This window comes from Dipteris shenzhenensis, chromosome 23 (genome assembly GCF_047967505.1).
Source record: "Dipteris shenzhenensis isolate YYH24624 ecotype China chromosome 23, Dip_SZ_1.0, whole genome shotgun sequence".
Lineage (NCBI taxonomy): Eukaryota > Viridiplantae > Streptophyta > Polypodiopsida > Gleicheniales > Dipteridaceae > Dipteris > Dipteris shenzhenensis.
In genome coordinates, this window is record NC_141618.1 from 15100277 (window position 1) to 15375205 (window position 274929).

At 44.0% G+C, this 274929-nt stretch overlaps 3 protein-coding genes across 3 annotated transcripts in view; 1 reads left to right on the forward strand and 2 right to left on the reverse strand.

Annotated features, from left to right (window-relative positions):
- Positions 1-38273: 38273 nt before the first annotated feature.
- Positions 38274-241132, reverse strand: DBE1 (debranching enzyme 1). Its single transcript, XM_087394489.1, has 26 exons — positions 241101-241132; positions 236272-236558; positions 215142-215240; positions 200846-200941; positions 187571-187644; positions 187320-187466; positions 187061-187229; positions 144673-144774; positions 144425-144521; positions 144218-144302; positions 143910-144046; positions 143659-143728; positions 117280-117382; positions 117041-117156; positions 116641-116707; positions 116156-116356; positions 100724-100857; positions 100532-100627; positions 100026-100055; positions 99797-99860; positions 50480-50586; positions 50199-50304; positions 47384-47463; positions 47154-47294; positions 38850-38936; positions 38274-38591 (listed from the first exon to the last, which is right to left on the reverse strand). Exons 2-26 carry the CDS (start codon positions 236551-236553, stop codon positions 38516-38518), a joined length of 2766 nt encoding a protein of 921 aa, XP_087250615.1. The 5' UTR covers positions 236554-236558; positions 241101-241132; the 3' UTR covers positions 38274-38515.
- Positions 77354-78643, forward strand: LOC147887049 (uncharacterized). Its single transcript, XM_087394490.1, has one exon. The coding sequence runs from the start codon at positions 77354-77356 to the stop codon at positions 78641-78643; it is 1290 nt and encodes a 429-aa protein (XP_087250616.1).
- Positions 241133-271992: 30860 nt separating the features above from the next.
- The window catches only part of LOC147887050 (putative serine/threonine-protein kinase PBL8), a 3728-nt gene continuing 791 nt past the window's right edge, over positions 271993-274929 (reverse strand). The window contains exons 1-6 of the mRNA XM_087394385.1: positions 274682-274929; positions 273862-274196; positions 273638-273773; positions 273323-273459; positions 273119-273242; positions 271993-273019 (exon numbers count right to left, since the gene is read on the reverse strand). The exon at positions 274682-274929 is cut by the window's right edge and continues 791 nt beyond it. Of these exons, the coding sequence (XP_087250511.1) occupies positions 272502-273019; positions 273119-273242; positions 273323-273459; positions 273638-273773; positions 273862-274196; positions 274682-274790 (1359 nt within the window). The 5' untranslated portion in view covers positions 274791-274929 and the 3' untranslated portion in view covers positions 271993-272501. The remainder of the gene's footprint in view (positions 273020-273118; positions 273243-273322; positions 273460-273637; positions 273774-273861; positions 274197-274681) is intronic.

Here is a 274929-nt window from a genome sequence, read left to right on the forward strand (position 1 = left end):
TTATGAAGTGTCTTTTAGCTTCTATTAGAGGGTTCCTAATTCCTATGATAAGGATCTTGGATGATTCCTATTCTATTATAGGGATCTTTGATGATTCTATCTTGTGACGGGGATCTTGGATTATTCTATGGTTCGTGGCATTGCTATGGGCTTTTGTGCCAAGTGGAAGTTGGATTTCTAACAATTTAGGTATTGAGGGAAATTTTGCTTTGGTTGTGCTTTCCTCGAAGGGTTTACTTCCTTATGACAAGGACCTTTAAAGATTCTATGCTGCGTTGTATTGGGCTTTTGTAACAAGTAGGAAGAAGTATTGGATTTTTGAGAATTTTGAAAATGTTGTTTTGGTTATACTTTCTTTGTTTTCCTTTTGACATGGCATGATAGTGGGTACAACCTTTCTTTGTGGGAGTTCATTCTTCCAATCGTTCTTGAGTTGCCATGCGTAGGCTTGGTATTATAGGCTCGAGGGATTTTTGTTTTGGTTGTGCTTTCCTTCGTTGCTCTTCGAGGGTTAACTTCTCTATGATAGGTAGCTTTGATGATTGTATGCTTTGCTCCATTGTTTTGGGCTCTTGTGCTAAGTGGGAGTTGGACTTTGATGATTGTATGCTTTGCTCCATTGTTTTGGGCTCTTGTGCTAAGTGGGAGTTGGATTTTTGACAATGGAGGTGTTAAACATTTTTTATTTGCCATTCGTAGGGTTGGTATAGTAAATTCTCTAGGGAGTGTTACTTTCAAGTATGCACCTTAAATGAAAAGGAATAGCTGGCCTTGAGTATGGTATGGTATGCTCATATGGTTGCATTTAGTTTTGGTGAAGATCTTGGATAGTTTTTTTTTTGTAGATCTAGTATACAACATTGGATTTGTTGCGTTAGAACTACTACCGAAATGGGAATTGAAGATTGGGGATATAATCAAGGATAACTGTCTCTAAAAAATTGAGGCATTTGTGTCCACACCAGAATGGGATTTTGCCATGGAGCTTTTGTATTTAATGCTTGTACAGTGAAATTTGTTGTATTGTTAAGATAGTTTGGATTGACAAACTCTCGTGTTGAAAAAACATGTATTTACATAATATTGGATATTGGATACCATAGCTTTGGTGGATAGTTCCATACTAGCCTAAATCTCGATCTCCATATTCATTTCACATTGTGGTGTGGTTAGCCATGTAGTGAGGCATCACATGTTTTCCATTCTTAGATATGTAGGCATTAAGGGGTTGGACTTAGCTTTTGGTAATAGCTTGCATTCTTTTCTCTTTTACCTTTGTGGCCATTGCTTTCTCTTGGTCCTCACTTGTTAGTCGTGGCTTCTTTTGTCCTTCCTTCCTAAGGACTTATTATAAGGATGACTAGATTCATCATCATCACTGCTTGTGAAGAGTCAGTCCAGATGGAACCAAGCTATTAAGTGTTTTTCGTTAGGGTGGAAATTACACTTGGCAATCATGTGCTCAATCCTCCACACATATTTTCGTTATGTTTCCTAGTTGTAGGATGGGGTCATCTTGAACTTGTTCAATGTGGAATCTTTTCGTGAATTGATTAGAGAATATTAATAGGTCTAGGTAACATTCAAAAGATTCATCATCAAATAAGGTCATGGCAAAACAATATTGCTTTTGCATCTTTGGATTGCTTCCCTCTAGCATGGCACATTATCTCAAAGAGTTAGAAACAATTTCGAGCGGCCTTGTCCATTGAATTTTGGCAATTCAAGTTTCCAAGATGTCATCTTTCATTATTGTTGTGATTTTCATGCAATTGTTTGAAAAACTTGGTTGCATCCACGCCTTTATGTCTTTCGCCTTCATCCCATCTTTGGTCCATGGTGTTACTTGTGTAAAGGGTCGAAAAGAATTGGAGTTAGCCTTCTACTTGATCGCACTTGCATAAATGGTTTTGAATGGGGATCAATGTTTGTACCCTATGGTCTTGTAGGGGTCTTGTAAGTTTATTGAAAGGGGACCAAAGTTTCCTAGGTTGTGATTATCACAATGAAGGTTGATTAATTTACGAGACTGTAGTAGCAATTAATTTGCTAGTCATTGTAGGTTTGATGGAGTTAGTGTTGATTCACATGGAATTTTTTATGGAGTTAGTATTGATTCACATGGAATTGTTTCAACTTTTAGGTTTTACCTCTTTTTCCTTTTTTTTTTGGGCAGGAAAAAGATATATTATATTATCATGAGTAACATTTGTACATCATCAGAGTTCATCCAAAAGCAGTGAGCTATCTATTGACCGTGCCCAGGGTGTTCCTCTTGTTGTTCATACTGTTACTGTTCTTGCTACTGATCTTGTTGATTTTAGAGCAAGCGAAAATGAAGAGTCTACCAGCTTCTCATTTCATGTTCCTGATGCATCTCTCAACAATTACTGAGGACGTTGCTGTTTTATGCTGCTGCTTCTCTTTTTGTAAGAGGTTACTATTGTCTGAGGATAGGTTTCACCTTTTTAGAGTGCATAATATAGTCTATTTAAGTGCATTTGGGCTAGAGGCGATGTTTGGATCCTTATGTACGTGCGAAAATCGTTCGTTACAATAGATTAAGGCTCAATATTAGATGATGTTGACGACAATGTCTCCAAACTAATTTATCACGTTGATGATGACATTTACATTCTCCATTAATTTACAAGCAAGTTTGCCTAAGTTACTTGCTAGTGCTTAAGCAAGCAAGATGTCGACACATCAAAAGAACGTCAAAGTTTCACGTTGGTACAACATAACTACTCAGACAAAAAGAATGATAGTCAGAAAGAGAAATAAAAACTATCTATTGCTCTATGCAAGGGTAACCAATATAGTAGCTTTGTGGAAAGGCATGTGAGCTCCTGAGTCGCAAGATCTTTTCTCCATCGTTGGGTGACTAAGTATGAAGAGAGAAGAATCTTCACAAGAGAGTGTATGAAAGGAGTCCAAGAGACGTCGTCGTGCGACTAAGTGAAGGGAAGAGAGAAGGCAGTGTCTAGTTTCCCCTTCTTTCACAAAGCTCTATTCATTTTTGCTCAGTCTAGTCTTTCTTAGTCTGAAAGTCCAAGCCCCCAGTAGGTCCCTAAGTGATGATGGAAAATAGTAAAGGTAGAATGATTTCAGGCTCGAAAGTATAGGTTGGAGAATTGTTAAGGGTTATCCCAGTTCTACCTTCCTATTCTGTTGAGAAGTGAGTACGTCCACAAGCATAAGCTAAGGGAAAGTGTAGTTGAGCATGCTCTATCAGGTTTCAGGATAGAAAAAAATCTTTGTAACTGCTTTAAGACGCCAGCCTATGCTCAGCTTGGTTTTGTTATGGAGGAGAAAGTGGACGGTACCCACATTGCGGTTTGGCAAAGTGATGGGCAACCTTGGATGCTAAACCCATGACTGCAAAAGTGTTGGTGCTGCCACAATAGATGCAATTGACCCGTAAGCTCAAAATTACCGTTGCTCGTTTGCATCAGGCACACTTGAAGCTTGCCAGCAGCTTGTGAGATGGAAGGGGTTGGGAAGTGGGGAGCCATAAGAGAAACTCTATCTCGTGTGCTGGTTGTTGGGGCGATGGCTATGGCAGTAGCGATAGGACCAAAAAAGTTGGTGGAAGTTTACTACGAGGCATTGCTAGAGTCTCAATGCTGAAAGTGCTTTCCAAAGTGAACGATTTACGCAAGGGCTATGGCAGCTTGAGCCATGGCGAAGCTAGAAAGTGTCGTTAAGTTATACAACACAAGTAACCTGACCCCTCTTCTACGTCGGGTCACAAAGTTGTGATCATAGATTCCTTTAAAAATGTTTTTTTGTTTATCAAAAATTGACTTTGTGCTCTCTCTCTCTCTCTCTCTCTCTCTCTCTATATATATATATATATGTTTTTTTCTTGTTTATCTAAATAAATAAATATACATACATAAATATATGTATATATATATAAATGTAAAATATATAAATATATATGTATAAATATAGTTGTTTATATCTATATATATAGAAATAAAAATTTATATAAAATATATATTTATATAAAAAAATACATGCTTATGTTTTAGTAAATATATATAAACAAATAAATTATATGTATATATATATACGAGTACTAAACCTGTGCTTGCACGGGCAAAGATGCATAACCATCCTCAACCACTCCCCATCTAAAGGTGGATCTTTGATTCTTAAATTTTGGCTAGGTCTTAACCCATGGCTCTGAGACCTTCCATCTCCTCCTTTCATTCCATTAACCTTCCATCTCCTCCTTCCTCTAGAAGGTGACCTTCCATTGATCTTCTATCTCATCCATTCTGTTGACCTTCTATCTCCTCCTTGCCCTTAAAGCTGCCTCTTGTCTTTCCACCTCCTCTCCCCTCCAAGCCTCTATCCAAGAGCTCCTTCTGTGTGACCCGTGGCAGGCTCTTCTCCTCCAAGTTGCCACTTGTCCTCTCTTTTTTTTCCGTGTCCGTGATTCATAGGTTAAAGATATACATTTTCATTTAAATATAAATTATATATATACATATATTTATTGGAATCTCTCTCTACTTCACTCTTTCTTTTTCTCTTTCCTTACTTCTCTCTTTCTCTCTCTGCCCTCCCTCCCTCTCTCTCTCTCTCTCCTCTCCCCCCCTCGCTCTCTTTTTCGTTACTTCTCTCTCTCTCTCTCTCTCTCTGCCCCCCCCTCTCTCTCTCTGTGCCCCCTTCCCTCCCTCCCTCTCTCTCTCGCTCTCTCTCCCCCCCATATTGTATATATATCTATGTATTCTATTTTTCCCATTTATTTATATTTATATTTGCATATTTATATTTATATATGTATGTATATACCTCTCTCTCTATGTATCTCTTTGTCTCCCCCCCCCCCCCCCTTTGTCTCTCTCTCTCTCTCTCTTCTCTTCTTGCCACCCCCACTCTCTCTCTCTCACTCTCTCCTCCCTCTCTCTTCCTCTCTCTCTCTCTACTTCACTCTTTCTGTTTCTTTTTCGTTACTTCTCTTTCTCTCTCTGCCCCTCTCCCCCCCCCCTCTCTCTCTCTCTCTCTCTGCCCCCTTCCCTCCCTTCCTCCCTCCCTCCCTCCCTCCCTCCCTCTCTCTCTCTCTCTCTCTCTCTCTCTCTCTCTCTCCCCCCATATTATATATATATATATATTTTTTTTCTCTTTTTTTCATTTATTTATATTTATACTTTCATATTTATATTTATATATGTATGTATATACCTCTCTCTCTCTCTCTCTCTCTTCCCCCCCTCTCTCTCTCTCCCCCTCCCTCCCTCGCTCCCCCCCCTCTCTCTCTCTCTCTGCCCCCCTGCCTCCCTCCCTCCCTCCCCCCCCCCTCTCTCTCTCTCTCTCTCCCCATATTGTATATATATATATATATATTCTTTCCCCCCCCCCCTCATTTATTTATATATTTATACTTACATATTTATTTTTATATATGTGTATCTACCTCTCTCTCTCTCTCTCTCTCTCTCTCCCCCCTCTTGCTCTCTCGGCTCCCCCCCGCTCCCCCCCCCCCTCTCTCTCTCTCTCTCTCTTCACAATATATTATGGTATCCCTCCTCCCCCCCCCCCCCCCCCCTCTCTCTCTCTCTCTCTCTCACATAGTACACACACATACCTTTTTTTGGTGTGAAAATAGCATGCACACACACACACACACACAAATATACATATAATTTTTTAATAGAATCTGTTATACAATATGCCATGTTATAATATATCTACTATATATAAATATTATATTATATTGAAGATCTCTCTCTCTATGTATATATATATTATTATATTTATATTTATATTATAGTTATTTAATATATTATATATGGTTTTATTATATATATGTTACTATATATTAAAATATATGTATAATATAAGTCCTCTCTTTGCGTCTCTCTCTCTCTGCCATGTCTGCGAGTCTGCCCGGCCACCAAGTCGTTTGTGCAGTTTGTAGACTCCAGAGTGTCACCACGTCAGCAGTTGTCACCTCTTGCAGTCGTGCTAGTTTAGCTCTGCCCCTCGACTGATTTGCGAGTCTGTGAGACTACTGCAGCCTTCCTGCAATTGATGTGACATCATGTTGCGTGCCTCCTACGTCGCCACATGTGCATCAACCGTGTAGGACCTGAGAAAAAGGTACCACCTCACCTAGTGTATTCGTGCCATGTGGCGCGAGCTGATGTTGGGCCAGTAGTCCCCTGCCAGCCTTCTACCTTACAACCGTCGGGCCAGTAGTCGCCTGCCACTCAATGATGGAAATTGCAGACCGCATCCCACCGCGTGGATCCTGTTTCTGCCACCTCTCGCCACGTTGATTTTGTGGCTGTCGTGCCTCTGCCACATGTCACAATCTCTACTTTTGTGGGGAGCTGCTCTGCCCCCCCTTGCGCTCCACCCCTTGCAGTGTGTCTACAAGCCAATCGCCTCACTCCATGCCATGTGGCAATCTCGCGACCACTCCTACACTCGGTGACACTTGGCACTTTTCCACCAAACCTCTGGAATCTCTCTCTAAACCTCTAAAATTGCTCCCCGAGCTACTTTCCTATCCTCCAAATCCTCTCCATGTGGCAGCTATGGTATTTCTCTTCCTACGCTCGGTGACACGTGGCACTTTTCCACCAAACCTTCGGACTTTCTCTCAACCTCTAAAATTGCTCCCCGAGCCACTTTCCTAACCTCCAAATTCTCTCCACGTGGTAGTTATGGTATTTCTCTCCTTAAGTAATAGTATAGAATTCTATCTAGTGAAGTGTAAGTGCAGCGGTGATACTCTCAAAGATACATCACTCCTCAATTCTGTGCCAGATGATCAGACATATTTGATTTAAATTTATATACCTGTCCTCTGTCGAAATTGGTTCTCAAAACTTTGCTTGGTCCGCGTGCAAGACTTCTTGGAATTCTACTTTCATGATTGATAACGATAAGAAATTCATGAACTGGCATTGTTTTAGTATGTCTACTTGAACTAAAGATCTAATTGGAAGTGCTTTGATTTGGTCCTTACTTATTGAGCACTAAAGATCTAATTAGAAGATGGTCTGAATGCTTTGATTTGGTCCTTACTTATTGAGCCGCTTGCCATACCAGAGAACACAATGGCAATTTGAAGCAAGTGAAGACTAACGACTTGAGTCAACTTGAGTCAACCCAACTGGGAGCGTGCTTTTTCCAGCCTTTCCCACCCTCTTTAGAGCCTGGGCTTTGCTGGAACCTTCTAGGGTAAAGGGGCTAGTAAAGAGGGGGGTGCCTTTAAAAGGTCAGCACCCTCGATCAAATAAAGAGGCATGAAAAAGGAAAAATATGCTTAGGTGTCAAGCTCTTATGAAAAGTTAAGATAGTCTAAATGTGGCATAGTATTGGCCCACTAGTGCCTTTAGTATTGGGTATGTAGGTTTTCCACCAAGTTAATATTTTTTTCTCTTTTTTTTGGGAAAAATTATATCCTTTCTCTATTTCCATTCATGCAATGCCCTTACATTTTGAAAAACATCAAAAAAACTATAGGCGTAGCCCCTTACACTATGAAAAAGATAGGGGTTCACAAGACTGGCCCCTTTACCCTATAGGTTGCCTTGCATAAAGAAATAAAAGGAAGTGAAGTCTTGCACAAGAAGAAATGAACACAGAGTCTTTCTCAAATGGACAAGCTATCTACCTCTTTTCTAGAGTAGGATAGTCTCTCTCTCTCTCTCTCTCTCTCTCTCTCTCTCTCTCTCTCAGGAGAAGAACTCTCACAAGAATCTCACAATGGAGGTGGATGAGAATTCTTAATCTCTCTCACTATTAAGAGAATGAGCTACCCAAATTCTCTGATACCATGTTGCATTTCAAATTGAAGCTAAAGTGGAATGTGGAATGAGACATGAAAGCACTAACAAAGCATTTAAAGTATTGATTGATCACTAAGAAGGTACAACTCATAAGATGTCTCACACACTCATGTACAAGGCTTTACGTAGCCAAATGGAAGAGTCACTTGTCCTACACCAAGCACTCCACCTCCAAAGGTCGCACATGCAAGGAGGTTATTACAACCAATTGCAAGATAGCATGTATATGTGTCATAGGCCTAGCACACGATTATAACCTTAGACACTTACTTCACTAGTTCTGATGTGGTATGGATGCTATGATCCTCTAATTCTCAACACTTTATAGATCGACATGTTTTGTTGCTTGCTCCCATAGTCGATCTAATGTTTATTTGTTGACATTCTTGTTTCCATTGCACTGATGAGTCGTGTTTCCACTATCTCCCAAAAGGTGCACGTCCCCCTCCTACATAGAGGGGATCCCTCTCTCCAAGAAACTACCCCTATTTACTCAACAAGGTAGTCCCCCTTCCCAAAACTATCCATAGATACCACTTTCTTCAAAATTTTGAAATTTAATAATTGGAAAACATGGTTGAGACCCTTCCAAAAATTTATCTAAACCATTCCTATTTACCTTGTTCCTCTCACCACATCATTATGTTCTAATCTCAAATCTTTTGTTGCTTTATCCCTTTTTATTCTTCTCTCTTTCCATCTTCTAATCCCAAATCTTCATTGCCTCAACTTTTTAACATCTATTTTCCACATCCTCTCTTGGATTCATTTGAGGATCACCCTTGAGTATGATCCAAAGCTTAGGGAGGTGCACATTTTAGAGGGTGAAGGAACCCTCTCAAGGCCTTGTTAGTCTTAATCCATTTTCCTAATCCATTCCTTATGAGGCCATTTTTTAGTCCAGACTCCAAATCCCCCCTAACGAGAGAAGTAGGACATATGCGTGTGCATGCACGTGCGTGCGTGCGCGCGCACGTGTGTGTGTTGGTCGTGGGATAGTAGAGGAGAAGATGGTGGAGAAGTGAACGAAGATGTTGTGTGCATATTTTAGCCTATAAAGATTGATTGGTAAAATAATGATTCTAACAAGGGTTTATGTTAGAATTCAAATAGGTAAGGAGAAATTTACAGCATCTTCACTATCCTTGCCCTTGAGTAGTTTATTCATTAGGGTTTCTCTGTGTGTGTGCAAAGAATTGTCTTTAATATGTGCCTTGAGGATTGACATAGGCACAATTGAGGCTTAGAGCTTGAGTTCTAAAAAGAAGCTCCAAGATCAGGCCATCATATGTGTCATGGCCTTAAGAACTAGATTTGGAAGAATCAAAATGCACTAATAGAGTTGCTACATTGAATGTGAAATCATGTCAAGATCACCATGCTAGGATAGGTTTTGTTAAGGAACTTTGTGAGAACATCGGTGCAAAGTCTTCATATATGGATAGGGGAATGTAGTTAAAGCATTGAGTGCCCTTCATTGAGAAACTTGGAAATGCAGCTTGGTGTTGTCCCTCCTTCTAACCCTTAAACCTCTTCTAAACTTTGGAACCTCTCTCTGAACATTGGAACCTCCTTTTACACCTTGAACCTCCCTCTAACCCTTAAACTCCTCCTAAACCCTGCAACCCCCAATGAAGGCGAAAGCCTTCATTACCCCAATCATGACGATGCACGTCCCTTTCACACATGCATGCACTATGTTTGCTTACCACACTTAATCCTATGTCTCTCATCGGAATACGACCCGATTAGCCAGAATCAGTTAGGTTAGAGTAATTGAACTAACCACCATTAGTTAAGTTAGAGTAATTGAACTAAGTGATAGTTACTCTCCCTCAGTTAGACTTAAAGCACATTCACACCCAACTTTTGATCAATGGAACCCCCCCCCCAACACACAAAAGGGCACATTTAACTCGAACTTTAACCCATCATAGCTCATCCATTTGGCAGCCAAATTGGACCTCATTTGAACCACAATTTCACACACAAAAACACCACGCTATGGGGTATTTTTTCAACCCATTGCACACCATTTTGTCATCCCTGTGTAGGCCCCTTTTCGTACTAATTTGCTCATAAATTTCCATCGTGGCGTTCGATTGACGATCCGTCTACACCGGCACATTTCCTTACTCACGTAGGACAATCCTAGGCACATTATTAACATGACGGTACCTATAACACTAACACATCTCTAATCTCTCTAACACACCTACATCAACACCTACACTTGTGACGGTCGAGGCACCCGTTCCACCTCTCAGCAAATCTGCATGCAACTACGCTCTAGCCAACACCTCCGACAACTATGCTCGCCAAATTTGCATGCAAGTACGATTTGGACAATGCCTCTGACAACCCTCTGCCCTGATTTCCCCCTTAAAATTCAGGAAATCCCTTTGACTTCTCCACAACATGACATGGCCGGGCACCGACGTGATGATGGGGATCTTGAACTCAAAGTAGAGGGGAACAATTTCTTTAACCCTCGCAAAAATTATGGCACCAATAATGAAAATCAAGGCAGGCGCCCCTTGGGCAAACTCGAACTTCCCAAATACAATGGTAGGGGCGATCCAGCTTGATTCCTCCAGCATTTTGATGCTGCATGCCAAGTAGGTGGAGATCAATCCAATGAAACCAAGGTCGCCTGGTTCCCCATGGCCTTAACCGATGAAGCCTCAGATTGGTACCTAGACCTTTAGTGGAAGAAAGAGCCACATGGGACCTGCTGGAAACAGAATTCAAGAGGTGCTTTCAAGTGGAGAGACTACAAGATGATCTCGCTCTCCAACTAAGCAAGCTCGAACAAGGTCACCAAGAAGATGCACACACATACCTAGGTAAGATGAAATGCTTAATTTCCAAATGTGACCCACTCCCCGATGCTAAGTACCTCATGGCCTGGTTCATTGCAGGCCTAACGAAGAAAATCCACAAAGACATGAAAAAGATTAGCAGTTACGAAACATTCAGTGCTGCTCATGCAGTAGCCATTGACATCGAGGATGGCATGATCGACTCTGACACCAGCAGTGATGATGGAAGAGCCAGTGCACAAGATAATTGCTTTAAAAAGGAAAAATACAAGTCCACTTCCAAAATGTCTAATGAAGATCGCCTAGAGGCAATGACCATGAAGCTAAAAGAAGAAATGATGAAGGCCATGGAACAAAAGCTTCACATGTCTCAACCGCCACCTTAGACTTATCCACAATGAGAAAATGTATGGTGCCCACACTGCATGGCCAATCCTACAACAAATGAATGCCCGGTCCTAAGAGCCGGGATCACTGCACAAGCAAACCCACCGCCAAGGTTGTGGTGCCATATTTGCGTAGTCGGTGGCCATGATGAAAATAGTTGCATCTTCAACATGCGCAACAACCCGCCTCGACCTCAACAATACCAACCGGCATCCATACCAGTGTACAGGCAATTGGCACTTGCACAAGCGCTCCTAGCTCCGAGGCTTAATCCTGTTCTCGTTCGGACACAAGTCCCACAATTTCTCAGGATTCCAAATCCACAACCATATCCAAGAGTGCCAAATCCAACTCCTCCGACAGTTCCAATACAACAACTTCAAGTTGAGGAAGTGGATTCGCCATTCAAGTATGAAGCTGAGTACCCAGTGTACTATGTGGAAGGTGCATAAGGGTTAATACCAGTCTATGCGAATCAAGTTCGACCCAACACATATCGAGCACCAATCAGGTGCTACGGTTGTGGAGAGAATCATCGAATTGCAGAGTGTCCTTATTGTGGTAGACCTGCTACTTTCCAACCACTCTGTAGAGATTGTGGCATAGGCCATGCCTATATGGATTGTCCCATGAAAAATAAGGTCCCACAATAAATTGAGGCTAAGCTTGACGTCCTAATCGACATTATTGGGGTGGACCATCAAAGTCTAGGGCTGGCAAGCATAATATCACAACCTGTGAATGTAATCACACGCGAGCAAAAAGAGGGCACCAAGGATCCTAATATTCCAATTCAATCAAGACGACTTCTTCAAAAGAAAGCAAAAGTGCCTCTACCTCCGCCAAGCAATGAGCAACCAAGCTCATCCACATCAGCTCCCGAGCCTTAAATAAAAGAAGCTCCATACCCAAATGCAGAAGTGGAGAAGGCTTGATTTCAGGCCCTTCAACAATGGGTACAAAAGGAACAAGCTCAATTTGAGACTGAGAAGCAAGCACAAGATCCAATCCCTGACATGGCCCCACCGAGTATTGATACTGTAATCGAGCCTCTATCCCAACAACAGAACCCGCAACATAATGTACTGCCATGCCAGCTTGAAGGAGCCGGTCTCTCTAGCATTATAAGTTGCCTTGTGTCAATTCCCATTGGAATTCAATAACGAAATTGTCCCAATCTCTGGGAGAGTTTCAAAGGCTGGATTGAACTCACAAATCCCCCTCCACCTATCGAAGACATAGAAGATATCCCTGTGCCGATGGGTGAGAGAGATGGCATATGCAACATCACTATGCCTTTGATCCATAAGGCATATGATAAAATCCAAGCCATAGTGGATGGTGGAGCAGGTATAAATGTCCTATCCAAGGAGCTCTACGATGAATGGGGTCTCCCACCAATGCAAAAGGATAATTTTAACATACGCCTTGCTGATGATTCACGAGGAAAACCTTTGAGAATAGTGAATGGCGTGTCAACAAAAGTCACAAGAGTCTGCTTTTCCCTTCAATTCACAATCTTGGATCTCCCCAAGAAATCCTATCAAATCTTGCTGGAACGGCCTTGGTTGTGTGAAGCATCAGTCCTCCATGATTGGGGAATTGATAGACTGACAATCCAAAATTGCGACACCGTAGTAAGTGTTAATGTGGGGATAGGAGCAATAAAACCAATTGTGCCTAGAGCGTTGGATGAAACCTCTTCAGTGACGATCTCAAGCAAATCAGCTCCACTATAGGAGCATGCCATAGTGGGCAATACACAAAGCAATGTCAATAATTGGATACGAGCATTGGCAACCATTGACATTTCCATTCACTAAACCCCATCTTCTCATAGATTGATGCTAAGGTCATGCAGGTACATCCTCCACTCACACATGAAGAACCAATCGATCTAGAGGTGCCATTCTTTATGGTTGACCTCGATGGAATAATGAACCTGAAGAAGGCACCCTTACCAATAAGGACTCAAATTTTCCTTGGGACCTTGAAACTGAGGCTGAGAGTGCTCAAGTTGAAGATCAAGTCTTGGACAATGACTTAGCCATTTTGCATGCCCTAATGGCGATCGAGCTTCCCAAATTTGAAACTCCAAAGTTGAATAACAGCAGAAGATCCCGCAAGAAAGATGGAGGATATCACCCGCAAAGCCAAGGCTGAACACTTCAATGAGTTCGAACGAGTCCAAACTAGGATCATCGAATTGTATCTTACCAAGCTAGCTCCCTCAAAATTTGAGCCACCTCCTTTTGAATGGTCCCCTAATGGACTTGAAGGAGTATTGTGACATGAAGTTGGGGGTAATAAACTTCACGCACCTCTTCACTTCCTGCTGCTTTCGAACTGACAGCCAAATATATTTATCATTGAGAATGAGACATTAGAAAGAAGCTTTTATGCCAAGATACCATACCATACTTTGCTCCCTCACATGAGAATGAAGATGGTAATATCCCAAGTGATGTTGTAATCAAGCATAGGAAGAAGGAAAGGATCAGCAGAGGCCATAATCTCAGCGAGCCGGTCTGCCCCCAAGAGAAGAGTGATACGTTGTTGAAAGAAGATCTTGTGGCTCAACATGACATGAACTGATATATATCGAGGAGTTTGAAGGGGCTGATTAGGTCGGATGGGTAGATTCCGAGGAAACATTGCACCTCCTTCATAGACACCTTTACACTTAGCTCAAAACACTCTACAAACTGTCATTAGGCATAGAGGCCTATAACTTTCAGTAGAGACATGATATCAGAGAGTCAAGCACACAAAGAGATGCGCCTTGAGATGAGCTTCGCGCTAATATAAGTTTCATTGAAAACAGACAGACGATTGAAGAGATATGGAAAGTTTACTGGAAGGGGATAAAAACTATCATGAAAAGAGACTGTCAAACGCAGAGACTCATAACATTTTGCAGCAGTATCTGACTCAAGATCTAAGCACATAAAAACATGCGCCTTAAAGAGAGCTTCGTGTTGATATATGTTTCGTAAGAAACAAAGAAGCGACCAAAAAGTTATGGACAATTTACTAGACGGGGGTAAAAACTGTCATAAAAACAGACTGTCAGACACAGGGACTCATAACTTTTTGCAGCAGTATCTGATTCAAAATCTGATCACATATAAACATGTGCCTTGAAGAGGGCTTCACACTGATATAAATTTCATTACAATCGGACTACTGAGCAGAAAGTTATGAGCAAAACACTAACAGGGGGTCAAATTGTCATGAAAACTACCCTCCACCTAGGTTAATTTCGCCTGAGCAGGATGCTCCCTCAAGACTCCACATTCATCAACGATCCTCCCCTCATAGATTTCGCCTAGAAGAGGGGAAGAAGTTTGCATGGTGGCTCGAGAAATAAATAGACCATGTATGCACAGTGAGCGGTCGAATAGAAAGAACTTTCAAGGCTTTAAAAGAGAAAAGGGACAAGACACTCAAGAGAGAGAGAACCTGAAGTGACCTTCATTACAAATAGAGTGAGAATCCACTCCAACACTACAAACACAAGGGAGAAGAAGAGGTTTCATACATACAAGAGGGAGCGGAAGCTCCAAGACTACTCATAGAGAGAGAATAAACTAGAGAGAGATGGACTCAAGAGTCTACATAAGAGAATATCTACAAGAGGGAGAGAAGGCTCATGGAAGAGGCTTGGGGAGACTAGAGCTACAGCAACATGAGGCCTAATGGTAGAAGAGCTTGATGAACAAGGGAGAGGAGGGCTCCTTTTATAGAGATTTTGTTACCCTCCTTCACCCATATACAATTGCTGCCCGTAGATTCCTTTCCCCGTCAATCACATAAGCACGTATGTCACCATCCATGTCCTTTTTCGCTACTCTTGCCATGTGTCCCATCAAAAGATGCTCAAGACTCTTAAAATATTGAGAAAGTCAAGAGTCTTCTCACATGGAGCCCATAGGGACTCTCTCTTTTCCACATGTCCACATCCTCCTTATTCCACATAGGAGTTCTAGAAGGATTCCTCTTGACTTTACACTCCTCCACATGCCTTCCACACGCTTGGCATGTGGCCTCTCTTATATTATTGGAACACATGGACATGAGCCCACCTCTTTATATGACTCACTCTTCCTATTTTCTAAAAACTCCATAATATCCCATACACAAATAACTCTCACCCCATACCAAGGTATTTATAATTCATACCTATGGTATTTACAATGAGCCATTCCACTCATCCTCTCCATCCCATACAATATCATAGAAAATAGAAATAAGTGAGAGCCGCTAGGCTATCACTTGATACTCAAACTCTTATCAAACATAGAGAAAAACAATACCAATGCCAAATTAAAAATATCAATTTTTGGCGTCACATCTTTTCCCCCCCAGCAGATCATCTCTAGTACAGAGAGGGTCTGCTAGCCCTCAAGGTGGTCGAGCATAGAAGAATTTAAGGCGATACTCATTGGTGTGTCCGGGTATCACCATGCCATCAACATCCTCAAGCTGATAGGTTCCATTCGTGACATTCATATACATCCTTATGGAGGCGTGGCCAAAAGTAACCAATCTCTGCTTCTGTTGTGGAGTTAACCCTCGAGGAAACATGCCTTCTTCCACATATTTCTGAACATCTTGTAGTTTTGGCCATCCAGTGTCTACCCAAGAAACCACCCCCCTGTCTGGTACTATAATGGCTTTAGCTAACTCATTTGGCCTTTGATTTTCTTTTCTGTTTATATGAACAAACTTGCAAAAATCAAACTGACTACATAGTGCCATAGCCTTTTGATTAAGCTCCTTCAAATGAGGACTTCTTGTCTTGTAATGCCCTTGCATTTGATTTATAATAAGCTGAGAATCTCCTCTTACTTCCAATTCTTTAACTTGACTTTGAAGACAACCCTCCAAACCAAGAATCAAAGCATTATACTCAGCTGCATTGTTAGTTGTGATACCTGGAACTTCTTGTCCTCTTGCCCATACCTCTTGACCTTCAAGATTCATCAAGACTATCCCCCCGGCTCCTTGTTGGCATGAAGGACTAAAAGCCCCATCAAAATACAAAACAAAAGCTGTTGGTGGTGTATCCCTTTCATCTTTAATGTTCTCCTTACATTTCTTTTCTCCTCCTAGATCCTCCCGTCCTGTGAGCAAATCTGCCATAGTGGACCGTATTTTCAATGACAAAAGAGAAAGAGAACTCTTGAAGCTCTGACAACCATTTTGCAAATCTCCCCCTAGGATTAGGCTTGCGAACTAGATATGCTAATACAGACTGAGAGGTAAGGAAGAAAAATGGTCGAGGTAATAAATAGGAGCGAAACTTTCTGATGGAAAACACCAAAGAGAGAGCTTGCTGCTCCATTTCTTCATACCTTGTTTCCACATCTGTAAGCTATCGGCTGGCATAATAGATGGGTTGCATTCTTCCTGCCTCTCCTTTTTGTAGCAATACAGTACCAACTGAATGCAAAGATACACTTGGATTTACATAAAAGTCTAGAGACCAATCAGGGGGCTTCAATATTGGGCCCTTACTCATGGCCTCCTTAAGTTGCTGGAAAGGCTCTTGTTGCTCCACACCCCATTGGAAAGAAACTCCTTTTCTTATCAACAAGTTCATGGGATGCACTATCTCTGTGAAATCATCACAAAAGCATTGATAATACTTGCTCTTTCCTAGAATTCTGTGAACACCAGTGATACTCTCAGGACTTGGCAATGCCATGATTGCTTGAACCTTGTCAGGATCCATTTGCAGGCCTTCTTTAGACACAATATGCCCCAACAAGACTACTTTTGTTTGAGCCAAATGACACTTGCTAGGATTTAGACACCCTTTTGCTTCATCAATCCTAGCTAAGGCCATCTTTAACTTCTCCATGTGATCTATGCACCGAGAATAAATGCAAAAATCATCCAAAAACACCCGTATGAACTTTCCCAAGTAAGGCTCAAGAACTTGACTCATGAACCTTTGAAATGTAGCTAGTGCATTGGTCAACCCAAAAGGCATCACTCTGTGAGCAAAAACTCCCCAAGGTGTGACAAATGATGTTTTCTTTTGATCTTCCTCTCGAATACAAATTTGAAAGTACCCAGAATACCCATCACATACAGAATACATCTCATGCCCTGCTACTTGGTCTAGTATTTCATCTTGGAATGGCAAAGGAAAATGATCCCTCTTAGTGCATGCATTCAAAGGACAAAAGTCCACACAAACTCGCCACTTATTTCCTTTCTTTGGTGTCACAACTACAAGAGATATCCATTCTGAATCATCAACAGGAAAGATGAATCCCGCCTCAAGTAGTTGTGTTACCTCTTTCTTTAGTGCCTCAGCTTGGATCACCCCCAATCGCCTTAAGCGTTGCACAACTAGCTTGCTTTTTGGCTTCAACTCAATCTTGTGCTCCACAAGAGAGACTGGTCGAACCTGTGAATAGCTTGTTGCAAAGAGACATGGAAAATCATCTAGCATATCCAAGTACTGGAGCTTCTCACTACCTAATAGAGAATCACCAAGAAGCTCTTCATTGCGTTAGCGTCGCTTAGTGTGCTCCACATCCTCCACATGAAGTGTCTCTACAGGATCTTCTTCCACCACCACCTTGTTCCTTCCTGACTCATCCCGATCAGCACCAAGACAAAGACCAAAGGCCACTCCTTCCACCTCACCCTCTGAGTTGGACTCCTCGGAGCTACACCCTGTCTCTTCTTCTTCATCGGTTAAGTCAGAGCTTGAACTCTCTGATGTTGAAGACTCCTCCTTGACAACTTCCTTTTTGCGGCTTCTGATGTTGTAGCGTACCTTCTTATCATTTCCCTGCAAAATCAATTCTCCAGTATCCCACTTTTGAACAGCCTTCACCTTGCGCAACCAAGGCCTTCCCAAAATCAATGGATAGGCACGTGCATCTGGCTTGGTAGGGATCACCTGAAAAGTAGTCGGCAAAGAAATTCCACATACATCCACTTCTAGATTCTTGACAACTCCCAAGGTCTTAACCCTAGTGTTGTTAGCCAATTTGATGCGATAAGGAGAGGTAGTACTAGAGTATTTTAAATCAACATCTATCATGGTCTTCTCACTCATGACATTAATCGATGTAGCTCCATCAATGTACACATTAGAAATCACTTGACCATCAATGATCACATCAACCACAGGTACATCATCACCAACATCTATATCTATCTTTTGAACAACAGAAATGGCACCTTTCTTCTTTTTCTTCTTTGACACTCTTGTGCTTGCTAGTTTTCCCCATTCCTTCCGTAGTTTTGGAGACAAAGCAAGTAATTGACCAAAGGTGATATGAGCTTCCTTTTCTTTAAGGTTGGACAACAAGTCATAGCTTCCAATTCCTTGTCCTAAAGGAAAGTCTGACTTGCTAACTCTCCTTTTAGATGCCTTCTTTTTCTTACTACGGTGTTCCTCTTCCTGATGTTCCTCATCTACTTCTTCCTTGCTTTCTTCTTCTTCTTTTGCTTTACCACGCCCCCGTTTAGCCATCATTACCTCTCTTTCCTCATCCCCTGAAGAAGCTTCTAACAAGGATACTTGTTTTTCTTCTTTCTTTCTCAATCTAGGACACTCAGGGCGATAGTGACCTTTTTCATTACATTCATAGCAAGTGACCCCACTCCTATCTCGAGGCCTATCTTCACTCTTTGGTGCTCTAGGTTGTCGTGCATTAACCAAATGCAATTTCAAATCAGCAAACTCTGCCATCAATTGGGAGATATTATGATCTAACTCAGAGGACTTTGGTACCTGAGGAGTGCCCATTACCTCCACCTTAGAAGTTGAAGCTGTTGAAGACACAAAAGAGGACTTGATCTTTAGAGAAGCTTCTTTCTTGATCACAATGCGAAGTGCCTCCACGTATGTTGTTGGATCTTTACTCATTACTTTTGAGCGAAGACGAGGCTCCAAAGCCATAACAAATTTGCTCATCTTTAAGTGCTCCATCCCTGAGAGACTTTGAGGGGCCGATGATGCCGATGCCACAGCTCGCAAAGCTGCCCTTTCATACTTTGTCCATAAAGTTTCATATCGGATTGCCAATGCAGAGATCAACTCACCCTCTCCTTGATAGAAACGGTCCAACTGCAATATCAAAGCATTTGGCGACTCCACTGCCCCAAATCTCTGCTTCATTGCTGCCACCACTTGGTCCCAGTCCTCCTTGGTAGAGTCTGGCAAGGTCTCATGCCAACTCAGGGCTACACCTTCAAGAAAATCAGGCAAAATCTCCACCCGATCCTTCATGGACCATCTAGAAAGCCGGCATCCTCGAACAAAATCCCAAAGATAAGACTCCGAGTCTTCCCCTTGGGTCCCTCGAAACACTGGAATCTTTACCATGATGAAACACAAAAAGGAAATACCAAGATCCAAATAATATCCCAAACAAGATTCGAACAAGATCCCACAGAGCCTTAGTATACCAAGACCAACTTATTATGCATAACCACTTGTTGAAAACCCTCCACAATGTGATCCTCAACAAAATCTTCAAAAATAAGTGACCAACCAGCACCATGAAAACATTGTGTATACATGCATTCTAGAATCACCCTTCTCACAATAGGAAGTGCACATAAAAGCTTCAAGATATTGTACTCTTCATCATTTGCATAGCAAAAGAAGTTGAAAGCATTAAGAATCATATGATAAGCAAGACATGGTACTAAGAAGACAAGCTAGTCCTCTAATCCTCAAATGGCCTAATATGGTAAAAGTCAATAATTAGAGTGCCTTTACTATGCTTGGGAGCTGTTACAAAATATTTGCTAAAGCTACTATAGGCTTATCGAATTTCTTCTTCCTTGACCAATCACTCATAAGCCATTTGATTCTATGGATGGGAGAACATTCTAGATCATTCTGAACATCTCAATTGGTCTCATAGATTGCAAGTAGGATGCTAGTATGCTTAGGAGAATTTGATAAGGCCAATGGTAGATTGAGGTTTTATAGTGTCAAGACTCATAAAAATAGGATTTGAAGAGAATCTTTGTTGGACACTTTTCTTAAATAATAATACAAAATGTTTGCAAATGAATCCAATTCCTTCTTGATGGATGCCTCATCAATGATGTGGACAGTATGATAGATTTAAGTAGAGTTGATAATTTCTTGCAATGTGGCTTGTTATGGGAATCCTAATGTGTTTTGATCAAATTGCTTCATATTTGCTTGGGTTGGCAAAGGCATATATGCAAGTGCATAGAATGGCTTAGTAGGGCTTGGAGTCTCCTCAAGTAGTAATTTTTTTGAGTGTTTTCTTGCCAAGATAAAACTAAGGTATAGGCCCCATATATGCCTCATCTTTAGTTATCATTCTTAAGCGAATTATTTCCGCACCAACAATAGATATTTTAAAAAAAGGCTACCCCTTTTAATGTTCCCTCACTACGATTGGGTTGGAAATTATATCTATGCTAGAATTGCACCCAGGTCGCATGGGGCAAGTCTACCCAGTGCTTCTCGTAGATGCAAGGTATTGCACATCACCCTTTTTCATGAGGTCATCGGAAATGAATTGCAATAGAATTTTTGTCACACGTTTGGAAAATCAATCGTGGCTTTCTTGAGGGTGACCTTTTCTACCCATCTAAGGCAATAACCAACAAGATAAGTGTAAGCAACAAGCCTCATGATGGTTTTTAATCCACATTCAATAGGGGTTGATAAGGAAGTTCACTGCTGCATGGAGATGTGCATCCTCCAAATTTTTTTATATCTTAAAGTTTCCAATTCCACCATTGGAAGTATTTGCACCAATGGAATTTTTGGGCACCAAAAGAAGCTATCCCCCCCTTCCTCCCACTAGAGTCTTTCACTTGACTTTGTGGTGCCACTCGAGTTTGTAGGGGAGGCATGGAGATGGAGCAACCTCCTCACTTATTTAGATAGAGTGAGGAAAACTTTAGTAGTGTATATCAGTCAAGTCAAAATTTACAAAAGTGATTTGGTTGAAGTGACTAATATTTTGTCCTTCTGCATGCTCCAAAATTGCCAACCTTTGTAAGCCCATAGCATTTAGCTGCTGCCAAACCCTAATGTGGTCATATAAAATATTAAATCAAATAGCAACAGGCGATTGTAGCATTCTCTAGAAAAAAATCAAGCATTTATTTATTTTTAAATTTATGATTATTGTTCATGGATTTATTTAGCTTTAATTTTATGGCAAGGCAATTGAATTTATTAACCATATATTATGGCATTTTCTTATGATTATAAGGGAATATTGATGGATTGCAACATGGTTGAGCTATTAGTCTACATGGGAGGACACTTGTCCTATGGTTGCTATGTTGGTGTACATAGGTGTTTTCAACATGCATCACTATTCTATTTGGTGACTTCTCCTTCTCTTGTATATAGCAACAATGGAGGAATTGAACGAGATAGAGGGGATCTATAGGTGATAAAAACTAGCTATGAATATGAGATCTACTATGTGGGAGAGTTAATTGTGATTGTTAATTATGATTATTCGCATGTAAGGGAATGGTTAGAGGGGCTTGGATTTCTCTAGAAGACTAATGCTAGATAATTACGAGGACTTAGGTGGATTCCTGAGGACCTTTGAAGGTCCTAGGCATGGATGTGCTCTAGTGCATAAGCATTCCCTTCATTTGTTCTTCTTATTTGCTAAGCAGGTCACCATCTCAATGCGTTTTGAGAACTTTGAGGTCCTTTCATCAATTGATCTTCATCTAGGTGGTGTAGTCTATGCGTATTACTGCTCCTTAGGAGTCATTTGGTGCAAAATATCGATTATCTATGTCAAGTCAACTGGTTTCCTCAACATCAACATTGATAGATGAAAGCTAAGCTATTTTATGATTCCATGGCTTATTGGGGAATACAATGAATGGTGAGGACATTGGTGCTTTGGTGGAAGACATAGCAGAATATTTTGAGATGGCCCAACCAATTGAGGAAATGAAAACTAAAATTGTTAAATTACATTTGGTGGGACCTGCAAAAGTTTGGTTGAAAGATGTATGCAAGGAAGAAGATGAAATCCCCTAATGTTTCCAAGGGCACACTCTATCAAAATAAGGTATTGATTCTTAGGTCCCTACATGGTTGGAAAGTATTGCACTCTTGGTGCATGGAGTACCTTGCTCATTTTTGTGGAAAAGGTCCCTTGTCTACACAGGCAGACTTGGATCTTTGTTTTGTTGATAGGGAACGAAGAGATAGGTCGACACCTCTTCCCTAGTTATAGTCTTAATATCTCTATGTACACTCAATTAGAAACTAGGTATAGTCTTAATAGTTATATTTGTATGTACACTCGATTGAGTGTCCACACCATGAGATTGAATTGAACGGATCAATTGTAATTGGATTGAAATCCCTTGCTCTTGATTTGTCTCTTTCTCAAACATAGAGACTGATGGGACGTACTCCATAAAATGAAAAGGATGGGGATGTTTGTTTATTCAATTTTGTTAATTTAGTTTTCTTTTTTTCATAGTGCCCATCTCGTGAAACCAAGTATACTTGGTTTAAATTACTTCATTCTTTACCCTCATGCACCACCTTAATTACCATTCAAGCCTCATGTGCTCAACACATGGGTGAGTCACTCCATATAAACCATACACAGGGGTGAGCCACTCCATACAAACCATTGACCATTTGACTTGAGATCACTAATCCATGGGAGGTTGTGAAGACTTAACTAGTTTGTAGCTTCAACATCACTATTAGCATGACTCTAGAGCTATATCAAGACTAGAGATCCCTTTGAATAGAACAATGACAAGGAGTGTATGGGTACATGAAACACGATAAATACATCAATAACAAGGCTTGATTGCATCAGGGCATGCCTTTTCTCACCACCCACTTTTGGCAAGCATTCTAGGAGATGCAACAAGTTCAAGAAGCTCATTATAGTGAAATACACCTCTGCAAGAAATTTGCTCCAAGGGGCCAGTAAATTCAAAAATTGGCCTTGGGAGTTAAGTTGTAAGGATAGCTAAATGTAAAAAATTCCTAGGATGCAATGGATTTAGAAAGACTACCAAGGACCCTCTTGAGTCAAAAAATTTGAGCTACAAATTCTCAACTAGTGTAGGAGAACAAGCAATAGCACACATGCAAAACTTACAAGTCCCTCACCAAGCAGCTGCAGAAATGCAGCATATCATTTATTGGCTATACCATGACAATAAGGTTGCATGCATTTTTGTCTAGGGATATCTTTCATGAATGGACTCTTCATCGCTTGGTATGTCAAGGATACCCTCTTAGTGCATTCTTATATGCAACAACCACTCATATGGTGTTTCAATACATGGATATCTCATGGCTACATGTAGCTTACATGGCCTAGAGATACATGGAGGAAAGCCCATGATTGAGCAATCGTATGCTAATGACTCCTCCATCTTTCTTAGAAATATGGAGAGGAATCTTTGCATGATTTATCACTATATGGTATGGCTTCTTGCATATGTTGAAGGTCTTTTCTCCTCATCCCCTTAGTTGACCAATTGTATGTAACCAACATTGCTTAGTGCTTAGTGTAGGTGCTAGGCGCATGACCAAATTTAGTGCTCAAGTATAAGATGCCCTCTCTTGCACTATGAAGTATGATTGGCATACAAAACCTAGTGGGTGCTTGGTACAGAAATTAGACATCAAGTATTCTATCAAGGGGTGTGTGCCGCATGGGCAAGATTGCATGGAGACAAGTAGATGAGCACGTGCAAAGGAAAAACAAGTGTTGTAGAAAATCAAATACCAAGATTAGTACTTGTATTTGAAAATAGGCCACAACCTGTTACAAATAGTTATAGCTACAACTATGCTTGTGCAACAACCAGTGTGGCTCTTACCTCAGCTTGGAGACACAACATTGAGTAAGAGTAGCAAAAGTCAACCCTAACTAGCCTACTTCAATCAAACTTAGACACGAACAAAAGCAATGGGGAGGGATCCCATTCTAACTTAGACTCGTGAGTTTTTTTTTTTCAAAGAAAGGAACCTTCTATTAATGCTTGAAAGATTTTCATACAAGATAGCAGCCCCAAAGGTGCTGAGTATGGAAAAAACCAAAAAAGGCTGAAAGAAAAACCAACCTATTCTAGAGAAACCCAGCTCACTACCTAGGGGATCTTTGGAACTGGGGCTAACAGCCAAGTGGGGGGACTATACAGCCAGCGAATCCCTCATGGAGTGATGTAGAAAAAACCTACAAGCCAAGCCTTGCAAAAACGAGCACGCCTCTCGATTATCACCCTGGAGCCTAGAGCCCCACGCTCCCAAGTGGACTGTAGAGTGTAAATGATATCCTGCCATAGGGCAACTAGGGTAGCCATGGGTGGAACCGGGTGCTCACCCATCACAAGACTACAGTGAGCCACCCAAATGTTCCAAGCTGTGATGCTGGCTACCACCTCCCAGGCACTGTCCTCCTTAGGAGAAGGAGGAGCTAGACTATTAGGGGGGACTGCCTCTTGGAGTGCGATCCTCTGGATGCTCTGACCCTGTATCTGGTAGGCTGGGGAGATCTCATCAATCTAAAACATGTGTCCTCCCTCTGTCAACCAAGCCACCATCCCTCAGATGTAGTCTCTATGAAGACTCTGCATACATGTCATGATCCTGAGGGCTCCCATCCAGATCCTCGCTATGCTACAATAGCTCCAAAGGCAATGTGGGATAGTCTCCAGGGCACCAATGGAGCAACAATGGCACTGCCTGTCCACTCGCATCTGCTCCAACCATGGTCCAATGGGCAAGCCTCCGTGGGCGGCTAGCCAGAAGAAGTAAGAGAACTTCCTCGGCCACAAGCTGGACCACAACCGCGTCTAGAACCTGGAGCGGACATCCCAGGGCACCCAATGTCTCTCCCTTGAAGGGGTCCACCTCGATGAGTCCATTTGAAGCCTCCTGCCAATCCGTGTGGTGTAGGAAAAGAAGGGCACCTCATCCACCTACTCAGTTGAGCCGCCCCTAGAGGGCCAGAACCACTCTCCTAGATTCCATTGGACCTCCCTCAGGGGTCTACCCTCCCACAGCCAAAGGCGCCATCTAGAGGCATTTTGCTCTGAAATACTGGGAGGGTCAATGTGCCACTCATTCCCACCACTCTGATCATCTATCAGTGTTCCCATCAAGACTCCCATCCATCTCGGGGTCACTCTCAGTGAGTGGCTAAAGTAGGCCTCTAGGTCTTATACGAAAGAAGCTGGGGTGCATGCTGCCACGCTGCATCAACATCCTCAGGGAACACCAGTATGGGAAAACCCCCCCAACCATCTGTTGTCTCTCCAAATGTGAAGTCCTTCCCACCAGGACTCCGGAATGGCTAAGTCAATCTCGCCCATCCACTGCCCTACCCCTCGCAGATGTGCTAGGGCATCAAGCCTCGCCTCTGTCTCCATAGGTAGTCTGCTCCAACGGCCAAAGGACCCTGCTAGACCACTGTCCCACTGTGTCCAACCAATGTGAGTCCGCTGTCCAAGCATACGGCCCTCCTGATCTCTTATCTGTGGGTGCCACATAAGGGGCTGGTGCTCAAACTCCTCTCTACATCTGGGCGGAGCACGGATGAGACCCCTTGCCAGTCTCTGCCATACCCTGTGAAGACTCCTCATCAGGGGGAGCCCTTCCCTGTAAGGGAGGCCTCTGAGAAGATCCATCAATGTGAAGGCTGCCAATGTCCCCTAGTGCATGGGGTGTTCCTCAAAAGCCCTTGCTGTAAGAGGAGCTTCCAAGGCTTTGCACCTGGGGTGAGGCCGCGAACCACCAACTTGCCCAAAAGGGCCCTACTTTGCATCTCCCAAGCCTCCCAAGCCTGCGGCATGACACCCAAGCCTCCCAATGCCTGCGGCATGATCACTGCTTGCCAAGCTACTCGGGCCCTAGTGCTCCTCGTGCCATCTAAACCTGCCCAAAGGAAGTTCTGTACCAACCATCGGAGCTACCTAATGCAACCTCTATGAAAGCACCAGCAGGAGGCGATATACCAGGTCATGGCAAGAAGGACTTGGTTTGCCATTAAGGCGTGACTTGCTAAGGAGAGTTTGGCCGAGCTCCAATAGAGAAGCTTGTGTCGAACACTCTCAAGGACTGGGACAATCTACTGATCTGCTGTAATGCCAATACCCACCTGGCATCTGAGGTATCTCACTGCCTAGCCCCACGGTATCCATCTGAAGCCAAAGTCACTCCCCCACTCCCGGATCTCCTATGTCTCCTCAAAGCCTGTGAAGAAACCCAGGGGATGTATATGACAAAGTCCAAAGCAATACAATCTAAAATTCTCTTTTAGTCCCCACGCATTGATACCTATGGTTTAGGAAGATGCACCATCACATTAATTGTTGCATGTGATGCCTCGATTGGAGTGAACTCCATGTCCACAAAATGATGACGTGCAATAAAGGCCTGATTTAGAGCTCTTGTACCACGTATAAATACATCATATACTCCTAGTGTGACCACAAAAATCAAGCAAGGAGATGCTTGATATGGCTTTACTCGACTTAGCTAGGGTGTCACCTCACCTTGTAAAATTTGTGTGGTGTACTATACCATTGCTAAAGATCTTGGTGAGCTTGTAGGGCCCATTCCAAATGAGCTTGAAGTTGGTCGTAAGTAGCCCGAGCTTGGCATATATAACAAGACAAGCATACCTTTATTAAAGCTCTTCCATTCGGGTGCTACTCGAAGACTTGGGACAAAAAATTCCATAAGGAGCACTGCCTCTATCCCAAGGCCATTCTAAAAGGATTTATCTTTTTCGATATGCCCAGAGTGCAGCTTGTAGCTTGGTGTCCCAATCCAATTAGTGTGTACTTATTGTCTTGGTGAGAATTTTCTTGAGAAGTTTATCAATGGACTCAGCTTGACCATTGCACCGGGGATAATAAGTCGTGGCAACTTAGTGCATCGCCATGAACTCGGTCATCAAAGACCGGAAAACTTCATTCATAAAGTGTGCCCCTTGGTCATTGACAAACTCAATTGGACCAACAATACCTGTAAATAGTATTTAAAAGAGGAACTTGGCTGTGCTTCGTGAGCCTAATCATCTCATAGTGCTTTTGCCCCTACCCACTTTGTTGCATAATCCATGGCCACAATAATGTACTTGTTTTGTGTGAACTGTGCCACATTCTTGAATGGGCCAATGGAATTCAAGAACCATTTCTAGAATGCTTCCCATGGTTGACTTGGTTACAATGGCATATGATGTTATGGGAGCAATCTTTATGTTCTCTAGTAGACATCACATTCCACACACCAAGCATGTGGATTCCAAAATAGAGTACTCCACCACAAGCTTCTTGTAGAACTTTTTTGGTGAGTACCATTTCTCGTTCATGTGGCAAGGCCCAATGGAAAAACACTCTATCTATACTTAAGGATACAACCAGCCACCAATTAAACTATATTCTAGACTTTCAAAGCCAGTTGTTTGCACATGTCTCATGGCATTTGCTATAAAAACGTGCCTTGTGATAGATACTAGAGCATTTTATCATACTTGGTCTTTGAGAAATCCACAGCAAATGATTGGGGACATCTAGAGATCGCTTGTAACTCCCGGGCTGCCATCTGGGATAGGCAATTGTGACAAACAGTTTGCCCATGCATGAAACTGAACTTCTATAGTAGCAATAGCATTCATCTCACTAGTCATCCTTGAATAATTATTGGGTTGATTAAATATAGTAAAGCTTGGTGATCCCATTTGGAAGATAAAACGTGTTACTAAGTAAATAGTGCCTAAATTTTTGGATACTATAGATCATCTAGAGAGCTTCATGCTCAAGTGGCGTCATCAGCCAACTAGCATAATAGACCAAATAGTCTCGTCTGGCAATTGATTATGCCAAAATAATGTCAATTGCATAGCTTGATGCATCCACATAAACATGGGAAATCACATCCCATTTGGGTTGTCAAAGGATTGGTGTCTCAGTTACTCATTTCTCCAATTCATGAAACATAGCAGACAATGCCTTGGTTCCAAGGCCTTGGTCCCTTGGAACCTGGTATGCTTCTTAGTCATCTCATATGAAGTTGCTTAAATTTTGGCAAACTCCTTCACAAACCTTTTGTAGAAGTTGATGAATCCAATACATAATCTAAGTTGTGTTAAATTTTTTGGTGTAGGCATTGCTTGATTTCTCCGATCTTACTTGGATTGGTTTGAGTGCCTTCTTTGGAAATGACATGATTAAGCAACACACCAATCTTTACACAAAAAACACACTTGGCTGGGTTCAAGGGGATTCTTGCCTACCTACACTTAGTAAAAAAAAATCCAAGCAAGCCAAATGTGCAAATACTACCAAGTATACACAGAAATCATTCAAGTGAATGGCAATAAAACTAGTCAAATAATCCCAAAAGGTCTCAACCATGAACCTCTGGAAAGTTGTTGGTGTGTTTCGCAAACCAAATGGCATGATTTTACAAGCATTTGCACTGCATTTTATGATAAATGTACTCTTATGCTAATCCTCAGGTACCAAAGAAATCTAATTAGACCCTCTATAGCTATCCATGAAAAAGTGCATCTTGTGTCTTGCAACTTGGTCAAGTATACCATCAATGAAAGGGATTAAAAAAGGATCCGACACTTTCAGAGCATTAAGCTTCCTATAATCCACATAAACACGGAGCTTGCCATTCTTCTTGGGCACCACCATGATTGGAAATAGCCATTTTTGAGCAACTTGATGTGTTTTAACTATAACTTGCACTCACTCTTAGCATGACCCTGTTCTCCACAAACACAGGATGGTTCTTGATTTTCCCTTTGCCATTCTTGCCTTTTCCTTTGCTTGGGCCTTAGTGGGCGTCCATCTTTGGACTTGGTATCCTACGTTACCTAGTGGACATCTAGAGTGTGATTTTTGTTGTACCCTAACACTTGAAATAATCATGCCAAAACTTGATATAGGTGTTACAATACGTGTTTTGGGACTCATCATCAGTATGTCCTTGCTGAGAACACTTGTTGCACCACTTCTCATTTGGACCAGGTGTACCTCGAATACCTAGTTTCTTCATGGCCTTCTTGAGCTAGGACTTTAGAGCTAGGAGTTTAGCTTTTCCTTCTTTAATGAGGCACCTTCCTCATCGCTTTCCTTGTCCTTCTTCTTGGGTTTGCATTTGGTAGGTCCAATCTTCTCTAGGGCTACTACTTAGTTCAACAATTCTTGATAGGTATTTGTTGTGGATTAACAATTTTTTAGAAATGCAAGTCCACTTGGGTGCAACCCATAATCGACCAAGCATGGAGTGACTTGTCATTAAGTGGTGTGCTTAGCTAATTGATGAGGACCCACATTCATAAGACAAATCTTGAATAGATGCATTCTTCTTCTACTTCAATTCATTGAACTTGGTGGACATTACCCTCATTAATTCCTTATGTAAACCTCCTGAGAGAAACACATCGGACATTTGCTGCGAATCTATGAAGTAACCAATTGGAAATTGGTTGAACCATTATTGTGCTTCCTTTGCCAAAGTAGAAGGGAAGTAATTCATATGCTCCTCCTTGGCGTTGACGCCATTAATATGACAAAACTCAGAGGAAACTTTGCAAATGGCTATAAGGATCTTCGTCATCTGCACCCTTGAAATCCTTGAACTTTACTTTGATAGCTTGTGCATCCTCTGTTTTGGTGGGCACCACCTCTAGAGTCACGCCAACTAGGTCAGGATTCAAACGGTTCAAGAGGTATTGATCTTAGCTGCCCCACTCCAGCCCTGGAACCAATAGGTGTAGAAGTTTTTGGTCATGGCCATCATGTTCGGCACAGGGTCCGACAAGTGTGGGTCTTTTTTTACTTGATCTTATTTCGACCGGCGTAGGACTCAATACTCAGGTTATAGTAGCTCGATGACCCATAGGAGCTAGGTGTCCACTTGCTTGATGTCAGCAACTATCACTGAGAACATGCATGTGTGTTCGAGTTGGTATGTGGCCAATATGTCATCGAAGTCACATGTGGTTTCTTGGGCTCCAATATATCTTCCAAAACCGACTCACCTTCTCGTTGCACTTGGACCGGTTGGCACATTCTATCTATGGCTACGTTCTTGCTTTGCCTCCATTGCTAGGTACGTCATCTTTCTCTTGGCTCTAGCTTCGAGGCTCATCTGGCCTCAAGACTTGGTTCATGCCTTGCAGTTGAAGGCCACGCTTGTGGCCTGGCTCATGGATGGATTTGTGGCAGGATTCAAAAATCCTAGCTTTCTATGGGTGAATGCTCAAAATCTTCATGCCACCGCCTTGAGGACTCTTCCATGACAAACCCCTCAAGATGTCTCGAATGAAGCTCAGGGACAAGATCGCTCATAGTTTGTGTAGTAGTTCGATGTTGCCTCATCGTACCTGTGGCCATACTTTCTCCATCCTCGATCTCTCGACTATTAGGTGGCCTCTACTACTTCTAGTCATCTCGTTGTTGCCGCCGTCGACCATCTATTCTTGGTTTTGATTCCATTCCAGCTTCCACAGCCGGGTTTTTCCAACACATTCCACATCATTGTAGGTGTCCTCTCTCGGCGACATACCTTAAGAACCTTTTCAAGTGTGTATTGGAAATTAGTCAAAGTTGAAGAATCTTACAGGTGGCTTGGAAGCACTCCTTTGTTCAAATATTGATAGCCAGAGAAGTCTTCCAACACTACAAATCATCCTTGGACACTTTGATATATCTTTTATAGTAATATGCTAGTCCGAGCAGCTATCGTAGCTCGTTGCTTGTCAACATGTACTTCTTCTCTCAATGTTTGTGCACTCAATTCTATTGAATACTATGATCACTCCACTCAATTTGCCACTAATTCTTTCAAGACATCAATCCCTAGCAAGATCGCCAAATGTTGACAGTCTTTTCTCCTCACCCATCTATTGACCTTGACCTCTGTACCTAGTGCTTGGTGCTCAGTGCAGGGGCTAGGTGCTTGGACATATGCAATGCTCGGGTTAAAAATTCCCTCTCTTGTCCTCTAGGGCATGCTTGGTATCAAGAATCTACTCGGTGTTAGGAGCAACACGATAATGGAGCAACAATGCATGAAACAAATGCGTAAAATACACAATACAAAAAGCGCATGGAATGGAAGAGACAAAGGGACATTGACATATGTGGTTCACCCTAACACAACTTTTTGTGTGATTTGCATTTTTGGATAACCCTTTCACGAAATCACACATGCAATGACGACAACAATTTTCGGTCTTAAAAAATGAGAAACTACTTATTGCCAATACTTTGCCATTTATAGCTAGTACTTTTTAAATATATTTCTTGTAAGCCGATACTTATTATCGATAACAAAAATAGTGCCGCCGATAAAAATCATTATGTTGGTGGTATTTTTAGGCCTGATTTTACCTGGAAGTACAAGACTTAATATGCCAGTATCATGCTTAGTACCACCGGCAAATGTGTACTTACCACCGATAGTAGTATGCCTTTTATAGGCAACAGTACAAGTATCACCACGATAATATAAGAATGCCGCTAGTTCATTTCAAGAGCTTTTGATTTGAGACACCAGGCCCTAGCCTTGATAGTAGTCGCTAGCCTCTATGCTCGCAAGGCACAAGAGCTAAATAGGAGCACTCTTTGGGTTCAAGTGCTTGGGCTCTCTCAAAGAGGGAGGTGGTTTATGGTCGATTTTTTATTTGCCAGTTAGCATGTGGTTTTATCTTTTGCGATGCAATATGATACATATTACAGTTGAATTGCATGCATGCAATATGTATCATATTGCATGCTTGCATTGCAATCAATATGCATGATGCATTGTGGATCGTGTTACATGCATGCATATTGCATACATGAATCATAGATCATGCATTGGATGCTACATTTGGAAGGGTTAAAATTTTCTTGTATCTTATGTACATTCCTAGAATTGGGGATTAAATTTTCTTGAATGTATACATGCAAAATACCTTAGAATACCTTTTGAGCATCCATCCTTTCCTTGAATCTTCACATAGCACCTGCCACTGTTGGAGATGTCAGAAGAAGAGGAACCTCGTGACGATAGAACCAGAAGAGCAAGAAAGAGACCTTTGATACATGAAGAAGAGAAACGTGCCATTGAGGAAATGCAAATGATCACCACTGCATCCCTCCAATGCTTGCTGGACATTATCCAATGAGCCTCACAGTGGGCAGATCCTAAGGCTCTCAGTGGAACGATATCAAAAGATTGGTGTCGAAGGAGGATCTTTTAACCATATGTTTAATAGATCTAGAGGCAGAGGCAGAGAGAGAGCATTCTCAAGGTGAGGGAAGCCAAAAAAGGCCAAGGGAGCCTATTGCGCAACATGGAAGATGGAAAACCAATGATTGCAAGTACTCGAAAATCAAAGCACGAGCACACGATCCTTACATCAATGTGTATGGCAAAGAGCTTCATTGCGGGGATATTCCTCTATACTCGCAAAAATGCTATTCTTTCACTTTGTTAAAGGACTCAGCATATATATCTCCTCACACAGTGACAAAAGTGTAAGGCCTCACATAGATGTCAAAGTAACACAAGACATGCTCTTGGATGCGTTGGTGGGAGCTCGGAAGACAATGGAGGAGCAGTTTTGCAGAGACTTCGTTGATGAAAATGAAGCACTTTGGAGGAGATTCAATAGCTGAAGAACACATTGATAGATGATGTGGCATGAAACTTAGTCACAACTCAAGTTGCTCAGTCAGCGAGCTCAACCAAATTAAGCACGCTATTAAGGCAAAGAATGCATGGACCAAAAAGCTACATTGCAAGGGCATATCCACATGATATAGAGAGTACAATATATCAATACCTTGAAAACTAATCATGCACCGTGCAATTGCTTCCCGAAGGTAGTAAAGACACTTTTATGTCCAGTTCGTCAAGTAGTTAATTATGTGTCTACCGAATTCTATGTCATACTTTGCCGGCATAAATTTCATTATTATGATCCAGCAAGCAAGAAGGCTGCGCCCACTTTGTCAAGTTGAGTTTCTAGCTTCTTTATATATGGTTATGGGTATTGGTGATTTGATGCCCGCACAATAGCTTTGAGCTCTTGTAAACTGCAAACTCTTGTATCTGGCATTAACCATCTGTTTGAATATGTGACATCCATATATTTTTTGTTTCTTAATATTAGCTCTTGAGTTTTTAATATTGAAATGTTTGAACAATGTATGCATACTTGACTCTTAAAATACTATTTTCAAGTTATATATAACTGTGCAATAAGCAAACCCATTGCAACAACCTACCAAACGTGAAGCAACAAGCAAACCCATTGGAGCAATCCATTTAAGATTTTGCAAGTCATTCAAACCACAATGTCATGGGTGTATGTGTGTCACTAGAATTGATTTCACGCAATTCTATCATCCGTCATAGCCTAAGGTTCTTGATGTGCTACTATATCATCCACCATGGAGTCTACATTTGCATGGGTGGCTTCTCATAGAACAGATTCAACTCTCTTGGCTCTTGGTCCCATACACTTTTGAATGCTTTCTTGCTCATCATCTAAGAAGTGCATATACTCATTCTCATGACTGGTTCCTTGTATTCTTCCACTTTCCACCAGGTAAGATGGTAACAAAACTTGTGGCTTTGTAGGGTTTCGACCTCCATGATCCTCACTTTGGATGTGCTATTCCATTGTCCGTCATAGCATGGGTTACAACTCTCTCAACAATTGGACCCTTCAACTTTTCAACGCACTTTCGCTCATCACCTTGGAAGTGATTACTCATTCTTATGAATGGTCTGCTCAACTCTTCTCTGCAAAGTTTACATCTTCATTCCACTAACATTGTAACATAGTCCCATGCCTTTGGAAGTTTTTGACCTCGTTTCTCTGGAGCCATGGTTGCTGGAAGAGAAACATAAATAATTTCACTTCTACTATTCTATTTCTCATCTCCACTTACAAGCTATAAATTTTTAAACAACAAAAAGTCCAAAAGCATAGACACATATCAACACCATTTCTCCAAATATAAAAAGTACCTCACATAAACATAAAGGTAGGATTCCAATCCAAAAATTTGTGCAAAAACCACCTCTTGGAAAACTCAATACCTTACATAATTATTTTCATATTCATTGCCTTGCTGTTGTGTGGTTGACCCTTACCCCAATACACAAGATATCGGGGAAGTCGACCACATCACACTGAACGCTCTCTCATTGCTCATGACTCAATTGTGGTCCATCTTACCCCAATATGCTAAGTGCAGGAGCTATGGACTACAATCTTGCCAAATGAAGAGCATCCTCGCAAGCTTTCTATACGCATAAAATGGGGAGGAAAGCCAATCAAAGATACCACCAGCACAAGTCTTAATATCTTCGGTATAATGGTTTGTACCGCTGTTGATATTATGATTACTACCACAGGTATTATACGTATTACCACCAGTATATTTATCAAGTTCACTTGTGAATTTTTCAAGATAGCAACGTGAGCAACTATTCTCACACATTTTGGGAACGAAAATAATGTTCGTGAATGATAGGTTACTATGAACATGAAAAAAGTTAATAAAACCCTTGGTTGTTTCTTGCTTCTATTGTGCTTTTTGCTTGGCCTTGGTACTTGTACTATCTCATACTTTGGACTTTTCAAGGTTTGCTTGTTGATCTTTGCTACTTGAGTGTGTTTGAGATAGAAGTGTTGTTTGAAGGTTTTTTGCTAGTTGGGAGTATTTCAGACAGTTTTCCTTTCTAAAAATGGATATTGTTCAATAGAAACGGAAGACCTCAAGCGTCGTCAAGTTCTGGTTGCAAAAGGTTCGGAGCAATGTGTCAATCCTAAGCTGCAACCTTTTGCATATACTTTGCAGAGAGGTTTCTTATGAAATCAATCATACATGGGGAGATGAACCCGTGTTGGAGGCTCATGTATCTATTCTGACTCATGCATGAGCTTGGCTCAAAAAGAACTTGTCTTGTTCTTTCCAAGACGGATAGCTAATGCAGCTAATGTGGCATGGCTAAAATCACTCCTTAAAGGATGCTATGTTATAGACTGTTACAAGGCTACCCTAGGATTTTATAATGTCATCTTTACACATGCTTAATATAAGCAACAGTTATTGGAGAAATCTCCTCTGTTTTTTGGGAATCAATCGGTGCATGTATATCCTTGGATGCCTACATCTAGGTAGAGATGGCCGACTTGCCACCGTATTATAGGCCTACGTTGCCAATCTTAGCAGAGGCACTGGTAAAAGTGATTTATCCCCCACATTCACCTGGGAATGTAAACCCTTTTTGTGTGCTATGGGATACTGACAAGCCCACTCCCCACGTTGGGCTTTACAAGTGAATATTCTAGGTATGCCATCCCAACAAGTCATTTTTAAATTGAAATGAGCCAACTTTGCAAGATCTTGTTTTGAGTGTGGAAAATTTAGACTTATGCAATCTGAGTGCCCTCCGCTCTTGTAGCCACCTTCCCTTTAGCTTCACACCCTGATGTTACCTCCATGCCACGGCTTGCTCTATCACACAAAAAACTCATAGTTCAAGGGCTGCATCCCCACCAAAGATTGGGGCAAGTCTAAAATGCCTAATACACCTTCCAAGATGGGACAAAATGACAGCCAAGAAGAAAGCTCCTTCTTCAGATTGGCAACTGCCTAAGAAAGCAATTAAGCCAATAGAAATTAGATGGAGATTGCATCCACTTCTAAGGAGGCTCCGGTAGCTAATGGTTTTGGGGTTGACATGCTCTGGTTTGCGGTGGTTCCCGTATTCATCACATATGGAAAACATGTCATTAGCCAATCCTGCTTCTTCCCTTGCGCTGGTTTCAAATGATGAGCAAGTAAATTCTTTTGAGGTGTTTGTTGGGCCCTTGCTTCCCACAACTTGGTGGAGCCATGCAAGTTGAGCTTCAATATTGTCACATATACTTGATTGTAAATATGTAGATACCAATCAAATGCTTTACATATAATGTTCACGGGCTTTTTACTATAAAGATATGGAGGCTAGTTTGGGATACATTACTAGTCAAAAGCCACATACTGTTTGTTTGCAAGAACATAATCAACACTCTTTGGCAAGCAGTGAGGTTACTTGGTGGCCTGTCTTCATTTTCCGGGTGGCTATGTTGATTCATTATGACTTGCAGCTGCAAATGGCGTATAATGACCACATGGTTTCCCTCGTTGTTTGCTACATGATAAATTTGAACACTTATGAATTTGCTCAGTTTAAGTCTCACATACTTCCGCAGTACAGGCTGAAATGTGGAATCATCTGGCTAACTATCCCTCGGGGGGAAAGGCTTTCCTATGTGGAGACTTCAATGATTTCCCTGCCGCGAACGATAGTAGTACTCACAGATCTCACAACTTACGAAGAGAACGAGATGCTTGGACTCTTTCCTCTGATACTTTGCATGCTTGTCACTTATTGCAGTACCTCATGCCTACTAGTGATGGATATACCTTTCATCATAATGCATTCACTTAGTATTGGGCTTGATTAGACTAACAACACATGCTGCATCTAGGGCCATCTGGGGCAATTTGATGATTTCACTTGTGAGATGGCTTTGAATTATTCTTTGCACTTATCGAATCACTTTCTAGTATCCATGACTTTGCATTTGGTCTCCCAGTGCAACTGCCCTACAAAAGTCTTCCCAGTGCATGATGTGCAGCTACCTTGCAAAAGGCTCTTATTGGTCAACAATTCTTACCTAAGCACCATGCCTTCAGAACTATGGTAAAGGGCATTTATAGACTTCGATTGCATGCCTCTACAGATGTAAATTGGGCATGAGACAGTTTCTCTATGCATGCAAGATTTAATTAGAGAATATGGCAAATGCTACATGGATGACATAGGCCGAACTGTAGAGGTTCATGCCCAAGATGTCTTTCTTTGAAATGTTCAAGCAATTCTCTCCTTGGATGACGCATAACCAATTTCTTGCACATTGTTGCACCCTGCCCAGTATACATTATGGATTATATTCAAAATGCAGAAAGTGGTTTACTTGTTTTATGAAGATGGCACAACACGTTGCCTCTTGCCTGATTTCATCTCTTCTTCTCGACATTGGGCTGTTTATCAAGGTTGTTCTCTTAGTGCCTTGCAATTTGCTATTGCTACTCATCCACTGTTGATGCATATGTATGCCTTGGTCTCGCAGTAGCATTTTGCATGGCATTGTCTTTCTTCGAGGTGCACTTTTTTGTAAGCCAAGCTGATGTAGATGACTCTTTTACTTTTTACGGAACTCTGAGTCAAACGTCAGCACCTTACGCAAGCACTTGCTTTGTATGGTCTTGCAGCAGGGCTGAAGGTGAATTTTTCCAAATCCAAGCTTCTACCTTTACATGGGTATGAGTGGCTGGCATCGCCTTTTGTGGCATGGCATCTTGCTGCCCTCTGATCATGCATTGTGCCATTTGGGATATCCCATTGGATGGCATATTTTATTGCTACAAGAGAGATGTGGGTGCTTCAAAAGCTCTTTCATAAGTTTTATTATTGGATATTGTCTACTTGGCCACTTCATGTTCGCTTTGGATTGTGCAATCCATTATCATGGCATGTGTGCCATTTGCCGCTTATTCCTTGGCCTCCTTCGGACATTAAGAAAGTTATGACAAGGTTATGGAATGTCTTTGGCATACTAAAAAGTGATCGTAAGGCACTCTGCCTCCATAAGTATAGTTATGTTTGTACGCCAACTTCCAAGATGCATTGGGATTTGAACATCCTTAATATTCACGCTCACATGCTAGCTCACAAGGCCATGCTATTGCTCACCTTTTTGGAGCAGCGTCGCTACTGGGCTCTATGATCATTATATCATGCCCATAACATTCGGCTGTATGGGCACTCCTCATTGGATGTTCATACTTTCTTTTGTTCTCCTTTGCATCAGTCTGTCGAAGACACCCACTTTCTTGGAGACCTTCCTCTGGCCTAGCTAGACGTGTTTTATCACTATTTCTAGTATTCCAGTAGTAAGTCCTCCCTTCTGAGGCAGCTACACATGTACACTACTTTCATAATGAAAATAATTCTTTTCGCACAAAAAAAAAGTGTCTGTGTGTGTACGCGCACGTGTGCATACATTGCCATACACATCTAGATATAGAAATGCATTAAGAGTACTTTGCATAAATGGGATCCTTTGTATGAGTGTCTATAGACTTATAAACTTTTTAGCATAAAGAGTCCCCCCCCCCCCCCCCCCCCAAAAAAGAAAAAAGAAAAAGAAGAAACAGGTTAAAATTGCAAGCATGTGCGTGTCACCACTGTCGTTTTTTTTGTTTTCTCTATCAGAGGACATCCCCACAGTTGTGCCCCACATTCTATAATATCTTAGAATAACCTTCTTCAATGTCATTACAGATGGTTGCAGGCTTCTAATATCCATGTGACCCATCTTAGAAAAACAAATTGCACGGCCCAGAATTCCACAGGGTTCTGATTCGCATTGGCCTTTACCTTTGATCCTCAACTGCATGGGCCTCCAAAAGAATGGAACTGTGGGATTGGACTTCATACGTTGCGAAGGTACTGCACAATAGGAAGGCACACCTGAGACTCCAAAACTCAGGGCAAATACAACTAAACTTAAAGTAGTTTCCTTGTGATGAAGCTACTGACCATATGACATACAGTTCGCGTTCAAGATAACCTTCAACCTAAAAGATGAAGGGATTCTGTATTGCACACGTAGAAAACAATGCTTCCCAATTTTCAAGCAGAAATGAACATTCATAACTCAGAGTTGATGTATCTTAATTGATTAACATTCATCAAGCACATGAATACCTTGATTCTCCTTCCAAAGTACTGAGTGGAAATCCACTTTCCATAAAGTTTTCTGGATAAGGAAGACTGGTGTCTGCAATCCGATACCTGTCATCGATAGAAGAACAAAATCTTGTAAGGAGATGAAGTGCAGATACTGCCATGAGACAGACATGACATAAGAATATGGCAAATAAAAACTAGAAGAATTATATGTGCATTGAACTCGTTTCTATAGGGCAATGCAGGATCTGACGCGCTACCCTATTGTTATACTCAGTTTAGTCCATGATCTCATTTAACTTCAGAAGTGGCAGCAAGATCCATTGACTACACACGTTGTGAAGTCAAGAAGCAGCTTCATGATTGTAATTTTTCAGGCAAAATGGTATTTTAGGTTCAGGAAATCCTGTTGACTGTCTGAAGCTCTACAATCTACTGCTTAGGCCTCTTCAATACCTATCATCATGCCACCTACCTCCATTCTCACCAGCTCTATCACCTTCCCACCACCCTTCTTCCCTGCATCTCCTCTCCTTAGCCCCCATCACCAGTTCAACTCTATCCTCACTCTCATATTCTGCTCTCCCCTTCTACACCACACACTAATAGCAGCATGTCTGCTATACATCAAACCTATGCAGAAACAAATTGTCGAGCGAAAATAAGCCAGGATGCAAAGGATATTTCTCCAATCAACAGCTTGAAGCAAAGTATTCTCTTTAATTAGGATGTGAATGAGAGAGGTCACAATATGTGAGGTTTTGATAGTCTTTGCCTGACTAAAGTCATAATGGGGATGCAAAAATCCAGTAAAAGCGTTCATACAATGTTGCCACAACCAAGTATGATCTTGAGAAAATGTCACTCATCTATTAGTGTGGTGCTGGACATGCCAGTGAGCTTCGGCCTTGTTATTAGAAGAGACAAAAGATGCCAGAAGAGTTTGCTAGAAAAAGACCCTATGGAAATCACTCTATATGCAACCTCCATATCTTTGTGCATTTCAGTTTTTGGCTTGCTTGAGAATATCAATTTTCCCATCCTGTGATTCAATTGTAACAATGGCATCCTTAGCTACATGATTAGAGCTCCATGCCATATTGAACATCTTCCCTTCGATTCGTCATAAAATTGTGAAAGCATCTTTTACTGTACCAATCATCTATATGAGATCCCTATCCAACCGACAAGTGCTTTCTTTTTCCTTTCACCTCTTCTTTAAATTCATTGTATATCTTCAGGTCCACTTCCTTGTGAGTTATTTCAACCATCTTTTGTGAACTCTGTCAACTATCTTTCTTGGATTTGAGTACCTAGGAGTCCTAACTAATTCGCCCAAGGTGGACATAACTAGTGTATTGTGGAGGAAATGGACTTTTGAACCAATTCATCGACCCCTTCTTTGCTGGCTTAGCATCTATCTACTCCAAAATTTCCTCCATTAGCCACATACATGTTTTAAGCTCTGCAATTTCTTGTTGTAGTGAAGGTATATATTATTGTGTGTCAAGTAGACTTGCATTGTGTTTGTAAAACTGGGAAAGGGATGAGTACCCTTGGGTCTGATGTCATTGCTGTATATGATTTGTGTGAATTGTTAACCTGCTTGTGTAGGCTTCCATGGGAGTTAGCACCTTTTGCATTACGGATGATCCAGATTTGGATGCCTAGGTTTGCATCGTGGCTTGCTGTCTCCCAATATATCAGCTTCTTCCCCGAGTTCCTAATAATATTAACCCCTAGATCAGGGTGCTGGGGGGGGGACTATGTAGGGATCTAGGAGGAGGAGAGGGGAGGGCTCTAAGTGAGGAGGTAAGGGAAGAGAAAATCTGGCTGAGGGGATGAGCAGAAAGAAAGAAAGATTATTAAAATTCTTCGAAAGACCGAAGGATCTAAGAGACTGAAAAAACCAAATAAAATGAGCTGATTAGGTGGAGCCTCTAAGCGGGCATCTACATCCAAGACAAATGCGACATTAAACATAGAAACACTAGTACATAAAATGTCTGAGCTTCTGGAGAAGATGGAAGCTATGGTGTGGCATCACTGTGATGGTCCTTTGGATGCTGGCAGAGGGGTCCAACCCACAGGAGATCCTAGTGACGTACAAGGCTGTGGCGGCATAAAACCTGTGATAAAGCATTGGTGACGATCACTATGAATAGTCTCCTCTAGCTATGGCTTTGCATCAAACAAGTGCCACTGTCACACCCGTCGACTGTGTCTCTGATTTGGAAGTGTTGGAAATCGGCAACCCAGTGTGGGTATTCCTACAATTGTATGTGTAAGCCACTTGTGTGAATTTGCCCTTTGCGAGATTCTTTACAAGGCAACTCTCTCAGAGTAGAGAGTATACATTGGTCTAGAGTTTTAGTCCCTCCGTTACAAGTGCAGGAACCTTGCCACTTGTATTTCCTCAGTTTAAAAGGCATCCCTTCAGTGGCAGATGTCATTCAAGATGAGGGGTTTCCTCTTTCTTTTCCATTGGCTGCTGCAAAATTTGACCTTGGTATGCATTACAGAGTGGAAAGTTACAGCTATGCTTCAGCCTTTTCAGCCCATTCCACCATTGGAGCTTCAAGAACGTCTTCATGATTGGATTATTACTTCTCCAGGATCGTTCTTGAAACCTTTACGGCTGTCACATATTACTGTCTCTTCATTATATAAGGTTCTTTTACCCCCACCATGGGTTTCTCCCAAGCTCAATCAGCTTTGGTGAATGGATCGCACGGCAAAGTGGTGACGCAAAAGATTGAAACAGATTTGGCATTCTAAAATGCCACTCAAACAACAAGTTTTCTTGTGGCGAGTACTTTTGGGAGTTTTTCCATCTGGACAACTATTGGCACGCAGACATATTGCTCCTGTTGTTTGTCGCAGATGCTTAGATCCTTGGACAGCGTTTACATGCCAGATTTCCAAATGCTGTCTTTGGAAAGTTTTTCTGGATCCTTGGGATACACCCAGCTACAAAAGAGTTTGATTTCTTTTTTGTTTGGGTTCGCTACTGGGTCCAACCAGGTCCTGAATGTGTGTAGCTGTAAGAGACCCTCTCGAATGACCTGGTTGACCTTGTGGTACCCGAGTGGGATAGACGGAGCATCTAAGCTATACTGAAAGGGAGGCAATCTATCCATGTGGAGCCCCAATCTCTCGAACCACCTGCGTGCCTGTGCATACCAACCTCGCTCATCCCCTCCATCCGCGAGGCCCATGGATGAGGACATAGCCAACCATGGCAGCCTATGTCACCCTGATGTGCGAGATCTATACTGTCTGTCGCGCTGTAGATAATTTATGGTCTGGAATGCCGCATCTAGTTGCAGTGGAGAAGTGCCAAACTCAGCTTGAATGATGTGATGCGGCACTGATGACTGGGTGATTGGATAGAAGATTAAAAGTTTCAGATTTCCCTTGACTTTTAATCAAAATAATATGATCTGGACCATCGTGGATCGCTTTAGCAGAGGCAAGCATATTTCTTGCCTTGCAAAAAGACATTGTCTACACCACAGCCGCACACATGTATTTGAAGTATGTTTTCCCACATCATGGATTACCAAAAATTATAGTATCAGATCAAAATTCCAAGTTTTGTAGTGCCTTTTGGAGGACTTTATTTAAAAATCTTGGCACTAAAGTGGATTTTACTTCAGCTTTTCATCCTGAGGCAAATGGACAAATAAAAGTAACAAATAATACTACAAGTCCATGGCTATTGTTGGCGGAAAAAAGTATGGAGCATAGTTGCCTTCCTTGCAAGTACATGATATCTTATGTTGAGGATATTAAGTCCACCATGCATCCTAGGAGAGCACACCATTTCCATCTTCATCAGTCTCAATGCTTTCACAGCAGTTTTTGTTCTCCATAACATCTCCATAGCTTGAGACATAAAGGCTGAAATATCTCTGGAGGACCAATGCAGCAAAGGCAAAAAGAACTGGACATAGGACATTACAATGGATTGTACTATTCTGAGCCTAACATGAAGTGGCCAAGTAGAAATTTTCCAGTATTCTAGTTTATGTTGAAGTCTTTGGAAGATCCATTTTAACTGCTGCTTCCTGGTGATATGCCATCCTATAGGATATCCCAAATGCCTGACTACATCTTTGGAATGCACCACCTGACATGGCCAGAGAATAGAATGCCAATCACATTGTTTCAGGGAAAGCAATTTAGATTTGTCAAAATTGACATGCAATCCCGCTGCCAATCCATACAATGATAGAGTGGTCATAAGCATGTGAACTTCCCGGGGAGAATTCTATGGCATAAAGAAGGAATCATCAGCATATGCTTGTGCCAAAAAAGATGCAGCCCCAGGGATTTTAAGACCAGTCATCTGTCCTGTGTTTGTAAGATGATCAAGATACATTAAGAGGGGATGGATCGCAATGGCATAGAAGAGAGCACTAAGAGGGCAGCCCTGTCTAACTGATCTACCTAATGTCCATGACCAAGATAGATGATCCCCAAGAATGCACTGAGAAGTAGAATAAAGCCAGTAAACTGCATTTGCTATCTTTGGACCAAAGCCCAATTTGGTCATGATTTGAGAGATAAAATCCCATTGAACAGTGTCAAATGCCTTAGCAATATCTACCTGCAATATGAGCACATCTTGATGCGAGTACTTAGCATATTCAATTGCAGTCAATGCATTGGAGATATTGTCATGGATTTGTCTTCGCGGCACAAACCCATACTGATGAGGATGAAGGCCCGCATTCAGTATCCCGTGAAGCCTATACACAATCATTTTGGCAATGAGTTTGTAAACTACAGGCATCAAAGTAATAGGCCTCCAATCTGACATATGGTCACACAGATGTTTTTTGGACACAAGTTTGACTATGCCATGCTTCCAAGAGTGCGGTAACTGATTTTCTTGCCAGGCAACATTGATCATTTGCAAGAGGACATCTTTCAAATCATCCCAAAAAGAAATATAAAATTCCACCGTAAGGCCATCCCAGCCAGGGGACTTGTATTTGCTAAGGTGGAACAATGCATTATCAAGTTCTGTATCAGTAAAAGGTCTCTCCAAGGTAAGAGCATCATCCATTTCCACTATTTCAGAAACATATTGAAGGAATTCAGTCCTCGCATCAGTCATTTGATTTGATGGGGAACCAGGAGCAGAGAACAATTTCTGGAAATAAATTTGGCATTCATCTTGGAGATTAGAGAAAGAGTGCGTCCAAGAGCCATCTAGCTTCCTTACCCTGAGACATGAGTTTTTCTTTCGAGTAGCATGCAGGCCCTGGAAACAGGCTTTTGATGAGCAGCCCTTATCCATGAGGGGCTTCATTCTTGCTCTAATCTGCCATTTGTGCAATTTCCTCTAATCATTAGCAGTCAATTTAATCCGGGCATGTGAAAGGGAATCATTTTCTGATTCAGAGAGGCCTTAAATGTGAAAATTCAGTCAATTGTTGTGCTGTCCTTTTTGCCCATTTAACCTCATTCCTCCATTTAGTCATATGCCAGTTTCCATACTCCCTAATGATATTCTGTATACGAGAGACAAAGCTGTCCCAATCATAATCTATGTCCTCCTGGGCATGCAAAGGCAAGGGATGAATTGCAAATCTGATCATTTGCTGGAAATAGTGATGTCGGAAATAAGCCTGATTAACATGCAACAATCTACTGGAAAGGGATGGCAAATCATCCAGTGGCATACCAAGGTGCAGATTCATCCATAATGGGGCATGATCTGACAAGCCCAATGAGAAGTCTATGAGGAGATGAGGGCTAAAATCTGCATATTGTTGTGGGTAAAACAAATACCATCTGTCAAGCCTTGCCCAGTATGTAGTAAGTGCATTATGATGAAAAGTATATCCAGGCACTGAAATCCCTAACAACCATCTACATGATGGAAGAACATAGGACTGATGGCAGAAGACGTGCAGGGTGAATCTGAGTAACAGTGTGACAAATCTACTTGAAATCATCTCTGTATCCAGAAAAATTATGCACCATTCCCTTAGAATAAGAATCCTCACATCACCGCAAGTGGCAACAAGAGAAACAACCAGAAGGTGTTGCCATCAAAATCTGGTTAACATCAAACGCCAGGTAGTCAAACAAAAATCATGAGGAAGCTTCTTGCAGATGCTAAAAGTAAGCACTCGACCAATGACATGCTGACCCCAACCTTGTACATACTGTCTGAACATGTGGAATTTACTGAAATCCAAATATTCCTCCCAAGACAGGCCACCCTGCATGCAGGCCCAAAAGACGACCAGACTTAAGCCAATTCAATGTAGGTAGGCACCTGAAGCCAAGCAAAACATGAGCACATCCATCTGCAGGTAGGCCCCTGCATCATCTGTTTATTTTACATCTAGCAAGGCATCCTGCAAAGAAAACGAAGGCCACACACAACAATCCCTCAAGCAGGGAGAAAGTGTCCCAAAGCAGCATATGAAGCATATGAGGCAACATAAGGACTGAACAGGAATGTTGAACACAATCACCAGAATCTCCCCTTATAGTAGCATGGCTTCCGGCTGAAGAATGAAGACAGACATTTTATATGAAGAGCTCCCAGAAACCCCTCTGAAGAAGAATGCCTTCGAGAAGCCCCAATCAGCGAGAAAGTCTCTTGGGACCAAGAAAGAGCATATTGAAGTGTCAAAGTGTTGTATTCTTGGAAAAGGCTGAACTGGTAAAACTGAAAGAAGAGACAAAAGTTGGGCCTTTTTCCAACTTGGGCCTCCAATTATATAAGCAGAGTGGTCATCCAATATCAAATGAATAAGCTTGTGGAAAGATTCGAGGCATAGATCCTGAAGAAAAAATCTCTCATGATGAACTCAGAAAAGTCTGCAAACAAGCTAGCAGTATGTTGGAGAATGCATTTGATTTTCACAAACTTGTCAAACAAACTCAAAGAAAAATTTTCTCATTTATGTGTAAAGAGGCAAGCTTCAAAATTTAGGACTCCCGAGTCATAAATGCCAAATCCAAGAAAGGCGGGATGGGTACACTTGAGTCAACTCATAGATGGGTAGATCCCACTTTGTACTCAGTTCGGGCTCTGACTTTTGAGTGCTCAACGAAAGCTCATTTTCTTTGACAATTCTAGCAATGCATGAAGTTTTTCAATTTAATCCAGATTCAATACAAAGATATGATGTGCAAAAAACTCTAACAGTGTTAAGCCTCTAGGAGCTCTCTGATGAGCCTGTATCTTATTAAATCTATCGAAAGTCTGGCCCAATAAAGGTTGGAGCACAGAGTCCAATAAATAAAAGAAGGCTTACACACTCCCGCTCATGCTCATTCCTTAGCACAGCAAGAGACTTGGCTATTGAGATGATAAACAAATCAGCTTATTTTCCTCATCTAGAGTACTGGTAGCCCATTGTAGCTTCCACCATTACCCAAGATTACATATAAAGCATGTACTGTACAATGCCAGCCTTGATAGGTCAACATGAGTCTTCCAATCCTAATTCCAGATAAGGATTTTTGCCTGGTCTCCCAGGACATATGCATAGAAGAAGAGACCAGAGCAGTTATCATGTAGCTGTGTGTGCATGTGTTTCAAAACAGATCTCAATGAACCATCAGGGTGATGATGTCGGTAGGGATGTCCTATTACCCCATCCCAGCTATGCAACTTAGTTCAGTGAATATCGTGACATCAATAACCATACTGTTTGTTTTGCCTACATGACAGCTTTCTGCATGTTCCTAGACTCAGCTAAGTATATTATCATGTGGCAATTACAACCCATTTTTGCCCAAAAAGGCAATTACAACCCATTCACCCATGATAGATAATGATTCAGGCTCACTGGTTCATGCCTCTCTCAATCCTTTAAACAAAAGACTCAAATTTATCTGCCTACTTCAACCTACTTCTCCGCAAGGCTCTTCTATACAAGCATACAAGGAATATTCAAGCAACCTATGGTGTCTCCCAACTCTCCTCTAGGGGGGTGGCTCACATATACCCTTGACCAAGCTTCTAGATTGAGGTACAGTTACTCGAACAAAATATAGATGTGCCACTATTCTTTAAAAAAAAGAATGCTGTAACAATGAAGCCCTTGATTTTGATCTATCATGAGAATGCATTCATAAAGTTTGTGTGAGTGCTTCATGCTAAGTAATGCATGGGGTGAACTTTCAAGCTACTACCTCTAGGATCCCGTGCAGACAGCCATGGAATCTTCTTGAACCACATTAACAAATTGACCAATCCCCAGGGATAAGGGAAAGCTTCAACGACCAGGCCAACAGTTTAGCAAAGAAGCAGTGCCGTGGTGATTTCAAGAAATTTGAGAATCATACCAGATCATTCCCACAGGAGGTTCAGGTAAAGAGGCCAAAATTGGAGTTTCTTTTGAATTGAAGCCTATATAAATGTCTCCCAATTCAGAGTGTGATTCCATGCTACCTTTCTCAGGACGAAGACTCACTGCGAGAAATGGGCTGTATAAAACAAAAGATTTGAGTCAATAACAAAACCAAAAGCTGATGAGATTTTAATTACCAAAATATGTAAGAATTGATGAAAATACCTATCGGCACTATCCCACTGAGGTTCATCTGGCTCAGAACCATGCCATCTAATGTTTTCAAGTTTGAGAAAATCCTTACGCTGCACAAGAGTGCCAGAATTAGCACAAGAATATTCAATCCTATGGGTGAATGCCCTTGCAACTTCCTCTCCTAGCAAGACCATCCTTTGCTCGACATGTCCAAAGCAAGGTCAATTTTATGTTTGTAGTCAAATCTTACAATTAGACAAAATACATCTCTGTAAAAGGCTGGATGAAATGGAATGTCCACATTAAAAAAATAGGATAACTCTCAAACAATTGTAGTAGAGAACTAAAAAAAACAATGGTAGAAAGAAGGGAATATAATTTTATGATAATGGGTTACACCAGCCTATCAAGCTCGCAAGAAGCTTACAAGAGTGCATAAATAAAATATTTAAACCAGCATTACTATTTTAGGAGATGCAAGAAAAAGATTCGCTGCAATCAAATAAGAATATCCCTCAATCACTAAACCTTATTTAATGAAAGGGACTTCAGGCAACAAAACTGTTAGGAGGAAGGGTTGATAGTGTCACGAGGACATGATTTTATTTGTGAATTCTAATGTAATTGAATTTACATGTGAATACCTTGGACCTTGGTGGCACGGGAATTCCGGGAGTTTTGGTACGTGTATCAAGCTCGGGGAATTAATTCCTAGAGACCCCACGCAAATTGTGCACTTGGTGGTGTATTAATTGTGCCTTGGCGTAGTTTTTTGGTGACCCCAGAAGAATGGTAGAAATCCATTTTCTATTCTGAGATTAGAATCTGCCGATTGTGTCCGAAGGCCAAGAACAACAAAATTCAGGTGCACCCAAGCCAAGAGAGGTTAGTTGCAGGCTTGTAGGCATCCAGGAGAGTGAATCGTCCAATTTGTATGAGCAAGAGGCTGCCAGGTTGTGAGGTGAATTGATTTTTTCTGTCCATAGGCTGATCTTGGACAGTTTTGGTCAGGGGGAGTTTCGTTTGGAGGTTTCCTACTTGTTCTAGAGGTCTGCTAGTTGTTCTGGAGCAATATCTACCAAGGCGAATTCATCAAGAGCTGATTCCTACTGATTCAGGTGCCAAAGAAGCAGAGCAATTTCACCTGAGGCTGATTTCTGCTGATTTAGGTGCCAGGGGAGCAGGGCGATTTCACTTGGGCACGGACGAATTTGATTCATGGCAGTTTTGGGCTGTTCTAGGGCTCCTACAAGTTGGACGATTTGCTTTAGGGGCCTTCCAAGCTGTGGTTTTGTTGGCTGGCCTACCGTTTCCTAATACCTAACAGAGACCAGGCTGTGGATGCTGTGGTTGGTCTGTTCCTAGGCAGCAGACGACTGGTCGTTGTGATTTTGGGCTGATCCCAGGCGAGAGAAGGCTGGACGACCTTGTTTGTGGGGTTTTCAATAGCTGGGGCTGCTTGCCAGGTGCAGTGAGATCTCTTTGGTCAGCTGTTGAGCCTTGCTGCACGTTGCAATTCTGCTGTAACAACTTGGCAGGTTGAGATTGTTGGGTGATTTCTACTGTGAGAGCTGGAGATAGTTTTCCAGAAGGGTTTATGCCTTGGGATTGGACGCTTGTGAAGCCATGATTGGCTGAGATTGCTGAAAGTAGAGGTTATGCTGTGAACTGGATTCCTACAGGAAGGATTCAGTAGAATGAGATCTGTGCAAAGAAACAGGCACCACATCTAGTGTGATAAGATGAGGAACTCCTCTGATAATGAGAATAGCATTTAACAAATACCTCTTGTCATCCTTGCAAACAAGAGTGCAATGTCTTACAAGACCCTTTGGGGCTCTCTGTGAGACAGAAATGCAATGCTGATTGGACTCTAAAATTGTGAAGATATTGCGATGTAGAATCTGCACCAAAAGATGTTGATCGGGAGTTGACAGTGCTGGAGATTTGGAGAACCAAAGCCATATAGGCTTTAGATGGGACTTAAACTTATGCATCTCAATCACTTTTAATAACCAGGCCGGATATTGTACACACCCTCATGGCCACTTGGGGCAAGGATCAGGGGTTCCTCACGTGGCCTAAAGAGGAATCTTCATGGGAGAGTGGGGTCATGGTTTTATTCTTCCCATACACAGCCAGAGGGCCTTCATGGTAGTTCCACTGTCCGAATTCATTATGACCGTCTCATTTCTTTTCCCCATGATTTTGTATGAGGCTTTCAGAGGATTTCATCCTATTGCTATGTATTTTGGTCATACCTATAAAGTTCACTTTTTCGCAAAAATACAAGTGCGCAAGCACGTGCACACACACACACATTATACTGGCTTGCATGTACAAAAAACTTGAAATCCATGCTCATGGCAAACAGCTTGGAAGCAATGCTCATGGCTCATCCACGGCCGCACATAGCCTGCCCACTAGCTCTGAAGGTATCTTGCAGCCTACCTTTGTTGCACTTTCAAGATCTTAAACTCGAATGATTGTGCAATTTTATCTTGCTCTTGTTGAAAAGATACATCCTTATCTCAGCTTGAAATCCATACAAACTGCTAGAAGACTCTGAAAAGATTCTACATGAGGTATTATTTAAGTCCATAACATTCAGAATATACACAAATTTTATATGATTCTAGTTTCACTTTGAGTTCCTAAGCAGCAAAACAACACACATGTTAAATATACAAGTTACTTGATGGACATAGTTGTAAAGGACTGGGCTTGGCTCATTGAGAAGGAATTAAAAGGCAGATGCTTGGCAATTTAAATTCCAGAAATAACTTCTTACTAGATTGGGAAAATGCAAGATATTGGGAAACCAATCAATGGGTGAGACTGCTACCTGTAAAAGATCCTTCCTGCGGGCACGAAATGTTGCTAACGAAGCAATCAAATGAGTCATTTGACGTCCAAACTCCAAATTTAAAGCACCCCAATTAAATGCCCTCCTGGATTTTCAAAACCAAAGGGAAAGAGAAATTCACATAAAATCGGAGTTGTGAATTAAAGTTGTAGAATGTGAAAGTATGACAACTTTGTCGTGAACCTGTGCCTGGATGAGGCTCAATTCCGCTCTGAAAACCAATGTTTTCATTTCTAAAAGACTTTAGATTCTGAGATAACCTTTGGTCGATAGAAACTGAGCCACCTTTACTATGGCCATATTCATCACCCATGGTCAGGACAGGAATCCCTTGTGATAGAAAGAGGCACATTAAAAAATTCCGAACCTAAAAGTGTAACAACCACAAAATAATCAGTATGGATTTATAGTTGATGTCCTATGATTGTCCATGCCTGGACTGTACTTGATAGTTTCTCAATAGGTTAAGGACAGCCAAAAAAAAAGCTTGAAACAACGTATATAGAAAAATACCTTGAAATACAATTAATAAAGAGCTGAGCCACATTAACATGTCTTGATAAAGCAAAATCCCTTTTGAAAACCACGAGCACTAAAATATTGAAGTTGCCGCAAAGGAATAGATTTACTGCAGTATTCCTTCATGGGAGAAAATAAACATGTAACTGCACTCTAAAATATCAAAATTCCTCAGATTGCAATATGCAAGCAATTTAAATTAACTAATATGACCCAGACGGATAGAAGATGCAAGGCACAAAACACACTTGAGCGAAAAGAGCTTGCTTGGTTGCAACCACAAAGAATATGCCCCAACTCAAGCTAGAGACAAGATAGCAATGAGTCGGTGCAGCACATACTGCATCATACTCTAGGGCGATAAATGTTAAAAGCTGAAAGTAAGTGTTGCACATACAGCGACACTCTCAAGCAATCACATGCCAACCATGTGTTGACCACCTGTCAACCATATGTCGATCACAGGTTGACCACATGTTGACCCAAGGAGTAGCATGCCACAAGGCGATCTCATGTCCAGCGGCGCACATGGAGTAGTCAGGTGCATTAGCAGGTGCACATGACAACGGATGTCGTTAGGTGGTCCAGCTCACTACATAGAGGCCCACTGTGACAAATGCACATGGAGCAATCAGATGCATTAGAAGAGCACATGGAGTATTTACACGGCGCCGACTAGAAGGGGTTGGCAAGTCAGGAAGTCGCCGAAGCCAATAAGAGATCGAGCAGTGCAATGGCTAAGGGAGACAGAGGGACCACCAATGAGGAGGAAGGGAGGAGATTCTTAGCAAGGAGAGGGACCCAAAGGCAAGAGCGGGTGAGGATGAAGAAGGATAGGAGCAAGCATGGGGCATTCGTGAGGGAGGGGGAGAGGTGGCCATGTCTGCCAAAGTACGCACGTCCATCCCCCATAGTGGACACAAAGCTCTCACCGAGAAATCCCCATACAACGTGCGAGCTCGTAGCTCAAGCCTCTGTCTCTCCTTGTGACTTGTGACTTCTGCTATCCATTCCAGTGACTTGTGTACTTCGGCCGACCTGGTCACTCTCTTGTCATTCCTATCTCCATAGCATATGCAGTTGTTCACGACTCTGGCGCATGATGATTGTTGCTTCCTGTTGTTCATTCGATGGACTTCTCTACTTGACGTGACCACCTTGCATAGTAGTGCACTCATACAACGCCTACAACACCAGCACACCCTTGCATAGGGCACTCATATAGTGCGATCCACCGTATTAGAGCTTACGACACCCGTATGCCCTTTGTGCTTCTCACACCAGTGGCCTTTGGCCTCTGGTAACACCTTCGGTGGAAGGGATAGGAATCCCCCAAACAGTTTTTATGGCGATCACGGTGGGACACTACTGATGTTGAGTAGCAAAGAGTGGAGTGGTATCCTAGGGTCTTCAATAGTATTGAGTAGCAAAGATTGGATTGATATCCAACATTACCTTGCAACAACTCTGTCTGTTGTCTCCACAGATCAAGCATCAGACAATTGCATTTCTGAACCGCATGACATGTGGTCAAGACAGGGCCATGTTCGGGACGAGGTCGGTCAGAATGAACTGACACCGAACCGCTCAGCCTATGCTGCCCTCACGTGTGAACAAAGTCCCATGCTCACCATGGACATAAATGGGGTGCAACTAAAGGACGATTTCTTGGATGGTGGTGCAGCAGTGGACATCATGCCCAAAGGTACGCTGCAGCAACTTGGTTTGAAGTTGACAAGCGACGTCCATTTTCAGGTCTGCATGGCTGATCAATGTAGAGTAGAGTTAAGTCTCTGGGAGCAGTCAAAGGTGTCACCCCGAAGATTGATAGAGTCACCTTTCTATCCAACTTTGTTGTCCTTGATATGACCGAAGATGAACAAGCCTATCCTCTACTTCTCAGCAGAACATGGATGAGGTCGGCAAAGGCTATTTAAGAGATGAGGTTCGGTTGCCCTTACACTCCATGACATTGGAAATCGATATGATCATGGGACATGCTCGTCATCGACTAATAGAACTCGGAGAAGAGGATTTCGAGGAGGAGACAGGAGTGGAGGAGGAGCGTTGGGGTCTTGGGGATAGCCCTATTCGGGCAAAACAACTAGCCTACAGTGAGGGCTCACCCTTTCAAGCTGAAACCTATGATCTAGCAACCCGAGAGGATGCTGAGAGCTTGACGTATCGGACTGGTCCAAAAGAGAAAGAAGCTGTCATCTTGGATTGGATGGGAGCCCTAGGCTCCTTAGCAGTCAACATGGTGGAGTTAATCCAACAAGAGGATTATGAAGCATGTGCACCTGGTCTAGCTGAACTATTTTATGGAAGGATGACTGTTGGTCTTTGCAATAATCCCCACATGTATCAAAGAATGGTGACTACAAGTACCGAACAAGGTGGTGGAGAGGTCAAGAGTATGACTCAAGGACATAACTGTGATGCGGTAATGGAGACACATGGCATGGATAGCTCATACCAAACAGAGGACAATGCAGCAACAACAGAGGCAGAGGACATTGATGATATTACCGAGGAAACTGATGGTACTGCGGCGAACGCTGATGGTACTGTAGAGGACATTGATGACACTGCAAAGGACACCCATGGTACAGAGGATGTTGATGAGGACATTGATGGTACTCTAGAGACATTGATGGTACTACAGAGGACATTAACAGTACTACTGGGGATAGTAATGGTACTTTAGAAGACACTGAGATAGACCCATTTGATACAGAGGAGGATAACCACCACTTAATGTCTTCGGGAGACAAGTGTTGCACACCCGGTATGGAGACGAGGACATGGCTGACTTTACTTTGCTTGACCTTTATTTATTGGAGGTAGATCATCCCCCCAATGAAGATCTTCTAGGAACCACTTATGAGGTGGAAGGCTTACCGTACAAGGGAATGCTCAAAAAGGCGCAAAAGCACAGAAAGAAATAACAAGTGTTGCCTCTACATCTCAACCACTCCAAGAGAATGCACCGGTAGCTTTTCCATAGTCTTGGTTGCGAGACGTGGAGGGGGGCTTTCCCCTCGAGGATAATCCTGCACATGAAGGATTGGGAACACAGGAGACAAGTAACCCCACATCCCCAAGCATGCCCCAGGTTGATCAGGCACGGATTTGGCAGTACCTCAACATTGGGACAGAGGACCAACCTCGGTATTAGAAGGTAGCTAGTTGGGTTTGAGAACATGATTATCTTCTAGCAGAAATAATTGATTTTTTCCAATAATATGTGGATGTCTTTGCCTGGTCGTACAAGGATTTGAAGGGGTGGCCCATTGAGTTCATGGAGCACCACATCGACTTACACCCTAATGCAGACCCAGTCACTAGAGGACCATACCGCATGAACCTCAACTATGGTAAGGTTGTCCAAGCTGATATGGAAAAAAATGGAGCAAGCAGGGTTGATCTACCCAATAGATTACTTCAGTTGGGTCAGCGGAATTGTCATTGTGCCCAAAAGAGAGACCGGAAAACTCCGGGTATGTGTTGACTATAGGAGTTTTAATGCTGCCACACGACATGATAGCTTTCCCCTTCCCTGCACTGATAGAGCGTTGGACACAGTGGGTGGTGATGCCTCTATACTCATTCATGGAGGAATATAGCGGTTACAACCAAGTTCGAATCAGACAACAAAAGACTACATTTGTCATTCAATGGGGGTCGTACACCCGGATGATGCTTGTGGGTTGTGTAATGCAGCGGCAACCTTTCAACGACTTGGCACCAAACTCCTCTAGCACATGACTTCTCTGTTTTCAATGGTATAACTGCCTCCTATCTTGATCCGGCCATACAAAATGATCATCTACAGAAGTTGAGATGGGTTTTTGATAAGTGCAGAGAAGCCCGCATGTGCTTAAATCCTATCAAGTGCTTCTTTCTCACACTCAAAGGTGTTCTCTTTCATCATATTGTTTCTGCCGAAGAAATAACTACATATCTAGCTAAGGTAGAAGCGATGATCTTCCTCGTACACCCGAAGAGGTAAAGTCCTTTTTAGGGCATGTGGGATATTACAGGAGGTTCATACCTTATATGCGGACATCGTTGTGGCACTGCCAGAACTTCTCCACCAGGACCAGTGTTTTGTTTGGTCCCCACCTCAACAACTAGCATTCAATAATCTCAAGGACGCCTGGTTACGGCCCCAATTCTAAGACAACCGGACTGTAACATTATTTTTCATGTTCATTTGGATGCTAGTGGATGGGCCATTGGCTCAGCCTAGCAAGGACCACAAGATCGATTTGCCCGTGTAATTTGCTAGCCGACAATTGAATGGAGCAGAACGCCATTATAGTACCATAGAAAGGGAGGGTCTAGGCATGGTTTATGGCATGACCAAGTACCGCCACTACCTCTTGGGAAACAAGTTTATAGTCATCACTAATCATCACGCTCTCAAATACTTATTGAATAAACCCACTTCTGGGGGTCAATTGAGCAGATGGATTCTTCTTTTTCAAGAATTTGAATTTGACATTGTGGTGAGGGCTAGCAGAATGCATCAACCTGCAGACCACTTGTCTAGGCTAAGTTCCGGAGAAGCAGCCCCACTGGTATTGACGATGAATTTCCCAATGTGGGCCTTTTTGGAGTGACACCACTCCAAGATGAATGCTACCATGGTATGCCAACATAGTACATTTGTTGTCCACGGGTGGATTCCTCTAGGTCTGACCCCAATAGAGTAGCGGAAGAGGATCATTCAGGCCGCTCCCTTCAAATTGATTGCGAGTCAATTGTACAAACTAGAAAGGACCACATCTTGAGACAGTGAGTGCTTTCACACAAAACACACAAACCTAAGTTTGTCAGTGGCTGGACAGGCCCATTTTTTATCGCCAAGCTTATTCCAAGTGGGGGAGTTTACTTGGCCATTTTGGAGAGCCAGCTCCTACATGCCCCTGTGAATGGGTCATGATTCAAGAAGTACCATCTTCGGTGAGGATATTCCCTCCCATGCTTGACATACCATTCAACACAAAACGACTACCTTTGTTTCATGTAATTCAAAGTGTCTTCTGACTTCATCCAATCAAGCATGTTGTCTTTCCACCTTCTCTCTCTTCCCTCACACCTTCTTTGCCAACGGGGGACATAGTGTCCTTGATTTTGTCCTGGCCCATATCAATGCTCTACATGATATAGAAACTTTCACGATAGGAGAGAAGTACCCTGAGTCAGACCATCTCCCACTATGGTTGACTCTTGGTATTCCAACTGAAAGAGAAGTGCAGAAATTTGCAGCCACTTCAAGAGGCTTCCGTATAGATCAAGACAAGCAGAAAGACTATGCCATCACACTAAATGCAAAACAATAACACCCACATGGGAAGCCCTCAGAAAAGCTGTCCTTGACACTGCAACGCAGGTTTTTGGAGAAATTTCCCAGGACAGAAAGAAGAGACATAAAGGGCTGCCCCACAAAAAATGGTATGATGATGAATGCAAGCAACTACGCAGTGAGCTGAAACATATTTCTGATATTAACCTCTACAGACAGAAGGAAAAGCAATACAATGCCCTCACGAGGAAGAAGAAAAGAAATTACATTTTAGAAAGGGAAAAATCTGATTTGCTTACATTCATCAAGAATCCCAGAAAGGGGTGGAAATAGGTTAAGGGCCAGAAGAAAATGGTCATGAGCAATATCTCTGATAAGGAAATGCTGGAGTATGTCACCAAGCTCTATAATCATGCCAATGCCATAGAAATGGGAAATGAAACAATGTTGTATGCTTCAGCCAGCCCTTTCACTTTTGAGGATGTTGAAGCAGGGTTGAAAAAGATGGCAAATGGCAAGGCCTCTGACCACATGGACATGTGTGCTGAACTCTTCAAATGGACAGGAGACAGGGCACGACAATGGCTATCCCACATACTGACAAACGCTTTACATTATAGCTTCCCTCCAGATTGGCAAGAGAATTGGGTTCAGCCTCTATTCAAAGGAGGAGACAAAAATTCAGTCACCAATTACAAGACTATAATGGTCAGTTCCACACTAGCTAAAATTTTTAGCACAGTGCTTGAGGCAAAAATCAGCAATTGGGCTGAAGAGGCCAAGAAGAGGGCCATTGGCCAAGCAGGCTTCCGTAAAGAACATAGAACTACAGATCACCTGGTCACATTAAGAGTACTCATGGATGAGAGCAGGCTCAAAGGAGAAACTCTTCTGTGTTGCTTTGTAGATTTCAAGAAGGCATTTGATACAGTCCCGAGAGATGGCCTATGGAAAAGAATGCAACACCTCGGAGTCCCTTGGCACTAAGGGTAGGCATCTCTCGCATATACGAGAAGGTATCATGCAGACTCAGGCAAGAACATGGACTGTCAACCGCCTTCCAAAGTAATATGGGGGTGAAACAAGGTTGCCCTCTTTCACCCACACTGTTTGGAATATGCATTGACAAGCTAGAAGAACTGATTAATGAATTTGCAGCAGAAGAAGGGATACAAGAGCCCAAGCTTGGGCTATGGACAATACTATTGCTCCTATATGCAGATGATGTGGTTCTTTTCGCTAATGACCCTGACTCCATGCATCAACTATTACAGGTACTACAGGTCTTTTGCACGAAAAGTGGGCTGCAAGTTAACACTGCCAAAACCAAAATGATGGCAGTATGCACCACCCGACCTGAACATCCCCCAGTTATCAGCTTTGAGGGGCAGCCCATTGAATATGTCGATACCTTTAAATATTTGGGAATTGACATACCAGCCGATCATAGATGGTGGCAATGTGCACAAAGAAGGCTGGATACAGGTTGGGGGAAGTACTATCAATTTGAAAACAACTGTAGGCACACTGACACCTGGAACAAGAAGATTCGGAATATGTTGTTTGATGCATATGTGGTTCAAACAGTGTTATATGGAGTAGAAGTATGGGGGGGCAGCATCTCTCTCTCCACATGGAATGAGATTGAAAAAATGCACAAAGCTTTCCTACAAAGACATCTAGGAGTCAAGGCAACTACCCCTTATTCAGTCCTCTTATTGGAAACAGGCAGGCGGCCAATTGAATTCCATGCACTGATCAGAGTGATGCAGTACCTAGTGGAAGTACAACAAATGCCAAAAGAAAGATTGCCACATAGAGCATGGACTGCTAGTATGAAACTTCAGAAGAATCATAAAAGCAAGATCATTTGCACAGGATGGGGGACAGATATAAGGAAATGGCTCAGCAGATGGAAAGTGGAATCATACTTGACTATGCCCCCTGAAAAGGTCAAGATGCCAGAGTTCCAGTTGTCCCTACTATGCACTCTACAAACCCAATGGTTGACAACAGAAAAGAGGACCAAGCTAGAATACTATCAAGATCAAATAAATCCTTTATGCTGGTCATCTTTCATGACACCAGATGCCCTTGCTCAGCCATACATCAATCCTCCCATACCTCTTCTCTATCGCAGGAATATTGCCAGATTCCGCACACGGTCACATACCTTGGCAATAGAGACAGGAGCTTGGCTAAATCTGCCGCGACATGTCAAAATTTGCAGATTCTGTGATTCGTAGACAGTAGAGACAGAGGCACATATAGCCCTTCACTGCCCCTGATATGCACACATCAGAGACGACTATCAACAGATACTGGCAGACACCACTCAGATCTCGTCAGTTCTCTCCACTGTCTCTCCGGCAGCATTGGGATCTTTTGTCACTCATCTTTTTTTGTACCATCAAGAACTTGAAAATTCTTGACCCCTCCACAGCGAAGGAGATTTTTGTACTGAGGATTAGGTCCCATGGGTCATTTTTGGCCTCCCGAGGATGATTATAAAATTCTACTTCTACTTCTTTCCACCCCTTGTCACTTCCCACCTCTCTATACATCCAATCTTCTCTTTCCACACCTTGTCACTCCCCCTTCTCTCTCTTACATCACACCTTCTCTTTCTACCCCTTGTCACTTCCCGTCTCTCTCTACATCAAACCTTCTGTTTCCACCCCTTGTTACTCCACCTTCTCTCTCTTACATCAAACCTTCTCTTTCCACCCCTTGTCACTCCTCCTCTCTCCCTACATTCAACCTTCCCTCTCCACCCCTTGTCCTCCTACCACTTCTCTCTACAAACCACCTTCTCTTTCCACCCCTTGTCACCAGCCCCGCATGGCTTACCACAGCCCGCAAAGGCCATCACGGACCTGCTGCTACACCGTGCCATGGGGCGGAACCACCTCCCAGCCCCCTCAATCCCTCCAACAGTCGCGGGGATCCCTGATCATCGCGGGCCTCTTCCAGGCCCCGTGGGCTGAGCAGCCTCTGATGCCGGGCTGAAGGCTCTGTTTGCTGGGCCACGTAACTGCCATGAGCAGTCACTAGCTTAAGCTTGGCTGCTCGGAGCAGCCATCACAGCCCTAGGCACTGACTAAGCTTCGTCCAGCCCCCGAGAAGCAGTGCGCAACAGACGCACTGCCCTGCAAGGCCCTGACATGGCCCCCGACCTGCTCCAGACTACACGGCTCCAATACACGCGCTCAGCACACCTCGGCCTGCAAACAGTGAAACAGAGGCAAAAAAATCAGATCGAAGAAAACACCAGAGAACAGCAACCGCTTGTTGAGTACTGAGACTTTCAGTTTCCAGAACATTATCCAAGAAGGGATGCAGGGCCAAATGTCCAGTATGGACTGATCACATGACAGAAAAACGAGGAAAGAAAAAGAGAGGAAGTATAGTGCCATTTGGGCAAGTGCACAGAAGATAAGTGGGGAGCATGTCAAAACATGCATAAATACAACGAGGGACATCTCCAAAATGCATGATGGTGATATTGAAAACTTACAGAAGATGCCTAGGGGCAGCAAAGCCTACATATGACAATCCAAGGGAAACATGAGGAGTTCTCTAAACAAATAGACAAAGGGCAGGTTGAGATGAAAGAATGGAGAGAAGTGGTCAGTAAGGGCAAAGAAGCCCCAACAAAGAAAGAGTTTATTTCCGATGCCTTAGAGGAAGAGAAGAGGAGAAATAGTAAAGCACTAAATGTCCTTGTTAGAGGCCTCACAGTTGGGAACACTGCAATGGCGGATGCTGAAGCTTTGATCACTAAAATGGGGGTCAATCTTCCCTTCGAGGCAGCTTGGAGGGTAGGAAAGGATGATGCATCAACAAGACCTATGATTGTGAGATTTCGGACACTAGCAGACTGGTCTACCTTCAGAGTATGAGGACAGCTCTAAAGGGGACTAGAACCTACTTGGATGATGATCTCACGCTCTTACAACAAGAGCATAGAAGAGAGGGGATGACTCGAGTGATGGCTGCAAGGCAGGAAGGAAAATGGGCTGTATATCGAGATGGTAAGGTAGTCATTTGAGAAAGGGCAGAAAGAGGTGGAGGAGATACAGATAGTGCATGATGGTGTCGAGCACATGAGACAGAGACAAGGCAGATTAAGCATGGCTGTTTGGAATTGTAATGGCACCCTTTGGTCCGACTCGGGTGGCTTTTCAGAGACATACACAAATAGAGACATTATTTTCTACACCGAGACACATGAGAGCCCAAAAAGAGGGCTGCCCACAGTGATAGGATATACCTGGGAGTCAGCTCATAGCAGAGAATTGAGGAGAGATAGTGGGGTACGAGGCTCTGGAGGCGTAGCTGTCCTTTTCAAAACACATTTGAGAACACTTATATCAATGGTACGGAAAGAGGATCATGCACGTCATATGTGGATACGAGTCCAGTCGCCAGATGCACTACCAATTTTCATTGCGGTATGCACTTTCCCTCGGATACGTCATCATATGCTTATGAGGTCACTACAGAGGGACACCGCCCATTTGAGACCATACATGTTGACATCACAGAGTTCTCCAAGCAGGGAGACACCCTCCTCTTAGGGGACTTCAATGCAAGGACAAGAGATAGACAAGTGGGCCTACTAGATTTCACATATGAGAGAGATCCCCACATGATTCCGGAGCTAGATGCAGCAGAGCTCGGGATCCTGAGACATTCTGTAGATGCCTCACATGTAACAACGTACGGATGACATTAACTTGAGTTGGGAGCTGTCGACAAGCTCATAATCTACAGTGGCCTTCAGAGATGGCCATCATTTGGGGGGTTCACTTGTTTCCCAAATGGCGGGGGGGCAAGCACAGTGGATTACCTACTAGGCCGACTAGCTTTTGCTTTGTGGATACATGACTTCACAGTACCCCCTCCCCGCCTCGGAGCTGACCACACATGACCGTGCCCTCGACCCAATATATGTGAGCCACTTAGCTAGAGAGCTTCCGATCCTACTTGGGTGATGATATAGACCTCGCCCACGTCTCGGACACCCTTGCCTCGGTAATACAGGACATTGCCACGCTGTCACCAGATCCTTCCCTACGACCCAATCCACACCGACCCGAGATGGGAAGATGCCTGCAGAGAGGCGCAAATGGGAACGAGCCCTAGGCCAGTTGACATCATCTGAGCTGCATCGGATCTTCCGCCGGCTAACACGCTGCAAGAGGCGGGCCTTATTCACACACAAGATGGACGAGATCATTAGATCATTTCGAGGAGGTCCCACCAACTTGGAGCACCACCACTACTGCACCGATACACAAAGCGGGAACCCCATGGATATTGGGAACTAACACACCCTCATGATTGGCCACACATTGGCCAAGATTTATGGATGATACTAGATAGGGAGATCAGCAGTCATACAGAGACACGGGGGCAATAGGCACTAGGGCAGACACGGTTCAAGAGGCAGCACTCTACTCTAGATCACATCTTCACTCTGAGGGCTATCATTCAAGAATTGAGGTCCAAACACTAGAACATGCTTTGTAGACTTTGGAAGGCCTTTGACACTGTCCCAAGATCCCCGCATGATCAGGAGACTACAAGAGATGCACATTCTAGAGGCGTTGATATGGGGTGTGACGAGCCTATATGAGTCAGAGGTAGAGTTCATGCCCCAAGAGGGCTATTGGATTGGATTGAGAGCATGATCGAGGTCAAGCAGGGTTGTTCCCTCTCACCAACTCTCTTCGGACTTTACATCGATGAGATCACATCCTTCATAGACCGCCTGGGAGGCGAGGGATCATTATTGGCCAACCTCATGATACATATATTACTATACATTGACATAGTCCTTATATCATCTTCAGTGGAGGGGCTATAGAGACATCTAGACTCTAGAGGCCCTAGAGGTGTTCTGCAGAGATAGAAACCTGACAGTCAACCTTGGAAAGACCAAGGTTATGGTCTTCAACACCTCACGAGCAGTGGTGCGCCGACTCAGCTTCACCTATTGTGGAGAGCCAATGGAGATAGTGCAATAGTACACATATTTGGGAGCAGTCTTCGCAGGACCCATTTTCACGATGACCCATGCAGCCAAGCAAGAGTCACACGAGGGCGGAGTGCTTTGGCTAGGCTAGAGCGACAGTGCTTCCAAGCACACTTACAAGATCCACCGAGGAAGGGCTGGCCTTTCGATACGCTAGTGCAACCGACCCCATGTATGCAGCACCCTTCTGGGGATGCGACCTCTTGAGGACAGAGTGGAGGATGTTTGAGCGGCTACAGGTGATTATGGAGACCAGGATGATTCGATGTAAGCCCTTAGTCCCACACAAGATAGTACATGCAAAGTTTGACATGACACCTCTCCAGGTTGATGCCATCTTTCAGGCAGTAACATTCATACAAAAAGTTTGGGACTTACCTCATTCGAGACTTTTGAGGCTGGCCCTGGAGTCATCCAAACTACTAGCAAAGGGTGGGGAAGATACATGGTATTCATGCATATCCGCATGGCTTGCCAGGCACGGTATCCATATGGACAGACTCCCCCCTTTTCAGTATAGCATGGACGCGCCCCCTGAGTCGATCCCACGAGATGAGATCAATCGCATCATGAGATTATATCTCCTCTAGCTCCATACATCTCGGACTTGGGGAGGGGACCAGGAGCTCCCCACCAAGACTCAATTCTACCGCGACCACTTCCTGAGAGTATCGAAGGAGGGATTCATCATCAAGCCACAGTATCTCGAGGACAGAGGAGTCTCACATGCATTGAAGATTGCAATTGGACAGATGCGGGTTTCGTCCCATCAGTTGAGGATCGAGGTAGGGAGAGCTACAGAGATACCCAAAGAGCAGAGGATTTGCATGCTATGTACGCTAGGGGCGATTGAGACTAAGGAGCATTTTCTTTGTGCTTGCCCATCCTACTATGAGATCCAGGGGTGCTACCACTGCCTCTACCTAGAGGGGAGTGGCTTAGTTCCACTGTCACGATTGATCCATTTCCATGACCAGGTCTGCATGGGGCTCTATCTGATGGAGATGCACCGGCATAGGGAGACACTACTATGACGGATCAGAGAGCAGCAAGAGGTGGCTAGACCACATGACACAGAGGCTGACCGAGCACATCGACGCGTCACAGACTTTTGTACATTTGAATCAGCTCCACGACACAGCGGGGTAGAGGAGGAGGAGCTAGCTGATATGAGGGCAGCCCGGATCAGCAGACAGAGCTGACTCAGTGCTGCCGAGAGAGGGACGTAGAGACCACGCGCAACACAGAGTGTGCACATTCTATTGAGGTCCGACCTATCACAACTTTCCTCAGAGGGGACCAACAGAGACGAGGGGTCACTCTGGACATAGCCCAGAGAGTTCAGAGATTGAGGAGACCGCACCCTCCGTGCAAGACCGCTCGACAAACACAAATACTTTCACAGCTCACCAGAGAGCCATCACTGTACCAAGCTTCAATTTCTGAGTCTCAGCTCCCTGACTGATTTGATTCAGTTTGTACTTGATTGATTGATTATGATCATTACGATTTTGCTAGTATAGATTAGGACTCAGCAAGGGCCCTAGCGCGCCCTTTGCTCCAGCCCACTGAGGCTTGTATGAGTCTACTTTTTTTGTGCACTCAGTCCCATAGGCCTGTAAGGCCTCCCATGGACGTTAATACATCTTTCTTTCTTTCTTTCTTTCTACATCCAAGATTCCCTCTCCACCCCTTGTCCTCCCACCACTTCTCTCTACAAACCACCTTCTCTTTCCACTCACTCCACCTCCTCTCTCTACATCCAACCTCCTTTTTCCACCCTTTGTCCTCTCACTAATTCCCTCTACTTTCAACCTTCGCTTTCCACCCCTTCTCCTTCCACTCTCTCTCTCTCTACATCCCTTCCACCCCTCTCTCGCATGGAACACTGGGAGACCCTCCTGCTATATTCAGCTTGAACCTGCTAAATTGGGCTCTCCCTCTCTAATGCTAATGCTCACCCCCATCCCTGCAAACTCGCCTGGCTTCCTGCCATTTTTAGCAATTCATACTATTCTTGGCGATCCTCTCTTAGGCAACACCAACACTCTCCATCAGTCCCCCTCCCTACAATTTCATCTCCCCCCTCTGGCACCTCATCCTCCCTCCTCCTGGCGCTCTCCATCATCTCCCATCCTTGCGAATTCCAGCCCCCTCTCCTAGAAATTTCCAACCTCCTCCCCTCAGTGCGAATTCCTCAACCCCCCCTCCTTCCATCCTCCCCTTCTTGCGAATTCCTCCACCCTCCTCCTTGCGAGTTCCAACCCCCCCCTCCTTACGGGTTCCCACACCCCCCTACTTGCAATTCCCCCCCACCTGCGAATTCCAGCCGCAGCCCCCAGGCTTCCAAATTGACCCCCCGCCTCCCTGCTTGCAAATTCCATCCCCCCCTCCCTGCGATTTCATCTCCCCTCCTCTTTGGCGAATCTTCTCCCTTCCACCTCGAGCTCTTCATCAGTCCTCCCCTCTGCTTGGCGCTCTCCATCAGCCCCCCCTCCCTGCAATCTCATCTCCCCCCTACTAGTGCTCTCCATGCCCTTTTCATGGTGATTGCAGCCCCGCCCAAGAAATTTCCAGCCCCCTCCCTTTTTGACGAATCATCTCTCCCTTTTTGACAAATCATCTCTCCATCAGCCCCCCTCCCTTTTTGACGAATCATCTCTCCCCTCTTGACGCTCCCTGTGAGCCCCTCCTCTCCTGGGCCACTTTCCCCTTCCCGCCCTGTCATGCCTGTGAAGAGACAGAGGTACAAGCCTCAATTGCCGAAGGACAATCTCTTTGCTCCACTTTGCTCAGCAAGGACTTCCCAAGGCCAGCCGACCAACGACCAAAAGTGGATTAAGGTTCTCCATCCCAAAACGATATCACCATCATCTCAGATGAGGACCAGTCACATGCACCTAGTCCGTCACACTCTTCTGATCACAGGGACTCTGATTATACACCCTCCATGGCTCCTAAGGAGGGGACATTTAAAGGGTCTAGTGAGCGCAGTGCAAGTGACGATCCTCCCGGTCACACTTCGTCCTCCTTGGCACTTAGGGTTGTATTTAAACAATTTCTTCATCCAAATCTCAAACTTTCGACAATGTTATCTGTTGATGAGATTGAAAGCCGAATTCGACATGATGGTCTCTTCCCTTATGGATGTCCAATTGTGTACTACCTTCATCAGATCCTATGACTTTGACATAGACACCTTTGGATTTTAAGGTTCGAGGCATCTCTTTACCCCTAGGCTGGTGTCCACCTACCTTCATCTTGCTACTTTCCCATTTTAGCCTCCTTACAAAGAGTCCGAGATACTCATCTCCTTTCTCTCCCAATGTTATATGATCTACTTCTTGTACAAATGTGTCATGCTTTTTTTAAAATGTACTCTAGTTTTTTTTCTAATTTGATTTTTTAAAATCTTACTTTTTGTCTCTTTTAACAACCTGAAGTCCTCTTTTTTTAATGTACTCTAGTTTTAATAACATGTCACGTCATTTTTTCTAATTTGATTTTTTAAAATCTTACTGTTGCACACGCAACAAGTTGGGGGTTAATCCCCTCCCCTACCCTAAGCCCCCAAAGGGGCTTGGGCCCTTGCCATTTCTTTTGCGTTACAGGCCAAAAAAATCATGAGAAACGACATTGGCCACTCGTAAGCACATGATTGGTCAAAAAGTAATAGAGGAGAATAGCAGAGAAGCTGTCTTGGCGAGGTATTTCTTTATACACTTTTACTTTGCACCAGGGCTCTACTTCATTATGAGAGGCGTCCATCTTTCTCCCTTCTCTCCATCACTCCGTATGACTTTGCATCTCTCCTCTATTCCACCTTCCATACCACTATCTGCAAGCGCAGGGGGACCCACATGTGCACTTATGGGCCACACTTCACCCACTTATTATATCACCAGTGAGCAAGACTCTTGTTCATCGTGACAGGTCGACTTCCTTCTTCTCCCCTTTCCTCTCCACTGAGTGCATGTACCTCCTCTGCAATATTCACTCCTGTCGTACCAACCTCTTCTAAACTTTCTATACGGAGAGCCTCTCGAGAAACACGCCCAGGGCAGCCTCTACAACAGAATCCACAGGGCCAGAATCACCATGGTAGCCTCTACAATAGAATCCCTCCTCTGGCGACCACAACCAATGCTCTACCTATGGTCACATCAGATTCGACGGCAGTGACCTCTTGTATGTCAGGACAGGTGGTGTCCCATGATTCATCAGTGGATGTGGATGGTCTACATATGATCACATTAAGGTTCCATGACAGTGACAGTGATCTCTTATACGTCAGTAGAGGTTGTGCCCCATGATTCACCAATGGACCATCGAATACACTACCAATGGTCACATTGAGTTCCATGGGCTCCTTGCAAGTGGCGACACCAAGGTGACATCAAGCGTTCATAGAATGACTACCACACCGGCTTCCCCTTTGCTAGGTTTGAAAGATGTTGCTCTACATATGGTGGCTTACTCCTTGGCAAATGTGATAGATGCTCTACCAATGGAGACACGGGCTACTCTATATGTGGTCACATCAAGTTCAACAAGTGATATAACTGCGGCCACATCGGATGCTTTGTCTCTGACATCAGGTTCCATGGGCTCCTTGGAGGCGGTGGTATCAAGCATACATGGCTAGCTTCCAACATTGCTTCTTTTATGCCCACTACTATCACAGATGCCATCATCACCAAATTGTCCACGATCATGCCGACGTTCACACACTTTGAAGCTTACTTTGGGTACAGACTCTAGCTTCACTCTAACTATTCCAGGTAATTCTCAAGAAAGCTTTTTTTATGGACAATCCACTTTTGCTCTTTTTTCGGTCATGTGGTTCTACACACATTCTATATATCTTGATGTTCGTCTTTCCATGGCGTTCCTCTTTCCCATGGTATCATGGTTAATTACTCTGCTAAATCCAAGGCCAGGAGCCATTTTATTTTAGGAGTTCTCAAACTACGAGTAATGATATTTCATGATGTACAGCCAAAAACATGGCTTGTAATTTTATTCTTTTATTTTGCCAATTGAATTCTCCACTGGGACAGTGAATTATAGTGGCAGGGGAAAGTGTTGCAGCTATAGAGAAACTCTCAGGCATTCACATCCCAACCATGTATTGACCACATGACGACCATGTGTTGACCACATGTCAACCATATGTCAATCACAAGTTGACCACATGTTGACCCAAGGAGTAATATGCCACAAGGCGATCTCATGTTGAGTAGTGCACATGGAGCAGTCAGGTGCATTAGCAAATGCACATGACAACGGACGTCGTTAGGTGGTCTAGCTCACTACACACAAGGAGCGCACATGAAGTATTTGCACGGCGCCGACTAGAAGAGGTTGGCGAGTCAGGAAGTCACCGAAGCCATCAAGAGACCAAGTGGTGCAATGGCTAAAGGAGACAGAAGGAACACCAATAAGGACAAAGGGAAGAGAGGAGCAAGCATGGGGCATTCATGAGGAACAGGGAGAGGAGAGTGTGAGGAGAGATAAAGGCTTGAACTACGAGCTCGTTCGTTGTATGGGAATTTCTTGGTGAGGGCTTTGTGTCCACTATGGGGAATGGACCTGTGTACTTTGGCAAACATGGCCCCCTCTTGTCACTTGTGACTTGTGACTTTTGCTATCCATTCCAGTCACTTGTGTACTTTGGCCTACCTGGTCATTCTCTTGTCATTCCTATTTCCCTAGCATATGCAGTTGTTCACAACTTTGGCACGCAAGATGATTGTTGTTTCCTTGTGTTCATTCTCTAGACTTCTCTCCCTAACATGACCATCACCCCTTGTATAGTGCACTCATGCAGTGTGATTCGTTGTATTACTTCCTATGCATAGGGCACTCATACAGCGCGATCCACCGCATTAGAGCTTATGACACCCATATGCCCTCTGTGCCTCTCACACTAGTGGCCTTTGGCCTCCGGTAACACCTCTAGAAGGGATAGACCCCCCCCCCGGACAGTAAGATATGAAAGAATCTCCTCTTGGAATGGTGCAGCCTTCCATCAGCTCATGGGTCGGTCCATTGCTGAATATAGCACCTCTTTTGGTAGCTTTTGTAGCAATACATACTTTAAGGGCAAAAGAAGAGCAGTAATTCTACGTCAATAGGAGTCTTGAAGCCCCTGCTCCACACATATGTATAAAGCTTGGCATCAAAAATTTAAAGCAATTTCGCTTTGTTGCAAAAAGAGATCAGAGATGTCAAGAGCCACAGCTCATCAAGAATTATAAGAAGTTTCATAAAGCCATAAATTTAGAAGAGATAAGTATAGCTCTTATAGAAGGAGGCAGAAAAAAGTCCCATCATGTCTTCCAAATTTTTGTCTAAAGCCACAGCTCATCAAGAATTATAAGAAGTTTCATAAAGCCATAAATTTAGAAGAGATAAGTATAGCTCTTATAGAAGGAGGCAGAAAAAAGTCCCATCATGTCTTCCAAATTTTTGTCTAACCAGCAGTAGCAATATTAGCTAGAAGCAAAGCATTTTAAAGTGTGGAGAAAAAGGATACCACTTTATGATGCCCTTTCAATCAAATGAAAAGATGGACAAAGAGACGTCGTCCACTGAGTGTTGGCCAGGGACCTACTATGTGCTGAATTCTAACTGCCTACAATTGAAAGTGTGGGCCATGTTAATGCTTCTAGGAACTTACCCCAACAAACTATTGACAGCTGACCTTCCTTTCCCAAACCTGAGGGCCATGCAGAACTGCGAAAACACACGAATCTGGTCCAACAATGGTTCAGCACAAAGGAGGAGGATGTTGTGATCCCCCTCGCAACACCACACTGTTAGGATTGGAACTTGATCCACAAAGCAAGCCTTGAATTTGGTCAAGTGCCTTCACTATCAAAGGCAAAGATCATTACCTTGATGGGAGCAAAGAATTAGTTTTCGACCAAGGTGATGTGCCAAATGAAAGCCATCCACCTTCCAATACCCATAAAAAAGGGCTGGTGCAATTCCTTGCCTCGTGCACCTCCATTAAATTGATTGCGGGTGCGGCTACATTGCGCAAGCCTACTTTATTTTGGATTTAACTCATTCAGTAGACACCCTCACCCCATCCTAGAGGTTATAGGAAGGAGCTTCCCATCTGTCGAATTTGCAGCCCCACAGTATCTATGGCACCTTATACCTAATGAGGTGCACACCCTGACCCACGTTGTATCAATCACTTTACCTGACAAATTGGAAATCTGGAGTCCCACTCAGAGGAGGTTCTACTAGCAAGGTGAAAGTTAGGACAGCATGTATCTCCTATTATTCTCCTGCCCACGCTCTGCAGCTTGAGGAAGCTTTCAAAGAAAGGGAGCTTCTTGATGCTTTAAAACCATGTGGCAAATGGAAGTCCCTAGGCTCAAATGGTCTTACAGTGGAGTTTTTTCTGGCATATTGGGATGCCCTTAAACATGTTTTATTCATATGATTAATCATGCCTGACAAAATCAGCAAATGCCAGATGCTTGGAAAAAAGGGTTGGTTAAGCTCATCCCAAAAAGCATATTTGTGAATCATTTGCTGATTGGTGGCCTATTACACTCATGCCAATCATTTATAAGGTGGTTGCCAAAATGGTGGTTGATAGGATAAAAGGTTTTATGCATGATGGTCTACATCCTATCTGATATGTTTTTATACCTCACAAACACATCACTGATAATATTGCCAATGCCTATGTTTGCAAGTAGACATTGCCAAAGCTTTTGATACTGTACAATGGGACTTTATCTCAAAGACCATGCAATCCTTGGGATTTGACAATAAAATGCAGCATGATATTTATTGGCTCTATAGTGATAGTAAAGCGGCCTACATTTTATCTAGTGAAATTCTCATCAATGGACTTTTATGTCGTTCACTGACATTGGGATGACCACTGAGTGATTTGCTTTATGCAATAGCTAGTCATCCTATGCTTTGCTATAATGATCATCTTGTAGCCACTGATGTCTTGCATGGTTGGGAGATACCCGAAAGAAAGCCCATAATTGTGCAAGCTTATCATTTTTCACACCGAAAAATATAGAAAGAGTTTTTTCACAATTCATGAGTGCTTTATTCTTGTATGGAATAGCTACTGGCTTGTAGGTAAACTTTCAAAAATCGAAGCTTCTGCCTTTGCTTGCTAAAAATTGGCATAGCTCTTTATGCCCAAGGGAAATTGTTTTGGCCAATCAGCTTGTTTGTCATCTTGGCTATTCTACATGATGGATGATCCCTCGCCATCAACAAATAGATTGGGTGCTTGCAAAGCTCAAGAAGAAACAAGAATATTGAAAGTTAGCCACTTGGCCTCTTCATATATATCTAGATGAATCCAGGAACATATCCAAACTCATCCTTTGAAAACATATGTTCGACTCTGAATTGTACAATCAATTTTGCTGGCCTATATTTAACTCTTCTTGCCTTTGATGATGTTTGATAAGAAATAAATTACTTCTTTCATGTCCATTTTTATGGAGACTTTCTGGTGCTCAAAACATGGTCGTAAAAGTATAAGATTACTCTCTATGAAGCACCTCTATTTCCCAAAATAACATGGTGGCTGAAATATTCACATCCATATTTGGCACATAAGGCGAAAATGATGCTGGAATCTTTGAAGGGTGATCAACCTTGGGCTGCCACGATGCATCACCTACTTTCACACTTGACGACTCCTACTTTTGGACACCTTGGGCACTGGCATCCCACTCAATGGGACTTCATTCTAGGCTATATTGATGGCAAAATGTTTTGAGCCTGGAAAGAAATTCTTTCTCGTCTTAAATGGCATGGTCGTGATTCACTCGATGGGAATTCCTTGCGTGCTGAGAGTCTGCAGCACACACAGACACTCTTATTTTATTCATCCAAAGGGATTAATTTGGTGGGTGATGTGTTTCATCTTGATGATACTTTACCTTCTATTCCTTGGGTGGCCATATAATATGGATTGGGGATCCATTATCGACCCATCTGGCACTATCTTTCTTTGTTTTTTACCAGTCCCCAAGTTGTAGCTTTACTGATTGGACCTTATGGCACCATGCATCACGGAAATCAGCTTTGGTCTTTGAATCTTAAATGCTAGATGGTGATGTAAAAGATTGCAACAACTTTGGTCCTGTGAACTTCCTCTTCGTCAACAGTTTTTCTCGGCGAGTGATGCTTGGCATTATTCCTTTTGACCAACTCTTTGCACGAAGTCATATTTCTCTTGCTCTGCATCACAAATGTTTTACTCCCAAGGAATACTTGCTCCATGTTTTCTGCATTGCCCTACCACTCGCGACTTCCTGTTGTTTCTTCAGCAACGCCTCCAAGCACGCTTTCCTACTGCTTGCTTTGGCAAGCTATTCTGGCTCTTTGGCATTCACCCACGAGGCCCAACTTTGATATAAAGAGAGCGACATTAGCTTTGTTGGTGTCCCATGAAACAAAGAAGAAATGGCTTGGGTGCACAATGTCAAAGATGTTGTCAATCTAAAGGACCAGTGTGGCTTCAACGGTTGAACATAGAGTAGAAGGAATGCATGATAATAGAAAGGACATATGTAAAGAGGAGACCAGATGCAAGGTGTTTGAGGAGCTGATCATCTGATACAACACAGGTATGTGGTGCCTAAACAAGCCTGGTGGTTGCTTGTGATTGAGATTTGGGATAGTTTACTTGTTTCATTTCTTAAACCAGGCTTGAACTAAATGTGATAGTCCTAAACGGTGGTTGGAACATCATGTAACTGTAGGCTGGTCAGCTAGGATTCAACTCAATCACCAATTATATGATTGTCCTAAACCAACGTTGATCTTTTTTTCACATGGGTTAGATACTGGGCACCCTCGACACTCTAGAAAGACATGAACCACATAGTCTTTAGAGAGCCTACTTCTTCTTCCATGTTCTACTATTTCCGCATGTCACTCAGGCAATCACTGTATGATTGCCTGTCTATTCGTCGTCAAATAGATTACACTGCTTACCTGCCTTACAATGAAATCTTTTAATATTGTAAATGTTGGTCTCCACTTTGGGGCTTGCCTCTTGTAATATAAATATACATGGATTTCACCCCCCCCAAAAAAAAAAATGTGTGTGTGTGTGTGTGTGTGTGATCAATAGTCATTTACGTAAAGGCAGCTCTCCTGGCTGGGGTGGATTGACTGTTGAATTCTTCCGTGCATTTTGGGGTGATCTCAAGCACACTCTTCTTCTTATGATCAATCATGCTTGGGCAGAACAATCTCTTCCCCCTTCTTGGAAACATGGGCTTGTCAAATTGATCCCCAAAAAAAGATTGTGTGAGACAATGGCTGATTGGCGGCCCATATCTCTTATGCCAGTCATCTACAAACTCATTACCAAGATGATTGTCCTTAGGGTTCGATTTATCTTGCAAGCCGAACTTCATCCCAGGCAGTATGGGTTTGTTCCCAGAAGGCAGATTACTGACAATATCTCCAATGCTTTGCTTGCAATTGAGTACGCCAAATATTCTAAACAAGATGTTCTCATTCTGCAAGTGGACATTGCGAAAGCATTTGATACTGTCCATTGGGATTTTATTTCTCAGACAATGCATAAATTGGGATTTGGCCCTCGGCTCGTTCATGTTATTTACTGGTTGTATTCTCATGCCACTGCACAGTGTCTGCTTGGTAGTGGGTTGTCAAGGACATGGACTATGACCCGTTCAGTGAGACAGGCATGCCCTCTTAGCTCCCTACTATATGCCATTGCTACTCATCCGTTATTGTTGCATATGGACCATCTTGTAGATACAGGACAGCTTCATGGCTTGCAAATTCCAGGGGCACATCCGTTTCTTGCACAGGCATATGCTGATGATTCATATTTCATGCCCAGGAATTCTCAAAGTGACCTCTCTCATTTGATGCATACTTTGAATGATTTTGGCATAGCTGCTGGACTGCATATCAACTTTCAGAAATCGAATCTTCTAGCATTGAAAGAAGCTGATTGGCATGCACTTCTCTGGCCAGGTCACATTATTTCTCCCCATACCATTGTGAGGCATTTAGGGTATACCATTGGCTGGAATATTACCCCTCAACAACAGCTTAAATGGGTGCTTCAAAAGATTAACAAGAAGCTGGAATACTGGCACTTGTCAACTTGGCCTCTACATGTTCGACTTCGGATAGTCCAGTCTATCATTATGGCATATGTGCAATTTTACTTGCCTCTTCTTTACTGGTTTTTTAAGCATTTGGCTTCCTATATGTCCCAGGCTATGGAGATATTTTGGAAAAGCAAATCTCACAAAAAGGCTTTGCGACTACTTCCCATGCAGTCTGTTTGTTCTCCTAAGACTCACGGCGGACTGAATGTTCTCAATCTTCAGTTTCATATGTTGGCAAGAAAGAGCACTATGATTGCTGATTTCTTTCAGCAAAAACAGCCATGGGCTATTATGCTAGTAGCTATGTGTGGAAACATGAAGTCTCATGCATATGGGCATTGGATTACAGATCACTGGGAAGCAGTCATGACCACATTTCAGGGGAAAATTCCTGGCTGTCCTATTTCTACTGCTTTTATTCATGACTGGAAGAAAATCCTCTCTTATGCTAAATGGTCAGGTGCTTCCTCCCATCATGGTAACTCTCTTCGTTTGGAAAGCATCCATTGGAGCAAGGTGTTTGAATCGCCTCTTGCTTTACAGGCACCAATTAAAGCATATAATCTTATGAAATTGGGCATAAGATTTGTCGGAGATGTGGTGGATCAACATGGTTAGGTGCTCTCATTTCCACAAGCTTGCAAGACATTCCCCTTGGGTCTGCATCATAGGCCCATTTGGAAAATACTTACAACTATGTTGCAGCCATTTGTTCCTGTTCCTCCGTTGTTCGTTTAGGACAGATTACTGGACTGGAATCTGATTTCCTTGTCTCCTGCTACCTGTTCACTTTCACTGCATAATTTGACATCTTCGATGGTCTACAGATTTCTTCTTCCACCGCCATGGATTGATAAGCATGCCAACACTCTTTGGAATTTGAATAGGCCTTTATCTTGGTGGCAATCAAAACTCAGGAAAATTTGAAAAGCTAAATTGCCATTGAAACAGAGGCTCTTCCTTTGGAGATGTATAGTGGGAGCTTTTTCCATTGGGGTGAAATTGGAAGCACGCCGTATTGCTTCCTCTTCCTGCCCCTGTTGCTCTCATCACCATGAGACAGTTCCCCATTTGTTATGGTCTTGCCCGCACTCTCGAATATTGATCACTCATGTCTCTCATTTGCTACGGCTCTGGTTTCCCTCTATCAGATTCGGGAAACTCTTCTGGATGTTTGGATGCTTCGCACCTCAGATGTCTCCATTCCTCCTTTTCCTTCATTGGACTCGCTTTTGGGTACTATGGACTATTTGGACACAGAGATTGCATTTTAGGATGGGACAACAGTTTCCTCAGGCATATGCTTTCTTCAGATGTCCCTCAAGCAATCTTTATATGATAGTTATGCTGCGAGGGACTTGGATGCTACTAGCCTTGAAGTGTTTTCTCACTGTTTTTGAGTTCTTTCATTAGGCTCTCCTTTGGAGTCTAATGTCATGTACATTGATTTCATGCTAATTTTATAGTTACTGGTTTCACCAAAAAAAGTGTGTGTGATCAATACATTCCATAAAACATTTAGTGCATGATTTCTATGTGCGCGCGCGCGTGTTTAAAAAAAAAAGTGTGTATGTGTGTGTGTGTGTGTGTGTGTGTAGTGTGTTTGTGTGTGTGTGTGTGTGTGTGAGAGAGAGAGAGAGAGTGTGTGTGTGTGTGTGTGTGTGGGAGAGAGAGAGTGTTTGTTTGTTTGCAAGAGCATAATCAACACTCTAAGGCTGGTCATCATGATCACTTTGGTGGCTATGATATATATTATGCCGGTACCACAACCTACTCAGGGGTATGCATAATGGCCAGACATGAGCTGGACCCTCAGCTAGCATTCAATGACAGCAATGGCCGATGGATAGTCATACAATGTAATGTCAATGGAGACATTATTGAGCTTGCATCAGTCTATGCCTCCCAGACTTCTGCCATGAGGGCCTCTCTATGGGAATCTTTAAGCAAATATCCATGGAGATCTAATGCATTTATCTGTGGAGATTTTAACAATTCTCCTCTGCTGAGAGCTAATACCACTTCACGATCTCATATGCTTTCATCGGAAAGACAGAAATGGGATAGCATGCTTCTATCCGTGCAGGCTGAAGATTTATGGCTTCTTCTACAAGGGTCAGTTCCCGGATATACTTTCCATCATAATGCATTTACCACATACTGGGCAAGGCTTGACAGATGGTATCTGTTCTTTCCACAACAATATGCAGATTTCAGCCTTCATCTCCTCATTGATTTCTCATTGGGATTGTCAGATCATGCCCCATTATGGTTAAATCTGCAATTTGGTATGCCACTGGATGATTTGCCGACTCTCTCCAGCAGATTACTGCATGTTAATCAGGCTTATTTTCGACATCAATATTTCCAGCAAATGATTAGAGTTGCAATTCATCCCTTGCTTTTGCATGCTCAGGAGGACATGAATTATGCCTGGGACAGCTTTGTCTCTCGTATACAGAATGTTATTAGGGACTATGGAAAATGGCACATGGCTACATGGAGGAATGAGGTCAAATGGGCAAAAAGGACAGTACAACAGCTGACTGAATTTTCACATTTAAGGCCTCTTTCTGAATCAGAAAATGATTCCCTCTCACAAGCCCGGATTAAACTGACTGACAATGATCAGCGGAAATTGCACAAATGGCAGATTAGAGCAAGAATGAAACCCCTCATGGATAAGGGCTGCTCATCAAAAGCCTTCTTCAAGGGCCTGCATGCCACTCGAAAGAAAAACTCATGTCTAAGGGTCAGGAAACTAGATGGATCTTGGACGCACTCTTTCTCTGATCTCCAAGATGAATGCCAGAATTACTTCCAGACACTGTTCTCTACCCCTGGATCCCCATCAAATCAAATGACTGATGCAAGGACTGAAATTCTTCAATATGTTTCTGGGATAGTGAAAATGGATGATGCTCTATTACTTGACAGACCTTTTACTGACACGGAACTTGAAAATGCTTTGTCCCATCTCGGCAAATACAAGTCCCCTGGCTGGGACGGTCTTACGGTGGAATTTTATATTTCTTTTTGGGATGATTTGAAAGATGTTCTCTTACAAATGATCAATGTTGCCTAGCAACAAAATCAATTGCCGCACTTCTGGAAGCATGGCATCATCAAACTTGTGCCAAAAAAAAATCTTTGTGATCATATGTCAGATTGGAGGCCTATTACTTTGATGCCTGTAGTTTACAAACTCATTGCCAAAATGATTGTATATAGGCTTCAAGGCACTCTGAATGCGGGCCTTCATCCTCATCAGTATGGATTTGTGCCGCGAAGACAAATTCATGACAATATCTCCAATGCATTGACTGCAATTGAATATGCTAAGTACTCGAATCAAGATGTGCTCATATTGCAGGTAGATATCTCTAAGGCATTTGATACTGTACAATGGGATTTTATCTCTCAAACCATGACAAAGCTGGGATTTAGTCCCAAGATAGCAAATGCAATTTATTGGCTTTATTCTGGCTCTACTTCTCAGTGCATTCTCGGAAGCCATCTATCCCGGTCATGGACATTGGGTAGATCAGTCAGACAGGGCTGCCCCCTTAGTGCTCTTTTCTATGCCATTGCGACTCATCCCCTCCTGATGTATCTTGATCACCTTACAAGCACAGGACAGATGACTGGTCTTAAAATCCCTGGGGCTGCATCCTTCTTGGCGCAAGCATATGCTGATGATTCCTTTTTTATGCCACAGAACTCTCCTCGGGAAGTCCGCATGCTTATGGCCACATTATCATTGTATGGATTAGCAGCGGGATTGCATATCAATTTTGACAAATCCAAATTGCTTCCACTGAAACAATGTGACTGGCATTCTATTCTCTGGCCTGGTCAGATAGTGCATTCCAAAGAGATTGTCAGGCATTTGGGATATCCTATAGGATGGCATATCACCAGGAAGCAGCAGCTAAAATGGATCTTCCAACGACTTCAAAATAAATTGGACTATTGGAAAATTTCTACTTGGCCACTTCATGTTAGGCTCAGAATAGTCCAGTCTATTGTAATGTCTTATGTTCAGTTCTTCTTGCCTTTACTACATTGGTCCTCTAGAGATATCTCAGCTTTTATGTCTCAAGCGATGGAGCTGTTATGGAAGACAAAAACTGCTGTGAAAGCATTGAGACTACTGAAGATGGAAATGGTGTGCTCCCCTAAGATGCATGGAGGACTTAATGTTCTAAATATCAGATATCATATACTTGCAAGGAAGGCGACTATGCTCAATACCTTTTTCTGCCAAAAACAGCCATGGACTTGTATGATAGCATCCATGTGTGTCAACATGAGGACAAATGCTTATGGCCATTGGACTACTGATCATTGGGAGGTTGTCATTGGGAGATTTGTAGGGAAGATTCCTAGATGCCCTTTCTCTACTGCTCTGATACTGGACTGGAAACAAGTGCTTTCTAAGGTCAAATGGACTCCTGATAATCTTTCGGGGACAAACTCAATGCGGAAAGAAAGTATTCATTGGAGTGCCATTTTTGACACTCCACTTGCTTTACAGGAACCGGTTAGGGCATATAATCTCATGAAATTGGGAATCAGGTACATCAATGACGTGGTAGATGATAATGGCCATATTTTATCTTTTCCTCAGGCCTCTGCCATTTATGCATTGGGAATGCACCACAGGTTGATATGGAAGAGAATTGCTGATCTCTTGCATCCTTTCCTTCCTATTCCCCTTGTGGCTGACATAGACAGGCTTATGGATTGGAAATTGTACCCCTCCGCTACATGCTCTCGTCCCATTCCTCTGTCTGTTTTGACCTCCATCAAAGTCTACAAGCTTCTTCAGCCTGCCCCTTGGATTCATCAATATGCTAATACTCTGTGGCATATCAGGCGGCCTCTTTCATGGTGGCGGAAGAATCTCCGACTAATATGGAGGTGTAAAATGCCTTTGAAACAAAGACTCTTTCTTTGGAGATGTTTGACTGGCACATTGTCAGTGGGAATCACACTTGCTAAACGTCACATTGCTTCACCCACTTGCCTACGGTGTCATGCTCCTTCAGAGACTGTCCTTCATCTACTTTGGCAATGTCAGTCTACTCGGAACCTCCTGGGGAAAATTTCAGATCATCTTCGCCTCCGTTTCCCGAGTCACATATTTGGGAAACTTTTTTGGTTATTTGGCAGATTTAAGACGTCTTTATCTCAATACTCACTCCTTTTCTCATGGGTGAGATATTGGGCTCTTTGGACAATTTGGGAAGAACATAATTTGGCATATTTGGGCCGTCAGTTTCAAAAGTCATATGAATCCTTTAGAGCCTCATTGCGGCAATCTTTATATGATGCCTGCCTTGAGGGTGATATACATGCATCTTGCATTGAGCTTTTCTTTTTATGCTTCTGATCTGTGGAATACTCTCCATTTTGGAGACTTTCCCTCTTGTAAAGTTTTGATATTATAAATATATAGCACTGGATTTACTAAAAAAAAAAGTTTGTGTGTGTGTGTGAATATATAGTGTGTGTGTGAGGAGAGCGTGAGCGCTTGGAGAGAAAGACAGTCCGGCCGTGAGAGCCCCGTACAGCTTCCCCGTCTGCTCCGTACACCTGTACGGCTGTCGTACAGGTACCGTACACCAGTACGGACAGCCCGTGCGACCAAACTGCCCTTTCTGCAAATCTTTGCGTCATCCCGCTCCAACCCTGCGTGTGTGTGCGTCGCTATCTTTTCCTTTCTCCATAACCTTACTTTGTGCATCCGTACGCTCCCGTACTTCGCAAACAGATCGTCTTCCGTCAGCATCATCCTCCCTGCGCCATCCTCGTCCGTACGCCTGTACGGTCACCGTACGGCGACCGTACGTTTGTCGTACGTTACCGTACAAATCCAGCCCTACCGTATAATCTGAATCTTCCTTGGGGGTTTTCCTTTCGCATTTCTTCCCTAGCTGGTCTTCTGCCAACTCCTACCTATCCCTTTGCTCTCTCCTTACTAGTCACACAATTCCTCTTCTCTCTTGTGAGCTTCTTCTGATTTTCCTTTGGGACTGTTTTTTTGGCTTTCGCCACCTTCTTACAGGTACTTCATCCTCAAGCTCCTTTTCTTACCCAGTCATGGCAGAGTATTCATATGAAAAAACATTTCAAAAGGAGCGCTCGGCTCCCTGCAAGAAGCAAAAGCAGGTTGAGGGTCAGTATGACCCAATGCATGATACACTTGAGGCTCAACTAGTGTATGATGTAATGCATGAAGGATTTGCAGATACGAGAAAAGACTGGAAAGAATCGGTTCCCTCAGTTGGCCTCATGGTCGAGGTCGATGAAATAGTGGATCCAGTCAGAGAGTATGCCAAGAATGCAGTTATATTATTCTTTCCAGGCCGGATGCCACCTGCTGCAGAGATAGGCAACTGGCTGACACGCACTTTGGCTGGCTCTTTTGTAGGTAAAGTACACTATGCAGCCAGGGGCTTTTTCGAGGTTATCATGGTGGATGAGATCCATAGACAAATGCTTTTGGAACATTCACCTCTTTTTTTTGGACAGCAAATGGTGCATGTCTTGCCATGGTCTCCCACAAGGGACTTTCAGGCTTTAATCAGACACAGATGCCCAGTCTGGGTTGAAGTCGTTGATTTCCCCCAATGCATGGCCTCACTTTTGCCTAAAATTGCAGCCTCTTTAGGTAAAGTGGTCTGCCCACCACGGCCAAATGGCAATTCAAACAGATTTTGCATTCTTTGGGATACTGATAATCCCACACCGGACTCTTATTCAGTCACGGTGAACAATGTGAACATGGGGAGTGCATTTTATAAACTCAAATGGGGTTTATTTGCAGGGGCCTGTTTTGAATGCAAAAAGTTTGGACACATGGCTTCACAGTGTCCACTGAACCCACATAAAATGCCTCATGTCACCTTGCCGGTACACATGCCTACTAAAGATGCTCCTACTCCAGTTGCCAACAAAAATAAAAGCAGTAGACAGCATCCTGGAAGTCAGGAAAAAGGCAAAGATTCAGTAGTTACCAAGATGAATCTCACTTCACATTCACCTCCTGCTACTCAATCCATGCCCAAAGGAAAGCAACCTTCAACTGATGGCTGGCAGAGCCCAAGAAAAGTTATTTCTGCTCGAAGAATTCCACCCCCCCGCACTTGGAATGGTGCATCTTCTAGCGGAAACACCCCAGAGATCAATACAGGAATTGGGATTACATGGGCTGCAGTAACAGCCAGCAGAACACTCTTCCCTGAAGAAGAGGTTGCTGCCTTGCTGTCTACTTCTCAGGCGACTACTTCTTCTCAGGGGCGAGGCCTCGACCCTGAGATAGAAATGCAAGGCTGACCTCATACTTTTTGATGCTGTACATAGTTGTTACATTACTATAAATATCTGTATATATGACTGCTCACATCACATGTTTTACACTCAATGTCCAGGGTCTATGTGACAGTAGGAAATGGAAATCTGTGTGGCTGTACATCAACAGATTTCAGCCTGACATAGTGGCATTACAAGAGCACAACCAACATATTTATGCAGGCAAGACAGGACACTTCTGTGGGTATGACATTTTCTATGCTGGGGAGCACTCTTTCTCAGGGGTTGTCCTTCTGATCAAACATGAGCTACAACCAGTCATTGCATTAAATGACAACAAAGGTAGATGGCTTGTTCTCCAATGCATTATTAGAGGAGAGGTGTTTGAATTTGCTTCAGTTTATGCACCTCAGTCATCTCGAGACAGAACTGTAATTTGGGATGCTATGCAACAATACCCGTGGAGATATCATGCCTACATATGTGGGGATTTCAATAATGCTCCACAACAGGGAGACAACACTTCCAGCCACGATCATATGTTATCTCCTGAAAGGCATGCATGGTCTCAACTACTTTTGCATTTAAATCTGGTTGACCTTTGGAAGGAATTGCAGCCTTTGTCACCGGGCTACACTTTTCAACATAATGCTCTTTCCGCTTATCAGGCAAGACTGGATCGTTGGTATAGTGTCGCTCCCCAACAAAATGGGGATCTCGCATGCAAAATGTGGATTGATTATGCCTTTGTGCATTCAGACCATGCACCACTATGGCTGCGTTTATCTTTTCATAAGATGCCAGAAGATAGATTGCCACAAAGGCGACATCTAATCATCAACAATAGTTATTTGCAACATGTTGAATTCAAGGCAATGGTTACTGAAGCAGCTCATTGTCTTTCCTCTAGTAGCTATCTTCATGCTGATGATGCCTGGGCTTCTTTTATTTCTAAAATGCAAATGGTGATCAGAGCTTATGGCAAGTCTTACATGAGGACTCTGAGGGAAACCATTACTCAGGCCAAGTCTACTTGTCAAGACCTCACTGAACTCAGTCATCATCGTTCGTTGTCCATGCATGAGCAAACCACACTATGTCAGGCTAGACATTGTCTTAAATTAAATGATCACAGGAAACTGGCAAAATGGGAGACTAGAGCAAGACAAAGAGCCTTCACAGATAAAGGTTGCTCTTCCAAAGAATTTTTCAAAAGTTTGCATCAGAGGAGAATCAAAACAGAAATTTGCCGAGTGCTTATGCCCGATGGATCATGGACTACTTCACGATCACAGCTTGCCTCTGTTTGTGTGCATCACTTCTCCCAGCAATTTGGCTCTGCAGCTCCGCCCTCGCAACAGGTTTTGCTTGCACGGAATTTACTGTTGCAAAATGTTTCTCCAATAATTTCCTCTACTCAAGCTTTGGAATTGGAGGAACCCTTTACTGAGAGCGAACTGTCAGATGCAATCAAATCATGTGGCAGATGGAAATCCCCCGGATGGGATGGTTTAACAGTCGAGTTTTTTCTAGCATACTGGCCTATTTTGAAGCATCCATTACTATATATGGTGAATGCTGCATGGCAACATCAGAAAATGCCAGACACATGGAAGAGAGGTCTTGTTAAACTCCTTCCTAAAAAACAAATTTGTGAGTCTTTGGCAGACTGGAGACCTATCACTCTTATGCCGGTAATTTACAAAGTCACTACCAAAATGATTGTTGCTCGGCTAAAGGGGTTTTTACATGATGGGTTGCATCCTGCACAATATGGCTTTGTCCCGCGTAGGCATATCACCGATAACATTGCCAATGCCTACATTGGAATTGAATATGCCAAATACACACAGCAGGATGTTTTGTTATTGCAAGTTGATATTGCTAAAGCTTTTGATACAGTTCAGTGGGATTTCATTTCATCGACTATGCAGGCTTTGGGTTTTGGCACAAAAATGCAGCAACTCATTAATTGGCTATATCAAGATAGTGAAGCTGCCTGTATACTTTCAGGAGATATTTCTCCATTCTGGACTCTTGCTTGCTCTGTCAGACAAGGATGTCCACTGAGTGCTTTACTTTTTGCCATAGCCACTCATCCACTGCTTCAATATCTGGATCACCTCTTAGACACTGACCAGCTGCACGGTTTGGAGATTCTTGGCAGTCGCAGCATGATTGCTCAAGCATATGCTGATGATTCTTTCTTTACTCCAAAAAATACTCGGGCTGATCTGTCCATGATTATGCATGCTCTTTCTACATATGGATTGGCTGCTGGCCTTCAGGTCAATTTTCAAAAATCAAAATTGCTGCCTTTACATGCACAGGACTGGCACAATCTTTTGTGGCCTGGGGAAATTGTCCCTGCTTCTCAATTTATTCGACACCTTGGTTATCCTCTAGGCTGGGGACTCACCCGTTCACAACAAACTGATTGGGTGTTAGTAAAGTTAAGGGCAAAACTTGAATATTGGAAGCTTGCAACTTGGCCATTACATGTTCGTCTGCGAATTACACAATCCATTTTGATAGCATACATACAATTTTATCTGCCTCTCACTATGTTCACTAAGGCAGATTTGGTTTCATTTATGTCAGCTATCATGGAAATTTTCTGGCGTTCAAAACATGGCAAGAAAAGTCTCAGATTACTCTCCATGCACCGTCTCTGTTCTCCAAAGATGCACGGGGGTCTGAACATTCTCAATATTCAAATGCATTTGCTTGCTCACAGGGGGAAAATGATGATGCAGTTTCTACAAGGAGATCAGCCTTGGGCTTTTATAATCCGCTCTCTCTTATTACATCTTCATACATCTGCTTTTGGGAATTGGCAGCCTACTCAGTGGGAATTTTTATTTGGCTCTATCCAAGGCAAGATCAGAGGATGCCCTTTTGTCTCCTCTCTGCTTCTTGATTGGAAACATATTCTATCCCACTTGGAATGGAAAGGAAGGGACTCACTCTCGGGCAACTCTTTGAGGGCAGAGAATCTCTTTTGGTCCAAAGTATTCCATCCACCTTTGGCCATACAAGAACCCCGACGTTCTTATTTTCTCTCCTTCAAAGGCATTTCATCTGTGGCGGATGTACTTAAGGATGATGGCACAATTCTATCTTTTTCTTTGGCTGCTCGCAAATATGGCTTGGGAGCTCATTATCGTCCTTTATGGCATAAAATTTCAGCAATGCTCCAACCGTACTTGCCGGTACCTCATTTAGAAATTCAGCATCGGCTTGAGGATTGGAGTTTACGCTCTCCTTCCTCATATGTCCGTCCTTTAAAGCTTTCACATATTACAGTGTCATCACTATATAAAGTGTTATTACCTCCACCTTGGATTTCCAACAGAGTAAATATTGTTTGGCATATGGATCGTCCAATGAAGTGGTGGAGGAAAAGGCTGCGTCTCCTTTGGCATTACAAAGTCCCTCTTCGACAACAGCTTTTCCTATGGCGAGTTCTCCTTGGCATTTTTCCATCTGGACAGTTACTCGCACACAGACATATTGCTTCAGCTGTTTGTCACAGATGCTCGCACTCTACTGAATCAGTGCTCCATATCTTTTGGTCCTGTCCAAACACTTCTGATCTCATTGCTCTCATCAGACAGAGGCTTCGCCAACGATTTCCTACTGTCACTTTTGGCAGATTTTTCTGGTTGTTTGGATTTCATCCCCAGAGACAGGGTTTTGATTTATATTTTGTATGGGTGCGATATTGGACCCTATGGACTTTATGGATGGATAGAAATCATAGAGTCTTTGGTGATCCACTATTTTCATCCTTTCTTTTTTTCAAACGATCTCTGCAACAATCATTCTACGATTGTTTTCAGACTCGTTTAATAGATCAGGATGTGTATACAGCTTATACTGAGATCTTTTGTTGAGTAGTAGCTACTTCGTTTGAAGCAGCTATGAATGTAATTATTCCATAGAAATAAAAGATTTCTTCTCACAAAAAAAGTGTGTGTGGTGTGTGTGTGTGTGTGTGTAAACGGTGTGTGTGTGTGTGTGTGTGAGAGAGAGAGAGAGAGGACCTGCAGCCCTTACTCCAGCCCTCCCATCAGCTCCTTAGCCTCTTCAGATAAGCCCGTATGCTTCAGCTACCTGCTGCTTGAAATCCGTGTACATAAACAGCTGTCTGAGGTCGTAAATCCCTGCCGTACAGCCCCGCCAGAGTTCCATACAATTCCATACAGGTGTACGAACATGTATGGACTGTTCCGCCTTGTTCAAGCTGCTGCTGCCGGCTGATTCCCTGCTCCTGGGTCGCTATTTGTATAGGGTTTGCTCACGGGCTAATTCTACACGCTGGTTCTAAGGGTTTTCTCTTCCCCCTTTCTCTCCTTTTTGGTTCCTAGGTCTTGTGTACTCTTTCCATCGCCAAAACTTCTCTTTTGCCTCTAATTTATAGTTCATCTTGAATCTTTTCCTCGTTTTTTCTCTTTTCCTTCTCTAGAACTTGTATTTAAATATCTATTTCCCCTTCTTCTCCTTGCAAATACACTATTTCTTTTTTCTTTGTGGGCTATTTTTCGGGACTGTTTTTTCTCTTTTATCACTTTACAGGTACCCCCTTTTTTGGGTTCCATCTTCAAAAGACATGGCTGAATACTCTTATGAAAAAACATTTCAAAAGGATCAATCGGTTCAATGCAAAAAGCAAAAGCAGGCTGAAGATCAGCATGACCTTGTGCATGATTCTGTTGAAGCACAACTGGTTTATGATGTCATGCACGAAGGATTTGCAGACACAAGGAAAGAGTGGAAAGACTCCGTTCCATCAGTTGGTCTCATGGTTGAAGTGGATGAAATTGTGGATCCACTTAGAGAATATGCCAAAAATGCAGTCATTTTATTTTTCCCATGTTGGATGCCACCTGTTGCAGAGGTAGGTGACTGGTTGACCCGCACACTGGCCGGTTCGTTTGTTCGTAAGGTACACTATGCAGCCAGAGACTTTTTTGAGGTCATCCTGGTAGATGAGATTCACAGGCAAATGCTTTTGGAACATTCGCCACTTTTTTTTGGGCAGCAAATGGTGCATGTTTTGCCATGCGCCCCCACAAGGGATTATGAAGCTCTGATTTGACATCGATGTCCGGTCTGGGTTGAAGTTGTAGACTTCCCGCATTGCATGGCTTTACTCTTGCCTAAAATTGCAGCAACTTTAGGCAAAGTGGTTTGCTCACCGCAGCCTAACGGCAACTCTAATCGATTTTGCATTCTCTGGGATACTGATAATCCCACACCAGAGTCTTATTCAGTCACGGTGAACAATGTTGACATGGGCATTGCATTTTATAAATTGAAATAGGGATTATTTGCAGGGGCTTGCTTTGAATGTAAAAAATTTGGGCACATGGCTTCACAGTGTCCAATGAGCCAGCATAAAATGCCTCTTGCTACTTTGCCTTCTCAGATGCCCAATAAGGATGCTTCTGCCTCTATTGGGAATAAAAATAAAGGTAATAGACAGTTATTTGTGAATTAGGATAAAGGCAAAGCCCCAGTTGTTGCAAATAGGAGTGCTTCTTCCCCTTCGCTTCCTGTTATTCAACCTTCAGCAAAAGGACCAAAAACTCCAATTGATGGATGGCAAAGTCCAAGAAAAGTTATTTCTGTTCGACGACCTCCACCCCCTCGCACTTGGAATGGTGCATCTTCTAGTGGAAACTCTCCAGAGGTCAACTCAAGAATTGGAATCACATGGTCTGTAGTGACAGCTAGCAGAACCCTCTTCCCTGAAGAAGAGGTTGCTGCATTGCTGTCTACTCCTCAGGCGGATGTTTCTTCTCAGGGAAGAGGCCTTGACCCTGAGGTAGAAATGCAGGGTTGATATCCTCAAGGTTGCTGCTGTACATAGCTGTTTTTTCCTATAAATATCTGTAAATATGACTGCTCATATCAAATGCTTTACACTAAATGTTCACGGGATGTGTGATAGTAGGAAATGGAAATTTGTGTGGCTGTATATCAATCGATTTCAGCCTGATATAGTGGCACTACAAGAACACAATCAACATGTCTATGCAAGAAAGAAAGGTCATTACTGTGGCTATGATATTTTCTATGCTGGGGAGCACTCTTTCTCAGGTGTAGTCATTCTGATTAAGCATGAGCCTCAGCCAGTTATTGCTTTAAATGACAATCAAGGCAGATGGATTATTCTTCAATGCATCATTCAAGGCGAGGTGTTTGAATTTGCTTCTGTATATGCACCTCAATCTTCTCGGGATAGAAGTGTAATTTGGGATGCCATGCACTGATATCCATGGAGATCTCATGCCTTTATATGTAGGGATTTCAATAATGCTCCGCAATAGGGTGACAATACATCAGGAAATACTCATATGTTAACCTCTGAAAGGCATGCATGGTCTCAATTACTGATTCATCTTGATTTGGTTGATCTTTGTTTTACTGAAAGGGAATTGTCAGATGCAATCAAATCCTGTGGTAGATGGAAATCTCCAGGATGGGATGGTCTTACAATGAGTTTTTTAAAGAATATTGACCTATATTGAAGCATACTTTGCTGCATGTGGCAAATTCTGCTTGGCAAAATCAGAAAATACCAGACACATGGAAGAGAGGTCTTGTTAAACTCCTTCCAAAAAAGCAGATTTGTGAATCTTTGGCTGATTGGAGACCTATCACGCTTATGCCAGTCATTTACAAATTTACTACCAAAATGATTGTTGATCGGATAAAAGGCTATTTACATGATGGGTTGCATCCTGCGCAATATGGTTTTGTTCCTCGTAGACATATCACAGACAACATTGCTAATGCCTATGTTGGAATAGAATATGCCAAATATATACATCATGATGTTTTGTTGTTGCAAGTTGATATTGCCAAAGCTTTTGATACTGTTAAGTGGGACTTTATTTCACAAACAATGCAGGCCTTGGGATTTGGCACAAAAAAGCAGCAAGTTATCAATTGGCTATATCAAGATAGTAAAGCTGCCTACATACTTTCAGGGGATATTTCTACAACCTGGACTCTTGCTTGTTCTGTTCGGCAAGGATGTCCCCTCAGTGCTTTACTAATTTCCATAGCCACTCATCCAATGCTTCAATATATGGACCACCTTTTGGACACTGGCACGTTGCACAGATTGAAAATTCCTGGCAGCCGTAGCATGATCGCTCAAGCATATGCTGATGATTCTTTCTTTACCCCGAAAAATACTCAGAGTGATCTCTCCTTGATTATGCAGGCTCTTTCTACATATGGTTTAGCTGCTGGTCTTCAGAAAATTGTTCCAGCTTCTCAATTGATTCGACACCTTGGCTATCCTCTAGGTTGGGGGCTCACTCGTTCTCAACAAACTGATTGGGTGCTCACAAAGTTGAGGGCAAAACTTGAATATTGGAAGCTTGCAACTTGGCCATTACATGTTCGTTTGCAAATAACGCAATCCATCTTGATAGCATACATACAATTCTATCTGCTCCTCACCATGTTTACTAAGGCAGATCTAGTTTCCTTTATGTATGCTATCATGGAGATTTTCTGGTGTTCAAAAAATGGCAAGAAAAGTCTCAGATTACTCTCTATGCATCGTCTCTGTTCTCCAAAGATGCACGGGGGTTTGAACATACTCAATATTCAAATGCATATACTTGCTCATAGGGGGGAAATGATGTTGCAATTTATGCAAGGGGATCAGCCTTGTGCTTTCATGATCCGCTCTCTTTTGTTGCATATTGATACTTTTACTTTTGGGCATTGGCAGCCTACACAGTGGGTTTCTATTTGGCTCTATTCAAGGCAAGATAAGAGGCTGCCCTTTTGTCTCTCGTTTGCTTCTTAATTGGAAGCATATTTTATCCCACTTGGAATGGAATGGCAGGGATTCTTTGTCAGAATATTTATTGGTCCAAAGTATTCCACCCTCCTTTGGCTATACAAGAACCCATGCGTTCTTATTTTATATCTTTCAAGGGTATTTCTTCTGTGGCGGATGTACTTCAGGATGATGGCACTCTTTTCTCTTTTTCTGCGGCTGCTAGCAAGTATGGTTTGGAGTGAAGCTGAAATGCCGAGTCTTGCTTTATTAGAGGCAGCTCTTTTGTCGGAGGATACAGATGTTGATCTAGCTCCTTTGCCTCTGATGCCTGTGCCAGAGTCTTCTTCTGTTCGGGATGCAGAAGTGCCTTTTTTACTAGAATCTTTTCATCCCATGTTACAACAGGTTTTTGACCCTATGATTCAGAAATTTCGGGTACCAGCCTATATCAAGAAGAATCACAAGGGCAAAAAACAGATCGTTCTTATTGATGGTGTGGTTTCATCACTGCATCAGTTTTTACAGAGCAATAATTTGAAGCTGGGGGATGTTGTGTTTGATCCTCCTCCAGCTTGATATGTAAATTTTTACTTGGCTGCCTCATGACTTTTGCTTTGAGGCTTTACTTGTAAATTTTTTTCTTGTACTTATTTGGTGGGTTTTTACCTCTTTTTGCGGTTTCCCACATAGAAATATAAGATTTCACTAAAAAAAAGTGTGTGAGAGTGTGTGTGTGTTCTGGTGTGTGTGTGAGTGAGTGTGATGGCAAGCTCAGCCCCTCCCTCACCCGTCCCTGTACCTTGCCCACAGCCTGCTACTGTTGTTGCGCCTGCATTTGTACCCCATTTGTCAGCCCCTATACATCTTCCATCTGCACTTACCCCTTCCTTTGCCCCTGCACAGGCCGTACCAACTATACGGTCGTCCGTACAGGCTCCCCTCTCCGTCCAGGTTCCTTTATCCGTTCTTTTTCCTTCTTCTGTACCTGCTCCCATGTCCGTACAGCCAAATTCCGTACCAAATTCATCTTCCCCTCTGTCTCTACACCCTTTTGCTCTTCACGCCGGGTCTTGTACACAGGTCTTGTACAGTCTTTTCTTGATGTCTCTTCCTCCCCTCTTCCTGCTACTCCAACAGATGGCTCTTTCATTTTCTTTGCTTCAGCCCCCCCTTCTGCCTCTGCTCCTCCTACACGTGTCTTCTTTCAGCGGAAGGGTGGTGGTTTGCCTCCTTCCACCTTGGTTAAATCGGCAAAGTTGGATATCGCAGATGGTCCTTTGTCTTCCCTTTAACTAGACCTTCGCCAGATGTGTTTTGCTTCTGTCACAGATGTTCCTTCATCGGGTTCACAGCTTGTTTGTTCTTTGGACTCTACCCTTCTGGTTTCCAGTCTTCGATAGGCTCAGCAGTTTGGAGTCTGTCTCTACTTTATGGGCAAGGTTTTATCGTCAAGATTGCCTTTCCTTCTTTGTCTTTCTGGGCAAAGGTTTTTATTATGCCCACTGCTCTTCGACTGATGTGGTGGAGCAACTTGTCAATCGTGTTGGTGTTCATGGGGCTCGTTTCTTTGCTTATGTGATGCCCTGGGATCCACTATTTGATCCGTTCGCCTCTCTTCTGACTCACTATCCTGGATTACCCTCAAAGCGTTGCCTCTGTCTCTTCTTCAGCATCTTCCTACTCTTGCAGCTTTTTTGGGGATGCCTCTACATGTTCCGAGACAAGAGTTTTTGCAAGCTATTCGGGATGTTCGCCCTTGTATTTTATGTGATATGATGCAGCCCGTGCCCTCTACTCTGGATCTTGATTTGGGATTTGCTCATCCGATGCGCATCAAGCTGCATTTTGCCTCTTTTCCTACAATATGTTATCGGTGCCGGCAGGTTGGTCTTTTTTTTTTTTTTCAAAAAAGAGACTTCTATTAAGAAAGAAAGAAACCCGCTAGAGCAAGCTCTGTGTGGAAATACACCATGCTAAGCATGTAATAAAAACACCTCAGAGGAATGAGGTAGAAAGAAACCAAGGCTGAGGCTGAAAATGCCATCTCAACCCTGTAGAAGTCTCAGCAAAGAAGGGAGAGTCTCTCCAATCTCTGAGAAAAGTAACTCTCCTGGAGGAGGTTGCTCGAGATGATCCTTGCATGGTCGCCCAAATGGCCATCAGAGTGTGTATCGTATATGTCCAAGTATTGGCCAAGATCTGAGAAGGGTGAACTTGAGAACCCTCCAAAGCCTCAGTGCATCTGGCTCTCCAAATGTGCCATGCTGCAATGCTAGCTAGGATCTCCCATGGAGAGTCGATCGAGGAGTGAGCAGCCCTGAAAAGAGTGGCCGGAACATCCTCTAGAGAGCACGACTCCACAAGGTGTCGTCGGATGTGAAGAGCCCAAGAGGAGTCAAGTCTCTCAAAAAATACCTAGGGCCCTGAAAGAGTAAGCCAAGCCACTGATCCCCAAGTCATATAGAAAGGTAGGTGAACAAAAGTGCTGAAAAGTCTTGCAATCCCCTTCCATATGATTCTCGCCTATCTGCAATCCCATAAGCAGTGCTGTATTGTCTCCAAAGCAGAGGCAGCGAGGGCAAGAAGGGTCAGCTCCGAACTTGGATCTCCAATGGTTCACTATTATCCCACCATGAATAAAAAGCCAAAAGAAGAGAGTGATTTTTCTATTCCGATGGGATTTCTAGAGCCTCTGCCAAAAAATTCTCTGCAAGTCAGTAGAAATCTGAAAGTTCTCCCAATGAGGAGCTCTGGTAGGCTTCCAACCCCTAGAGCTGAGCTGGAATTTCCTGGCATTACTGACCGTGTAACGAAAGAAGGGGATGCCCTTCTCTCGGTGCCTTTCATCTGTCCATTCCCATTCCCCAGGGCCCCACTGCAAAAACTTAATTGGGACACCTCCATAGAGCCACAGCCTCCATGAGCCAAGGGCGAGGAGAAGCGGGTCAGGATCCAAGTACCACTGTGAAAGAGAGCCATGCTCCATGAAGCCCACTATCCTCACTAGCTGAAACGGTACCTCCAACAAGATATCGTCTGTGGATCTGGACAGCCTGCCCCCCGAAGAAACATCAAATACTAAGGCATCCTCATGTGGGTCAAGAAAAGCAATCACCTGTAAAGGAACTCCCAATCTGGAAAATGCCCCCATCCAGGTGGAGCAAGTAATAGGCATGTCATCTGTGTCCACCCCATCCAAGGGCAAGGCTGCATCAATCTTTTCGCCTCTCCCTGCACTCCCTCCGAGATTAAGAACCATCTGGGCCTGTTGGTCTGCAGGAAGCTTCCTGAAGGCTTTCCATGCTCCCACTGTAGATGCAGGGCCCCTCTCCCATCTTGGCCACTGCATGTAAGGAGAAGCTCCAAGTGGTCTGCCAAGCTCATCCAAAATCCTGTCATTCCACATGATAGGCTGCCTTTCAATCTCTTCACGAGTGGATGGGGGAATCCTGCGAAGAGTACTCCTGAAGCTGGCCCATGCTTTCACGATAGCAACCATAAGAGGGGAAGAGGTAGACCTGAGGGGTTGGTCATTTTGCACGTGCTTGCCCTTCGGCTTCCATGACCACTCCTCCTGCTCCTTCAACAGTAAAGTTTACTCTTCCTTCTCCTCTGGTTTTTGCTAAGGCTTTACTAGATAAGCCTTATTTTACTGCTCCGAAGCATTACTGGAGAAAGGTAGAAAATTCACAGGTTAATCTTTCTCTTGCTGAAGAAGTTCAAGATCCCACTCCCGTTGAGCATCATCAGACTCCTTCTCCTCTAGATATGGATGTGCCCCTTGCAGAGGGGATCATACAGGATGTTGCACATGCTCTTTCTCAGGTTGATCCTCGAAGTGAAGCTGAAATGCGGAGTCCTGCTTTATTAGATGCAGCTCTTTCGTCGGAGGATACAGATGTTGATCTAGCTCCTTTGCCTCTGATGCCTATGCCAGAGTCTTCTTCTGTTCGGGATGCAAAAGTGCCTTTTTCACTGGAATCTTTTCATCCCATGTTACAATAAGTTTTTGACCCTGTGATTTAGAAATTTCAGGTACCAGCCTATATCAAGAAGAATCACAAGGGCAAAAAACAGCTGGTTTTTATTGATGGTATGGTTTCATCACTGCATCCGTTTTTACAAAGCAATAATTTGAAGCTGGAGGATGCTGTGTTTGATCCTCCTCCAGCTTGATATGTAACTTTTTACTTGGCTGCCTCATGACTTTTGCTCTGAAGCTTTACTTGTAAATTTTTTTCTTGTACTTATTTGGTGGGGTTTTACCTCTTTTTGAGGTTTCCCACACAGAAATATAAGATTTCACTAAGAAAGTGTGTGTGTGTGTGTGGTCATACTCTCATGGGAAAACACCTGCTGAAAACTTTGGTGTTGGCGACCTGGGCTGCTGTGACTACAAATCGGACCTTGTTTCCTGAAGAAGAAGTTGCTGCACTTTTGTCCTCTCCTCAGGCTGATGCTTCATCCCAGGGAAAAGGCCCGGACATTGATGTGGAAATGCAGACGTAGACTGCCCGTTAGTTGCTGTACATACCCATCTCATAATTTTAAATATGCTTGATCATCTGAAGTGTGTTACTCTCAATGTACAGGGAATGTGTGATGGTCGCAAATGGAAACTGGTCTGGATGTATATCAGGCAATTGCATCCTGATATAGTTGCTTTGCAAGAGCATAATCAAGGTCAGATAGGCCATTTTGCTGGTTATGATATCTTCTATGCTGGAGAGCACTCCTTTTTTGGTGTGGCTTTTTTGGTAAAGCACGACCTTCAACCTATTGTGGCTCTCAATGATCGCCATGGTAGATGGATTATTGTTCAATGCCTTGTTCAAGGGGAAATTTTTGAATTTGCATCGGTTTATGCCCCCCAGTCTTCTCGTGATAGAGCTTTGATCTGGGCTGCCATGCATATTTATCCATGGCGACAACATGCCTTCATTTGTGGTGACTTTAATAATGCCCCTCAATCGGGTGACAACACCTTAGGCCACACTCATATGTTGGCTTCTGAAACACATGCATGGTCTGATTTTTTGCTTCCGTTGCGCCTGGTTGATCTCTGGAAGGAATTACAGTCCATGCTTCCGGGTTATACCTTTCAGCATAATGCTCAATCTTCTTATCGGGCAAGCTTGGACAGATGGTATAAGATTGATCCACAGCATTGTGATGCCTTTACTTATCAAATTTGGGTTGATCATGCTTTCACACATTCGGATCATGCTCCTCTTTGGTTGAGGCTTTCCTTACATGAATTTCCCACTGGCAGATTGCCTTGCTAAAGGCTTTTGCTGATTAATAATAGTTATCTGGAGCATGCTGACTTTAAAGCCTTACTCTGTGATGCTATTCAACCTCTCTCTCGTCAGATATGCATTGGTTTGGATTATGCTTGGCAGGCTTTTGTTGCTTGGATGCAAGCAGTTATTCGAGATTATGGCAAATCCTATATGCAAGCCACAAGCGAGACTGTAGCACATGCCAAATTTACTTGTCAGAGTTTGACTGAGCTTGCTCATCTTCGCCCTTTGTCTTCAAAGGAAAGCATGCTCTTATGTCAAGCTCAACTCTCTCGTCAATCCAATGATCGCAGAAAGCTTGCTAAATGGAAAACTCGATCCAGACAACATGCATTTTTGGATAAAGGCTACTCTTCCAAGAAATTTTTTTAAGAGTTTACACTACAAAAGACAGGCTGCCAATATCTGTCGGATCCGGATGCCTGATGGTTCTTGGTCAACATCTCGTTCAGAGCTTGCTGATTTATGTGTGCAGCACTTCTCCACTCACTTTGGGCATCTGGATACTCTTTCTCCTCGGGTCGTGTTTGCACGTCAACTTCTTTTGCAGCATATTCATCCAATTCTATCTGATGCTCAGGCTTTGGAACTTGAACATCCCTTCACTGAAAGGGAATTGTCTGATGCATTGAGATCTTGTGGCAGATGGAAATCTCCAGGATGGGATGGTCTCACTGTTGAATTTTTTCTTGCATTCTGGGATCTTCTTAAATTCACCTTGCTGCAAATGGTAAATACAGCATGGCAAAATCAGCAGATGCCTATGTCATGGAAAAAGGGTCTTCTTAAGCTGATTCCAAAAAAGCAGCTATGTGATTCACTTGGTGATTGGAGGCCAATCACGCTCATGCCATTCATTTACAAGATCATTGCCAAAATGGTGGTTGATCGAATTAAAGGTTATTCCTATGAGAAAACCTTTCACAGGTTTTCAACAAGAAACAAAAACAAGTGATGGATTCACATGATTCCCTTCATGACTTTGCTGAGGCTCAGCTTGTTTATGAGGTTATGCATGAAGGATTTGAAGACACCCGCAAAGGTTGGAAAGATCCACTTCCCACCACTAGCATTATGGTGGAAGTGGATGATATATTTTATCAGTTAAGGAGTATGCAAAGCATGCCATTATAATTTTCTTCCTAGGACGGATGCCTGCTGTAGCAGATGTTGGGAATTGGTTGACTCGAACCCTGGGTGGTTCTTATGTCAAAAAAGTTCATTATGCAACGACGGGCTTTTTTGAGATCATCATGGCTGATGAGGAGCACCGTCAAGTTTTGCTGGAGCACTCTCCTCTCTTCTATGGCCAGCAGATGATCCATGTCCTGCCCTAGTCTCCCACCCAAGATTATCAGACATTGATTCGGCATCATTGTCCTATTTGGGTAGAAGTTGTGGATTTTCCTCAATGCTTGTCTTCTCTTCTACCTAAAATTGCAGCTTCCCTCGGTAAGGTGGTATGTCCACCGCGACCCAATGGAAATTCGAATCGCTTCTGGATTTTGTGGGATACGGATCATCCCACTCCAACTTCATATTCGGTTACTGTGAATAATGTTTCCATGGGGAGTGACTTTTAAAAGCTCAAGTGGGGGCTGTTTGCAGGTGCTTGCTTTGAATGCAAGCAATTTGGGCACATGGCTTCACAATGCCCTTCCCAAGCTCCACGGATGCCAGTGCAAGCTGAAATGGTTCAGCCTTTGAATAAGAATGCAAATGCCTCTTCTGTGGTAAAAAACAAAGGGGTCAAACAGTTTTTTTCTATTCAAGACAAAGGCAAAGCCCCGGCTGTCTCAAATGATAACGCTTCTTTTCCTGTACCTTTGTCCTCTCCACCTCAGGGCAAGGGGCGAAAAAAATTGACTGATGCATGGCAAAATCCTCGCAAAGTGATCTCCCCCAGGCGACCTTTGCCTTCTCGGACTTGGAGTGGTGCATACTCTCATGGGAAAACACCTGCTGAAAACTTTGGTGTTGGCGACCTGGGCTGCTGTGACTACAAATCGGACCTTGTTTCCTGAAGAAGAAGTTGCTGCACTTTTGTCCTCTCCTCAGGCTGATGCTTCATCCCAGGGAAAAGGCCCGGACATTGATGTGGAAATGTAGACGTAGACTGCCCGTTAGTTGCTGTACATGCCTGTCTCATAATTGTAAATATGCTTGATCATCTGAAGTGTGTTACTCTCAATATATAGGGAATGTGTGATGGTCGCAAATGAAAACTGGTCTGGATGTATATCAGGCAATTGCATCCTGATATAGTTGCTTTGCAAGAGCATAATCAGGGTCAGATAGGCCATTTTGCTGGTTATGATATCTTCTATGCTGGAGAGCACTCCTTTTTTGGTGTGGCTTTTTTGGTAAAGCACGACCTTCAACCTATTGTGGCTCTCAATGATCGCCATGGTAGATGGATTATTGTTCAATGCCTTGTTCAAGGGGAAATTTTTGAATTTGCATCGGTTTATGCCCCCCAATCTTCTCATGATAAAGCTTTGATCTGGGCTGCCATGCATACTTATCCATGGCGACAACATGCCTTCATTTGTGGTGACTTGAATAATGCCCCTCAATCACGTGACAACACCTCAGGCCACACTCATATGTTGGTTTCTGAAACACAAGCATGGTCTGATTTTTTGCTTCAGTTGTGCCTGGTTGATCTCTGGAAGGAATTACAGCCCATGCTTCCAGGCTATACCTTTCAGCATAATGCTCAATCTTCTTATCCGGCACGCTTGGACAGATGGTATTAGGTTGATCCACAGCATTGTGATGCCTTTACTTATCAAATTTGGGTTGATCATGCTTTCACACATTCGGATCATGCTCCTCTTTGGTTGAGGCTTTCCTTACATGAATTTCCCACTGATAGATTGCCTTGCCACAGGCTTTTGCTGATTAATAATAGTTATCTGGAGCATGCTGACTTTAAAGCCTTGGTCTCTGATGCTATTCAACCTCTCTCTCGTCATATATGCATTGGTTTGGATTATGCCTGGCAAGCTTTTGTTGCTCGGATGCAAGCAGTTATTTGGGATTATGGCAAATCCTATATGCAAGCCACAAAGGAGACTGTAGCACATGCCAAATTTACTTGTCAGAGTTTGACTGAGCTTGCTCATCTTCGCCCTTTGTCTTCAGAGGAAAGCATGCTCTTATGTCAGGCTCAATTCTTTCTTCAATCCAATAATCGCAGAAAGCTTGCTAAATGGAAAACTCGATCCAGACAACGGGCATTTTTGGATAAAGGCTACTCTTCCAAGAAAATTTTTAAGAGTTTACACTACAAAAGACAGGCTGCCAATATCTGTCGGATCCGGATGCCTGATGGTTCTAGGTCAACATCTCGTTCAGAGCTTGCTGATTTATGTATGCAGCACTTTTCCACTCACTTTGGGCATCTGGATACTCTTTCTTCTTCCGGTCGTGTCAGCACGTCAGCTTCTTTTGCAGCATATTCATCCATGAGTGGACTCTTTGTTGTTCTTTCAGCCTCCCTTGGCTTTACAGAAACCTCGACGTTCCTACTTTGTCTCGTTTAAAGGCATCACCTCGGTTGCTGATGTTATAGATGATGCTGGTACTGTGCTCCCCTTTTCTCTAGCAGCACTACATATGGATTGGGCTCTCATTATCGTCCTTTGTGGTGACAAATTACTTCTATGCTTTCGCCTTTTGTTCCGATTCCTGCTTTGGAACTCCAAGACCAGTTGGAAGATTGTCTCCAGTGTCCTTTGCTCGTCCTTTGAGGCTATCTCAGATTATTGTACCTACATTGTATAAAATCCTTTTGCCTCAACCTTGGGTTTCAGAGAGAGGTGATTCTGTTTGGTGAATGTGTCGCCCAGCCAAGTGGTGGAGGAAAAGATTATAGCAACTTTGGGCCTATAAAGTACCGCTTCGGCAACAGGTTTTCTTTTGGCGAGTTCTTTTGGGAGTGTTTCCATCTGGACAGCTATTAGCTCATCGACACATTGCTCCTGCACTTTGCCACAGATGTTCTGCTTCTTCGGAGACTGTGCCTCACTTGTTTTAGCATTGTCCGTGCTCTCGTGACTTTTCTGATCTGCTTCGATCTGCTTCGACAGCGCCTGCGAGCGAGATTCCTATCTGTTCCGTTTGGGAAGTTCTTATGGCTACTTGGGTTTCATCCATCTAGCAGACCGGAGTTTCATGTTTTCTTCGTTTGGGTTCGCTACTGGGCACTATGGACTTTATGGACATATAGAAATTGTAAAGTCTTTGGTGATCCTACTTTCTCTCTGTTTGGCTTTTTTAGGCGTTCTCTGCAGCAATCTTTCTTTGTTTGCTTGCAGACCCACTGCATAGATCATGAGGTCTTTTTGGCATATACTGAAATCTTCAGTTGATGTAATTGTAGCACCTTATTTTGAGGTTGCTACTCATATAATATAATCAATCAAAGATTTCACCCAAAAAAGTGGGTGTGATGAATGCACAGAACATTCATCACACACACACACACACACACACACACACACATTTACTTGGGTTAGATGCTGGGCACTCTGGACTCTATGGATAAATCGCAATCATAAGGTCTTTGGTGATCCTCAGCTTTTTTTCCACAGATCTTTGCAGCAATCTCTCTTTGATTGTCTGCAAACTCACTACATAGATTCTGATGTATATCTTTCTTATACTGAGATTTTCTGTTGATGTATTGTCCACCTTTCCCTTTCTGGGAAGCTCTCTTGTAATATCAAGCAACGAAATTTTCACTAAAAAAAATTTGTTGAATGTACATTCTTCTCAATGCAAAGTTTCTTTTACCCCCCTCAAGAAAAACATGTGGTGACTCTGCCCTATCTAAGTATCTTTTTTTCTGTGCTTCTCTACAGTAATCATTCTTTGACTGCCTACATGCACGAGATCTGGATTATCCTGCTTTTTTGTCCTATGATAAGATCTTTTGATGTTGTAAGTACTTGATGTTGTAACGAATGGATTTCACCCAGAAAAAAAAAATGTGGCAAGTATTTTTTACACCTTCTTCTAGTCTATGGGCAGTCATTGTCTCACTTTGGGACAGCTATGAATGTACATTTTTCTTAATGAAAGTTTCTTTTACCCAACATAAAAAAAGTATGTGTGGCAAGTATTCTTTGCTCTTCAACATTACCCACGTAGCTCCGAGTTTGATATTTTTTCACATGGGTTCGATATTGGGGACTCTGGACTTTGTGGACAGATAGAAACTATAGTCTTTGGAGAGTCCACTTCTTCCATGTTTCAATACTCATGGATGTCGCTCAAGAAATCCCTTTATAATTGCATGTCTATTCATCAGCTAGATTCATCAGCTAGATTACACTGTTTACTTATACCTAGATGAATCCAGGAACATTCCCAAACTCATCCTCTAAAAACACAACATAGTGCAGTTTCAATCTCACGATCACTCATAAGATTGAAAACCATAAACTCCATCATGCATAGTAGGGACTAGCTACTATGACATCCCCATTGACGTCGTCAGCGCCCAACAGTGGGGGCAGACTATAGTATAAAAATATGCTCTCACACATACGAATCCACACACCCACATATACTTGAGCATCCATTTATACAAAGTCTTCATACTGAGTTTCTATTAGCACTCTGGAGGTGAAGGGCAAACTCAGCCATGACGAAGGCTAGCATTAAAGGAGAAGGCTAATCAAAAAGTAGTCCAAATCTCTTCATTCAAGCTACAACTACTTGTGAAGTCTAAACGATTTCATTTTAGTCTCTCCCAAACGAGGACTTACAATGAAGTTTTCTGACCTTGTAATAGCATGTTTCCACTTTGGGGACTGTCTCTTGTAATATAAACATACATCGATTACATTTAGGAAAAAAAGATGTGTGTGTGTGTGTGTGTGTGTGTGTGTGTGTGTGTAGATCTATACATATGCATATATCTGTGTTTGGGGGACAAAAGGGCATAGGCGGAGCAGGAGGCATTTGTATGCAAGGCTGCAACAACTGAAAAATATTCAGGACAAGCCAAGCTGTGAAGATGTAAACACGCATTCATACTGAAATTCAAAGTGCTTTGCAAAGAGAATACTTTACCCTCACCAACAAAGCTAACAGCAAGAAGAATTACATTTTTCAAGCGGACGTTTAAAACTTCTTGATCTAATGTTTGGCCTTCTTCTCCACAATTCCAGCTGCGTAAACCAAAACAAAAAAGCCTGCTGTTTTATCTTTGTCCATTATGAAAGGAAAATGGGTCTTTGGGACAACCTTATAAGCATTCTATTTGCATAGAAAGTTAAGCGAGTAAGACTTTTCCAAAACTGCAGAAAGACAGCACTAAGAAGCAGTTAAATCACCTCCATTCTGAGTCATCCTTAATACGTGTGCTGTTTTAGGGAAAAAAACACAAATAGTTGTCAGATATTTGTTAGGTGAGTCTACTAACAGTCCCCCCCCCCTTCCCTCGCTCTCGCTCTCTCTCTCTCTCTCTCTCTCTCTCTCCCCCCCCCCCCCCTTGTTGGAACAACCAGCCAAAATACTGGGACATTACCTAAACGAAGTTTTGGATCACTGTAGCAAAGTTCTCAGGCTAGCGCACTAGTTAGTTAAGAAAGCACTCACAACGTAGCATGCTTTGTAAAGATTTCTTTCATTGGGTGTAAAAGACCACTGTTAGTTTATAGTGGTCGCCTGTCTTATAGATCCTGAACGGTCTCAAAAGGACTTCAATACAACCATATCATATCATCTGTCTCTCTGTGTGCGCACGCGCGCGCGTGTGTGTGTGTTTCAAAACATTTTGTTCTCGCAGTAATAGATGGCTGCAATTCAATGTCCAAATATGATGACCTCAAAATGATACCTGTAGCTGACCAGATCTACAAGGGTCAAACCATAAGTGTTGGTAATAAAGTTTAGGGAGAAACTTGGACCACGTCCATCTGCTAAGATGTCGCCACTGTGAGCATGCAAAGATTTGCTTAGAAACAGTGTCATAGCACTCTCACATAAAATGTCAGTTTACATGTACTAAAGTTCTGAGCATACAAAAAACCTGCCACATAATCTCGTCGCAAAACTGCTTGACTTCTCTTTATCCCCCCTGATAAACTGACGCACATCATCACGATATCTGTGGTTTGACAGACACCACCTTTTCCAATGTGGAAATGCAAAGTCCTGCAGGCTCTAAAAGGTAAGATGTCCATTAACTCGCATAATGCAGTCTATTTTGAAGATGCAAAACTCAAAAACATTTTACAAGGATTGTATGTACTGTAGAACAAGTATTTTTAAGTATCAGATGTGTGTAAGCATTTGACCACTTCTGAGAGACACAGAAGAGTTTCTTTCATCATTGAATGACCTGTGGACTAGATGCCAAATTTATCACCTGAGATGATCCCAGTATTATAAATTATAATGATGGCTCTCATGTTTCTTTCTTTTCTGATGATGGTGTATGATGGCATGTTAAGTTCTCAGAAGAACTTAACAAGAAAATAGACAGCCATGTGTAGATATCAAGAGGCTATATATTTGGATTGTGTGCACATATGACACATTTGTGTCTGTACATGCATGCAACTGCTTGTCAGAGGTCCTTCGCAAAATTGCAATGTCACAATCCCCTAATGACTGCTTTAATCAGAAAAAAACCAGAACATCGATATGAAAGACATAGGGCCTATCTGATAACAGACAACAAATAAAAGTAACAGGTGACAGAAGGCAGGAGATTAATGATAGATTCTGTTAAATTACCTCCTGTGAATAAAGATATACCCAATCCCAAACAATTGTAAATCACAAGCACTAGCCTATACTGAACAACACATAGCTAACAATGTCACAGTTTTTACACAGAATGCCTGATGGAGATGCTTCCTGATTGAGATACTAAAAGCAACGTTCAAGAAAGAACAAATAAAATCTCCTATATGCCAACTAGCTGTTACCACAACAGCGGTCTCTTATGAGAAACTGTCTTGTCCATCAAAACTAAACTTATGAGAAAGAAAGAAAGAAAGAAATTTTATTAGAGTCTTCTGAAGACCGATGGGTCTATGAGACTGAAAGAAAACCTGATACAAATCATAGTAAGGGTGGAGCTACTGAAACAAGCACCATCACCCGTGCTGAATCCTAAGTCTGATCATACATAATCAAATACATCTGGATGTAACAATGAAAAGAAAAGGAATGGAGCGGAGCGGAATCCTCCGTATGTCATGTCACCCTGGCTGGTGCATAGCCAGTGATGGGACGCTGGCGCCTGTCAAGGGGTGCCATGCGTCTTGGTCTCCTGGATGAGGCTCGATGCAAGACCAGAGCCACCATGACTCACGTGAGACGTATCCTGGGTCTAAACAATGACGGGAGGTCCCCCAGAGTGATCTGTGTGTCCCCTCGATGTCTCGTCTATTGTGCTGCGGTCGTCGGGTCGGGGTCTCTGTCACGTCTACAGCTACTGGACGATTAATGTCACTCGATGGGAAGAACTCTGTGATCCTGCTTTGAGAGGTGTCTGATGATGTGGCCAAGCCCCGTTGCCTGAGTAAGTACTCTCAGTGTCGGACCCCCTCGTGAATGAAGGCCGCAATGTATCTCTGATCTGGGTAGGCTAGGAATCTGGAAAGGGGCCCAGAGCTATCTCTGAAGAGGCAGTGGTAGCGACCTCGGATCTCGTAGTACACTGGGCACCTGAAAATAAAATGCTCCTCTAACTCAACCTCCTGACAGTCGCACAATATGCATAAGCAATGCTCCCTAGGAATCCCCTCTGCTCTGCCGCTCTCTAAGCGGAGGCGGTGTGATGATACCCGAAACTTTCCGATGGAGATCCATAGTGAGTGAGGCATATGAAGCTTAGTGTACCCTGGTGGTGTGATGAATCCCTCCTCTGAAATATGAAGACAGTAATCTCTGTAGAAACTCAGCTTCACTGGAAGCTCGCTCGGCTCCACCAACCACGTCCTAAAGGTGTGTAGCTGCAGGAGATCCTCTCGGATGACCTGGTTGGTGTGTGGCCCAATCGAGATGGTGGGTGGGAGTACCGGAGGGACATCTAAACTGTACTGAAAAGGAGGTATCCTATCGATGTGGAACCCTAGTCTCACAAACCATCTGTGAGTCCGTGCATACCAGCATCGCTCGTGTCCCTCTGCTGCCAACCTCATGGAGAAATCGAGAGCCAACCATGGCAACCTCTGTCTCCTTGATGTGCAATTCCCATATGATCTAACTCGGTGTAGATATGTGATGGTCTGAAAGGTTGCATCTAGTTGGAGTGGAGAAGCACCAAACTCGGCCTGAATGATGTGATGTGGTACAAATGATTTCCCTCGGATCATCCGTGAGAGCATGAGGATCTGCAGGCGCTCCACCTGTGTCCACTCTATCTCTGACATGTCAGGCCCCCAACAAGGACTGCCATACATACCGGCTAGTCAGACCAAGGAGTCGAAGAGAAGAGCCTTGGTCCGAGGCACCTGGAAGTGGGAGTGAAAGCATTGTCTCTCTAGCCGAGCCACTGAGGCGTATCCCCTGCTTAGTCTGCCTACATCGCTGGTCTCATCATGAAGATCGGGCTGGAGAAGATGACCCCCAAGTAAGTGTATGAGGATACGATCTCAGTGGGTGACCCACCAAAAGTAAAAGTAAACTGCTTCTGTTGCATGTTTGCTTGAAAGGTGTTAAAGATCATGACCTTGGTCTTGCCAAGGTTGACCTCCAAATCATGGGGTAAACAAAAAGCCTGCAGTGTATCCAGGTGTCGCTGGAGCCCCTCGGGTGTGGATGACAAGAGTGCCATGTCATCTGCATAAAGAAGAATCCTGATGATGATCCTCGCAAGTGAGCAACCGGTCCCTCCGAACGTCTGCATGAAAGTCTCAAGCTCATCGATGTAGAGGCCAAACAGAGTTGGTGATAAGGGACAACCCTGTTGGACCCCTATGGTACTCAAGATCTCATCTGTCCAACCTGCGCATGTCCAAACTCGGCCTGAGACTCTCATACACTGCCATGACTGCCCAGATGATCTCTTGATCAAATCCTCGTGTCTATAGGCGTGTGATGAGACGAGCTCGAGGTACTATGTCAAAGGCTTTGCGAAAATCCACAAAGCAGTAATATACCCTCTCCTTCCGTGATCTGGCCTCCTCAATGACACTCCTGAGTGTGAGTATGTGATCCATAGTCCCATGGTCTCGCCTGAAACCGGCCTGACCCTCTGCTCTGAGCCCTCTCATCTCTGCGAATAGGCTGACCGATGCATCCAATACAACTGCATAGATCTTGGACATCACATGTCCAATCATTATAGTCCTCTAGTTACTCGGGTCCATGGGATCCCCTGCCTTGTGGATGGGGGTGATGGTGCTGAGTGTCCAAGTGCGGGGAAAGCCAAGGCAAACATCGTCATTGAATAGCTTTGCTAGGATCAGGGCTAACGTGTCGATCCCATATGCGATAAACTCAGTGCATAGCCCCTCGTGATCCTTAGCTCGGCCATTGTGCAGTTTCAATGTCGCGTCCTTGACTCCCCCTCTGGTGAACAACGTGCAAGTGGTGGGGCAAGGTGTGTGTATGAGATCTGGAGTGGGCTGGTGTGGGACATCATAAAGATGGTGTGCATACGTGTGCCAGACTCTCGTGTCGGTGAGGGGTGATGGAGACCTACGCTCAAGGAATCTCCACCAAAAATCCTTAGAGTTGTAGCTGTACAAGATGTGCAGCAGCTGCTCCTCATTTCGACAAAGAAATGCCTGCTTCTTTCGACGTATGAGACGTCGGTACTTGCATACCGTGTCTGGTGTGTTCGGGAGGTGACATTTGGTTTCAAGTTGGAGTTGTAGGCGATAAGCCTTGCACTCCGCATCGTACCAATTGTTGCAAGGTACAGAACCAAGAGGTGGTGGTCTAGTGGACCATGTGGTGTGGGAAAAGATTTGGAGGGCAGCCTCGTGGAGTGTGCAACTAATCAGGGCAGCACAGTCCTCTATGAGTGGTATGTGATCGATGTAGGTTAGGAGTCTGTTTAGGCGTCCAGAGTAGGCCGGTGAGAGGCTATGATCAAAGTGCATGTCGTGGTAGGTGTCGTGCTTCCTATGTGGTGTGGCTAAGTGTGGGGTGGCGATAGTGAAGAATAGGTATGTGTGATCAGCTCTTGGAGGGAGGTGAGACACTATGGATTTGAGCAATCCATGCAGACGAAATACATGAGTAATAAACAAATGTGCCACTTGCGGGGCAATCACGAACTTTCTAGTCAGAATAAAGTGAGCCATCTTGGTTAGACGGTCAACCACCACAAGGATAGAATCATATCCACCTTGTGTCATAGGCAGATCAACAATAAAATCCATGGAAATGCTCTCCCATCTACTTGATGGTGTTTCCAATGGCTGCAACAAGCCATGTGGCTTCACCCGCTCTGCTTTGCTTACCTACTAATACGAGAAACACCGTGTCACATATTCATGAATATGATTTTTCATATTTGGCCAAAAGAAATCTTGCTTCACGAGTTCATAAGTCTTCTCGACTCTTGGATGCCCCGCACACGGGCTATCATGGCACTCTCTAATGACCCTCTGCCGGAGGTCATTCTGATTAGGTACAACTACCTTGCCATTTCTCTTTAGCATACCATTTTCTATGGTATACCTTGCATAAACTTGGCCTTTCTTAGATGCCAGGTCATCTGGTTTCCCGAGAACAATTTCACTGGCCTTAGGCCAAAGGCTCTGGACAAACCCGTCCACTTTCTGAGTTTCCTTAATCTTGGTCATTAGAGCACTCTCTAATACCGTGAAACTCATATTATGCATAATGTGTGACAACGCATCAGTGACTTTATTTTCCTTCCCTCTTGGTACTGAATTTCCATATTAAACTCCTGCATGAGTTCTGCCCACCTAGCTTGGTGGCCACTCAAGTCAGGCTGTTTACAAAAATACTTCAGAGTATGGTGATTGTTGTCCACATAAAACTCTGAACCATATAAATAGTGTCTCCATGCTTTCAAAGCATGAATAACAGCGTACAACTCCTTATCATGAGTTGGCCAATTACATTGAGAGGGAGAAAACTTCTTGCTCTTAAAGGCTACTGGCCTTCCCTCTTGAAGAAGAACTGCTCCTACCGCTATGCCGCTTGCATCGGTTTCTGGGGATCAACGATCCGCAACACTAGCCCTGTGGCCACCGCTTTCCTTACGGTATGGAAACTTTCCAGTTGATTCTCTCCCCATACGAACTGTACCTTTTTTTAGGTCAACTCAAGCAAAGGCGGTACTATCTCGAAATATCCTATGATATGCCATCGATAGAACTGAACAAACCCCAAGAATGATCGCAACGTGGTCACATTTTGAGGAACTGGCCATGCAAGAATCACAACCAGTTTTTTTGGATCCATTTCCACCTCATCAGGTGTAATAATTAACCCTAAATATTCAAGCTTTCCTACACATAAATGAGTTTTCTTATTATTAGCATATAGGATAGCTTTTCTCAGTGCAGTGAACACCTCTCTTAGATGTTCATCATGCTCAACAAAAGTCTTGCTGTACACCAAGATATCGTCAATAAAATGTACTATGAACTTCCTAATAAACGGGCGTAGCGTATCATTCATAAGCATGACGAATGTCACCGGAGCATTAGTCGTAATGACCAAACCTGCTTCGGAAAGCAGTCTTATGCACATCCTTGGCTCTTATTCGGATCTGATGGTAGCCACTCTTAAGATCGATCTTAATAAACACTTTGGCTCCATGTAACGCATCCAGTAGATCGTCGCTCCGAGCCATTGGGTACCTGTACTTAATAGTAATTTTATTCAACCCTCTGTAATCGATATAGAGGCGAAATGTATCATCTTTCTTTTTCTTTAAAATCACCGGCGAAGAAAAAGGTGAGAAACTGGGTTGACTCTGCCCCTACTTGAGGTATTCTTCCAGTTGCCTACGCACCTCAGCTTCCTCTGTAAAGCTTAATCTGTAAGGAAGCCTATTTACAAGTTCTACCCTTGGAACCAATTCAATTTTGTGTTCTACATTACGCTTTGGAGGTAAACCATGAGGTAATTCTTCCCTAATGCAGTCAGAGAACTCATCTGATATCTTTTTAGCCAGCTTGGCCATTTCCCCATCTTGGGAACCATCACTGCTAGTCGATGCCTTGCCAATCGACTCTACTGATGCCACACATAAACATAAAAACTCGTTCGGAGTCTTCCAAACTTCCATAGCTGAGACCAACGGTCCCTGAGGTAAATCCTTTCACCTCTAAGCACATAATCTACCCCGTTCACCTCGAACTAGTAAATATGTCGCTTAAAACCAATGGCTGGATTTTTCCAATAATGCCAAGCCATTCCCAAGGCTATATCTGCGTGAGCAAGTCTAATGAGCTCAAAGTCCAGCTTCTCCACATAGTCCTGTATTTGAAGTTCCAACTGGGTAACCCTACGGTCCCATACTTCAGTTGAACTTCCATCTGCCATCCTGACTGTATACATATAGTATGATGGGCTGGTTTTCAGCTTTAACCTCTTTACGAACTTCTAGTCAATCACATTGTGTGTCGACGCCGAGTCAAACAACACAATTACATCATGGCCGGCTACTTGTCCCTTCATCTTGATTAACTCGGGCCCCGTAAAGGTTGTATAACCCGTCGCTGCGGGCTCGAAAAATATGTTATTGGTTGCACGCCTAACTAACTTAGTCACAGGACTATCAAGCAAATCCTCTTCGTCGCATTCAAATATAACCATATTAGCAGTGCGACGCTCTTTATTCTGTGGACAATCTTTCCACTGGTGAGGCTTCAAGGCAACCGAAGCACAATCCTTCTCTCCTCGCCTTCTCTTTCTGTTCTAGGGTTAGATATGATTTCGTCCAAGCCCAGGCTGCCATCGGAGTTACTTTTGTTTTCACCCCAGCGGTGGTACTTGGTTTTATTTGGCCCCCACTTGGCTTCACCTGCTTGGTTTCACCACTAGTCTGTGGGGCACTAAACTTTAAATTCCATTTCTTTTGAAACCCTTGTTTTCTCTGAAACTCATGCCGAGTTCCTGTTTGCACAAACCCACTTGGTTTGCCTCTTGCATCTTCATAGTTCAGAGCCACTGCTATTGCTTCATCTAGCGAACTTGCATACTTAGCCCAAACTTCCATTTTTATCATGTCATTCAGGCCATAAATAAAATCATTGACCTGAACTGACTGAGGGAGAGGGTCTGTTATCTTCATGACACATTCCCTAAACTTGTCAGTGTATTCCGCAACTGACATATTTCTCTGACAAAAAGATTTATGTATCCATCCCAAGCTCGGGATTCTTCATCAGGAGGAAGGAAATGCTTTTTGAATTCAGCATTGAACCCTTCCCAAGTGGTGGCAGCAACTTGATCCTTTTGCTCCTTTGTCCACCATCTATCCGCTCCCTCAATAAACATGTGTGTGGCCTCGTGGATCTTCTTAAGGTCACTCCTGATTTCACAAATGGCGAAGGCTTCTTCCCATTTGTGCAACCAGGCCTCAATTACATCCGAAATACATTCAAGCATCCTGCAAGAATACTTTTCTGGTTTGTAGTTCGCAATACTTGGAACCATAGATTTTTCCATACGTTACCATACGTATACGGCATACAGGTACGGAAGTATGATTGGAGTATGGTTCAGCCCCCGGGGCTGACTCATACACGACCTAATTTTACAACACAAAACATACATTGTATACATTTAAGGAAAGAGAGTTACAAAACTTTTAACTTCAAACTTGTATTAATGTTAAAGTCATGAAATTGATTAAAAAAATGTTTCATAAAGTTCTGGAAACTCCCCCAAAAAAAGGCAAGTATGATTGGCCGTACCATACGTGTACAGGAAATTTATTTCATATGCGTATGGTTCAGCCAACCATACGCGTACGGACCCAACTATGCTTGGAACCTTGACTCTTGCAGGTTCCATCGTATGCACACTAGGCTCAAGCTCTGCTTGGCCTTTACCCCTTTCTTCTTTCGAGGGCCTTGCATACATAACATCGTGCATCATCTTTGTCAGGTCTTCAAGACCTGCATTTGCATGCACTTGCTGATTTATCAGCTGATCTAGAGCATCCTCTAGAAGCCCAATCCTATCAGCTAAAGATGGACCCACAGGATGTGTTCCTAGGTGTCCTTGATCTCCTCCGAGATCCCTCCTTAGAGGATTGTCCCTCTTCTTCCATTTGGGAAAAATCTGTTTTTCCTGGTTTTTTCTGTTTTTCATGTTTTTTTTTTTTCAATTATCCCACACGCATACCGAAATTCACAATTCTTTTCCCATGCTGGGAAATTTCTGCAATTTCAAATAACTGTATTTACAAACTGCTTCTCAATCTCACAACCACAAAAGGTGTCTAAATGGGCATAACCCAAATTCCAAATATCCACAACTATCAAGGCATAAGCATCAACTGAAATAGCTGGGAACCAAGATAAAACAGAGAAATAACAGTAGAGAGATAAAGATGCTCCCTGGTCACTTCTAAATATTGGTGAAGGCTATCCCTGTCCAAACCATATCGTGAGTCTTAATTCCCTTTTTTTTGCAGATCGCTCATGTGTCATGATATTGCAGAGGACAACGAACACTTGAAGAAGCAGCCTCCACGGATAAGAATCCGTGTATTCGTGAGCCCAATGATGATCTGGCTGGCCAGCAAAGAGTATGCAAAGTAGCGAGCGAAGATGTGAATCGTCTCACAAAACTGACAGCGTACCACCGAATTCCTAGCTTCACGTAGATGCTTCCTGCACAATCGATTCGTTGAAACAAACAAACGTCTCCTAGGCTTAAGAAATTTTGCCCACTATGAGCCTTCGTCAATTTCTGACCGAACGAATAGCTTCCCTTCTTGTAATCTACTTGTGTGTGTTTTTCTGGAATTTGACGTTCCAGTTTCTTTGATATGACGAATTACTATTGGAAATCGTAGTTCCAAAGTTCCAAGTTACTACGCTCACAAGTACGATCAATTGAAGTGTGAATATCATCTTCCATGTCTTCTGCCCAGATACCCGCGTGTCTGCCTTATCCAGCCCCAACAAATCTGCGCTGTCATATTATCGTTCCAATTCCCATTCCGTGACCCATAACGCTCTGATACCAAATGTTACAACCCAAAACCTGCGTACCAAAACTGAAATCTGACTTGGAATCACGGGTGCTGGCACAGTTACGTTCCACCCAGCCAATTCCCTACCGAGCAAGCTCAAAAGATACGTAAGAAGTAGTTCATGCATGCTGCACACAGAGCCCACATATCCCTAGATGGATCTAGTCTGCCACATGGCATCATTTGAGGGCATCACCTAAATGCATCATTTTACCCCTCTCTTGGGATATCATTTAATTCACTTGCCCCTTGGCACATTTAATGCATTTAGGCCCCTTAGCCTTAGATCCACCTAGTCTTGTGCCATGTCACCCTCACCAAGGACCTTGACATTGATTCCTTTAACCATTTTCATTCAGCACAATAAATATATTACAAAGTTGGTCCTCTAAAGGAAAATGTCCACCGACCCTTTTGAGGTCATGTTACCTCAGCTTGAGCGTAAGAAGTGTCCTCTCAAAAAAAAGTCACACTTGGGCTTCTGGACTTCCTTATTGTCACCAACAGAACATGTCCATGATGATCAGCAGATAGAGAAATTCCTGGGAGCCAAACTGCAAAACTTCCTCTTCACTTGTTAGTAGCAACGTGAGTAATCACCGTAGAGCCTTAAAAACTTCATGGTTTGCTTATAAAAAGCACCTTTCGCTCTGCAGCAAACAGGAACTTGAAACTCGGAATAAGATAAAAAAAGGTACTGATAAATTTGAGTTGGAGACTATTTTACAGGTTTGCACAGATAGTTATATGTAGGATAGCTACTAAGTTGAAAATAAAATCCAGAGACAAAGCACTGCAGCGTTGGGGTAGTGTGATCTAGCTATTGTCAGTAAAGAGGGGTGAAATGTAAGGACAAGAACCTCATGGGCTCATTAGTTGTTTCAGAACATGTGCAGGTGGAGGAGAGAGCAAATCAGCTGAGAATACAGTACCATTGCAGCATGGGATAAATGCTTGGCAATGTGCTTCCAAGGTGCTTGTGGAACCTGATTGACTCAAGTAGACCATGAAACTTGCCCCTATTGTACTTGGAACTGGATATGGCTCAAGTAGACCACGAGCAAAACTCTTTTGCTTTAAAAGCACTGCATGTCACTCAAAAGTGCTCCTCCCGCTGCTGCTTCAACCGGCACCTAGCCTTGCCGTTTTTGTCCCCTCACTCCCTCCTTCCTCCCATCACCCTTAACCCTAGCCTCTGCACCCCTCCCTCTACCCCCTGTCTCTATTACTGCCCTCCCAGCCCCCACGTTTCTGCTTCCCAGCCCCCCATTCTTGCCTCGCCTGCTCTGCTCCCCAGCTCCCCGTTTTTGCCTCCTAGCCATCCACTTTTGCCTCCCAGCTTGTCGCTCACCCCTAGCCCTTCCTTACCCTCCTTTGGGTGATTGCAGAGACTTTTTTGAGTTTGTGTTGTCCACTTTCATTGATATTCTAGCTCATTTGGAGATTTATCATCCTCTCTCCAGTGGACTTCCTACCCCTAAATCATGCCAGGTGAGGTTTAGAGAGGGCAAATACTGCAAAGAGGAAAAATGCTTCCATTACTAGATCTGAAAACTTCTAAGCTTCTTCCTCCCGTCAATGAGGATTGTTAGCTAGAACATTTAGGGTGTACATTATCGCCACCAAAGGCAATTGATTCGCAACCATTTGCATCCCAGGATCTCAAGGGGGCCCATTGATACTCTTTCTATCTAGGAGCAAAAACTAGATATTGGGACTGGAGTAAGTTAGGTAAGCTGCTTTCACGTCATACTTTTTGGTCTACTATACTTGGCATTAGGGAAGGGACTTGCATTTCAGTTTCTGCCACCATTCTCCCTCGTGGTTAGCCATGGTATCATTATTCCAAGGCTCAAGGTTTTATCTCGTTGATGATGGATGTAAGATCGGCTTCCTCAACCTCTATGCTCCCAATAATAGAGAGAAAATAATTCTTTTCTAGAAGGAACTGCTCTCTTGGGCTCCTATTGTTGGGTCTTGGGTAATTGGAGGTGACTTCAGTATGGTGGAGTTGCCTACAGAAAAAATTGAGGGAAGGGAAAGTGGCATTCACTCTCTTGAGAGTGCTTCCTAGAATGCATTCATTTTTCATCTTAGAGGCAAAGATTGTTGGGTTGAGGATGCTTTTCACGCCTTGCCACAATCGCTCCTATTTTCTTGGTCTGATAGGAGATGCTTGAGTCACGTCCATGCACGGATTGGTCTAAAAGGAGACGATTGAGTCACATCCAATTGACAGATTTTATGTGGATGATTGGACTTTGAATAGAGGTGATACTATTAGCAATTGCCCCTAGGTATCTAATGCTGACCAATTATCTAGTATTATTTCTGTTTTTTAAAACTCACAAAATAGCAAAGGATCCTCATGACGCCGGGTCTCTTCAGACGGATCCTCATTGTCTTGTTGAGATTACTTCTGATTTCTATTCCACTCTTTACACCGCCGATCCAGTCACCGAGGAGATGATTAGAGCCAGAGATGAGATTTGGAGTCATGTCCCCCAGATGGTCTCAGATAGGATGAGTCAGGTTTTGGATAGCCCGCTATCACTCCTAGAGATCACAGATGCGTTACATGAGCTGCCCAGAGACAGATGCCCAGGGGAGGATGGTCTGTCGCCACTTCTTTTTACAGCTCTTTGGGATACGATTGGACCTCATCTACTTTCAGCCTTTTCAGAGGCTCTCGATACAGGATCTTTGGGTGAGGCATTATGCACAGGTATGATTTGTCTCATCCCGAAAGGGGGAGACAAGACAGTCCTACGTAATTGGAGACCCATTACACTTTTAGGGACAGCCCACAAGATCCTAGCGAAGACCTTGGCCCTTCGTTTAAAGCCTATGCTGCCAGATATCATCAGAGCTACTCAGACAAGATCTGTCCAAGATAGGAGTATCTTGGATAATATCTTCACTTTTTGGGAGGCCACTCACTGGGTGAAGGAGAGTCAGCAGGAGATTGCAGTTCTCCTTCTCGATTTTGAGAAGGCCTATGACAGGGTGGACTGGGGTTTCTTGGAGGGCACTATGAGGAGGCTAGGCTTTAGTGACAGATGGATTTTATGGGTCTCCTCACTTTACTCTCACTCTTCTAGCAGGATGGTGGTCTGTGGAGGCAGAGGACCGGCTTTTCAGCTATCCAAATCAGTACAACAGGGATGCCCGCTTGCACCTTACCTTTTCCTTTTTGTAGCGGAGGCTATGGGATACTTTATGCAGGCTACCAGTCATGGCACTTGGGGCCTTCATCTGCCTATCCGACAGGAGCAGGAACTTATGGACACTGAGTTTGCTGATGATACGGCACTGACACTCAGAGGAGATGCATATAGTCTTGCTACTGCTGCGGATGCAATGGACAAATTCTGCAAAGCCTCAAGGGGACTTGTCAATTGGAACAAATCAAAAGGCATCTGGACTGGAGCTCAGCAGGATGCCCCAGCATGGGGAGGAGACAGAGGCTTTGTATGGATACCCAGAGGCACCTCCACGAGATATCTTGGCTTCCAGGTTAGCATTGAGGTGTCCCCGACGCAACAGTTTGCCCCAGTTCTTGAGAGTATCCGAAGAAAGCTAGCCTACTGGAGTACGGCTAGACTCTCTTTGACCGGAAGAGCATTGGTACTCAACCAGGTTCTACTAGCGACTATGTGGTATGTTGCGTCATGTTGGTGCTTTCATGCTGACTCGATTCGTCAGGTGAGGATATTGCTTCGGAACTTTCTGTGGAGTGGTGGTGATGGTTCTGAGGACACTAGGGCCAGAGTTTCATGGGATACTATCACTTTACCTTTCTCGTAGGGAGGACTTGGGATTCTTGATCCGGAGATGCAGAGCAGAGCCCTTTTAGTCAAACTTCTTGTTAGAGGTTTGACTCCAAGAGATCAGCCGTGGAAGCAGTTCCTACTGCATGGGATTCACCAGTGCACCCCCAGAGCAGCAGGTTAGTGGGCAGGTAGAGTCAGTTGGATCTTCCTGACGGACCAGCATTCTCAGCCTTCCTCACCACTTGTGAAAAGGCTTGTTCAGATATGGGATCATTTTCGACAGCACCTCATCAGAGCAGTTCCCTCCTCCAGAGAGGAAATTGCCCGACAGCCACTTAACCATAACCCCCTAGTTTGGTACCAAGGATCTTCCCTTGGTACAGAACTCAAGACTCCCTTGGCCAGATGGCATGCTCAGGGGGTTGTGACAGTCGGAGATTGGTTCAGGGAAGGTGTGGAGATGTCAGAGGAGGTGATCAGAGATAGACATGGGCCACTTGGACAAATTGCTGGCACCAGATTACTGATCATGAGAGCTATTGCTCAGGAGTGGAGGGATGTACTTACAGATCCAGCCTATGTTGATCCTATTTCTACTTGGTCAGGTTGTTTTAGTGAGGCTGGGCTATGTATTGGAGTTCGCTTAGAACCGGCACCGTTTATTTATTTTGAGACGGACTCCTCTCACAGATTGTATCCCACTCAGCCCATGGATCGTCAGGAGCTTCTTTGGCAGAGAGTCAAGGTCATTGGTTGCCTGGGTAAGGAATGGGTCACAGATCCTTCCAAGTTGACCCTTGCAGAGGATATTAGATGGAGACTTTGGATCTTTCAGGGTCGTCCTCTTGCGGAGCTTGACTGGGACCCAGGTGAGTGGGCATGGCCTGCTCCAGTGACAGGCGATCGTCCTCTTTCTTTCTTCCAGTACTTGACGAGGGCAGGTTACAGGCTTCAGTGGAGAGACTCTCATCACATTCCATCTTCCTCCCAGCATTGGCACGCACAGGGACTTACTGCAAAGCTCTTGCAGAGCTACTGGACTCACTTTTGGGGCATCAGTAGAGCCAGGAAAGTCTCCTACTTTCTTTGGCTCACTATACATAGGGGTATACCTGTGGGTACTTGGCTCCAGCAGATGGGTAGACCCTCCTTGTGTATGCGTTGTCAGATTGCAGAGGAATCTAGCAAGCATTGTTTATGGAGTTGCACCAGCTCTAGAGTGGTATGGACAGGTATCTTCAGGTTGTTCTCATATGTTACTTCTGAGTCCTTTCTGAAGACGTGGGGCACTGCTCTTTGGGGGAGAGGATCTGGAGCCTTTACTCTCTTTGAGGCAGAGCCAAGAGACCTTGGTTTCTTCATGCAGCGACGCCAGAGACGGGGTCCCACGGAGGCCAGCATCATGGAGCCACAGGATTTACTTTTGGTACCGATACCAGCACAGGATTCCATGCCTATTTCAGCTGTAGGGTCAGCCTGGGAGGTCATTTCCAGCATTACCCTATGGTGGATATGGTGTTCGCGATGTTCTTTTGTACTTGGGGACCATTTATGCACGGAGGCTGACACTCTCGCTTCCATTTGGGCAGAGATTATTTTCACTCTTAGGAGTCACTGGGAGCGGTGTACAGGCACCTCTTTGGCAGCTCGTGGGAGACTTATATCCTTCATGAGGACATGGGACTGCTCTTTATTTTTTCACTTGACCCCTTTTGGGATGTCGTGGCATTTTAGACCACCTCCATGGCTTTTTTGCCACATTGTTGAGGCTAGGGATAGAGTACTTTCTCTCCCACCTGTTGTATGATTTGTTTTGAATGGAATATATCACTCTTTTTTTTTTTTTTAATAGCAAAGGAAATCAACCTTCGTGTACAGCCTCTAATTCCTCACTTGTTACACGAGACATAGGCTGGGTTTGTGCATGGGTGCAACAGTTTTGTAATATCATTTCATTGTGGGGGGTCTCTAAGTGGGCTACATAGAGTGGCTAGGACCTTGTTATTTACTCTCCTACTTGACCTAGTAGGTGTAAGTGTCCCAAGACACATTTAGCAAGTGGACACTAGGCTTAGGGGTGGTAAATTGTGTACTTGTTGCGAGTTTGTAGAGGTATTAACAATCTTGATCTATTTTATCTCAAAGCATAATAAAATCTTTATGTGGAATAACCATGTCTCCTGGCCCTTGAGAATGCACATCTGTGAAAGCTTTTTGGTTTTCTAAGTAAGGCTTGGTGAATCCCTCATTTGAAAGTTATCTGTTTCACATATTATCCACAAAAAAGTACAATGGAGAGGAAAAATGATACCTGCAATACATGGTAACAAAAATAGCCATTGAGAAGCAGAGAGAAGTTGATCATCAATCTTGAGTGCATGGAAAACTCAACTGTTTCACAATCCTTTAAACAATATGCAACTTAACACATAGAACCCATTCCAACTCTTTGATCGTCTTGGACCAGACTGAAAGGTAGAGGACTACGTTTCATAAAGTGATAACTAGCAAAAGGGAAGACGATAAAGCCATGTACCTTGTTGATTCCTGTGACAGGATAAGAAGTATCTGCAATAATTTTTCTCCGTGACAACAAAGGATCAAAAGAAATTGTTTCGACAATCATTGGTCTACTCAACTCTTCCCCATGAGGTCCTCTGGTTAGAAATGAAGCATTTGCAAAGCAGAACCCATCAATATGGTACTCTATGACCCAATGTCGAAGGCTATCCAATATCTGTCACAAGCAATGTCATCAATCACCCATGTTACTAAGAACCAAAGAAGTTTCCATCTTAACCTACTGTTTCCTCAAAATATCTACTCCATGAAATATATATACATTCTTGGATCACTATAGTCAGAAAAATATCTTATTTTAAAAGAAGGGTTCACAAGTGTTGCAAAGACTAAGAAGACAAGAATGTCTTCCATCTCAGCTTAAAAAATTTTCAAGGGAATGGACCTAGTCCTTGAAAGCTTACTACAGAAAATAGAATAGAGGCCTTGAGCAGGACTCACCAGTTTCTGAACCACAGGGTGGTTACAGTTAAAGCAATTTCCTGCTTCAGACTCTTGCCCCATAACTCTGCAACACCACCTTGAGGCTTGCATTACTAAATTCCAACCCTCTACTATATGAGGATGTATCATTTGATTGGCTAATGAAAAGTATCTACACCCCTTTAAGTGAGCAAATTAGCTAGTATGCATTAGCAGACATGGAGCAAAAACAAATATCTATGACTTCAAAACATCCGGATCCCCAAAGACTTGCCAGATGAATTTCTTAAAAACCTTGCACAACACAATAACGGTCCCTGCATGCTACGTCTATGACTCAAGAAGCAGAGATCCCTTGATCTGTTTGTGTTTTCATTCTGATAATCCAACAGTCCGATAGATAGACTGAAAAGCATACCTGCCATCTTGATTTAAAATATAATATGTTGCATTATCTATTCCACGAAAAGATATAGTCTCAGGAGCTTCATCATTGTTTTCCCCCGTGTGAGTGTACACAACGTCCAATAGTACCTGCTTGCATCAAAGTAAGGTATCCTGGTTTCTCCAAGCATATATACACAGAAATGTAAACGGCACAGTATTCAACAAAAACCCTCTATATCATTAACATCAGAACCAATCCTTGCAGCATACCTCTATGCCATTTCTATGTAGTTCCTTCACCATTTTCTTGAGGGAGTGACTAGATGACATGCTGGTGTTCAAGGGGCCAAAGCAATCCATGGGTGCAAAGAAGCTGGTCACAAAACGGAGAGAACAATCAAGCTTGCAAAAGGTGTAAAGCTTCTCCCAAAGTTGTTTTCTTCTTGTGATCAGAGACAGGGAAAGCAATGTTACAACTCATTACTATAAAAAAAAGCAGCGTCCTTAAAAATGAAAAACTCCAATTTTGTGTCAAAACACATAAATCAACGCATATTGTTGTGAATCGGTGCAAAGTACTTGATGCAGTCCTCATTCCCAGATGTTAACCAATTCTCTACGACAGTATTCCAAAATAGCACAAATTTAGTTCATGCGAATATGCTCTAATTGTTTCGGATCTAGGATGCTTTGATGTGAACTATCCAAATGAAACCGAATAGAATAGCAGAATCCCCATCTAGCAAGTTTTAGATATAACATGTACATTAGACTAAAAGGGACTACTCACTGCTTACAATCCATCATCCTTCAGCTGGCTTTGGGGGTGAGCCTCGAAAGTGATGGAGAAGATACAAAGTCTTTGACACAGAGTGTGACCATTTAATTACTTAAAACTTTAATAAGCTTGTGGTACCATGAGACTTATTCTGCCTGGCGAAACTTGATCACTATTGCACACTAGACAATCATGTTTAGTACAAAGCATGAGCACAACTTTTGGTCCCATGAGACTTATTTTGCCTAGCGAAATCTTGATCACTCTTGCACACTAGACAATCATGTTTAGTCCATAGCATGATCATACAATAGATATCATGTGCATAAACATAGGATTTAGCATTTGTCTCTATTGGTTGGTTAGAAAATGCATCAAAGACCACTCCTTTTGGCAAAATCGCCAGCTTTTTGTATGTCTACATCAACAATATTGATCCCTTTCTCTTTTGTTTTCAAAGAAAATACTCCTATTAAGCATGGAAGAAGCTCCAAGAGCAAAGCTCAAGGGAAGAGTACCTCATGTGAGAAATGAGGCCAATGTGTGTGCAGGCTCGACCTGAGTATCATCTAAGGCCTCTATGCATTTGGATCTCCAAAATATGCCACGTTGATATGCTTGCCAGAATCTCCAATGAAGTATCCTTACAAACATCTGCAGGTTTGTAAGGAGAGCCAGGAACAACATCCAGACAGCATGACTCGACCAAATGTCATCGAGCTGAAATCACCCAAGAAGAGTCATGTCTCTCATAGAACACCTCAGGCCCCGAAACAGAAAGCCAAGCTACCAAGCTCCAGGTCATGAAGAAATGATAAGGGTTAAAATTGTTCATCAACCTAGCAATCCCCTTCTAGACGATCATCGCCTGTCTACAGTCCCATAAACAATGCTGAATAGTCTCCTCAATTGAAAGGCCAATTCACTGCAATCCCTCCATTAATAGGAAGGAGTGATATCCTATTCTTGAGGGATCTCCAGAGTATCTTCTAGAAGGATTTTTGTAAGTCCGCACAAATCTGAAAACACCCAAGGAGGAGCTCTAGCGGGCCTCCAGCCTCTCAGGCTGACCTAAAACTTCTTGGCATTACTGACTGTGTAACGAAAGAAGAAAAGACTCTTCTCTCAGTGCACTGCATCAATCCATTCCCACTCCCCCAAATACTTTATGGGGACACCTCCATAGAGCCAAATCCTCCATGAACCCAAGGGTAAAGTTAGGATCTAGATACCATTATGAAACCAAAAACACTGTTCCACATGACCTACAGCATTGACAGGCTGAAATAGAAAATGCATAAGTATATCTTCTATAGATCTGGACAACCTACCCCTAGAATGAACATCAGAGATGAAGGCTTCCCTGTCTAATCCTTGTAGTCCTATGACCTAGAGAGGGATGTAAAGGCCCCTAGTCAATTTGATAGAGAGAGATGCCTGCCACCAACAAGAACCCAATCCATGGGTATGGTTGCATCAATTTGTTGAATTCTCCTCTCACTTCCTCTAAGATGACTTACTAGTTGGACTTTACAATCATCTAAAAGGGTTTTGAAAGCTTTCCAAGAAACCACACAGGAAGCAGGACCTCTCTCCCATCTAGACTATTACATATAATGAGAGCTAACAAGTGGTCTAACATGATTATCAAGTATACTATCATTCCACATAAGCGGCTGCCCATCAATCTCCTCCTGAGAGAAGGGGGAACTCTCCGAAGAGTACTCCTGAAGCGGTCCCAAGCTTTTAGGATAGCTGCCATGAAAGGGGAGGCGGGAGCCGTGAGATGGGCTGAGGTGAAGATCCACTTGGCACTATCCATCCAATCTACACCTATGAAAGGAGAATTGACAGTATGCATCAGATGAAAATTTCTACCAAAAGTTCCCGTCCTAGCAAAAGTCCTCTAACCACAATCTTGTATAATAAGGTTTTGCTCTGAGAGTCTCGATCTATAATATTAAGACCTCCTTCCCGCATGGTAAGTATAACAGAGTCCCAAGCCACCCTGGCTCTATTGTCTGCCAAACCATCTAGTCAGTATCATCAGCTAGCTCACTATCCAAGGAGCTCCTCGTCCTGTCTCTGAGGGAGTCTCAGCTCAATAGTGTCTATCTAAGATCTCAAAAATGTGTTCATTGCTTCAGCCACAAATAAATACAAGAAATGGCAAGTGGGCATCCCTGACGAGCTGATTTGGAGATCTGAAATCACTCTCCCCTTTATCCTCTGATAAGCACCTAGTTGTAGGTCAACCTATACAGAGGAGGAGACCCCTTTGCTCCATGCATCTGAAAATCCAAAGTGAGCAAGGGTGCCCTCCAAAAAACCCCAATATAATCCTTCTCAAAATCCAAGAGTAGAATGGCAAGGCGCTGGAAACCTTGCATAGCCCAATGTAACACTTCCCAAAAGAGACGATAGAAAAAATGCTTCTACCATGCACGAAGCCCATTTGCCTACATGTATAAGATAGAAAAGAATGGGCGGCAAATGCAAACTAATGGCTTTGGCCAAAATGTTATTAAAAGTTTCCAAAAGAGTGATGGATCTCCATTCGAAAATTAAAATTTTCCAACCTCCCTTTGGGATAAGATGAATGAGATCCTTTGTAAGTGAATTAGGCAGAGTACTAGAGTCCCAAATGCCCTGTAGAGCTTAGGTAACATGGTCCCCAATCATATCCAAAAAGCTATAAAAAAGGAAGGGGTGAGCCCATCTGGACCTGTGCATTTGCCCTTATAAAGGGCAAGAACTGCGGTCTTGAATTTCGATTAGTGAAAGGTGCATCAATGAAACTCTCATATGTAGTTTCACCAATACTAGAATACCCTGCCAAACTTTGTGTCTAGCAATATCTCTAGCAGGAGAATCAAGACCTTCTGACAGAAGGGAGGCATTAAAAAATGTAGCTATTACAGGATGGCGACGGAATCTATCGGCGAAACCATGTTAGAGTCAATAAGCTGAGAAGCACTTTCTCTACCATGTCCAGAGCCAAGAGCAGACAAGAAGTGTTTATTGACTCTCCCTCCCATCTGTCCAAAATGATTCCCATGCATGACAAGCATACTCTGCTCTCTAATCTAGCAAAACCTACTGATGAGCACTTGCTACAGCAAAATGCTCCTAAATCCAAGCATTTATAGGACTTTTCTACTCTCCCTTTTCTATAGAGCTGCTAACCGCCGACGGATGCCCAACTCATGTCTGAGAATCTCAATTCTCCCAGTGCTAGCAATAGTATGATAAAAGTCACTAACATTAGATAGGGCTGCTGCCACGTGCGAAGAAGGTGACACTCCACCCCTTGCAAGTGAGATACCAAAATCTGTAAAGCATCCTCTGTGAGGCCCTCCTTTGTATACAAGGCATCGGAATCATGATACTGGCAAAGTGGCGCCTCGCATGAGACTCGAAAATCAACAACAAGTCGATGAATAGATTTGTAGGAGCTTGGCCAAGTCAAGATCGGAAGTGAACAAGAAGATAGAACCCGGGACATCCAAGAGGATGACACTGTCGTCATAGAGCAGATAGACTAGAAAGGACAAGTTACAAACCAACACAAAATCTATACCATCCCAAAAAAGAGCATGAGAAGGCATGAGATGATAGATCTAAAAGGCAATGTAGAGTCCCGACCAATCCAAGCTGATTTCGAAAGCAATACACTAACAACACAAACCAACTTGTGAAAGACAAAGGAATCTCGAAAAGACAAATCGAGAAGATCTCCCAAAGAATCCCAACTACTCACAAAGACCAGCCCTATAGAGGACCGCGTACCTAGAATAACTCCGTAATCATACTCTGAGATGAGTCTAACTATGTGCTTTGCTCGTCTCTGTAATCTGAGTAAGCGCTCTTTGCGCCTAACTGCCTCATGGATGAAGGCGGCCATGCATCCAGATTCTAGATAGCAGAGGGATTTGGAACCATCTCTGAAGAGAAAATGATAGCGGCCTCAAGTCTCATAGTATATAGGGCACTTGAAGTCGAAGTGTTCCTCTGACTCGATCTCCTATTGATCACACAAGGTGCACATGCAGCTCTACCTATGTACTCCTCAACTCGTCCACTCTCAATGCGGAATCGGTGTGATGAAACACGCAACTGTCTGATAGAGATCGTCAGTGAATGTGCAGTGGATCTGAGTATATACCCTAGTGGATCAATGCTCGGAGATGTGCAAGCCATGATCCCTGTAGAAGCTTAGTTTCATTGGGAGCTCTCACTCAGTGTGAACAAGGTCCTGAATGTGTGTAGTTGTAGAAGGCTGTTTTGAATGATCTGGTTTATCTCGTGATATCTAAGTGGAAGGCGCCTAAATGTTGTATTGAGAGAGAGAAAGAGAGAAAGAGACAGAGAGAGAAAAGAAAGAAAGAAAGATGTATAACGTTTGTGGGAGGCCTCGTGGGCCTATGAGACAAATGCAAAGCCAAAAGGTAACTCATACAAGCCACTAAGGGCTGAAGTAAAGGGCTCACTAAGACCCTTGCTGAAAGCTAAAGTACTAAGCTAGTGAACAAAGTAGTAGAGTAGCAAAAACTCAGGAGAGTGTTAGGTGCTCAGAGCTAACGCTCCTAGTACATGCCCAAGTTCCATATATCCAAGTAACCTAGTGGCTCTCTGATGAGATGTGAGAAGCTCTCGTATTTGTGTCTGTCGAGCTATCCCTTGATGCGGTGGAGGGCGTGGTCTCCTCCATCTTTGTATCGGAAGGGCTAAATCAAGAAAGCTGGCTTTCTGCACAGAGACAAATGCTGAGAAAAAGAGAGAGAAAGAAAGAAAGAAAGATCTATTACGTCTTCGAGAGGCCCCACGGGCCTATGAGACAAAGTACAATCATAGGGTAACTCATACAAGCCGCTATGGGCCGAAGCAAGGGATTTGCTAAGACCCCTACAGAGTGCTAAGAAAAACCCAAAGAAATCCATAACTCAGAAACAATACTCAAATACTCAAAAAGGCGTATCCCGGTGCCACGGTGGCTCTCCTATGAGATGCGAGGATATCTCAGAGTTGCATCTGTCGTGTCATCTAGTGCAGTGGCAGGGGGGGCATGGTTTATGAGACTTCTGTATACAACGAGCCATGTCAAGAGTGACCCCTCAAGTCTGGCGCTTACCTCAAAGAAAGGCGGTGATAGGATGGACCTCCATGGTGCGTGGTCTAGCCACTCTCTGCTCTCCTGCTCCATGCCGTCTCCTCTCACTAGCCCACTCTGCCCTCATATCATCCATCTCCTCCCCCTCTTCTCCACTGTGTCCTGGAGTTGAGTCATAGGCATAGAAATTTGTGACATGTCGCTTGGCTGCATCTATCGCTAGCTTGGGTAGGTCTGTCAACGCAGGCTATCTGATGTCTCAGAAGAGTCTCTCTATGTCGTTGCATCTCAATCATCAAATAAAGACCTGCACAAACAAAACTCGCATGTTGCATGTAGGAGTTGCATGTAGAACTCGCATGTTGCATGTAGAACTCACATGTTGCATGTAGACCTAGCATGTCTTGAAAATGGTTCAACCGAGAGAGTGATCCAAAGCCAAGTCCCTCCTGGTGAAGGCAGTGGTACCGCCCTTGAATCTCATAGTATGCCGGACCTATGGATAGAGAATGCTCCTCTGTCTCCACCTTCCCCAGTGTGCAATGCCTACAAATCCATTGTTCTCTCGGTATGCCGACGGCTCTACTAGCGTCTATCCCCAATTGATGGGATAAGACTCTAATCTGTCTGATGGTAATCCTCAAAAAATGTGAGATGCGGCTATCCTCCAGGTATGAGGGTCTGATGACCAATCTGTCATTTGATACCCTATTGAAATGGTCGCGATAGAAGAGGATCTTGGTGGGGAACTCCTAGTCCCGTCCCCCTAAATCCTATGGATATATGTCATTGTCTAAAAGATAGCATCAATCTAGAGAGGTGTCATGGCAAACTCTGCCTCTATAATCTGATGAGGGACCAAGGGCTTACCCCGGATCATCCGGGAGCCCAAAATCACCTACAATCTATCAAATCTCTTCCAGTCTACCGCCAAGAGGTCCCCCCCCCCCACAAAGTCAACTGCTGAGCTCCCCGTCTTGCCTCTCCCTGCTGCCCTCCATCCTGCACCCCTCTCCCCTCCCTCCTCCTCTCCCTGCCAGCCCCTCCTCCCGGGCTGGTGCCCCATCCTACCGCTGCTGTCCCCCCTCGCTCCCTCTCCTGCTACCCTCCCTCCCTCTCTCCCTCCCTACCCCCGCTACCTCCTCTCCCTACCCCCGCTACCTTTCCCTCCCTACCCCGCTCCCTCTCTCCCTCTCTACCCTGCTCCCTCTCTCCCTCTCTACCCCGCTAGCTCCCCCTCCCCTTCCCGCTGCCTCTGCCTCCCTACCCCGCTCCTCCCTACCCCGCTTGCTCCCCCTCCCTTCCCCGCTACCTCTCCCTCCCTATCCCGCTCCTTTCCCCTCCCTTGCTACTCACCCCGCCTCTCCCTATCCCCCGCTGCCCTTCCCTCCTTACCCCTTGCTCCCCCTACCCCGCTCCCCCTACCCGCCTCTACCTCCTACCCCGCTGCCCTCTCCCCTCCTCTCCCTACCCCCCCGCTGCCCCTCCTTCCTCTCCCCCTTCTCCCTCTACTCCCCGCTCCTCCTACCCTGCCTCCCTTCCCCTCCCCCGCCCCTTCCTTCTGCCCCTGCCTCTGCTTCACCTCCTCCCTCCCTCCCTCTCCCCCCTCTTCATCCCCTTACGGAACAAGAAAGATATTTTCTCTCTCTAGCAACAGGTTGTCGGACGGACAGAGCATCCTCGTGTTCGCGTCGGCCCTTCCACCTTGATTGACGAATGGGTTCCCATTCAGCCAATCCTCGACCACTTCCACCGGCCGCAAAAACAGTTACCTTTTTCAAAGACGAGCTTCAATAGCTCAAGACAGACTTAGAGCAGGAGTATGCCACCTCACTCTTTTCTTGCATCCACGGTTCCCACCCCTCCAGGCTACAAGCTAGGGATTGGATGCTTTCAGCTTTACCTGGAGACCTCGCAGGGCACCTCACCAATGTTCGTTTGCTCGGACGAGGGTTCTTCCAGGTGATATTTGATTCTCCAAACACAGCAGGTTCAGTACTTAGGGCTAGTCCTTTGGCATTGAGCTCCAGGAGGATCTTTTTCACACCCTTCACTTTGGGTTTTGATCCAATAGAGGAAGATAGCAGGGCTACCTCACTTTTCATCAGGTTCCCCGGCCTTCCTCAGGTCTACCATCGACTCTTACCGTCCATAGGAGCTACTTTTGGGTTGGTCACAGAGATCCCCCCCCTCCTTGGCATGCCCTCTTCAGCAACAGAGGCTGTCAGATCGGATGGGGTGCCACGAGTTAGGGTCATAGTCTTTGACCCTGATATTATAGATCATCACATTATGCTTTAGCGACTAGATGGTTCCTTTTTTCGACAGAAAGTCGAGGTTGCTGGGAGACAGGATCAGCGCAGGATTTGCAGGACCCTTCGGCACTTCACCAGGGATTGCCCAAAGAAGAAGAAAAGGCCCAAACGGTTTATTCCGCCTTCTCATCCTACTTCTGCTACCCTTCTCGCCCAGGACCTTCGGAACCAGCCCCTAGACCTAGACCCTCTTCTTCAACGTGCAAGGTACGATCAATACCCCGTTGGATGCCTATGAGGGTTGCTGACACTCCGCCACCTCTACGAGGCACCTCGGACCATTCTCAGTTACAGGCAGGTGATATTACTGCAGGCGTAGATGTGGTTGCCCCAGTCTCCCCACCTGCTCATCAGGAGGGGCAACCCATTTCTTCAGATCCTATCACTGATGTGCTTGATCATCCCCCTCCCTGTGCTAGTTACACTTCACCTCTTGATAGCGGTAGGGGGGTTTTTCCTCCTCCTCCCTCGGGTGCAGGGATTCTTCGTACTCCTGTGCCAGTTCCCGCCTACAGGAACTCTTTTGCAGTACAGGTAGATTTGGCAGAGTTTGAGACAGAGGAGGAGTTTGTACCCTCTACCCTGGGGGAGCCAGTTATTAGGATTCCGTTGGACAGGGTTTCCACCTCTGCTGGAGTGGGTTTTCTTTCACCAATCGATTTCCCTCCACTTGACAGGAGGACTCTTTCACAGGAGAGGATTTTCTCCACCACCAAGTCAAGTAGGACCTTTCACCCGGCCTCCTCCTCCCGTCGATGAGGATTGTTAGTTGGAACATTCAAGGCCTCGGTGGTATACCTCATCGCCGCCGTAGGTAGCTAATTCGTAACCAACTCCATCCAGATATTTCAGGTGGTCGCCTTCAGACAAAAGAGGGGGTAGGGAAGGTGGCATTCACTCCCTGGAGAGAGCAACATGGGATGCCTTCCTTTTTCAATTCACTGGCAGAGATACTTGGTATGACGATGCTTTTCACACTTAGCCACAGTCTCTTCTGTTTTCTTACTCGAACAGGAGAGTAAGGATACCTATCCATGATCCGATTGACAGATTTTATGTGGATGATTGGGCACTGGATAGAGGTGGGACAGTTTGCATCATTGCAGGGGTTTCCACTTCAGATCATTTTCCGGTTGTTTTGGTGGTTTTAGAGCCTTGGGCGAGAGGCGAGCCTCGGGCAAGAGGCCGCTCTGCCAGTATCAGGATTCCAGATGCCCTCTACGCAGAGGAGGGCCTCACAGAGGCAATGCTACGGATTTGGGATTCTCACCTGCAGGGTGGGTAGTCGTCCCCGTTAGATGTGGCTGTAGCCCTCACTAATATTAGCAGCTTTTATCATTCAGTTGCTAGTATTAGGAGAGATGAGATTCGCAAGAGAGAAATTGCCATTCGACAGCAGCTGGCAGCTCTTCACAGAGAAGAGCAGAAACGGCCTACAGATGCTTGGATTCAGGAGCGCCTTGCTATAGCAAGGGCTCATCAACAGACACTTTTAGACCAAAGAGCAGAGTATGCCTTTCACGCCAGAGAGTCTTTCTTATGCGTAGATCGGAGGAAGTCAACAAGCAATTCTTCTCTACTCTCGGCCCTAGACATAGTAGAGAGAGTGTTTTGCAGCTTGTTGACTCAGACAGGATACTTCATACACATCCAGATGCCGTCATGCAGATTGCTTCAGATTACTATGCCTCCCTTCTGACTGCAGATCCTGATTCGCAGGCCAGAGATGATGCTAGACATGTTATTTGGCAGCATATTTCTATGTTGGTGGATAGAGGTATGAGAGCCTCACTTGATGCACGTTTCACCAACATAGAGTTCAAGACCGCTCTTACTGCCCTTCATAAGGGTAGTTGTCTAGGGTCAGATGGGCTTACACCTTTCTATTTTATTTTTTGGGATCAGATTGGGGATTACATCACCTCAGCCCTGCAGGGCGTTTGGGACTCAGGTGAGATGCCGGACTCAGGGTCTCATTCATCTTATCCCAAAAGGAGGTTGCAGAAATTTAGTGTCTCAGTGGAGACCAATCACCTTACTGGGCACTTTGTATAAGATCTTGGCAAAAGCCATCAGCCTGCAATTGCAACCCATCCTACCAGATCTTATACATGACACACAGACAGGCTTTGTCCATGGCAGAAGCATTTTTTATAATATATTCTCATTTTGGGAGGCTTCTGAGTGGGCTATGCATGAGGGCCATAGACTACAATTCTACTCCTGGATTTCGAAAAAGCATATGACAGGGTAGATTGGGGTTTTCTAGAGGGAACCCTTCTTGGCTTTGGATTTTCAGATTTGTGGATTAGAGGGGTTTCTGCTCTTTACAGGTCAGCCCATAGCCAGGTACTCATTGGTGGAGTCAAGGGAGACAGGTTTCAAATATCCAGATCAGTCCGACAGGGATGCCCTCTAGCCCCCTTTCTATTCTTATTTGTGGCTGAAGCTATGAGCCTCTATATCAAAGCTCAAGCTGATATTTTTGGGCTGAGACTTCCGTTGAGACAGGAAGAGGAGTTGTTGGACAGTGAGCTGGCAGATGACACATCTATTTTTTTGGATGCCACTCCACAGACACTCAACTCCTTCAAGACAGCCTTGGATTTATTTTGCATTGCACTAGGGACTCACATTAACTGGAACAAATCCAATGGTTTCTGGATTAGTGATGAGGACACTCCAGATTGGGGTGCTGATACTAGATTTACTTGGATTCAGAGAGGTGTCTCCGTTAGGTCTCTTGGATGCCAGGTTGGGGTGGGCATTTCTCTAGCACAGCAGTTCGCTCCCGTGTTGGAGAGCATCAGGAGGAAACTCCTATTTTGGAGTTCGGCCAGACTTGACCTTGCATCCAGAGTGGTGATTGTAAACCAGGTACTGTTGGCTACAGCTTGGTTTGCTTGCTCTTGTTGGTGCTGATCTACAAGCAATATCACTCAGCTCAAGAGACCTATCAGGAATTTTTTGTGGAGTGGATTAGACGGCACTTCAGATGTGATAGCCAGGGTGGCTTGGGAGACTCTTATTCTACCCACTGAGGAAGGGGGCCTCAATAGTATTGATCCAGGCTTGCAATGTAGAGCCTTGCTCTGCAAGATGGTGGTCAGAGGTTTGATGCCTGGTCAAGAGCCTTGGAAGGACTTTTTCTTTAACAGTATATAGACATGCACACCTTCTCAGGGAGGAGATTGGATGGACACCCTAGATGGATCTTTACGTCAGCCCGTCTCATAACTCCTACTTCCCCTCTCATGGCTGCCATTTTGAAGGCTTGGGACAGCTTCAAAAGTACTCTTCGGAGAGTTCCACCCTCCTCTCGTGAAGAAATTGACAGGCAGCCCATCATGTGGAATGATTGCATCCTAGATGAGCATGGCAGATCACTGGGCATGTCACATTATATGTAGTGGTCTAGATGGGAGTTGGGACCTGCATCCACGGTCGGTGCTTGGAAAGCTTTCAAGATGCTTCTAGAGGATCAGAGAGCTCGTTCAGTTAGTCACCTCAGAGGAAGTGCAGCCACGATGCAGCAGATAGATGCAGCCATACTAGTGGAGTGGATGGGTACAGACCATTTGCCTATTTCTGAGTCCACCTAGTTGGGGGCTTTTTTGAGGACAGGTATCCCTCTGCGATTATAGCCTTGCGGGATACACATGAGGATACCCTTGTCTTTCAGGTTCATGCACGAGGCAAACTCCACAGATCTTCAGAGGACTTTCTTTTGGAGGCTCCTTTTCAGCCTGTCAGGATTGCAGGATACATGGAGATGGGTAGAGACTCACAGTGGTATCTTGATCTAGACCCCGTTCTCCTGGCTATTGGATCTTGGAGGCTTTGGCTGTATGGAGGTTCCCCTATTAGATCCTTGTAGTGGGATCCAGGCGAATGGGAGTAAATAGTTGCAGGGCACCGAGAGAAGAGCATCCCCTTCTTTCGTTACACGGTCAGAAATGCCAGGAGATTCCAGCTCAGTTGTAGGGGTTGGAGGCCCTCTAGAGCTCCTCATTGGGATACTTTTCAGATTTTTGCAGAGATGCCGAAAAACTTTTGGAGGAGGCTTTGGAAATCCCTCAGGAATAGGAAAATCACGTTATTCATCTGGCTTACTATTCATGGAGGGATTGCAGTGAACCTGTGGAGATCCACGTTCGGGGCTGACCCTACATGTCCTCGATGCCACTCAACAATTGAGTCAGTGCAGCACTGCCTTTGGGAGTGCACTCAGGCGAGGATGGTTTGAAGGGTGCATTGTTAGGAAACTTTGCACTTTTCGTAGAGCACCCTTCTTCATGACTTGGGGATCAGTTGCTTGGTTGTCACTCACTGGTCCATAGGATTTCTTTGAGGGACATGACACAAACACAGCTTTCTTTGTTCGACGACATCTTGTGGAGTCATGCTCCCTCCGAGATGTTCCGTTTACTCCATTCAGAGATCCCCACGCTTCGGTAGACACATCTTGGGAGATTCTGGCTAGTATCACAGCATGGCATATTTGGAGAGTCAGATGTACAGAGGCTTTGGAGGACTCCCAAGTTCACCCTTCTCAGACTATGGCCAGTATCTGGGCAGATACTATACACACTTTGATGGCCATTTGGGCGAACATACAGGAAACCTCCAGGACTGCTACTAGGAGGGTTGCTTTTCTCAGAGTCTGGAAGGATAGTCCTTTCTTCTCTGACTCTCCTTCAGGGATGAGGTGGCATTTTCAGCCGCCACCCGGGATTTTTGTTTGCTCATTCTGAGCTGTTTTTTCTCATGCTTGACATGAAGTACTCCCACACTTGAGCTTGCTTTGCAGTTATTCATACTTAATGAAGTACTTTTCTTGAAAAAAAAAAAAAAGAGAGATCACCCCCTAGAAGGGTGCTACATACATGGCTATCGGTCTCACGAGTGTATCAAAAAGCCATCCCTTCATATGAGGGTCCTGGAACTGGTGCCAGAAAGCATTATCACTCTAGTCGAGCTAGAGCTCCCTGGCCACGTGTGAGTTGTGCTCTGGCTTATATTGAGAGACAGGCACATCCTCCAAAGAGCAAGGCTCAAGTAGGTGTCGTCGAATAGAAATGGCCTAGGAAGCATCCTGCCACTCCTAGAAAATCTGAGGACTTGATAAAGAGAGCCAAGCCACTGATCCCTACATCATGAAGAAATGAGAGGAGGTGAAAATGCTGAGAATCTTGGCAGCCCCTATCCAAATGGCTCACGCATGTCTGTAGTCCCATAAGCAATGATGAATCTGTAAGAAAACAATACAACGTCTGTGCTCAACAGATAACAGGATCTCGTACGTAAGAGAGAAAAACAGATAGTATTGAGAATCAAAAATTTGATTACTGTAAAACTGATACAATAGATGGCGCTGCCTCCCAGCCATGCGCTCCTGTGAAAGAAGCTTCGATGGCGTGCTGGAAACAGTAGAGGACGGAGGCTAGATACTAAGGAATCAGGGTTGCTGTAGCCAGTGATGAAATGGGCTTCACGGGCTTGCTCTTATATAGCCACCACAAGTAGTCGGTTAGAGCCGACCCAGTCCGCCCAAAACGGCCAACTGGGGGTCGGTCCCAAAATAGGCCACTGACCACACGATAGAACCGGTGTGCAAAATAGAGCAACTAACCTATGGTATCCGTTCGGCCCAGAGCCATCCGGGATCATCTGAGGCTCCAAACGGGGCCCGTAACCCGAGAGTGGGCTGCCCCGGGAAATGCTCCGTGTACCCTCAGTGCGGTCAGTCATGGGATGCCTTCCCGCACTTGCATGTAGCCTAGTTGGCGGTGTGCCAACTCTATCTGAAGCCGTCTAGCCATCAGGCCACACATGGCCCCCATCTGGTGTCCAAACCAGGACCTACCGAATAACCGAGCTACTCAAATGCCTTCTCCTCATATGGGGGGCTTATAAGTAGAGTTAGCTGGTTCCCGCGTAGTTACACGAGAGTGGAGCATTAATATCTAACACCCCCCCTCAATGTCAGAAGTTACCTCTATCAGAAGCTACCTAGGAATCCGTATACCAGTTACGGAGAGTGTTCCCAGACTTTATCATCGAGGACGCTGATGCTGAAGAGGGAAGGAATGTTACGCCCAAGTCGAGGTAACATGACCTCGGAAGGGTCAGTCGGCATTTTCCTTTAAAGGATCAATGTTTGTATTATATTTGTTTGGGCTTCATGTAAATGATAAAAAAGGAATAAAGGTCAAGGTCCTTGGTGAGGGTGACATGGCACTAGACTAGGTGGATCTAAGGCTAAGGGACCTTAATGCATTAAATGTGCCTAGGGGCAGATGAATTCAAAGATATCCCAAGAGAGGGGTAAATGATGCATTAAGGAAGGACCCTAAATTGAGGACATGTGGCATACTAGATCCATCTAGGGAGTGTGGGGCTTGTTGGAATTAAGCAAGCAGAAAGCTTTCACGAAATGGAATTATCTAACGATTTCAGCAGTGAAGCTTGCAACCAACAAGGTTGGCTGGGAGGATAGACTAAGTGCCTTCGCCTGTGATTCAATGTGAAACTACAAGCAACGAGATTGGGATGTGGCCCCCATCTGGTGTCCAAACAAGACCTACCGGATAACCAAGCTACAAATGCCTTCTCCTCATATGGGGGGCTTACAAGTAGAGTTAGCTAGTTCCCGCGTAGTTACACGAGAGTGGAGCATTGATATCTAACAGAATCAACTCACCTGCAGCAAACGAGCACCTCAGACAACTGGAATCTGCCCCAAATCTGGATCTCCACCTGTTCACTGCAATCCCTCCATGTATAGAAAGCCAAAAAAATAAATTAATCTTTCTATTTCTTTGGGATTTCCAGAGCCTTCTCCAAAAGCTCTTTGAAAGTCAGTTGCAACCTGATAGCCCTCCCTATGAGGGGCTCTGGAAGCTCTCCAACCACTACATTTGATCTGGAATCTTTTGGTATTACTGACCGTGTAACCAAAGAAAGGAAGACTCCTCTCTTGGTTCCCTGCAACAATCCATTCCCACTCTCTGGGGTCCCACTAAAGATACTTTATGGGAATTCGTCCAAAGAGCCACAACCTCCATAAATAGAGAGACGAGGGCTCAGATCTATATGCCAAGCAGAGTCCTTGCCCTGTTCCACATAGGCTATGATCCTGACAGGCTGAAATGGCATGCCCAAAAGAATATCATCTTAGGAAATAGACAGCCTGCCACCTAACTGTACATCAAAAGCCAAGGTAGACTCTTGTACCCCCAAGAAAGCAATGTTCTGAAGAGGAATACCTGTCCTGGAGAAAGACCCCATCCAAAGTGAGCAAGCCACAGGTCTGTCACTTGTAACCACCCAATCATGGGGTAAGGCTGCACCTTTCTGAAGTATCCTCCCTGCACTTCCTTTGAGGTGATTGACCAACTGTTGTTGACGATCTTCTAAAAGCCTTTTGAAGGCTTTCCAAGAGCTTACTAAAGCGGCTGGGCCTCTCTCCCACTTGGACCACTGCATTTAATGCGTTAAATCAAGTTGCCTACTATGCTCATCAAGTATACAATTATTCCATATGATAGGCTGCCTGTCAATCTCTTTAAGAGAGGAGGGAGTAACTCTCTGAAGGGTACTTCTGAAGCTTGACCAAGCTTTCAGAATAGCAACCAAAAGTGGGGAGGACGGAGATCTCAGATGGGCTGAGGCGAAAATCCAGCTGATGCTGTCCATGGAGTCTCCACCTGAGGAGGGTTTGCATGTCTGAATGCCCTGAATGAAGAAATTTTTCGAAGGCCCATCCCCAGGCAAAAGGCCTCTAACCACAAACTTGCAAAGCAGGGCCTTGCATTGCGAATCTAGCTTGCGTGGGAAGGATCAAGGTCTCCCAAGCCACCCTGGCAATAGTGTCTGATGTGCCATCTAGCTTGCTCCATAAAAAATTCCGTATAGGCCTTATGAGTTGAGTGATGCAATCCCTGGAGCTACACCAACAAGAGCAAATACGCCAAGCCAAGGCTAGCAGAACTAGTTGACAACCACCACCCACCACCCCAGGCTATCGCATTCCCGCGAACCCCTCCTTCCGGTCTCGTCTCCCCACGGGACCGTATAACTTACCCTGTGGAGGGTAATTTTTGATCCGGGCTTGTGAAAGGGAATCATTTTCTCATTCAGAAAGGGGCCTTAAATGTGAGAATTCAGTCAACTGTTGTGCTGTCCTTTTTGCCCATTTGACCTCATTCCTCCATGTAGCCATGTGCCATTTTCCATAGTCCCTAATGACATTCTGTATACGAGAGACAAAGCTGTCCCAAGCATAATTCATGTCCTCCTGAGCATGCAAAAGCAAGGGATGAATTGCAAATCTGATCATTTGCTGGAAATATTGATGTCGAAGAGAAGCCTGATTAACATGCAGTAATCTGCTGGAGAGAGTCGGCAAATCATCCAGTGGCATACCAAATTGCAGATTTAACCATAATGGGGCATGACCTGACAATCCCAATGAGAAGTCTATGAGGAGATGAAGGCTAAAATCTGCATATTGTTGTGGATAGAACAGATACCATCTGTCAAGCCTTGCCCAGTATGTGGTAAATGCATTATGATGGAAAGTATATCCGGGCACTGACCCTTGTAGAAGCAGCCATAAATCTTCAGCCTGCACAGAGAGAAGCATGCTATCCCATTTCTGTCTTTCCGATGAAAGCATATGAGATCTTGAAGTGGTGTTATCTCTCAGCAGAGGAGAATTGTTAAAGGCGGTTTCGTGCTTAGGGCAACGAAACCGGCCAGGGAAGCGCGTGCTTTTCCACGTATTCCTTCCAACGAGATACGCTCCCTTGGGATGCTTTACTCCTAAACACAGGGTTCCAAGACGGAGCTTAACTTGAGCCTCAATTAAGAACGACAATCCACGTTCCACACGGCGCACGATGATAGGTCTCCACTATAACACTAAATTTCTGCACCCTCCTTCTGGAATTAGATGTATGAGACCCTCTGTAAGTGAGTTAGGCATCTCACTGGAGTCCCAAACACCCTGCAAAGCTGAGGTAATGTGATTCCCAATCATATCCCAAAAGGTTTAAAAAAAAGAGGGTGTAAGTCTGTCTGGACATGGGCACTTCCCCTTGTGAAGGGTAAGAAACGCATACTTAAACTCTATGCTGGTGAAAGGTGCATGAAGAGAGAGCCTCGTATCAGGTTTCACCAACCTAGGAATACACTGCCATATGACCTGCCTGGCATCGTCAAGGGAGCACTCTGTCGAGAAAGAGCACTTTGACGTGAGAGGTTGTATCAACACCATGTAGAGGTCAAGAAGGTGGTGTTGAAACTGTACCAAACACCCTGTCCAGGTCGAGAAGGGGGTGCTAGAACCGTACCACCCCCCTGTTGAGGTCTAGGAGAAGATGATGTACCAGAAGGCTTTTTGGGCCTCTTCTTTTTTGGGCGTTCCCTGGCAAAGTGCCCAACGGTCTTGCAAATCCTGCACTGGTCTTGTCTGCCCGCGATCTCCACTCTCTATTGAAAGAAAGAACCATCCGGACACTGAAGCATGACATGGTCATCTAATAAACTAGGATACGGCGAAAGCACGCTAACTCTAGGAACTCCTTCAGGATTGATTACCTCAACAACTGTCGTGGGCATACCAAGAAGGGGGGGGATCTCAGTGACATTACCAAAGTGCTCCCCAATGAACGGGAGTAAACGATGGTAAACCTATGGGAGACCAGGCAATCGAACGAACAAAGAGAACCCCTGCTTGGCCTCCTCCACGGGGTCAAAGCCCAACACGAAAGGGTCCAAGAAAATATTTCTATGTCCCAAGTTCAGGTACCCGGCTTTGAGCACGGCGATTGCAGCATCCGGTGAATCAAAAACCACCTGGAAGAAACCTCTCTCTAGTAAGCGAACATTGATGAGTCGAGGGGTGAGGTCTAAGGGGAGCGCCACAAGCATCCAGTCTCTGGCTTGTGATCTCGAAGGCAAATGGGTCTATGAGAGTGAAGAAAAACCTGATACAAATGAGCAAAAGGGTCAAGCTACTAAGCGAGCATCCTAACCCATGCTAGAAAACTGTGTGTAGACATAGTCAGTGATATCATAGTACATGTCCACCATAAACCTATGCAGCCATCCTGGCATCATCATCCTGAAGACACAGTCTAATCCAATATAATACAATAGGCATATAGAACATCAAGATAGACCCAACAGCGGACTAGGCATACTTATGCTCCAGTAGCAAAGATGGATTCCATACGCTTCTTGATATCACTAGCGACACTCAGCAGATGGAATGTGTATCAGCTCAAAGTCAAGACTGTAACCCCGGTCGGCTGCACCCCAGGCTTGAAGAGAGAGGAGATTTCCGTGAGTGTGATGGGCCCTCATTTAGTGATGATTGGTTCATAGATTTGGGAGCCACGAATCATATCATGCATCATGGTGAATGGTCCATCCACAAGGATGAGATGCCCGGTGAGGAGTTTGTTGCTACTACAGGGGATGATACAATGCACAAGATTACTTAGATTGGTGATATTCTATTGAGGGATAAGTATGATGTGGAGAATACATTGGGAGTTATTAAACAAGTTTGGATGCTTTGTGGAGGAGTTTGGGGTCTCTGCCTCTCCTGCAAACCGTGACTGAGATAACAACCTACTCTGCCTGGAAGAACTCTGTGATCGTACTTTGGGATGGGTCGGCGCGCATGGTCCCTTGCTCCTGTCTCCTTGATCTGATGAGACGAACTCTATGTTAGACCGCCTCATAAATAAAAGCTGCCAGGCAACTCTGGTCTGGGTATAGGAGTCGTCTAGAGAGGCCTTAGAATCCGTCTCTGAAAAGGCAATGGTATCATCCACAAATCTCATAATAGATTGGGCAACGGAAAAGAAAGTGCTCCTCTGACTCCACCTCATGGCGCTCACATAATGTGCAGATACGACTCCCCTTGGGTATTCCCTCTGCACACCCGCTCTCGATACAGAGTCGATGCGATGAAACACGTAACTGTCCAAGGGCAATCCGGAGTGAATGTGGTAGATGGGTCTGGTTGTACCCTAGTGGGATGAAGAAACCCTCTGGTGAAATGCAGTGGTCCCGATAGAAACTGAGCTTCACAAGGAGCTCTTTGGAGCCTCAATGTTGTACCGGAAGGGTGGCAAACTGTCTATATGAAAACCAAATCTCTCAAACCACCCGCATGTGCATGCATACCAACATCTCTAATCACCCTGAGCTGCTAGAGCCATAGAAGATGCTAGTGCCAACCAAAGTAGTTTGTGTCGCCCTATGGTACATGAGCCGTAGCACGCACTCAGCAGAAATAAGTGATAGTCTGGAATGCCGCATCTAACTGCAGAGGAGATGCCCTAAACTCAGCTTGGATGATCCTATGAGGGACAGATGGCTTGCTGCGTATCATCCGTGCAAGTAGGAGAACCTGTAATTTCTCCACTCGAGTCCACTGTGTCTCGGAGAGGTCTGGTCCCCAACAGGTGCTACCATACATGCCCGCATGTCGGACCAAGAAGGAGAACCTTGGTCCGCAGGTCTTGAAAGTGTGAGTGGAAGCACTGTGTCTCTAGTCGGGCCAGGGAAGCGTAACCTCTACTTAGGTGGGCTTGCATCGCCGGTCTCATTGTGAAGATAGGTCATGAAAATAGAACCCCCAAGTATGTGTACGATGAAACGATCTCAACGGGTGCCCCGTCAAAAGTAAATTGTTCTCTGTGTGTGGCTGCTCTAGAGGTGTTGAAGGTCATAACCTTGGTTTTACCCAAGTTGACCCTCTAGTCATGAAACTCGCAAAAAGCCAATAGTGCATCTAGATGTGATTCGAGTCGAAGTTGTCGGCAAAGAGCCTTACACTCCTCATCGTACCACCTATTACATGGCATAGAACCTAAAGGCGGTGTGGACGACGATAAGGATGTGTGGTGTGCGAGAAGGCGTGAAGGGTGGCTTCGTGCATTAACCCGCTAATCAACATGGCCCGGTCCTCTAGGAGGGGTATGTGGTCAATATAGATGAGTAAAGTGTAAAGCCGTGCAGAGTATACGGGTGAGAGGCTATGGTCAAAGTGTATGTCGTGATAGGTAGTGTAGGTGGGTGGTGTGGTGAGTGGTAGAGCAAGGCGGGGAGTGGTGATATTGAAGAAGAGATATGTGTGATCATCCCCAGGTGGTGGTGGTGACACGAAAAAGTTTGTGATATGTGATGTGAAGGCAGGGGATCCCAAGATGTAATCAACTATGCTAGAACCCCCTCCATGCAAAAAGCAAGTGAAGCCACTGGAGGAGGGCCATTGCTCAAGACCATTATAGATAATGAGATTGTGTGCCACACCTAGATCCAGTAGTGCATGTCCGTAAGAAGTGATAGGGGCCCGTCTATCAGCAGACACTTGTGATATGTCAGTGTCAGCCACATCTATGTCCGGAAGTAAAACAGCATCCTCTCGAAAATCTGATAGTGGCACCTGGTGTACTCTTGTCTTCGCGTTGAAGGCCCCCACTAGGAGAACATCTCCATGGCTCGAGAGATCCATGATATCATGATAGAGGGGTGTATATGGTGATGTCTCAGCCTCCTCTCGTACTGCCCTGGTAATATGGAGGTCTCTGGTGGGAAATAGCAGGTCACTATGAAGAGGTCACGGCTGGTGGTGTGTCGTAGTCGGTTCCTAAGAAACCTAGAGTGTGGATCTCTCCTCTCCACTGAGATCGTCCCAATTGGCAATAAGAGATGATCTATATAAGACTGCTACTCCTCCTGATCCCTGTACTCCGCTTGTTTTCTTCATCTCCCCCTTGTAGGCTGACTCCCAAGTGTATCCACTGACCACCGGTAAGGGGCACTCTAGGCTCTAATGTGTCTCTGTGTAGAGGACTATGTCTTTTCATGTGTATGACTCCAAAAAATTCCCAGGCTCAGACCAAAAAGTACCATTACAGTTCCAAATGGTGCAAGCAAGGGTCTCAATATCCAAAGTCTCATAGACCCCGCCCCCTATGTGGAAGAGCAGTCAAGTGGTTGGCGGGGTCCGGTAATGAGACGTCCATCCCGCACTACTGCCCACTTCCCCTCTTTGCAAGCCGCATCACGCAGCTGCAAAAGGGAACGTCTCTCCTCTATCTGTAAAGGAGTAAGGTCCTCATCCATACATATAGTGGGGTGATCCCGTAGAGCCGATCTACAACGTAGCTGCAAGTCGTGTCCCTAAAGCTTATAACAAGAGGCTTCTCTTTGTTGGAATCTCTCCCCACTCGCCATGCTCCCACAATAGTATGGTCCGGAATCCCTAGTGTGGTCACCACGAAGGTGGTCGCATTGCCCATTGATGCAGTCTTTGTCCGTGGGATCCCTCGGACTCTGATATTGAGAGCCTTGGTGGCCGAAATAGTTCCTTTTGCCAATTCTTGCTTCACCAAATCTACCCATTTGGATGTCTCTGCTATGGCCGACTGCATGGTGGCTATCTGACTCTCCACAGCTGCTGCACATGTACCGCTTGAGGCCACGCTCAAGGAAGAAAACTCCTTCTTGAGCTCCATGATGTCCTGTTTGAGCTCCTGAATGAGACTAGCCTGATGTTGAATAACAATCGCCTGCTCCTTGGTGAAACGGGCCTGTTCCTGCGCAAACTGCGTAAGCTCCGCCTCTCGTGCCCGAATGCTATGCACCTCTATGAGGAGAGACTCCCATAGATCTCCTGGGTCCGCCAGTGCGTAGCTCGGATCTCTCGGTGCAAAGGTAGAGAGGTGGGTGATGAGATAAGCAGAGAGTGGGGATATCAATGATGAAGGGATTCAAGTAGAGTACTAGAAGAGGGTTGGCTCAGAGGGAAAGGGGAGGGGAAAGAGAAAGAGTATTGTAAACCAATATGCATATCTAGGGACTGTGAATTGGGTGATGGAACAGTCGATATGGCTGTTGAAGTAGAGGCTCCCGCTGTAGCTGTCGAAGTCGATGATGAGGATCACAAGGTGGAGGCGGGTGGTGATGATGATGAAGATGGTGGGAGGTGAGTATTGTACTAGTCTTCGTTATTGCTTTGCTGTCCACATCGATTCCACTCCTACTGACTCGTGTGTTCATGTCCTCTAGGGTAAGTTGTTTTGGAATCTTGTCATCTTTCTTGTTTCTTCCCTTGTCCTTTTCTTTGTCGTTCTCTCGCTCGCCTTTCCCCATCTTGTTGATTCAAAACTATTTCTTTGGATTTGTATTGGCAGGTACGTGGGGCATCACAATCTTTGCAACCCCTCATGCGAGCCCATCAGCCCATACACGCTTCATCACCAGCAGGCAGCCATCCAGGTGGAGGCCTAAAGAGCAGGAGGCAGCCAAGGCAGAGCGGCCAGCGGGATTGGAGGAGGGGTGACGGGAGTCTGAGAGGGGCGGAGTGGGAGCCCAAGACGGAGGGGCAACGGGAGGTCGGAAAGGCCTAGGCGGAGGGGCAATGGGAGGCGTGAGGCCTAGGTGGAGGGCAAACCAGGGTGGCATAGGCAGAGGGCGGAATAGAAGGTGGGAGGGAGTAGGGAGGCGGAGGCCTAGGCAGAGGGCGGCGCAGCAAGGAGGCGGGAGGTCGGAGCAGGGAGGCGGGAGACGGAGCAGCAGGGAGGCGGGTGGGCGGAGGCAGGTGAGGGCAGTAGGCGGAGCAGGAGCTGCAGCAGCGCGAGCTAGAGCAGGGCAGAGGGGAGGAGCAGCTGGCGAAGCAAGAGCTGCAGCAGCAGGGCGGAGCAGCAGCACGGGTGGAGGCAGCAGCTCATGCGGAACAGCAGGCGGCGCAGGGAGCAGAGCAGCAGCGCGGGAGGAGATAGGGAGAGGGGTGGCAAAAGGGGGCGGGGGAGGGGCGGAGAAGGAGGCGGGGAGGGGCGAAGAAGGCGGGGTAGGGGCGGGGTAGGAGAGCATAGGGAGCGGGGGAGAGGAGCCGGGCTGAGGGGGCGGGGCAGCAGCTCAGATTACTCCTCTGCAGTGACTTCACGCACGTAAGCTGATGTATCTGGAGGAAAGTAGCATACCGCCATAAAAATTGGTTGTGCATTAGGTCGCTAAATCCGGATGTGCATGCTCCTTCCGCATAATGGATATGAATGATCTCAAGTGTGATCTGAAGAGGACAGCCACGCCTCCAGACCCTTGTGTCCCTGTATCTCTCCTCATCTCCTTTCTGTAGGCTAACTCCCAAGTGTATCTCGTCACAGTAGGCAGCCCCCTCTCTAGACTCTCATGTGTCTCGGTATAGAAAATAATATCTCTATCCGTGTATGTCTCTGAGAAACCTCCTCGATCGGACCAGAGGGGCCCAGAGGGTAGCATTACAATTCCAAACAGCCATACTCAATCTGCCTTGTGTCTCTATCTCAAAGGCCCGACACCGTCATGCACTATCTGTATCTCTCCCTCCTCTTTCTGCCCTGTCCAAGATGATTACCTTACCATCTCGATATACAGCCCATTTCCCCTCTGGTCTTGCAGCCAACACTTGGGCCATCCCTTCTCTTCTGTGCTCTTGTTGTAGAAGCGTGAGATCATCATCCAAGTATATTCTAGTCCCCTTCAAGGCTGCCCTCATGCTCATGAAGGTAGACCGGTCTGCTAGTGTCCGGAATCTCACTATCATAGGTCTCGTTGCTGCATCATCCTTTCCCACTCTCCAAGCTGCCTCGAAGGTGAGATTGACCCCCATCTTAGTGATCAAGGCTTCAGCATCCGCCATTGCAGTGTCCCCACCTGCGAGCCCTCTAACGAGGACATTTAGTGCTTTGCTGTTTCTTCTCTTCTCTTCTCTTCTTCCACCCCTAGCATCAGTGTGTGCCAAAATCCTTTCACTCGCAGTACCCAGAACAGAGCCTTTGCACATTGCACAACCTATGCATGCTAGCAGCAATCAATCAATCCACAGGAGACGAACTCACAGCAAGCTTTTGTTCACGACTTCCTACAGAACAGCCACAATAACTATTGCAACACTCTAGCACCAATTCTCCACCTTGGTCTGGCCAGAACGAGCTTTCACACCAATCCCTATTTTTGCAAGGCAACCACCTGCAAAGTTCTTCTACTCTCTTTTCTTAACAACCAGCACTTAATTCTTGCTCTATCCAACTCGGAATCAATGGCACACCCCCCCTTGCAGGTTTCAACATCTCTTTGGGGTTTCTTGTATGCAAACAGTTCTCAACATCCTACTACAACAACTCACACTATTTCAAACCTCAAAACACTTTAGCAACATGCATAAACACTTTGCAACATATTTGGCACCATTCACACTGCATATCTCGCAAACTTCAGCTGTGTATATGGCTGCTTTGATACCAATTGATGCATCCCCACTAGGATCTAACCCTAAACACAATCAGTAAAACTAAACAGAGACCAACAGGCGATTCACCTCCCAGGCTGAGCACATGGGCTAGAGATCTGACCCCCACAAGGCTATTCCCATAGCTCCGGTGTCCCACACAACTGGAAAAGTTCACAAGGAACCTTCAGCATAGTATCTCATGATCCGCCTAGGCTCTCATGATCCAATCTAGACCTTCAAATAATGTCAACACACTGAATGCCAACCCAATATCCTTGGCCACTCTTATATCCCGCTTTCCAGCAAGAATCCTAGCTAGATATAGCCAATTGGCCCTTTGCTATGTTCTAAGTCCTCTAGCCCCACATTAGCCTGCTTTCCATAATCCCAGGGCCCTCTAATCCTGCCGAATCAACTCCACTAATCCGAGGATTAGCATCACAATAAAGCACCATTCATGTGATATCAACCATTATGTTTGCTTTGACATTTCATCTTTGGAACCACGAGATCCAATTTAGGTTGTATATGTACATTTGGACACATCTTTGTTCCAACGACTCCCTTGATAAAAATGCTCTGATGTTTTAAACGAATGTTTTGGTTTGTTACATGTGCATACAACGATGGAAGCTTTAAAGTAAGGCTGAATTAGGGCAATATAGGTGTATTTCTTAAATCATTGTAATTGAGGTTGTCAAGTCCTGGTGCCTTTGCTAATCCATAGACAATCCGTGGAGCAAGTGTGCACATCACAATCATGGTGGAAAGCAATTCGATGTGGTCACTTGAATAGTTCAACAAAAGTACACACTTTCGGAAGTCTCTCTAATCTTTCAGCAATTAACATTTTAGATTTCAATAGTTGCATCTATCCAAGTTCTAGTCTGCTTCGCTGATGTTTTTAAAGTTGCAGACTTTGAATTTGCACATACATCTTTGAATTTGCTTGGGAAGAGAATAGACAGAGAAATGGGGATCACACAAAATAAAAATTGAAGAAAACATCTCATGTGGACCTCATTGTATCAGGAATCTAATCAATGAAGCAAGTACCTTGTCCACTTGCACAAGGGACACACAGTCAGCCTTTGACCACGACTTGAGAGTATGAAATCCATCAAGTCAAGCAAGAAAATTACAAGCAAACAAAGCTCCAAAAGGGGCTTGCAAGGTAATATATGCACTTACAAAAGAACATTGAAGGGAGGGAAAAGGTAAGAATTGGGTGGAAGTTGAGTCCAAGATCCATATAGTTGAGAAAGCAAAATTTAAATTATAGGCCAAAAAAGTAACTAGTTCATGTGAAAGATGGAAACCTGAATATCCTAGAAATCAGACTCATAACGGGATGAGGCCTTTGTGACTTGTGATGTGACACTAGTGACTTCCAAATGCAATCTTTGCCTTTAAATGAAGCCCAAAGAGACTAGGATGAGTACAAGTACTTTAGGCACAAGAACTTGTTCCATAAGAAATCATTTTATGAAGATTTCACATGCATGTGCCACAATTCAACATCAGAAAACATTTTGCTTGCCCGACGAGGAGATCATGGTTAGAGGTAAGTATGATCCCAAGTAATTGCCAAGCCTTAAATTACAAAGAAATGAGAGTTAGATGTAATGGATGTATACCCTATAGGACACAACATGAGCTCCTCCGGAAACCAACTATTAAAGCGATTTTGTGAAGAAGAATGTTAGTCAACAGCAAGACACTCAAGTTAAATTGGTGAGCCCAAGTGATGACAACAACCAAGATTACCATAAAGGTGACAATGAAAGTTTCAATTATGAAAGCCCGAGCTTGTGTCTCCTACATAAAAGAAGAGAGCTTGAAAGAGGGGGCTGATGTTTGATGTCTTCAACCACGTAGTCGTGGAAAGATTATCAAGAAATAAAGATCATGGCATGAACCATAATTGAGTGTGACGAAAGAGTCATAGAGTTGAGCAGGTTCAAATGCAATCTTGGACACACCCTGAAGTCAGATTTCATAGATGTTAGTTACATTAGAAACAAAATAGAAGGTACATGAAGATATCTTATGAAAGCCTGCAACAATAAGATATTCAATATTCAATATAATGAAAATAATTAAAAAGCAAATGATTACCACCATACAAGTTTAACGATGTACAAGGTACCTGAGAGGATTAAACGATCCTTTTTCCTTTTGAAACGTGTATACTGGCTGCAGAATGATGGCATTTATACCTTTTCTCGAGTCAAAATCAATCCACAGATCCAACTTAATCAAATGTTAGAACAGCTGTGCTCTCAATCAAATAAATCCAAAAGAAAGCTAATTAATGTAGCACTTTTGAATATACTATTAGCTATTCTGAGAAAAAAATGCTGCATTTAAATATGACATGACTAAAACAATAAAATATACCCAAATTCTTAAAGTGTTGCAGTTTCTCCACCAAGCCATCAAAAGTTCCACGAAGACCTTTTACCAATCCACTGGACTTATCACAAGTAAAGCATGTGACATTCAACCGGTAGGCTATAATCTTTTCCAAAGGGATGCTGAAATTGCCATTTCAAACAGAATCCATTTATTAATCATTGTAAAACTACCTTAAAAGTACTATTTTAATAACTTAAAAAATGGATACAGCAGAAAATTGGAATAGAATACAGTTCACAGCCTGATAGAATAATGAATGCAACTACTTGTTCTAACATGTGTGTACTTACTCGGGATGGACATCATCCTCCCAATCAAACTGCAACTGATCTTTTGTCAGCAGACCAAGCATTGGGGCCGGTGAAGGAAGGCTATCTACATGAAGTGTCAAAATTTTGACTCTCAGTGACAGCCTTAAATCATAATTATTATAGATAAGTACATTTAATAAGCAGCCATCACAAAACCCCAACATACCCAAGCACAATCAAACTTACTTTGACCAGGCACAAATGGTGCCAGAATTTTTGCATATGGATCCAAAAGAATTCGTCGTGCATGGAACCGATTGCCTCTTTCCCATGTATTTTCCCCCTATGAACCCAAATCAGAAGATGGCTGCACTTAGCTTCTTGGCCATTAATTACGCTCAACTGAAGCTCATTCGATTAGTGAGCATGAAAGATCATGCACAAAAATTGTGACCTTAAAACATTACCAGGCAGAAATTTAATGATATACTTACTTGACAACGATACCCATATCGAGCAAACTTGGAAACATCGTCCAACTCGATATGCCAAATATTGCCAGTTCGGTGGAATGATCTATAAAGCTCTAACTCTAACTGCACTTCACAATTAAAAGTATACCCTAAGTCAATTATCCTTAACCCCCCCCCCCAAAAAAAGGGACCTAAACATCATTATTTAGGCCTTACAACAATTTGCTTATAATTTTCAATGCTTTTATAATAAATAAGAGACTGTTCTTTAAAAAAATAAGCCACTTGCAATGCAAAAATTATATCTGAATAACATATAGCTTGTGAGGTACAAAGCCCCATCTCTAAATTCCTATAGAAGTCCTCACATGCGAAAATTAAATACTTTTGCAAAAAGTGAACTTCACAATATGGCACCATTAATACTATCTAGGAACTTAAGGAAAGCCTCAAAGGAGCAACAACTCAGAGGAGAAATACATCATGCAAAGCATGAGAAAATAAATCCAAACAAAACCAAGCTCTTGTAGAAGAGCGAGAGAATAACCAAGATTGAGGTTCATAGTGGCAGCTCAACCCTATGGGGGCTTCTAAGAAGAATGGGGAGACCCTCCACTCTCTCAAGAATGCATTCCTCCTAGCAGACGCTGCTCGTGAAGACCCTGCATAGTCCCCCAAATGGCTACCAAAGTGTGTACCATATCAGACCAAATACTAGCCAATGTATGTGCTCGATGGACCTGGGAACCATCCAAGACCTATATACATTTGGATCTCCAAATATGCCACATTGATAAGCTAGCCAAAATCTCCCATGAAGTATCCACCGAAGCATTCACAGGTCTATTCAGAGAGCCAGGAACCTCGTCCAAAGAAAATGAGTCAACCAAATGCCACAAAATCGAAAGAGCCCAAGAAGAGTCATGTCTCTCATAGAACACCTAAGGCCCAGAAAGAGAGAGCCATGCTACCGATCCCCAGTTCATGAAGAAAGGAGAACACATAAAAGTACTCAACAGCCTAGCGATCCCCTTCCAAACGATCCTCGCTTGTCTACAGTCCCATAGGCAATGTTGAATAAACTCATCAGCAGAAAGGTAGCGAAAACAAGTGGAATCAAAACCGAACCTAGACCTCTACTAGTTCACGGCAATCCCTCCATGGATAGAAAGCAAAAAAAAAAGAGTGATTTTTCTATTCATAAGGGGTTTCCAGAGTCTTCCAAAAGATTTATATAGATCAGCAAAATCCTGAAAATCATCCCAATGAGGAGGTTTGGTGGGCTTCCAACCTTTTAGGTTGAGTTGGAACCTCGTGGTATTATTGACCGTGTATCAAAAGAAGGGAGGGCTCTTCTCTTGGTGCCCTGCATCAATCCATTCCGACTCCTCAAGATCCCAATACAAGTACTTTATGAGAACACCTCCATAAAGCCAAAGTCTCCATGAGCCCAAGGGACTATGATGAGGCTTAGGGTACAAGTACCATCTTGACGTCAAAACGCTCTACTCCACATGACCTACAACCGTGACATGCTGAAATGCAATATGCATAGGAATTCCATCCACCAATCTAGATAATCTACCCCCAAAGTGAACATAAAATCAAGGCATCCCCATCTAACCCTCGTAGTCTCACAACTTGAAGTGGGATCCCTGATCTCATAAAGGCTCCTAGCCATGTCCCCTAAGTGAAACCTGTCTCTTGGAAGAACGCAATCCAAGTGTATGGATGCATCAATCTGCTAGATTCTCCTTGCACTTCTTTTAAGGTGACTTACTAACACCAATCTATGATTGTCAAGGAGGCATTTGAAGATCCTCCACGAGCCTACAAAGGAAGTAGGACCTCCCTCCCAAGAAGACCATTGCATATACCAGGAGATACCTAAGGATTTGCCATGCTCGTCAAGTGTATTGTCATTCCACATGATTGGTTGCCTACCAATCTCTTCACAAGGAGGGGGGGGCCTTATCCGAAGAGTATTCTGAAGCTCACCCAAGCTTTTAGGGATGCTCTGCATGCCTGGATCTAAAATATTGAGACCATCTTCCCACTTTGGTAGGATAAGAGTCTCCCAAACCACCCTGCCTCTAGTGTCTGTTGAACCATCTAGACCACTCCAAATAAAGTTCATTATTAGTCTTTTGAGTTGAGTGATGCAATCCCTAGAATGGCATCAACAAGAACAAATAAATCAAGCCATTGCCATTTTTTTTTTTTGGCAAAAAAGAGACTTCTATTAAGTAAGAAAGAAACTCGTTAGAGCAAGCTCTGTGCGGAAATACAACATGCTAGGCATGTAATAAAAAACACCTCAGAAGACTGAGGTAGAAAGAAACCAAGGCTAAGGCTGAAAATGCCAACTCAACCCTGTAGAAGTCTCAGCAAAGAAGGAAGAGTCTCTCCAATCCTTTAGAAAAAAAACTCTCCTGGAGGAGGCTGCTCGAGATGATCCCTGCATGGTCGCCCATATGGCCATCAGAGTGTGTACAGTATCTATTCAAGTACTGGCCAAGGTCTGAGAAGGGTGAACCTGAGAACCCTCCATAGCCTCAGTGCATCTGGCTCTCCAAATGTACCATGCTGCAATGCTAGCTAAAACCTCCCATGGAGAGTCAACCAAGGAATGAGCAGCCCTGAAGAGAGTGGCCGGAGCATCCTCTAGAGAGCACGACTCCACACGGTGTTGTCGGATGTGAAGAGCCCAAGAGGAGTCATGTCTCTCAAAGAAAACCTGGGGCCCTGAAAGAGTGAGCCAAGCCACTAATCCCCATGTCATGTAGAAGGGGAGGCGAACAAAAGTGCTGAAAAGACTTGCAATCCCCTTCCATATGATTCTCGCATGTCTGCAATCCCAAAGGCAATGTTGTATTGTCTCCGAAGCAGAAGGGCAACGAGGGCAAGTAGGGTCAGCCCTGAACCTGGATCTCCATTGGTTCACTGCTATCCCACCATGAATAGAAATCCAAAAGAAGAGAGCGATTTTTCTATTCCGGTGTCTGCCAAAAAATTTTCCTGCAAGTCTGCAGAAATCTGAAAATTCTCCCAATGAGGAGCTCTGGTGGGCCTCCAACCCCTATAGCTGAGCTGGAATTTCCTCGCATTACTGACCGTGTAACGAAAGAAGGGGATGCCCTTCTCTCGGTGCCCTTCATCTATCCACTCCCATTCCCCAGGGTCCCACTGCAAAAACTTAATTGGGACACCTCCATAGAGCCACAACCTCAATGAGCCCAGGGCAATGAGTAGCGGGTCAGGATCCAAGTACCACTGTGAAAGAGAGCCATGCTCCATGAAGCCCACTATCCTGACTGGCTGAAACATCATACGGTCTGTGGATCTGGACAGCCTGCCCCCTGAAGAAACATCAAAGACTAGGGCATCCTCATGTGTGTTATGTAAAGCAATCACCTGCAAAGGAATGCCCAATCTGAAAAATGCCCCCATCCAGGTGGAACAAGTAATAGGCATGTCATCTGTGTCCACCCAATCCAAGGGCAAGGCTGCATCAATTTGTTGGACTCTCCCTGCACTCCCTCTGAGATTATGAACCACCTGGGCTTGTCGGTCTGCAAGAAGCATCCTCAAGGCTTTCCATGCTCCCACAGTAGATGCAGGGCCCCTCTCTCATCTAGGCCACTGCATGTAAAGAGAAGCTCCAAGTGGTCTGCCATGCTCATCCAAAATACTGTCGTTCCACATGACAGATTGCCTTTCAATCTCTTCACGAGTGGATGGGGGAATCTTCCGAAGAGTCCTTCTGAAGCTGGCCCATGCTTTCAAGATAGCAACCATAAGAGGGGAAGGAGATCTGAGGTGGGCTGTGGTGAAAACCCATCTGGTACTGTGTGTCCAATCCTCTCCTGAAGTGGGCGTGCGAGACTGTATGCATCTGATAAAGAAATCCTTCCAAGGCTCTTGCCCTGGCATAAGTCCTCTCACAACGACCTTACAGAGTAAGGCTCTGCATTGTAGATCCGGGTCGATGATATTCAAACCCCCTTCTCTTGTAGGAAGAATCAAGGTCTCCCAAGCCACCCTAGCTGTAACATCAATTGTGCCATCCAGACCACACCATAAAAAGTTTCATACGGGCCTCTTAAGCTAAGTGATATAATCCCTAGAGTGGCACCAACAAGAGCATACAAACCATGCTGCAGCTAGTAGAACCTGGTTAACCACCACCACTCTGGATGCCAAGTCAAGTTTGGCTAAGCTCCAAAAAAGGAGCTTTCTCCTGATGCTCTCCAACACCGGAGCAAACTATTGTGAAGGAGAGATGCCCACCCCAACCTCGCAGCCCAAATATCTGACAGAGACACCCCTCAGTACCCAAGTGAAACCAATATCATTAACCCAATCAAGGGTGTCATCATCGCAAATCCAAAAACCATTGGATTTATGCCAATTAATGTGCGCACCTGCAGCCATGCAAAATAAGGCTGTCTGGAAGGAAGTGAGTGTCCTGCGGAAGGCATCCAAAAAAACAGCCGTGTCATCTACCAACTCGCTATCCAGGAGCTCTTCTTCCTGGCGGAGAGGAAGCCTCGGCCCATAAATATCAGCTTGAGATCTAAGGTAGATTGTTACAATCAAGTTGAGGTAACATGACCTCGGAAGGGTCAGTCAGCATTTTACTTTAAAGGATCAATGTTTGTATTACATTTGTTTGGGCTTCATGTAAATTATCAAAAAAAGGAATAAAGGTCAAGGTCCTTGGTGAGGGTGACATGGCACTAGACTAGGTGGATCTAAGGCTAAGGGACCTAAATGCATTAAATGTGCCTAGGGAAAAATGGTTTTAATGATATCCCAAGAGAGGGGTAAATGATGCATTAAGGAGGGACCCTAGAAAGAAGACATGTGGCATACTAGATCCATCTAGGGAATTTTGGGGCTTGGTGGAATTTAGTAGGCAGGAGCTTCACGTAACAGGGATTTTTTGCTGAGAGCCTGCTACCCTGAAATCTGTCCCCTTACCCCCCCAATTAGCACCTGGCTATGGGCTGATCTGTAGAGAGAGGATACTCCTCTAATCCATGCATCTGAAAAACCAAAGCGAGATAGAGTGCTCTCTAAAAAATCCCAGTCTACTCTATCGTAAGCTTTCTCAAAGTCCAAGAGTAGAATGGCCAACCTCTAGCGGCTCTGCATGGCCCATTCTGAGGCCTCCCAAAATGAGAAAATATTATCGAAAATACTTCTGCCATGCACAAACCCTGTCTGCGTGTCATGAATCAAATCTGGAAGAAAAACATGTAGCTGCAGACTGATCGCTTTCGCCAAAATCTTGTAAAAAGTGCCCAATAGAGTGATGGGTCTCCATTGTGACACTAGATTCCTATTACCCCCCTTTGGGATGAGATGAATGAGACCATCTGTAAGTGAGTCAGGCATCTCACCAGAGTCCCACACGCCCTGCAGGGCTGATGTAATGTGATCACCAATCTGCTCCAAAAAAGTAATTAAAAAAGAAGGGGTAATTCCATCCAAACCTGGGCACTTGCCCTTGTGAAAGGCAAGTAATGCAGTCCTGAATTCTTCATTAGTGAAAGATGCATCAAGAGAAACAAACATCTCATCCTTCACCAATACTGGGATACACTGCTAAATAACCTCTCTGGCATCATCTATGGCCTGTGTGCCCAGATCTGCAGTAAGAAGGGATGCAAAAAAATCTGAAGCTACACGCATGATAGCATCAGGATCTGACTGTAACACCCCGTCCGAGTCAACAAGCCGCGAGACACTATCTCTACTATGTCTGGGCCTATGAGTAGAGAAAAAGTGTTTGTTGACCCTGCCACCCATCTGAATCCAAAAGGATTCCAATGCATGAAAGGCATACTCTGCTCTCTGATCCAACAATGTCTGTATATGAGCCCTTGCTGCAGCAAGGCACTCCTGAATCCAAGCATCTGTGGGCCTCTTCTGCTCTTCCCTCTGAAGGAACGCTAACTGTTGGCGTATACCAATCTCACATATGAGAATCTCACGTCTCTTGGAATCAGCGATTGTATGATAATAGTCACTAATTCCGGATAAGGCTGCGGCTACCTGAGATGGACGGGCAACTCCACCCTGTATGTGAGAAACCCAAATCTGTAAAATATCCTCCGTGAGGCTCTCCCCTGCATAAAAAGCATCTGGAATCCAGACACTAGCCAAACGTCCTCTCCGATGAGGCTCAAGAATCTGCAACACCACTGGAAAATGATATGAAGTAGAAACCCCAGTAGAAATGCATACAGATCCGCCTCTATCAAGTGCCCAATCGTCTACATAAAATCTGTCAATACATGCATGGATGGGCATGTGTACTCTCCTCTTCGACCAAGAGTACAGGAGTGATTGTGGCATAACAAGAAAGGCATCATCAAACCAAGTGTCCCTGCCACTGTACTGAAAGAGAAAGGCATCCTAGGCTGCCCTCTCCAAAGAATGAATTCCACCCTATCTGCCTCCCTTTTTGTCTGATGGTAACTCAACCATGTTGAAATCGCCACCAATGGCACAAGAGAGTAGCTCCTTCCAAAAGGAGACCCGCTCCCCTCTGTTGTTGGGGGCATAAAGATTAAGAAGACCAATCTTACGCCCTCTAATCAAAATAATGATCCATTGAGCTCTAGCGGGGGAGATAATGCCATGACCAGCAACCAAGGGGAGAATAGAAGGAGAGACCGAAATGCAAGTTCCTCCCCTTGTGTCCATAGCAGGCAACCAGAAGGTATGTCCTAAAAGCAGTTTGCCAAACTTAGAGCAATCACTGGCATCCAACTTGTGTTCCTGGATAAAAAGGATATCAATAGCACCTCCAGTGACACCTGGATGAAGCTGAGTTGCCTACGGCGACGGTGTGGAACTCCGCCTAGGCCCTGTATGTTCCAGCTGACTATCCTCATCGACAGGAGGATGCTAGATGGAAAGGCTTACTCGACCTAGTAGAGGAGACCAGCTTCCCCTAGGCCGAAACACTCCTGCTGAGGGCAGGAAACTCAACAGGTGAAAGGATCCCCACACCTCCTGAGGGGGAGGCCCTATCAAAAGGAATCCCAATGACCGGGACTCCTAAGGTGGAGGGCACAAACTCCTCATCATCCATGAAAGTCGCCGAATCTGCCAGTGCCAAAAAAGAATTCCTGAGAAGCAAGTCTGGCCCAGGAATGCGAAGAAGACTTGCACTCGTGGAAGATGGAGGAGAAGAACCTGCCATGCCTCTATCAGTAGAACTAGAGCTGGGGGCTGAGGAGGCATGTGGTTGGGCTAAAGAGGAACCTGGAGTCCTCATCTGTGCATACACTCCCTCGGTCGTCCTGACTGTGGCAGGAACAGTCTGTGGAAAAGAAGTATCGGTAGCCCCCTCGTGATTAGAAACCAAAGTGACAAGGGCTGGTGCATCTAAAGGCCCCTCCTGATGTGGAACTGTAGTCTAGGGCTGCAGCAACATCCACCTCTGGAGTCTAGATGGCGTTTGTCTGAACCGGATCAAAAGTCTCCTCCTGAGGTAAGGGAGCCGCTCTAATCACTCTCCATCGTGGCACTGGATGTGCTGTAGGCTTTGGGTACCCTGCTACCCCTAGTGGTCCTGGGGTGCGTGGAGCAAGGCACCCTGCTGCTCCTGGTGGTCCTAGAGTGCGTGGTACAGGGCGATGGGGAGGTGCTGTCAGGGTAGTACGTGAAGGAGCCGCACCAGAAGATCTCTTGGGTCTTTTTCTCTTCCTTGGGTAGTCTCTAGCAAAGTGCCCAAGGGTCTTGCGAATCATGCACTGGTCCTGTCTACCTGCAATCTCGACTCTCTGTCGAAAGAGAGAGCCATCTGGACGCTAAAGCATGATGTGGTCATCTGAGATGTTAGGGTCATAGACAATGACCCTAACTCGAGGCACCCTGTCCGCTCTGACTGCCTCTATCGAGGAAGAAGGCATGCTAGGAAGGGGGGGGATCTCAGTGACCACTCCAAATGTGGCTCAAATAGTGGTAAGAAGTTGATGGTAGACCTGAGGAAGACTGGGAAATCTAATGAACAATGATGTGACCTAACTGTCCTCCTCGACCGAATCGAAGCCCAAGGTGTAGGGTAAAAGAAAGATCCTCCTCGAACCCAAAGCCAGAGGATTAGCTTTGAGAACAAGGGCTGTGGACTTGTGGGAGTCAAAAACCACTTAAAAGAATCCACGTCCCAAAAGTCGAATATCCCTGAGGTGTGCGACGAGATCTCCTGGTAATGCTGCTAGCATCCAGTCTCTAGCCTGTGATCTGGAAGGGTGTGACCCAAAGATGTGGGCGAAAAGTGATGTGGAGCCTTCTAGTTCCACATCTTTCTTGAGCTACTGCAACTCGTCTTCTGAAAAAATGACGGTTCTCGCGGCCAGTGGAAGTGGACGAAGATTGGTTGAGTGGGGATCCATTCGCCAATCGATTTGAAAGCCGATTCAAACACTCAAAAAGCTCCATCCGTGAAACTGTTGCCTAGGACGCCCTGGAACACGGGCGCAGAAAGAAGGAGAACAAGAGAGGGAAGGAGAGAGTGGAAGAGGAGGAAAGGAGTTGGGGGGGGCTGCGGGGGGGGAGAAGGAGGTAGGCTGCAGGGGGTAGAAGGAGGTAGGCTGCGGGGGGAGGCAAAGGTAGGCTAGCGGGTTAGGAAGGGAGGAGGCGGAGAGGAGCTGGCGGGTTAGGAAGGAGAGGGAGGGCGGGGGAGAGGAAAGGAGGGGGCGGGTTAGGAAGGGAGGGAGGGGTCTGGCGGGGAGGGAGAGGGTGGGCGGGGGAGAGGAAGGGAGGGAGCTGGTTAGGAAGGGTGGGGTGAAGGAGGGGGCGGGGAGGGCAGGGGCAGCAGGCGGGGGGGCAGAGGGGAGCGGGCGGTGGAAAAGGAGGGGGTGGGGGAGAGGGAGGCAGGGGGCGGGGAGGGCAGGGGCAGCAGGCGGGGGGGGAGAGGGGATCAGGCGGGGGTGAAGGAGGGGGCGGGGGAGAGGGAGGGAGGTGGGCGGGGTGGAGGAGGTGGGCGGAGAAGGCAGGGGCAGCAGGCGGGGGGGGAGAGGGGAGTGGGTAGCAAGTGGGTGGGGGAGGGAGGAGCAAGGGGAGGCGGGTGGGAAGAGGGGCAGCAGGCGGGTGGGGGAGGGGCAGCAAGGGAGGGCTGCGAGGGAGGGGAGAGGGCAGCGAGGGGGGGGAGGGAGAGGGGGGGGCTAGTGAGGAGGAGGGTAAGGGAGGGGCTGACGGAGGGGGCAGCAGAGCTTCACGGGGAGGAGCAGCAGCTCCAGTCCCTATGGTAATATCCTAGAAACTGACGGAGAACCGGAGTGAGTAGAGTAGAGGGTGAGGAGACACACACACAGTAGACACCAATAGGTGGGGATAAAACAATGAGTGGTACCTCCCCAAGTACACACACTAGTATATGTTATAAATAAGGTAGTAACCCTTAAGTACAGCTAAGTACAAATGTGTACTTAGCGTACTTAAGTGTCCTACACTAAAGTACAACATAAAGTACTGTTTACATAGGGTGGCCAGTGCCTTTACCCCAACAACCTCCCACTTAAAGGCAATGTGCCCTCAAGGAGAGAAAGAATAAAAAACAGCAAATGTATACAATGTACAAGACCAATATGCTGGCCTCAACCAATACCCATAAGAGATCTGCAGTGTGCAAACCTCTCTGCAGCTAATCCTTTGGTCAACAGATCTGCTGGATTGTCATCAGTGTGAACTTTCACAAGCTGAAGTTGCTTGTTCTCAAGCACCTCCCTGATAAAATGATACTTCACGTCGATGTGCTTCGTCTTTGCATGAAAAACAGGATTCCGTGCCAACTGTATGGCACTCTGACTGTCACAATGCAACAATGGAGTATCACTAGAGTAGCCCAAATCTGCCACTAGCCGAGATAGCCATATAGCTTCCTTGCATGCCTCAGTGGCTGCAATATATTCAGCTTCTGTAGTAGACAGAGCAATGCATTGCTGCATTCTAGATACCCACGACACTGCACCTCCAGTGAAAGTGAAAACATATCCGGTAGTAGACTTCCGGGTATCAGGGTGACCGGCATAATCAGAGTCTGTATAACCCTGCACTTTTGCATTTTGACTGCCGAAACATATACACAAATCTTGTGTACCCTTCAGGTATCTCATGACACCTTTCACTGCATTCCAATGCTTCTTGCCGGGGTTTGCCATGTATCTACTAACCACTCCCACTGCAAACGCAATATCAGGCCTGGTTGCAACCATAGCATACATAAGACTGCCACAAGCTGATGCATACGGAATTTTTGACATCTCAGCTCTTTCAGCATCTGAATGAGGGCTGTCCAAAGCACTGATTTTCACATAAGGAGGCAATGGAGTACCAATACTCTTCCCCCCTTCCATGTGAAATCTCTGCAAGACCTTGCCAATGTATTCCTTCTGAGACAAGTATAGCAACCGCTTTTCCCTATCCCGAAGTATCCGCATGCCCAGTATATGGTTGGCATCACCAAGATCCTTCATATCAAAGGTCTGATGCAATCTCTTTTTTAAGGCATTCATCTCTTTATGAGATTTTCCAGCAATTAACATGTCATCCACATACAAAATGAGGATCAGTAAACTGCCATCTGAAGCTTTCTTGGTATACAAGCAGTGATCAATGTCACTTCTCCTATAACCTTGGGTTCGCATGAATGTATCAAACTTATGATACCATTCTCTGGGTGCCTGCTTTAGACCATAAAGACTTTTCTTCAGTCTGCATACAAGCTTCTCTTTGCCCTTCACTGTAAAACCCTCTGGCTGCTGCATAAAAATTTCCTCATGTAAATCACCATGAAGAAATGTTGTCTTGACATCCATTTGGACCAAGTCCATATCTGCATGTGCAACCAATGCTAATACAGTTCTGAGTGTTGTCATCTTAACAACAGGAGAGAATATCTCGTCAAAGTCAACACCATATTCCTGCTTGAACCCCTTGGCAACCAGTCTGGCTTTATGCCTTGGCTTTTCACCAGGTGTGACCTTAAGTCGATAAACCCATTTGCATGGCAGTACCTTCTTACCAGTAGGCAAGGATACCAATTCCCAAGTGCCATTCTTGTGAAGACTGTCCATTTCAGACTTCATAGCAAGATCCCATTGAACCTTGTCTGCCCTCTGCCTAGCCTCTCTGTAGCATGAAGGCTCTCCACAACCAGTGAGCATCAAATAATCAATGCCTGGAACAAATCTTTCTGGCTGCCGCGTCGGTCTGGTTGACCTTCTAACCCAATGACCATCGTCTTGAGCTGGCTGTCCAGCCTGTTCATCACCCAGATAAGGTGGCTGTCCCATGTCTCCTGGCTGCATTTGCATGTCAGGAAGATCACCTAACTGTGCCTCATCCATTGGGATGTCTTCTGCCATACCTGGCTGTCCATTAGGACCTGCTGCAGCATCATTTAATGGCTGGTTATGCTGCTGTTGTGGCTGATTTACAGCCTGTTCGTGTTGCCCATGATGCCTGTCATCATCAATAGTTACTTTTAAAGGTCCCTGCTGTACAACAGGTTCCTTGAACATGATGGTTTCATCAAACACGACATCATTGCTGCGTATAAGCTTTCTGTTCTTGGGATCCCAAATCCTGTAGCCCATCTCACCTTTGTCACCGTAACCTAGGAATATGCATTTAAGAGACTTTGGATCCAGTTTAGTTCTGTCCTCCCTGCGTACATGCACATACGCGACACAACCAAAGACCCGTAGGTGTTTGTAAGACGGAGGCTTACCCGTCCATGCCTGTTCAGGCACACTGCCACATAGTCTCTTGTTTGGTGACCTATTAATAAGGTGCACAGCTGTCTTTACAGCTTCAGCCCAAAATGTGTGGGGCAGTGCAGCATGTGACAACATGGATCTAACTTTCTCTTGAATGGTCCTGAACATTTTTTCAGCGGTACCATTCTGTGGAGGATCATATGGTGCAGACAACACCCTTTGAATACCCTTTGCCTCACAGAATTCTTGAAACTCTTTGGACAAATACTCTCCACCATTGTCAGATCGTAAAGCTTTCAGTTTATTGCCTGTCTCATTTTCGACCAGTGCAACAAACTTAGTGAAAGCCTTGAACGTATCACTCTTCTTTTTGAGAGTGTAAACCCACACTTTGCGGGTGGCGTCATCTATGAATGACAGTATGTACTTAGAACCTCCTAAAGAGAGTGTAGGCATCTCACACACATCTGTATGTACAAGCTCCAAGAGTTGTAATTTCTGATCTGACCTTCTCTTATGAGGTATTTGTACTTGACGACCGTAGAGACAAAATTCACATTTCTTTAAATCTGAAAATTTTAGACTCGGCAAGTAACCAAAATGAGCCAATTGCTCCATTCCCTTAATACTCATATGGCCAAGCCGGCTATGCCACAATGAAATCTTTGGCAGCTCGGCGGCATTTACATCGGAATGCGGACAATGTCCAGCATGAAGTGAATACAAAGTATCAACCTTAGGACCCCTGGCAATAGCCATTGCCCCTTTGCTGATTTTCCATTTCTGACTGCCAAAGGTGGTCTGATAACCATCGTCATCCAATAAACCTGTGGAAATCAAGTTCTTTTTCACTTCAGGGACATGCCTGACTCCTTTGAGCATTAACTGTTGGCCATTTTCAAGAACAAGCCTAACATCACCTATGCCAATGATCGAACATGCATGGTTATCACCAAGAAAGACAACTCCCTTCTGTCCTCCTGCATATCTGACAAACAGATCTCTGTAGGGTGTAACATGAAAGGAAGCACCTGAATCTATAATCCAGGAAAGCATATCTGATCCATCACCAGCATGAAGTGTATGAGCCTCCAGTGAAGAGGTGAAACATATCTCACGTCCACTGTCACTGTCACTAACATAAGTAACATGCAGCTCCTCTTTTTCCTTGCCCTTAGACTTGCCTTGAGTCTTGCCTTCTTTGGCTCTCAGGTCGTTCTTCTTTTGAAAACACTTTTTCTTAATATGTCCCTTCTTGCCGCAATAGTTGCATACAAGATCACTTTTAGAGCGGGACTTGCTCCTCTCTCTTTCTTTGTAGTTTCCACGTGTCTTGGACCTGCTGCGTGCATTCAAAGCATTCGACTTCCCAACAGCATTGTTCTTTCTGTTCATCTCTTCCTGTAGAAGAGCACTCTCCACATCTGCAAATAACAGAATGGCATTTGAGTTGCTGGTAGAAGTCCTGAATGTGTCCCATGACTCAGGTAGAGAACATAGGATGAGTGTAGCTTTCAGCTCATCATCGAGCTTCAACCCCTGGTTGATCACCTGGCTGAATATGCTGTTAAACTCAATAATATGAGTGGACATAGGTGTCCCCTCCTTCATTTGAAGACCAACAAGTTTTTTCAGCCAGTAAGCTTTTCCCGTGGCACTTTTCTTGGCATAAGTATCCTCAAGACGTTGCCACATCCTCCATGCAGTAGGTTCATCCCTGATGCCTACAACCAGTGAATCAACAACTGTAAGCATAATGGTCGACATGGCCAAGTTGTCCATCTTCTCCCACTGCTCATCAGTAACGTTGGAGGGCTTAACACCCTTCTCCTTTATAGGCTTGTACTGGTCCTTCTGCATCAGCACATTGTAGCATTGTGTCCTCCATATGTCGTAGTTTTTAGCTCCTTCGAGCTTCTTTATCTGGAACAAGGACGACACGTCGCTGCCGGAACTCATGGTAAAGAAAGTAGAGTTTGTTCCTCAATGGAACCGCCTGACTCCCTGTAGGCGTGCAATTAAGCACCAGTCACTCCAAGAAAATTCTCCCGCAGCGGAAGTACGATCAAAAGGGAACTTGGTACTGTTTCAGTGGCATAAAACCAACTGAAAGTCTTTCTCCCACTTGCTGCAGAAACAGTACAGCAAGCTGTTCCTGTCTTTTTCGCTGGCGAAAGTGCGGTACGGCTGCGTCAAATCGCTCCAGAAAAATCCCAGAACTGATATAATAAAAAACAGCAGTACTTTTTGACCCTTTTGTTTTTTGTTTTTTTTGATAGTCAAATATGGTCAAACCTGCTGTTTGACAGTCCCGGACTGTCAAAAAAACAGTAAATCTCTGATTTTTTGATGAAAATCCCTGATTTTAGACCTCCATATGCTCCAGAAACTTCCCCCCCAACTGAATTTACAGTTTGGAAGTGAGGTGGCTCAAAAGCCCTTTGAATGCATGAAGAAAATCAGAGATTTGACCTCCAATCTGGAAAAGATTGACCTTTTACCAAACACTGTAAGTCAAATTTGCACTTTCAAAGCATAGTAGTGCTCCACGAGATAGTCTGATGCATGTAGAGTGCTCCCACTTGACAGATTGCCGGTCAGGCAACAAAAGCCCCAAATTTGACGAAAGTCAAACTTGGTCAAAATCGACCAAATCTGTACCAAATGTGGTTGTACTTTCAGCAACAAGCTAAAGCATATGTCCCACGCACAATAGCATCAAAAGCCCCTTGAATTGACGGCACATTCCGTGCATTAACACAGTAAATGGCATCAACTGCTACTGCTCACAAGGCATGTGACTGCATGTCGTTTGACCTGCATCCAATAGCATACACTGCATGTGTCTAAACAGATCTGACCAATGCATATACCCAGTGCCAACACTGTGTACAATCACTGGCCAAGTGATAAGACCTGTCTCGACACTGTTTGCGGCATAAGCTAAGCCTCAGTGCGAGTGTAAGCCTGCGAGTGTAAGCCCTGCCCCAAGTAGAACACCTGTACGTGCAAGTTTGCAGTACGAGGTACGAAAATGAAAGGGCAGGAATGAAAATACGATGTAAATCAACAAAGTACCTGGCTCATATGCCAATGGCGAAGTACAGTGCTGTCCCGTGGACAACGAATAAACAGTAAAGAATTCCTCCTCAATGTATGAGCCCAGTGAGACTCAAAGATCCTCCTCGATGTGCGTGTTAACGCAGAAATAAAATCTGCTGTCGAAGAGCAGGAAAGTACAGCAATGTGTGCCCTTGCACAGGGTGCACCCGTACCTTGCGTACCTTTGCACGCTTGACGGAGAACTGCACAAAATTGATGTACTTACAGCGTACTTTCGAGATGAGTGCAGCCGTTGCTGCTGTACCTGCTTTTTAACAAGTACAGTACCTTGTTCCTGCTTCGATTGGAGTGCACGCAGCCCTTGCTGGATAACTTCAGCACGTTTTTCAGGGCAAGTACAGCAGTTTCTGTACTTGCACCTGCGTTTTCGATGCTGGATTCCACGAAGAGGAGATGGGCCAGTCGGCTGGCTGCCGACTGGCTGTCGGCCGCCTGAATGGGCCTGTCGGCCGGTTTGGCCGACCTGCGCGTTAGCGCGCCGCTGCGCGCCTGCTCCCGCTTGCTTGCGACTGCCCGTGAGCTGCTTGCTCACGCCGCCTCCTCCTTGCCTGCCTCGCGTGCTAGATGCTGCCGGCTGCTTGCCTGCAGCTGCCTGTTGGTTGCGCGCTGTTCGAGCCTATGCTGCCGCCTTGCTCGCACACCTCGCGCGAGCTGGATGCAGCTGAGGCTGCTCGTGCTGAAGGAAGCTCGCGATAGAAGTGATTGCGCTCCTTGGGCCAGCCCGTTGGCTGAGAGAGAGCGTCCTGTTTCTCGCGAAGAAGATCCCGTGACGGAAGTCAAACCCAGCACCTTGGCTGAGGGTGAGGAAGAGGATGACGGGAGGAGAGAGAGGGAGAGAGAGAGCCCGTTGGCTCTGATACCAGTTGACGGAGAACCGGAGTGAGTAGAGTAGAGGGTGAGGAGACACACACACAGTAGACACCAATAGGTGGGGATAAAACAATGAGTGGTACCTCCCCAAGTACACACACTAGTATATGTTATGGATAAGGTAGTAACCCTTAAGTACAGCTAAGTACAAATGTGTACTTAGCGTACTTAAGTGTCCTACACTAAAGTACAACATAAAGTACTGTTTACATAGGGTGGCCAGTGCCTTTACCCCAACAGAAACTAGGTCAAGTTTTGTTGAACTCCAAAAAATAAGCCTCTCCACCATAGGGGCGAATTGCCGTGATGGAGATATGCCCACACCGACCTGGAAGCCAAAATATATGATATAACACCCCTCTGGATCCTAGTAAGACGAATGTCAGCCCCCCGGCTCAAGTATCCTCTTCACTAACCCAAAAGCCATTGGATTTGTTCCAATTAATTTGGGCACCTGCTGTTGCAATGCAAAACCGATCAAAGGCTGCTCTAAAGGAAGGGAGATTTTGTGCATTGGCATACAAAAAAAAGATGTACCATCAGGGAGCTCACTATCCAAGAGGTCCTCATCTTGTCTAAGCAGAGTCTCAGCCCACCAATGTCCACCTGCGATTTCAGAAATCTGCTCATCGCTTCAGCCACAAATAAATACAAGAAGGGGGCAAGAGGGCATCCCTGACGAACTGATTTGGAAATCTGAAATCTCTTACCCGTCTCCTCTAATAAGCACCTAGATGTGGGCTGATTTGTCTGAGGAGGAAACCCCTCTAATCCATGTATCCGAGAATCCAAAGTACCTTCCTAAGCTACTTGCCATATGTCTTTTCAAAATCCAAGAGTAGAAGGGCAAGGTGCGTTGGCCACAACATATCGTAGTTCAAAGCTTCCAAGAAAGAAAAGATACTATCAAATGTGATTCTGCCATGCAAAAAGCTAGTTTGTGTAGCGTGAACAAGAATGGGCTACAAACACCAACTTATTGCTTTGGCCAAAATCTTATTAAATGTTCCCAACAAAGTGATAGGTCTTTTCAAAATCCAAGAGTAGAATGGCAATCAAATGTGATTCTGCCATGCAAAAAGCTAGTTTGTGTAGTGTGAATAAGAATGGGCTACAAACATCAACTTATTGCTTTGGCCAAAATCTTATTAAATGTTCCCAACAAAGTGAAAGGTCTCCATTGGGTAATGAGATTCATGCAACCTCCCTTTGGGATAAGATGAATGAGACCTTCTGTAAGTGAATCAACCATCATACAAGAGTCCAAAATGCCCTACAGGGCTGAGGTAACATGGTCCCCAATCATGTCCCAAAAAGCAATTAAGAAGGAAGACGTCAGTACATCTCATCCCGAGCATCTACCCTTATGGAGGGCATGAAGTGCAGTCTTGAACTCAATGAAAGGGGCATCTAGTAAGACTGTCATATGTGGTCTCACCAATACTGAAATACAGTGCCAAATATCTAGCATCATGAAGAATCAAGATTTGCAAATAGCAAGGAGGCATAAAAGTCTATACCAATCTCCATGATGGCATCATGATTTGTCAACAAAACCCCATCAAAAATAAGCTGAGACACACTCTCTCTACCATGTCTCCGACCGAGAGTAGAAAAAAAGTGTTTATTGAATCTTCCTCCCATCTCGATCCAGAAGGATTCTTGTGCATGAGAAGCGTAGTCAGCTCTCAGGTCTAGTCAAATACACATATGAGCCCTTGCCGCTAGCAGCAAGGTGCCCTTGAATTCAAGCATCAATAGGCCTTTTTTGCTCTTCCCTCTGAAGGGTTGCTAACTGTCGACAAAGGCCCATTTTTCTAAGAATCTCACGTCTCCTAGTGTTAGAATTAGTATGGAAAAAATCACTAAAACCAAATAGGGCTGCTGCAACATGTGAAGGGGATGACACACCACCTTGCGAATGAGAAACCCATATCTACAAAACATCCTCCCCGAGGCTCTCTTGTGCATATAATGCATCTTGAATCCTAATTCTAGCAGCACGGTGCCTCTCATGAGGCTCTGTGGGAACCACTAGAAAATGATCCGAAGTGGTAACCCTTGGTGCAATGCATACTGAACCTTCTCTATTAAGTGCCCAATCATCAACATAGAATCTGTCTATCTGTGCATGGATGGACACCTACAACCTTTTGTTAGACCAAGAGAATAGGAGCGAGTGGCAAAGTGTAAAAGGCATCATCTACCCAAAATGAAAGGCCTCCCAAGCTTCTCTCTCCAGAGACTGAATGCCCCTTCTCTCCCCCCTGTTTTGTTTGAAGCAACTCCACAACGTTGAAGTCACCTCCAATAATCCACAACTCTACAATGGGGGCCCCCAAGAGAGCAGTTCCTTCCAAAAAAGAACAAGGTCAACTTTGTTATTGGGAACATAGAGATTGAGTCGTCCAACCTTATGTCCACCAATCAATAAGATAATCCACCGTGCTCTGGAGGGTATGATGACGCCATGTCCAAGCATAAGGGAAGAAAAGAGTAGAAAACTGAAATGCATGTTATGCAGGAGACTAACAAGTATGACCTAAAAGTAATTTACTAGACTTTGAGCACACTCTAGCATCCAGTTTGTGTTCCTAAAGAAAAAGTATATCACTAGTGACACCTGCATGAAACTGATTGTGAATCAACTACCTCTGACAGTGGTTCAGCATACCACCTAGGCCCTGAATGTTCCAACTAACAATCCTCATGGATGGGAGGAAATGGGATGGAACACCTTATCTAACCTAGTGGTGGAAACAACCCCCTCTGAGGTATTTCAGCCTCTTGGCATGTGCATGAGCGAGGGTATGATAGTCCTCAGGGGAAAGAACCCTAGGAGATGCCGCGTCAACAGGGAAGCCCGTAACTGCATCCTCAACAATAGCAGGAACAAAATCCTCCTCACCATAGTCCGCCAAGACAAAAAAATGGTTCCCCTAAAACACGCCTGACACCGGAGTGCATAAAATCCATGTACTAGATATAGGAGATGAGGTAAAATCCACCATTTGCCCTTGATTGGACGAAGTGAGTCTAGAAAGTAGAGGAAGAGGGTGGCTGCTCCGATGAGGGGTCAGGGTCTCGAGAATTATATGTTGGAGAAGCATCACTGGCCTTGACCAAGACTGGAATCGGCAGAATGTAGGCCACGACCTGAGAAGGATTTAGAGCCTAGAAAGCAGAAGAGGAAGGGGGCTGCTCTGATGAAGAATCAGGACCTCGAAGAAGGTGTGCAGGGGAAGCATGATTGATCCTAATGAAGGCTAGATCTCGTACAAAGCTAGCCGCAACCTGAGAAGGATCTATGTAGAAAAGAGGGTAGGGACTGATTGGAGAAAGGGGGATAGAAGAGTGGAAGGGGGAGATAATGCGAGGGAGAAGGAAGGAGCGGTAGAGAGAGAGAGAGAGAGAGAGAGAGAGGGTTTATTAAAGTCTTCGGAAGACCGACGGGTCTATGAAACTGTGAGAAACCTGATACAAACTAGCTGGAGGGATGGAGCTACTAAGCGAGCATCCACACCCATACAAAAGCCAAAAAAACTGTATCCTACATAGTCATATCCAGGGAAAGTAGTCCTCTACAAAGTCACTCTCATCATCATCAGCAGCAGCATCAGAGCAGCTGTCATCATATACATATTACATAATATAAAGTGAAATGTGCTCCAAGTCAGCATGGTCCTTCCCTCATCAAGGCCAAGGGGATGATAGCATGAAATCAGATATAGAATGCTGCTGACTCCTTGCGGATGCAATCCTCTGTTGTCTCCTGGGTCACAACTCTACGCTTAACAAGGGAAACAGTCACCCCTGCTGGTCTCACCCCCACTCTGAATATCGAGGGAATGTCCCCAAGTGTAATATGTGCGTCAGTCCTCTGTCTGAGCTGCCGTGTCATTGGCTCTGGATCTTGATCATGCCTCTGACCTGTGGACGGGGGGTCTATATGGTTTGGCTAGAAAATATCTATGATCATGCTCTGAGAAGAGTCAATTAGGGTATGCTCCTCATGTCTCTGAGATCGGAGTAAGCACTCATGATGCCTAACGACCTCATGGATCAATGCGGCCACGCACCTCTAATCAAGAAAAGAGAGAAATAGGGATAACAGCCCCGAGCTATCTCTGAACAGGCAATAAAAACGTCATCTAATCTCATAGTAAACAGGGCACCTGAAGATGAAATGTTCCTCAGACTCAATCTCCTACAGGTTGCACAACGTGCATATACGCCTCTCCCTCAGTATACCCTCTGCCCGACCACTCTCAATGTGGAGTCTATGTGAAGAGACCAAGTCCCGCGCCGGATGAGGTGAGCTCTAGGAACTATGTCAAAGGCTTTGCAGAAATCCACAAAGCAACAATAAACCCTCTGTCTCCATGCCATTGCCTCCTCAATAATACATCTGAGTGTGAGAATGTGATCCATGGTCCCATGATCATGTCGGAACCCGACGGCTTGTCCATAAGCTCTAAGCCCCCGCATCTCTGCAAATCGACTGACCTCAGAATCGAGCACTAATGCATAAATCTCCGACATAACATGCCCAATCATAATCGTCCCTGTAGTTCCCCGGGATCATGTGATCCCCTGTCTTGTGGATGGGTGCGATAGTATTAACGGTCCAAGTGCATGGGAAGCCAAGGCAGACAACTTCATTAAAGAGATTTGCTAGTATCGAGGCAAGGATGTTAATCCCATATGCAATGAATTCAGTGCATAGCCCCTCGTGATCTTTCGCTCGGCCGTTATGAAGCTTCATCACAATGTCCTTAACACCCCCCTTAGTGAACAGTGTACAGGAAGTAGGACGAGGTATGTGTGCAAGGTCAGAAGCAGACTGATCCGGGATGTCATATAACGTGCGTGCATAGTCATACCAAACTTTAGTATCGGTGATAGGTGAGGGGGACCGTCTTTCTAGGAACCTTCGCCAAAAGACTTTGGAGTTGTTACTAAACAAAGTGTTCAATAATTCCTCCTCGTTTTAGCGGATAAACTCCCGTTTCTTCCTATGAACCAATCGACGGTACTCGTGTATCGTGTCAGGTTCTGTCAGGAGATTATATTTGGTTTCAAATCTGAGTTCGTGGTGCAAAGCCTTGCACTCATCATCGTACCAACTGTTTGCAAGGGACAATCCCCAGTGGTGGTGGACGAGTAGAGCAAGTAGTGTGAGGGAAAGAGTGAACTACAGCCTCATGAAGTGAGCGGGTGATAAGGGCAACTCGATCTTCTAGTAGGGGTATAAAGTCAATATATGTGAGGAGCATATAAAGGCGTGCTGAGTACCTAGGTGAAAGACTATGGTTGAACTGTATGTCTTGGTAAGTGTTGTGATGGAGGGGTCAATGGTATTGCGAGGCATGGAAGAAGAGATAGGTATGGTCAACCCCAGGGGGTAGTGGTGCAACGGAAACGTCAGTGATGCGTGAGGCACAGGTAGGAGATCCCATGATGTAGTCAACAACACTGGAGCCTCCTCCATGAGGGAAGCAAGTAAAACCACCCGAAGAAGGCCATCTACCAAGACCATTATAAATAATTAGATCATGCATCCTCGCAATGCCTACCCATATGATGTGACAGGGGCTCTCCTATCCACTTAGACTCGCAGTAAACCTGCATCCCTAGGTCAATATCTGGCAGCATAATAGAATCATCTCTGAAGTCAAGGAGTGATACCTGACGTGTCCCTGTTGTCATGTTGAAGTCCCCAACCAAGAGGACTTCCCCGCGACTCGTGAAATCAACATACTGGTAGAGAGTTGCGTATGGTGATGTGTCAATCTCCTCTTGGACAAAGTGTGAGGTCTCGGGGGGGAAGTAACATACTGCTATGAAACGATACTCGCTATCCGTATGTCGAATCCGGATCCAAAAAAACCTAGAGTGTGGGTCTCTTTTCTCTACTAAGATGGCCCCCAAAAGAGAAGACTTGTAGATAACTGCTACTCCACCAGACCCTCGTACTCCTACAATGTCCTCGTCTCATCTTTGTATGCTACCTTCCAAGTATAGCCACTGACCACTGGTAGAGGACGTTGTGGACTCTTATGTGTCTCCATGTAAAAGACTATGTCATGACTTGTATATGATTCTGAGAAATTTCCTGGTCTGCTGACCATAAGGTACCATTACAGTTCCAGATGGTACAAGATAGGGTCTCAGATGTCCAAGTCCCATAGAGCCCACCCCCCTATGTGGGAGAGAGTCCTTGTGCCCGACGGGGCCGGTAAGGAGTCGTCCATCTCGTACTATTGCCCACTTCTCGTCCTTTCGGGCCTGATCTTGCTACTGTAACAGAATGCGTCTCTCCTCTACCTACAAGGGGTGAGATCCTCATCCATGGAGATAGATGGGTGGGCAGATCTACGTCGTAAAGCAGCGAGTCGCGCCTGTGCATCATGAAAGTGTATAATGCGGGTCCGCTCTCGGTTTGGGTCTCTCCCAACTCACCAATCCCTGTCAATGCCATGCTCTGCTACCCTAGAGTGATGGCCACAAATCTAGCCGCGTCACTCATTAGTGTACTCTCGGTGCGCGGAATGCCACAAACCCTGATGTTGAGAGCCTTACTGACTCTCTGTTGTTGCTCCAAGAGAGTGGCCGAGACAATTGCCTTTGCTCGTTCCCGCTTGGCCACACCCACCCATCTCGTTGTTTCCTCAATGACCGACTGCATACTCGCAATTTGTGCCTCCACAATTGGCATGCGCCCTAGGACTGTACGGATAGAGGTAAACTCCTCCCTGAGCTGCAAGATGTCTTATCTGAGCCCCTGGATAAGACCAACCTGCTCCTAAATGAAGTGGGCCTGCTCAGTAAGGCCTCCATGTGTCTGGTGGATCAGCTAATCCCTATCCCAACTGAAACTAAAAAGGCTGAGGTACAAAAGTAGGAGGGTGGGATAGGATGGTAGGCAGTGACCAAGCGAGCTGTGTAAGAAAAGCAGATGGCTGAGAAATGGATGAGAGGAGACCCAGAGGGGTATGAAAGGGTGATTGGGGCATGTGTGAGATCATCTGAGTGGGATGTGGGAGAGAGAAGGCTGACTGAAAGGCAGAACAGCAAGGAGAGTCAAAGCTGCGTGGAGAGGTGGCGGAGCAGCCAGCAGGGGAGGCCGAACAGCCAGCAGGGGTGGCGAAACAGGCGAAACAAGCAGGAGGGGAGGTGAGTGGGCAGTAGGAGAGGTGGAGCAGCAAGGGGGGCTGCAGGCAGGGGAGAAGAGCAGCAGGAGTTGCAGGTGGGGAAGCGGGGCTGCTGACAAGGGAGCTAAGGGGAAGCAGCGCCGAGGGAGAGGAGATGAGCAGGCAGGAGAAGCGCCAAGGCAGAGGAGATGTGCACGCGGAGAAGCAGTGCCTGCGCACACACACTTTTTTCTTTGTGGGTAGAATCTCTGAGTCATTATATTACAAAGAAGCTATCCCAGAAAGGGAGAGCGATAATACATCAAGAGAAAATCTCACTGTAGGACAAATATACATCATGATCAAAGACACGAGATTGCAAGCAATCAAAGAGTGATTGCTGCAAAGAGTGTTTGAAGAAAGAGAAAGTGGAAAAAATTGGATCACCAAAGACCCTATGATTGTGATCCTTCCAGAGAGTCCAGAGTGCCCAGTACCGAACCCAAACTAAAAAGAAATCAAACTCTTGTCTGGGTGGATGTACACACCAAAAAGCCAGAAGAACTTGCCAAAAGAAATATGAGGAAACCGAGCTCTCAAAATCTGCCCAAGGAAGTCCAAGAAAGCACGAGAGGAAGGACAATGCCGAAAGAGATGAGACACAGTCTCTGTCGAAGACATCTGCAACAAATAGAGGAAGCAATATGTCGTCGTGCCAAGAGCTGTCCATGAGGAAGAACACCCAACAAAGCTCTCCACAAGAAAACCTGCTGACGGAGAGGAATCTTAGAATGCCAAATATGTCTCAAACGTTTCCGCCACCATTTCACACAACAATGAAGATGCCAAAGCTGATATGCCTTTTGCGAGATAAATGGCGGAGGAAGTAGAACTTTATAAAGAGAAGAGACAGTAAGATGTGCAAATTACATAGGACGGTATGACAAGCCCACAGAAGAAAGTGTCCACTCTTGAAGAGGATCCTGTAGATGCAATGGAGGAACCGGCTGAAAAGGTTGAAGCATCAAAGTAATCTTATGCCAAAGTGGACAACAATGGATTCCAAGGCCAAATTTGGCAGCGGCCAAAGGAAAAGTAAGGGGAATTCCAGCATCATCAACAACATTTTGAACCAAAAGAATCCCCTTGAGACTCTGAAGATACGAACGTCGAGGCTCCTGCAAAGCCAAAGGAAGGGCCTGCACATACACTTTTTTTTATAGTGAAATCTTATATTTTTGTGTGGGAAACCTCAAAAGAGGTAAAAGCCCACCAATAAGTACAAGAAAAAGATTTACAAGTAAAGCCTCAGAGCAAAAGTCATGAGGCAGCCAAGTAAAAAGTTACATATCAAGCTGGAGGAAGATCAAACACAGCATCCTCCAGCTTCAAATTATTGCTCTATAAAAACTGATGCAGTGATGAAACCACACCATCAATAAAAACCAGCTGTTTTTTGCTCTTGTGATTCTTCTTGATATAGGCTGACACCCGAAATTTCTGAATCATAGGGTCAAAAACCTATTGTAACATGGGATGAAAAGATTCCAGTAAAAAAGGCACTTCTGCATCCCGAACAGAAGAAGACTCTGGCACACGCATTAGACGCAAAGGAGCTAGATCAACATCTGTATCCTCCGACGAAAGAGCTGCATCTGATAAAGCAGGACTCATCATTTCAGCTTCACTTCGAGGATCAACCTGAGAAAGAGCATGTGCAGCATCCTGTATGATCCCCTCTGCAAGGGGCACATCCATGTCTAGAGGAGAAGGTGGCTAATGATGCTCAACGGGAATCGGATCCTGAACTTCTTTAGCAAGAGAAAGATTAACATGTGATTTTTCTACCTTCCTCCAGTAATGCTTCGAAGCAGTAAAAGAAGGCTTATCCAGTAAAGCCTTAGCAGAAACCGAAGGAGAAGGAAGAGTAAACTTTACAGTTGAAGAAGGAGCAGGAGGAGTGGTCATGGAAGCCGAAGGGCAAGCACGTGCAAAATGACCAACCTGCTGGCACCGATAACATGCTGTAGGAAAAGAGGCAAAATGATGCACATCGGATGAGCAAATCCCAAATCAAGATCCAGAGTAGAGGGCACGGGCTGCATCATATCCCATAAAATACAAAGGCGAACATCCCGAGTAGCCTACAAAATCTCCTGTCTCGGAACATGTAGAGGCCTCCCCAAAAAAGCTGCAAGAGTAGGAAGATGCTAAAGAAGAGGCAGAGGCAACGCTTTGAGGGTAATCCGGACCGAACAGTGAGTCAAAAGAGAGGCGGACGGATCAAAAAGTGGATCCCAGGGCATCACATAAGCAAAGAAACCAGCCCCATGAATACTAGCATGACTGACAAGTCACTCCATCACCTCAGTCGAAGAGCAGTGGGCATAATAAAAACCTTTGCCTAGAAAGACAAAGGAGGAAAGGCCATCCTGACCCACTGCAACTTCAGCCCAACGACGAAGTTGAGCTGCAGATAAAACCCTGCCCTTAAAGTAGAGAAAGACCCCAAACTACTGAGCCTGTCGAGCACCGGAAACCAGAAGGGCAAAGTCCAAAGAACAAACAAGTTGTGAACCCGATGAAGGAACATTTGTGACATAAGCAAAACACATCTGGCGAAGAAGGTCCAATGGAAGGGAAGACGAAGGACCATCCGTGATATCCAACTTTGCCGATTTTACCAAGGTGGAAGGAGGCAAACCACCACGCTTCCACTGAAAGAAGACACGTGCATGAGGAGCAGAGGCAGAAGGGGGGGCTGCAGCAGAGAAAACGAAAGAGCCATCTGTCGGAGTAGCACGAAGAGGGGAGGAAGAGACATCAGAAAAAGACTATACAAAACCCGGCGTGAGAAGAGCAAAAGGCTGTAGAGATAGAGGGGAAGACGAATTTGGTACGGAGTTTGGCTGTACGGACATGGGAGCAGGTACAGCAGAAGGAAAACGGACGGGTAACAGAACCTGTATGGACAACCGTACAGCCTGCACGCACACTTTTTTTTTTTGGGTGAAATCTTTGATTGATTATATTATATGAGTAGCAACCTCAAAATAAAGTGCCACAATTACATCAACTAAAAATTTCAGTATATGCCAAAAAGACCTCATGATCTATGCAGCGGGTCTGCAAGCAATCAAAGAAAGATGCAGACAGCGCCTAATAAAGCCAAACAGAGAGAAAGTAGGATCACCAAAGACTTTACAATTTCTATATGTCCATAAAGTCCATAGTGCCCAGTAGCGAACCCAAATGAAGAAAGATGAAACACCGGTCTGGATGGATGAAACCCAAATAGCTAGAAGAACTTCCCAAACAGAACAGATGGGAATCTCGCTCGCAGGCGCTATCGAAGCAGATCAAAAAACTCACGAGAGCATGAACAATGCCAAAACAAGTGAGGCACAGTCTTCGAAGAAGCAGAACATCTGTGGCAAAGTGCAGGAGCAATGTGTCGATGAGCTAATAGCTGTCCAGATAGAAACACTCCCAAAAGAACTCGCCAAAAGAAAACCTATTGCCGAAGCGGTACTTTATAGGGCCACTTCCTATATGTCCATAAAGTCCATAGTGCCCAGTAGCGAGCCCAAACGAAGAAAAGATGAAACTCCGGTCTGGATGGATGAAACCCAAATAGCCATAAAAACTTCCCAAACAGAACAGATGGGAATCTCGCTCGCAAGCGCTGTCGAAACAGATCAAAAAACTCACGAGAGCATGGACAATGCCAAAACAAGTGAGACATAGTCTCCGAAGAAGCAGAACATCTGTGGCAAAGTGCAGGAGCAATGTGTCGATGAGTTAATAGCTGTCCAGATGGAAACACTCCCAAAAGAACTCGCTACCGAAGCGGTACTTTATAGGCCCAAAGTTGTTGTAATCTTTTCCTCCACCACTTGGCTAGGCGATGCATTCGCCAAACAGAACCACCTCTCTCTGAAACCCAAGGTTGAGGCAAAAGGATTTTATACAATGTAGGTACAGTAATCTGAGATAGCCTCAAAGGACGAGAAGAGGACCCTGGAGAAGTCAAAGTCCAATCTTCCAGTCGGTCCTGGAGTTCCAAAGGAGAAATCGGAACAAAAGGCAAAAGCATAGAAGTAATTTGTCGCCACAAAGGATGATAATGAGAGCCCAATCCATATGTAGTGGCTGCTAGAGAAAAGGGGAGCACAGTACCAACATCATCTATAAGATTAGCAACCGAGGTGATGCCTTTAAACGAGACAAAGTAGGAATGTCGAGGTTCCTGTAAAGCCAAGGGAGGCTGTAAGACTTTCAACCAATGAATGCTTTCAGCTCTCAAAGAAGTCCCAAGCAAAGATTGCCGTCCATTCCATTCCAGATGAGAAAGAACATGCTTCCACTTAAGAAGCAAGCGGGAGACAAAAGGGCAGCTAGGCAAAGTGCCATCAGTGCAGCCAAAAAAGAAATCCCATTGATCTAGTTGCCAATGACCAAACGTAGAAATACTGATATGAGTGACCAGAGTTCTAATCATAAGAGCCCAAGGCCGATCACCTTCCAGAAATTGCAGCAACATTTTCCCCCTGTGGGCAAGAATATGAACATGAATATCCGTGATGTTAAATCCACCATGCATCTTGGGAGAACAAATGTGATGCATCGAAAGCAGCCTGAGACTTTTTCTGCCATGTTTGGATTGCCAGAAGATTTCCATAAAGACAGACATGAAAGATGTAAGATCTGCCTTAGTGAACATGATCAATGGCAAGTAAAATTGAATATATGCCACAAGGATGCACTGTACTATTCGAAGACAAGCGTGCAAAGGCCAGGTTGCCAGTTTCCAATACTCAAGATTTTTTCGAAGCTTAGCGAAAACCCAATCAGTTTGTTGTCAACGGGTGAGTTCCCACCCCAAAGGGTAACCAAGATGAGGTAACCAAGATGACGAACAAACTGAGTGCGTGGAATGATATCCCTGGGCCATAATAGACTATGCCAGTCTTTGGAATGCAAAGGGAGCAACTTAGACTTCTGAAAATTAACATGAAGACTAGCTGCCAAACCATCAACAGAGAGGGCCTGCATCAAGGCACCAAGATCATGGGGCGTATTCTTCGGGGTAAAGAAAGAATCATCGACATAAGCTTGAGCAACCATGCTGCGATTAGCATCCAATTCCAAGCCATGAAGTGATCCTGTAGCCACAAGATGATCAATATATTGCAGCATAGGATGAGTAGCAATGGCATACAGTAAAGCACTGAGAGGGCATCCCTGGCGGACCGAACAACAAAGAGTTCACTCATCAAAGATATCCCAAGAAAGAATGCAAGCTGCATTGCTATCTCTATAAAGCTAGTAAATAACTTGCTGCATTTTTTGTCCAAACCCCAAAGCTCGCATAGTTTGCGAGATGAAATCCCATTCAACTGCGTCAAAGGCTTTTGCAATATCTACCTGCAAGAGTAGAACATCCTGCTACGTGTATTTGGCATATTCAATCCCAATATAAGCATTGGCAATGTTATCTATGATATGGCGACGTGGAACAAAGCCATATTGGGAGGGATGCAACCCATCATGCAAATAACCTTTAATTCGATCAACCACCATTTTGGCAAGATCTTGTAAATGAATGGCATGAGCGTGATTGGCCTCCAATCACCAAGTGAATCACATAGCTGCTTTTTGGGAATCAGCTTGAGAAGACCCTTTTTCCATGACACAGGCATCTGCTGATTTTGCCATGCTGTATTTACCATTTGCAGCAAGGTGAATTTAAGAAGATCCTAGAATGCAAGAAAGAATTCAATAGTGAGACCATCCCATCCTGGAGATTTCCATCTGCCACAGGATCTCAGTGCATCAGACAATTCCCTTTCGGTGGAGGGATGTTCAAGTTCCAAAGCCTGAGCATCAGAAAGAATTGAATGAATATGCTGCAAAAGAAGCTGACGTGCAGACACGACCTAACGAGAAAGAGTATCCACATGCCCAAAATGAGTGGAGAAGTGCTGCACACATAAATCAGCAAGCTCTGAACGAGATGTTGACCAAGAACCATCAAGCATCCGGATCCCCGACACATATTGGCAGCCTGTCTTTTGTAGTGTAAACTCTTAAAAAATTGCTTGGAAGAGCAGCCTTTATCCAAAAAAGCCCATTGTCTGGATCGAGTTTCCCATTTAGCAAGCTTTCTGCGATCATTAGATTGAAGAGAGAATTGAGCCTGACATAAGAGCATGCTTTCCTCTGAAGACAAAGGGCGAAGATGAGCAAGCTCAGTCAAACTCTGACAAGTAAATTTGGCATGTGCTACAGTCTCCCTTGTGGCTTGCATATAGGATTTGCCATAATATCGAATAATTGCTTGCATTCGAGCAACAAAAGCCTGCCAGGCATAATCCAAACCAATGTGTATCTAATGAGAGAGAGGCTGAATAGCATCAAAGACCAAGGCACACACACACATGATATGATATGATTGTATTAAAGTCCTTTTCAAACACTCAAGATCTATGAGACTGGTGACCACTATTAAATTAAATAGTGGTCCATTACAACCATTGAAATAAAATTCTCCACTTATCCCACGACCTCTCGGTGTCATGATAGAAATGCCTTAGGTATTCCTATACCCATTTGTTCACCCTTTCAGATTGACCATCAGTCTCAGTATGGTATGCACGTGCTAGGAGTGAGTAAAGTACCCATTGCTGTAAATCCTGCCAGAAATGACCCATAAATATTGCATCTCTATCATTGAAAATTTCCTGAGGGAATCCATGATGCTTAAACACTTGATCAATGAACTGCCAAACAACCTATGAAGCTGAATATCTAGTCTTAAAGGGATTGAAATGGGCTTGTCAGCCTATCCACCACAAGCCCATTTCATACCCTTGATATAAGGCAATGTCTGACCATAGGACATTCAGATATTTCCTCACGCAGCCCACCTTGTCTGCCAAGCAAAAGAACCTGTGAAGCTGAATATCTAGTCTTACGAGGGTATGAAATGGGCTTGTCAGCCCCCACCTTGTCCCATCTCCAATTTGTAGAACGAATCCAAGGATGATGAAATCCATTCTCTGTGTGTCCATTTGCCCTCTGGAATGGGTAATTGCCACAACAAACCAGCTGGCAACTTGCTGTCCACTTTGATTTGCTGGCATGGAAAACATTCAGCCACATGTTTGACTACATCCCTCCATAGACCTTCCCAGAAGAAACTTTGCCTTACCCTGTCATACGCTTTTGTGACACCTATATCTCCTACCATAGAAGAAGAATGCATTTCCCTCAACACTAGCTCTCCATGTTGTGAGTCTGGAACCAAGTAGATTTTGTTATGGAACCACAACATCCCTTTATGCAACCTCAAGTGAGAATGATCTTGGCATGAGGGCTCCTACGATTTTAAAAATATGGCTGCTGTCCTTGAATTCTGCATGTACTCTTGAATGCCATGTATCCAATCTTGGTAAATGGTAGAGATTGTAGACAACGCGCAAGCCCACATCCTAGACAAGGCACCTACAACAACATTATATTTCCCCTTCCTATACTGAATGTCAAAATCATAGGACGGCACTGAAGCCAACCATCTCTTTTGCTTGGTAGACAAGGTGGGCTGCATGAGGAAATGTAAGTGTCCTATGGTCAGTTTTGACCTTGATTTTGCTCCCATACATGTAGTGATACCACTTTTTGAAGGCATGTAGGATGGCCTACATTTCCTTATCCTAAACATGGTAGTTGAGCTCTTTGGCCTCAAATATTCTGCTTTCATCATAAGCTATTACACCATCTTGTTGTAAAACTGCCCCCAAAACTTTATCACTAGCCTCTGTCTCCGCAATGAATGGCCGTGAGAAGTCAGGACATACCAACACAAGTGCATGAGTTGAGGCAAATTTTAGGTCTTCAACTCTTAGTTGCACCTCCTTTGACCATAAAAAGGCAAACTTCTTCAACATGTCTGTAAGAGGAGCCACCGTCTTGGCAAATTTTCGAATAAATCACCTATAAAAGGAAGCAAGACCCAAAAGCCTCTCAGCTGGGTGGGATTTAATGGCCATGGCCATTTGCTCATGCATTTCGAATCCCATCTCTGCTCGCAATGTGCCCCAATATTCAACCTCTTCTGCCATAAAGGCACATTTTTTTGCTTTTGCATAAAGCTGATGCAACCTCAAATTTTCCAGCATCTTTTTGACATGTTTAATGTGCTCCTGTTTGCTCTTGCTATAAATGAGGCCGTCATCAAAGAGAAATGGCTGCAATATTTTGTTCATGAGTGCCTAAAAAGTGGCCGGTGCATTAGTCAACCCAAATGACATCACCTCGAGCTCATACAAATCCCTTTCCGTGCAAAAGGCTATTAGGTGCTCATCACCCTCTCTAATTTGATGATAGCCCAATCGCAGATCTATCTTTGTGAAGAACTGAGCACCCTTTAGCTCATCCAACACATCGTCAATCCTCAGAATTGGAAATCTGTTTTTTATTGTAGACTTGTTGAGATTCCTGTAATCAAAGCACATACAATATGAACGATCTTTCTTTTTCACAAGCAGCAATGGGGAGGAAAACGGAGAAGTGATATAAGAAATGAAATTCTTCTCAAGAAACTCCCGTACCTATCCTGCCACTTCCTCCCATTCCACTTTAGAAAGACGATATGGAGCTTTGTTTGTGGGCTTACTTCCAGGCTCCAAAACTATGGCATGATCAACATCCCTCCTTCGAGGTCATTGACATGGCATATCGGCAAATATATCAGCAAATCTAAGAGCAATTGCTGCATTTCCATATCTTCCACCTTGGGAATGATGCCGGTATGAGCCACTGACACATTCAATGCATTAATGGCACTTTCTTTCTTGAGCTCTCGGGCCAACTGCCTTGCCAAAATGATCTGCATTTTTTGGGCTGACAAACCCTGTAAAACCACTGTTTTGCCTTTATGTGCAAAGCGGGCAGTCATGCCATTCAAGTCAACATGAAGCTCCCCCAGGGATTTCATCCAATCACATCCCACAATATCAATTAAACCCATGTCCAATGCAAAGAGATCACCTGCAAAATCATACTTATGACAGACTTGGATTCTTACATCTTGACGACACAGTCTACTAATCCTATGTTGTCCATTAGCGACCTCAACTCTCGCCATGGTGTATCTCTCTGGCAACAAGCCACACCTTCTGCAAGGTCCTGGTGCCAGGTCCTAGTGTTGATGAAACTATGTGTGCTCTCGCAATCCACAAGCATATGAACAGTCTTGCCCTTGATGTCACCTTTTAGTCTTAGTGTCTTGGCACCCGTGGCCCGCTGTTGGGGAGTGGGAAAGTAGGAAAGCATCATGAAGAGAGTGTGGGAACCAAAGAATGAAATGTTCCATAGATTTGAGAGGAAAGCCTCTCTTTTATAGAGTGAGAGAGAGGGTGGCCTAAATCATAGGCACCTCTCCTACATCAAAGGAGATAACTCCTACGTCATAGGAACTCCTAAATCAAAGGCACCTTCCCAAGTGGGGATCTTGCATTACATCATCACCTGTGTCACGGTTTCGACACCGCATAGCACTAAGTTTGCTTCACACAACACACACACACATGATCATATGACTGCCAAAGTAAGCCCTTAATCACACAATTCCCAACATACCCCCCCTCAAGGGTTTGCCTCTTGCTATGTCAAGGATACATCTAGTCATATAGTTTCACATGCCATCTCATGGTGGTCAAGGATAAATCTATGGCTAGGATCTCATGCTAGCAAAAGTGCCCAAGGGTCAAGTTTTACAAAATGGGATAGACCCCCCCAAATGGTTATCTCCCTTGCATGTACAAGGATTAATCTTAGGCCTTTGTGTGGACCTAGTTTCTTATGTTTGCAAGAGGTACCATGGAGGCAAACACATATCACATGGCCTACATCATATGGTGACCAGAGGTGATTTACAAAGACAAAAAAACACATAACATTCTTTTTGGAGTACTACTCCAAGCAGAGAACCTCAAAATTGACTACATGACCAAGTGATGATAAAAGTTCAAAAATATTGAACCTTAAAGATTAAAATCTTTATTTTCTTCTCCCACAAAGTTTGTTACTTCATTTGTTGATGGAGTTCTCTCTTCAACCACATTTGCCATGCTTTTCTTCTTCTCATTGCAAAACTTCTCAGAGTGATTATTTTTGCCACAATAAATACAAGGATTGATCTTATAGCAATCTTATTCAAGATGATTGGTTTTTCCACAATGCTTGCATGCTTTGTACTTGCTTTTTGATGATCACTTTAAGTGCTTGAGTTTTCTCTTCCCCCTTCCTTGAAGTATTCTTTCTCTCTTCTTCTTATAGAGCACTAATGATGCCTTCTAGTGTTGCTTGGGGAAGATTCTTCAAGGTAGTCCAGTCCCAACATAGTCAAAATCTTGAGGCAGACTCTTCAAGAGCACAACCATTGCATCATCTTCAGTGACTGGGGAGTTGATTGAGGGAAATTGTGTCATAAGACTCCTCATAGTGTTAACATGAGCTGCAACAGTGTCTCCATCCATCTTAAATTCAAAGAACTGAATTTTCAAATTCAACTTGGAAGTATGAGAGCTAGCACCAAATAACACATCTAACTTATGCCAGGTCTTAGAAGGAGATTCTAAATATGAAATATGATAGTAATGCAATGATTGCATAAGCTTTCTCTAGCCTTTTAGCATCTTCTGGTGTAGTTGAAGTAGAGTCACTTGCCTTTCCTTTACCTTTGGTTGTGGTGGATTCACCTTCTTGTGATGATTGATTCCTTGGCTGGACCAAATCCCACAAATTCTCTTTCATAAGCACAAATCAAGGTTAAGAAAACTCCTTCCAAGAGACTTTGGGAAAAGCCTATTGAATATTTTTATGCCAAGAATTTAGGATTTTTTGAGTACCTAGCCAATAACTTGCATTTGTATGGTGAGGGAGACTTCTTTGTTAAGAAATATCGACCATCTATAAGAGAGTAGACACTGCCTGATTATAAAGGTAAGACCCTCTCATGGCCACCTTTAAGATAGATAAGTTCAATGGCCAAGGTTTCCATACTCGGCAAATGAAAAAAAGCACAGTGCATGTGTATCCAAATTTTGCATCTTCAAATCAAGGAAGGTAGCCACAATGGAATAAAACACTAAAGAAGAGTATTTGGATCAAAATATCAGCATCAACCAAGAGATAAGTAACTAACTCTGAAAGTGTGTTGTCACTTTAGCATCCTCAACACAAATTATCACTTGCTTCAACCATCAAACATCCAAAAACTGTCAAAATGCTTTACTAGAAAGTTGCATATTTGGAGGCTTGAATTCTCACAGCTGGAAGCTCAATTCAAAGGGCTTTCAATACAGAAAGAAAGCACATATACCGAAGGTTGTCCACCTGAGAGGAATTTGTGCAATATTGCGCCAGGTCTTCTGCTATAGCTGCGTCTTTCTTGATTGTGGAAAATGCAAATTCTCCTCGTTGCAGCAACTGTTGGGCCTCAAACACAGGACAGCTTGTAGTGTCGCCCACCCGTGGCTAAGAGGAATTGGCACATAGTCAAGGATTTCATCAGAATTTCGTGACAGATTGGCAAACAATTATCTTGTTGGCATGCGCATTAGAGACAAGCATTACTTAATTCCACTGGGTCAAAATTTCGCCCCAAGACGGGGGATCTTCATCTCATAGGGCTTGGCAAATGGCGCAACAAATGAGGAGAACAAAGCTTAGCAAGATTTGGCGAGAGAGGATGCAAAAGGGGAAAGAAGGTGGAGAGTGGAGAAGAAGATGATGAGGTGGCATTTTGGAGCTAGAGTAGGCTAGGGGCACGAGGTGGCTCTGATACCACATGTTGGGGAGTGGGAGAGTAGGAGAGCATCATGAAGAGAGTGTGGGAACCAAAGAATGAAATGTTCCATTGATTTGAGAGGAAAGCCTCTCTTTTATAGAGTGAGAGAGAGAGGGTGGCCTAAATCGATGGGTCTATGAGACTGAAAGAAAACCTGATACAAATCACGGTAAGGGTGGAGCTACTGAAACGAGCATCATCACCCGTGCTAAACCCTAAGTCTCATCATACATAATCAAATACATCTGGATGTAACAATGAAAAGAAAAGAAAAGGACTTGAGCGGAGCGGAATCCTCCGTATGTCATGTCGCCTTGGCTGGTGCATAGCCGGTGATGGGATGCTGGCGCCCGTCAAGGTGTGCCGTGCGTCTCGGTCTTTTGGACGAGGCTCGACACAAGACCAGAGCCACCGTGACTCCCATGGGACGTATCCCAGGTCTAAACAATGACGGGAGGTCCCCCAGAGTGATCTGTGTCTCCCCTCGATGTCTCGTGTGTCGTGCTGCGGTCGTTAGGTCGGGGTCTCTATCACGTCTACGGCTGAAGACTGCTGGACGATCAATGTCACTCGATGGGAAGAACTCTGTGATCCTGCTCTGAGAGGTGCCTGATGATGTGGCCAAGCCTTGTCGCCTGAGTAAGTACTCTCTGTGTCGGACCCCCTCATGAATGAAGGCTGCGAGGCATCTCTGAACTGGGTAGGCGAGGAATCTAGAAAGGAGCCCAAGGCCGTCTCTGAAGAGGCAGTGGTACCGACCTCGGATCTCGTAGTACACTGGGCACCTGAAAATAAAATGCTCCTTTGACTCAACCTCCTGACAGTCGCACAATATGCATAAGCGATGCTCCCTAGGAATCCCCTCTACTCTGCCGCTCTCTATGCCGAGGCGGTGCGATAATACCTGAAACTATCCGATGGAGATCCGTAGTGAGTGAGGCATATGAAGCTCAGTGTACCCCGGTGGTGTGATAATCTCTGTAGAAACTCAGCTTCACTGGGAGCTCCCTCAGCTCCAACCAAGTCCTAAAGGTGTGTAGCTGCAGGAGATCCTCTCGAATGACCTGGTTGGTGTGTGGCCCAATCGGGATGGTGGGTGGGAGTACCAGAGGGGCATCTAAACTATACTGAAAAGGAGGTATCCTATCGATGTGGAACCCTAGTCTCACAAACCATCTGTGAGTCCGTGCATACTAGCATCGCTCGTCTCCCTCTGTTGCCAACCTCATGGAGGAATCGAGAGCCAACCATGGCAACCTCTGTCTCCCTAATGTGCGGTCCCCATATGATCTAACCCGGTGTAGATATGTGATGGTCTGAGAGGCTGCATCTAGCTGGAGTGGAGAAGCACCAAACTCAGCTTGAATGATGTGATGAGAGAACTCCTACATCATAGGAACTCCTAAATCAAAGGCACCTCCCCAAGTGGGGGCCTTGCATTACATCATCACTTGTGTCATGGTCTAGACACCTCATAGCACTAAGTGTGCTTCACACACAACACACACACATGATCATATGACTGCTAGAGCAAGCCCTTGATCACACAATTCCCAACACCCGCATCAATGCATCAAAAGATATGGAATAAAATACCGGCTGAGCATCCCCATATTGTTGCTGCTCCTTCATAGAGGCATTCCCATCAGCATCATTCCATGCATGGAATGGTATAGCAACACGATGCTCCAAGAAAGAGACTCTATGCATACGAAGTGGAATTCCCTTCCTGGAATGAACCATGTGAGTGTCATGCGTGTGCCCTCCAAGCTGATAGTACCACCTGGATCAAAGGGAAACTCTGAACCACGCCCGACTCCGGCATCTGGAGTTGGTACTGACTCATGTGCCTCATCTATCTCCACATGAGTCACACCAAGGATTCCCGGAGCATCCACCAATCATCGGAGAGCTCAATGATCATTCTTAGTTTGGGTCTCCTAGTATTTCGTATTTCGCAAACCTCCTTGTGCTTGGGAGTCCATTTCTCACCACACTAAAGCATTGATTTGCCCTCTTCTTGCTGTCCATAATGGCTCCACTATGGCTTTTTATATCTAATTTTTCTACTACTTCCCTCCTAGTTTTGCATCGGGGTGCTGATAAGGCCTTGAGTAGGGCATTTTGCTGCCCGATATCGCAGGAAACCTGGGAAATGGGGCCGCTACAATCTTCTAGTTAGGCCATTCAAGAATCCAGGGTTTCTTGTGATACTCAAATGCAGTCCCATGTTGGCTGCCTATAGCATTCGTATACCTGTAGGCATACTTGGGCTCGAATACCTTGGCAGCTTGCTCAATGGTGAGGGTCATGAGCCCTCACATCGGAGGCCAGGGCCGGGTGTAAGCCATGAACGCAGCAACTTTCCCTTCTCGGAAATGTCATGCAGAAAAAGGAAAAGTCTCCAAAATTTCTGCAAATACTCCTAGACCGTGCTTGTCAGCTGAGATAGTGCATAAAATTATGTCAAGTACTGCTCTAGTATCAGCGGGGTTACAAATGTAGTGGCCATCATCTTTTTAAACTCTGTTCAAGTGGTTAGTCTTTGTGGAGAGCCCCTCATGTGGCGCCATCAAGCGTGAGCATAATCCTATAAATGCATGCCGGCAAATATAATGTGCTCCTCGTCATGCTCGGGATAGAAGCGAAAGTAGTCCACCAGCTTCGTGAGCTATTCTTCCAGCTCATTGGGAGTGCGTGTGTCACCCTTGAAATTTTGCGCAATGAGCTTATCCTTGACATCTTTTGCTCCATAATTCCTACTCTAGCTCCCAAATGTACAGACATCATCACACTCAAGGTTCATGTAGTGTAGATTGCATCTCCTCACGAATGGCCACAAGTAAGGCACGGTAAGAGCGTAATGCCTCGGGAGTTCAGGAGACAATCTGCCACTTCTTATGAAGCTGCCATTTGTCTAGCAGTGCTCGCTTAGAATCATTTCGCTGGGTACAGAACATTCGGCGAGCGTTCATTTGGGAAAGGTAGCCTGGCTATCCAAGGTGAGGCATGAGGCCCATTGAGATGGTAACCCCTATTTACTAGGTGAGTAGGGAGATAGTCACACATCATGAGATCCGCGATGCCTCTCTTCCCTCTAGGCAGTGCCTTTTAAGTTATCAAAAAGACTGTCGAGAGACTGTTGCCAGTATCATAACCTAGAACATTTGGGAAGCACCTTGATTGGGAGGTAGTAAGTCCGACCTGTTGCCACTATTGTCAATATATAGCTGAAATGCCTTCATTCAATTTGGGAGCAAGATACAAAGAATTCCAAGAAGATCATAGAGCATTGGCAGCAATTTTTTCAAGGCTTGGCCTATAGGAATTTTTTCAAAATTCTCACGAATCGAGGAACCTGTTGGTTGTATAGACCTCAACATTGGCTGTTGGCACTTGCTCCAAGGTTGCCATAGGTACTAAACCAAATCCAAACAAGCAGGTTGCAAGGCAGCTAGTTTTCTTTCTTGTTAGCCTCAACGAAAACTACTTTTGCATCTCTTTCCAATGCATATGATAGGAGTCTTCTATATCCAAGCAAAAAAGAGGAATCTAGTTAGAGGAAGCTAATCCTCACAAGACATAAATGACACACAACCTGGTATTTCACATTATTAGGTAGGGTGATACCTCTCCATAATTATTAGAATGGACAATGAGGCCTCAAACTATACACTTACACAAGGGCTCTGATTGTTGGGTGACAACCTCTCGATAATAATTAGAATGGATGATGAGGCCTCACACTATAATGGACGATGGGTGACACCTCTCCATAATAATTAGAATGGACGATGAGGCCTCACACACTACACATGTGCAAGGGCTCTGATTGTTGGCCACTTGATGGCCAAGGTATATAGGTCAGCACTTGAGATGCACACATTGGTGAGTATGCTGAGCATGCAAGCATAAGAGTGGCTAAACACACAAGAGCTTTCAAAGGGGACCACTCGGCACTAGATCACATCGTAATCCTCAACGCTCTCATAGAGAAGGCCAAACACCAAAATAGGGAGTATACGTAGATTTTCAAATGGCCTTTGACTTCATACCTCGAGCTCATCTCATCTCATGGACCCATGTACTTCCTAGCACCCTCATGGTCCTGGATCTCGGGGTGCCCATGAGCAATTGCCTCTATCTCCACGTTGTACCGAGGGCTAGCTCGGGGAAGACCTATGCATTCAAGCTCCTTATCATCGGGGAGCTCTTCCTAGTGAGGGGGGCTTGTGAAAAAATCCATCTCTAAGACCTCTGGGGCTACTCTTCAAGGTGTTTCAGAGTAAATCATGCTACAATAGAGGTTCTGCGGCTCTAAGCCTAGGATGAGGCCTCGCACTAAAAGCTTGCCCAAGAGGGCTCTACCAAGCATCTCTAAGGTCACATGCTTAGCTATTATGAATTGGGAGTAGAGCTGACGATGCCTCTTAAACCAGGCGCATTGCATGGAGAGTTTACCCTACAATCCCCCATCAAAGGTTATTAGATTGGAAGGCTCTAAACAAGCCTCGAGGTCTTCTTCATCATCCCGCCCTCCTCCCCATGAGCTGGACCTGCCTTTACAATCATACTCTTAGATGTCAAGAAGGTTTATGACAAGGTATATTGGACTTTTATAGAGGGAGGGAGGAGAATATTGTGTTTCTAAACTCGATGGATCAAAGGAGCTGTAGTCCTCTATGCATGCAGCTCCATCGAAATGCTAATCTCCATCCAAAACAAGAGAGGCCTTCTCTCTGCACTACTCAATCCAATAGGGGTGCCCATTGGCCCCTTTTTTGTTTCTTTTTGTTGTCGACGTTTTCCTACATAAGTCCCACATGGAGGTGCATCTACACTCATCAAACTCTTCGTCACGAGGGATCCCTTCTGATAAGAGGGACATCTTTAAAAATCCACCTAGGAGAGGGGTGGCTTGTATGCCTCCCTCACATCTTAGAGACTGTAGCAAAAGTTTCTAGGGCTCCAACCTTGGGTGAGTTCATGCCGAATAAGTCATTCTAAAGGATATGACTCCACATGTTTGGATATGATACTAATCTCCCCTCAGAGTGCGGAAGGATGACCAACTAGAAAGCCACCGTGGCTCTAGTGTCTCCTGTAACATTTGACTCTACCCATAAGAAGTTTCAAACTAGTTCTCTAAGCGATTCCATACATCTTTGGTGGTGAGGTTGCCTCACATGTGGTGTTGTGGAATCTCTTCCTCACATAACTGACCTCTTTGGTTTCTTTGCAAGTCTTTCTTTCATGGTACGAGAACCTAATACTTTTGTTTGGCCCCTTCATCTCCTTTCTTTCTTCTCAATAGAAGTTCTAGGTATGTTGAGATACTTTGTTTGCATGTTTTCTTTTGAGATTTCTGAAGTGGAACGAATGTGTTGCGTATACATGAAATCGAGTTACTATGGTTTCGATTCCTACTTCCTTTTCCAACTCTCTTGAGGATTTTTTTCCAACTCTCACTTTAGGATTTCATGCGTATTGCTTCTCATTATCTCTACCACGGATCTTCTGTTTCCCAACTTTATAATCAAGTAATGGTTAGTTATGCGTTGTTTTGTATGTGTTTTGAACAGCTGATAAAAGATCATTATGAATCCAAATCCTAGAGAAGAAGCTCAACCGTTCAATGGTAAAAATGCAAAGGATGCAGATTATTCAAATAGATTGTAAAAATTATTCCAACAAATGCAAAGGACGCAGCGACTGTTAAGGTGGTCAATGGATACAATCCAAGCACACTCAGGGGCTGCCACATGGCAATGGCCCTCGTGAATTCATCCCACATGCAAAGTGGTAATTGATAGTGGAGTCCATAAAAGAACTAAGGACTAGGGAAAGGAGAGTCTATATAAGGACTAGGGAAAGGAGAGTCCCATATCCCCGTGCATGTTTTAGGGGAGTGAGGCTCGGCTAGGCGGTTAGGGTGTGGGACCCTTATATGCCGCTCACGCGGGTGGCTAGGAGGCCCAAGTGGCACTTGACCTGCGCTATGTGCTAATGCGTGTGCCTAACAAACTAATATGGTATCAGAACCTGGAAGCTTTGTCTATCCATGGGAGGCAGGAGGTAGCACCATGCCCTTCCACATGGCACAAGAGGGAAGATCCCCAAATTTTGAAGGACACATGGCAACAAGAATGCATTGACCCTCGCACAGTGAGCAGGTTGGCTGAGCACGTGACATGTGACAATGGCAGCAGGCAGCTCTGTTTTCCTACAGTAAAAGACCAGTCTGCAGGCGCCCAGGTAGACAAGTGACGCAGTAACTCCATTGTATGGCACGTGTCGTTCTATGTCCATGCTTGGTGGCGGCGATAGGATCCGTTCTCCCCACGTGGCGTTCTGGCGGGCAGCCTCACGTGAAGACCTCCTTCGTGTTTGGATTGAGGGAGGGTGTTGGAACCACTAAGCTGGTCAATGGTACAATCCAAGTACATTGAGAGGCTGCCACATGGTTGTCGATTAATGCAAGTGGTGATTAATAGCGGAGTCCATATAAGGACTAGCTAAGAAGAATTCTCAAGTCCCCAAGCACGTTTTTGGGGAGTGAGGCACTCTAGAGGCGCTAGGCAGTCAGTCTGTCAGACCCTTGACACATGGCCTCGCATGGGTGGCTTGCAGGCCCAAGCATGGCGCTCTGCCGATGCTATATGCTGACGCATGTGTCCAGATAAACTAATAGCAACAAGTTCTTTTGTTACAAGAGAACCAAGAATTCCAATATCTCCACATGGGATGCCCTCCTTTTCTCCTAAGGTCCACTTAAGGAAGAAGAAGGAGCGCACACATGACTGTGTGTGCTCTTGGCTGAGCGAGTGGGAGGTGCATTTCGTCATAACAAATTACTCTAATCATATTCGGGCTACCCTTGAAGAGGTGCATCTCGAAGGAAAGGCATTTTCATGGTGACGCTACCTTAAAGAAAAAATCCCTGCATCCACGACTTGAAATGAATTCTGTGGAGCTTCTCCTTCTAGAGCCATATGAATTCGACAATTTTGAAAGCTCCACACCCTAACTAAGGGTAGCAAGATCCTAGATTCCTTTATTTAAAAGTTCAAAAAAGGGCAGCAAGACCCTAGATTCCTTTATTTTGAAAGATCCACACCCTAAATAAGGGTAGCAAGACCCTATGAGTTCAAAAAGATTATGTCTAAATTCCCAAAGTTTAGCCACCACACTCTCCATCTCTTCTTTGTTAGTAGTCTTCCCAAGGACTACCAAAAAGAGATTAGGAGAAACAGGCTGAAGACACTCAATCACGTGATTCACTCCGTGAAATTCTATGATAGTACAAAGATATGGGACCTTTGACGGTCGATCACGATGGAAAGTCTAAGAGAAAGAACAAACCGTCGAGCTAGTAAAACAACCAAGTCTGGAAAGGCTATTTCAGCAAAGTAAACTTCGGAGATCTTCAAAGACCTATGTTAAAATGGTTTGAATTCGTGTGTTCAAATCTATATACAACTCGACACAACCTAGAGGTAGGCTCTATATACAACTCGACACAACCTGCTCAAATTTATTTTGTACATAATGTATGGTGCATCCAATAAACAACTGCTACACCACAATATTTTGAGAATGTATTTTGTATAAACAATCTATGTGAAACACAGAAACAAGCCTGGCAGGTTTTTTTGAATCAGCTGGTTGTGGACATTTGATCCAAGACTTACAGATGGCTGTTTACTTTCTGCATCATACAAACATAAGATCACACCCACAGCATGTCTTGAGTAGAGTGCAAAATTCATAGATCCATCTCTTTGCAGTGTTGTTCCCAAAATATCAGCTCGGCCCCTGCCAACTCCCACAGGGATACAAAAGTTTGAGTCTACCACGTTTCTGCAGAGAAAACGCTTGAAAAGTTAGCATGAACCCTTGCAAGCAATTTTATTATAACCAGAAAGAACACAACACAGCTCGTCACCAAACCTTATCCATACTTCTTCTTGCTGAGATCCTGATGGCTGGTAAATCACAAAACTGATGTAAAAGGGAGCAAAGCTTGTTCTTAGCTCAAGCTCCAAGCTATGTAAACCAGAGTGCACTTGATTAAATGGGGTTTGCATTGACTCACCTCTGCAGAACGATGGAAATGAAGTCACAAAAACATACAAATCTAGAACCAAAGACAGTTTCCAATCCACTGCACTTGCATTACGGAGCACACTAGATTCTCTTACACTCTTGCTGTTCCTGCAGGGACGCTTTCAGAATCAAAAATAGTAAAATCTGAGGAGCTTGACTGGAAAATCCCCTGCAATGGCACACAAACCACATTTAAAACATAAATGTCAGAAAATTGATTAACACGTTTGCGTAATCAGTTTCTTTCAAATCCCACTCCTACAAAGCTCCTGCGCAAGATGCAAAATCAAAAAAATTAACAGCATCAGTGGGTCCCAATCCTCAGTAGCATCTACAAAATGGCAATGAGGAGGCGCATAATCAAAAGAAAATGCCACAATCCCACACTGGCTGAGGAAGTCATCAATACATCTGTTCAAGTGGCTCCTGAGACTGAAAGATCTCTGGTAAACTTTTCCTGAAGTACCTGTCGTGTACCTCCAATGACGTGCCTTCAGCATGACTAGATCCTCTAAGATGTTGAAAATAACCTCCCAAAGGGTACGATTTGCATAGGATACCTGAGAAATCATAGACTAGGATTGATGCATGGATGGAATTGTTACAAAGGTAAGATCTCACACCTGAAGCTCTCTCTAACAACTTGAATTGGAGAGACTCTGATCAAATGGTTAAGGCTTTTGAAAGTTAAAGCATGCCCTACTGAGGCTCCCCATGAAGGTCCACCTTAGATACGAGTCAAAGGACACCGAAATCGACTGAAAACCCCCTTCAAACAGGTGTAGGCTGAGTGCAAGCCCATAACAATGCTAAGCACTCTCAACCTGGGGAAGCAGCATTGACAAATATTGGGGATCTGCCTATCCTCTGAGGATAAGTGCCCACTGATAAGACACGGTGCTGCATAATCAAGAGAAAGAAGGCGATCTTCTTTTCTGAAACTACTTGCCAAAGATGACAACACTGAATCAATAGAGAGATCCTCATTTTCAACTCTTGTATCAGTAGCAGCAAGCTGACCTCTCAAATACAAAGTGATGGAAACAAGATGCTCATCTTCAACTCTTGAATAAATAGCAGCCACCTGATCTCTCAAATTTTTGATATGATTAAGGCGGCCAACAAGATTCTCATTAAAGGTGTGAGGGATGTAGAGAGGCTTCTCAGCACGATAGAGACTTGGTGCTTCATGGGTCTTCTCTCTCTCGGCTACGATAGGAATCCAGCCTAATGAAGCTGGCCTTCAGTCCAGCCTACTTAAAGAACTTTGGAGTTTTGTTCGTATACCATGAGGATTGGTTATAGGCTTCTAGAGAGCACTTATCGTCATTAGCCTACTAGCCTATGTTTTGGATTAGGCAGGGCTTGATGCAATATCACCTATGCATTTAATGTTATCTTTAGCAGGTAGTTTCAGAAAAGAAGATCCCCTTCTTTCTCTTGATTATGCAGCACCGTGGCTTATCAGTGGGCACTTATCCTCAGAGGATAGGCAGATCCCCAATATTTGTCAATGCTGCTTCCCCAGGTTGAGAGTGCTTAGCATTGTTATGGGCTTGCACTCAGCCTACACCTGTTTGAAGGGGTTTTTCAGCCAATTTCAGTGTCCTTTGACTCGTATCTAAGGTGGACCTTCATGGGGAGCCTCAGTAGGGCATGCTTTAACTTTCAAAAGCCTTAACCATTTGATCAGAGTCTCTCCAATTCAAGTTGTTAGAGAGCTTCAGGTGTGAGATCTTACCTTTGTAACAATTCCATCCACGCATCAATCCTAGTCTATGATTTCTCAGGTATCCTATGCAAATCGTACCCTTTGGGAGGTTATTTTCAACATCTTAGAGAATCTAGTCATGCTGAAGGCACGTCATTGGAGGTACACGACAGGTACTTCAGGAAAAGTTTACCAGAGATCTTTCAGTCTCAGGAGCCACTTGAACAGATGTATTGATGACTTCCTCAGCCAGTGTGGGATTGTGGCATTTTCTTTTGATTATGCGCCTCCGCATTGCCATTTTGTAGATGCTACTGAGGATTGGGACCCATGATGTGAAGGGCAAATTTCAACTCCTCTCAATTTCGCATATATTGCAAGCAACATGGCATTCAAAGGCAGCTTATGACAGCCCATAATACTCAACAAAATGGAATTGTTGAGACGTGTGTGCCAAGGCAATGTTCAAAGGCAAATATTTGCCAAACTCATTCTAAGCAGAAGCAAACAGTAAAGCAACTTAAATATTGAATAGATGTCCAACACAGGCTCTCCACATTAAGACTCCCGAAAATGCCTCCTCGAGTAAAAAGCCAAACACATCTCACCTCTGTATTTTCTGATGTACCACCAAACACTCATATATAGAAGGAGAATAGGAGAAAATTAGATGGCAAATCATGCAAATGCATATTTATTGGATTTTGTGAAAATGAAAGAGGCCCACAAATTATATGATGTGGAGAAAGTGTGTAGTCATTAGCCTTGATGTAATGTTTGATGAGTTTGACAATGAGAAACTTCCAATTAAAGTAAAAGAGCTGAAAAAAGAGCCTTAGCTGGATGAAGAAAATGAGCCACATGAAGTATTACAAGGCAAGAATCCAAGATGGAGTACACAAATCAATGCATTAAAGAAGACCAGCTGATCGTACAAAATATAGGGACACTCACAATGGTATTGTTATATAACAATAGATTTCCCAACTTTCTTTTGACTTCGGGGATGATTCCATTCTATTGCCAGACATTGACCTTGAGGATGCAAGTGTGATACAGGTTTCAGCTGACAGACGAGGGCCAGTCACATCTTATGGACAGGCTCTACTAGACCTTGGCAGGATGCATGATCTCACTATCTATAATGGTCTCGACAGATGGCCCACCTCGGGTGGTTCCACATGCTTCCCACATGGGGGGGCTCTAGCTTTGTTGATTACATCATGGGATCCCCTGCTTTCACTTCACGCATCACCGATTTCACTGTAGCACCTCTCCTCCAAGGGGCTGATCACACTTACCTTTTCTTTAGCGTCTCCACTCCCCACCGTTGCACAGCACCTTCCACCCCACTAAGTTCTTACTCCTCATACCATGATATACGCTTCGATCGTGACCACTCACCTGCCTACTCTGGCCATCTATATATACTCCTTGCTTACATTGACTTCATACCCTTATTAGAGGACCGAGCTGCCTTGATCACCCGCTCACTACACAAGGCTTCCCTCCATGCTTTCTCTCACACCACTCGCTCCACTCACCCACCACCTCCTAGGACCGTACCCTGTAATAATTGGTACGATGAAGAGTGTAAGGCTTTGCGCCGTCAGCTCAGATTCGAAGCCAAAAATAGCCTTCTGAGCGAACTAGAGATGCTACGCGAGTATCGTAGACAGGTACGTAGGAAGAAACTAGATTTCATTCGTCGGAACAAGGAGGAACTATTGAATATTCTGTTCAATAACAACTCTAAGAACTTCTAGCGGAGATTCCTAGAGGGACAGTCCTCTTCACCACTCACCGACACTCAGGTCTGGTATGATTATGCACGCACATTGTATGACATCCAAAACCAGCCAACCCCTGACCTCTCACATATGCCATGCCCCACTTCCTGCACCCTCTTCACTGTGGGGGGGTGAGGGATGCCGTAATCAAACTACTTCGTAATGGCCAAGCGAAGAATTGTGAGGGGCTATGCACTGAGTTCATTGCATATGGGATTAACATCCTCGCCCCGATCCTAGCGAAGCTTTTTAATGGAGCTATCTCTTTAGGGTTTCCACGCACCTGGACTATTAACATTATTTCACCTATCCACAAGGCAGGGGATCCCATGAGCCCGGAGAATTACAGGACCATTATGATTGGACATGTGATGTCCAAGATCTATGCATCCGTGCTTGATTCCAAGGTCAGCCGATTTGCGGAGTGTCAAGGACTTAGAGCAGCAGGACACACTGGTTTTCGACGTGATCATGGCACCATGGATCATTTTTTCTCACGCTCAGGTGTGTCATCGAGGAGATGAGGCCACAGAAACAAAGGATCTATTGTTGCTTTGTGGATTTCCGCAAGGCATTTGACACAGTCCCGAGAGCCCGCCTCATACGTCGCCTACAGGATTTGGGCTATGACCAGGAGATCATTTGGGCTGTCATGGCACTTTACGAGTGCGTTGCAGGCAAAGTAGTCCGAGCAGGGGCTGGGTGGACAGATGAGATCATGAGCACTATTGGGATCAAACAAGGGTGTCCTTTATCACCCACTCCGTTTGGCCTTTATATAGATGAGCTCGAGACAGTGATGCAGGCACAGGGGGGGCTGGCTGCTCTCTTGCTGGCACGTTGATCCGGATATTGCTTTATGCAGACAATGTGGCTCTTCCGTCTTCCTCTGCAGAGGGACTTCAAAGACACCTTGACACACTTCAGTATTTTTGTGACTCCCATGATTTGAAGGTCAACCTAGGTAAAACCAAGGTTATGATCTTCAATACATCTTGAGCCGTCATGCGCTAGGAGCAGTTCACGTTTGATGGGTCACCTGTTGAGATAGTTTCATCATATACATATCTGGGGGTTGTCTTCTCTGGGCCCATCTTCACTATGAGACCCGCGATGCAAGCACGCTTGGGCAGAGGACACACATCATTGGCCAGACTAGAGAGGCAGTGCTTCCACTCACACTTCCAGGATCCACAGACCAAGGGGCTGCTGTTTGACTCCTTGGTCCACCCAGCGGGCATGTATGGCAGCCCTTGTTGGGGGCCAGATCTATCCGATATGGAGTGGGCACGCGTGGAGCGACTACAGGTGCTCATGCTATCACGGATGATTCGCCATCAGTTCCTCACCACATCATACAGGCTGAGTTTGGGTCATCTCCAATACAGCTAGATGCTGCATTTCAGGTTATCACATATCTGTACTGAGTCAGAGAGTATGGAGATTACCCTTCCGGACGCAGGAGGCTGCCATGGTTGGCATTGTCTTCCTCTATGACACTCTCAGTAGGAGGTGACAAGAGATGCTGGTATGCACGCACAGAAAGATGGTTTGAGAGGTTGGGACTCCGTCTCATAGACCCATCGGTCTTCTGAAGACTTAAATAAACTTTCTTTTTTTCTTTCTTTCTTGTAATTTCAATTGTTGGTGGTGGTTCATTGTTGAATGCATATCTTTGTGTCTTGCTTCTCCACTCTTTTATACTCCTTTGCGCTTTCACTTGGTATCATATGGTCCCTCTCGCTCCTACTTGCATCCTTGCTCCTAGTGGTGAGTCATCAACTTTTCAACACTACTAGCTTGGTTTTGCTATTTAGCACCTGTTTTCACCTCCACTAAGCATTTTCTAAATTGTGCAAGTGTCAGGCATCAATATTAGACACTTACGGATGAAATCGTAACTCAGTTTTGCTTTTTGTGCCCAAGTTCTACAATTCAAGTGACATTTTAGGTTTTAGTGACTTTGTCCAACTGAGTACATCCCTTTATGAATAGACAGAACATGAAAAGATCGAGAGACATGCAAATTATTCGCTTTTGCTCCCAACAAGTGGACTGGTCAGATTTTCGACCAGCTTAAAGACATATTCAGACTTAAATCTAGTTCACAAATGTGTTGTGCGTTAAAAGGCTACCTAACAGTATAACTTCTGTCAAGTTTAGAGCACTTTGGTCCAACCACCAGGGCATCATGCATGTCAGCAGGCCATGCGTGTGCAGTCAGCCAGTGTTAATCTCTAATCTCTCAGCACAGTCACAAGTTAGAGAAGCGTCTTTAAATGCTCCTTTTTGTCAAAAAAAAATTATGCATTTGTGCTTTTTGGTCACTTCTTGAGCACCCAATACATGCTTTGCAATAGAAAACACAGCACTTGGAGCTCTTTTGGTTACAACCTCATTCTATTTTGGGCTCACATTCACTAAAAACAGCACTCAGACCTATTCTCTGACTTTTCTTCGCAATTTCGCTTCATAGAGCAATATTTGAAGATTTCAGCACATTGTATGTGGCATTGCAAAAATATTGCTGGGTTTCAGCATTTGGAACTGTTTTCAAGCATTTTGTGCAATTCGACAATTTGACATGTATCCCAATACGCAGGTATTCCTGAGTTTTATGCCAATTTCAATATTGTTACTATGTGGATGCAGTAAATAAGCAGTCATGTCAGTTTACAGCCAAGAACAGGATATTGTTGAAGAGGGTAGGTTTTATTATTTCTTGCATTGTTGCCAAGTTACAGCAAACAATCTTTTCTTTTTTTGTCACTTTTCAAATAATTGCTTGTCAAGCACGCAGTCATAGCCAATGCAATATTAATTGCAGCCGCACCTTAATTTGGGATTACTTTTACAGATTCTTGCTCGACATGTCTCACTAAGAATTTTTGGGAATCAATAAACACAATCTATGAACTTTCATAATTTGATATCGAGTTGAAATGCAAAGAGGTGACATTCAATGCAATATCTACAAAAGGAGAAAGCACAAGGAAAATATGGCATATTCAAATTGCAAATGTGACGCCATTTCTCCGGAGTTAAAGCAACAATGAGAAGGGTTTATTGTATCTCTAAAGTCTTTTGGGTCTCTTTAAGCAAAAAAAAAACAATGAATACGGAAAAACAAGTGTTTATGGCAACATTGATAGCATCCAAAGAAATATAATTCTCCTTTTTTCTTGCCCAGAAAAAACAACATTGAAAACATCCAAGCAATATCTACAATGCAATATGTACAAAACAAGCAAATACTATTGAATTTTAAAATAATAAAATTGGAAATGAAAGCAATGATAAAGAATTCGAAGCCAAATCGTACATAGATTATTGGCAATACGTTGTATGAAACAAGGCTTCAGTTTCCTAAAGGGCAATAAACCATAACTAACTCGCATACATTTCAATTACAGCCACTAATACTTATTACGGCCACTTTGAAATAGATCCACCAAAGCCAAGCACATACTGAAACAATATTCAGGAGCTAGATTGCAACTGAATGCAACACCAGATTGGCCCCAAAATGTTGGCTCCCCTTTCGGTATTTCCTTAATTTATTCACAATACAACAAGGTCACTACCTTGCACTTATCCAGAACCAGCCAACTGAATCTTATCCTGGCAGGCATTCAACAACCTGCAACACAAGCCAATCCCTAGCTTACAAAGGCACCCAGCCTCAATGCATAATTCGATAGCACAAGGCATCCAAAAATCCAGCACATATCCAAGTGCATAATCCATGGCCAAACCGGCAACCATAAGCAAAACAAACTCTCTGGCAAGATGACATCCAAATCAGCAGGTATTCTCTGGCAAGCTGCTCTACGAATCCACGTAAACAAACTAGGCATTGTCCAGCAACAAACCCTCTGGCACATAAAGTTTTGCACACAACCCAGAGCTGTTTCCAACAACTAGCCTCAGCGACACAGCTCTACCCAGGCTATTACCCGTGCCAATCCTTTGCTGCCCAGCTGTGGATATTATAGCTGACCAGAATACAGAAGGAGACCCTCCATGTACAAACTGGTAGTGAATTCCATACACTGAAACCTTGCTGTCCAAAGCTGACACACAGCCCTAGGCCTAGCAACCAACTTGCAGGTTTAGAGAAAAACATGAGAGAAAGATTCCATCCCACAAGGGCTCACCCTTGTACTTTGCTTCACTACCAATTTCCACTGTCCAAGCCAATCATTGGCTACAACCTGCATCCAATTCCCTAGCACCCAACTGCCAAGCAAGGCTAAGGCATTTCCACCATCTGTGTCCAATTGTGTGTGGCATTGCGTTCCACAAGTCCAAACAAATGCTCAAATGGCCTCAAGGCATAAAAAAAGCAAACGCAAAAACTCCTCTGACTCCTTCCCAGGCACACTCTCTATAATGGAGTGTCTTTTCACAACCCGAAGGGCATAGAGAGAACTTCAAACAACAAACTGCACAAAGTGGCGTCAAAGCAGGAAGAAAAACTTAACAATGTTCCTCTGACACAAATCTAGGCACACCCTCTGTGACTGGGTGTCTGTCACGGGGACGTGAAAAGTCTAATGTAACTCAACCCGTGCATAACACGGGGTTAACCGTGGTTAAGTCAATAAATAGTTTGGCCGTGGGGGATTGGCTAGAGGAAGTGTAAACTTCCTAGAAGTTCTTAGGGGCAAATTCTAGGTGTATCCACTCGGTCCTAGGAGCAAGGAAAAGGCATTAAAGAGGGTTTTTTAAGTTGGTCCCAAGGACAACCAACGTTGTCCTTGGTCAAGTGGGTTAGGACTTTAATGCAGGGCCTTTTGTCATGCATGTGCATGCATGTTCTTCCACCACCTACCATCTCTCTCCCTCACCCTCCTGGAGCACTCCCAGCCTGCAAGGGAAGCTGGCGCTGGCTTGCACAAGGGAAGCTGGCGCTGGCTTGCACACACTCTTGCTACTGATTGTGACGATTTCTGGCTGCTCTTCCTCCTGCTGGTACACATTTCATGCTGTAGGCTGCTACATGCTTCCCAAGGCAGACCGTACGGACTGCTGTACGGCGCATTTATTGTGTTGTACGACACCTTTAAGGCAGGCCATGCGACCTGTACGGACCTGAGGCAAGCAGCTCGAGTCATCTATACGGACATCGCCAGAAATCAAGGAGGGCAACAAGAAAAGATATAATCGAAGATGCTTCTGCCGTGCACAAAGCCTATCTACGTGTCATGATTTAGATCTAGAAGAAGGGGCTGCAAACACAAGCTAATTGCTTTAGCCAGGATTTTGTAGAAAGTGTCCAAAAGAGTGATTGGCCTCCTTCTCCAACCTCCCTTTGTAATAAGATGAATGAGACCCTCTGTAAGTAAGTCGGGCATAGAACAAGAGTCCCAAACTCCTTGTAAGGCTAAGGTAACACGGTCCCAATCTTATCCCAAAAAGCAATAAAAAAGGAGGGTGTAAGCCCATCTGAGCCTGGGCACCTATACACCTAGATGAGTCCAAGAACCTACCCTTATGAAGGGCAAGAAGTGCAGTCCTGAACTCTGTATTTGTGAAGGGTGCATCAAGTGAAGCACCCCTCACATTATGAAAAGACAAGGCATCTAACATTTCGAGTTTCTCCAAAAGCAAAAGACTACCAAAGTTTACATGCCCAAACTTGGCATGCCACAATAGATTCTACATGGAAGAGGTGGATGTAGAAGCTGAATATGCAGTTTGTGCTCTTTCATCATATGCACCAAGCTGAAAAAGACCACAATAGAGTGTGGCTGCTAACACCAATGCTTCCATGTCCTAATCCGTACACTTGTCATTCTCAAAGATGACCTGAAATCCTCGTCTAATGAATGAGGAGATAGACAACAAGTTCTTCTTTATCCACAAGGCATACAAAGCATCATGGATGCGAAGATCCAAGCCATCAACGGCTGTAGGTAAAATCTTACCAATCCCTCTAGTTGGATAAGAAGAGTTGTTGGCACACGATACCATGTTGCCAACAAGAGCACATGACAACATGTCAAAATAAGTCCTTCCTAGACGTGATACAAAATTTGCTGAGGCATCATCCTTTCATGCATTTGTGGCTCAAGAGCCTGTAATAGCCATACCAGACTCTTTCTTCTTCTCTTTTGCAATCCTCTTCGAGCACTCATTGATGTTGTGACTTAACTTTTTGCAATAATGGTATTTGCCCTTTTTCTTGGGCTTATTTGCATCCTTCTTGTCCTTTCTAGTGGGATGACCAACAACATGTTTGGGTTGATATTCGCCTCTACCCTTATCTTTCGCAAAAAAAGTTTGCTCTCCACCATGTGCATTCACTAACATGTTCTTTCTAGTCTGCTCTCTTGCAGCAAAAGTTCCCCCAACTCCTAGAGGAGAGGGTTGTGATTTCCTCTCATAGACAACTTGAGCGATGTATAAAGAGAAAGATATGACTCCGACCATGGAGTTCACTGTAGTAGATACAAGATATGAATCTCGTACGACTTCATCAATATTAAGAAGTTGCTCATGCAAGTCCTGAATCTTTGTGACATGATCTGCGACATTGAATCTCCTTCATTCATATGCACCAAATCAAGCTCTCTTCTCAAAAATAAGACTCTTGCCTCATTATGAGCCTGATACATTGCTTCTAAAGTGTCCCAAGCATGCTTAGAAGTCCAGCAGGACCAAATGTGAGATATAATTAACCTCTTCATTGAAAGTGAAATCAAAGACAAAGCATGTGCATCGTGTGTATCCCACCTTTTTGCTCTAGCGTGATACCAACATGTGCTTATGGTTGGGCCTGTTGCCCATGCCCTGCACCATGACCACCCCCTTGCTATGGAGGAGTGCCTCGTGCAATGGGACAGGAACAGACATTGTCACCAATGACCAATCCCAAGGTCCTTTAGCAAACAAGAGATTTCTAACCATAAAGCTCCACGGAGAATAGTTGGTGCCATCCAACTTATCCTCCTGGGCAAGCATACCAAAACATCATACGTATTCTGAGCCATCTCAACCAAATGTACAAATATGACAAGCTCTGACAATTTCACAACTCTGAACACAATGCACAACCAGCTGAATGTTCACTTTCAAAGCCAATGCTTGGCTTGAGGATGCACCTCAAAAATCTGTCCCACTCTTCATCTGCTGCCATCCTCTCCTACCTCGAGACTGCTGCCGACAAGCTTCCACATCTCCTCATCCTCTGCTGCGCATACACCTCCAAATCTACAGCTAGATGAGCTCCTTTTCTTTATCATGTTGCTATTCCAGATAGCCTGAAGGTTCCTTCCTCAGAGCATGCTGTTTTCAGCCATTTCCAGGGCAGCTCCAGCCCTTCATCATCTTCGTCATCATCCAGCTACACAGAGAACTGCGTTTCGCTCCCTCTGCTGCTATCTTTTCTACCGTTTCTCTACATGGTATCATCTTTCTGATTCGCCTCAGCCACGGTCCTTGAGACATGATGGCTTGAGGTTCTTGTATTCAGTTTTTCATATTACCGACAGGCACTATGTTTTCTGAGTTCCGTTCTTCAGTTGTGTCTGAGTATCGTCTATTTTTTGATCGCTCCACTGCAAACCCTATCGTTTCTCTATACACGGTTCAAGATGGCCTTCTCTCATCCGCTTTCCTTTCATCTCTGTATTTTGCATTGTGGGCTGAGATATGCCCCACGGGCTTTCTCTACCATAAGCTTGGAACAGACTACATATGCGACACATGCGTCTATTCTAAGTGTGAATTTTATCTAGCATTGGAGGTTTGATTGTTATTAAATGATTGATATTTATTCATTAGGAAATTATGGTGTAAACAGAGAGCTCGAAAATGTGGAGCACAGCTGAAATGAGATTGCAAGAATCAAGTACAAGAGAGCTGTCAACATGACAAAATCTCAAACCCTAGGATGAGTCTAGGGTGAGTCAAAACTGACTGTACCACTAACTCAACCAACTAACTATGGCTAGGGGGGAAAACTTAGAAGGAAAAAATACCCCTAACCCTCCTAACAAATATATTGGTCATTGCCTTAAATGTTACAATATTTCCAACAGGAAATTCTTTCGTGTGAGGTGGAGAGAAAGCTGAGAAGAAGGAAAGGCTATGAGCAGAGTTTTTGAAATCTTTCAAAGGTAAAGCTATGGTAAAATCTTTTCATCTGGAAAATTGGGGGCTGCCAGTGCTTTAAGGGCATGGTTTTCTTTAATTTTGTTGCAGGTGGTTTCAATCGACTATGGGACTTGGAACAGTACAAAATTGACTCGTGGGAAATTGTGAAGGGCCTTCCATATTGTCAAAGGTTGAATACATATTTCCTCTTTAATATTTAATGCATAGCTCTTTCTTAAGTTTTAGATTCTTTAGAAATAAAAGCTTCTTTCTCTCTCTTAGTTAGCTCCTTTCCTCAGGGAAAATATGAATTTTTCCTTGAATAATTGATTTGTTAGAAGAATCTCAATTTACTGTAACAGACCCTAGAAATCATTAATACTTATTTAAATTGTATATTTCGTTCTTACAGCAAAGTCCAACAATCAAGATGATTTGGAAATGCAGAAAGAGCAAGAAGATATCATGATTGCAGAACTCAAAGCGGAAGTTCCACAACTTGGAGTCACGATTATCCTTGTTAATGCTAATCACTCAGTTGCATGACATGCTTTGGAATCCCTATTTCATCCCCGAGATGTTTGGCAAGGAGAAAAATGAGAAACATGTGAAGCATGTCGAGAGGTGGTCGAATAGATGGAAAAGTCATTTTGACTTGGACAACTTTAATGACCAAAGGAGATTAACCACCATGCAAGGGTATTTGAAGGGCAAAGTGTCAAAGTCATTCTTATGTGGAAGCACTTAAATTACTCAATAAACTTAAAAGTTCAAACAGCCATTATTTTGAGAACACCCACACACATATCATTCAAATTTCACACAAAGGATCGGGGAGAGAGGGAAAAATAGCCCAGCACCCTATGGCGTGTGAATGAGGCTGGACTAATCCCAGGTATATTTCTTTATTATAATGATGCTCTTTCCTATGAATGAAAAATGGGAGAACTCAATACATAAAGCTGTAGGAAATTGTAGAAAAAGTAACCATGGCATCCCTTGGTGAAAACCAGGCGAAAAGAGACCCTAGATCAGGTTAGACTAAACACTGCATGCGGCAGCATTCAAAAGTTTCATGGTTTTACTATGAACAGTTCACCGAGTCCTTAATCCAAAGCACCACTACTTCTCAGCTGCAGATGATAGATCAACGTGGTGTGAAATGGACGCTTTCTTGCTTAAAATACAGCATGCCATCATAGTTTCCATCAATCCAATCAAAAAAATAATCTTCTTCCAGAAATAAGAAACCTTGATTAACGTTTGAGCACCTTCCATGAAATCCGATATCAATGCTCAAGCAGAACAGAGCAATGCTACAACAATATCAGACCTGCAATGTTGATTAAGCTAAAGCTCAAGAAAAGAAACCAAACAACTGAGCTGTTATAAAGCATGAAAAGACTATGGCATACAACATTCCCACTTTCTGGCAAACTTAACTCAAATCGCATGTCAAAGTCTTCAGCAAGCATGAGAAGCTAAGAAACTTTACAAGATATAGACATACTTTTGTATTGAAAAAAATCTGGAAAGCATTGAGCACAAAGCGGGGGAAATAAATCATCTCTTCAAAATCTTTGAGTAATGCTGTAGGGAACATTGTTACAAACTGTATCTATAAAGGTGGGCATGTAGGCTATCAAGTTTAGTAGATGTAGAACATACAAGCTGCAAACATTGCAGCTTGTACAATGGATGTAGCTGCATGGAACAACCTGGCTCAGAGAAAATACAATCATAGAAAAGGATACCATTAAAAAGCTTACCCATTTCATAATCAGAAGCTCGTTTCCCTGAATTGATGAAGAGACCTCTATGCTCACTCTATAGCAAGAGTCTATTTTACTGACCACTACTCTCACCTGCCACAGATATGAATATCAGAAGGCTGTTTCAAACTATAGAAAGGGCTCAGCTCTTGTACAATGCATGTAATTTTCTCACCTTGGGCCTTTCAGATGTCCAACTTCCTCATTATTCAATACATACAATGATCAATACATGCAATGATCATTCCTAACAATGACTTGTATCCACACTTTCTTTGAACTCCATTCCAGGAATGAATCCCATAAATGTTTTCCCTAAAACGTATCAAATTAAATTTCCCAAGCTCACTAATCCGCATTTCAACAATTGATGACTCCATCAGCAAAAGAGCCATTGCTTATTAACGGTTTAAAAGAATCAAGAGCTGTTGCTTTACTCTTCCATCAGCAAATAAAACAGAACAAGAACACTGCACATGCATGATAACTGGTCCAAAGTTGACAAAGTATTCCATAGATGTACTTGACTGTAGACAACAAGAACATTGCGCTCCCTAATACAGAGATTGGCATCTGACACTTTTTTCATTCTGCAGTCTCTATGCCATTGGTACTAGTAAAAATTGAAAGTCTAAGAAAATTATCTAGAATACACAAAGGAGGCAAATATTCATTTTGATCTTGTTTCTTCCACTTTCTTGAAAAAAGTTCATTATCAAGAGACAGGACTCCTCTAAGGTGGTCGTTCCCTACATTGGGAGTAGCCTCTTGCAGTCCTTGAGCTGCCTGAGCAGGCTTTGGAAAGAAAATAAACTTGCATCTAGGTAAGAGCCTGCTGTAAGGAATGATAGTTTTTAATTATATGGGTGGTTTGGGGTCTCTATAGATCTGTCTCCAACTTTTGAGACCGAGGGACTGTTGAACTGAGAAAAACACAGATGCAAAAAAATAATGGCAACCATCTGTCATCTTCATTCTCCTGAATGTGAGAAAAAGAAAGATGGAAAGAAAGATGTATTAAAGAAAGAAAGCTGTCCTCAGAAGATCAAAGTGATCTGTAGGACACATAAGGCATTCCATACATGAAATGAGGAGTGCATGAAGCGCCTCCAAAGTTGTTAAAAAACTTAAATACTGATATAGTGGGGCAAAAACAACATGAGCTAAACTTCATTAGATCAGTTTAAACTGAGAGTCTTGGGCATGAAATCCCTGATAAATGCTCTTCTGACAGCTCATTTGCCAGGTTCTGCGGCTTTCTCTTGAAGTTGGTTTAGAGTGAATTCCTCTGCTATCCAGATCTTTGTGCTTTTGAGTTTGCGATTTTGTCTTAGAACCCTCATCTTCGTTGTCTTACTCATAAAACAGAGTTAATACTCCACCAATTTTTTGTGCTATAGCATTATTGGATCTTGCTTTGTGCTCTCTGCGATTGCTTTATGAATATCAACTTACTTCACTTTGTTGTCTACCTCTACTATCATTCTTTTTAATTGACTTCATCTACGTAGTGATGATTTTTTAATCTGTAGACATTCACTGTGATGGAGGGCTAGTATTATACTTGTTCACTACCTCCTGTACTACTTTTCTTTACTTGTGCTCTCCAATCAACTAATTCTTTTTTCCATTCCTTGAGGATGAATCTTCAAGTTTTGGTTCCCTTCTATTGTGAAAACATTTGTTCTTGAATGTCCAAGGTAGCCATAAAACCATGGTATATGGAATAAAGGCAGCCACAGACAGGTAAGATTTGTACTAACAGTGAGTGTATCTGTGTTAGAGCAGATACAAATGCAGATATTGTCTTCCATTGAGTCTCTATGTTAATGTTTTGCCAAGTACATTCACTCCCCCAGCCTCACAATCTAATCCCCAAAACAATAGGCATGGGTTGACAGGCTTGAGAGGCTGAAGAGTTTCTTCCATGACCTTAGAAAGAACAAAAGATAGTTTATTAAAAGTCTTTGAAAGACCAAAGGGTCTATGAGGCTGAAAGAACTTTACAGCTGAAAGGGTGGAGCCTCTAAGAGGGCATCAACACCCATGACGAATACAGAATACCCATAAAGACACCAATATACAAAGAGAAGTCTTTGAGCTCATGGAGAAGGTGAGAGCTGGCAGCACTATATGATCATCTAGAAGCTGGCTGAGGGGTCAGCCTAAGAGGGGATCGACGATGTATGAGGCTACACTGGCATAAAGCCTGTGATAGAGCGCTGATGGCTATCAGTAGTATGTGTGGTCCCTTGTGGTCTCATAGCTATGGCCCTACATCGAACAAGTGCCACTATTAGTCCCGTCGGCATGGAGGGAAGGTCCCCAAGTCTAATCTATGCCTCAACTACTAATGAGTCTGATGTGTCTCTCGCCCTAGTCCTGTTGAGCTTTGCTGGTCTGTGCTGTCTCCCTAAAAAAACTCAGTGATCATGCTTTGGTTGGAGTTTGGCTGTACAGACTATCGACCTCAGTTCTCATAGTATATAGGGCCTCTAAAAGCGAAGTGCTCCTCCGACTCGATCTCTTGCATATCACATAAAGTGCAGATTTTGTGACCCTCTTTAGGTGCACCCTTAGCCCGCCACTCTCAATGCAAAGTCAATCTGATGAAATGCGGAACTACCCAATCGATATCCTCAAGAAGTGGGGGAGAAGGATCTGCACGTATCCTAGCGGGTAAATGAAGCCCTTTGCTGAAATCCGCAAGCAATGGTCTCTGTAGAAGCTGAGCTTCAAAGGAAGCTCGCTAGGTGCCAACTAGGTTCTGAATGTGTGTATATGTAAGAGATCCTCCTAGATTACTTGATTCACCTAGTGATACGTGAGTGGGACGGAGGGGGGCCTCAATGATGTACTTAAAAGGGATAATTTGTCAATCTATCTATGTGGAGCCCCAGACTCTCAACAAGCTTCATGTATGTGCATACCAATACCTCTGGTCACCCTCAGCTGCCAAAGCCATAGATGAAGATAGGGACAACCAAGGTCGCCTATGTCTCCTTGTAGTGCAAGAGCCATAGTCCCTGACGCGGTAGAGGCGTGATAACCGGGAATGTTGCGCCAAGCTGTAGTGGAGATGCTCTGAACTCAGCCCGGACTCTCTCTTGTGGGACTGCAGGCTTACTGCGGATCATCTATGAAAGCAAGAGAACTTGGAGCCTCTCCATTCAAGTCCATTCAAAGGGGAGATCAGCATCTATGGAGGATGGTTTTCTTCAACAAGTGCATGAAGAGCACTTGAGGTTGCCAAGCATCTCTGATCTGGGTAGAACAGGAGATTGGATAGGGGTCCGAAACCATCCCTGAAGAGGCAATGATAGCAGCGACCTCTGATCTCATAGTACACGGAGCATTTGAAAGCGAAATGCTCCTCTGGCTCGATCTCCTGTTGATTGCATAGGGTGCAGATGCAACCCTCTCTAGGTATGCCCTCCACCCCACTACTCTCAATAAGGAGTTGGTGTGATGAAATGCAGAACTGTCCGATCGATATCCTTAAGGAGTGAGGGGAGGTGTACCCGTGTATATCCTGGTGCAGATTAATGAAGCCCTCTGCAGAAATTTGCAAGCAGCGCGGTCTCTATAAAAGCTGAGCTCCACAAGGGGCTCCCGAGGCGCGAATCAAGTCCTAAATGTGTGTAAGTGTAAGAAATCCTCTCGGATGACCTGGTTCACCTTGTGATATGCAAGCAGGATGGACAAGGCCTCGACGTTGTGATGGAAGGGAGGTAACCTGTCTATGGAGCCCCAGGCTTTCAAAGGTGCGTGCATACCAACACGTCTTGTAACCCTCTTCCACCAGCGCCATGGATGAGGACAAGGCCAACCAAGAAAGCCTACGCCCTATGGTGCAGGAACAATACTGCCCAATGCAGCGGAGGTACGTGATAATCTTCCTTTTGCCATTTCCCCTTCTCCTGTTCCCTTTGTTTTGCTTGGCAGAAAATATTTCCTTGCTGAAATTTATGGAAGGGGCAAGGGCGTACAGCCCTTTATGCCTCCCATTGCCTGAGTGGGAATGACTTGATGACCTGCTGGACTAAAGGGCGCTCCTTCCACAGTAACCTTTTGGTGTGGAATGGTGCACTTGTTTGTTTTGCAGGTCCTTTGCAGGTCTATGGGGTGTTGGAGGAGGCGCAGCAGAGGTACAAGGCCAATATGTCAAATCAGATAGCCTTGATAAGCCCAGGGGAAATGCACCCTTCGCAAGGCAATCAAGAAGGGCCCTATGTTGTGTCTAAGTTGTCCTGCGACAACAGCCAATGGTGGGCGCAACAGCAAGAAAGTGTCGGCAACCTGAGCTCCCACCTCCTTCCGCCTCAGCCTCCTCCCTCTAGCCTCCTCTCCGCCTCACCTTCCCCCTCCCCCTTCCACCTCCCTCCCACATCCTCTCCACCCCACCTCCTTCTGCTTCCTTCCTCCTCCTACCTCGCCTCCTTCCGCCTGCAGGCCGCCCCTCCCTGCCTTCCTCCGCCCACCCCGCCTCCTCCCTCCTGCAGCCCCCGCCTCCATCCCGCTCCTCCTCGCTCCCTTCTGTTGTCTTCCCGCTTCTTCTCGCCCTCTCCTTCCGCTCCCTCCTTCCACCCCCTTGCCCCCTTCCTCCTCCCCGCCTCCTCCCACCTCCCCGCCTCCTTCCCTCCTCCACCCCGCCCTCATCTGCCTCTCTCCCCTCCGCCCTCTCCTCACCCCCACCTCGCCTCTTCTCTGCCTCCAACCCCGCTCCACCTCAGACCCTCCACGTCCACCTCACCTCCCATTCATCCCCTCTTAGCCCCCTCTTTGCCTCCCTCCTCTTCGAGGGCTCTCCCTCTCCTTTGGCAGCAACCTATAGGGGTGTATAGCATTGTGCCCGTTCCCCCGCAGATGGCCCTTGGGCTTTTTCCTTCCTTTCCTCTGGGCAGCGGTGAGCGTTTTGTTTGTCTTGGAGAAAGATTTTCTTGGTGGTGACCCTTGGTCTGGCCAGGGGGGCTCTATGGCAGCACCCTCAAATCCCACAGCCGTTAAGATTCTTCTTTCCCCAACCAACAAAAGCATGCAGTTCGGTCACTTCAGGACAAGGTAGTAGTGGGCAGAATAGTTGGTCTCACACCCACGAGACAAGTGAGAGACTGGCTTCACGCGAGTCTAGCACTAGAAGGGGAGGGTACCACATTCAAGAGGTCACCATCTATGGAAGAGGCGTTTTCCTCATCCAGCTGAGCTCTCCTGCTACTGCCTTGACACTCGTGGAGCAGAGCCCCATCCCTTGGCCCGCATCTGGTGTACCTCTTACCTTGGTACCATGGCTTCACAGTGGAGAACATGAACACCACACACCATGTTCCCCAATTCCCAGTCACGCTCTGCTTCCGGGGGCTTCCAAAGAAATACAGAGCCATCCTTCCCTCCATCGGCAGAGCATTTGGCACGGTGCTAGAGTCCCTGCGAGATTCGGCAGCTTCAGTGGTAGCAGAAAAGATGGGGTCCCCACGACCAGATTGGGAGCCCAGAGTCCCTCCCAGAGTTGATCCTCCTCAAGACCCTCGAGGGGGGTACACTCCGCCAGAGAGTGGAGATCTCCAGTTAGCTAGGCCAATGTCTTCATTGCAAGCAGATGGGCCATCTAGCCCACAATTGCCCTCGTGATCGAGGGCGAACTCCTCCCCTCCCACCCCTGCAGGATAGGTAGAGTCAGCATGCCAGAGCCCAACACCCCCTTAGATAGGAGCGGCAGGAGTCCTAGACCCCTTGAGTGTCACCTTTAGAGGGAGACTGGACCCAGGTGGGGAAAAAGAAAAAGAAACGAAGTAAATTGGCTCGAAAGCACCACAGGCAACGGGCTAGATGCAGGGGGAGAGAGAGCAGGTTGAAAGGCACCCGCGGAGGAGCAGATGAAGGGGCCCTTGGTTGGAGACCCTTCCCCCCCAGTAGCAAGGGCCACGGCTCAACCAGTTGATCCTCCATCAATGGAGGTACAATGGCCACAGTCGCCCTTGCGTCAACAGGGTGCCTCAAGAGCTCCAGACGTTGCGATGGCAAAAGTTGTGGAGGGTAGCCCAACAACGGTTGAGGAGAAGGGGATTCAGAGCCCAGGTGTGCCTGTTCAGCGGGGTGCCTGTGACTGCCCCTATTTCCTCCCGCCCCCCTCCTTGTCGGATCCCCTCTCCCTCTCCACACTCTCCCCCTCCTCCCGAGCTCCCCCTTCCCCCTCCTCCCCCCCTCGCTACTCCTGCTATGGTCATCCTCACCACCCGCCCCCCTCCCCCCGCCTCCCCCCCTCCCTTCGCCCCGGCCTCCCCCTCCATAGAAGCTTCTTCAGCTTCCCCACCCCTCTCACCCCCCTATCAGACTTGCCCCGGCTCCCCTGTTAGTAGGCAAGGGCACGACCACTTCCCGCTCCGCTTCCTCGTCTCAGCGACCTGTCCCCCTCCCTTGGCAAACCTCCCACTCCGAGGGGGCTTCAAAGGGAAGGGGCTCGTCCTCCCAATCAGCAACTCCCATTCTTCAGCCTAGGCACCCTCTCCCGATAGATTTTTGGAGATTGGGACCTTGGAACTACTTGGAGATCCCGGACTCTTACCCTCTACCACTGGAGGTGACGCTCATGATCTTGCAGCTCCAGAAAGGGGGTTTGATCAGCGTAGTGGGCTCCCAGACACATCCAGTTTGGAGATTCCAGTTTGCCTCCACAGGTTGTGGAACAGGCACCCACCCACACGCGAGCCTTGTTTCCTGATTGCCCATCCTCATGAGTTGGACCATAGTGAGTTGGAACATGCATGGGCTTCACAACCGTGCACATAGTCAACCGCAGTATCTGATCCTTCGGCAAGAGCTGCAGAGGGCAGTGGTAGGGCGAGTAGTAGACTTCCTTTTGATACAGGAGCACATGTTCTCAGCATCAGACATCAGACAACGACACCACCTTCTTCTCGGGAGAGGCCAGGAGGTGTGGTCTCCCGCCTTAGGACGGAGTGGAGGGGTATGCATCTCAATCTTCCAAGTGGTGGCCCCAGAGATATTTGATCAAGGTGAGCTTATCCTAGGGCGGGCAGTTTGGATGGAAGAGTCCAAGATTGGGATCCTGGATGTGTATGCCCCAGCATGCAGCAGCACAAGCCGGCCTTTTGGAGGTGGCTGACAGAGTGTCTGCCAGATGTTGACTCCTGGATCGTTGGAGGAGACTTCAACAACCTTGAGTTTCGAGAGGATAAGCAGGGTGGTGCTTCCTTTTCTAAGATGCCAACAACAGAGCGGAGCACATGGGAGCAGTTCATCTTGACGATCAGCGGCAGAGACCCATGGCGAGAGCCAGAGTTCAATAGGATACCTAGCAGCAGCCTCTTCTCATTCGGCCAGAGGAGACAGATGTTAGACCACTCTCCAGTAGTACTCTACCTAGAGCAGCCCCGCCAGGGTCTTCCCCAAAAGGGGGTCCGCATTCCAGAGGACCTCCTGCAGGATGAGGAGGTTCAGCAGGTTATGGCAGAGATTTGGCAGTAACCAGAGACAGCACCTTGCGAGGGCTGGGCTTCATGGGTGGCAGTTGCGATTCATAAGGAGCAATGAGGAGTTGCAGTCTCACGTCCTTAGATGGAGGAGGGCTCTTCAGGAGCCTTGAGCGTGCATTGCGATGAGACCTCACCTCCATAGAGAGGCTCGGGGAGCAGGACCCAAGATCCTAGTGGCTTAGAGACAGATATGAGAGCCCGTGCCTAGAGCTCCAAGACATGGAGGTTCGGCAGGCTGAGTTCTCCTACCACTCCACCCGGGCCCATTGGGTACAACAGGGGGAAAGGATGACGAAGCAGTTCTTTCAAACCACTGGGCCTCGATCGGCAGGCACACAGTTACAGCGTCTATGGGATCCAAAGGGCATTATGCACACCGATCCACAGGAGATTCGAGAGCTGACCACGGTTTTCTCCAGCCAGCTCTTTCAGGCAAAGAGGGTGACTCCAGCTTGCCTTGTGGCCCGTGAGCTGGTTTGGGACCACATGCCGACGGTAGTCTCGTAGGAGTTGTGTAGGAATCTGGAGGAGCCTTTCACGAATGAGGAACTCTGGGAAGCCCTCAAGGCCCTCCTGTGCCAGAAGTGTCATGGTGAAGATGGATTTGACTCCGGTCTTCTTCCGAAACTTCTGGGAGATCATTTCCACCCCTTTCCGCTTAGCCTACCAAGAAATCTTTGACACGGGCTCCCTTCCTCAATCCTTAAGCAAGGGGCGGATTTGTTTGATCCCGAAAGGGAGAGATAGGTCAAACATTCACAGTGGAGACCCTGCTTGACACCGCATACAAGATCCTTGTTAAGGTCTTGAGTTTGCGGTTGCGGCCTCATCTCACTTACATCATCCATGACACAGACCGGCTTTGTTCAGGAGTGCAATATCCTGGACAACATTTTCACTTTCTCCACCCACATTTGCTCCAACCACGGGCCTATGGGCAAGCCTCCATGGGCGGCCATCCAGAAGAAGTAGGAGATCTTCCTCGGCCACAAACTGGACCATAGATGCGTCCAAAACGTGGAACGGACCTCCTGGGGCACCCTCTAGGCCACCCAATGCCTCTCTCTTGAGGGGTTCCAAGTCAAAGAGTCCATCTGAAGCCTCCTGCCAATCTGAGTGGTATAGGAAAAGAAAGGCACCTGCTTGGCGAGGCTTGCCTTGAAGGCCAAAACCACTCTCCCAGATCCCACTGGACCTCCCAAAGCCAGAGGCGCCATCCGGCTTTGGGATGTTGGGAGGATCGATGTGCCACTCGTTCCCCAAACGGCCCACAACTCTGATCAATTGCCAATGAATTCCATCTAGACTCCCGTCCATCTCTGGGTCTCTCTCAGTAAGTGCCTAAAGTTGGCCTCCAGGCCCTACACGGAAGAAACCCGGCTGCGTGTTGCCCCCAGTTCGAGAAAGCTGACCCAACCATCTGCTGTCCATCCACATGCAGAGTCCCTCCCACCAAGACTCAAGGATGGCTATGTTAATCTCCCTCATCCGCTTCCTTGCCCCTCGCATATGTGCTATGGCTCCAAGCCTTGCCTCTACCTCCATGGGTAATCTGCTTCATCTGCCAAAGGAGTAGGCCGGGCCACTGTGCCATTGTGCCCAACCAATGTGAGTCCGATGCCCAAGCATACATCCATTCTAATTCCTGATCTCCGGGTGCCAAATGAGGGCTGACACTCGAACTCCTCTCTGCAACAACGGGACTGAGCACGAATGAGGCCCCCTGCTAATATTTGCCATACCCTATGGAGGCTCCTCATCACAAGGGAACCCGTCCCTGTAAGGGGGCCCTCTGAAAAGATCCATCTATGTGAATGCTGCCACTGCCCTCAGTGCGTGGGGTGTTCTTGAGAAGCCCTTGTTGTAAGAGGAGATTCCAAGGCTCTGTGCCAGGGGTGAGGCCGTGCACAACCAACTTGCCCAAGAGGACTCTGCTTTGCATCTCTAGATCGATGATACCCAAGCCTCCCAATGCGTGCCGTCTGCCAAACAACCCGGGCTCTGGTATTCCTCGTACCGTCCCACTCTACCCAAAGGAAATTACGAACCAAACGTCAGAGCTGTCCAACGCACCCTCTATGTAAACACCAGTAGGAGGCAATGTACCAGGCCATGGCAAGAAGGACCTGGTTTTCCACTAAGGCACGGCCCGCTAGGGAGAGTTTGGCCGAGCTCTAGTAGAGAAACTTGCACCAGACACTCTTGAGGACCGGGGCGATTTGCTCCTCTGCTGTAATATCAATACCCACTTGGCATCCGAGGTATCTCACGGTCTAACCCTCCAACGAAAGCCAAATGCACTCCCCCACTCTTAAATCTCCTGTGTCTCCTCTAAGCTTGTGAAGAAACCGATGGATTTGGTCCAGATGATCCGTGCACTTGAGGCCTCGCAGTAGATAGCCAGGGCTCCCTTGACTCTCTCCAATAAGCTCATTGTGGTGCCCTCTACATTCAAGCATGTGTCATCTGCAAACTCTGAGTCCAGCAACTCCTCCTCTTGTCTGATTGGGAGCCTCAACCCTGTGAGGCTTGCCACCCCAATGCCTCCACCGCAAAAAGGAAAGGAAAGGGAGCTAGGGGACAGCCTTGACGGGACCGAGTGAGAGAGAGGAAAGGCCTAGCTCGTGTGTCCACCAACAAGCATTTGACTAGAGCTCCTCGCATAAAGCGCAAAGACTCCTCTAATCCATCTGTCTGAGAAACCCAACCTTTGCATAGTGCCCTCCAAGAAAGACCACTCCACCTTGTCGTAAGCCTTCTCAAAATCCAAGAGAAGGATGGCTAAAGGCTATGACTCCTCCCTAGCCCAATCCACTGCCTCCCAGGGGCAGTGCCACTGCTGTTCGGCTCGATTTTTGGAGATGATCCCTCACTGCCTTTGGAGTTTTCGCAGCGCAGTAAGGATCTGGATGGGAGCCCTCAAGATCATGACCCACATGCAGAGCTTTCAGAGGGACTACACATGGGGGATGGTGGCCTGCTGGATTGAGGGAGGTCACGCATTCCAGATTGATGAGCTCTCTCCAGCTTACCGGATATACAAGGTGAGAGCATTCAGAAGATAGAGCTCCATGAGGCGGTCCCTCCTAATATTGCGGATCCCCATTCCCCTCCAGATGATAGCGTGTGGAAGGTAGTAGCCAGTATCACGGTGTGGAACATTTGGGTTGCTCGCTATAGTCTGGTGATGGGTGAGCATCTGGTTCCACCCTCGGCTATCTTGGTCGCCATCTGGCAGGATATCATCTACAACCTGCGCTCCACTTGAGAGCAGGGGACCTCGAGCTCTAGGGCGACTGTCGCGAGGCACACATGTTTCTGCAAGGCTTGGCCTACAAGAGTTTTCTTCATATTCACTCCGCGAGGGATTCGTTGGTTGTACAGTCCCCCCACATGGCTGTTAGCCCCTGTACCAGAGATTCCCTAGGCAGTGAGCTGGGTTTCTCTGGAACAAGCTGGTTTTCTTCTTTCAGCCTTTATCCCCGGTTTTTTCCATACTCAGCACCTTCGGGGCTGCTGTTTTATATGAAAGTTTTTCAATCATTGATAAAAGGTTCCTTTCTTTGCAAAAAAAACAAAAATAGCAAGAAAGTGGCTTGCGACACCACCAAAGGGTGAAGAGGAGCAGTAGCAGTAGCGGGATGGGTAGGAGAGGCCACGGGGTAGAGCAGCAGGGGGATGAAGGGCAGGAATGAAGGATCAGCAGCGTGATAGAGAGGAGCAGAGCGAGGTGGAGAGGCAGGATGGAGAGTAGCGCTAGGGGATGGAGAGGTGAGTATAGTAGCAAAGTGGGATGGAGAGGCGGGGAGCAAGAAATCTCGATGGACAGGCGAAGACATTGGTAAGTTGATTGGTAAGATGTGGCATTCTCGTTCCAGATCCACGTTGCCCCAGCCCGAAATTTTCCCATTACAACATCAGACGTTCCCATAACTTTCTCGTTCCCTGGTAGCTATGCATTCAACGTCTTGGCATGACTTTCGCTTTTATATGGTCCACTTTCAGTTGTCAAGGAGAGGTTAGAAACTCGTGATACACTTCTTGATTCCGATTCTAGCAGAATATTTCAACACTCAAGGCCTATGATCTGGCTTAGCTGAATGCATTGTGTGAAATCTTAGATGTTGATTATGCTTTCATCTAAGTCTTATAACTGATCAATCACATTAAGTTTTCATCATGTATGCCCATTTTGGTATCTTATTTGCAATAAGTACTCTTACGCAACAAAGCATCTTGATCAACTCCTACCCAACTTTTCTATATTTTGGTTTGTCCTCCATCTTCAAAAATCATGTCCTAGGCCCCCCTTAGTGCAAACAATGAATTCTATCACACAAGAATTATTAGAGCAGGCAAGCACCACTATTGGGATGAAAGAGAGGTGCCCCTTCTCTCCTACCTCTTCAATCTCTACATCAAGGAGATGGCTTCTTTCGCGGACATCCTCGGTCGCCATGCATAACCTTAGAATAGACCCTAATACCTACTTTGCTTTACGCTAATAACATTGTGTTAATCTCTAACATAACAAAGGGGATTATAGATGCATTTAACAACTCTACAAACCTTCTGTGAGAAATGGGACATGTTAGGTCAACCTCGGCAAAACTAAGATAATAATGTCCATTAACACTTAGGCTCAAGTTTAGTCTGAAAATCACACCCTCACATAGAAACCACTTAAGATAGTCCGGTCTTAAATATACTTGGGACACATAAGCACAAGTCCCAAGTTTACCATGAAACCAACGGCACGCGCACGCTTGACGGCAAGATATGTATCTTGTCAAGATGGGAGAGACAATGCTTCTAGGCACACTTCGAGCATGTAAATACAAAATCCCTTGTTTTTTGCTCTCTCGTCCAACCAATTGAAGTGCTTTTTGGGCAACAAAGCTTAGAGAGGAAAACAGCTTTGACAAATTACAGGTCGTGATGCTCTCTCACATGATTTGGGGGAAGAGATGTACTCCACATGACATTATCTTGGCCACCGAGTTCATAGTCAGACCCTTCCACACGGATGCTTCATTCCAAATCATCAAAAATTAGATTGAGTCAGGCAATATGGCATGATAGACATGTGCAAATAGGGACTACCTTGGAGAGCTCTCTCATCATCTATGCAGTGTGCCTACATCTGAGGGGGATGAGTGTTGGTAGGCACAATTACTCTAGTCGATGCACACATGGGACCATTCACATGGAAGGTTGGGCATAAGAGAGAGCCTGCGACCTCTAAACATGGGCTCTATGCCCTCTAATTGTACAATATTCTCACCACAGCACCTTGCACGCATATCACTTACTACATTAAAAAATTGGTATTTTTTTCCAAATTACATATCCCTCCCCCTACATAGTATTATCAAGCCTGAGTGAAGCCCGAACATGGAAGGGTTTGAGGTGCATCTAGTTGTAAGTATTCCTCCCACGTGGTGCTGAATCTCCTGACCAAGGACCAAGCCATTAGCCCATTTCAGTCCAGTCCATGGCAAGAACTACTTATCCAACTAATGATCTAGGTACCGTCAAAACACAACACTAGGTCACCTTCTTTGAAGTGTCATTCCTCCAACCTTTTCTCATCTGTGTATCTAGTCTAGCTTTTTGCCGAAGTTCCTTGACCTTTGCATGAAGTAGTACAACCCATTGTGTTTCATCCAGTATTTCTAGCAGTATCAATCGACCTTCTATTTCCTCATCCTCTGTCAATTGACGTCTTGACGCAAGACGCAATACTGGTATCTCCATCTCCAGGGGCGGTATAGCTTCAATACAATATACTACTTTGAATGGAGTATGGCCCGTAGGGGTTTTGTGAGTGGTGTCATATGTTCACACTCCTCGGTCACTTTTAAGTCCCAATGGCTCTGATGTCATACAACCATCTTTCCATTGATTTATACAAGATTCCATTAGTCTCTCTACTTGCCAATTTACCGCTAGGTAGTCAATGTTTGAAGTGTAGTGCTTACGGCACGTTTGTTTCATGCATAGCTCAACAACATCGTTGATGAAATGTGAATAGACAATTTCCATAGGAATGCCAAACCTGGTGCAAATTTGTTCAAGAATTAAGTCAGAAACCACCTTACCCTTGGCTACAAGAACAGCCATGGCTTCAGCCCGCCGCTTTGTGAAATACCCAGTGGCCATCAGCAAATATTTCTTCTTTCAAGCCGTTATTGGGCAACAAAATCCACCCCCCACTTTTAAAAGGGTGTGTGGAAATGACGAGATAATGCTGCCTTAGGCTAAGATCTTTCGTAACAAAGAATTGGCAAAACTCACTTGTCTTACAATAAGCAGTTACATCCCGAACAAGGTATGCCAATAATAGCCAGCATGAAGAACCTTCTTGATGGTCAAGTTTTCTACCAAAAAAGGTGTTTGTGTGTGTATTGATCTATAAAGTCTAGTTTGTTATTCATTTGTAGCATCATGCAAGATGCAATCAATAAGGTTGACTTTTATACTTGCTGAAATTGTTTTGTACAATAAAATTTGCAAATAAAGGTCAATGCAAGAAAACCTTACCACCACCACTCTCTTGTCTATTAGGTTTCAACTATTTTCTTTATTAGAGCTCACTAAATAATTTACTTTTTTGTTTTGCAAGATTATCATAATTCAAAGTGTTGAAACATAAAAGTGTAGGTATTCTTATGGAAATCATACAAACACCAGACACAACAAATAAAATCCAATCAAGCAAGTAGTATTAGCTTTAATCAATAATCCTTATGTGAATCCAATTGAAATCTGACTTGATTAGAAGAAAGCTGTCAACTCACCTGGCTCCCATCAGTGGCATGAAAGTAATACTTTCTAGCCGTATATCCGTGGTTCTTTTCAAAGAAATCGCTCCTCAATGTGCCAACATTTGAAAGACCCTAAGGTGCACATTTCTCTTGTCAAGGACAACTCAAAATGTTTAACTGAACACGTCTCAAGAAATTAAAAATCCATACGATATTTTTAAGGCTAGCATGGCCGTAAAAGGGATCCTAGATGAAGATCACCACAATAGACTCAAATTAGCATGTCCTTTCACAAGGATAGAACGTGCAAATCAAACTAACTTTCCAATAAAGGATTACAATATTTTTTAGCATTATACTTCCAAGCTAATAGATCTTTAATGTGCAGCCCACTTGTTCCTGTAATAGAAAGCAATTACACTTTTAAAATATATACTGCCTTTAAGCACACAATACTAACAGCTTCTAGCTGAGAGAGCTCCCACCATACATCCAGCTTGCTGATATATCAACCCACCACTACCTGCTCTTAGCCCATCTCTCCTCTCGCTCCTACATTTTGGCTGCTCATTTTTCCCTCCTCTATGCTCTTCTTTGCCAACAAGAACCCCCCTGCTCTGCCTATCCTTTTTCTCTTTTCTCTGTAGTTTTAGTCAGCCCTTGTTTGCTTCTAACTCCGCCAGTATCTTCTTGCATAACATACTCACTTGCTATATTGAAACCAGCTTTCGATAAACAAAAGGGCAGTGATCTTCTTCTACTCAGTCATAAACTTCATAAATAGCCACAATGCAAGCTTCAGTCACTTAAATCACTTAGCACAACTTAGAAACAAGCTTCAACAACAACAAAGGTGAGGCTAGAATGCCCCTTCTCAATGAAAATAGTTGGCGCCCCTTACGGTATTTATTTAATGCTTCTGAATGGAAAGGCTTTACAACAAGGGTTCAACCTTGCACTGTTCCTCTCTGCAAATCCTCTACTTATCTTCAAGGCATCTAATCCCAGTGCACCACTAGAATTCCCACTGGCAAGGCATACTCACGCATTTACTTTTGATCTGACACAACATAGAGGCATTCAGGCATCCAAACCACTGGCAAACTGAGCTCAAGGCAGCCTCATGCCTATCACATGCATCCACACTGTCCTTAGGCCTTCCACAGGATCACCCGGGCCTTTGGGTGCTTACTAGAACCTGTTGGAGTCCTGAAAGGACTGCACACAACACGCATGCACTGCAAAAAGCTACAAAGCAAGAAAGAATAAGGAAAAACCGAACCTGGAACCAACTCCCGCTGTCTGTGGCAGAGGGGCGAGCTCCTTCCTCGCACCTATCCTCTGCCCAAGCTCCCCGCAGGGTGCAGGTGTCTTCCAGCAATCAGGAGAAGAGAGAAATGAAGGTAGAGAGCGGAGGGTGAACAAGAAAGAGCTGTAGAGGAAAGATGGTTCACAGATCTGCCCCAAAATGATTGCCTCGGGATTTGTGCCTGAGTCCTCCTAAGAGAAGGTGCCAAAAGCAACAGGGAAAGTTCCTCCTGCATCCTGCACTGGTCCAGAACAGCTCCAGAAGCCACCACGCAGCCAAAAACATGTGCACAAAGGTCCAGCACAGCAAAAGACAACTCCGAGCACCTGCTGGAGGCAGCTGAACACGTCTATACGAATTTCGTACGTCCGGACGGACGTTTGGTATGGACGTCCGTATAGTCCGTACGAAATTTTTTCGAAAGTTCAAAAATGAGTCCTGGCACTTCCTAGAAGTACATACTAGCCTTGGAACAGTCAAAACAGTGTTAAAACGGCTGAAAACAGGCTTGAAACAGCTCAAACAGCTCAAAAACTGCACAAGAACAACTGAAAAACGTCCTACGCCTCTAGGAGAGTGAGGGGAGAGAGACGGAAGGTGGGGGAAGGGCATGCATACACATGCTTGACAAATGGCACCTCCTCCTTGCCATTTTCCCCTTCATTAAAGTCCTAACCCCCATACCAAGGACAACGTTGGTCGTCCTTGGGCCCAACTTTTAGACCCCTCTTTTAAAGCCTTTGCCTTGCCCCTAGGACCTAGTGGTGCACCTAGACTTTGCCCTTAGGAACTTTTAGGAAGTGTGCACTTCCTCTAGCTAGTCCCTCACGGCCAAACCATTACAACACGTAACCATGGTTAACCCCGGGTTAAGCATAGGTTGAGTTACAAATATACTTTACATCACTTTTCACGTCCTCGTGACATACCCTCCTCTTAAAACAGCAAACTACCTAGGTTGATGTTGAAAAAGTATAAATAGGCAGAAATAGCCCATACCAAAATATACATCATCTGTAAGATACAACCTGCAATATGAGCTAGGCAGAAATAGCCCATACCAAAATATACATCATCTGTAAGATACAACCTGCAATATGGGCTAGGAGAGCTCGAGAGTCCATCCATACATCAATGCATCCTCTATGTCGAGTGTCACGAACACCCATCATGGAGACCTCACGGCAGAAATACTGTCAGCAAGCAACATCTCGGGTGAGACAATCGGTGCCACCAAGCGATCTCCAGATATATGAGCAGTCTGAATCAAGGAAGGGGAGGTGCTACCCTCCTCTTGAGCACCAGGCAATGCTCAAGATCTCTGCTCTGCTGAACCTGTATGAGCCTGTAACGTAGTTGGCACAAGCTGAAACGCGTCGAGGTAGAGCTGCAAAATCTGAGGTGAGTCTGCCAAGACACCCTCCTCCATCCACCTCGCATCCAGTGCAGGATAATTCCTGCACTTCACCAGATAGCGACGAGAAATGTGCTAAAATCTGTTCCGGAACCAAGATTTCATCCAACTCTTCCACCTCGGGTTGATCCTCATGCAGCAGGTCAACAGGCACATCACCCTGGAAAGGCTTCAATAAACTCACATGAAAGGCATTGTGTACGGTCCAAGTGGCAAGTAGCTTCCTGTAAGCTACGTCATGAATGCGTTCAAAAATCTGAAAAGGACCATAATACCGCATCTTCAGCTTTGTGTACACTTTCGTCTTGCCTTTCATCTTCTTGAGTCGTGCTTTTTGAAAACGCAGCAGCACCCAATCGCCCTCTTTCAAGAGCAACTCATGGCGATGCTTATCGGCTGCTTGTGTGTGCTTCTCTTGGCTTTTCTGGAGGGCTGTTTTGACCTGCTGGTAAGCAACATCCAAACTTTCCATAAATCTGTCCGCTTCAAAAATCTTATCTTTCATATGCAGAATGGGAGGTACCTTCCGTTCTCCTGCCACAATTTCAAAGGGGGCTTTCCCCGTGGATGAGTGTACAGTGTTGTTGTACGCGAACTCAACAAGTGGCAGAAATTGCTCCCATTTTGATTGCTGATCCGAAACATAGCATTTGAGAAGATCAAGGGCAGTGGAATTGGCTTCTTCAGACTACCCATCAGATTTAGGATGGAAAGAGGATGAGAAATTCAGCGTGGTACCCATATTCTCAAAGATACCTCTCCAGAAAAGACTTGTCATCCGCGGGTCTCTATCACTGACAATTGATTGAGGCATCCCGTGATGTTTAAACACATGAGACATAAAGAGTCTCACCATCTGGTCTGCTGTAATTTTCTTTCTGACGGGAATGAAGTGGGCCTGCTTGCTGAATCTGCAAATAATGGTCCATATCCCATCATGTCCAGATGGTGTACGAGGAAGATCAAAGATAAAATCCATGGCAATGCTCTGCCAAGGTCGATTGGGAATAGGTAGAGGCTGCAGCAGTCCAGCCGGCTTCTGCCTGTCATATTTCACCTTTTGGCAGGTGATGCATGTCCTGACATATGCCTCGACATCTTTCCTCAATGATGGCCAAAAGAAATAGTGCTCCACAGCTTTGATGGTGGCATCAATGCCTTTATGTCCTGCATAGGGTGGAGCATGACTCTCTGTCAACACTTTGGGCCTCAACTATTTCGTGACACACAATCTGCCATGCATCATCAGAAATCCGTCTTTGAGAGTATAGTGCTCATGCCTCTGTCCATCAACCAACTGATCATAAATCCGTGAAAAATCAGCATCATTGGCATATTGATCCTTCATGGCATCAAGCTCATCATGATATGCAATGGTCACTGCTGAAACTTGTGGCTTAACAGACACTGCATCTGGAGTGGGCTTGCGTGAGAGTGCATCTGCAACAACATTCTTCTTCCCATGCACATGCACAATCTGAAAATGAAACATAGAAAGAAAATTTGCCCACCTCATATGCTTCTAAGACAACTTTCTCTGAGTGAGAAAGTACTGCAGTGATTGATGATCGGTCTGAACATGAAAATCAGCACCCAAAAGATAATGCTTCCAGGTCGTAAAGCATGTATGACAGCCAACATCTCTTTCTCATAGATGCCAAAATTCATTTCAGCATCGTGGAGCACTCTACTCTCGTATGCCACGACTCTTCCATCCTGCATAAGTACCCCTCCTACGCTGTTCCCACATGCATCTACTTGGACAGTGAACAGTTTGCGAAGATCTGGCAAAATAATCATAGGATCTGAGCAGAGTCGCTCCTTTAGTAGGTCAAAAGCTGCAATTTCTTTGGGACCCCATCTGAAAGTGACCCCTTTCTTCTGTAAGGCATGTAAAGGAGATGCAATCTCTGCAAAATACGGAATGAACCTCCTGTAGTACGAGCACAAGCCCAGAAAGCTACGTACTTCATGGATGTTCTTCACGTATGGCCAATTCCTGATGGCCTCTACCTTGGCAGGGTCCATCCTAACTCCATCCTTGGAAACAATGTGCCCGAGAAAATGGATCTCATGCATGAAGAATTCACTTTTCTTGGCATTGACAAGCAGCTTATGCTTCCCTAGCTCCTCGAGAACAATTGCCAGGTGCTTCCTATGTTCAGCCTCATCCCGAGAGAACACGATGATATCATCGAAGAAAGTGCCAACAAAGGTTCGGTGCTCTCTAAAAATCCTATCCATCATTCTGTTGAAGGTGGCAGGTGCATTAGTTAACCCAAATGGCATGACAAGAAACTCGTACAGACCAAATGTGATCTAGTGATAACCACTCTTCAGATCAATGCGGCTGAATGTTATCACTCTTCAGATCAATACGGCTGAACATTCCAGACCCCTGTAACCTATCCAAAATATCATCTATCCGAGGTATAGGGAATCTGTTCTTAATGGTAATCTTATTGAGGGCTCTATAGTCAATGCACATCCGCCAGGATCCATCCTTCTTCTGGACCAACAGCACGGGTGAGCAGTAAGGTGAAGAGCTGGGCTGAATCAGCCCCTTCTCCAGCAGGTCCTTGACCTGGTTCATAATTTCCTCTTGCTGGGCTGCACTGACCCTGTAAGGAGGTCGGTTAGGAGGACTGCTACCAGGGATTATATCTATCGTGTGGTCTTCTGGCCTTTCAGGGGGCAACTCCGGTGGAGGTGAGTCAGAAAAACAGTCCCTAAACTGAAAAAGAAAATCTGTCCGCTGTTTTTCCAGCTTAGAAAAATGAGACTCTTCTTCTACTGACTTCTTTTCAGATGCAAACACTAAGTACGCTGAAAGATGCTTTTTCAACGTTGCCAATGGCAGAAGCAGATACAACAGGGATGGATTCTCCCTTCAATTTAGCATCCAGAACGTGGGTCTTGCCACGGTGAGTGATTGTGATTGTTTTATTCTTTGTATCCAAAACAGCCCCAACACGAAAGTGCCAAGGTATCTCCAGTAACACATCACAACCATTCAACGGCATAATATAGAACTCTTATGTGTCCACGTAGCTCTGAATATGCATCCGCAGCTTGCCTATCACCGGAGTAACTGACTGGCTGAGTCCCGGACACGCCATATCTGCATCACACAAAGGACCCATCTCTTCTACCCTTATTCCTAACTTTCCAGCCAGCTCTGGAGAGATGAAATTGGCCTTGGCTCCCGGATCGAAAAACATCAGAGCTGTTTGGTCTCTTATCTTGCCCCATGCCCAGCATAACTATGTAGCATCTGTATTCTGAGCAGCCCCAATCAAGTCTGGCAAAAGACCAGCAGTGGGCTTGGGCTTTTTATTCTTCTGATCAGTCCTCTTTTCCTCCTTGTGCTCACTCTGCTGAGAAGAAGGGAACTTCCGCTTCTTATGTGGGCATTCAAAAGCCCTGTGGCCTTCCTCCTTGCAAATATAACACTTGTTGGCATCATAGAGAATTCGCTTTTCCTCATCAAACATGCTGGTCGGTACTCGCCTCTGTCCTCCAACAAACTTTGCCTTCATGGGCTGCGAAAACTTTCTGAACTTCTTAGGGGATTCCGTCTTGCTGCCCTTTGGCCTTGATGTCTCTTGTGAGCTTCCTTTGAACCCAGAAACGGCTGTCCACTGAAAGAAACATGCCTAGGGGTCTTCTTATGCTTCTTATGTTTCTTCTGAGATGACTTTTTGCTTCCAGGGGAAGCAACCATAGGGGGAGGAGCTTGCATAATCTCCGTGACAGCATGTTGCAACTGCGACAGGGCTCCCGCTACACTTTGCATTCGTAGCTGAAAAAGTGCATTGGGATCAAGCTCCTCTGCCTCATCTACCTCATCCTGTGAGTCCTCCGTGGCATGCTCAGGAGAGATTGGATGAGTCCCACTGTCCTACTGGTCATCACCCCCGCTAGTATTGTGCTCCTCCTCAAAGCTCTCTGATCCTTTGTCTTCATCCTGCCCCTCCTGCTCTGAAATGGTCAATGACCTCTCACAGTGTGACATGCTTGCTAAGATTGATGGCTATAGCAACAATTGCACTGAAGGTGTCCTTCACCCAACACTACTAGGGCCCACCTCTGTAGGAAGATGGTGACGATCCCGGCAATGGAACCACTGAAACAGGCCTTCAATAAACAAAAGGGCAGTGATCTTCTTCTACTCAGTCATAAACTTCATAAATAGCCACAATGCAAGCTTCAGTCACTTAAATCACTTAGCACAACTTAGAAACAAGCTTCAACAACAACAAAGGTGAGGCTAGAATGCCCCTGCTCAATGAAAATTGTACACAATGCACCCACTGGCCCCAAATGCCTTGGCGCCCTTACAGTATTTATTTAATGCTTCTGAATGGAAAGGCTTTACAACAAAGGTTCAACCTTGCACTATTCCTCTCTGCAAATCCTCTACTTATCTTCAAGGCATCTAATCCCAGTGCACCACTAGAATTCCCACTGGCAAGGCATACTCAGGCATTCACTTCTGATCTGACACAACTTAGAGGCATTCAAGCATCCAAACCACTGGCAAACTGAGCTCAAGGCAGCCTCAAGGCTATCACATGCATCCACTTAAGCCTTCCACAGGATCACCCTAGCCTTTGGGTGCTTACTAGAACCTGTTGGAGTCCTGAAAGGACTGCACACACCACGCATGCACTGCAAAAAGCTGCAAAGCAAGAAAGAACAAGGAAAAACCGAACCTGGAACCAACTCCCGCTGTCTGTGGCAGAAGGGCGAGCTCCTTCCTCGCACCTATCCTCTGCCCAAGCTCCTCGCACGGTGCAGGTGTCTTCCAGCAATCAGGAGAAGAGAGAAATGAAGGTAGAGAGCGGAGGGTGAACAAGAAAGAGCTGTAGAGGAAAGATGGTTCACAGATCTGCCCCGAAATGATTGCCTCGAGATCTGTGCCTGAGTCCTCCTAAGAGAAGGTGCCAAAAGCAACAGGGAAAGTTCCTCCTGCAGCCTGCACTAGTCCAGAACAGCTCCAGAAGAGCTCCAAAAGCCACCATGCAGCCAAAAACATGTGCACAAAGGTCCAGCACAGCAAAAGACAACTCCGGGCACCTGTTGGAGGCAACTGAACACGTCTATACGGATTTTGTACAGCTGTACGGACGTCCGTGCAGTCCGTACAAAAATTTTCCAAAAGTTCAAAAATGAGCCCTCGCACTTCCTAGAAGTGCGTACTAGCCTTGAAACAATCAAAACAGTGTTAAAACGGCTGAAAACAGGCTTGAAACAGCTCAAACAGCTCAAAAACTGCACAAGAACAACTGAAAAACGTCCTACACCTCTAGGAGAGTGAGGGGAGAGAGATGGAAGGTGGGGGAAGGGCATGCATACACATGCTTGACAAATGGCACCTCCTCCTTGCCATTTGCCCCTTCATTAAAGTCCTAACCCCCATACCAAGGACAACGTTGGTTGTCCTTGGGCCCAACTTTTAGACCCCTCTTTTAAAGCCTTTGCCTTGCCCCTAGGACCTAGTGGTGCACCTAGACTTTGTCCTTAGGAACTTCTAGGAAGTGTGCACTTCCTCTAGCCAGTCCCTCACGGCCAAACCATTACAACACTTAACGATGGTTAACCCTGGGTTAAGCGTAGGTTGAGTTACGAAGATACTTTACATCACTTTTCACGTCCTCGTGACATATATTCTCGTTTCAAACATCAGCCTTGGGTGCGGATGTTCACTTTAATGGCCCCACCCTTTAGCTTTTATTGCAGTTCACCATTGACGGTTAACAGTGGAGATAGTTGCATCCTACACATATCGTGGAGTGCTTTTCTTTGGCCCAATCTTCACAAATGAGACCGGCGTTGCAGGCCCATGTTACATCAATTTAAAGTCATGAAATCCTAAGGATTGGTTATGTTAAGGTGGGGAACCATGAAGGCTCATCGATGCTCACATTAGAAGGGCTTAGAGGGCTTGGATATAGGGTCATTCCTAGGCCTAGGCATTAAGGAAGAGGTGCTTAAGGAGCCCATGAGAGGGCTTTATGGAAAGGTCCCTTGAGGAACACATGGCACCAAGTAAGAGGCCATTTGGCACGTGTTGGGTTCAGGGGTGATTCTAGAGGGATCTAACCTGTGAGAGGTTTTCATGGAAAATACTTGACTTAAGGGAGAACATACAGGAGGAGCTAGTTCTCAATAGCGTCTATGTCTGGTTGGAAAATGAATGCGGAGCGATCTATGCCAGGATTGTAACGCTGGTATCAGAGCAGCAAGCAATAGCGTGGGGGCTGCCTAAATTTGAATACACAGCAGTGTTGGTAGTTTCTTCATTAGGGATTTCAGCTGCAACCTGTTCTTTGTGAATTGCTCAAACTTAGGAAAGGTTGGACAGCCAGGCGAGCATAGAGCAAAAACTTTGGACAGGGTGCTGAAACTCTAGAAAGGTTGGACAGCACAATGAGCATAGAGCAAGAACTTTGTGTTTGGTGCTAGAACAATCAACTACTGAAGCGAATCTTGAGTGCCTACATAGTAGAGTTTGTTGCTTGCTAGAGGAAAAGCACCCAGGCTAGCAGATTCCACAAAAATGGCTGTTTGGAGATCTGAAGTTTCTTGGGTTACTACCTCTTTTGGCTGTTCAAGCGGAGGAAGCAGTGTTTGAAATTTCGCTTGCTTACTTCTACTCAGTGGCTTTTACTCCCTCAAGCTTTCCCTCTTCTGATCGAGTCACAACTGATTAAAAATCCAGAACCCCTCTTCTGAGTGAGAGTGAATGACAGACTAATAGCTTCCTCACTTAAGAATGAACACCATGTTTCCCAATAGCAGGAAAGCTTAGTTATGCATTCAGCTTTCAAGATAATCGCACAGCAACATAGACTTAGTCAAATGGAAGTACATCAGGTAGAAAGACAGCTCGCTGAAAAGGTCAAATTCAACCAGGTAGCTCACCTTGGTCTTACTGGTAAAGAAAAAGGATGGCACTAAATACTTATGTATAGATTACCGAGCTTTAAATAAAATCACAATACAAAATAAATATCCTATGCCTTGCATTGATAAGCTCTTTGATCATTTGCAAGGTGTTAAATATTTTAATAGATTGATTTAATAATCTAGATATCACCAAGTACGAATCAGAGAATGTTATCAATTTAGAGTAATTCCATTTGGCTTAACCAATGCTCTAGCAACATTTATGGCACTTATGAATAGTGTCTTAAGGACCATATTTAAGAAAATTTGTTGTCGTATGTTTACATGATATCCTTATCTGTACTTTTTTTTAAAAATGCATATGGAACATTTGAGAAATGTATTTCAATTGCTTAAAGAAAACTCTCTTTTTTCTAAAGAATCCAAGTGTGAATTCTTTGCAAAAGAAGTATGGTACTTGGGGCATACTGTATCCCAAGAAGGGAGTCGATGGATCCCGAAAAGGTAAGGGACGTATTGGAATGGTCACATCCTACAAACCTAGAGAAATTACAAACATCTTAGATTTGTATGAAGTTTAAAGGAGATTCATCCAACAGTATGCCAACGTAGCTGTTCTGAAGATGATGGATTAGCTAAAGGGGCAAGGAAATACCTTCATATGGGATGAGGAGTTTTGAAAATTAAAAGTATCTATAGCTGCAGCTCTGTCGCATCCCCTCTAAGATTTAACCCTAACGTAGTCCAAACACAATTAGCAAAACACAAAGATAATCAACGAGCAACTCATCACTCACCTCCCAGCCACCCCCGAGCATGTGGGCTAGAATTCAAACTCTCACAAGCCTATGCCCATAAATCTAGTGTCCCATACCACCAGAACCCTTCCCAAGGAGCCATCAACACATTATCTCATGATCCACCATGTAGAAGCCAAGAGTCTATGCTCAAGATCCATACCAAGTCATCCAATGCTATGTGTACATTGAATACCACGCAATAGCCTTCACCACTCTTATATAAGAGAGCAACCTGCTTTATGGAAAGCGTCCTAGCTAAATATAGCAAATTGGTCCTTTGCTAGTATTCAATTCTTCTAGTCCCACGTTAGCCTGTTGGATTAAGTTCGTCTAGGTACATAACTTTCTTCCCTCTTTTAAGCATTTACTCTTATACAAAATTGGAAAAGTTCTTTTGCAAGCTAGCAATCGACTCCCAAGTTGAGTCCTCCTTAGACCTATCCGTCCACTTAACTTTGAACTCCGGAATCAACTTATTCCTAAGATCCTTTCCTTAAAATTGATAACTCTTTCGGGCTCATGTGGAACATAGGTAAATCCTCAACTTCAACAAGTTCTTGGAGAGGGATGATACTGTCTCCAGCCCCTAGCACCTCTTTCAGTCTACTGATAAGAAAGATCGGATAAACCTTTACATGGAGAGGCAATTATAGTTTATATGCAACCTCATTAATCTTTTTTAAGAAGGGTCCACTAAACCTAGGAGGTAACTTTTCTACTAACCCCGTCTGTAATGTCTTTGACTCCTTTGGTATTGGAAAGTATACATGCATTCCCTCAAAAACCTCTCTAGGCGAACCTGCCTATCAACATTGAATGATGCTCTATCCTAAGCAGTCCTTATATTTGCTGCGCCACAAGAACGTTGACTTGCCAAGCACTTTCAACATCAGAATATGACAATAGCGTCATCGAAAGAGCGGCCCATGAGCTTGCGATAATTGACCATTATAGCTACACGGTAAAAGGCGCGGTGACAAGGGATATGGGTGAGATTGGATAGGAGGAGGAATCAGGATGCAATGGGGCTAGAATAACTCCTGGTGGTAGTAACCAATTAGTGAAATGAGAATAACGGGCCCTCGAAAGGACCATTGTCGAAAAAGCACTGCTACTAGCCTCGGGAGGATCTAGGAGCTAGCTGAACGTCGTTGCTCTCGACAGTGATAATGTGCATCCTGCGCAAACATAAACCACACAAGTTTGTCAAAATTCAATTAGATGATAACTCTGATAACCTTTATAATGGGCGATCTGCCCTTTAAGTATGTGTTCCCGCCAACAATCATCCATGTCGTGTGATGATGCTGGGCGTTCAACCTTACTTAACGTTCAAACTTGAACATCTACACGCCTAGGGTGGCGGTTACATAACTACCTCGCTAAAATGATGGCGGTATGGACTTAAAGGCGTGTCAAGTGAGGTCTCTCGGCAATGCATAGCCAAAGTCGGACAAGCTAGAGTTGGATGAGCCGCACTTGTAACACAGATCACTGTGGCCAAGGGGCAAATCCGATTCTTATAATCTCATTATACAAGTTTGAAATTGAGGCGGGACATGAGGTTCCATCTGCCCACTCCACAGAGTGATTAGGCCATAGACTATGCCACATGCAAGAGGGGGAGACCAAGATCATGTGCATTTCACCTCACATATTTGTCTAGCCTCGATAGCAACCTTGGCATACCGTGTACGTGTGATAATAGCCCTTATCCCTTGAGAAGCACATAATCCATGCAATTTATCATCTGCTAGCAAACGCGAGACATAAGGGATAAGAGCCCCTATCCCTTGAGAAGCACATAATCCATGCAATTTATCATCTGCTAGCAAACACAAGACATCAAGTTCTTTCCTTGACACTATGAAAGTAATGTGATGGCAATGTATACCTTACCACAAAGCAGAATACAATACAATAACAGGATATACATGGGTACTAGGATAAGGCAACATCTCGTATGTGAAAACATATGTCAAAATAGATCCCAAAAAAGAATTGTAAACAACCAATAGCACCAAGAGCTATGACGTCTTGCACGTCAACAAATGTGCACATGCCGTTAACATGTTAAAACGGACAGGGTTTCAAATTGTTAAACATCCAAAAATGAGTGAAAAGACTCAGGAAAATGAATGCTCAATCAGATTCAGTCACCTTGTTCATTGAGTAGAATTCAAATAATGCAGTAGATTCCACGTCTCTGAAATCATAACACTCATTCTGACTACAATTGATGGCTTTCAAACTGAACTCTCTAATGCATTGCCTTGGAATGTGTGCAAGCACCAAAGTAGGTAGAATTTCAAAGGATTTTCACATGTGTGCTGGAATGGATTGATTGGCCTGCAACCAATGCTGCTGCACAGGCTGTTGCTGCACTACATGATGGTTGCCACATAATGTGGACCTTGGGAGCTATGCCATGGCTCAAAAAGAGCCAAAATAGGACAATTTTGCAAACAAAAGAGACACTGCACATGAAATGCATGTGCACATACACCAAGAACTTGTCAACAAAACTGCTGCAAATGAGCTGTACAGGATCCATTCTGCTTATACATCTGTACAAATTGTACAGCCGTGCCGAATACAGCTGTACTAACACCTTAAAGACAAAAATTTCTTGGGGAGTTTTTGGAAGATAAAACACCCCGTGTTGTGCATGGGCATCTGTCCAACTTAATGCACCTATGTCTTGCCTGGCTATCTGTGCTAGCTGCTGAAAGAATGGAAAATAAAGAAATTGACATATTTGGAGCCAAGAACATAAACAATTTTAAGCTAGAGTGTATCAAGAAGCTAATAAACTAGGCATTGGTTTATATGCTGCAATTCCTTAAAAGACGATTTGCAAAAGTCAACCGATTGTGCTTGTTGGAGCCTTGTTGCATTGCGTGCTGGCTTCAAAAACTGGCTTTCAATGATAAAAATACATTTCTTCACAAAGAAAAGCTTCACTCCTGCTCCAAATATGTGGCTAAGCTAAATTGAAAGGCACACCCTAGGTTTGGAATGTTAGACACAACTTCTAATCTCCTACTGCAGATCACGGGAGAAGCACGGAGTTATTCCACCCAGCCAAATCCTGCTGAAGCTTACGAGCAGACAGAGAATTCCAAATCAGAAACATACGTGAATCACTATTCTCTTCTCTCTCTAGCTTCAACAAGCCCCAACTCCCTAGATGGATCTAGATGCCACATGTCATCCATATAGGGCCTTCCTAATGCAACATTTCACCCCTCTCTTGAGATGCTTTAATTCCTTTGCCCCTAGGCACATTCCTTGCATTAGGCCCTTAGCCTTAGATCCACCTAGTCAGGTGCTATCAACCCTCACCTAGGACCTTGACATTGATTCCCTCCCGATCATTTACATGAAGCGCAAACAAATAATTACAAACATAGATCCTTTAAGGGAAATGTCGATTGATTCTTCCGAGGTCATGCTACCTCAGCTAGAGCGTAACATTCCTTCCCTCTTCAGACATTAGCGTCCTCGATGATAAGTCTGGGAACACTCTCCGCAACTGGTATACGGATTCCCAGGTGGCTTCGGATAGAGGCTGACCACGCCATGCAACCAACACCGTGGGTATCTTCCAATTTCGTATTTGTGAAGTCAACGACTTCGAGTGCGAAGGAACTCTGAGAAAAACTTTTTCTCCTTCCTTAAATACTCTTATAGACCGGTTTTCATCCGCATACACCTTGGCTCTATCCATAGCCTGGCGGATATTAGCTCTCGCAAGTGCTAGCATCTCCCGCATCTGAACTACAAAGTTCGCGGCACTAGGCACTTTTTGAGGTACTCCAACTATAGTTGGATTTGCTGGTCTATAACCATAGTTCAGCTCAAACGGACTGAACCCAGTAGAGAAATGTTTTCTATCATTGTAGGCAAACTCTAACAATGGCAACCACTTGTCCCATGTATGTTGCCTCAATGACACATATGCTCTCAGCATATCCTCTAAAGTCTGGTTGACTCTTTCTGTCTGACCATCCGTCTCAGGATGATCCCCACTACTCATTCCCAACTCAGTCCTTAGTGTTTCAAATACCGCTGTTCAAAAATGACCCGTAAATCTGACAGCTCTGTCTGACACTATGGATCTAGGCAATCCATGCAGACGAAATATATGTCTAATGAACAAATCCGCCACTTGCGGGGCACTAACAGACTCCCTAGTCGGAATGAAGTGAGCCATCTTGGTTAGATGATCAACCACCACAAGGATAGAATCATACCCTCCTTGTGTCGTAGGCAGCCCTACAATAAAGTCCATGGAAATGCTCTCCCACCCACTTAGTGGTATTTCCAAGGGCTGTAAAAGTCCGGGTGGCTTCACCCGCTCGGCCTTACTTACCTGACACGAGAAACACCGTGTCACATATTCATGAATATGCTTTTTCATCTTTGGCCAAAAGAAATCTCGCTTCACGAGATCGTACGTCTTCTCGACTCCTGGATGTTCCGCACACGGGCTATCATGGCACTGTCGAATGATTCTCTGCCTGAGATCATTCTAACTAGGTACTACAACCTTGCCATTTCTTTTCAGCATACCATCCCTTATGGTATATCTTGCATAAGTTTGGCCTTTTCTGGATGCCAGGTCATCCTTTTCATTTTCCCCGGGTTTTAACACATGAGCCTTAGGCCATAAGCTCTGGACAAACTCATCCACTTTTTGAGTTTCTCTGATCTCGGTCATTAGAGCACTCTCTAATACTGTGAAACTCAGGTTGTGCATAATGCGAGACAACGCATCAGCCACCTTATTATCCTTTCCTCTTCGGTACGGAATCGTTAAATTAAACTCCTGCATGAGCTCTGCCCACCTAGCTTGGCGGCCCCTCAAGTCAGGCTGTTTAGAAAAATGCTTCAGAGTATCATGATCCACATCCACATAAAACTCTGAACCATACAAATAATGCCTCCATGTTTTCAAAGCATGGATAACAGCATACAACTCCAATTCATGAGTTGGCCAATTCCTTCGAGAGGGAGAAAGCTTCTTGCTTTCAAAGGCTACTGGCCTTCCCTCTTGAAGGAGGACTGCTCCTACCGCAATGCCACTTGCATCGGTTTCCAGGAATAACGGTTTCTGGGGATCAACTATTTTTAACACCGGTCCTGTGACCACAGCTTGTTTTATGGTGTTAAAACTTTCTTGTTGATTCTGTCCCCATATAAAAGCTACTTTATCTGAGGTCAGATCAGTCAATGGCGATACTATTTCGGAATATCCTTTGATATGCCTTCTATAAAACTGGACAAATCCCAAGAATGATCGCAACGCGGTCAGACTCTGAGGGATTGGCCAAGTTAGTATCGCAGCCACTTTCTTCGGATCCATTTCCACCCCCTCTGGAGTAATTATGAATCCTAAATATTCAAGCCTAACCATACACAGTATAATTTTCTTTTTATTCACATAAAGACTGGCTTTCCTCAAAGTATTGAGCACTATTCTTAAGTGTTCACGATGCTCAGTAATACTTTTACTGAATATCAGGATATCGTCAATAAAATGTACTACAAACTTTCCGATATACGGACGTAGTAAATCGTTCATAAGCATGACGAATGTCGCTGGAGCATTGGTAAGTCCAAAGGGCATTACCAAAAACTCATAATGACCAAACTTGCTTCTGAAAGCGGTTTTATGCACATCCTCGGCTCTAATCCGGATCTGATGGTAGCCACACTTAAGATCTATCTTGCTGAAAATCACGGCTCCATGTAATGCATCTAGCAAATCATCAATCCGAGCCATCGGATACCTGTGCTTAACAGTGATATTATTCAATGCTTTGTAATCTATACAGAGGCGAAACGTATCATCCTTTTTCTTCTTTAATATCACTGGCGAAGCAAAAGGTGAGAAACTTGGTTGAATCTGCCCTAACTTGAGGTATTCTTCCAGTTGTCTACGCACCTCCGCCTCTTCAGTAAAACTCATTCTATAGGGAGGTCTATTTACAGGTTCTGCCCCCGGAATCAGTTCAATCTTATGCTGAACATTCCGCTCTGGAGGTAACCCATAAGGTAGTTCATCCCTAAAACATTCAGAGAACTCCTCTGTTATAAGATTAGCCAGCTTGGCCATCTCACCACTTTGCGTAACATCAATGCTAGCCGAAGAATCATCAACCAGCTCTACCGATGCTGTGCAAAGGAATAAAAACTCTCCTTGAGCTTTTTGGATTTCCATCACGGAAACCAACGGTCCCTGAGGTATATCTTTCTCACCTCGCAAGACATAAAGCACATCATTCATCTTGAATTGATATACATGCTTTTTCCAATCAATGGCTGGATTCTTCCTAGAATGCCACGCCATACCCAGGGCTATATCCACATGAGCAAGCTTGGTCATTTCAAAATCAAGCTTCTCAGCATAGTCCTGAATACGAAGCTCCAACTGGGTAACCCTTTGGTCCCATACTTCAGTTGAACTTCCATCGGCCATCCTGACTGTATACGCATAGTCAGATGGACTTGTCTTTAATTTCAGCCTCTTCACGAGCTTGGAGTTAATCACATTGTGAGTTGACGCCGAGTCAAACAACACAATGGCATCATGATTGGCCACTTGCCCTTTCATTTTAATTAACTCCGTATCATTAAAGGCTGTATACCCCGTTGCTGCAGGCTTAGATAGGATGTTATCAGGTGCACTCGTTACTAGCTTAGCAACAGACACACATAACAAACAAGGTACTAACCTCTGGGAAGATCCCGCTAGCTGAATCTGCATCTCTTCCGCTCTAGGACTTCCCTCCATCTCCACGTCGCATTCTGAGACCACCATCTCAACCATCCGACGATCTTTGTTACAAGGACAATCCTTCCACTGATGAGGTTGAAGGCAACCAAAACATAAGCCTTCTCTCCTCGCTTTTTCCCTTTGTTCTGGGTTTAAGGGAGACTTAGACCAAGCCTGGGCTGCCATTGGGGTTACTTTCCTCTTCACTCCAATGGTGGTACTTGGTTTAGGAGTTTCAGCCGGTTTCGCCTACTTGGCTTGACCACTCGGCTGAGAACCACTCCCTCTACTAATCCATTTCTTCTTAAACCCAGATTTCTTCGGATACCCATACTGGGTTCCGACCTGTGCTCTTGGCTTGCTGCCCTTGGCATCTTCATAGTTCAGGGCTATAGCTATTGCATCATCTAACGTGTTCGCGTACTTAGCCCGAACTTCCATTTTTATTCGATCATTCAATCCAAATATGAAATCTTTCACTTGGATTGATTGAGGCAGGGGTTCGTCAACCTTCATTACACTCTCTCGAAACTTATCAGTGTATTCTGCCACTGATAAATTTCTCTGATGAAGGTTCCTATATTGATCCCAAGCTCGGGATGCTTCGTCAGGAGGTAAGAAGTGTTTCCTGAACTCTCTTTTAAACCCCTCCCAGGTAGTGGATGCTATACCATCTTTTTGTTGTTTAATCCACCACCGATCCGCTGCCTCACTAAACATGTGGGTGGCCTCACGGATCTTCTTGATGTCATTTCTGATTTCACAAATGGCAAACGCCTCGTCCCATTTGTGTAACCAGGTCTCAATGACATCGGAGCTACGGTCGTTCATCCGACCAGAATACTTTTCCGGTCTGTAATTGGTAATATTGGGCACTTTAGCCTTCCTAGGCTCGACCGTATGGACACTAGACTCCGGTTCCATTGGAGCCTTTCCCTTCTCCTCTCGAGAAGGTCTGGCAGACATACTGTGTATCGCTCTCCTAAGTTCAGACTGCCCTGCATTGGCCTGTAACTGCTGCGCTAACAACTGTTGCAAGGCATCCTCCAGCAACGCAATCCTGCCAGATAAAGTATGAGCTACTGGGCGCGACACCTGCTGGGTCGGGCGGACTCCTGACTCACCAGGGTCCCTCCTGGAAGCTCCCTCTTCTGCTTCCATTCCGTTCAATGGGTGTTTTGTTCTGGTTTGTTCTGTTTTGTTTTGGGTTTTTTTTTTTTTTTAAAAACACCGCTAGAACACTTTATTTACAAGCTGACACAATTCAGTGTACTGACACTCTGACACAATTCCCTATACTAGGGAATTCTTGCAATCTTAGATTCACACTGACTAGGCATTTAACACTGGCATATATCTCAAACAGCGCTTTTCCCTATCCTAGGGAAGCTCTTGCAAACAACTCTGACTGAAGCACATAGGTATAATCTGTCCCTGTTACAATATCATAAACAGCAAACTCTGCTACAACCGCAAAAGCGTAACTGCTTCTGACAAAACAAGAATGACTAAAAGCAAAAAAGGAAAAATAGTAAAGTGCTCCCTAGTCTTGTTCGCTCCTCTTTTTGTCGGCCAAGGCGCAGCTGTCTGATCGAATTCTGTCTGAGGGAATCAAGTCAAACAGTAATTTCTATCTCCTGGCAAATCATGTATGCAGATATCGCGAAGCCTGCAGCCTACGTTCTCTGGCTACGGGTCGCCCATACATAAATTTCCTTGAAGATGCACACGAACCACCACGCTATCCTGCGTCGCCTCTAGACTCGTAGCCTATCGTCTGCTCCAGATCACGGGCAGCGCCAGCGATTTCGTCGTCACATCGCAGCGTCAGCAGTAGCCGAATCACTCTACGCTCCTCGTACCTTCCCTTGGGCTCTCCGTTGATCTGGCGTCAGTCACGGGCTATCTGCTCGAAGGGTCTCCCCGTTCACGAATCGCTTCCACCGTAGACCACGGGCAGTGCCAACTCTGCGCTCCACGTCTGCTGTCCGTCGTTACGGGCAGCCCCCACAATTCGTCGTCAAACCATCAGCCTAACACCATCCGTCAAGGTCGATGAGCGCAGAACTTGCCCGTCAACCCATGAACCTTTATGCACAACACACCGCAATTCCTGCTCGCCAGTGCCAGAGGACCACCGTGCTGTTCGTCAATCCCTTCGCTAGTCTGTCAACCTGCCTTTCCTGCGCTCTGCGACAAGCTTGCGTAGGCCAGCACCGATCGAACCCACAAACAGTCCCACACTCCTTGTACCCGACCGCTTCAGATCACGCTGCAAGAGATTTTTTTTCGTCAATCTTACAGCTCTAGTCTTTCATCACCCAGATCGTCTCTCTCACCTAGCAACCTTTGGCTCTGATACCAATTGTTAGACACAACTTCTAATCTCCTACTGCAGATCACGGGAGAAGCACCGAGTTATTCCACCCAGCCAAATCCTGCCGAAGCTTACGAGCAGACAGAGAATTCCAAATCAGAAACATACGTGAATCACTATTCTCTTCTCTCTCTAGCTTCAACAAGCCCCAACTCCCTAGATGGATCTAGATGCCACATGTCATCCATATAGGGCCTTCCTAATGCAACATTTCACCCCTCTCTTGGGATGCTTTAATTCCTTTGCCCCTAGGCACATTCCTTGCATTAGGCCCTTAGCCTTAGATCCACCTAGTCAGGTGCTATCAACCCTCACCTAGGACCTTGACATTGATCCCCTCCCGATCATTTACATGAAGCGCAAACAAATAATTACAAACATAGATCCTTTAACAAATAATTACAAACATAGATCCTTTACGGGAAATGTCGACTGATTCTTTCGAGGTCATGCTACCTTGGCTAGAGCGTAACATGGAATGCATGGGAGAGAGGACAGGCTTGGCTTTTATACCAAACGAAAGAAAAAAGAATGCACCTAGCAATGGAGGCATTGCAAAATGACTGTATTGCTGAATGGACAGCATACACCAAGGTGAACTGTGGGTTTGAAACCATAAAAGTACAAGGAAACAAAAGACAACCCAAGCCCTTGTGGCCGATTAACTGTCCTAAGAACACTAAATGCAATGCCACAAAATGTGACTGAGATGTATGCCTAACATTGGCAGCCTATTATACGTGTGAAAATATAGTACCATCAAGGTTACATTGGAAGCTTTAATAGCATTATCCCTATTAAGAAGAGGTCAAAAGCAAGTTGTCATGACATTAACGGCTTGGGATCAAAAGAACAAAGGGGCTCCTAGGCCCCTTAATAGTAAAGGCTATGTACTATTAAATGCTTAGAGAAGGTTAGAACTTAGACTCATAGGTTCCATAGCTGGGTGGTGGGGCACTTTCAATGCCACGATTGCTTTTCCTCTTCCACGATTGCATACAAAGCTCTACTACTTTCAAGTTCCCTCCATCCTCTTTTTAACTTTCAAAATTCATATGATCAACCATTCCTCTTTCACAACAATGAGCTTCCTAACATTTACCAGCAAGTCTCAACTCATCATGCATTGGATAGACTAGAGTACTATGATGCAAGAACCCAGCCTAACTCCAGCCTCCATTTCATGTATACTTGTATTTAGATTCAATGTACCATGCATGTGTTATGACAGCTCATGTTACTGCATTCAAACATTTTGCTCACTCATGCACACAAAAAAGGAACATAGAGCAAGTCATTGACATCTTCTTCAATAAGCTTGTGCCTATCTAATACACATTGATCTTAAACTAAAATAAAATCAGAAATCCAATATTAGCAATCACAACATAAATGTAGTAAATCACAAGGATAGGCATGTTTGATGCCACCAATCCTTGGAGCACAAGTGAAAGCAAGGAACAAACCAACAATGATTGGAGAACACAATTACGAACAGAAGGTGTGTGCTAACATCAAATGACAATTACCTTTTCTTCTGTGGTGTGTGCTAACATCAAATGACAATTACCTTTTCTTCTGTAGTCTCTAAATTTTGTGAGTTGCTTGCTGCTGCTACTTTGAATTGAGGAAAAGGCTTGTATTCGATCTTTGCTGGTTGTTTGACATTGGAAAGCTTCCTTCCAAAGAAAGTAGTTGAGGAAAACAACAAGTTGTATCCGTGCGTTTGCACCAGAGACATATTGCACATCATCAAAAAGTTTTGGTTGCCTAATTTCCCATTCCTTTGATACACATCCTTCAAATCTAGGCTCCATAACAAATTCCTTTCATTTGCTAGACAACGGTCCATTTTACCTGTAACAAATCCAAACAACATACTATTACAAACACACCACTAATTCTTACAGCAAAAGCAATTTTTGTAAGCATTCAATCTTTAAGAAGGCAACTGCATCAAATATGTCAATGGCATCAACGGAAGAGAAAGGAAGAAGATCCCATGATAATGCAAATCAAAAAAACAACAGCATCCTTTTAAAAATGGCTTGATACACAAAAGTCCAAAACAATCCAATTAAAAATGTTTGAATAGCAATCACACATTGTCGGTATCCATTACAACATCATTCTATCAACAATCATACTTAGAAAAGAAACAATCATACTTAGATGTCTTGATTTTCAACATATAAATAATACACCCCTTTAACGTTGAGGAAGCTTCCCAACTTGATTGTCCTACCTACTTGAGAATGCTAAGCTTTTGAAATCAATGCAATGCCCTATAGTTCAAAATTCAATGACCTTGGGAGCCTTGACCCTTCCCAAAATATTTTCATGTGGTACTTATAAAAATAAGGTCAACCTTGGCCATTTCTTAACATCACTTAACAGGTAGCCCCTATTTGACGCTTGAGATTTAAAGAGAGGAATATAGGGAACGAAGCACAATTCAAAGAAATTTCTTTCCTCCTCCTCCAGCTAGGAGGGGCAAGGAGGTTGAAAATTCCCCAGTTAAAAACAACAACTCTTGCAAGATATCAAGAATTGGAAACTCCATTTCGGCAAATTAGGATCTTGTATTGTAGCATGTGTGTCACACATCCAAATCTAGAATATTGAGGAAATAGGTCCTATAAGTGCATCATATGGACACTAAGTACTACCACTATGTACCACTAAGACTTTGGCTAAACTAATTTCCAAGGGATCCATCTCCACAACCAACAATACCATTGCCAAACACTAGGGTTTTTTGATACCTCATTATCACTATGGGGATACAATTGAAATGAAAAAAGGTGTCCATTAAATTTTTAATTGATAGGCATAATGATCGCTTTACCTTACAGCCAGCCTCAACATATAACTACATAATGGAGCCGATTGAGCTCTTTAACATTGAATAAAGACACTAAATGCTCTTAACCACATCCAATGGAGCTCAATGCCATCAAGAGTTTGACGTTAGTTGCACATCACCCTCCCTTTGAAAAGGCTGAATAAGGACTTCGAGACCATGGAGCTTGTAGAAACATTAAGAAAGCCTTTTTTTTTTTTTCTCAAAGAAATGAACCTTCTATTAATGCTTGAAAGATTTCATACAAGACAATAGCCCCGAAGGTGCTGAGTATGAAAAAACCGGAAAAGGCTGAAAGAAAAACCGGCCTGTTCCAGAGAAGCCCAGCTCACTGCCTAGGGGATCTCAGGAACTGGGGCTAACAGCCAAGTGGGGGGACATACAGCTAGCGAATCCCTCGTGGAGTGAAAATGTAGAAAACACCTGCAAGCCAAGCCTTGCAAAAACGAGCACGCCTCTCAATAGTCGCCCTGGAGCCTAGAGTCCCACGCTCCCAAGTGGACTGTAGAGTGTAAATGATATCCTACCAAATGGCAACCAAGGTAGCCGAGGGTGGAACCGGGTGCTCTCCCATCACGAGACTGCAGTGAGCCACCCAAATGTTCCAAGCCGTGATGCTGGCTACCACCTCCCAAACATTGTCTTCCCTAGGGGAAGGAGGAGCTAGGGCGCATGGGGGGGCTGCCTCGTGGAGTGCAATCGTTAAGAAAGCCTTTAATGTCAAAAGTGCCACAATTGAGCATTGTCAATATCTTAACATAAAACGGCACAAGGAGTCGAACAAGATGGATTGTACCCCATTAATACACTTATGCTTCATGGGAAGACAGACAGTTCCAAAGTATGGTACCTTGTCAGAGATGCAGAAGGCAAGTATGGTGGATAGACTTCACAAACAAAGGGCATGCAAGGAGTCTGTGAGGCTTGCATGGAGGGCAAAGCACATTATTTCCTGATCTTCATTGATGATTTCAGCCACATGATTTGGGTAAGAAGTCCACAAATTCAAGGAATGGAGAGCCAAGGTAGAAAAGGAGTCGTGGAAAGAAGTAAAGCTGTACTGCACTGACAGAGGGGGGAGTTCGCTTCAGAATCTTTCACTGCTTTTTGTAAAAATAATGGAATCAGCAAGACGGCATTGCGGAAAGAAAGAACCGTGCCTACTTGGACGAAGACCAAGGTGGTCAAGGATAAGACATAACTTCGTAAACTAGAATAAATCCAATTGTACAAATTCAGATGTTTGTTGTTCTAAAGTCCAAAATTCTATAAAGAAAATAAAAAATAGAAAACGAAAGAGAAGGTGACCCTTTTTTTTTTTTTGAAACATGAACACCAGGAAGACCCCGTATGAAGGTCAACAGCCGTGTTTCCAATATATCCTACACTCTTGATTAGCAAAATGCCTTATACCAAACTATATATATTTAGACCAACAAATGCAAAATTTGGTAAAACTAATGCTGAGTCTAACAAATCAGAATAAAATAGCTGGTAAGAGCCATCATAATTGCGGAAAAAGTCCCAGCTTCTACTTCGAGTGTGGACAAGGATGATTGGAAATAAGAAGTGCAGGGAGAGCCAGCCTCAGTATCAAAATAGTCCGATGAGGAGGAGGAGCTTATGGATGGCCATTAGATTCTTGGTGTGACTCAAGATGGGACATAGGGTGCCCACGATATGGGGAAATCTTCAAAGTCCAAAGCTAGAAGAAATCCCTCTTTTCCTTTTGATACGCATAATACTACATGAGATGGTGCTCACGCGCACAACACCCCTGGGATTCAAAAGCGTAGGGGGTCCACTTTTCACTCTACAACTAGCAATTCACGCTGGGGCCTGGCCTCCTTGTCAGATTGATTAAGCACTGTAATACTATGCTATTTCATCCACACAAAAATGTGGCTGGTAACACTCTTGTTGACGACACTTGGGGGCATAGTAAAAGCTGTATATTTCCCCAGATGCTTTGATGGGTGCTAAAAAAAGACAACAATCAGATTTAATGGCGAGATCAGCGGGAAGCCTTTCACATGTTAGAGAGTATTCATACTTTGATCAATACAACGACATTCCAGACTGTGAGATTTGCAGACACAGACGTCAACCATGGGTTGAGCCTTGAGGTTGCCCTGGTAACTAGCCACACCCTACGATATATTGCCCATTTTCATCCTTCCTAGCAGCCTTGACCTTGGCTAATTCCATTGTCTTTCAGTTCAGCTGAGCTCATGTGAGTCCTTCAGCTATTCATATCTTGGTCCCTTCCAGCTTGTAGGATTGCCAAAGAAGCTCAATTTGATATCCCGTATGCTTAGTGTAGGTGAAGTGCTCCCACCAAAGTGTGTATACATCACCTGGCGAATATTGGTTGTGGAATCTGTTCCATCTTCTATCTTCTTCTAGCCTTTAAATGCTAGGGGTGGCTACATTGATGTGTGCTAGAGTCTCACTGTATATATGCTCCTCCTTGAACCAGCCTCAAGGAAGGCCTCCTATCTTGATCTTTAGTGCATTGTTGCACCGGGCTTAGTGCTATGACCCTTTAGGATCTATGGGATTGGTAACCATTATTAACTAATAGTGGTTCTTTTACACCCGAAATTTGAAAAGAAATCTTTATAAAGCTTGCTTTGTTGTTGTGAGTATTTGTGTAGCTGCTGATGTGTGCCTTGTTGCGGAGTAGGCTGTGATGCCAGGCTGCAAATCTCACACGATTACCAATTTGCAAGGAGCTAGGATTAGCAATCATTATCTTGGAAGTAGAATGGAAATCTGGAAGATTCTGCTTTGAAGAAAACCAATGTTTGACATATATCATGGGAGCTAGAGAATAAACAAAAGTGGCGATCTGGTAATGGCCAACTGCTTGATGTAGCATATTTGCAAGGACCGTCAAATCGATGATCTGAATCAATATTCTGTTTAAATCAACTTGCAAGAGTTTATGGGGTGCAAATTACGTGATCTTTTTTTAGCAGACCAGACTGCACATCGACTGTTTGCTTGGAAGCAAGAGCCATCAAAGGGATGGTCTGAATTAATATTCTATTTAAATCAACTTGCGAGAGAGTTTATAATCCAGGTCCGAGGTCATGTTTACAGAAACGTCTAATGTTGACAGAAATCAAGCAAGGAATGCCTACAAAAGCAAGATGGAAGGTCGTTACCTTTTGGTCCTAAACTAGACCAAGGCTAATTTAGCAGAGCTGAGTTGTCCTCCTTTCAAACTACCTAAATTCAGCTCAGCCTTTGATCACAAAAGCAAGATATTAGATAACATGTTGGACGCCAGCGCTCTACATTCACACGAAAAAAAAATTTATTTGCATACGTTGGAAACGTTGTGTTCATCAACCATGCAGCCTGTGACACGTGGCTAAATGAGGGCACAAAAAAGTCGTACTGCTGCCTGCATAACGACGTCAAAATGATTTTGGCGTCCCTCTGTTGCGACTAGCAAAGTATTGACGACCGAATTCTAGCCTTATAGCGAAAAGGTGGATAAGACACGAAAAGGGGGATAATATACACACCCGTTTGTCGTTGGGCTCTAATAATGATCCATTGCGCTTGATTTCAAAGAACTCCAAATGGGAGAGTTCCAAAATGGTGACAAGGTATAAGAAGCAAGTTTTGTACTTCTATTGAGAGCTGATGTCCACCGTCATTCAGCATCTCGAATGAATACATTGTAATCTACTTTTGTAAAATTACAAAACCGTGATGGGTATTCATACCGGATCTTGAGAACGTAAAGTAGATGCTCCACAATTTAGCAAGCTCCTCGTCGCAGACGACCACACAGCATCGCCTCCTTCCACCGATTCACTGCAATTTACCAAACTACTCGTCGAAGGCGGCCACCCACGTCCATTATTTCCTCTTCCTACGCACAGTAGCCACAGGCTAGATGCCCAATCCACCACTGTACGAAGCTCTCGTAGCCACAGGCTAGATGCCCGATTGACAACAATTGTAGCAATTCATAACTGTACCCAATTCTCGAAGAGACTAAGTGTTGGATGGAAAGTGCAATTAAGCTTGATAGGAAGAGACTTGCCACTGATGAGCATGCATTTGAAGACGTGGTTTGGGAGCTGAGCTCACCCAAATCAAAGGCACCTCGTGCTCTCACTCACGGGAATTGCCTTAGATTGTAATTTGTACTAACAACTTTTGAATTTGCATTTAATGCTCGCATATCTTGTAATACTTGAGAGTGTTCCTTTACTACCGCCCGCGCGCCCGCCCATGGAGGAGGAAATAGACTTGGAGCATGGCCGCCGCATGTAGTGGTTCTCACACCACCCAATGGTCATATTTATGTCACCAACCCGTGATTGGAGTAGCTCTTGGGCTAATCATGTAGTAGTTGCTTTCATGGCTAGACACAAATCTTTTGTGTCAATGTCCGGGTTTGTCCCTTTTATTGGGCCAATTAGGACAACAGCCCTTCACACCACCTTTTAGAGAATGGCTGACAGTTGGTGTGAGCCCAATCTTAGTAATTCACTTAATGGCTATAGGACAAGTTTGTAAATCCACAAGTAATCATCTTATCTTACTATATCTTAAGGAGGGAGGAGGGAGGATCACTCCCACATGTCGTAAGGGGAGGGAGAGTATCATTACCACGTGTCGTGAGGGCAGGGAGGAGGAAAAATTGTTTGTGATGCCATCAAGACGCCTTAAATTCATGGAGCCGTCACGTCGCCCGCTCCACTGGCAAATCTCCCACTCTGAGATACTGAGTAGCCTCCTCCATCGACCCGCCTCCTCCGTCGCCCCCAGTTGACCTCTATTGCGTAGCCTCCATCGTCTCCACCCATCATTTGTTGCCATTGCGCAACCTCTTTTTGTCTCCAACCATGCGCTCTATCGCCTCCAGCATTCAAGTCGCTCCATCTCCGTCCCCACGTCTTGCTCCATCGCGTGTAACACCAGCAGCTCCTACCTGCACTCCATGTCTCGGCCTCCATACCTACTTCAGCTGACCTCCAGCAGTGCGCGACCTCCAGCACCCAACTCTGAACTGGCGTGCCCGACCTCTAGCAGCCAACTTTGAACATGCACGACCTCCATCGGGTGGCCTCCAACTCACCTCCAACTCCATCGTCAGAGCTCTTCTCGCCCATTCGCCTGGCCTCCAACTCTATACGCTTGGAGAACCTGCACTCTGTGTACGTATGTAAAGGCAGCTTTGAAGCCGCGTGGCCTCCAACTCTATTACGCAGGGAGGACCGCTAGGAGAACCTGCGCGACCTCCAACTCTAGCTTAGATTCATGTACGTAAAGGCAGCTCCAAACCCGCGTGGCCTGAGGCTTTCAGTCGAGGTGTTCTCAAGCCTCCATTGTTTTAAATTTTTTTGCATTCGTGCACTACTCCAAACGAAAAATCAAAACGTGCATTCTCCTCTTGCATGTACTGCTACTATGTCAGCCTTCTTCGCAAGTAATGAGAGAGAGAGAGAGAGAGAGAGAGAGAGAGAGAGGCTCTATGAAATAATAGAGAGAGAGAGAGAGAGAGAGAGAGAGAGGCTCTATGAAATAATGTTTTTATTTCACCATATGTTGTTAGAGGGAGAGTCACTTCAGCTACCCCATTCTTTCAAGTAGTTCTTTAGACGGAGTAGTATTTTTTTAGTAATAATTGTGTTTAAATTGAATGACTTAAAAGGCAGAGTCTCTTAAAACATCTCTGTGTGTGTGGCCTCAAGAAATAACCAAACCTTATTTAGGAGAATTTGATTAAAAGAGAGAGAGAGAGAGAGAGAGAGAGAGAGAGAGATTGTGTGTGTGTGGGGGGGGGCATTTTATAGAATTTTTATATGTGGTCCATTTTGAGAGAGAGAGAGAGAGAGAGGGTTGAGAGAGATTCACTTGTGTGTGTGTGTGTGTGTGTAGAAGACATTACAACACCCCTTTCCATAGTGAAGAGAAGACAATTTAGAGTAGGAATGAGAAATGTTTTATTGATAAACTTAAAAATAAATAGAAAATCCACTATGAATGAAGTAGCATCACTAGAGGGCGAACATTTTTTTAATGAAAAAGGGAAATGTGAGCAGTTGAGCTTTGATAAGTCGTTTTGGCAGCATCATTTTTATTGAAGAGGGGAATCTGCCTACCCGCCACCATCCAACAAGCAAAATAGTGAGAACTAGTTTTAACTTTAGTTGGGAAGATAGGTGTCATAAACACCCCTCCCTTGTTATCGGAGTCACAATAAAAATCAACACTTAGCCATACACTTATCAAGCTTAAATGTAAAAACAATATTTGTTTGGGTAACACGATCAATCTAGAGGTTAAAGAGAGAAATTATGAACCTTTGTAGACGGGAGGGGGGGAAATTTAATAGAAAAAGAGGGGGGAAGGGGTAATTAATATAAAATAAAGGGGGGACAGAATTTAATACAATTTAATAAAAAAAGAGGGGGGGAGGGGGTAATTAATGTAAAATAAAAGGGGGGGGGAAGGGGGGAATTTAATATGATTTAATAGAAAAAAGAGGGGGGGAGGGGTTAATTAATGTAAAATAAGGGGGGGGGTTAATGTAAAAAGATGTGGAGGGAAATTGAACAAATGAGGATGGAAGGTTTTAAATGTATGGTTAAGGAGAAAGGAATTTTAAACAAGGGTGGTTAGAAGAGGTTAAAAAGAAATAATCTAAATAAAGGTAAGCTAAAAAAGGAAAGAAAAAAGATTAAATGGGCTAAGGGGGTAAAAAAATAATATTAGAAAATTAATTGGAAAAAAAGGAGGGGGAGGGGGGGTGGGGTGGTTGATTTCTAAAGAAAAAAAATGCAAAGTATTAGGGAAATAAGAGAGTAATTAGAAATAGGGGGACCATAATTAAGTATAAAATATAGGTAACTAGAACGAAAGGGGAAAACGGCAAAGAGAAAATGAAGATTAGTGAGGTAACGAATAGACTTAGAAGAACCATGAACTGGAAAGAGGGAAGGGGGGTTAAAGAGAAGTGTATAAAAGAGAGAGAGAGAGTGAGAATTAATGCATGAAGGGGACCTGTGAGTCCATCGAGGGCTTGAGACAATGGCAAAGTTCGAGGCGTAAGTCTCGTACGTGCACCTGCACACAGAGTGTCCTTCATAGGTGATAGTTTAATCACCAAAGCAAGCGGGTGGTACATCGAGGAGCACACGGGTGAGGCGGGGTGGATAGCTAGGGACCAGGGTGCCGCAGCAGTCGAGGCAAAAATGTTAAGGCCCGTGCGCAAACAGGCAACCTACCAACATGGGGCTCTAGAGTCTAGAGTTATAGTCTAGGAAGTGCTGCAGAGCGGCATGACAGGCGCAAACTACAGATTGTACGGGCATGAGGTCACCTCGGTGAATGGGCAAGTGAGCTAAACACTGCAGTGGCGGATTAGAGGCAGTTTGAAGGCCAGGCGTGGTGAGAGAATGGTAGTGGTAAGTGAGTAGTAGGGGTACTTATATAGGGAGAAGTAGAATAGTCAGGAATTGGAAGGGTAGATAGAAGACCAAGGGGTCGGGGGGGGGGGGGGGGGGGGGGGGTGAAGAGAGACTTAAGTAAATTAAGGGAAAAATAGGAAAGATTAGGAATAATAAGGAGAAAAAAGGTAATAGCAAAAAGGAGACATTTTATTTAGAAAAAAAAGTAAGAAAGAGGTTTAAAAAATTAGAAGTAAAATAAGAAGGACCTTAAAATGGAAAAAATTAATAAAGTAGAGCCAATAAACATTAGGAGTATAAGAGTAACAAGGGTTTAATTAAAGGGAAAAAACAAAAAAGCTAGAAAATTAGGAAGAAATTAAAGAAAAAATAGGAAAAATTAGGGACAATAGGAAAAATTAGGGGAAATGGGAAAATAGGAGAGGGGAAGTTAGGGAAAGATTAGGAGAATTAGGATAATAAGGGAAAGTAGGGAAAGTAAAAAAAATTAGGAGAAATTTTAGGAAAAAAATAATTGAGGAAAATTAGGAAAAATAGGGAGAAATAATTAGGAAAAAATTAGAGGGAGTGTAACTAAGCTAGGGAGTGAAGAAAAGAAAAAAAAGGAAAATTAAGAGAAGACTTTGAAAATTAAGAAAGAATTAGGGGGAATATAATAAGCTAGAGAGAGGGGATAAGTTGTGAAAGGGTTTTCAAGGGAAGAGAAGTAATAAGTATGGTAAAATTTGGGAAGAAAATTAGAAAAAAGGTTGGGAAAAATATGAAGAAAATTAGGCAAACGATGGGAAAAAATGGGGGAAATTAGGAGGGAAAAACAAGGGAACCTAGAGGGAGGGATATAAGAAAATAAGGGAACCTAGTAGAAAAATTAGAGAAAATAAAAAATTAGAAAGGATTAGGGAGGAAAAGGTAAGAAAAGATAGAGAGAAATAAAAGGAGGAAACTAAGGTAAGAAAGGGGGAGGGGGATTAAATAGGAAAATAAATAGTGGGGGAGGGAGGGAAAAGGGGGGGGGGGGAGAAAAAGGGTAAAGTGAATGTAAAGGGGGAAAGGAATAGGAAGTGTGTGTGTGTACCTGCCTTTGCCCCAGTAGAGTACATCACACAAGGTGAGACAGTAGGTCACCGAGTGTGATGACCTACTGTCTACTTGAAAAGGGAAAGAAGTGGGTGTAAGTTTAATTTAAGATGTGAAAAGGAGTTCGAGGCAATGTAGTTGTGAATAATTTTCATGATTCTGTGGGGGAGGAAGCTGTTGTCTCTACAAATGTCAATAAGTAAGATATGAAAAAAGGCTTCAAATTCATCGGAACATGAGTAAAGGATAGGGAGAATGAAAGTTAGGCAGACTTTGTAAGAGGAGGAAAAAGGTCGGTTGCTATGGTAGCAAATAAGGGAGACGGTGGGAAAGTTGAGGAGTTTTTTCTTTCAAACAAATGTAGAAAAAAATTCTCCAAGAAAAGAAGGGGAAAGGGAGATGTAAGTGGTAAGAAAGGTGCAGGAGAGTCCTATGAGATTTTGGTTGGTGTCGATAAAAGAGAAGGTCAGGCTACATTTAAGGGAGATGATGTGAAATGGTAAGTGGGTCATCATCATTGAGAGGTCTAGAGGGGTCAAGTAATTTAGTAATGATGGGATTGTTGATGAAGAGGATGTCGTCGACATACCTAATGGTAAGAAGAAAGAGAGGGAGAAAGTGGGAATGGCCAAGATGTGCTAGTTTCTTTATGAACTTGAATTCGAAGGAAGTGAGGTAAAGGTGGCACCAAAGGGGTGAACAAGAGAAGCCCATGTAGATACCTTTTGATTGGGTCCAGCAATGAGAACCAGCTTGAATAACACAAGAATCAAGAAGAAGGTGGTTGTAACTAAGAAAAGTATCAAAGCGGTAAAAGGATTTTACATTATCCCTTTTAGTGAGGTGGAAACTACCAAATTTGAGGAAGAAGCCTTTGTAACCTACTTTGGAAGCAAGTTTGCAAAAGTAAGTGAGAGATTCCATAAGGCTGAATGGGCCAAAGTGGGGAATAGCTTCATAGCAATTTGCTATGTCAGTAGAATATAAGGAGTGAATCTCATGGGGTAAATTGATGAGGAAATGTAAGTTAGAATCAATACCGCAAAGCATGTTTGTGGAAACATTGAGGAAATTTTTATAAGTGGAATGTCGTTTTTCTCCCTCTAGGGAGATGACGTTTTTTAACTCTTTAAGCCCTGAAGCTAAGAGATAAGTAAGTGAGGAGAAGATGCAATTGTGAGCATTGGTAAGCCAACGAAAGCTATGCTTGTGTGCCTTATAGGGACAAAAGAGTAGCGGAAGGGGGGTTGGATGAGGGAAGGAATTCAGGGGAGTTTAATCTTTCAAGGGTCAGGGTATGTACTAAAACTTTACAAAGGATGATGGGAGTTTGGGAGGCTTTATCTAAACCGGTGGTGAACACATGGCCAAGAAGCCAGTTAACTTCATCAAGAAGAGTTTTGTCTTCTAGAGGAGACTTTTGGATTTTAAGGAGGGGAAAAAGAGAACGAATTCTTTCCAAAAGAACATGAAAGTATTTCAAGTTCTTTTGATTTGGAGACAAGTGTAAATAAAGTAAACCATTATTGAGAAGAGTAGCAGTGCGTACCTCGGGTGAACCAGAAGGGACAATTTGCAAAATCGAAGAGCTAGAGCAAATTAGTGTTTATCCCAATCGATGGAGTAGTGTAGATCATTGTCATCAAGTGCTTTTACTTTGGGAACTAAAGCGGACGAGGAGCTAGGTAGGGAATTTTTAACAAGGGAGGCTTGAGAAAGATTAACATCTGGAGCTAGAGGGGATGTTTTTTGAAGTTTGGGGGTATACTTGGGAGGGGAACTGTGTTTGCGTTTGAGAGGGGGGTTGGTTTTAGAAGAGGAGGGAAGGGAGAGAATGCTGAGAGCAAGAGAGGGTCCGGGAAGGTTTTGAAAGGAAGATGGGAAGGTAAAGTCAACGGATGGTGTGAGAGACTTGGCTATTTCAATAAGTATCACTCTAAAATGATAAAAGGTAATAAGGGAGAAAATGACTTTTTTTGGTAACTGAGAAATCCAATTAAGGAAGGCGAAGAGCTTAGCTTGGAGGGAGTTGAGAGGGAAGAAGATATCTAGGTGATTTAGCATATCCCATAGGATATGGTCAAGCTAGAGAATGGAGGATTTGTAGGAGAGATTGGTCTTCTTGATAAGGTAGGTACATTTAAAGTAAGGACGAAAAAGGTTCTAGCAGTTTTTGACATAGTAATTATCATCTTTGTTGAAAAGCCAGAGTCCTGCCGGTTGGAGCCTTTGGAGCGAAAAAAGCTTTCCTTAGTGAGACCACACTTGGAATGATCAATGGTTTTTAGAAAGAAGGGAATGTTGAGGAAGTAATTGGAATTCAGATGCTAACGACCATGGTAGGCGTCGAGAAAGGGGCAACGAAGCTAAGATTATCAAGGCACCAGATTTTGTGATCAAGCAAGGAAGCCTTCATTTTGATGTGTCTGGAAGGGAGAAGTGGTACACATGAAGCAAAGTTCTTAAGTTCCTTGCCATCGAGGGGTTGAGGAGGTTGGGAGTGAGACTAGGAGAGGGTCTTGAAGGAAGCTTTGTCCTCAAGGGAGAGGAGGTAAAGGTTGATGGAGTGAAAAGTGCTGTTGGGAAAGGCAAGGCCAGCAAGGATGTGAAGGGGGAAAGCACCGTTGAGGATGAGTATGTCGTTGGCGAGGCCGGGGATAATGGAGTAATACTCATTACGAGTAGTATTATCATTGAGGTCAATTGCGGCAAGATTAGAAGTCTCTTTGAAGTCTTGCAAGAGCACCGTCCGTTTCAGTGCGGGAGAATTTTAGAAGTTTAACCCAATCATTGAAGGAGAGGGTTTTGATGAGTAAGGGGACTTTTTTGCAAGCGTTGAGATCGTGAGTTCTAATAAAAGAAAAGAACTCAAAAATTTGCAAACAGGAGAGTATCGCTTGAGAGGCGGGGGAGAGGGAGTAGGAAGTGGGCTGTTGAGGGTCTTTGATTAGGGCGAGACATACCAAGAATGTTTCTGAAAGGAAATAGGGAAAAAAGGAGAACCAAGTTAGATCAAGGACTCAAAAAGCCAAAGAAAGGCCTTGATGACTTAAAAGTCCTATGTGCCACCATCCAAAGTTGTAGGGGAAAGCATGTGTGTGTGTGTAGAAGACATTACAACACCCCTTTCCATAGTGAAGAGAAGACAATTTAGAGTAGGAATGAGAAATGTTTTATTGATAAACTTAAAAATAAATAGAAAATTCACTACGAATGAAGTAGCATCACTAGAGGGTGAACATTTTTTTAAGGAAAAAGGGAACTGTGAGCAGTTGAGCTTTGATAAGTCATTTTGGTAGCATTGATTTTATTGAAGAGGGGAATCTGCCTACCCACTACCATCCAACAAGCAAAATAGTGAGAACCAATTTTAACTTTAGTTGGGAAGATAGGTGTCATAAACACCCCTCCCTTGTTATCAGAGTCACAATAAAAATCAACACTTAGCCATACACTTATCAAGCTTAAATGTAAAAACAAGATTTGTTTGGATAACATGATCAGTCTAGACGTTAAAGAGAGAAATTATGAACCTTTGTGGAAGCGAGGGGGGGAATTTAATACAATTTAATAGAAAAAGAGGGGGAAAGGGGTAATTAATGTAAAATAAAGGGGGGGGAATTTAATACAATTTAATAAAAAAAAGAGGGGGGAAGGGGTAATTAATGTAAAATGAAGAGGGGGGAATTTAATACAATTTAATAGAAAAAAGAGGGGGGAGTTTATTACAATTTAATAGAAAAAAGAGGGGGGAAGGGGGTAACTAATGTAAAATAAAAGGGAGGAAATTTAATACAATTTAATAAAAAAATAGGAGGGGAGGGGTTAACTAATGTAAAATAAAGGGGGAAAAAAAAGGGGGGGGGGTAATGTAAAAAGATGTGGAGGGAAATTGAACAAATGAGGATGGAAGGTTTTAAATGTATGGTTAAGGAGAAAGGAATTTTAAAAAAGGGTGGTTAGAAGAGGTTAAAAAAGAAATAATCTAAATAAAGGTAAGCTAAAAAAGAAAAGAAAAAAAGATTATTTGGGCTAAGGGGGCAAAGAAATAATATTAGAAAATTAATTTGAAAAAAGGAGGGGGGGGGTTGATTTCAGGAAACAAGAAAATGGGAAATATTAGGGAAATAAGAGAGTAATTAGAAAGGAATTAGAAATAGGGAGAAAGTAGTAAGAAGAGAGTGGACCATAATTCAGTATAAAATATAGGTAACTAGAATGAAAGGGGAAAACGGCAAAGAGAAAATGGAGATTAGTGAGGTAACGAATAGACTTAGAAGAACCGTGAATTGGAAAGAGGGAAGGGGGGTTAAAGAGAAGTGTATAAAAGAGAGAGAGTGAGAATTAATGCATGGAGGGGACGTGTGAGTCCATCGAGGGCTTGAGGCAATGGCAAAATTCGCACACGGATCAAGGCGCAGGTCGTGTACGTGCGGCCATCACACAGAGTGTCCTTCACAGGTGAATGTTAAATCACCAAAGCAAGTGGGTGGTACAGCAAGGAGCACACGGGTGAGGCAAGATGGACAGTTAGGGACCAGGGTGTCGCAGTCGAGGCGAAAATGTCAAGGCCCATGCGTAGATAGGCAACCTACCAATAGAGGGCTCTAGAGTCTAGAGTTGCAGTCTAGGAAGTACTACAGAGTGGCACGGGCGCACACAAACTATAGACTACATGGGCATGAGGTCACCTCGGGGAATGGGCAAGTGAGCTGAACACTACAACGGCATATTAGAGGCAGTTTGAAGGCCAAGCGTGGTGAGAGAATGGTAGGGGTAAGTGAGTAGTAGGGGTACTTATACAGGGAGAAGTAGAATAGTCAAGAATTGGAAGGGTAGATAGAAGACCAAGGGGTCAGGGGGGGGTTTAAGAGAGACTTAAGTAAATTAAGGGAAAAATAGGAATAATAAGGAGAGAGTTTATTTAGAAAAAAAAGTAAGAGGTAAAAGAAATTAGAAGTAAAATAAGAGGGAGCTTAAAATGAAAAAAATAAATTAAGTAGAGTTAATAAACATTAGGAGTATAAGAGTAACAAGGGTTTAATTAAAGGGAAAAAACTTTTTTTAATTAAAAAAGCTAGAAAATTAGGAAGAAATTAAAGAAAAAATAGGAAAAATTAGGGACAATAGGAAAAATTAGGGACAATAGGAAAAATTAGGAGAAATGGGAAAATAGGAGAGGGGAAGTTAGGGAAAGAGAATTAGGATAATGAAGGAAAGTAGGGAAAGTAAAAAAATTAGGAGAAATTTGAGGAAAAATTTAATTAAGGAAAATCAAAAAAATAGGGAGAAATAATTAGGAAAAATTAGAGGGAGTGTAACTAAGCTAGGGAGTGAAGAAAAGAAAAAAAGAAAAAAAAGGAAAATTAAGAGAAGACATTGAAAATTAAGAAAGGATTAGGGGGAATATAATGAGCTAGAGAGAGGGGATAAGTTGTGAAAGGGTTTTCAAGGGAAGAGAAGTAATAAGTATGGTAAAATTTGGGAAGAAAATTAGAAAATGGGTAGGGAAAAATATGAAGAAAATTAGGCAAAAAATAGGAAAAAATGGGGGAAATTAGGAGGGAAAAATAAGGGAACCTAGAGGGAGGAATATAAGAAAATAAGGGAACCTAGTAGAAAAATTAGAGAAAATAAAAAATTAGAAAGGATTAGGGAGGAAAAGGTAAGAAAAGATAGAGAGAAATAAAAGGAAGAAACTAAGGTAAGAAAGGGGGAGGGGGGATTAAATAGGAAAATAAATAGTGGGGGAGGAAGGGAAAAGAGGGGGGGGAGAAAAAGGGTAAAATGAATGTAAAGGGGGAAAGGAATAGGAAGTGTGTGTGTGTGTTTGCTATCAAAAACTCTAACCTATTACACTACTGGACCAATCTTCAATGTTTAAGTAAACCAAATGCCATTGCTCTTTCTGTCAAAACAACAATTGAGAGTAATCTATCAGAATTCAACCCCTTCAGACAGAGTATCAAAGTGGGAGTCACCTTAAATACTCATATTCATATCAATAAAATGTCTAGCATACAAAAAGGATCACAAGTATTCTCCAACCCATAAATTCATTTCCATATTATAGTAGATGGAGATAATCTGCTACAAAGTTCTACTCGAAGTCACCAACGCTGTATTTTATGTCCATCAAATCATGCCAAAGATTTTATAATGCCAATCCGATGGAGAGGAATGCTGACTCATTTGGCACCATCACAACAAAAATGAAAGTTAGGACACTACATTTTTTATGTGGAAGCTGGGCTTCAATGCCGGCACACGGTTGTTATCCTTATTACTCAATCAAGATTAGCATTAATAAAATCTTGGCATTCTTAAAGCAGTTGGCATGTATGATATTAATGAAGTGCATATAAAATGGTAGAAGAATCCCAATGGGCTAAATGAAATTCCATGAGCATGGGATCTGAAATCGAGTTTCCAAGGGCATTTCCTTTGCTCCCAAATAAAGCAACCTCAAACCATAAAGAAAATTGTTTAAGAACATCCCTAGTGCAGTTTATTCTAATAAATTCCAAGTGTAAAAGTTCTCAAGGGGGATCTTCCTCCATTTGCCTACTTAGGTAATCCTGAAAAGGTATAGTTCCCTTCACCAATAGACAAGTCCAACCAGTCAGTAATAAGCATAACAAGTAAACAAATTTAGTGAACTGCATGAAATAAGAAGAGATTCCCCTAATAGTACAATTTACGTCATGAGACTCTCCTTTAATACTCCCCTGTATTCAGTTACATCCTACCAAGGAAAATGAAGAAAAATTCCAATATCTAGAAATTCATGTGTGTAGAGAATTCCAAGGATCCTGAAGTATATATGGTCATAAAAAATTGCCATGCAAAAAATTTTCCATATATAGGACAGAATTTTAAGCAAGCTATGCTAGTTAAGGAGAATCCCTTAACCATAACCGTGTCAATTTTTCGATCCTTGAAGGGAACAATTGCATGGAATCTATGCTACTAATTTCCCAAAAGGAGCTCTGTTCCATGACAAGGTCTATCCAAGATAGTCCAAGATAGTCCCAGGTTTAAAATTTCCAAAATAATCCAACGTCTATGGAAATAGAGAAGAAATATAGAAATTTTTAAAGGCTCAAATACAATCATTAAAGTCCCTTAGTGCCCTATCTTAAAAACTGAGAGTGGCTAGTTTGTTAAGTTCTCAAAAGAAGACATATATCCATGAGGTCGTAATAAAATTCCAAAGGACACCCTTTCATGTAATATGAGGCGATATCATGTCCATCCTTGGGGTCCATCTTGTCCAACCAAGGTTAGTGTAACCATACTCACAATACCTCTTAGAAGAAGATTCTCCATAAAGCCCAAAAGCTATATTTCCATAACGAGTATTAATGAAAATGAACCCTTCATTAACATAGCATTGCTTTCCTTTCAATGAGCCTAGGAATGTCATAGAACATCTAATTTAAGAGTAGACTAAAATGCCAATGTCCTCCTCTATAACATAAGAACAAAGCGTCTCTTTCCAATAAATTTTGTTAAGGAAAAGGTACACGGAATCCTGTTAGGAAACATGAAAGTTACTATTAGACAAAAAACACCTTGTTGAAGGTGCTTGATAACATGGTAGTTGGACCAAGGTACTCCAAAAATGGTAAAAGTTGTACCATTGGGTTTAGCCTTTAAACCCACAACAAACACTAGAATTAAACTTAGGTCTAATAATGCTTTTCAAAAAAACTAGAGAACCAATTGACAACAAAAAAAAGCCGACTCGCATGTATCTTGAGCTTTTAAGTTGCTTTCTGATTTCTCAAAGGATGCACTCAATTGGACAAGGTTTTCGTGACTCTAGAGTCTAGAACCTTACTTTTCTTGTGGAACTTAGGCATGAACTCTAGACTAAGGTAATTCTCAAAGCATTCGAGGGTGGATTTTAAGCTATATCTCAGATATACTGAAGACAATATATATATATATACTTGGTGTCGTTGTTCGACCTCCAGTAGCTACTATCATCGTAGCGTGCATATCTTAGTCCTATAGTGCCCAGACATTCATCATGCACTCAGTGCTTTAGGTCTATGTACCATTGAGGCAGAGAAAACCCGCAAAAGCCAAGGTGGCAAAGGTCTTATTCTCATCTTCCATGTATAGGTTCTCTGCCACCGAAATACAACAAATGAAGGCATAGATAAAGCATTAAGGCATGTCCTTTATTCTTCGCATGGTCTCAACATCTAACAGTAGTCTGTTCTACAAAAGCATAGTATAGTGTTTCCCATCGAGCCTGGCAACAAGGAAACGTTTAGGAATGTCGGTTGCTAAAGGGGTTATATAGGAGCTTAGACTACGCTGCTCTGTCGTTTGTGAAGGTCTCGTACATCCCTAGAACCAGCGGTGTAGTAGCCTGGGATAGAGGTCTCGCACCTCCCTAGAACCCACCAAGGCAAAGAGGAGGCTGTTTTCCGTTACAAGGTCTTGCTAGAAGGTGGGTCTGGCAGCGTCAAATAGTCATGGGGTCCGAAGGCCCGTCCGGGCCATGAAATCTCTGAGCACAGCTCTACAGGAGGTTATCCCGCACGCCAATCGCAGTACCCAGCGCCTAAATGGTGTGGTATGGATTTCGTGAAAGAGTTTGAGGACCGGAATGAACCAACAAACCTGCATGTAGAGCAGCTCGATAGTGCCTCCATTGGTAGTAGAATTAGCAGACATGGTTGTGAGATGGTGGCAGTAGAGCTAGAGGGAGTCCAGACAATAACTATAAGCTCAAAGATACATGAGCGGTACTGGCAATCCAGGAAAAAACAGTCCATGCACAAGGTAAAGACCTTTCTCCGCCTCAGCAGGAATCCAAGGCTTAAAATTTTTAGAACTGTGAAGGGTGCGCCTTCTACACTATTAGTGAATGCACTGTTAGACATCACACCTGGTAGTCCTCCCATTGCTTATGGACTCGCTGCAATGTTGTGTGAGGCTTCTGAGTCCATTTGAGTCCATTTGGAGTAATTTTGGTTGTTGCGCTTGTTGCCCTCCTCAAGCTATGTCCAAGCATGTCGAGAGTTTCATAATCATCCATACCAACGTCTTCCCATTTCCCACAACCCATGTAGTCACTCCAAGTTCTTAGGCTTCTCAGCTGTGACTAGTAAAGCATGGAAAAGTGGCGCGTGAGGTTTAGAAGTATCAATACATTGTTTATCTTCTCAAGGTGAGTGTGGTGACCACCACCATGAGTGGCACTAAGTGTAAGGAGATGCATTTTACCATGCAATCAATGGGCTGTTCCCAATGGGCACTAGGCCACTTCCTTCTCCATCCCCAAGTACCAATCTTTCAATCTTTCACACTCTCCTTACAATCCACCCAGGCTTATTCACTACTCATGCGAGTAGATGTCCTTCAAGTACTTCCATAATTGCTCCATAGTGGCCCTCTATAATTCGCCCTCTATAATTCTTGTACTTGGTCCATTCTCTCACCAAGTGGTATCTTAGTCTTCCCACAAGGTCATTACTGCAATCCAAGGGGACCTATGTCCACAACCTTTTTATTTTTAGCACCATTACCCTTTCTATTCACAATGATTGAACCATTGGCAAGACTAAAATCTGTCTTCCCTGGTTATGTTGTCTATTAAATCATCCAAGCAGAAAGCAATCCAAAAAGATAGAAAACTATTAATGTCTCTAAGAATCACCACCAAACTAGCGGAAGAGTCCAAATCCTCATTGTATTAGAGACAAAGGTCCCCCAAGGGGATGGGTATGCACACCCAAAAATTACAAGGTACCCCAAGGGGAAGTGTGTATGTGTGTGAGGACATTCAATTGTGTGTGTGTGTATTTATGTGAGGGCCTCTCAGACTTCTGCGACAAGAGCTCAAATGTGGGCCTCCCTCAAACAATATCCATGGCTGTCTAATGCCTTTTTGTGTGGAGACTTTAATAACTCGCCTGCCATCCAAGACAACACCACTCATCGTTCTCACATGATCCCCCTTGAGCTTCGACATTGGGGGGATATGCTTTCTTTCTTGCATGCAGAAGATTTATGGCTCTCAACAAGGGATAGAGATATGGGTTACACATACTGTCACAATGCCTTTACTCATTACTGGGCTTGACTTGACAGATGGTATTTGTTGCATGCTTAGCAGTATGCTAGTTTCACATGTACACTATGGGTTAATCATTCCCACTTGCTATCTAATCACTTTCCAGTATGCTTGACATTATCTATAGCACGTTTGACAGATGATATGCCTTTTTTTGGTCGTCGCCTACTCCATGTTAATAGTGCTTATTTGCTTCATCAACAATTTCAGAACATGGTGAGAGTAGCTGTCCGCCCCCTCCTCTTACATGCTCAGGAGGACATGGATTTCGCTTGGATCAGTCTTGCCCATCGCTTGCAGGCTGTTATTCAAGATTATGGACGAAGTTACATGGAAAACCTCAGGCTTAAGCTGCTTATGTGGTTCATATCATCCATCAAAATGATCTTCACAAATTAAAGAAGTGGCAAAGCCGAGCTCGCATGAAACCCCTTTTGGATAAGGGCTGCTTCTCCAAAGCCTTCTTTAAAAGCCTGCATGCGGATAGGCGAAAGGAGGATATTTGCATGATCAGGCAAGATGATGGCACTTGGACCACCTCCAAATTAGAATTGGAATCGCAATGCTCTAGTCATTTCCGGCATCTCTTTTCTCCTCAGCCTGATTATTCGATGCAAGTGAATGCAGCTAGTCTCAATTTCTTATGCATGTTCAGCCTATATTGTCTCGGGAACAGGCTCATGCATTGGAGTAGCCCTTTATGCTTAATGAACTGGATGATGCTTTGAGTCATTTATGTAAAGGCAGCTCTCTTGGTTGGGATGGATTAACTGTTGAATTTTTCCGTCCATTTTGGGGTGATCTCAAGAACACTCTTCTTCTTATGATCAATCATGCTTGGGCAGAACAATCTCTTCCTCCTTCTTGGAAACATGGCCTTGTCAAATTGATCCCCAAAAAAAGGTTGTGTGAGACAATGGCTGATTGGCGGCCCATATCTCTTATGCCAGTCATTTACAAACTCATTGCCAAAATGATTGTCCTCAGGGTTCAATTTATCTTGCAAGTAGGACTTCATCCCAGGCAGTATGGGTTTGTTCCCAGAAGACAGATTCCTGACACTATCTCCAATGTTTTGCTTGCAATTGAGTATGCCAAATATTCTAAACAAGATGTTCTCATTCTGCTAGTGGACTTTGCGAAAGCATTTGATACTGTCCATTGGGATTTTATTTCTCAGTGGGATTTGGCCCTTGGTTGGTCCATATTATTTACTGGTTCTATTCTCATGCCACTACGCAGTGTTTGCTTGGTAGTGGGTTGTCAAGGACATGGACTATGACCCGTTCAGTGAGATAGGGTTGCCCTCTTAGTTTGCTACTGTATGCCATTGCTACTCATCCGTTATTGTTGCATATGGACCATCTTGCAGATACAAGGCAGCTTCATGGCTTGTAAATTCCAGGGGCACAACCGTTTCTTGCACAGGCATATGCTAATGATTCATATTTCATGCCAGGAATTCTCAAAGTGACCTCTCTCATTTGATGCATACTCTGAATGATTTTGGCATAGCTGCTAGACTGCATAACTTTCAGAAATCGAATCTTCTACCATTGAAAGAAGCTGATTGGCATGCACTTCTCTGGCCAGGCCACATTATTTCTTCCCATACTATTGTGAGGCATTTAGGGTATCCCATTGGCTGGAATATTACCCCTCAACAACAGCTCAAATGGGTGCTTCAAAAGATTAACAAGAAGCTGGAATACTGGCACTTGTCCACTTGGCCTCTACATGTTCGACTTCGGATAGTACAATCTATCATTATGGCATATGTGCAATTTTATTTGCCTCTTCTTCCCTGGTCTTTTAAGCATTTGGCTTCCTATATGTCCCAGGCTATGGAGATATTTTGGAAAAGCAAATCTCACAAAAAGGCTTTGCGACTACTTCCCATGCAGTCTATTTGTTCTCCTAAGACTCATGGGGGACTGAATATTCTCTATCTTCAGTTTCATATGTTGGCAAGAAAGAGCACTATGATTGCTCATTTTTTTCAGCAAAAACAGCCATGGGCTATTATGTTAGCAGCTATGTGTGGAAACATGACGTCCCATGCATATGGGCATTGGATTATAGATCACTGGGAAGCAGTCATGACCACATTTCAGGGGAAAATTCCTGGCTGTCCTGTTTCTACTGCCTTTATTCATGATTGGAAGAGAATTCTCTCTTATGCTGAATGGTCAGGTGCTTCTTCCCATGATGGTAATTCTCTTCGCTTAGAAAGCATCCATTGGAGCAAGGTGTTTGAATCACTTCTTGCTTTACAGGCACCTATTAAAGCATATAATCTTATGAAATTGGGCATAAGATTTGTCGAAGATGTTGTGGATCAACATGGTTATGTGTTTTCATTTCCACAAGCTTGCAGGACATTCCCCTTGGGTCTGCATCATAGGCCCATTTGGAGAATACTTACAACTATGTTGCAGCCATTTGTTCATGTTCCTCCACTGTTTGTACAAGACAGATTACTGGACCTGGAATCTGACTTCCTCATCTCCTCCTACTTGTTCACTTTCAATGCATAATTTGGCCTCCTCGATGGTCTACAGATTTCTTCTTCCACCGCCATGGATTGATAAGCATGCCAACACTCTTTGGAATTTGGATAGGCCTTTATCTTGGTGGCAATCACAACTCAAGAAAATTTGGAAAGCTAAATTGCCATTGAAACAGAGGCTTTTCTTTTGGAGATGTATAGTGGGAGCTTTTTCCATTGGGGTGAAATTGGCAGCACGTTGTATTGCTTCCTCTTCCTGCCCCCGTTGCTCTCATCACCATGAGACAGTTCCCCATTTGTTATGGTCTTGCCCACACTCTCGGATGTTGATCACTCACGTCTCTCATTTGCTGCGGCTTCGGTTTTCGTCTATCAGATTTGGGAAACTCTTCTGGATGTTTGGATGCTTCTCATCTCAGATGTCTCCATTCCTCCTTTTCTTTGACTGGGATCGTTTTTGGGTACTATGGACTATTTGGACACAGAGATTGCATTTTAGAATGGGACAATAGTTTCCTCAGGCATATGCTTTCTTCAGAATGTCCCTCAAGCAATCTTTATATGATAGTTATGCTGCGAGGGACTTGGATGCTACTAGCCTTGAAGTGTTTTCTGACTGTTTTTGAGTTCTTCCATTAAGCTCTCTTTTGGAGTCTAATGTCATGTACATTGATTTCATGTTAATTTTATAGTTACTGGTTTCACAAAAAAAAAGTGTGTTTGTATTTATGTGTGTGTGTGTGTGTGTGGCTCTCGCATCCAAACATCTCGCATGGCTCTTGCATTCACACACAAGTTTATAATCTTCACACACTACCTATTTAGATCTATTATGTGTATATGTGTGCCTGTGTGTATGTGTGCACACATACATTTGTACACATATAAACGTGTGAAACTGCACCCCCACCCCCCTAGCTCTCTCTTGTAATTCGTGGAGACTTAGATTCTTGGGAGGGGAAAAGTGAACTAGGAACCATTTTAATTAGAGGAGAGAGAGAGAGAGAGAGAGAGAGAGAGAGAGAGGCGATGGATTTATCTATCTATATATTGAAGCTACATTTGCATACTTTAAGGCAAGCTACATTTTTGAAATCATCAAAACCATTATGATCTTATAATTCATGGACGCTTAGATAATTGGGAGGGGAAAGTTGAACTAAGAACCTTTTTTAAAAAAAGATAATGGAGGGGAGAGAGAGAGAGAGAGAGAGAGAGAGAGAGAGAGAGAGAGAGAGAGGGAGAGTAGCGATGGATTTATCTATCTATATGTTGAAGCTACATTTGCATATATTATTCTTTAGTATCCACATATGTGCATTATTGAAACCATTTTGATCTTATAATTCGTGGATGCTTAGATTATTGGGAGGGGAAAACTGAGCTAAGAACCATTAAAAAAAAAAGATAATGGGGGGAGAGAGAGAGAGAGAGAGAGAGAGAGAGAGAGAGAGAGAGAGAGAGAGAATGGTGGCCGGAGGTGAAATAAGTTAGTCTATTAGTTAGAGAAGATTTAAATGGTTCTAAGGATTTTAGATTAGATGTTTTAGCATTTAGATGTTTTTTGTGAGACAATTAAGATACTCCAGAGACTTCTATGACACTTTTTGTATAGGAACCCCAAATCCTTTTATGGGATTCCTGTACTTGGGTCACCTTTAAGTTGTTTAGTAGGACAAGTTTTTTGATCCTATTTTGCAAAGGATTTTATTTAGTTTTATTTATGGAAATAATATATTTTAGCTTCTTACCTTCATTTGATGTATCTCTATGGCGATGGAAGCCATTTTAATTTAGTATTTGAATTGTGGATTGTTCCTTGCCATTTTAGTTTTGTTTGAGATATATACAAATATTTGTAATTTTTTGCATTGTGTATTCGCATAAATGCTTATGTAATGCTTATACATTTTCATTTGAATATATTAATTCATATACACATTACTTCTTGAGATGGTCAACTTTGAGTTTTTTAGATAGATCAGCTTTGGTTTTTGTATGCTATTTGTGTTTCAATTGATGGTTATTTATTTAAACATGTTATGAATTATTGATAGATTCACAAATATTATCAAAAGTTGGTTCCATGTGGTGAATTGTTAAGTATTTATACAAATATGTGTACAAAGGTCATGACAGAGCCATCATCAGGATACAGCTAAATCATGCAGGAGTAAGGGCATTTGCACAACACAGTCGATGGTGGCATTGATCAGATTAGTAGTTACTTAGAGCACGTTATGTGTCAGCATCAGAAGCATGTTGGAGGATTTATGAGTATGCCATACACGTTGAAAAACCAGATGTGCAAAGGTTGTAGGTTCATCTTCCGATGCACAATAACATCATATTTCAAGATGAAGATGATTTGCAGAATGTTGTGGGCAGGGAAAAAAATTAGAAGACCACCCTCATAGACTGGTTCACTTATAATCAGTTGCAACATGACGCAAGCAACTTGCTATATGGTGACTTGCCAGATAAGTTGGTCTGGAACAAAACCAGTAAGCGGTGTACTAGAAGACAAAAAGGGAATACCATCAATCAGATGTACAATATTTCCCCCTTAGCTAGTGAGCCTACTTCATGCATATGCTTCTTAATGTGTGCATGGGATGCAAGTCCTTTTATGACCTACATACTTTTGACAGGCAAGTCTACCCTACTTTCAAGGCAGCATGAATAGCATGGGGATTGTTGGACAGTGATGATGAATGGTTTGTGTGTATGCAAGAGGCTATGTTTTACCAAAATAGTGCACAGCTGACCTACTAGCCAATGGATGCACGACACACTCATGATTCAAGATACCATTGGAGTTGGATGGTACTATAGCAGCTACAATATTAAGGTTAATAGTCACCTCGTAGATGTTTTGAAGATGGCTAGGCTGATAATATGGAATGAGGCACCCATGACTCATCGGTTTGCTTTCGAGGCACTAGACAGAACATTGCGAGATATCATGTCAAATGAGAAACTTTTTGGTGGGAAGGTGGTTTTGTTGGGGGAGGATTTTAGACAAGTCTTGTCCATGCTTCCAAAGGCAGGACGAGAGGACATTGTCAATGCTACCTTATGCCACTCAAGGATTTGGGGTCGCACTATAGTATTGAAGCTGACGTAGAATATGCGGGTCCTTCGGGATGGTGATAACTTTTTTGAGTAAGAGTTCACGCAATGGGTTTTGGACATTGGCAATGGGATAAACATATGTACAAAAGAAGATATTATTGTGATTCCATCGTAGATGCTTTTAGAGACAAAGTCCATGGAAGGTCTCATTGGATGGGTATATAGAGGGCTTGCGACTGTTTTGGACTGTGCACCATACTTTCGAGAGCATGCTATTCTTGCATCTTGAAACCTTGAGGTTGATGCAATTAATGCTACGGCATTGAAGGCAATGCTTGGCGAGGAAAGGGAGTACCTAAGCGCAAACTCAATGGACAACTCAAAGGGAGATTCTTTTTTATTTGTAGTCGAGTATTTGAACAATCTAGATCTTGGTGGTGGATACCCCCCGCATCGATTGGTTTTGAAAAGGAATGCTCCTATAATTTTGTTGTGCAATCTAAATCCTCACCAGGGTTTGTGCAATGGGACACGTTTGATATGCAAAGAGTTTCACAGGAAAGTGTTAGAAGTTGAAATCATTACCGATACCAATGTTGGTGATAGAACATTCATTCCAAGGATAATGTTCATTCCGAACAACCTTAAACTTCCATTCAACATGAGGAGATGGCAATTTCCTATCCAATTGGCATTCGGCATGACAATCAATAAGTCACAGGGCCAAACATTGTCTGTTTTGGGGCTGTACTTGTTGGCAACATCGGTGTTCAATCATGGCTAGCTATATGTGGTGCTTTCACATATCCAAGCATCAAACACTGTTAAGGTTTTCATTGCAGCGAGTGTGTCTGATTCCAATGGCAAGGAGACAAATAATACTTCTACCACAAATGTTGTGTACAGGGAAGTTTTGCAATTGGCAACAACAAGAGCCTAGGAGTATGCCATTGCTCTTTCAAGCCCTCCTAAGACTTTCTTGGGTGGCAAATCTTCATTTGGGTAATATTTGTATAGCTTTTTAAAAGTTCATTCAATATTCCATCCAAGAACTATCATATATCTTGGGGAATGCCGACTATTTATGCAAATATTAAGTGAGATGTAAATTTCATGTTATTGTCTTTGATAATGTTTGGATTCTATGAGTTTTGTGTGTACTCTGTGAAATTCATTTTCCATTTGAGTTGTGGGTTTGCAATATACTATAGTCTATTTTGTCTTGAAATTCTATTGTTTCTCTTGTATATGTAGATTCACACGTGCATTTCTTTTTGTAATGTGATAGGATGTCTGGAGTTCACGTTTCTCACTGAAACACGAGCGCAGGTGCAAGGTACATAATTGCTTGACAACCACATTTTATGTTGACCTGTTTAATAGTAGAGTCATTGACTTTTAGAAACTCCAGATCCTACGGGTTGGAGATCTTTGGAGAGCACTCAATTGTTATTGGATTTGCTTGAGTTGGAGAGCTACCTTGGATAGGAAGTGTGTACATTGTTTGTTGCTTTATTTTTTCTAAAACAAATGTAAAAAAAAAAGGTTATTTGGATTATATATGAGTGGGGAAACATGCTATTGTTTGTTGTTTAGGATTGTTCCTGATTCAAGATTTGTAATGAATCTCCACGTCCATCGTCCTTTGGAGGGATGAGCCCATTTGGGATATTACGCTATCCTAGCTCGTCGGCTGCATAGGGATGATGGATTGCATACCATCGCTGTCTGCTAGCTGGGATACCATGCAATTGTGCAGACGTGGATTTTCTATCGAGGGCAAAATGGGGACTACACGTACACCTTTATCCACATTGTTAATAGCCCTTTGCGTCTGAGTAAGTACTCTAACGAATGGTTTGGGTTTTACCAACATACAAGTATAAGAGTTTTATGGATCAATAATTATAGTCCCTAAATTATCTTTTTGTGTTATGTTGGTCTAGATACGATGTCGGTACTCCACTGTATGTTCGTAGCCAGCGTGGACATGGTGGACATGGAGTACGAGGCCGCAGGCTTTTCACTTATAGGGATGTTTGTGTGTCTATTGTAGATTTTGTATTTTCAGTTATGACTTTGTTCGCGGATGTGTATTTGGACATATTAGTCAGTTCTTTGATGTTTTCATAGCATGTTCAGACATGTGACTCCACTTTTGGATGTAATATTTTGAATTACTCTACCATAGAGAGTTTTTTGGTTAGAGTATGTTGCTTGCATTTAAATGTTTGTTGTGTTTATAAAATTTATTTTGTTATATTGTTGGTTTAAGAGATCAGCATGCAAGCCTTGCCAAGAGTGCTAGCTCTAACCATGACACACTTGATAACTTTGGTGATGTTAGTAGTCAAATTTCAACCCTTCCCCTCAGGTATAACTAACATCCCTCTCTCTCTCAGACACACTCTATCATTGTGTGTGTCTGCACCTTCTCCTTGATGTATAAAACCAAAATTCATGACATAAAAAATTTCATAAAAAGGATATTGTACATGATTTTCCTTGGTTTGGGCACATAAACTTTGAGCAAGTGTATGTGTTGTGCCAATTTGATAAGCAATCATAGTGCCATTTCCAAAGAGGGGGAGAGTGAGCAAATATCCTTTGGGAATAGTGATTTTTGACATATGGGGATTGGGTGAGAATGATACACCCTTAATCTCATGTTAATACATCACATTCATTGATGACTTCAATAGAATGACATGGTGTTTTTCATAAAGGCAAACAGTGGTGCCTTTAATGTTTTTCATGAGTACAATAGAATGGTAGGGAATGAGTTGGGATGCTACATAAGATGCCTGCATATGGATGGAGGGGGAGAGTGCCTCTTGCATGAGTTTGATGCATACTTGAGAGAGAATGGGATAAGAAAACATGTGACATGTAAATATAGGATCATAAATGATCAAATGTCAAAGAATGAGTTTGTTTATCAAAATGAAGAGACTTTATGGCACACGGGTCATGCAGATGGTCCATGATGCTAACTAGAGTATCAGAAGAATAGTGCCATATGGTACTACGGCATGCTTCGGTTGTGACAAGTACAAATCCATTAGGTAGAAGCTGCTCAAAATTTATTTTAATAGAAAAAGGTTACATTTATTAATGAAAAGTTCACAAATAAGGTATTTTACAATAGGACTTGAATGCATGCAATATATATATATATATATATTCTCCTATTTTCCAGTGTCAATACGGACATACCAGGTTTTATACATAGTGCCCCCCTGATGGTGTTTTATCAATACGTCTATAGCTCATGGATCAATTTATCCTTGGTATGTTAGTGATTCACCTAGATTGTGGAAGATTTATAGCAGTACTTTCATTAAAAAACATGAAAAGGATCAGTTGCAAAAAGTAGGCTTTGTTGGTTGAGGAGGATGAAAGTTGAGGAACATATAGCAATGATTCATGTTTGGCCTAGTCATTGCGATAATATAATAGTAGAGTGGAGATACAAGCTGAGTAAAGCCTTTCAAGAGAGGATTCAGAAGGCTCAGTGTTTGAATGCTCAATTGGCCAAGAGAAAATACTGATTCCAAATGAAATGCATCTTTTCTAAGTGTATAAAAATTGTAGTGCCAAGGGTCTAATACATGCACTGACAATATCATATTTTTCACTGTAAACAAACATATAGGTAATTTGAGTAATGCTTATTTAGTATTTAAAGGGAACTACATCATTCATAAAAGAAAGGAATGCATGCTACTTTTGCAGCATAAATCTTGCATTGAAATGTGAAAATCACAACTCATGATGAAAATCAAAGAAGAGGACTGAGTTGTCTTCTTTAAATTCAAAGTTAATTGCCGTCTCATCCCTATCATCATGATTTTCTTTTGGTGTTTTCTCCTAAACAAAGGCATTTAGGTACACTCGTTTTCTATGCTTGTCTAATGAAAATATTTGCTAAAGCCTCTACTCGATTTACTATAGCTCTCCCTAGTAATTCTCAAGTGATATTCTAAGTGTTGGTACCTTTGTCTCAAGAGGGAAAATGCACTTTGAGCTGTAAAGAAGGTACACACAACATATGTCAAATTAGAGGCCCATATTACATGGGATAATTTTTGTTCCTAATCTATACAATAGACGTTCAGTCTTTTGTAGCACTACTCCAAGGGCCTTGTTCATGCTTTTAACCAAATCATTGGATTTTGGATTATAGGGTTCATTGCTCAATGTATAATAGATAGTCATTCAACAATTGCTCCGATTAGCTCATTTATAAAATGAGTACACCTATCTATAACTATCTCTTTAGGTGCACCAAACTCACACACAATCCTATCTACAACGAAGTTTGTTATAGTAGTAGCATCATTCCTTGTAGTTGTCACAACATTGAAGCACTTTGTAAAGTAATTAGTAGCAACCAATAGATGCTTCTTTTTGGAGAGCTAGACAAATGGGACTAGAAAAATTGATACCCCATTTTTTCAGATAGAGTAGTGTTAGAATAGGAAGTAAGGGTTGGTTTTAATTATCTTCCCTATTTGGTCTTTGGCATGCATCGTAGCTTTTTACATTGTATCATGAATATACTTAACAATGGTTGGACACTATTACCCTACCAATAGAATTTTCTACATCGACAGCACACATCAAGGACCCTCCATGTGGTTTCTAGAGGATCAATGGAATCTCCATCAACTTTATGTATCTGTACTATACATTCTCAACACCTTTCCTATAGTGTGTTTCACACATCATGTTAAACCTTGTAGCATGAATGACTAGTTTTTTCTTTTGATTCCTATCCTAGTTGGGCACTAAATACTGCCAACCTAGAGATACTCACCAATGACTACATACAGATCGAATCAATCCTAAACATGTTTTGTCTTGGCTATGTGGGTTCTAATCAGACAGTGTAGAATGTTTTATGTTCTCAACCTTATCCAAAGTAGGGTAATCTCCTATCCACCCTACTATCCAAGACTAAGTGCACTCGGGGTGCTTTGTATTGAGGTCATGATCAATCTTCCTCCAAGATGATTATATATTTCATAAGTCTATTAGGCTTCAACTTGCTCATCATCAATTTCTATACTTTGCTAAAAAATAGGACCTTTTTTTCCAAATATTATGTCAACTTTTGTGTCACATAGATGATCATCAAACATAGTCATTTTGCTCGAGTCAATGTTGATTTGGAAGACAACAACTAATGATTGTGGAACACTATTGGATGGTGCATTTTTAGATCCTAGCATTGAGCTAGTGCCTTTGGGAACAAACCCAAAGGGCATGTTGAAGGGGAGAGGGATATATGCATAAAAGAAAGAAGTCCTCCTGAATCAAAGACTACTCAACTAATTAATGACTACTTGAATGAGTGCCTGCTACAAATGGCTAAGCCAAATCTAATCATGTCACAAGTTGATATGACTATGAAACTAAGTTGTAGAAGAATCTAGACGTGAAGTTGACCAGTGCAACTTTGAATATGCAATCCAATAGGCTAACAAGGGTTTCACCAAACCAATACAATACTTGCACTACATAAAGTAGTATAGTAGCACTACATAAAGTAGTGTAAGATCCGTTGAACAATAGAGAATAAAAACTTGTATACTAAATATCGACATAGAGATCAAAGGGTCGCATAAGATCGAGGACTAGAGGAGAAAGTAGGCCAAAGAGACTCTACTTTGTAAAAATGTCTCATATACCTGAAGATGTATGAAAGTGGAAATTGTGGCATATTTCATGGGAAAGGATTGATACCCTAAACGAACTAAGTGTCTTGAATGCTGAAGTTACATGATGCTTAAGGTAATATGTAATGAGAGTGTTTGAACATTTGTCACCATAGATCCATATGTATCTATCAAAAGCTCCTAAAGGAGCTGATTATAAGAAGACCTAATAGCTATGATTGTAAAAGAGAATGCATTAGATGTCTGAGGGGCATGTGAGCTAATGAACGTTGACATGACATAAAGGAACAATGCTTGGACAAATTGATAATCTCTCTCCTATTTCTACTCGCTTGCTAATGCACTCATGTAGATTGTTATTGGAGATATGGTGTTCCTCTAAATTTGTTCACAATTTTGGTGTGGCTATTGGGATTGAATCTCCACATTGTTAGCAATGAGCTTGAGCATCTGCCTTTCCCATCTCTTTCCTCCATTCACTTTCAAGAAGCCTTTACCCCTTCTTTTCCCCTTCCATGTTGAGTTGAAAAACAAGTCTCCTTTTCTAGGGCTCTCTAAATTCTAGCTTTGTGTCTTTAATTCTACCTCTCTCCCCCTCATTTCATCTCTACCTCACATTTTCTCTTCCCACCCTCCTCTTCACCACTCACTTCCTCCCTTCACCCCTTCTCTCTCTTTCCCTATATCCTTGCACTCCTCTTTACCACTCCTTACTCTTTGCCCTCCTCTCCTTTCTCCCTCCTCTCTCGTCCTCCCCTCATGGTTCTTTCGATCTGCTCTCAGTTTCTTCTTGCTAATGAGTCCTTTCCTTCTCTCTCACTTGCAACGTGTGACCTCCCCCTCTCCTTCCCACTCAATGATTTCGATCCCCTGCTCATGCTCTCATGCTCTCTCTCTCTCCCTCCCGCCCCCCCCCCTCTCCCTCCCCCTCCCCCTCCCCCTTCCCCCCCCTCCTCTCTCTCTCTCTCTCTCTCTCTCTCTCTCTCTTTCAACGACAAGCCCTCACTAGCCCCTCGCCCTTGTGGTCTTACTTATGCCCCCTCACATTCTGTCTCTGTCTCTCAATACAACCCCACCTCACTTTGCTCAACTCTCTCTCTTATCTCACCCCTCCTTATCCCTCAACCGCTTCCACTCAACTTGAACTCAAAGGAGCCCAACATTGCATGCTCAAAATTTTATAGTTTATTGAGGCAAAAGGGAATGAGGAAGTAAATTGCATTGAAAGCAACACAGAAGTGAGGGCAAACACTGCCTAAAGAGAAGCAAAGAAAGGAGACAAGAAGATCCAAGAGGGGAGGATGAGACAATTGATCAAGGTTGGTTAAAATAGTAACAAAAGGAAAAAAAAAACCATAGGAAGGAGAGCAACCGTGAAGGTGCCACAGAGCAATTGGGGTGGGATGCGGTGAGCCAAGGGCTACGCTGGCAAGGTGGGGGGGATGGCATAAGTAGGAGTTGTGGGGGGAAACAACAACAACCAGGCAAAGAAAGAAAGGAGCAAAGCCAAAAAGCCCGAGTGGGGGGAGGGTAGGAAGCAAGGAATGGTGAAGGACCCCATGGAGGATGGCTAGGGTCGAAATGCGTAGTTGGGGAGCTAGGAGCTTGGTGAGGACATGCAAAGAAAGGGTGGAGGGGCAATAGGCAAGCCTAAAAAAGGCTAACTCTTCATCTGCAATGCCCATATCCAAATCATCATGTGTCCTTACCATGACAAAATCATTCTTCTTGGCATCTTTTAAAGAACTAAATAGCTCCCTTAGCTTATCATTAGCTAGTTCAACGCAGTTACCTTCAAGGTCATCAAGCCCTAGAAGGTCCAAATCTTCCTTTGACTCATTTGCATTATTAAACATTCTATCTTTCTAGTGTCTCCTTGTCCAAAATGCATTGCAAAGGTCTTGAATCTCTGTAGTATTATTCATGGAAATAAGCACTCTATCAATGATGACTAATTACTAGAGAAATCCTCTTTTACTGCTGTCCTTTCCATTCAAGACCTCTAATACACCACATGCTACCTTAATTTGGACATTACTATATCCCTGTTATTTAATCACTCATGCAATGGCTATCCTACTATGAGCATTGGCTTATTGTCGTTTGCCTCCATTTTCCATATCTTTATACCACTGACTAGAAGCCATTGACCTACCTTTAGATCCATCATATCTTGGAATTTGGAATTGTATCAATGAGGTAGAAACAAAACTATGGTGGCTGTGAGTGACCCACCAACTATTCTATTCCATCATATGGGTATGCTTTAACAAAACCGATGAAGTTAGGTGCAAACTATTCTTTTCCATCATGTATGTACCCTTTAACAAAACCCTTGAAGTATGGAACTTCTTTTATGAAAAATGGTGTAGGCCAATTGGGCCTACATTCGCTAAAAGATTTCTCAAATGATGTAATGTGAATACACAAATTTTCCAAAATGGTTCAAAGAAACAATGCATCAATGTCCTCATGTGCATGATCAATCATTAAGAAACTTAGTTGTACCATTTGAAAATTCTATGTTGAAAATTCTATGTGCATGAACAATTATAAGTGTGAAAACAAATATCTATTTGTGTTATTTGATCCACAATTATCAACTAGGAGAAGAAAAATGAAAAAATGCATGAAGTTCAGCATTTACATGGATCTTGTAAGCTTCTTTCTTTAGACGTACCATTCTTTAGAAAGGAATGTTCCATTTAGTTATCGTCCATGCAACGTTACCCATTTTATGTACAATAATTGTATCGATAAATAAATTTGCTTGCCAAAAACTCAACAGGATGGTGGGAAACTACACAATTTATGGAGTACAAGGAGCACGATGCAAACAAAGAACATGCCTGACAGATTTTGGGCAGAAAAAGTATGCATCATGATACACTTAATCGGTAGAATGTCTTACGTGACTTTGCCCCAAAGGAAGCACTGTCAAAAAACAAGCCAAATGTTCGACACCTCAAGGTTTTTGGATCGACAAGGGCTTACACTCATGTGCTAAAAGACAAAAGAGGTAAGAATGATGCCAAAAAAGAGAAATGCATTATGGTTGGGCCCACTAAAACAAGCTTTTTCACATAAGTTAGTTTCTGTGCAAAAGTACATAAAGCATGCAAGCTTACGATTCCGTCACCCACCACATCTTTCCTTCTCAGGAGATTGTGTGCGCTGGGAAGGTAAAGCAAGCCAAATGTCACCATGGCTTTGAAAAATGAAGTGAAAGGGCAAAGCAACCCATAGTAGGCATTGTCCCAAATGCATCTTAGGAGTAGACATTCATAGAAGGTGGAATCTTTGATGCCTTCCTGCTTAATTCAATCAGAAAAGATATAAGATCTCTCAACACTTTCAGATCTGAAGAGACATATGCAGAAATGGGGCCATTATCTAACAAGCTGGGCCAGGGTGAGAGCATCAGTACAGGGCTGAGGGTGAGGCAGAGAGGGAGGGCGGTTAAGGTCTACAAGGTTGGATAGCTTACTAAGAGCCTAGCGAGCACAGTGGATTGATTATTAGGTAGAAGGGGAGTAGTATTCCCTAAACAATCTGCAATCATGATAGCCAAGAAGCCTCTAGATCCATCAAACACTTGCCAAAATGGGCAAAGATTAGGCTGAAAACAGTGTCAAGGACATTAAACCTAGAAGACAGAGGAACACTGGCCAGGGAACCTGTCACCTTCCAAGAGGCCATACAGCCTAAGGAGTGAGTAAATACCATGGAGGGAGAGTTCGATGGCATTGAGCAAAACAATGCATGGCATTTCATGAGCCACACAAAGGCAAGAATATCATAGATTGCAAGGATCTATAAAGCCAAGCTATAGACAGATTGCACAATGGATAGATGTAAGTCCAAAATGATTGCAAAGGATTTGCACAGCAAGAAATCATAGACTATGATGAGACTTTCGCACCACTTACATGTTCAGCAATAACGAGTTTAAGATTCCAGGAAGAGATCTTAAACAAACGTTTCCACGGAAGAGAGACAAAGCAAGCCCTTGCCAGTAACAGAGTCGTTCAATAATCTCTGAGCACCATGCAAAACCTAAAAGACAACATTTCATGGGGCAATATAATTCTGGATTGGATAGACTCAGATTCGCTTGCCCTAGAGGCCTTGGCTATCTTGGTCAGTGTCCAAATCATACTCATAAAACAAGTCACAAGGCTCTTTCCCATGGCCAAATGAACCCTAAAAGTTCTCAAGGAAGATTTTATTGTACAAGAGGGCCATATATGGCTGTAGGGATGTCCATAACAGTTGGTAGTACAAATTTTGTGCTCTCCAGGGCAATATGTTGCTATTTTAAAACAGGAGCCACCTTATTAGTCATTCGAGAGAAGGACACACAGCACACTTAAAACAGAGAGGAAAAGAAATTGCTCAAGGAGGTATAAATACTCGTATTGAACTAGGAGAATGTCTCCATCTGCATGTAGCAACTGGTAACAAAAGCATTGTTTTGAAAATCTACAATTTTACTTGAACAAAATAATGTCATAACTAATAGCAACCACAGTTTGATGGTAGCAGTTTCAGTGAATCAAATGCTAGACACACAGGTTCAGTTCTAGAGTGCTTGCTCAAGCCACAATACAGCATTTCAGGGTTTCTGGGTATCCTAAATCTCAATACAATATTATAATGCATCCAAGGACACAAGCCCCATTACAAAATATCTACTCCTGCCAGAGCAGAGCATAGGTTACAACTCCCATTGATTTGAGCAGTATAATCTTGGTGACATCAAATAAAGAAGATTGGAGCTGGCTATTTTCAACCCCAATGCAAACAGAACGATAATCAATACAACAGATATCTACACTGGAACATTCCAGCAAAAATCAACAGACAGGAAGGCAAGGAGGCCAACTCAAACTTAAGCCTCCCATTAGCTTTTAAAGACCAGACGACTTGGCTGATGAGGAAGATAACTCCAGCAAATTGCTCAGTTGCTGCTTGTATATGGCGAGCTACAGAACAAAAACCTGCTGCTTCAGTTAAAATGGTGAGTTTCGCAACATGACAAGTCATTTTCTATCATGAAATCCCTACACCCCTTCAATGCATTGCCTTGAAGACCTTTGGAAAGTAGGCAAGTCAGCAACCACTTTAGTTGAGAGAGCATGCCCATTTCTAGTAGCGGCTTGTGTTGTGGGTTGCTGATGAACGCCGCTCCCCTTAGCCAGTGGCTGTTGCGGACCTGCAACTTCAAGTGTGGTGGATCCAGCTATGTACAGATAGGATGCGCTGGCCATATCCCTCATGTTCTGGAGAGGTTCAAGAGTTTCAACAACATCACTCATTAGTGGCCTGGCTTTTGGGTTCTGACTGAGACAATGATACGCTAGACTGGCAGCTTTCTGAGCCCCCTTCACTGAATACTGTCCATCTAGCCTGGGGTCAATAATTCGCAGTAATTTCCGTTTGTCACAAAGGTAAGGGCGGGCCCACTCTACAAGATTGTGCTCTCCAGAAGGCCTCATTTTATCCATTGACCGCCGACCGGTCAACAGCTCTAAAAGAACTACGCCAAAGCTATAAACATCACTTCTTGAAGTCAAATGCCCTGTTTTGCATAACCCAACAGCCAATGCATTCTCTAGTTAGCTGTGAAGCATTCCATTTTGCTATGGAATAACAATCTTGATAGAAATGAGGAGCTCACCGGTCATGACATATTCTGGAGCAGCATAACCGTAAGTCCCCATTACACGGGTCGACACATGAGTCTGATCACCCTCTGGTCCGTCTTTGGCAAGTCCGAAATCAGAAAGTTTTGCTGTGTAGTCCTGAAGCAGGATAGGGCATGTTAATCTACTATGGTCAAGTATGGTTAAAAACCAAAACAAATGCTCAGATGGAAACTGACCGAGTCCAAGAGAATATTTGATGTTTTGAAATCCCTGTAAATCACAGGTCTCTCTGCTCCATGAAGGAAGGCGAGCCCCTTAGCAGCACCAAGTGCAATTTTCATTCGTGTAGCCCAAGATAAAGGAAGTGCTGCTTCTGAGAATCACAACAGAGATCACCTGTCAGTATGTCTCTTGGAAAAGAAAAGAACAGAACATTCCACTTATCGGCATATCTCTGCATCTATTCTGAGAAAGGATTACAATAAGATACTAAATGCATCAGGGTATATACGAAGTAGACTAGAATAATAGGAATTGGATGCCATCTTTACTTCGAAAAAGATGATTCTCCAAGCTGCCACGCTGCATGAACTCATATACCAAAAGCCGGTGCTCGTCCTCACAAGAGTAGCCTATCAACTTGACCAAGTGTGGATGATGGAATTGCCCTAGGAAGTTTACCTCAGCCTGCAAAAGAAAATTGCCTTCATACCATTTTCATAACAGAACATCGACTATACTCTCGAATAATACAACAACAGACACAGAAACACACCAGCCATTCTCTATGACCTTGTAAACCCTCCTGATTGAGCACTTTCACTGCAACGGTGATGCCTGATGCAATTTTCAATCCTGTGGGTCCAACCTCATCGATCCAACCTTTATACACGACACCAAAACCTCCTTCCCCTAAGGCACTGTCAGGACGGAAATTCCTTGTGGCAGTCTTCAGCTCATTGTATGTGAAGACCCGCACATTTGAATTCTGGCGGAGTTCATCGTCTATTTTGGGTGTTGAAGGAATGGCTCCTCTATTGCTGCCATCCAAAGACATGCGTTGAACAGAGGGATTCCTCCTGTTATATGCAGGAGACTGTGGCGGCCTGACTGTAAAGCAAGACAAACAACCTAAAATCAATGGACAAGTCCTGAGAGTCACAGGCCACTTACTTGCAGAAAGATCCAAAATTTTAGTTGCTACTTGTGGCTCAGCTACGTACACAAATCGAACATTCAAACGATGATCCTTTAGACGAGAGCACACATGCTCATGGGCAATACCTCTTGATTTATTGGAGCAAGATCGAGATAGGGAATAGACTAGCTTTAAAAAACAGTCGTAACTAAGATTAAACAAGCATTCGGCTAACAAAGATAAAAGTCGAAACAAAAACATATGCAACTTCCATGTCCTCTTGCTAGGCATTGCTAACAGAAGGTGGGATAAAAGAGAGCATTCAAGCAGAATAACTATCGCTCAGCGAATGAAGCTCTCAATCAAACATTGGCTATTTATACCCGGATATGCAGTCCTGGTTTTGCTAAAGTTTGCTAACTCAAAGTTTTCAAAATCCAAGGACCGAAGGACCAACCTGGCTTTGCCCCTTTGCTCACATCGACTACAGTCTCGTCTTTGCACGACCGGTACCAGCAGTTCATCAATGAACCTTCCCAGCAGGAACACAACTTCTCGTCCGTCATCCTCAAAATGCACTAATCCTCACTACTTCCCATCTTTAAGAGTGTTTATGCTATGTTCAACAATAAGCTTTCCTGCCCAAAATGTCCGACAAGCGAGATTGAGTCTCCTGTGGGAGATGGCGAAGCCAATACAAAACAG

Excerpts from the sequence above, each read along its gene's own strand:
- LOC147887049 (XM_087394490.1), top strand. The coding sequence starts at position 77,354 with ATGGAGCTGTTATGGAAGACAAAAACTGCTGTGAAAGCATTGAGACTA.
- DBE1 (XM_087394489.1), bottom strand. The coding sequence starts at position 236,553 with ATGGACCGTTGTCTAGCAAATGAAAGGAATTTGTTATGGAGCCTAGAT. Across the intron at positions 144,047-144,217 it reads GAGGATGATGTCCATCCCGA|CATCCCTTTGGAAAAGATTA; the intron begins GTAAGTACACAC and ends TGGCAATTTCAG. Across the intron at positions 47,464-50,198 it reads GCAGGAAGGATCTTTTACAG|CGTAAGGATTTTCTCAAACT; the intron begins GTAGCAGTCTCA and ends ACTCTTGTGCAG.